A 288,358-nucleotide genomic window follows, 5' to 3' on the forward strand; every position below is an offset into this window, starting at 1 on the left:
AAAGTAGAGGTAGCCATAGTAAAACTGAGCACAGAATTAGAATGACTGATTGTCTGTACTGTAGGTGTGTATTACCTGGCATTCTCAGTAGCTGTACGGTTGCTGCCTGTACCCTTGCTCTTAGTATCAAAACAGATACACACTTAAGAAAAGCCTACCCTTACCCTACAAAATAACATACCTACCATAAGCATCACTTTTCAAAAATACCTTTGGATGACAGATTGATAACCACAGGTCTTTGAGTGACATCAACCTTCATTTATTTTCTGTTAATTAGGGTACTAATATTACTCAAACACACGTTATTAAATCAACCAACAGGACTTGGCACTTCAATAACTATACCTTTTTCGATTTGTTCCCTCCCATGGTTGACCACCTTAAGTTGAAAATGTTACTGGAACGTTACATTCAGAGAACAATGGTAGTAGGTAACATGTCATAATGCATGATGTCAGTTATTCCAGGGTGGAACGTTCTAAATGATCCACATGTTCTGAATGGATTTCTATAATAAGTTAGCAGAGGTCTTAAATGATACGGCTACGGAACACACGGCTAGCATTAATGGGATGTTTAAAATCGACTTGTGTGTTTGATCTCCACCGATTATTGTATACCATTAATAAAATATATATATATATATATATATATATATATATATATATATATATATATATATATATATATATATATATATAAACATTACACTACATACAGTTCCATGCCTCAATCCAAAAGTCATATCAGGAAGGAATTACAATGTATTATGGCTAACATCTTGTGGCCAGAACAGGACACAACAGTTAACCATACATCATTGTGAAATAAAATGGCTCTCATAAATACACTGAAGAGTTCATTTATTAACCCATTGAAATCATTTATGATTTACCCATTCCCAGGATAAATAAGAAAATGCTTTAACAGGAATCTACAAACATATTTTCCACAAGTCAACAATGACACTGTCGGAATACTCTTAAGAGAATACTCTTCAGTAAAAGATGCAAGTCAACAATGACACTGTCGGAATACTCTTAAGAGAATACTCTTCAGTAAAAGATGCAAGTCAACAATGACACTGTCGGAATACTCTGAAGAGAATACTCTTCAGTAAAAGATGCAGGTCTTCTCGTACCCTATCTTACATTTGGTGGCAGCTGTGGGATGAACGTTAATGTCCAGGTGGAACGATAAGAGGGGAAGGTGAACATTCTATAAGGAAAGGCACTCCTGGTGGGGTTGACATAAGTCCACATAATCACAGGCACATAGAAAGTTAAACATGACAAGCAGGTGGACTCATTTTGTAATCAACATGTTTATTGGTTTGAAATAAAATGGACTGGCGGCTAGCTACAATGGTAGAACTAAGCAAGAAGCGTGGCGGATTGACAATCAGTGAAAAAGATCCAAAGAAAGTAACTGGAATTTTACTCCCCTTACATTTTTGAGGGATTTTAAGTCCACTGTGAATTGCTAAGGATCTGGCTATGACCCATCAAAAATAGAATCCTTTTGACAGCATTAGGTTTTGAAAGTTGAAATGTAAAAGGGAAAAATAATGAAAAGGTCCAGAATCATGGAGCAGGTCAGTCAGCGTACAAAGTTGACTATGAATGAGTGACGGTCTAGCAGTTGAAAGGGAAGCCTGGTGTAAAGGTCTGGGCCATATTCAGTACAGACTTAGAGCAGTTCTAAGGCCTGTTCCTGAAACGCCCCTCCCTGTGTGTCGTGGTTCAGTTAATTAATGACTTATGGAATTCTAAAAAGACCTGATGATTGAATGCATATATGGATTTCACCAAGCAAGGGCCACAAAATTGCAACAACAAATGAATGACATATCCAAAAATCATCCAATCATAAAACTGAAGACACGGGGCCCCCCCACAAATCACAAAACATACATAAGGGAGGGACCAATAAATGTGACAAAAAAGGGCTCCCCCGAAAAAAAGAAAGAAATTCACATATTGCATTTCAAATAACAACAAGGGTTATATTCTTACGACAACACAAAATAATAAAACATTTGGTTTAGCAGCCAAAATCACAGGACAAGTCTCACTCTGTTTCAGTTCAAAAGGTTTGAAGGGCAAGTCACTCGCACCAAAATATTAAGCTACACACAGTTACACATACTCTAAGTATGCCCCACAGTGGATAGTATAAGGGAAATGCAGAGCAACTTCAAATCAGAATTGTGACAATCATGTACCCAAAGACAGAGCTATTCTGCACAGTGTTGAAGTGTTCGGTTTTCACAGGTGCCCCAATATCAAAATAACCTGAACACCATCTTGTTGGCCACAAGGCTGATGTCCTTTTCACAACATTGTCACCAATAAAGCACCATAAGAGATGGATGACATGAGATTGTAAAATGTCTGGACCAATGAACAGTGCAGTTTCTATCAAGAAATTTAAATGTTTTTTCAAGAACCCTCATATTAAAATCTGAACCTTCCACTGCTTTTTTCCACTTTTCATTATTCCCTTTCTAAAATCAGGTTTAACCTGGGATATCAGGTAGGTGAAATTAATTAGGTGCAATTAATAGAACTGAAAACCAGCAGTACTCCAGACCTCCAGGGTAGGAGTGAATGCCCCTTCCATAGAACATAGTCCCCTTCCTAGTCATCTTCCAGACCTGAAAGTATTGCGCTTCATCAAACATGTCACTGGTTAATACCAACATTGTCACAGAAACATTCAGGAATGTTTTTCTTGCTTTTAAAACATTTAATTTTGGGGTAGTTGTTGAAATATAGATTTCCCTTCACTATTTACACATTGGAATTGACCTATATGGACAGTGATATATTGTAATGGTTCTGATAGAAGACATATGATAATGCATATGCATAAGCATGGAGACAATTGAAAGGGAACAGTTTGGAGATTATGGAATCATTTTTAGACCAACGCTGAGGACAACAGTTCACCTGACATCCAAACATTACACTGCTGATTTTATGTGCATTTTACATTTAGTGTACTTTTCTTCGCATTTGTTAATACCAAAATCTGAAAATACTCTGGATACAACCAGTAAGGGAGAGATGGGGGCAACTTCTGAACTTGAGCACCGCACACGACAAGAAAGGCTGTCAGTCAAAACCCATACAGCGCTGTGACACGCAGAGCCAGAGCTCTGACGTCATTTATAGCATGTTACTGTAGAGCCACTGCGTTCCAATTTAGACTTATCAGTGCCCAAATCTGCCATTTTCAACCCATAAATGGGTTTGAGTGTAAAGGGTTAAGACAGGGGTTTGCAAAGTGGTTTTTGTTTCCTTGTGCTTCTGTAAATAGATGTGACATTCAATCAAAATCGGGAATTCGGTGTCATTGAAGGTGCATTATTTGGTCACCTACCATGTACAGGTAACATGCAACATGTTATATAGCGTTAAAACGATAGTTGTCGCTAGAAAAACTTGCTAATGATCTAGGCAAAGTTAAATATCTTAAAAGTGCAACACACCATGAGTAAGAAAATACATTGCCTGTTTCAAAGTCAGGCCGAGGAAAGGGAAAGAAAAGCAAGTACAATTACTATTATGTATACACCTTAAAGCCAAGAACACATCTTTTTATAAAGCACAACGACATAGCAAAAAGCTATCAAGTCTAACACCAACGACCCTCATAACTAAAAACCTATTCAAAAACTGGATTTTTATGTCAAATGGAAATTTATTATGAATGTTTACTAGATTTCCCCAAATTTGTTTTGTTTTTGTATTCATTTGCTTATGTTTAGATTCTTGTTAAAGAAACCGTATGTGTACTCTCTAAACTGTAATGCATTTGACACCTAGCAGCCAGACATCATAATTGGGCAACAAACAAAAAAAATTATACATCCGAAACACATTTCCTCTTGAGCCTTGAATTTCTCATCATTATTGGTTTGACTTGACAATTTCAATTCTGGGATATACAATATCCCCAACTGGCAAGTAAGTTTTTTTTGCCTTTCAATATATATCTATCGATATATAGCAAGTACAATTTCTATATAGGTCTTAACACTTTCCAGTTACTTAAACAGCAGAAAACTAGCATTCAAAGATTAGCTAATTACTGTATGTTGACGCCCCAAATTCCACAGAGAAGAACCAAGGGTTCTTGGTCATCCTCGGAGGCTTGATGTTAAGCACTGTCCATCACAGGCTGAGAAGAAAGCACGGAGAAAATGTTACATCGCATCAGTAATGTCATTTTTTTTTATAATGTTGGATATGAACCAAACACCACCAACTACTCAAAGTTAGGTGGATTAGGTGCGAGTTTCTCGAAAGCCTCGTTGCCAGTGCAGTAGTATATACAGTATCTATTGATGAACAATTCCGCGTAGAACAGCAAAGTGCTTCATTTGTTCAATTTCGTTAGTTCAAGCACAGAAGATTGTCCACAGAAATAACAGGCCACATTAGCTAGAAGGCTTTTGGGAAACTCACCCTGGACCAGGCCCTGATGTATGACCAAATTAATAGATCTCCTCTGAACAGGAGATCGATGTAAAACATAGTGAAAAAAGGTCGTTTCATATCTAACTCAACGGTCAAAAGACAAGCTTCCCTCACCTTCTCTGATGTTAGTTGGCCCTCGGTCGGTGGTTTTGATTCACCCGGCGCAGAAGACAGCTCAGTGGGTTTATGCCCTGCCTTGTCATTAAGCTTCAGCTCAGTGTCAGACTTCTTACTATCCACCGTCGAGTCACCTTTGCCCTCTGTGTCCTTAGGTCGTTTAGGAGAGCTCTTCAGAGAGAGAGAAAGACGCATCACCCTTATTCAAGTGACATGTTTCCCCAAGTGGCAAGAAAAAGCATGTGAACCCTTTGGAAATATCTGGATTTCTGCATAAAATGGTCATAAAATTTGATCGGATCTTCATCTAGGTCACAACAATAGACAAACAGTCTGCTTAAACTAACAACACACAAACAATTATGTTTTCAAGTCTTTGTTGAACCCCCCGGGTAAACATTCACAGTGCAAGGTGTAAAAGTAAATGAAACCTTGGATTTAATAACTAGTTGACCCTCCTTTGGCAGCAATAACCTCAACCAAACCTTCTCTGTAGTGGAATTTTGGACCATTCCTCTTTACAAAACTGTTTCAGTTCAGCAATATTCTTGGGATATCTGGTGTGAACTGCTCTCGAGGTCATGCCACAGCATCTCAGTCAAGGTGAGGTCAGGTCTCTGACTGGGCCACTCCAGAAGGTGTATTTTCTTCTGTTGAAGCCATTCTGTTGTTGATTGACTTCTGTGTTTTGGGTCGTTGTCCTGTTGCATCACCCAACTTCTGTTGAACTTCAATTGGCGGACAGATAGCCTTACATTCTCCTGCAAAATGTCTTGATAAATTGAGAATTCATTATTCCGTCGAAGATAGCAAGCTGTCCAGGGCCTGAGGCAGCAAAGCAGCTCCAAACCATGATGCTCCCTCCACCATACTTTACAGTTGGGAGGAGGTTTTGATGTTGGTGTGCTGTGCCTTTTTTCTCCACACAGTGTTGTGTGTTCCCTCCAAACAATTCAACTGTAGTTTCATCTGTAGACAGAATATTTTGCCAGTAGCACTGTGGAACATCCAGGTGCACTTTTGCAAACTTCAGACGTGCAGCAATGTTTTTTTTTGGACAGAAGTGGCTTCTTCCGTGGTGTCCTCCCATGAACACCATTCTTGTTTAGTGTTTTATGCATCTGCGCTGTGCTCTTGCAGTAATCTTTGCAGGGCAGACACTCCTAGGTAGAGTAGCAGCAGTGCTGAACTTTCTCCATTTATAGACCATTTGTCTTACCATGGTCTGATGAACATCAAGGTTTTTAGAGATACTTTTGTAACCCTTTTCAGCTTTATGCAAGTCAACAATTCTTCATCTTAGGTCTTCTGAGATCTATTTTGTTCGAGGCATAGTTCACATCAGGCAATGCTTCTTGTGAATAGCAAAATAATGTTGAGTGTTTTTTAAATGGCAAGGCAGCTCTAACCAACATCTCCAATCTCACCTCATTGATTGGACTCCAGGTTAGCTGACTCCAATTACCTTTTGGAGAAGTCATTAGCCAAGGGGTTCACATTCATTTTGTAGGTTGGGAAAAGTATGTTTAAATTATGTATTCAATGTAGACAAGAAAAATACAATAATTTGTGTGTTATTAGTTTAAGCACAACGTTTTGTCTATTGTTGTAACGTTGATGAAGATCAGATCAAATTTTATGACCAATTTATGCAGAAATCCAGGTAATTCCAAAGGGTTCACATAGTTTGTCTTGCCACTCACTGTACATGATTGCTTATTTGTTCGTTTTTTTTTTTTTTACATTTATTTTTTACTGTTTTAAATAAACAAAAAAACTTTAAAATGCCATGCATTGATAGTTTCATTATGACAAGCAAAGTGACCCACACCTGCCACTCGTCTATTGAATAGTCAGTAGTACTTTGTTAGAACACCTTGAAATACATTTCACAAGGGATTAGTTAATAGCTTATTCATCATTACTCCCACATTTGTTAATGTTAACAAGCTAGTTATTCACACATGTATGAACAACTTTAAAAAGTAATAATGATCCATATCATTTATAAAAGATGTTTAATTGTAGGTTCATAAACCATTTACTAATCATTTATACTTTATAAAATAATATATAATGCTTTATATATAATGCTTTGAGTGAACAGTGTAATTTATCACAAAAATAACTTCATTGGTAGACATTCCAGCCGTATCCGATTCTACTTAAGGTCTCAAAATAGCCTAGAACATATCAATGGTAAAAGAATAAGCACACAACACAGGATGTTGAAGGAAATGTAAAGCATATTGTTTGTAAACGAAGAAGTGTTGTAATGCAAATGTTTTGCTAATGTCAACCTTGCAAACCCAAACTAATCATAAATCAGGGAGATGTAACCTACACATGACAGCTGGCCGGATCGGCCCGTTTTCCTCTAGTGGATTTTCATTCCTTCATTACAGCTGATATGTGACTGAAGAAGAAATGTTACATGTATGATTTGCAGGTGGAAATGTTACATGTATAACCTTTAAGCGCAGACTATTTTCACACTTTGGTTTTGGTATATCACTGGCAAGAAAAAGGTAATACCGTGGGGCAAAAAAGTATTTAGTCAGCCACCAATTGTGCAAGTTCTCCCACTTAAAAAGATGAGGCCTGTAATTTTCATCATAGGTAAACTTCAACTATGACAGACAAAATGAGAAAAAAAATCCAGAAAAATCACATTGTAGGATTTTTAATTAATTTATTTGCAAATTATGGTGGAAAATAAGTATTTGGTCAATAACAAAAGTTTCTCAATACTTTGTTATATACCCTTTGTTGGCAATGACAGAGGTCAAACATTTTCTGTAAGTCTTCACAAGGTTCTCACACACTGTTGCTGGTATTTTGGCCCATTCCTCCATGCAGATCTCCTCTAGAGCAGTGATGTTTTGGGGCTGTTGCTGGGCAACACGGACTTTCAACTCCAAAGATTTTCTATGGGGTTGAGATCTGGAGACTGGCTAGGCCACTCCAGGACCTTGAAATGCTTCTTACGAAGCCACTCCTTCGTGTCATGTCCTCATTGTCATGCTGAAAGACCCAGACACGTTTCATCTTCAATGCCCTTGCTGATGGAAGGAGGTTTTCACTCAAAATCTCACGATACATGGCCCCATTCATTCTTTCCTTTACACGGATCGGATCAGCCGTCCTGGTCCCTTTGCAGAAAAACAGCCCCAAAGCATGATGTTTCCACCCCCATGCTTCACAGTAGGTATGGTGTTCTTTGGATGCAACTCAGCATTCTTTGTCCTCCAAACACAACGAGTTGAGTTTTTACCAAAAAGTTATATTTTGGTTTCATCTGACCATATGACATTCTCCCAATCTTCTTCTGGATCATCCAAATGCTCTCTAGTAAACTTCAGACTGGCCTGGACATGTACTGGCTTAAGCAGGGGGACACGTCTGGCACTGCAGGATTTGTCCCTGGCGGCGTAGTGTGTTACTGATGGTAGGCTTTGTTACTTTGGTCCCAGCTCTCTACAGGTCATTCACTAGGTCCCCCCGTGTGATTCTGGGATTTTTGCTCACCATTCTTGTGATCATTTTGACCCCACGGGGTGAGATCTTGCGTGGAGCCCCAGATCGAGGGAGCTTATCAGTGGTCTTGTATTTCTTCCATTTCCTAATAATTGCTCCCACAGTTGATTTCTTCAAACCAAGCTGCTTACCTATTGCAGATTCAGTCTTCCCAAATTACAGGCCTCTCATCTTTTTAAGTGGGAGAACTTGCACAATTGGTGGCTGACTAAATACTTTTTTGCCCCACTGTAATTCCGTTTTCGGACGAAAATGTTACTTGACCAGCATAGAGTGCGTCTGAAGTTACACATCACACTATTACAACAGTGTGACTGTTTGAATGAAATTATAAATAGATTCCCTTAAACATCCTCTGTAGTGTGTGATTGTTTAACCAATGATATGTTCAAGGCCATTCTAGCATAAAATATGCACTACATATTCTGCTGTTCTTTCCACCACGTTTCACGATGCTCCTCACCTCCACTTCGTTCAAAAAAGAAACAGATTCCCTTACTGCAGATTCAGTCTAAGGAGCATCAGGTACTGCTGAATGTTATACCAATGGCATGTACATTATTTTATGAGAATGTGCACTGTTCACTCAAGACATTATGAATAATTATTACATACTTAAAAAGGTTGTTTATAAATGTGAGAATAACTAGCTTACTAACATTTACGCGTGGGAGTAATTATTAATTAATTATGAATAAACTATTTACTTATCGTTATTATAAAGTGCTGCAGAATATTCCTGCAGAATATTCCTGTGGAACATGTAACTCCGTTTAAAGCAGAAAATGGTAACGTCACATTGCCTGTGAGGCAGTTCTTCTGCGATACCGGCCATCAATGTTTCCAAACATTTTTTGGGCACTGAGCAAATTTCAGGTCTTTATGAGCAGAATCTTGAACACTGTGAGCATTCTGTGCAACTTACAGCACGCTTTTACTGTGAACACTGAGGCTGTGCCCACTTTCAGTTACAGTTTTAGAAAATGTCCAAGTAGACAACTGAAGCTATTTGGAGCCTATTAGGACATTCACAGTTGCCTATCAACTAAAACAATGGATCAAATGCATTGCATAACATTTTCAGATGAAAATAGCTATTGATTGAGGCCTTTATTCCACTAGACTTTTTAAAAACATTATGCAGGGCTTAACATTAACCTTAGGTTTTTTTATTTGTCTGAAAGCTCAAGTCACTTATCAGAAAACAGAAAAACTTGTCTGTAAACAGTGAACACCATGGGCAAAATATGTGACTGGAAATTGTGTTGTATTGTGACGAATGAAGGAAGAAACTACTTTACAAAATAAAAGTAGCATTATTGGTACCATACAGAGAATTGTAAAAAATATTGTCTTCTTTGTATATTCAAGCCCGTCTCAAAATACACTACTGCCCATTTGAGACAAAAACAAAGGTCTTAACCTGACGTGCTTTTGAAAGATGGCAAGAAATGCGTCGCGGCGGTTTAAGGCACTGTGTCTCAGTGCAAGAGGCGTCACTACAGTCCCTGGTTCAATTCCAGGCTGTATCACATCTGGCTGTGATTGGGAGTACCATAGGGCAGCACACAATTGGCCTAGCGTCGTCTGGGGTTGGCCGTCATTGTAAATAAGAATTTGTACCGACTTGCCTAGTTAAATAAAGGTTAATAAATTAACAGCGTTTATTAGCTATAACCTGCCTAATAACTTGCTAACTATTAAAGAATATGAAAACATTCTCACACACGGCACTGCTCTTTGATCTCAAAAGCGCTTCTATTCCAACAGTGGGTGATTCCTGATGGGCAGGCCCCAGGTGGTAAGTGTATGCAACAACACATCTGCCACGCTGATCTTCAACACGGGGGCCCATCAGGGGTGCATGCTTAGTCCCCTCCTGTACTCCCTATTCACCCACGACTGCTGTGCCAAGCACGACTCCAACACCATCATTAAGTTTGCTGACAACAACAGTGGTAGGCCTGCCTGACCACTAACAACGATGAGTCAGCCTATAAGGAGGAGGTCAGAGACCAGCAGTGTGGTGCCAGGAGAACAACCTCTGCCTCAACGTAATCAAGACAAAGGAGCTGATCATGGACTACAGGAAAAGGAGGGCCGAACACGCCCCCATTCACATCGACATTACTGTAGTGGAGAGGGTCAAGAGTTTCAAGTTCCTTGGCGTCCATATCACCAACAAACTATTATGGTCAAAACACACCAAGACAGTCATGAAGAGGGCACGACAACACCTTTTCCCCTTCAGGAGACTGAAAAGATTTGTCATGGGCCCAGAGATCCTCAAACATTTCTACAGCTGCACCCTTGAGAGCATGCTGACCGGTTGCATCACTGCCTGGTATGACAACTGCTCGGCATCTGACCATAAGACGCTACAGAGGGTAGTGCGTACGGCCCAGTACATCACTGGGGCCAAGATTCCTGCCATCCAGGACCTATATACTAGGCAGTATCAGAGGAAAGACCAAAAAATGGTCAAAGACTCCAGTCATCCAAGTCATAGACTGTTCTCTCCGCTACCGCACGGCAAGCGGTACCGGAGCGCCAAGTCTAGGTCCGAAAGGCAACTTAACAGCTTCTACCCCCAAGCCATAAGACTGCTGAACAATTAATCAAAATGGCCACCTGGACTGTTTACGTCGACACCCCTTGCCCCTTTGTTTTTACACTGATGCTACTTGTGGTTTATTATCTATGCAGTCACTTTACCCCTATTTACATGTACAAATTACACCGACTAACCTGTACCCTTGCAGATGGACTCAGTACCGGTAGCAGATGTATATAGCTTCTGTTATTTTATTGTGTTACTTTTTATTTTTTAAATTACTTTAGCTTATAAGGTAAATGTTTTCTTTATTATATTTCTTGAACTGCACTGTTGGTTAAGGACTCGTAAGTAAGCATTTTACGGTAAGCTGTTGTATTCGGCGTATGTGCCAAATACAATTTGATTTTGAAACTGCTTGTGCCGGCCAATGCAATAGAATGCTATTCTGATGCGCTCTGTCTATGACACAATCACTGACAATCTTGCCAAGTTGGGTTTGATGCATTGAAAAATAATGATATGTTCATTTGATCATAATTCCCACACTACTGTAGAAGGAAACGTTGATCCGTTTCAGGAAAGAATGTAAACTAACGGGGAAACTAAAGGTCAGTAAAGTTACATTTCATGCAACAGGATCTCTGCGCAGGCTGGCATTTCTTCTCCACTGCAGACCTGAAGGAGCTGCGCAGCTTAGAGGGAACATTGTCATAAATTACTACCTACAATAGTGGCTATATAGCCAATTGACTTCTTAGTAAATGCTCAGCCATTTGAATGCCCAATCAATTGAAATTGGCAAAATATAAACAAATACAGTAGCGATATAGGGTATGGTTTTACTTGTTAAGACTGACTAGACATGTGAATGTTTGACACTTACCTCGCTGGAACCCCCAGCTTTCCTCTTGGCCACTCCCTTGTCATTCTTCTCATCGATGACGAGGGTCCCTTCGTCCTCGTCACTGCTTCCTTCTGCATCCCCCTTTTGTGCCCCTCCTGCCTCCACCGCCCCCTCTGCTGGAGTCTCCTTCTTTGCTGGCTGGGGGAGAAAGAACAGAATTAAGGATGGGAAACGTGGTGAACTACTCCCAATGCACACCTGTATTTGCTGAGGTTGAGTATAGGTAAATGTGTATTTGGGACTACTTCATCATCAATGATGAAAAGTACTAGGGTTTTTGTGTTCCCAGAATAGCAAAGAAAAACATTGGGTGGTGTGCGTCTTAATATCTGCTAAAATCATATACCATCATGTGTCACACAGGAACAAAGGCTCAAGCATGTCAGCAGGCACACAAACAGACACGTCCCTTTCCGTCTCTAAGCACACACCTCATAGCCTGCGGGTTCGTGTATCACTGTAGGGTTGTTCTCAATTTCCCAGAGACCCTCGCTGAAGCCTTTCCTCTTGGTGGGCTTGCCAAACTTCTCCTTGCCCTCCTCATAAGGGAACAGGTCCTTGGGACCCAGGAATGCCCTGAGAGGGTGAAGGTTATAAAGTTCAAAGGTTGACGCATGCAGCCACCTACAGAGCTTCAAAATACTGTTCTATGGAACTACCAGGTAAACGACTAATGTGTCATTCCAAATGAAACACCTAGTGCACTCATGGAGGTCTGGAGAGAATTTGATAGGTGTAAGGAACGATATGGTGGTAGCTTCAACTTGTTCTCCGATAGGTATAAGTAATACGGAGAAAATACAGACTAGCCTATTAAAGCCTCTCATATCGCGACTATTGTATAGAAGGTAGGGGCTAGGGATTCATTTGGAATTAGGCAAGACTATGTGATAGGATTCATTGCATCAAAATTATTTACTTACGTCTCATGTGTCCCAAAGAAGAACACTTGGTACTTGTTGGAGGGGGACTTGACCACTCCTTCGGGTAACTCGTTAATCTGCGGAAGAAGGAAGCAATGAGTGTAATTGTTAGGGAGGGCTTCAAACTAAATAACTAGGGGCAAAAGTGCAAAGATGGTGATTTATGAATTTCAGGAGCTACCGCAAACAATACAAGTTCATATAAAATATTTTGTTTGGCTACTGAAACAAAGAAAAAGGCAGACCAGCGTAAACTAAAAAGGCCAGAGCTGCTTTAAGAATTAGGTAATTAAAAAATGTACTTCATACACTCACTTGAGAGGCCAGGTTTCAAGTGCTTTAATGACTGACACACACACACACTTTCATTTTCTCAGTCAAATATACACACATAGCGTAAATGACTGACATTCAGAGTTCTGTCAAAATGGTGTCTCTCCCCCCAAGGCAAATATTGGGCACTGGACACAGTGGCAAATCAATGAGTCTCTTCACCGACCCCCTTCACCCAATTTGAGCTGAACAACAAAACAGATAGCCCTGTGTGTATATGTATGACATAGTTTAGGGAATAGTAAAGAATTGTTGTTTTGTGTCCTGTGAATGTATTATGAATGTGAATGGGATCATGCACAAATGTATTGATAACCCAACGCTTGTTTGTGTAGTGAGTGTATACTTTTCTGAGGGCTCATTTGACACATTCTTTGGTGTAGTTGAACACAGAAATAGAATTCCAAATTCTAAGAATTAACATTTCAGAAGTAGGCCTAACTAATTTAGGCCTACTTCTGAAATGTTAATTCTTAGAATTTGGAATTCTATTTCTGTGTTCAACTACACCAAATAATTATCTCTAATTACATTACAATTACATGCGATGTATCCACAGGCACACTCAAGATACATTTCTTATGAGCACATGATACAATAGCCCTGTTGTAATCTAAGGAGGAAAAGAGATGACGCCATTATGTCAAACATGTAGGGACAAATATGTCTATTAAGCAAACCAGATCACACTTTTTTATTTATTTTCACAAATAGCCAGGGAAACAATCCAACATAATTTACAAACGAAGCAGATCAGAGGCATTAGGGACGACCATGGATGTTCTCTTGATAGTGTGTGAATTGGACCATTTTCCTGTACTTCTAAGCATGTAACGAGTACTTTTGGGTGTCAGGGAAAATGTATGGAGTGAAAAGTACAGTAGCGCAGTGTCTAAGGCAATGCATCTCAGTGCAAGAGTGTGCAAAACTGTCAGCAAGGCAACGAGTGGCTACTTTGAAGAATCTAAAATATCAAATATATTTTGATTTGTTTAACACTTTGGTCACTACATGATTCCATGTGTTATTCTACAATGTAGAAAAATAGTCCAAATAAAGAAAAACTGTTGAATGAGGTGTGTCCAAAATTGAGGTACTGTCTGTGTGTGTGAGATATATATATACAAATTTTAAAAATAAACAAATGGCAATTCTTAATGAAAATACATGACCTACTTTCCACTAATTTGCAATGGAGTCTAAGCTAAAACACCCGTACACCATTTACATTACCTTACAATAGGCTCATGCATTGCTGCCAGACAATCAAATGCCAACCGCTGCCACCAAATACCATATATACATATATATACACCATATATACATATTTATATATATATGTGGATAACACTTCAAATTAGTGTATTCAACCACACCCGTTCGCGACAGGTGTATAAAATTGATTACACAGTCATGCAATCTCCATAGACGAACATTGGGCTTACTGAAAAGCTCAGTGACTTTCAACATGGCACCGTCATAGGATGCCACTTTTCCAACAAGTCAGTTCGTCAAATTCCTGCCCTGCTTGACCTGCCTGTCAACTGTAAGTGGTGTTCTTGTTTAGTGGAAGGGTCTAGGAGCAACAATGGCTCAGCCACGAAGTGGTAGGCCACACAAGCTGACAGAATGGGACCGGCGAGTGCAGAAGCGTGTAGCACGTATAACTAGTCTGTCCTCGGTTGCAACACTCACTACAGAGTTCCAAACAGCCTCTGGAAGCAACGTCAGCACAAGAACTGTTCGTCGGGAGCTTCATGAAAACGGGTTTCCATGGCCGAGCAGCCGCACACAAGCCAAAGACCAACATGCACAATGCCGAGCGTTTGCTGGATTGGTGTAAAGCTCACCGCCATTGGACTCTGGAAACACTTTTTCTGGAGTGATGAATCACGCTTCACCATCTGGCAGTCCGACAGACAAATCTGGGTTTGGCTGTTGCCAGGAGAAAGCTACCTTCCCCAATGCATAGTACCAACTGTAAAATTTGGTGGAGGAGGAATAATGGTCTGGGGCTGTTTTGCATGATTCGGCTAGGCCTTTTAGTTCCAGTGAAGGGAAATCTTAATGCTACAGCATAAAATGATATTCTAGACGATTCTGTGCTTCCAACTTCGTGGCAACAGTTTGGCATTCTGTATTTTATTAGGATCCCCATTAGCTGTTGCAAAAGCATGAAAACACAGAACATAAATAGACAAGAACAGAACAGTTTGGGGAAGACCCTTTCCTGTTTCAGCATGACAATACCCCTGTGCACAAATAGAGGTCCATGCAGAAATGGTTTGTCGATGATCGGTGTGGAAGAACTTGGCTGACCTGCAGAGCCCTGACCTAACCCCCATCAAACACCTTTGGGATTCATTTGAACGCTGACTGCCAGCCAGGTTTAATCACCAAACATCAGTGCCCGACCTCACTAATGCTCTTGTGGCTGAATGGAAGCAAGTCCCCAAAGCAATGTTCCAACATCTAGTGGAAAGACTACCCAGAAGAGTGTAGGCTGCTATAGCAGCAAAGGGCGGGACCAACTTCATATTAATGCCCATGATTTAACAATGTTCGACGGGCAGGTGTCCACATACTTTTGGTAATGTTTATTATCCATTCGGAATTCCCACACCAGCAAACTCCGTTACAATGTTTCAAAGTATCCATTTCGCGACTCGACTAGTAGCAACTTTGTATCACAATCACATTTAAAATAATACTGGTTGGACTTGGAATAGTCTAACATCTTAGAAGTCGAGGGGTAACTGACATTAAATGTACTCCAGCCTATTTGTTACAAGTTGAATATATGATATGTTTGTTTACTTGAAGCCAGGATCTATCGGACAGCCTATACTAGGCCTCGTATCAATGATTAAATTAAACAGCATCTCTGCGAAATGAATAGTACTCAGGACGGCATTTGCTAGGTCAATGTAAAAGTCTGTTTACTGCTACAATTTAGATTTCCCAAAATGAAACACCAAATGTACAACAACAAAAAACATGTCACTAGCCTATTTCACAGCGCGTAGTCATACGCAAATAAACTTTGCAAAGACCAGGGGTAGGCCTCAATGAACTGATCTAGCAGATAGGCCCATATACATGTGGGATAGAAACAAGAAGACGTAGGCCTACTATTAGCGTTTGGTTAAGAAGTAAAAGTCTGAAGTTGCTTACCCTCGCGGGCCAATGTGGATAACCCTTCATTTTCGCAAACACGAGATCCCCAGGCTTATATTCTTTTTGCCTATTCGACCTCGGCATGGCTTCTCAGTGGATGAATAAGATTTTTTTTATAAATATATATATATAAAAATGGACAATGTCGGTTTACTGTTGCAAGAACAACGAAATATAGCAACCTAGAGGGTTGCACTTGTTAGGTTAGGAGCTCCAACTTTCGGTTGCTTTAGGTTTTCGCGTCAAAATTCAGCCACGCGTAGAAAATTGGAAAGTGGACGCAATCGAATTGGTAACTTTGCGCGGTCTAGTGCTTTGCAGAGTGTGGTTACAAGCTGCACCTATCAATTGTAATTTTCGTATGTTTTATAAAAAATCCCGTTATTCCTGCCGTCCTAATCCTCTGTATATAGAGACTTGTTTTTGTTTGAAATTGGAACCGCTTCCCTCTTCCGAGCAGACTCATTATCTGAAATTGACTAGTATGGGCTAGGCTTGAAACCGAGGTTGCAAAGATATTGGAATTCTGCAAGATTACATAACCTCCAAGGATTTTAAGCAAAATAAACCTACCAAAACACCAACAAAATCCTTATTTTGTATTTGATTTGCTTTACCTCAGATTAAAATTGTCCATAATATTCTACTGATACAATATCATTGATGTATCTGAATAGCCTATCTAGGGAGATCCAATTCAATTTTCTCCACTATTGTGTCAATCCAAAAGGGGTACTGTATTGGCTTTATTTTCTTTCACACCTTCCTTTGTAGCATGGTTCCAGAAACCATATGGTGAATGAATGTGTAACCCCACAATTCAGCTTGGTGCAGCTCTGCTGGCTAGTAGTGTGAAAAGGGTTGGGTAGTACACAAGTTTCAAACTGACAATTAACTCTGAAATGTCCAACTGAACTTTTTTTATTTTAAATGTAACCTTTATTTAACTAGGCAAGTCAGTTAAGAACAAATTCTTATTTACAATGACCTGCCTACCTGGGAACTGTTGTTCAGGGGCAGAACAACAGATGTTGACCTTGTCAGCTCAGGGATTTGACCCAGCAACCTTTCGGTTACTGGCCCAACACTCTAACCACTAGGTTACCTGCCGCCCCAATGTTATGTCCCAGGGTTGCTCCTGGTATTTTCAATTTAAGACAAAGTGTGGGAATATTGAAAACTCCAAAGAACCTGTACAAATCTGTGTAAAAATGATTGACATTATTGGATATACCAAGTAAATGTAGTTTTAGCAGTACTTTCACAGGGTTCATTAGTGAGCACTGTCCAGGAGAATTGCTGAATTTCCGTCAAGGGTGGAAGAAATTTGATCTTGTAACAACATATTTTTATGCCCTTAGGGAAGACACACCACAAACACCCTTACATCAGAACACTCATATGAGAGCACTTGACAAGGAGTCCTACCCCCATTGCAACTGGGGTAGTACATCTTGGAACTTAACATAATCTTTGTAACTATGCCTCTTTTAAGACATTATGCATCAAATAAAGATAGACTCTATTTGGAATACCTTGGAGCAGTGAGACTCATCACTCTTTACATTCACCAGAACACAAAAGTGGTGTGACCATCAGTCGGCTGAAAGAGTCCAGTCTTCCTGTTAGATATTAGTAAAAATCCAAGACCAACCAAAATATGTCCAACTAAACCAAACCCGTTGGATGTGATGCCAGACTAACCATAGTGCCTTAGTCTCACCTATACACTTTTGACACTTCATTGTATAGCATCTCAAGTATCTTGTATGACAGGTTCTGAGCAGCACAGACAAAGGTTGCAGAAAAACCTGTCAGCAGGTTTGGGTCCATCCACACTTATGCCTAAGGATAGCTTCCTGGGTATTCCAAACAAGGCATCTGCAGCTACAATTTGAGTCCCATTTGCCTAAAATAAATTACTCCCACCTGTCAAATCCATATGGTTGTATACTTGCTGTATACCCGAGGACATAGAGAGGTTCTGCTGACATCTGAGGAGGCTGGTGGAATCCAACTACTAGTTTTGAGTACATGCCCAGTGGAAAAAACTTGGTTGAAAGGACGTCTGTATGACGTCGTTTTATGACATCTTATTTTGGTGTCAAACTGGTTGAAAAATTATGTTTTTTAAACCCACCAGAAAATAACGTATTTTTCTGACCACCATATGACCAGTTGGTCATAATTGTGACTATCTGACCAGCTGGTCATAATTCTGACCACTATAATATGTGATATATTATGTAGCCTACTGGTCATAGTTAAGACCCCATCATAGACCCCATTATTACCTAAGCTGCTAGTCGGAAGTCCTTGTATGACTCATTTGTGAAGTTCCTGTAAGATCGAATTTCTCCTCCAAATAAAGTACAGGAAATGAAAACCACAAATGTTGTTGTTGGGTATTCATGGATCAGTATTTCAACCCAAACACGGTGTGCTGAGTAAAGACAGTAAAAGTTGCTAAAATACACTCACTTTGGATCAACATGATAGCAACATTAGATTTGTAAAAAAGAAAAAAGAAATAAACAAAAAAAACTAGAAATCCCATGTGGCAGTCTGTGAATGAACTGTCCTGTCTAAGAGAAACATAGCATTGCATTCGCACTTCATTTAGCAATATCTGTTATGATTATGCAGAATAGTGCAGAAAAGCAGGTGCTCTATGGTCAATTGAAAGCTCATTGGATACAGTACATACCTCCCACAATTCCAAATGAAGAACAATGTTTCTACCATTGCGAAACCTAAGGATGCCAGTGCCACAGTCTCTACAACACCAGATCTCACCGCCTCCCTCCTGTGACACTCCACAACTGACACAGCATGCTGTGTCTAGTGGAGTTGAAGCTCAACAGCTGGGATGTGAAGCAGCAACTCCTGCAGGGTCCTCCAGTGTCCTCTGTATCAGTCTCTTGGTCTTGGTCTTAGTCTTTGTATATTTAAAGGGTTAATTTCCCTGAAAGGTTTAAAGGATGTCCATGTACTTGAAAGATACCATGTACCAATAGCTTGTTTTTTGCCAGATCACCATAACAATGGTAGATTTGTACCTGCTGGACCTAATACACAATAGGTACCTACTGTTCTCATTCAATAGGGAGATTTGTTTTTAGGGTTAGTGTTTGGAATTTTTTAAAACATTTTTATGGTTAGGCCCATCAGGTGCGTGTTCAGCATAGGGCTGAAATCTATCTACATGTCAGAGTCCAATCTAATTGTTTTGTATCCTTTGACAATACCAACAATTATTGAAATTGACCCTTTTTTTGGTTTGATATGACTTTTATGAATATTTGTACCATAGGATATTGATCTATGGGGCGAATAACATTTTCCATGTCAAAGTCAAGGTGCACAGAAAAGGTGGATTTGCAGAGTCTGATGGTGTGTTCAGTAAAGTTGATGGATGTGAGTGGAAGACTGTGACATTGGAAAATGGAGCAAATGGGAGATGTATTTTGGGAGACCCAATTGCTTTCGCGCAAATGGTGGAGGATGCATTGGAAAAGGTGGAGTAAACCAGTGTTACCAGGAGTGGTATGTGGTTGATTTATTGTGTATCGGAAGAACAAAAGGAACCGGTAAAAGGTGTCATCTCTGGCATCTCGGTGGAAATTGAGGCTCCATGTCATAAACACCACATACCAGGAGCAGTGGAGGAACGTAGGAAACGTATGGTGAATGGACAGAAGAAGGGAAGTCTATATGTTATTGATATTTGATGAAGAGTTTCTCCCCACACATGTATAGCTGGGGTATATGAGATACGCAGTGAGAGGTTTGTGAACAAGCCGTTGCAATGTCGTAATTGTAAAAGGTTTGGGCATTTGTCAAATGTGTGTAGAAAGGAATAAATATGTTACTGAAAACGCAGTCAAATCAAATAAAATTTGATTTGTCACGTGCTTTGTAAACAACATGTGTAGACTAACAGTGAAACGCTAATTTGCGGCCCTTCCCAACAATGCAGAGAGAAAGAAAATAGAAAAATAATAGAAAAGTAAAACACATAATAAAATAAATAATAAATACACAAACATGGCTATATACACGGGGTGCCAGTACCGAGTTGATGTGCAAGGGTACGAGGTAATTGAGGTAGATACTCCATATATACAAAAGTATGTGGACACCCCTTCAAATTAGTGGATTCGGCTATTTCAGCCACACCCGTTGCTGACAGGTGTATAAAATCAAGCACAAAGCCATGCAATCTCCATAGACACACATTGGCAGTAGAATGACCTTACTGAAAAGCTCAGTGACTTTCAATGTGGCACCATCATAGGATGCCACCTTTCCAACAAGTCAGTTGTCAAATGTATGCCTGCCCCAGTCAACTCTAAGTGCCGTTATTGTGAAGTGGAAACATCTAGGCGCAACAACGGCTCATTCCGCGAAGTGGTAGGCCACACAAGCTCACAGAATGGGACCTCCGAGTGCTGAAGTTGTAGCGCGTAAAAATCATCTGTCCTTGGTTGCAACAATCACTACCGAGTTCCAAACTGCATATGGAACCAACGTCAGCACAATAACTGTTATTTGGTAACTTCATGAAATGGGTTTCCATGGCCGAGCAGCCGCACACAAGCCTAAGATCACCATGCACAATGCCAAGCGTCAGCTGGAGTTATGTAAAGCTCGCTGCCATTGGACTCTGGAGCAGTGGAAACGTGTTTTCTGGAGTGATGAATCACGTATCACCATCTGACAGTCCGACAGAGGAATCTGGGTTTGGCGGATGCCAGGAGAACGCTACCTGCCGAATGCATAGTGCCAACTGTAAAGTTTGGTGGATGAGGAATAATGGTCTGAGGCTGTTTTTCATGGGTTGGGCTAGGCCCCTTCGTTCCAGTGAAGGGAAATCTTAACGCTACTTACATTATAGACGATTGTGTTCTTTCAACTTTGTGTCAACAGTTTTGGGAAAGCCCTTTCCTGTTTCAGTATGACAATGCCCTTGTGCACAAAGCGAGGTCCATTCAGAAATGGTTTGTCGATGATCGGTGTGGAAGAACTTGACTGGCCTGCACAGAACCCTTACTTCAACCCCATTGAACACCTTTGGGATGAATTGGAACACCGACTACGAGCCAGGCTTTGTCGCCCAACATCAGTGCCCGACCTCAATAATGTTCTTGTGACTGAATGGAAGCAAGTCCCCGCAGCAGTGTTCCAACATCTAGTGGAAAGCCTTCCCAGAAGAGTGGCTGTTATAGCAGCAAAGGGAGGACCAACTCCATATTAATGCCCATGATTTTGGGTTGAGATGGTCGACAAGCAGGTGTCCACATACTTTTGGTAATGTAATGTATGTACATATAACTAGGAGTAAGTGACGGATAGTAAACATTAGCAGCAGCGTATGTGAGGAGTCAAATAGGGTCAATGCAGATAGTTAAATAGTTAACCAAATAGCTACCCAGACTAACTATTTAGCAGTCTTATGTCTTGGGGGTAGAAGCTGTTCAGGGTCCTGTTGGTTCCAGATTTGATGCATTGGTACCGATTGCCGTGCGGTAGCAGAAAGAACAGTCTATGACGTTGGTGGGTGGAGTCTGACAATTTTTACGGCCTTCCTCTGACACCTCCTGGTATACAGGTCCTGGATGGCAAGGAGCTCAGCCTCAGTGATGTACTGGGCCATACTCACTACCCTCTGTAGCGCTATGTGGTCGGATGCCAAGAAGTTGCTATACCAAGCGGTAATTTCCAATAGTCCACGATCGGCTCCTTTGTCTTGCTGACGTTGAGGAAGAGGTTGTTGTCCAAGCACCACACTGCCAGGGATATGACTCCTCCCTTAATATTGACTCATCATCGTCAGTGATCAGACCTACCACCATCATGTTGTTGGCAAACTTAATGATGGCGTTGGAGTTGTGCGTAGCCACGCAGTCGTAGGTGAACAGGTAGTACAGGAGGGGACTAAGCATGCCCCCTTGAGGGGCCCCGTGTTGAGGGTCAGCGTGGCAGATGCGTACTTGCCTAACATCACCACCTGGGGGTGGCCCATCAGGAATACCAGGATCATGTTTCAAAGGGAGGTGTTCAGTCCCAGGGTCCTTATCTTAGTGATGAGCTTGGAGAGCACTATGGTTTTAAAAGCTGAGCTACACTCAGTGGATACACAGTGCTGCAATTGTGTAAGAGTGAAAGAGGTTGAAGTAGCAATCTGTCCAGCCGGTCTCCTATGCAGAGGCATTGGAAATTGCAGAAGGAGCAAGTGGAAATTAGGAAGAAATGTCAATAGACATCTTGAAGCCTGGAAAAAAATGTTTATTAGTTGAAGGATCCTGAAATTCTGATAGTAAAGAAGGTGGATTTTGTTGCGTTTAATTGCGCATGTGACAAATTATACATGCCAAACAAACAAGAAATCAAAGAAACTGGATATAATTGTGAATGTGGCTAAAAGGTTTTTGGATCTCCAGCAGTGGTGGGAAAAGTACTCAATTCTCATACTTAAGTAAAGGTAAAGATATCTTAATAGAAAATGACTCAAGTAAAAATCACCCAGTGAAATACTACTTGAGTAAAAGTCTAAAAGTATTTGGTTTAAAATATACACTCCTGTTCAAAAGTTTGGGGTCAGTTAAAAATGTTCTTGTTTTTGAAAGAAAGGCACATTTTTTGTCTGATAAAATAACATCAAATTGATCAGAAATACAGTGTAGACCTTGTTAATGTTGTAAATGACTATTGTAGCTGGAAACGGCTGATTTTAATGGAAATATCTGCATGGGCTTACAGAGGCCCATTATCAGCAACCATCACTCCTGTGTTCCAATGGCATGTTGTGTTAGCTAATCCAAGTTTATCATTTTAAAAGGCTAATTGATCAAAAGAAAACCATTTTTGTAATTATGTTAGCACAGCTGAAAACTGTTGTTTTGATTAAAGAAGCAATAAACTTGTCCTTCTTTAGACTAGTTGAGCATCTGGAGCATCAGCATTTGTGGGTTCGATTACAGGCTCAAAATGGACAGAAACAAAGAAGTTTCTTCTGAAACTCATCAGTCTATTCTTGTTCTGAGAAATTAAGGCTATTCCTTGCGAGAAATTGCCAAGAAACTAAAGATCTCGTACAACACTGTGTACTTCTCCCTTCACAGAACAGAGCAAACTGGGTCTAAACAAAATAGAAAGAGGAGTGGGAGGCCTCGGTGCACAATTGAACAAGTACATTAGAGTGTCTAGTTTGAGAAACAGATGTCTCACAAGTCCTCAACTGGCAGCTTCATTAAATAGTACCCGCAAAACACCAGTCTCAACATCAACAGTGAAGAGGCAACTCCGGGATGTTGGCCTTCTAGGCAGAGTTGTAAAGAAAAAGCCAAATCTCAGACTCTTTTTATTGGCCAGTCTGAGATTTGTCTTTTTCTTTGCAACTCTGCTTAGAAGGCCAGCATGCCGGTACTATTTAATTAAGCTGTCAGTATATGGCAGCATGCACCTTTAACGTTTGTTTGCAGCCCGTTATAATACCATAGAAGAAGAAGAAGGGAGCATGGCAGCAAAATGGTTACCAACGTAATTAAATAGGATCATAAACTGGGTTGTTCAAGACCTGAATGCTAATTGGCTGACAGCCGTGGTATTTCAGACTGTATATAACGCATATGACAAAGCATTTATTTGTACTGCTCTAATTACTTTGGTAACCAGTTTATAATAGCAATAAGGCACCTCTGGGGTTTGTGATATATGGCCAATATACGATGGCTTACAGGCTGACGACACCGCTCGCGTCGCAAAATAAATTTAGAAATCTATATTATAAATTATTGCACCCACACTGCTCGCACGCGCCAATGAGCGTCTGTATTGCCAAAGGCTAAAATAGAAGTTAGTTCTATTTGTGATGCAGATTGTGCTGCAAGCCCTGACTCTCCCATGTCCTCATTCGTTTATAGAAGCAGAAGCAGGTACCGTGCCATCTCCTCATTGGTTATACCCACGTGGGTGACTGAAAGACGATCGAGGTCGGTGGCGGTAATACACCTAATTTATGAAAGTTGCCAATCGCAATATAAAGTCCAGAGAAGAAAAAGCCTGGAAGGAGGAGAGATGACTAGAAACAATTCGGTTGACCATTTTATATATGGATTAATTGTCAGAGTAGAGGACCTTGTGCATTTCAGGTAAAATAACAACTCAATGTTTATATCCCTGGACAATTTAGCTATCAACAGCAAGCTAGCTAAACAGGACAAATTAGCTAGCAAGTGCAAGCTAGCTAGCTAAATTGCCATACATGTTTAATGCTTTCAACCTGTCCCCAAATTAATGTAATTGGTTCAGAGTTTGTTTTGATATTTTAACCTGCGTGTCGTAATCACGTTTGGTGTGGGGGGACAAAATACATTTATGCACGATGGAGCATGCGCACAGCCGGTTTGGGTTCCATGTAAGGACTGTGTCCAGGCATTCTGCATTGCGCATAAGAACAGCCCTTAGCCGTGGGATATTGGCCATATACCACACCTCCTCTGGCATTATTGCTTAATTAGATGGCGGTGCAATGTCCTTTTTTCCCCCATTTCCATAAAAAAATTTGCAATCCCTTTTCCAAACTATGAAAGGCAGCAACACCCAACAAAGAAAGCATCTAGTCTGCCGGAAAACCAAACGAAGAAAGTGGATTTGCGTGGAAGCTGCGCAATTAGTAGCAGCTTGAACACTTCTGTTTTGCACGCATCCATCATGGTATTAGAGACCCCAAAAAGGATATGCTAGCGATTGCTGTTATTGGATGGAACGAGCTATTTTGGTGGAGGAAAGAAACCATGGGTATTGACTGCATAATATTCAGTGTAACGTTAAACTAGAACTAGCTTAACATTCACATTAAAGGTATTTTAAGCACCTGCCGAGGCCTTGTTTTCTTCGAGTCTAGTCAGTAATCGGCCTGTTTGGAACATTATTAACTTACTCTGCAGTGGCTCGACTTGAGCCGCAGGATTTAGCCTCTAGCTAGCCCTTGGCGAGTCAATTGTTTACAATTTGAAAATTGGCTATAAAGTTTGTCATAAATGTAAATTGTTGTCCACAATTGATTGGTTGTTCTCATGAAGTAAGCCTCGTATACGTGTACGGCCAAACAATTTTAGCTAGCGAACGTTAGCTATCGTAAACTTGGCAGGTGTGGGTCGGTGGGCGCAGCTAGCTAGTTAGCCATATCAGTATTTACCCGTTACTTATGCCAAAGCTGCTCCAGAAACATCAACAATGTCTTTGGTAGCGTATGCTAGCAGTGATGACAGTGATTCAGACGAAACGTCTAACGTTAGTTCCATCGTCCCGGGTAGCAAACGTGGGGGGCTTTTCGCACGCCTCCCTGACCCCAAAATATCTGCCTCAGAGGCACTAGGAAACGTGCGACCAAGCAAAGGGACAACACACTTCTCTTCACGGAACACTGTGTCAAACGATGGCGACGAGGACTCAGTTACCCGTTCTCAACCGTCCAAGGGAGGGTTGCTTTTCGACTTACCTAAACCGAAGAAGCGAACAGAGCCTGTCAAAATCCCTATACCTGAGATAAAGAGAGGGGATGTAAGTAACAGGGCCACAGGCTCATAACCATGCTAGATTTTAAACATTTAATTTAGCTACATACCAAATAACAAGTGCTTGTTTTGAAATGGATTAGAAGTGTTGATTTCAAAATGATCCTATGTCTTGTCAACAGTCTGACTCTGATGAAGATGAACCAAGGAGAAAGAAATCCCTGCCCCAGGTAAAACATGATTTGCATTTTAGATCATTTTCAGTGACAAATTCTCAGTATATTTAACCTTTATTCAACTAGGCAAGTCAGTTGAGAACTAATTCTTATTTACAATGATGGCCTACCCCGGCCAAACCCGGATGACGCTGGGCCAGTTGTGCGCTGCCCTATTGGACTCCCAATCACGGCCGGAGGTGATTAAAAAACAATATATATATTTCACCTTTATTTAACCAGGTAGGCTAGTTGGGAACAAGTTCTCATTTACAACTGCGACCTGGTCAAGATAACGCAAAGCAGTGCGACACAAACGACAACAGAGTTACACATGGAATAAACAAACATATTCAATAATGCAATGGGGGGGGGGGGGGGGAAGAGTCTGTATACAGTGTGTGCAAATGAGGTAAGATAAGGGAGGAAAGGCAATAAATGGGCCATAGTGATGAAATAATTACAAAATAGCAATTAAACGCTGAAGTGATATATGTGCAGAAGATGAGTGCAAGTAGAGATACTGGGGTGCAAAGGAGCAAAATAAATAACAGTATGAGGATGAGGTAGTTGGATGGGTTATTTACAGATGGCCTATGTACAGGCGCAGTAATCTGTGAGCTGCTCTGACACCTGGTGCTTAAAGCTAGTGAGGGAGATATGAGTCTCCAGCTGTGATTTTGCAGTTTGTTCCAGTCATTGGCAGCAGAGAACTGGAAGGAAAAGTGGCCAAAGGAGGAATTGGCTTTGGGGGTGCATAGTGAAATATACCTGCTGGATGGAGCTTGTGCTACGGGTGGGTGCTGCTATAGTGACCAGTGAGCTGACATAAGGCGGGGCTTTACCTAGCAAAGACTAATAGATGACCTGGAGCCAGTGGGTTTGGCAACGAATATGAAGCGAGGGCCAGCCAACGAGAGCATACAGGTTGCTGTGGTGGGTAGTATATGGGGCTTTGGTGACAAAATGGATGGCACTGTGATAGACTGCATCCAATTTGCTGAGTAGAGTGTTGGAGGCTATTTTGTAAATTACATCGCCTAAGTCGAGGATCGGTAGGATAGTCAAGGGTATGAGTGAAGGATGCTTTGTTGCGAAATAGGAAGGCAATTCTAGATTTAATTTTGGATTGAAGATGCTTAATGTTAGTCTGGAAGGAAAGTTTACAGTCTAACCAGACAGGTATTTGTAGTTGTCCACATATTCAGAACCATCCAGAGTAGTGATGCTGGACGGGCAGGCAGGTGTGGGCAGCTATTGGTTGAAGATGCATCAGCTATCTGGATTTGGGTGAAGGAGAAATGGGGGAGGCTTGGGCAAGTTGCTGTGGGGGGTTGCAGGGCTGTGGACTGGGGTAGGGGTAGCCAGGTGGAAAGCATGGCCAGCCATAGAAAAATGCTTATTGAAATTCTCAATTATCGCGGATTTATCGGTGGTGACAGTCTTTCCTAGCCTCAGTGCAGTGGGCAGGTGGGAGGAGGTGCTCTTATTCTCCATGGACTTTACAGTGTCCCAGAACTTTTTGGAGTTTGTGCTACAGAATGCAAATATCTGTTTGAAAAAGCTAGCCTTTGCTTTCCTAACTTCCTGTGTGTATTGGTTCCTAACTTCCCTGAAAAGTTGCATATCACGGAGGCTATTCGATGCTAATGCAGTATGCCACTAGATGTTCTTGTGCTGGTCAAGGGCAGTCAGGTCTGGAGTGAACCAAGGGCTATATCTGATCCTGGTTCAATTTTTATTGAATGGGGCATACTTATTTAAGATGGTGAGGAGAGCACTTTTTAAAGAATATCCAGGCATCCTCTACTGATGGAATGAGATCAATATCCTTCCAGGATACCCGGGCCAGGTCGACTAGAAAGGCCTGCTCGCTGAAGTGTTTTAGGGAGCGTTTGACAGTGATGAGGGGTGGTCTTTTGACCGCAGACCCATTACGGACACAGGCAATGAGGCAGTGATCGCTGAGATCCTGGTTGAAGACAGCAGAGTTGTATTTGGAGGGCAGGCTGGTTAGGATGATATCCATGAGGGTGCCCGTGTTTACGGATTTGGGGTTGTACCTGGTAGGTTCATTGATGTGTGTGAGATTGAGGGCATCAAGCTTAGATTGTAGGATGGCCCGGGGTGTTAAGCGTGATACAGCCTGGAAATGTGGACATAGGCCGTGCCAACCATACCTATCATGTTCTAAGCCCTCATCTAAGTCGCCACTAGCCGGCCTCCGCCCAGTACCCTGCCCTGAACCTTATTCAATTTTCTAGCTGGCTACCACTTGGTACTCTACCCTGCACCCTAGACTGCTACCCGATGTATATAGTCATGAACACTGGTAACTTTAATAATGTTATACGGTTTCACCCACATTATATGAATACACAGTATTTTAGTCATGATTCATCCTATATAACTTATTTAACAAATGTCAGGATTGTGTGTATTGTTTGTTCTTCTAGTTATTAATGCACTGTTAGATCTAGGAACATAAGCATTTTGCTGTACCCGTGATAACATCTGTAAATCTGTGTATGCGACCAACAAACTTAGATTTTTTTTAGGACATGTTTTCTTTCTCTCTTTCCCTCTCTATCTCAGGGTCCTGGCACTGGCCTTTCCTCCCTCCTGCCTCAGCCAAAAAACATGGTTGTGAAGGAGATGCAGAGGGCCCTAGTGCCGCACACCCTCACCAAGCGGCCTGAGCCAAGGAAACCCACAAAGCCCTCCTTAGGGGCCTCCCAGGGCCACCTCAGCTCCAGTGCATCCCCCTCCGCCATCAAAGCAGCAGCTAAATCGGCTGCCCTGCAGCTAGCAAGGCAAATAGCTGCTGAGGAAAGTGACGAAGAACTTGCCCCCGAGAACTACTTCTCCCTGGAAGACAGCGCCAAGCCTCTCCCCGCTGTGGTCCCCAGCTTGAACCCGGAGCCTGTCCCCACCTCAGGCCTGCTACCCGCTCCTCCAGGCATGCAGCGTGGTACATTCCAGTCAGATGCCCCTCTGGACTTTAGCGCAAACCAAGAGGGAGCTTGGGGAGGTCAACAGCTAGGGGTGTACCAGCAGGCCTCGGCAGAGCCTCAGGTACGGAGAAAATGTTGGGTCAATGGATACACTACATAACCAAAAGTATGTGGACACGTGCTTGTGGAACATCTCATTCCAAAATGAGCATTAATATGGAGTTGGTCCCCCTTTACTTTAATAGCAGCCTCCACTCTTCTGGGAAGGCTTACCACTAGACGATGGAACATTGCTGCAGGGATTTGCTTACATTCACAAGAGCATTAGTGAGGTTGAGCGCTGATGTTGTGCGATTAGGCCTGGCTCGCAGTTGGGTTTATCAATTCATACCAAAGGTGTTTGGGGTTGAGGTCAGGGCTCTGTGCAGACCAGTCCAAGTTCTTCCACACCGTTCTCGACAAACAATTTCTGTATGGACGTCGCTTTGTGCACGGGGCATTGCCATGCTGAAACAGGAAAGGGCCTTCCCCAAACTGTTGCCACAAAGTTGGAAGGTAAGAATCGTCTCAACTGTCATTGTATGCTGTAGCGTTAAGACTTCCCTTCACTGGAACTAAGGGGCCTAGCCCGACCCATGAAAAACAGCCCCGGACCATTATTCCTCCTCCACCAAACTTTACAGATTTCACTATGCATTCGGCAGGTCGCGTTCTCCTGGCATCTGCCAAACCCAGATTAGTCCATCGGACTGCCAGATGATGAAGCGTGATTCATTACTCCAGAGAATGCGTTTCCACTGCTCCAGAGTCCAATGGCGGCGAGCTTTACTCCACTCCAGCCGACACTTGGCATTGCGGATGGTGATTTTAGGATTTTGTGCAGCTGCTCGGCCAAGGAAATCATGAAGCTCTCAACAAACAGTTTGTGTGCTGACGTTGGTTCCAGAGGCAGTTTTGAACTCGGTAGTGAGTGCTGCAACTGAGGACAAACTACTTTACATGCTTGGGCACTCGGCGGTCCCGTTCTGTGAGCTTGTGTGGCCTACCACTTCGTGACTAAGCCGTTGTAACAGCACTTACAATTGACCCGGGCAGCTCTAGCAGGGCAGAAATTTGACGAACTGACTTGTTGGAAAGGTGGCATCCTATGACGGTGCCACGTTGAAAGTCACGAAGCTCTTCTGTAAGGCCGTTCTATTGCCAATGTTTGTCTACGGAGATTGCATGGCGGTGTGCTCAATTTTATACACCTGTCAGCAACGGGTGTGACTGAAATGGCTGAATCCACTCATTTGAAGGGATGTCCATATACTTTTGTGTATATATAGTGTGTAGCTCTTTATCTCTCTAGCTAGCTAGATGGACATATATAAGCTTAGCAATGCATTGTGTAAAACTATGTTGCCAATACATCAAAATAAACTCCAATAATACTCAACTTCCACAATAGACCAAATACAATAGACCTACTGTGCATTACCAACTCAAATGTCCAACTACAACTTATTTTAGATGAGAGCAAATTATGGATATCAGTCGTACCAAGCTGATATTCAGTTTCAAACATCAGATGTACTATGCCCAGAATTGATCCTTATTGACCCCTGTGAGTTTGGCACACAGCAGTTTGCTGTAAAATTTCTTGTTCTCATCCGTTGAGATGACTCAGGGTGGCGTAATGCTCTTATGTCATGTTGCATTGATACAGGCTAACAAAAAACATCCTGTTGGATAGGGTTACTACAACGAGGCTTACTACCAGGATCCAGAGTCTGACCCAGCGTTGCCCGAGCCAGAGCAACCTAGTTCCTCCGCCCTGTTTGATGATGAAGCGGTAAGAATGTTTCTTGACTTGACATTGGTCTGTTGGCTTGTTATTGATCAGGAATGTGATTTTTCCCTGATCAATCAGGAAGCCCTTCCCTTCTGACATCCTGTATATCACTGAATTTGACCTACCCTGAAACCAATATCCTGCTCTTCTTGATTTGTTTAATATTGTCCTGATTGCATCCATAATTGTCAGCATAGTTCATACACTGAATAGAGGTTGCTGCTTCAAGATATAGAAGAGTATATTTTCTGGTTGCAGTTCATGAGGCTGCAGGGGAAGAGGAACAGGGGCAAGGAAGAGGTGAAGTTCCTGGAGATTAAGGGAGATGACCAGCTGAGCGGCAACCAGCAGTGGATGACCAAGAGCATGACGGAAGAGAAGCAAGAGCGCAAATCCTTCAGCAAGGTGAGGGAGATTTGCACTGGAACCATCCCCATATTGCTTACACTTGTCCATTATTTTCAGATCTGTTAACATCAAAGGGTTAGGTGCTAGGAGCTGAATTGGAACCTGGATTGTAGTAGTGATGATGGGGTAGGGGAATGTAAGGCGACAGTGGATTTAGAGTTGAGGAGTTGGTAGGTTAGGACTTTTTTCATGTCGCTTAGTGAGGATTTTGTTATCTGATCTCAACCTTGCTTGGGCTGACTCCCTAACCTCTTCCCTATGTCTGTAGAAAAAGGGAGACCAACCCACAGGGCAACAGCGACGCAAGCACCAGATCACATACCTCATCCACCAGGTGAGTAAATACTGTTTACATTGCTACAGTACTGTCTTGGACCCTAACAACAAGGTCCCATTCAGTAGACTCAAACCGGAGAAAAACAAAATGTGTTCCCACTGGACAAGTTGTCCTTCTCTTCTGTTGAGAATTAAAAAAATATGTTTTTCCCTGTTTGGAGCCTACTGAACACGACTTGGCACACCTATCACTGGCAATCATTTTGGAAACACTTAACATGCATGGTTATTGGCCTCATATCAACAGACCTGAATTTGACCAGATATGTGATTTTTACAAGCAAAATGTGTCAAAGTTTGAGTTAACTTGTAATTCTGATCACCTATAGGCAAAGGAGCGAGAGCTAGAGCTGAAGAACAACTGGGCTGACAACAAGCTGACTCGCCGGCAAACACAGGCCAAATACGGCTTTTAAGAACCGTAACAGAAGGCTTGGTGGCATGCATAGCCCCCCCTCCCCCCCCCCGGAGATTTAGAGTAGTACAGTCCAGAAGATTTTCTCAACATGGGACATATACCCTTGCCGTGGGGGAGGGGTTACACACACCTCATAGACCCATCCTTGGAGATGTTAGCACTGACTTTCCTTTTTGTCCCCCCTGTTTGTGGGCCTCCCTGGATTTGATACTTAAAACATTGCTGATATAAACAGTAGTTTTGGTGGTCTATATGATATTTGTTTGTTGGCTGCATAGGAAATCAAACTAATCAGACTGCTGCACAGGCTTTCCTGGGAAATTGTATTTAAATGCAATTTTATGTGGTGGTGGTATTTCACCAGATTACACATTACTGATAATTGGTCGTTCCAGTCTGAGCATAAGAGGAATGTTTTCCTTGCGGAATCCATATTGTATGTTTCCAATGGTGGGACAGTGACGTGCTCTAAAATTCTGTCAATCCAACCACAAGCTTCCCTAGTTTTTTAAATGTTAGGAAACACTTTTTTTCCTTGGTGGAATTTCCCTGTTGTGGAGATGCTTCAACCTGACCTGTTTGGAATACATCTCTTTACTGGATTTTGGGGGAGAGTTAGTCTTTGAAAGGAGCCAGAAACTCCTGTCTGCCAATAAACACAATCATATACAGTGATGACTTATTGGTATAATGAACTGTGCAATTTGAATAAATACTGCCTGTTGCTCAGCCTGTGGAGAATCTTGTAGGATGTTGCCTTCTCAGAGGGAGCATGGATGTGAAATTGGATCCGTTTTGTATTTTACCATCCTGGCTAGCTAACCAGGTTTTTAAATGTCTCTTTTGCCAGACCAACATTTAGTGAGGATTTGGGAATCCATGTTTCTGAAGGGTGCTCTCTGCACATTCTGCTGGTGTTGTGTTATGGTGATTCTGGATCTAAAGGCATCAGATACTGTATGTATCAGAAATATGCTACGGTACATTCCTTGCTTACACTTACCCAATCCTCTCAGATCGTCAAGGGTGTGAATTAAGAGAAATGGAACTTGGAAGGGCAGTTTACTAATCCCATTGCACCTGGATAAACCCCGCCCCCAAAGAAAATGCTGAAAACCAGCATCTCGGTTCTACCTTTCGTGATGAGCTAGCTCAAGTGTTTTGTATATTGACACTCCTATTAAGTCAAAGCAGAAATAATGTAACCATGTTCACAACTTAGCAGGGACAAAGACTGGCGCTGCCAAAAGCACCCCATTGGGGACAATGCTATAGACAGACTGCTAGATTTCTGAAGGTGTTACGGCTAACTACTTTAGGCACTCAGCTCTTAAAGCTCATTAGGAGGTATTTCAATACTGTATATCTATGTAAGAGGCAGGGGAAATACCTTTGTTTTACCCTATACTGTTACATGTTTTGTGCTGTTACAATAAATGTATTTAATTTCCTGACTTGCCAGATTTGATACGTATTGTCCCAATACCTCAGCTCTTAACATTAAGGACAAACCAAAATAAAAATTAGTCGATGGTGCTGACACCTGGAAAACCAGACCGAGTTAACAGCTCCATCCCAGGCAGTTGCACTGTAACTACTCATGTGAAAGTGATTGGCATGCATATGAAAATAATTAAATTAGAAAATGAGACAAGAATACAATATATAACTCAATCTTGCACTTTCAAAACAGATCCAAAGATGCTTTAATCATTTGTCAGGAGTCAAACAGTAAACTGTTCCGTGAGCATCTAGTAATGACATTTAGTACTCCAAAGCGAAGTTTAAAGTTTAGTCCTCAATCGTGGGGTTCTTTGTCTTTTTCCTGAGTCGCTTCTGGTGCTGGAGCAGTTTCTGAAATGGTAGCCTCTGGAACAGTAGCTGCCTCTTGTACTGCAGCTGCAACGGTCTCCTCCTGCTTTTGCCTTTTCAACAGTTTGCGCCCAGTCGCTGTAGGGTCTTCAAAGGGCACCACCGACATGGGGATCCGCACAGTATCTATCCCATTAACCTGGGGAGACGAGAAAAGGCAAATTAACACTGGAACAACAAGGACACTATCCTTAAACCCCCCCAGAAAGCATATGAACATCATAAGCCATGGCAAAATGTGTAGAATTGTAGGAAATTAGCTGTAAAACTGCAAATTTCTCTCAGCACCATGGCAAAAACGGTATAATTGCAGCAAAATAGTTCCCTCAAATAATACAAAATAAAAAAAGCTAAATCTACTTAATATATGTGTGAAAATAGTTTTGATATAGGTGTAGTTTCGATGGGACGTTGCTAGGTGGGCAGCCAACTGTCGGAGGAAGGAAGGGCGGGCGGGCAATGACATGTCCTCCTAAAACTGCTTAGAACAAACTGATATCTAAATTCTAACAACGTCAGTGTGTTAAATATACTTTAGTTAAAGTAAAGGATGGAGGGGGACAACTTTAAAATGGCAGTGATACTACAATTCTTTATTCACAAAAGTCAGTGGCGGTTCTAGTGTTAATGGAATGCCTTTAAAATCAACCATTTTTGCTCCTCAGTCTCCAGTTTCTGGGAGGCAACCATGCTCATCCTGTCTGATACCAGACCAGAGCCATTTGAGCTGCTGCTCTCTTCATTAGTAATGAAAGAGAATAGTTATTTTGGTAGTAAAAAGCCAATGCTTTCATTGGAGAAAATGTCCAATAAAACCCACAGTTCCATGCATTTAGACCAGACAAAAAAAAAAAAAAAATTGTCAAAGTGAAATATGGAGTTGTGCCCTTACCGTGACCTCACACCAGTAATCTCCCAGGTCCTTGATTGACTCTTCCGATAGTCTCAGTGCATGAGGTGGCACAAATATGCCCCGCTGAATAGGAAAAAGATGAGAAGAGAAGACTAAATCAAAAGATTGCTTTCACTTCAATGACGGCTTCTCGGTCATCATTGGCAACCTTTGTTACAGAACATGGTAGAAAATTCTACCAAACCGACACCACTTAATCAGTAGAGGATGATTAGACATGAGTGAATGTGGACAATTCCACGTTAACAGTGTTGCTGAGACTTCCAATTTTTTTCACTTTAAAATGTCAAACAAAAACCAATCATTGAAAAGTTGAAACGCACAAGGACTACTTTTAACAATTTTACAAAAACACATTTGAAGTTGCAAAGTTTGGTAACAGAATGACGGTTTGTGCCATCATTCTGCTACCCAACTTTGCATCTGCCCTGTTCTTCAAGTAAATGTGTTTTTGTAAAATGTTCAGTGAAAATTGTTAAAAGTAGTCAGTGTGCATAGAGTTGTATGGTTTGTTGAACATTTTCAACCGTGAAATTGCTACATTACTGTCTGTTTGATGAAAATGGTGATAATCCAACCCTCGCAGATCTGTGACTGCTTTAAGGAAGGATGAATGTACTCCATTTTTCATTTTACTGAATAATCTACAAGCCCAGTCTTACCTTCTGGAGAATCTGTCTGCAGACCATCTCTTTGGTGATGTCATACTCAATGGAGGTTCTTTTCTCAACCTTCAACTCCATATGCTTCAGGATCTCCACCGTCTGTAAACAAGACACACAGCTCGGTTGTAGACAACTGACAGACTAATGGGTAGTAGGAGCGATGTTCATTTGCAAATACAGAAGTACAAATAGGATCTATTAAATATTATTCTAGTTGTTTCAGACAAACGGTTGGTGATGAGCAACACAGCCACAGTACACCAACTTAAGCAGGGGTTAGCCTTAGAAATGAGATGAACTAAAGGAAAAAGGAATGCCCTGCTCACCAGCTGTCCTGTGCGGGTTTGGATTCTCTCCTCGGGCCTCCCTTCATGTAAAAGCTGTAGAGGGAAATGATACGCCTGTTTTAGGAGGTGCAATATAAGGACTGTATATAACATAAGATCCAGCTATGTTTCATCAACCCTACAATAAAAATGGCAGACTCACACCCATGAACCTTTTTCTACAAACCATACCCCCAATACATCTAAAGACTCAGAAGAAAACTCACCCTCAGCTCCTCTGCAAACATCGCTTTGTTTTCTGGTGATGGGTAGACTGCCAGGCCTTGGGCCAGGAGGTTATTGCGTCCAACAGACTTTTTCACAAACACAGTGTCACCTCGACCACCAAGCTCTGATAATAAAGCCACAAATACATTAGAATGCATGCATGCCCAATCCTTCATGCTAAGTAATATCCTTGTCCGGAGATTGGAAGAACAAACAGGCATACGTACTAGCCACAGTCTGTGAGAGGATGAGTTCCATCTTCTCCTTAGGAGCATGCTTTGTGTCCTCTACCACTTTGTAGACCCGATGTCGCCGAGGGTATAGTCTTGGTGGGCGGCCCTCTTTGGACAATGGGACCTGCCACCAACGCTCTACCACAACTGTATTCTGTGCAAGAGAGATAATGGGGTATAGTAGGAGAGCTTGGTTCCCCAGGGGTGTATTCATTACAGAAATCATTTACTGTTTAAGAACAAAATGGAAGCAAACAGAGAAAATGTAACTAAAACCGGGAGGGACATACCTGAATTTGTCCAATACAAACTCTTGTTTAGGAATCATGACATTGTGTACTTGAGGAAAATAGGCATGTTTCTCGACTCAAACCCTGACTTTAAAATATGATCAATGGACAAATAGCTTAGCAACCACACAATGCAGCATGACAACGTGAACACGACTGATCAAAAGTCTGCTTGGCAGGGTGTTATACGTTCCTCCATTCGTTGCAACCTGGTCTCAGAGCATTTCATATTATTCGGTATGTAAAGCCAGGATAATTAATTCAGTATATGTTACATTTTGTATGGTTACAGACAGATGCTTACTTTAAAAACAACGAATGGAGGGTGGTTGGTCGGGTAGATAGGTGGGGGTTGAGTACAAATCTCATCATGTTCAATTTTAGCAACTTTTCAACTACTTACAACTTTTTAGTTACTTTGCAATTACTCAGCATGTTAGCTAACCCTTCCCCTAACCTAACTCCTAAACTTAAACCCTAGCCTAGCATATGTTAGCTACCTCGCTAGAATTCATAACATATCAAATTGAGCACATTCGTAATCCATTGTACGTTTTGCAAATTTGTAACATATAATCCAAATTTTAAATCCCATATCATACGAAATGGGTAATGGACAGCCACAAATGAATACATACCGTACTAAATGGAGAGTCTCGGATTTATGTACAGAATAATACAAAATGCTCTGAGACGAGGTTGTTCATTGTCCAATGGGATTCCTGACTCCTTTCTCTAATACCTCTGTCTAATTCACGGGAGGCTGCTGAGGGGAAGACTGCTCATAATGTCTTGAACGGAGCGAATGGAATTGCACAAAACACATGGAAACATTAGCAGTGTTTGAATACTCATACTAACAAATCAAAATAAAATACAATTATTTGTCACATTCACATGGTTAGCAGATGTTAATGCAAGTGTAGCGAAATGCTTGTGCTTCTAATTCCGACCATGCAGTAATATCTAACAAGTAATCTAACCTAACAATTTCAGAACAACTACCTTATACACACACAAGTGTAAAGGAATGAATAAGAATATTTACATAAAAAATATATGAATGACTGATGGCCGAACGGCATAGGCAAGATGCAGTAGATGGTATAGAGTACAGCATATACATATGAGATGAGTAATGTTGGGTATGTAAACATTATATTAAGTGTCATTGTTTAAAGTGGTTAGTTATACATCTTTACATCAATTTCCATTATTAAAGTGGCTGGAGTTGAATCAATATGTTGGCAGCAGCCACTCAATGTTAATGATGGCTGTTAAACTGTCTGATGACTTTGAGATAGAAGCGGTTTTTCAGTCTCTCGGTCCCCGCTTTGATGCACCTGTACTGACCTCACCTTCTGGATGATAGCGGGGTGAACAGGCAGTGGCTCAGGTGGTTGTTGTCCTTGATGATCTTTTTTGCCTTCCTGTGACATCAGGTGGTGTAGGCATCCTGAGGGCAGGTAGTTTGCCACCAGTGATGCTTTGTGCAGACCTCACCACCCTCTGGAGAGCCTTACGGTTATGGGCGGAGCAGTTGCCGTTCTAGGCGGTGATACAGCCCGACAGGATGCTCTCGATTGTGCATCTGTAAAAGTTTGAGTGTTTTTGATGACAAGGCAAATTTCTTCAGCCTCCTGAGGTTGAAGAGGCGCTGCTGCGCCTTCTCACCACGCTGTCTGTGTGGTGGACCATTTCAGTTTGTCCGTGATGTGTACGCCGCGGAACTTAAAAACTTAGACTGTCCCGTCGATGTGGATAGGGGGCTGCTCCCTCTGCTGTTTCCTGAAGTCCACGATCATCTCCTTTCTTTTGTTGACATTGAGTGTGAGGTTATTTTCTGACACCACACTCCGAGGGCCCTCACCTCCTCCCTGTAGGTAGTGTCATTGTTGTTGATAATCAAGCCTAACAAAGTCTGCAAACTTTTTATTTTTATTATTATTATTTTTTTTTTACCCCTTTTTCTCCCCAATTTCATGGTATCCAATTGTTTTTAGTAGCTACTATCTTGTCTCATCGCTACAACTCCCGTACGGGCTCGGGAGAGACGAAGGTTGAAAGCCATGTGTCCTCCGATACACAACCCAACCAAGCCACACTGCTCCTTAACACAGCGCGCATCCAACCCGGAAGCCAGCCGCACCAATGTGTCGGAGGAAACACCGTGCACCTGGCAACCTTGGTTGGCGTGCACTGCGCCCGGCCCGCCACAGGAGTCGTTGGTGCGCGATGAAACAAGGATATCCCTACCGGCCAAGCCCTCTCTAACCCGGACGATACTAGGCCAATTGTGCGTTGCCCCACGGACCTCCCGGTCGCGGCCGGTTACGACAAAGACTGGGCGCGAACCCAGGGTCTCTGGTGGCACAGCTGGCGCTGCAGTACAGCGCCCTTAACCACTGCACCACCCGGGAGGCTCGGTTGCATGTTGACGCAGTCGTGGGTGAACGGTCACCTTGCTCTGATTAAAAGCAGAGGTTCGCGCTTTCAGTTTTGTGCGAATGCTGCCATCAATCCACGATTTCTGGTTGGGGAATGTTTTAATAGACGCTGTGGGTACAACATCACCGATGCACTTGTTAATAAACTCTCTCACAGAATCAGTGTATTCATCAATGTTGTTGTTCGACGCTATGCGGAACATATCCCAGTCCAGTGATTGAAGCAATCTTGAAGCGTGGAATCCGATTGGTCGGACCAGCGTTGAACAGACCTGAGCGCAGGTGCTTCCTGTTTTAGTTTCTGTCTATAGGCTAGGAGCAACAAAATGGAGTCGTGGTCAGTTTTTCCAAAAGGAGAGCGGGGGAGGGCCTTATATGCATTTTATAAATTATAATAACAATGATCCAGGGTTGCGCCAGCCCAGGTAGCGCAATCGATATGCTGATAGAATTTTGGGAGCCTTGTTTTCAGATTAGCTTTGTTAAAAGCCCCAGCTACAATAAATGCAGCCTTAGGATATGTGGTTTCCAGTTTACATAGAGTCAAATGAAGTTCTTTCAGGGCCCGTCGATGTGTCTGCTTGGGGGGGAATATACACGACTGTGATTATGATCGAAGAGAATTCTCTTGGTAGAGAATGTGGTCGGCATTTGATTGTGAGGAATTCTAAGTCAGGTGAACAAAAGGACTTGAGTTCCTGTATGTTGTTATGATCACACCACGTCTCGTTAATCATAAGGCATACACCCACGCACCTTCTTCTTACCAGAGAGATGCTTGTTTCAGTCGGCGCGATGCGTGAAGAAACCAAGTGGCTGTATCGACTCCGATAGCGTGTCTCGAGTGAGCCATGTTGCCGTGAAACAAAGAACGTTAGTCTCCGATGTCTCTCTGGAAGGCAACCTTTGCTCGGATTTCGTCTACCTTGTTGTCAAGAGACTGGACATTGTCGAGTAGTATGTTTCGGGAGTGGTGCGCGATGTGCCCGTCTACGGAGCCTGACCAGAAGACCGCTCCATCTGCCCATTCTGCGGCGCCGTTGTTTTGGGTCGCCGGCTGTGATCTGATCCATTGTCCTGTGTGGTGAGCCAAATAGAGGATCCGCTTCGGGAAAGTCGTATTCCTGGTCGTAATGTTGCTGAGTTGACGTTGCTCATAAAACCTAAGATTTCATGGGGTAACAATGTAAGAAATAACACATAAAAAACAAAATACTGCATAGTTTCATAGGAATGCGAAGCGGCCATCTCTGTCGGCGCCGGAAGTAAGACCATACTATTTGTGACAAAAATGGAGGATGCTTATTGGACATAGTACTGTATGCCAAAAGTTCCCAGATGTCGTACTACATTAACTAAAATACAAAGTATACAAGCAGTGGACACTATGTGCATTTAGGGCTCATAATGCAATTCTTCATAAAATGGGCGTGGCTTCATTTTCAGATTTGAAGTAAATGACAAAAATACAAATACATTGCTTTAGGTAATTAGCACAAATATTAAGATGCAATTTTTTTCAGCAATGTAATAAAGTAATTACTTTTCAAATAAGTTACACATTAGGTTGGCTGACAATTTGTTAGCTATGCTAGCCTCACTACTGCAGTTGCTTGTATGTACCGTTGTTAGTTAGCTACTTAACATTAGTTGGCTACTAATACATCAAACTTGCTGGTATATTAACTAAATGCTATCTACACTACCCAATGTTTACTGTCTTGATTATTCACGTCATTCTTAGCTTAGCTAAGTGGTATAGTCGTTGTGTGTTAATGGACATTTTCAATGAAGTCGTCAGATCTCTAGCTAGTCAGTTTTTATTCTAACAAGATGCATAGAAACAGCATCAACTTCCGGTAGACAGGCGAATCGCTAGTACACTCAACTGAAAGGATAACATTCATTTGCAGTATACTAAAATTAACTAGTAGTATATGCTCATTACGTAGTATACATTATTGGTATTCTTACACAGCTCATGTGTTTGACACCTTTCCACACATTCTGCTCCAGCCATTACCAAGTGCCCATCCTCCCCAATTGAGGTGCCACCAACCTCCTGTGTTGGCTATAGTTAGCAGGACCCATTTAGCTTGCAACCTTATATATTATTCCTGCCTACGTTTAAAAAACAGAAAAATATTATCATTTACTCAAAAACAAAACTAACTTTACCTTGCATGATGTTTGTGAAAAACACTGAACCGAGGAATGTGTCTTTTTCGTAAACTCCCGGACTAGATCCTGAAGGACATGACGGCTGGTGCTCCACATGGTTGTCAGATTAGCTGCCTATAAAATTCCCGTTTGTATTCAACACGGCACAACTGCTATTTTCAAACTGTACTAAAGCAAGGTGGCGTTAATGCACCTAAAGTTTGACGTTATGAATCAAACAAGATCTTGAAATTCATGCTAATCGGCTAGCTGGTTACACTTGACTAGGCGCTGTTGATGTGCGTCACCTGAGCGACTACGAAGGAAAGGACCCCAGATAGGAATCGTAAATGAAGCCTGCAATAACTTTTATCTTCCGTCAAAATGTTTAAGGGTCATTTATATTAATAATTATTTTATGCAATTTCATAAAAAACAAACCTGCGGCCTTGTGAATGTTGACCTGTTTAAAGATCCATGTTTTCTTCTGTTTTCTTCTATTTAAGAAAACCATTTTCAACCGACTCTGTGGAATTAAAACACCCCTGATCACATGCAAACAGAGTTCACTTTCATAGCAGCCACATAAAAACAGCATGATAATTTTGCTCTTTGTAGAGTTCCTACTCGCATCTAGGGTTGGTCCTGGTCAGTCCCTGGATGGGAGACCAGATGCTGCTGGAAGTGGTGTTGGAGGGCCAGTAGGAGGCACTCTTTCCTCTGGTCTAAAAAATATCCCAATTCCCCAGGGCAGTGATTGGGGACTCTGCCCTGTGTAGGGTGCTGTCTTTCGGATGGGACGTTAAACGGATGTCCTGACTCTCTGAAGTCACTAAAGATCCCATGGCACTTATTGCAAGAGTAGGGGTGTTAACCCCGGTGTCCTGGCTAAATTCCCAATCTGGCCCTCAAACCATCACAGTCACCTAATAATCCCCAGTTTACAATTGGCACATTCACCCCCTCCTCTCCCCTGTAACTATTCCCCAGGTCGTTGCTGTAAATGAGAACATGTTCTCAGTCAACTTACCTGGTAAAATAACGGATAAATAAAATAAATAAATAAATATACATCCTCTCCTCCTCTCACCTTTTACCTTCGCTTGTGGACTTCAGTGAACAACACATCAGCTGTCTGTGACCAAGCAAGAAAATCTTTCCAAGCCAAACCTTCATATTATAACCGCTACACACAGCCTACAACATTGTCACCATATTAGCTAATGTCATAGCTAGTCAACATAGCTACTAGAACTAACGCGTAAGTAAAACCGCTACAATCATGCAGTGCAGTACAGTACAAGCAGTTTAGCAGTTACACCTGCGGGACAGGTAGCAATAAATTAATCAAACCAAAAGCTTACCTTGACTTGGAAGAGTTTCAGTGTTGGATAGCTATAGCCAGCTAGCTAACATAGCATCCCTCTCTGTTCGAGCTGGGTGTTTGAGTAGACTAAACTAGCTAGCTGCATTCGCTAGCGAAGTGAGAGAAAAAAATACAATGAAATATAGCTAGTTCTATCTCTCTCTTGCTTCTCCTTCATTTTTCAAGAAATATATTTGGTCAAAACTGTTCAACTATTATCTTTCTCTCTCAGTGAACTACTCACCACAATCTATGTACCGCAGTGCTAGCTAGCTGTAGCTTCAGCTTTCAGTACTAGACTCATTCTCTGATCCTTTGATTGGGTGGACAACATATCAGTTCATGCTGAAAGAGCTCTGAAAGGTTGGAACATGTCCTGCGGAAGTTGTCATAATTACTGTGTAAGGCCGTGAAAGGGGGTGAGAACCATGAGCCTCCTAGGTTTTGTATTGAAGTCAAAGTACCCAGAGAATGATGGAAGCTAGCTGTCCTCCGGCTGGCTACACCATGGTGCTACCCTACAGAGTGCTGTTGAGGCTACTGTAGACCCACATAGCAAAACAGTGTGTTTTAATCAATTATTTGGTGACGTGAATAATTTTATGTAAAAAGGATAACTTTATTAATTTCCCTATTTTTAATTTTATGAAATTCATTGAGGAGGATGGTCCTCCCCTTCCTCTTCTGAAAAGCCTCCACTGGAATTCATTGTCTCATGATAATGTCCACCAGGCTGCTTTCTTGCTGCCATCATCAGGGTTATAGTCTACCAAGCAATGTCTTCAACTGCAAGCGAATTGGTCCCTCAATAGTTTTATTCATACTTGCCTCTTCACCAGTTTTGACAACAATTATCGTTTTACATTGCAATGCCTCTTTTAATAACTTCTAGAGAATACTCAAAGCTCCCAAATGAAATCCACTGAATCCTCAAACCCACATAGGCCCATTTTAGCTGTTGGAGCCATAGGTCTACCAATGGATCCCAAAATAAGCCTTCCATCTGGCCCCTTGGACCAAAGCAGCTGCAGTGTGATACATAAAGCTTGTGTTTTTGTAACAGGTGTGAGTATTTGTCCCTGTTAATTCAGCAAGCGTTTCCATTGGTCATTTAACTAATCAAGTGATCTAAGTGATGTGTATATAAACTACATTTTGTGTTCAATGCGGCTGTCCACAGGAAGTGATGCAGCCCTGAGGAATAAGAAGGGAAAAAAGATATGGAGCCCTACCGCCTGTGTAGCACCAATTCCTGTGCTGTTTTGTGTTTGGCTATTTGTTTGTGTTATTGATATTTTCAACTTGCATTGGCTGTACAGGGTTGAAGCTGTGCACTATTAAATATGTTATTTGTTTGAAACTTTTGTCTGCCTCTACAGCTGCGTTCACACAGGTAGCCCAATTCTGATATTTTGACCAATCAGATCAGCTCTGAAAAAGACATGCAAGATATGCAATTAGTGGAAATAATATTAGAATTGGGCTGCCTGTGTAAATGTAACGAGTATTAATATTGTCTTCTATTTCACCTAAATCAATTCATTTTTATCTTCCATATTCATGGAGTGTGCAACTATTGATTGCTCTGTGGTGTATTGCTCTGGCCTGCAGTACAATCAAGTCCTAGCTCAGTGGTCAAGTCAGCATCTGTCAGATTGCCATGTCCACGGTTTTGAAGCCAAATTGGGCTACTTAAACTGTCGGATAAAAATGTATTGGTTGTTGGTTTTTGGGATACTCTTACATTTGTACCGCGGCCTACCATCAAACACAATGGAGAAAAAGCATACCATAACATTTTAACATGGAAATAGTTGTTCTATCATTCAGCCTGCAGTAACAGACAATGTGTGGTGTTCAATGTAGGCCTACATTCCATGAGACTTTAAAAAGAAAGCATGCAGGGCTTGACATTAGGAATGCCTTGGAGATCAACCAGATCCCCAAAAAGTTCTACAGCTGCACCATAGAGAGCATCCTGACCGGTTGCATCACGGCATGGTATGACAACTGCTCGACATCTGACCATAAGGTGCTACAGAGGGTAGTGCGTACATCAGTACATCACTGGGGCCAAGCTTCCTGACATCCAGGACCTACAGTACCAGTCATAAGTTTGGACACACCTATTCATTCAAGAGTTTTACTTTATTTTTTACTATTTTATACATTGTAGAATAATAGAGAAGACGTCAACAATGTGAAATGACACACATGGAATCATATAGTAACCAAAAAAGTGTTAAATCAAAATGTATTTTATATTTTTCAAAGTAGTCACTCTATGCCTTGATGACAGCTTTGCACACTCTTGGTATTCTCTCAACCAGCTTCACCTGGAATGCTTTTCCAACAGTCTTGAATGAGTTCCCACATATGCTGAGCACTTGTTGGCTGCTTTTCCTTCACTGCAGTCCAACTCTGTCACGCCCTGACCATAGATTGTTGGTTTGGTCGGGGTGTGACTAGTGTGGGTCATCTAGGTAATTTGTTTATCTATGTTGGCCTGATATGGTTCCCAATCAGAGGCAGCTGTTTATCGTTGTCTCTGATTGGGGATCATAGGTAGCCATTTTCCCCATTGTGTTTGTGGGATCTTGTCTATGATTAGTTGCCTGTCAGCACTATTTGTATAGCGTCCTGGTTTGTTCGTTGATTTTGTTCGGTGTTCATTTATTAAAAGGAAGATGTACACCTACCACGCTGCACCTTGGTCCATTCCTTATAACGAACGTGACAAACTCATCCCAAACCATCTCAATTGGGTTGAGGTTGGGTGATTGTGAAGGCCAGGTCATCTGATGCCGCACTCCATCACTCTCCTTCTTGGTCAAATAGCCCTTACACAGCCTGGAGATGTGTTGGGTCATTGTCCTGGTCATTGAAAAACAAATTATAGTCCCACTAAGTGCAAACCAGATGGGATGGCATATCTTTGCACAATGCTGTGGTAGCCATGCTGGTTAAGTGTGCCATGAATTCTAAATAAATAATTGATGGTGTCACCAGCAAAGCACCCCCACACCATCACACCTCCTCCTCCTTGCTTCACGGTGGGAACCATACATGCGGAGGGAGATCACCTGTTCACCTACTCTGTGTCTCACAAAGACACGACTCATCCGACCATAGGACAAATTTCCATTTCTCGTGTTTCGTGACCCAAGTAAGTCTTCTTATTATTGGTGTCCTTTAGTAGTGGTTTCTTTGCAGCAACAATTTGACCATGAAGGCCTGATTCACACAGTCTCTCCTGAACAGTTGATGTTGAGATGTGTCTGTTACTTGAACTCTGAAATATGTATTTGTTCTGCAATTTCTGAGGCTGGTAACTCTAATTAACTTTTCCTCTGCAGCAGAGGTAACTCTGGGTCTTCCTTTCCTGTGGCGGTCCTCATGAGAGCCAGTTTCATTATACAGCTGGATGGTTTTTGCGACTGCACTTGAAGAAACTTTCAAAGTTCTTGACATTTTCTGGATTGACTGACCTTCAAGCCTTAAACTAATGATGGACTGTTGTTTCTCTTTGCTTATTTGAGCTGTTCTTGCCTTAATATGGGCTTGGTCTTTTACAAAATAGGGCTATCTACTGTATACCTACCCTACCTTGTCACAACACAACTGATTGGCTCAAACGCATTAAGAAGGAAAGAAATTTCACAAATGAACTTTTAGCACATCACGAAGCTGGTTGAGAGAATGCCAAAAGTGTGCAAAGCTGTCATCAAGGCAAAGGGTGGCTACTTTGAAGATTCTCAAATATATTTTGATTTGTTTAACACTTTTTTGATTCCATGTGTTATTTCATTTTGTTGATGTTTTCACTATTATTCTACAATATTGAGATTTTAGAATATTCGCATGAAAATGTGTCACCAACTGGATGGAAACCTAGCTAGTGCGCTAGTCCAGTATCACTTTCACTATGGCTGCACATCATGGTTCACCAGCAGCCCCAAACATCTAAAGAATAAGCTGCCAGTCAAACAAAGGGAAACAAGTTTGAAAGAATTGTACTTCAACTCCCCCCTCATACTCACCTGGAGGTTGAGCATTATTTCGTCTCTATCTCTGTAATGTGTCTGCATCTATGTAATTGTATATGTATTTACGTAAAAAATAGGGACCACAATGGAAATAGATCCCCGACTTTGAAAAATGTTTTTGTGTAATATATGTACAGTGCCTTGCGGAAGTATTCGGCCCCCTTGAACTTTGCGACCTTTTGTCACATTTCAGGCTTCAAACATAAAGATATAAAACTGTATTTTTTTGTGAAGAATCAACAACAAGTGGGACACAATCATGAAGTGGAACAACATTTATTGGATATTTCAAACTTTTTAAAACAAATCAAAAACTGAAAAATTGGGCGTGCAAAATTATTCAGCCCCCTTAAGTTAATACTTTGTAGCGCCACCTTTTGCTGCGATTACAGCTGTAAGTCGCTTGGGGTATGTCTCCATCAGTTTTGCACATCGAGAGACTGACATTTTTTCCCATTCCTCCTTGCAAAACAGCTCGAGCTCAGTGAGGTTGGATGGAGAGCATTTGTGAACAGCAGTTTTCAGTTCTTTCCACAGATTCTCGATTGGATTCAGGTCTGGACTTTGACTTGGCCATTCTAACACCTGGATATGTTTATTTTTGAACCATTCCATTGTAGATTTTGCTTTATGTTTTGGATCATTGTCTTGTTGGAAGACAAATCTCCGTCCCAGTCTCAGGTCTTTTGCAGACTCCATCAGGTTTTCTTCCAGAATGGTCCTGTATTTGGCTCTATCCATCTTCCCATCAATTTTAACCATCTTCCCTGTCCCTGCTGAAGAAAAGCAGGCCCAAACCATGATGCTGCCACCACCATGTTTGACAGTGGGGATGGTGTGTTCAGAGTGATGAGCTGGGTTGCTTTTACGCCAAACATAACGTTTTGCATTGTTGCCAAAAAGTTCAATTTTGGTTTCATCTGACCAGAGCACCTTCTTCCACATGTTTGGTGTGTCTCCCAGGTGGCTTGTGGCAAACTTTAAACAACACTTTTTATGGATATCTTTAAGAAATGGCTTTCTTCTTGCCACTCTTCCATAAAGGCCAGATTTGTGCAATATACGACTGATTGTTGTCCCATGGACAGAGTCTCCCACCTCAGCTGTAGATCTCTGCAGTTCATCCAGAGTGATCATGGGCCTCTTGGCTGCATCTCTGATCAGTCTTCTCCTTGTATGAGCTGAAAGTTTAGAGGGACTGCCAGGTCTTGGTAGATTTGCAGGGGTCTGATACTCCTTCCATTTCAATATTATCACTTGCACAGTGCTCCTTGGGATGTTTAAAGCTTGGGAAATCTTTTTGCATCCAAATCCGGCTTTAAACTGCTTCACAACAGTATCTCGGACCTGCCTGGTGTGTTCCTTGTTCTTCATGATGCTCTCTGCGCTTTTGACGGACCTCTGAGACTATCACAGTGCAGGTGCATTTATACGGAGACTTGATTACACACAGGTGGATTGTATTTATCATCATTAGTCATTTAGGTCAACATTGGATCATTCAGAGATCCTCACAGAACTTCTGGAGAGAGTTTGCTGCACTGAAAGTAAAGGGGCTGAATAATTTTGCACGCCCAATTTTTCCGTTTTTGATTTGTTAAAAAAGTTTGAAATATCCAATAAATGTCGTTCCACTTCATGATTGTGTCCCACTTGTTGTTGATTCTTCACAAAAAAATACAGTTTTATATCTTTATGTTTATGCCTGAAATGTGGCAAAAGGTCGCAAAGTTCAAGGGGGCCGAATACTTTCGCAAGGCACTGTATTTTTTTAATTGACAAAAATATATCAATATAAACTGTGCAGCGGCCAATTGATGAATTGAAAGATACATGTACATCTGTTACAAAACACCAAACAGTTTAATGACAATCAGAGATTGTCAAGCCAAGCCTTCTGTACTAGGTAAGTCTGCAAGGTAGGGAGGGATGTATTTTCTGTTTGTCGAGATTGACATAGTCTATTTATTATGGTGTTGAAAACACAAACCATGTTATTGAAGTGCCCGCTTTGTTTATTGGTTATGTGGTGCATTGTCACAGAAACCTGTTGGTGGAAAATTATATTTTTTATAATTATAAATATGGCATCAACATTTAGAAAATCTGATTTCCCTTTAGTTGATAATTGTCTGCAGCCAGCGCTGATCGTAGTGTAATGAAACAGGCAGGGAGAGTGAGCTTGTCTGTGCTAGTCGTGAACCTCCAACCTTCTGGCCTCCCTGCGTGGCATTGTCTGTGCCACAAAATCATGCTGAAGTTGCAAAGTCAATATCCACGTATACAAACACAAGGTCACTACAGTTATTGTTATTTGTGTCCCTAAGCATTATTTAGAGTTAATTATAGGATGTTCTGTTTATTTTACTGTACTGTACTGTACCAGGGGAGGGTCATGTGAAAATAACGTTGGGAGGAGGGTGTATTTATTTTTATGACACCTTGAGTTGGACTAGATCTGTCCCTAAGTAACAATGGAATATTCCTCAATAAAATGTAAGAAGACTGGACTTTAAATGGGTGTTCTAAATCTATGTGGTCACTAAAGATACCATCACACTTATTGCAAAAGTATGTAATGATGAGTACCATTTTAGGTGTAATGTGTGTATCAAACTGTATTCCTATCATGTAATACTATGTATAAAAAGTACCATGTATGTCAAGTGTATTTTGAATTCTGGCTGTAACCCAGCAAAAATGTGGAATAAGTCAAGGGGTATGAATACTTTCTGAAGGCACACTTAAATTGTACTGCTTACTACTTGTGAATAACCATCATATTTTTGACATAGCACATTTCATATTACATACTGTAAATTCTATAGTGTACAGTGCCTTCACCCATCTACATAATGACAAAGTGAAACATGTTTTTAGAAATGTTTGCAAATGAATTGAAAATAATACAGAAACTTCACACCCCTGAGTCAATACATGTTAGAATCACCTTTGGCAGCGATTACAGTAGTGAGTCTTTCTGGGTAAGTCTCTAAGAGCTTTGCACACCTGTATTATACAATATTTGCATATTAATATTAAATAAACTATTCAAGCTCTGTCAAGTTTGTTGTTGATCATTACAAGACAGCCATTTTCAAGTCTTGTCATAGATTTTCAAGTTGATTTAAGTCAAAACTGTAACCAGACACTCAGGAACATTCAATGTCATATTGGTAAGCAGCTCCAGTGTATATTTGGCTTTGTGTTTTAGGTTGTTGTCTTGCTGCAAGGTGTATTAGTCTCCCAGTGATTGTTGGAAAGCAGACTGAACTACGTTTTCCTCTAGGATTTTGTCTGTGCTTAGCTCTATTCTGTTTGTCTTTTTATCAAAAAAAAAAAACCTAGTCCTTGCCGGTAACAAACATACTCATAACTTGATGCAGCCACCACCATAATTGAAAATATGAAGAGTGGTATTCTGATGTGTTGTGCTGGATGTGCCTCAAACATAACACGTTGTATTCTTTGCCATTTTTTTGTTGCAGTTTTACTTTAATCCTTTATTGAAAACAGGATGCATGGTTTGGAATGTTTTTCTTCTATACAGGCTTTCTTCATTTCACTCTCATTTAGGTTAGTATTGTGGAGTTATTACGATATTGTTGATCCATCCTCAGTTTTCTCAAATCACAGCTATTAAACTCTGTAACTGTTTTAAAGTCACAATATTGGCCTCATGGTGAAATCCCTAAGTGGTTTCCTTCCTCTCTGACAACTAAGTTAGGAAGAGTTTCTGTATTTTTGTAGTGACTGGGTGTATTGATATACCATCCAAAGTGTAATTAATAACTTCATCATTCTCAAAGGCATATTCAATGTCTGTCCTTCTTTGCGTAGCATAGGAAAACCTCCCTGGTCTTTGTAGTTTAATCTGTGTTTAAAATTAACTGTGCGACTGAGGGACCTTACAAGTAATTGTATGTGCGGAGTACAGAGATGAGTCATTCAAAAATCATATTCAACACTACTATTGCACACAGAGTTAGTCCATGCAACTTATTATGACTTGTTAAGCAAATTTTGACTCCTGAACTTATTTAAGCTTTCCATAACTTCTAAAGTGAAGTGTTTGACACACACATGTATTTATTTTAATAATACAGAGCTTTAATCAAAACATTTATTTTTATTTTTATCTACATATTGTAAGAATATTATTACTTTTGACTAATGGTACTATGTCAATGAAATATTTGTATCCATTGAATGTACAGTACCTCAGTCTGTTTTGAATCTACTGAGGAGAGATGTGCACTGTGTGCAGTGGTGATTTTAGCATTTACATCTTAGTGGGGCAAACTACAAAAAAAAATATATATATATGTGCATGCCATCAAAGCCACTACACAACACAACACTAAACAATATATTAATTCCAGTATAATGGTGACAAATGGTACCGACAAACTGTTAGGGCCTACATAAAGCTGTCCCAACAGCAGAGTACCAACAGCAGTCACAACAGCAGTCACAACACCTTAACACTGCTATGCCTGGCTAGCAGCGAAGCCTTGTCTGGCAGCGAAACAGTTCATTCAGCCTCATTTGCTGCCTTTTAAAAACACATACTGTAGCTCATATGGCTGACTTGTTTAAACATATGTGGTTTCTACTGACAATTGAGATGTACAAACTATGGCATAAGGGAACGATGAGTGGATAAGAGGCCATCCGTAATTTCGATTAAGACATTAGTGAGCGAGCTAGGACAGACATTGTCAATATAAGAATTTGTTCAGCACTTTTGAAATGTACGGCGACAGAATTCAGAACATTGGTCGTTCTTACAGTATTCTCCCTGTACACCAAGTTACACCAACCCTGTACACCAACCTTAGGATAAATAAAGGAGGGCATATAAGCAGACAATGAAAGCATTATTACATTATATTTATCTAAAACAGGCTATAGGCTAATTAAGAGGGGCACATGATTACGTCATGTACCTACGTTATATAGGTATGCATGTCAGCTTTGGCATCGGTTTTGCACATCTGGGTTTTAAACTAGACATCGGCCAAAGCCGATGTTGGCATTTTTAGCTAATATTGTCCGATTCCGATATGTTCACTAATATCACGTGCATTCCTAGTTCAAATGGTCTGACATTGGCATGGGAATCCCTCTTCCCATGTTGTTAGTCATACAAATCACACATTTTGCACAAAATTGTTAAGTAAACACAGAAAACCATGGTGCAAACAAAAAATGTATTTACAAAATCAACTACTCCCCTCTTTGACACATGATCCTCACCGTGTGACAACTTAGGTATGTAAGGGAAACAAGAAAGTGGTAGGGCTGGTAGCCCAGCCGGGACCAGACAGAGTTTCTGCACCTGGTCATATGTACATACACTTCCTCAACTCAATAGGACCTACAGAGGATTCTAAGTCAGAGATATCAGTGGAAGAGAAAAGGTTATGAGCAGGAAGTGAAACCATCTGTAACACAGGGTTCTCCATGGAGACAGCAACTGCCTTTGCTGCCAAGTCAGCCATAGCATTACCTTTGGAGACAGGGCCAGAAGAGTTATTATGAGTGAGGCACTTACAAACAGCAACTTCAGAAGGGAGCCTTCAGTAAGTTATCAACAAGTTTTAAATGAGAGATTGTCTTACCAGAGGTCAGGAAGCTGCGCTGTTTCCACAGAGTACCAAAATCATGTACCTCACCAAATCAAATCAAATCAATTTATAGAGCCCTTCATACATCAGCTGATATCTCAAAGTGCTGTACAGAAACCCTAAAACCCCAAACAGCAAGCAATGCAGGTATAGAAGCACGGTGGCTAGGAAAAACTCCCTAAAAAATCCAAAACCTAGGAATAAACCTAGAGAGGAACCAGGCTATGAGGGGTGGCCAGTCCTCTTCTGGCTGTGCCGGGTGGAGATTATAACAGAACATGGCCAAGATGTTCAAATGTTCATAAATGACAAGCATGCAACAGGTCAGCACCTCAGGAGTAAATGTCAGTTTGCTTTTTATAGCCGATCATTGAGAGTTTCTCTACCACTCCTGCTGTCTCTAGAGAGTTGAAAACAGCAGGTCTGGGACAAGTAGCACGTCCGGTGAACAGGTCAGGGTTCCATAGTCACAGGCAGAACAGTTGAAACTGGAGCAGCAGCACGACCAGGTAGACTGGGGACAGCAAGGAGTCATCATGCCAGGTAGTCCTGAGGCATGGACCTAGGGCTCAGGTCCTCAGAGAGAGAGAAAAAAAGAGAGAAAAAGAGAAAGAGAGAAAGAGAGAATTAGAGAGAGCATACTTAAATTCACACAGGACACCGGATAAGACAGGAGAAATACTCCAGATATAACAGACTGACCCTAGCCCCCTGACACACAAACTACTGCAGCATAAATACTGGAGGCTGAGACAGGAGGGGTCAGGAGACACTGTGGCCCCATCCGATGATACCCCCGGACAGGGCCGAACAGGCAGGATATAACCCCACCCACCTTGCCAAAGCACAGCCCCCACACCACTAGAGGGATATCTTCAACCACCAACTTACCATCCTGAGACAAGGCCGAGTATAGCCCACAAAGATCTCCGCCACGGTATAACCCAAGGGGGGGCGCCAACCCAGACAGGAAGACCACGTCAGTGACTCAACCCACTCAAGTGACTCACCCCTCCTAGGGACGGCATGGGAGAACACCAGTAAGCCAGTGACTCAGCCCCTGTAATAGGGTTAGAGGCAGAGAATCCCAGTGGAGAGAGGGGAACCGGCCAGGCAGAGATAGCAAGGGCGGTTCGTTGCTTCAGTGCCTTTCCATTCACCTTCACACTCCTGGGCCAGACTACACTCAATCACTCAATCACATTCCTGAGTCTTCAGGAAACTTAAAGGTTGAGACCGAGTCTGCGTCTCTCACATGGGTAGGCAGACCATTCCATAGAAATGGAGCTCTATAGGAGAAAGCCCTGCCTCCAGCTGTTTGCTTAGAAATTCTAGGGACAATTAGGAGGCCTGCGTCTTACCTGTAGGTATGTACGGCAGGACCAAATCGGAAAGATAGGTAGGAGCAAGCCCATGTAATACTTTGTAGGTTAGCAATAAAACCTTGAAATCAGCCCTTGCCTTAACATGAAGCCAGTGTAGGGAAGCTACCTCAGGAGTAATATGATCAAATTTTGTGGTTCTAGTCAGGATTCTAGCATCCGTATTTAGCACTAACTGAAGTTTATTTAGTGTCTTATCCGGGTAGCCGGAAAGTAGAGCATTGCAGTAGTCTAACCTAGAAGGGATAAAAGCATGGATACATTTTTCTGCATCAGTTTTTGACATAAAGTTTCTGATTTTTGCAATGTTACGTAGATGGAAAAAAGCTGTCATTGAAACGGTCTTGATATGTTTGTCAAAAGAGAGATCAGGGTCCAGAGTAACGCCGAGGTCCTTCACAGTTGTATTTGAGAAGACTGTACAACCATCAAGATTAATTGTCAGATTCAACAGAAGATCTCTTTGTTTCTTGGGACCTAGAACAAGCATTTCTGTTTTGTCTGAGTTTAAAAGTGGAAAGTATATATATAGTGAAAACAATAGTGGTCCTAAAACGGAACCTTGAGGAACACCGACATTTACAGTTGATTTGTCAGAGGACAAACCATTCACAGAGACAAACATATCTTTCCGACAGACGAGATCTAAACCAAGCCAGAACTTGTCCATGTAGACCAATTTGGGTTTCCAATCTCTCCAAAAGAATGTGGTGATCGATGGTATCAAAAGCAGCACTAAGGTCTAGGAGCACGAGGACAGATGCAGAGCCTCGGTCTGACGCCATTAAAAGGTCATTTACCACCTTCACAAGCGCAGTCTCAATGCTATGATGGGGTCTAAAATCAGACTGAAGCATTTTGTATACATTGTTTGTCTTCAGGAAGGCAGTGAGTTGCTGCGCAACAGCTTTTTCCAACATTTTTGAGAGGAATGGGAGATACGATATAGGCTGATAGTTATTTTTGTCTGGGTCAAGGTTTGGCTTTTTCAAGAGAGGCTTTATTACTGCCACTTTTAGTGAGTTTGGTACACATCCGGTGGAAAGAAAGATTATTATTATGTGCAACATAGGAGGGCCAAGCACAGGAAGCAGCTCTTTCAGTAGTTCAGTTGGAATTGGCTCCCGTATGCAACTTGAAAGTTTAGAGGCCATGATTATTTTCATCATTGTGTCCAGACATATAGTACTAAAACACTTGAGTGTCTCCCTTGTTCCGAGATCCTGGCAGAGTTATGCAGACTCAGGACAACTGAGCTTTGGAGGAATACGCAGATTTAAAGAGGACTCTGTAATTTGCTTTCTAATGATCATGATCTATTCCTCAAATAAGTTAATGAATTCATTACTGCTGAAGTGAAAGCCATCCTCTCTTGGGGAATGCTGCTTTTTAGTTAGCTTTGCAACAGTATCAAAAATAAATTTTGGATTGTTCTTATTTTCCTCAATTAAGTTTGAAAAAAAGGATGATCGAGCAGCAGTGAGGGCTCTTTGATACTGCACGGTACTGTCTTTCCAAGCTAGTCGGAAAACTTCCAGTCTGGTGTGGCGCCATTTTCGTTACAATTTTCTGGAAGCTTGCTTCAGAGCTCGGGTATTTTCTGTATACCAGGGAGCTAGTTTCTTATGACAAATGTTTTTAGTTTTTAGGGGTGCGACTGCATCTAGGGTATTGCGCAAGGTTAAATTGAGCTTCTCAGTTAGGTGGTTAACTGATTTTTGTCCTCTGACGTCCTTGGGTAGGCAGAGGGAGTCTGGAAGGGCATCAAAGAATCTATGGGTTGTCTGAGAATTTATAGCATGACTTTTGATGATCCTTGGTTGGGGTCTGAGCAGATTATTTGTTGCGATTGCAAATGTAATAAAATGGTGGTCCGATAGACCAGGATTATGAGGAAAAACATTAAGATCCACAACATTTATTCCATGGGACAAAACTAAGTCCAGAGTATGACTGTGGCAGTGAGTAGGTTCGGAGACATGTTGGACAAAACCCATTGAGTCGATGAGGGCTCCGAAAGCCTTTTGGAGTGGGTCTGTGGACTTTTACATGTGAATATTAAAGTCACCAGAAATGTGAATATTATCTGCTATGATTACAAGGTCCGATAGGAATTCAGGGAACAGTGAGGAACACTGTATATGGCCCAGGAGGCCTGTAAAAGGTAGCTATAAAAAGTGATTGAGTAGGCTGCATAGATTTCATGACTAGAAGCTCAAAAGAAGAATACACCAGGTTTTTTTTTGTAAATTGAAATTTGCTATCGTAAATGTTAGCAACACCTCCACCTTTGCGGGATGTGCAAGGGATATGGTCACTAGTGTAACCAGGAGGTGAGGCCTGTTGGGGAATAATCAGAATTAGTTGGGTAACATAGATAGGATGTTTAATTTTCATTATATGCTTGTGAGTTACTTCTCATCAGAATGTATTTTGTTGTACTATAGTGCTGGCCGGTTGCAGTTATCTGTTCTCTGTCATGGGGTCAGTTACTTGGGCCGCAGAGAGGGGAGGGGTCAAGCTTGTCTTCATATGTAAACATATCTTTTAAACCAATTATTTCTTGGCTCCACAATGTATGTGTGCCAGTCACTGTGTCTCTGTGATCTTGTCCAGGAGGGGTGTATTTGATATATGCCTGTTGATATAGGTTTTGTTTTATGGTCCTGAGAGCGAGATAAGAACATAGTTTAGGAGACAAAGCTGAACGATAATTTATAGCCAATGCTGTCTGGCTATGTGTGTCTTTGCTATAAAGGATCTCAGTTGCAATGTGTAAGGATTCTCAGAGAATTCATTTATAGACACTGAATTGATCTGAGAGTCACAGGGTTGTGATGGAGCTCATATAATTAAAGATGGACTTTATGATAACTCTGACTTGTGTGTGGTTTGCTCTCATGATTTGGTAAATACAGGAAATTTCCACGACAGGCCTCATTTAACACAATAAATTAATCAGGCTTAAGCCATGTTTCAGTCAGGCCAATCACATCAAGATTATGATCAGTGATTAGTTCATTGACTATAACTTGGAAGTAAGGGATCTAAAATGAAGTAGCCCTATTTTGAGATGTGAGGTATCCCAATCTCTTTCAGTAATGGCAGGAATGGAGGAGGTCTTTATTCTAGTGAGATTGCTAAGGCGAACACCGCCATGTTTAGTTTTGCACAACCTAGGTCGAGGCACAGACACGGTCTCAATGGGGATAGCTCAGCTGACTACACTGACTGTGCTAGTGGCAGACTCCACTAAGCTGGCAGGCTGGCTAACAGCCTGGCCTGCACCCTATTTCATTGTAGAGCTAGGGGAGTTAGAGCCCTGTCTATGTTCGTAGATAAGATGAGAGCACCCCTCCAGCTAGGATGGAGTCGGTCACTCCTCAACAGGTCAAGCTTAGTCCTGTTTGTGGGTGAGTCCCAGAAAAATCTACGAATTATATATTTTGGGAGGGGCAGAAAACAGTTTTCAACCAGCGATTGAGTTGTGAGACTCTGTTGTAGAGCTCATCACTCCCCCTAACTGGGAGGGGGCCAGAGACAATTACTCGATGCCGACACATCTTTCCAGCTGATTTACACGCTTAAGCTATATTGCGCTTGGTGACCTCTGACTGTTTCATCCTAACATCGTTGGTGCCGACGTTGATAACAATATCCCTATAAAGTATCAGGATTTAACACAGTACACCTCTTCAGGGTCACATGAGACATTGTCAAAAAAACATTCTGATAATGGAGCAGTCGAGCTGGTGGTAGATGGGCCATCTTTGCCTGTGAAATAAGGGCATGTACAACATGAGGAACGTGTACAGTGAGTTCCCACATGGCAACAATGTCTGCACAAGCCAGCACAGCTTCAGTAGTAGCAGTCACAGTTCTCAAACAACAAACCAGACCTCTTGCCACACTGTCCAGCTGTTTGGAATAATACCCAACTGGGCATTGCTTTCCTCAATGATCCTGTGTTTGAACAGATTACATAAAAACATTTTTCTCACAAACAGAGGTTAGAAGGTTTAGAATGGTCAGGGAGCCCAAAACAGTTGTTTTAGTCTGGTCAGAGCAGTCAGTCCCTCCGGTGTCCACATAATTGTGTCATTCATAGCCATTGTGTGGCCATAAGGTCAGAAAGCAGATTGCACCCCCTCAGCATAGTCAGGTAACCACGCCCTACAACAAATACCCTGCCATACCAGTCAATTCAATGACATCATGTGTTGTTTAGTAACCGGCTGTGGGACGGAGAGAATAGCCTGTATTCTGTCTCTACCCAGCTGCCTGCCATTGGGAGTGATGTCAAGACCTAGATACTTGACTGTTGGTGAAACCAACTGTAACTTCTTCTTTGAAACTTTGTGGCCATTCTCAGAAAGAAATATCAACAGAGCACGAGTATCAGTTTCACAAAGTTGAACTGGCGCACAACAACAAATCTTCCACATACTGAATCAGAGTGCTGCCCTCAGGGGGTATAAAACCCTCCAGATTTTACGCTAAAGTTGCTGAAAAAATTGTGGTGGATTCCACATAGCCCATAGACATCACTGTCGATATAAATCTCTTATTGAGAAATGTGAAAGTGAACCAGAACTGAGATTCTGGTGCCACAGGAATACTGAAAAAAATGCATTAGCCAAATCAATCACAGAGAACCACTCTGCTGTGGGTGGTACCGCCCCCAACAGAGTAGTAACATTAGGGACCACCGGGGCACGGGCAAAAACTGCAGCATTCACAAGCCTCAAGTCCTGGACAAATCTCCAATCACCTGAAGGTTTTCTAACAGGCAAGATAGGGGTGTTACAGGGTGATTCTGGACAGGGAATTAAAGTGCCATTAGCTAACAGGGATGCATGAACAGGAGTAATACCTGCTATTGCCTCCCTACTGAGTGGATACTGTGCTCTAGATGGGCGCCTGGTATCTTTAGGAGTGACTACCATTGGATCAGCTCCCTTCATTCTCCCAAAATCATACTTGTCCCTTGCCCATAGGCGTTTAGGGACCCCTCTAAGGAGTGGTGAGTCTTCACTCAACAACATGATATTGGTAGAAAAAGGAACCTGATCAACACCATGCACACCCCTCTAAGTTGGCATTTCTCAACTGAGTGGGTAACAACTTGTCAGTGTGCTGGGTGAACAAGATGACCCATCAGGGCGCATCTCCCAGTCTATAGCATCAACCAAGCACTTCATCCATATACCAGTATCCGCCCATTCCACTCTGATTTTGGGACACATGTGGTGCGCTATCCTCAAACAGGTAGAGCTCTTTCTGAGCAGGGGGTTGGATTAACCACTAAAGCACAGAAATCACTGCTACAGTATAAACCCTCATACTGCACTGACTCATCCTGTAATGTAGGACATAGCCATTGTTTCTCATAATGGAGATCTCTTGTCAATGGTGAAAAATGGGAGGTGCAATGTAAGCCTGCTTCAGACATGAAACTGCCCCAATGGCTTTAAGTCATTGAGAAAACGCAAGCAATATTGGGCACCTCATTATCAACCCCCCATGCGTAATATCAGTTACGAAAATATTATTGACTCACCATTGACGTAAGCCTCCATGGTTGGCTCTACTCTGGGAAGGGTGTGACTCTTTAAAAACAAATGCTCTGGTTACTCTGACGATTCTACCTCATCTGTTCCTGTCTCTTCATCATGTCAATATTCTTCTCCTGTTCTTGTCCTGGATTGCACAGGGTCTGCCATTGTCCAGATTGGCCTCTGTCTTGGGGGGACCCATGGTGGCGGATTGGTTGGGTGGTGGCTGCCATGGCTGTTGAGCAGGGGGATACCACAGTCCTTGTCCTCCGGGTGGACCTCCTCCTCGAGGTGCCCCCCCTCGGGGCTCCTCTGCCTCTTGGTCCGCCCCTGCCTCTCCCCTCAGCTGCTGGGCTTGTTTGCATTGTGCAGCGAAATGGCCTGTCTTGCCACAGGTGAAGCAACTTCCAAGTTTGGGTTTTCCTCCACTTGCACCACCTCCCACTCCAGCAGGCACCTGCCTTTGGTAGAATGTCAACTGGGCAGCTTGCAATTTCTGAGTCTTCACTTTTTTCTTGTTGTCGCTCAGCATGTTTGCAATGTTGTACCACAGTGGCCAGGGGTTCAGTTTCCAAACTGATACAGGTGGTTCTCACCACTTTCTCCAGGTCTGGTGTCAGGCCTCTCACGAGGGCATCCTTCAACAGATCTCCATATGCCAGTTCATTAGGTCTGATGCCGCTGTGCAGCCTGAAACAGGTTTCCAGTCTCCTTCGATACGCTACCAAGTGCTCATCCTTCGCCATGGTGCATTCTCTGATGTCGTCCAGTCAGTTTTGGCGGGATACAGTGCCCCTATTCTTCCCAACACGGCCACCAGTTGGTCCTGATAATGGCCATTCTCAGCCCAGAGCTGGTTGTAATCAAAGTCCCCTTCTTAGTTCCCTCATAATCTGTTAATCTCTCCCTAACCTCTTCCAACAGTGTCACACTCAATGTCCCTGTCAAAGAAAAACCTCCTTCGATATGCCACAATTTCACATGGTACAAAATATCCCCTCCCCACTTATCTACCACAACCTCAAGGGCACCCGTTGGGGGGATCTGGAATGCTGGGTCCTCTGCTCACATGTGCTCCCATGGTTCCTGCTCTTTCACTCATACACACTCACAGAAAACACAAACTAGACACACAGGGGACGAGACAGACCCCCCCCCCCCCCCCCCCGCTGTTTTTAGATTTAAAACCCTGTCTATATGAACAGGGTAACTAACCCATATCATTTATCAAAATGATTGCCTAGTTAGTGGTCTCAAAACAGGGTGCTGTCTCCCCACTGGGATATCGCCTACTGCGATAACTGTGGTACAGATTATATTATGTCTATCCAAATGTGCAAAACCACCTACAGAGTAACCTTGTCTTGCATTACATGACCCTCAAAAATCCAATCTTACCTCGTTCATTTTAACCTCCACCTCCGGTGAAGTGCCAGGATTAACAAAAAACGCAGAATAATATCTAACAATAGTAACCCAGGGCATACCTGTTTACTTCATTTGTCAAATAATTTCATCAAAACATTACACGTTATAATTTTAAATTCACCAAGCCAGATGACCTCGCAAGGCGTCACCTGCACTGTAGTTCCTCATTCAATACAATAACCTCACCAGTCCTACTGTGATCAAACCAGCAACTCGGATCTGGACTTTTGGTAGACCGATGCAACTGCCTAATTAACAATCATGTCCAAGGATACCTCACTTAAGAACACTCTTATCAACTCAACTCAGTCCTGCTAGTTACCCCAGCCTTGGCCGTCTTAAGGAAGACCTTGCTCTGAGTGTACCCTCAACAGGGGCTTTTGTTATTTTTCCCCTTCATCTACACTGAATGAAGAGGAGTTAACAGTTGACATCAATAAGGGATAATATCTTTAACCTGGATTCACCTGGTCAGTCTGTCATGGAAAGTCTGTCTATGTCATGTTCCTAATATTTTGTTCACTCAGTGTATATGTACAGGACATTCGGAAACTATTCAGACCCCTTGACTTTTTCCACATTACACGTTACATTTTCTAAAATTGATTAAATTGTTTTTTTCCCCTCATCAATCTACGCACAATACTCCATAAAGACAAAGCCAAAACAGGTTTTTAGACATTTTTGGACATTTATTACAAATAAAAAAATGTAATATTACATTTACATAAGTATTCAGACCCTTTACTCAGTACTTTGTTGAAGCACCTTTGGTCCGGGTTCTGGCTGACCACTTAAGGATATTCAGAGACTTGTCCTGAAGCCAATTCTGCATTGTCTTGGCTGTGTGCTTATGGTCATTGTCCTGTTGGAAGGTGAACCTTTGCCCCAGTCTGAGGTCCTGAGCACTCTGGAGCAGGTTTTCATCAAGGATCGCTCTGTACTTTGCTCTGTTCATCTTTGCTTCAATCCTGACTAGTTTCCCAGTCCCTGCCGCTGAAAAACATCCCCACAGCATGATGCTGCCACCACCATGCTTCACCGTAGGGATGGTGCCAGGTTCTCCAGATGTGATGCTTGGCATTCAGGCATAAGAGTTCAATCTTGGTTTCATCAGACCAGAGAATCTTGTTTCTCATGGTCTGAGAGTCTTTAGGTGCCCTTTGGCAAACTGAGGAGTGGCTTCCGTCTGGCCACTCTACCATAAAGACCTGATTGATGGAGTGCTGCAGAGATAGTTGTCCTCCTGGAAGGTTCTCGCATCTCCACAGAGGAACTCTAGAGCTCTGTCAGAGTGAACATCGGATTCTTGGTCACCTCCCTGACCAAGGCCCTTCTCCCCCAATTGCTTAGTTTGGCCGGGGGCCAGCTCAAGGAAGAGTCTTGGTGGTTCCAAACTTATTCCATTTAAGAATGGTTCAGGCCACTGTATTCTTGGAGACCTTCAATGCTGCAGACATTTTTGGTACCCTTCCCCAGATCTGTACCTCGACACAATCCTGTCTTGGAGCTCTACTGACAATTCCTTCAACCTTGTAAAGAAGGTATTTCTGTTTTAATAAATTAGCACAAATATCTAGAAACCTGTTTTAGCTCTGTCATTATGGGGTATTGTGTGTAGATTGCATTAAAAAAAATGTAATCCATTTTAGAATAAGGCTGTAACATAACAAAATGTGGAAATGTCAAGGGATCTAAATACTTTCCGAAGGCACTGTATATATATTGTGTATAGTAATGTTGTTGGTCAATCTAGGCTTGTTATTTAATTACTGATTCGTAACGATAAAAGCAAAGGTTTCACTGTGGGAAAATTACTAGCATCGCACCTGCTTGGGACACAGGTCATGGTACCCCTACATTAAGAATATATCTATAAATAGCCATAGTAATGTTTTTGGTCAACCTAGGGATGATATTTATTTACTTATTCTTAACGATAAAAGCCAAAGTTTCAATGTGTGAAAGTTGCTGTCATCACACCTGCTTGAACACAGTTCAATTATTTCTACAGCTGTTTTCTTTCAAAATCTCCATTCAGTCAATTCCCATTTTATTAGTAATTGTATTCACAAACAAAGCATACATTTTATGTGGATTAAAGCAATTTATTTTCTGTTGACAATTTTGAATAGCCTGTCCAATCATACAGCCATTGTGTCATTGTTGTGACTGAAACACTGCTGGGTTTGAAAGGGGTTAATATCTTAATGACATCACTGTCCAACAGACATTAAACAATACCACATGTAAGGATTGAAATCAATAACATGTCAGAAATTACTCAAAGATGTCCTTACAGTTTTCCGTTTTGAGTTCATGTTTTGTGGTGTGGCATTCTTCCCAAATGTGTCAGTTTTCTTTGAACATTAACACTCGAAGAAAATGTTCACTCCAAAATTAAAGTTCAGACATTTTCAGATCTACTGTTGTGTAGGTCCAGCTATATGCATCAATCCCAATATGAATGAGAAAGATGGGCACCTAGGGCTGTAGCTGGATTTACACAACGGATGGTGTGGGACATAGATTCATCTCGACATTAGACAACTTTTGAAGTCCCAACATATCTGGAAAACTTTGATTTTGAAGTGAACTAGCCCTTTCTAATAGTGATAGTCAATTCCTATAGTTATTTTCTTGATGAAATTAGAATTGCGACTCGTCCTTGATCACCTGGCCAGCGGTCAAAATTAGCTATCGGACATCTTAACAATGTGATTTTCTGGTTGTATCTGGTTTTCTGGTTGTGGGGACCAGATGATAACCAATGTATGATGTCTTACTTCCTTTTACAGTTAGTACACAACCTGACCATGACGTCAGAAAATATATCAGTCTGACATCATTGCAGTTTTGCCCGCTTGTTGGAAAGTCAAGAACGATGACGAACCTCACCAATAAACAACTGCTTACTTAAGTAGCAAGGTATAGTGAAAATAAGCATACAATGACCAAAATGGACTCCCAATCATCATGTAGTGACCCAACAATTTTAATTTGAGAGTATCTATGTTGATTGTATGGTAGCAGGCTTAGTAGATGAGGGACCTCTCTCTCAGTTGAAGTTGATGATCATTTGAAGGAGGGGAGAGGCGGGGAAATCCATGGTGATGATTCCAAAGCGCCTGTTCTGCCCTATCAGTGCCATCAGGTAGTCGTACAGGCGGGCATTGATTCGCTGGGCGATGGCGTTGGGGTAGGCAAAGATGCCCGCTCCGCTGCCATAGGTGAGGAAGATATAGGCCTTGTTGCCAACAGGGGCAGTCTCCAGGTGTTCGTGCACACTTTGCCATTTCTCAGCCACATGCAGAAGGGTGGGGACCTGACGAGACAACAAGCATATGAGACTCAACAAAAATGTTTAGCCACAATTTAGTTTTCAAAATGACCGTCTCCTTACCTTCCAGTCGTCTGCAATGTCCAGGGAGCCGTAGCGCATGCCGAGGTCAGGTCCGCCAAAGTCCTGGAGGACAATGAGCTTCCCTCTGGCCTGTCCCACAGTTGGCATGAGCCGACTGTGCCACAGCAGGTCCCAGTCGGCGTAAAGGTGAATGTAGCTGACCACCGCCCCGTAGATGTCAAAGGTCTCACTGAACTCCTCCTTGAGCCGCATCAGCACCATCTCGCTGGGGTACTCACGTAAGAAGTCAGCCACGCCCTCCAACACGTCACCGAAGTGCGCCCGCTGGTAAGACACGCCGTGGTGGATGGTGAGGTTGCCACGCACATGGCGCACACGAACGTCCAGGAAGCGCACACCGGCACGCAACTGTGACGCCAGGCTCCAGGACTGGCACTCGGCCAAGGCGCCGCCGTAGATGGCCATGGTGTTGTGGGTGCCAGGCATGGTGACCTCGGACAGCGGGCGGCTGTCCGGGAGGTCCGCCATCCAGGAGGGGTTGAGGAACTCGGGGGCCGCAGTGTCGTCATAGTCAGGCCTTTGGATGGCGCTGTTGCTCAAGCCAACAGCCCTGGTGGGTAATTAGATCAAAGGTCAATACTTAATCCCAAAGCTAGCTAATTATATTACTCATAACTGACTCTCACACCACTCTTACACTATCTCCTTTGCTTCATAACTACATACATCTTAGATTGGCCTCTTCTATATTATTCTGTCCTCTCCAGTCATTCAGATTAGTGCTAATGAAGGAAAGCAGACTGTGAGTCTCCTTAAACTATTCAAGAATATTGAGACACAACCCCAAACTACCTTTGAAATAAGATACTCACCCCAGTAGGGTCATCAGCTCAATAAGCATCTTCCCCATCCTGGGGACTCCTTTGGTGCTTGCCATGTCTGATTCTTCAGTTATATTAATGGGGACTAAGTTTGGGGGCAAGGAAAGGAAGCACAGATGAATCTCAGGGAAATTGTTTGATGCTTCAGTTTTAGAATAGCAGCGATACAGGAATTGTTTTGTCATTTTTGGTTTTGGGGGTTACAGGTACAATATCCATTTCCATTATAATCAGTTTATATAAAATGTACCCGTGGGCTGCCACACAAAAGAAAAATGCAAGCAAGAAATACATAGTTTTAAGTAATAATACATTCAGTATAAACAGGAAAAGATAATTGACATCATTATTTTACAGAATTAGGTATATTTATCCAGGCCTCAATTATTCCTTGACTAGCAGCACCATTCATTCTCACTGTCGATAATTCTAATGTTATCAGTTCTAATAGTAACGGTATCCACTGGTGAACTGGGAGAGAGTGAGGTGATTGCCATCTAAGAGCCAACACATATTTTTGCGCTCTCGTTATTAAGTAACATAATAGATGCAAAGCATTGAGTATTTACAATGATGCATTTCAAAATACATTTTGTAACTTTCATTTTGTAACTTTGCCCCAGAAGCAACTAACTGCAGGGCACTCCCACATCATATGAAGGAATGTGCCTACTTGATTCAGGGGACAGAGTGAACAGTTGGGGACAATTATCATAAAACATTTCCTTGGTGTTAAATAGAGATAAATACAGATACTAAGGTCATATTTTTTCATATTAGGGTTGTTCAGAATCAATTATATCTGTCGACCATACTTTTTTAATGGCTAGTTCAGAATATGAGCTTTCCCAAAGTTGTTTATAGAGATCAGTCCTTTCGGGAGCCCAGATCATTCATTTATAAATACCATCATTGGATGGTTCGGTAGTTGAGTTTCCCAAGAGACTCCATAGGCCAGCATAGCTGATCTAAGTTGTAAATATAGAAAAAAGGAGTTGCCTGGTAATGTGTATGGATCCTTCAAATTTGTGAATCTTCTCAAACCATTACTGTCCATGATATTGGCAAGCGAATAGATTCCACATTTGGACCATTGGGGGGGGGGGGGGGTGCAAAAGGCTGCCCTCCAGATCACAAGTCATTATTGAAATATTGGAGTATGGGCATGCCATTTTGATTCCCAGTTCCTTTGTTTTCAATTTTACGTCAGATAGAGATTGTGTGAGCAATAATAGGACCAAAGCGTAGTTTGGCGGTATAAAGGATCAGGTGCGTAGGAATGGCACGGGGACGAAGACCAAACAAACACGTATACAAAACATAGGGTTAAGACCCAAACAAAAGAGTGAGGAGTACCTCGAATAAATACACAATCGCACAATGATTATCACACGGACGAGACCCGTAATCATCTGCACATTAAACGCGGCACGAAAGCCAAAACAACACAGCACAGGTACTCACACGAACCAACGGACATTGGAACAATAATCGATAGGACAATGGTGAACAAAGGGCACACTTATACAATTACTAATCAAATGGGAATAGGGACCAGGTGTGCGTAATGACAGTTCCGGAGAGATCCGTGACATTTACATTGTTCAAGGGATATATCAGGGAAGACCATCTCTTCCAGGGCAATAGGAGACACCATATGTCTCTCTATACTCAGCCAGGGAGCGGTAGAATCATGTCTAAACCAATTTAGGATGGGACGAAATGCTAGTGCCTGGAAATACAATTTAAATTTATAAATATAATTTAAAGTTTGGTACGTCTTTCCCTTGTAAGTTTGTTAATTTTAGCCAGGATTGCTTACCTTTCCATATACATTTAGATACCACACTATGTAGTTTGTCCAAATAGCCAGAAGGGGGAGCAATGGGAAGCATTGAACTACAGAAATTCAGCCGTGGCAGTAGACTCATTTGACAATAGATATTCTGCTGGTTAAAGCAACTGGGAAGTTATTCCATCTACTGAGGAATGGATTGAATTGATTTAAGCATTCTGTTAAATTTAAAACAATGCCATTATTTATTAAATAAATTGTATCAATAGCATGTCAACTATTAAGGGGTTTATGAATGCTTATTCATGAAAGTTATTAGAAAATGTTAACAAAACGTATTGTCTGAAATCAACACAAGCGACTTATTGTCAGCCTATTGCTCGTTTGTTTTTCGTAAGAGGCGCACATGCCAACAGATACATGTTTTTCTGCTTTTTTTGGGGAGGAGGTCAGGTGGTTATCTCAATTGGAACTACAGTGCCTTCAGAAAGTATTCATACCCCTTTACGTATTCCACTTTTTGCTGTGTTACAGCCTGAATTCAAAATTGATTAAATAGTTATTTTTTTCTCACCCACACACTACACCCCATAATGACAAAGTGAAAACATGTTTTTAGACATTTTTGCAAATCTATTGTAAATGGAATACAGAAATATCTAATTTACATAAGTATTCACATCCCTGTGTCAATACTTTGTAGAAGTACCTTTGGCGATTACAGTTGTGAGTCTTTTTGGGTAAGTCTCTAAGAGCTTTTCACACTTGGATTGTACAATATTTGCACATTATTACTTTTTTAATTCTTCAAGCTTTGTCAAGTTGATTATTGCTAGACAGCCATTTTCAAGTCTTTCCATAGATTTTCAAGCCAATTTAAGTCAAAACTGTAACTCGGCCACTCATGAACATTCAATGTCGTCTTGGTAAGCAACATCAAATCAAATTTTATTGGTCACATACACATATTTAGCAGATGTTATTGCGGGTGTAGCTAAATGCTTGCGTTCCTAGCTCCAACAGTGCAGTAGTATCTAACAATTTGGTACATCAGTGTAGATTTGGCCTTGGGTTTTAGGTTATTGTCCTTCTGAAAGGTTGGAAAGCAGACTGTACTAGGTTTTCTTCTTGGATTTTGCTACTACAGACTACAAAGGGAAGCACAGCCGAGAGCTGCCCAGTGACACGAGCCAACCTACATGTATTCCGTTTTTTTTTATCCCCCCAAACAACTAGTCCATGCTGATGATAAGCATACCCATAACATGACGCAGCCACCACAACACTTTAAAATATGAAAAGTGGTACTCAGTGATGTGTTGTGTTGGATCTGCCCCAAACATAACGTTTTGTATTCAGGACAAAAAAGTGAATTTCTTAGCAATTATTTTTCCAGTATTACTTAACAGGATGCATGTTTTGACATTTTTGTTATTCTTTACAGGCTTCCTTCTTTTCACTCTACCATTTAGGTTAGTATTGTGGAGTAACTATGTTGTTGATCCATCCCCGGTTTTCTCAAACTCAAGCTGTTTTAAAATTACAGTTGGCCTCATGATGAAATCCCATGAAATTTCTCCAGAAACTTAGTTAAGAAGAATGCCTGAATCTTTGCAGTGACTGGGTGTATTGGCACACCATCCAAAGCCTAATTAATTGCTTCACCATGCTCAAACGGATATTCAATATGTGCTTATTTTTTATTTTGTTCACCCATCTACCAATTGGTGCCCTTCTTTGCAAGGCATTGAAAAACCTTCCTGGTCTTTGTGGTTGGATTTGAACATGAAATTCACTACTCAATTGAGGGACCTTGCATATAATTGCATGTGTGGAGTACAGAGATGGGGTAGTCATTCAAAAATCATGTTAACCACTATTATTGAACACGGAATGAGTCCATGCAACTTATTATGCAATTTGTTCAGCACATTTTTACACCTGAACTTATTTAAGCTTGACATAACAAACGGGTTGAATACGTACTGACTCAAGACATTTCAGCGTAAAAAAAACATTATAATAATTTTAAATATGTTCTACAAACACAATTTCACTTTGAAATGATATGGTATAGGGTTTAGATCAGTAACACAACATCTAAATGTAATCCATTTTAAATTCAGGCTGTAACAGAATGTGGAAAAATTAAAGGGGTGTGAATACTTTCTGAAGGCACTGTATACCGTATGCACTTGTGGACACAGGTGAAACCTAGAGTAGTTTTCCCACTACAAAAGGTAAAGGTTCTGTAAAAGGTAAAGATCACACTATTGATTATCTAACTCTTGTCAAACTTAAGTTACATAAATAGAAACATAACAACTTTATTTCTTATGCTGACTGTGCTAGTTTAAATGATTTGTCACTTGTTACCTATTTCAATACATGTGCTTATAGATTTGTTTTAACTTACAGTAGTTTTGTCAGAGTTGACCGCAGAGCAATTTCCTAGATGATCCCTAAATTAATATATCCTCCTTTTCAAAAACATGGTTAACCTCAAAACCAGACTTAAAGATAATGTAAACCTAGGATGCAATTGCATGTGGCTCAAAAACAGCACAGATGTACAGTAGGCGTAATAAAAGCAAGCAAACCCATGAAAAAGTTGGCAGCGATATGGGCAAAGTGCAGGCAATGAATGAATTCGATGTGAACCCAGTTCACCCCACAAGGAATTTCTATGGCAGGCTAAACCTTTCTAAGCCCAGATCCAAACATGAGTTCCTCCATTCTAGCCACCACAGTATCAATGCCCTTGTTACCTGAACCCAAAAGGTGGTAGTCTTCAGCCTGACAACCCTGCAGCCAAAGGAGGACAGCGAGCAAGAGAGAGACAGAGACGGACTGAGTGAACAAGTGAGGGGGCATGTTGATGGGGGATGTTGATGTAGCAGAACCCATGGAAAGCTATGTGGGTTCAACATCAGTGTGTGAGAGGGGGGGCGCTCGCTCGACCGATCACGCCACAGTTGTTTCAGACCGACTGTTCAGCGTGCTCACACACACACACACACACACACACACAAACACACACACACACACACACACACACACACACACACACACACACACACACACACACGTAATTCATAACCACCCAGGCAAACTCATGTTTATCGTTCACTGTCTCGTCACATTGTCGTATGTTTGCTGTGCTTGTGTGATATTAATTGTGCCTTAGTGCCAAATAGAAATATATAAAGTGAATATTAACTTTTTGGTAACACTTTACTTGATGCACAGCGTCACAACACGTTATGACACGTTCATAACCATGTCATAATATGTCATAGCAGCTGTCGTAACTTGTCATAACCTGTCACAATATGGTCATGACACTGTCATGACCCATATTTATACCTGTTGTGACATATATTGCGTTATTTTATGATTGGTTATGACACCTACATAAGAGTGTCAAACCCACATTTTTGAAAAGTGTTTTTTCCCTACCAAGAAGTTTTCTTTCGTTTAAAAGTTGGTTTCTTAAGTCCTTTGTTTTTGTTATAATTAATTCACCAAAGTTGTTTTTTTCATCATTAAATAACTTGTAGAAAATGCACTTTATGACACTGTCAAGAAACATTATGACATCATAATCATATAAACCAGATAGACCTACCTATCACGTGCATGCCCTTATGTCAGTCATCAGTCAAAAATAGGGTGTCTTGTCCTGCTCCTGAAATCTGTTCCTGCATTCATCCCAGTCAGCAGAAACAGAGAATTGTGGTAGGTGCATGTCTCACATCAATATGTGCGCAATTACAATAATAATTCAATATGGTTAATCTCAAGAAATGTTGTATAACAAACATACTGTTCAGAAAATCAAATCAAATTTTATTTGTCACATGCGCCAAATACAGTGAAATGCTTACTTACAAGCCCTTTACCAACAATGCAGTTTTAGGAAAAATACCTGAAAAACTAAGAAATACCGGGTACCCGTAAGTTGAGGTAATTGAGGTAATATATACATGTGGGTAGTGTTATTTAACTGACTTATGCATTGATAATAACAGAGAGTAGCAGCAGCGTAAAATAGGGGGCAATGCAAGTAGTCTGGGTGGCCATTTGATTAGATGTTCAGTAGTCTTATGGCTTGGGGGAAGAAGCTGTTTAGAAGCCTCTTGGAACTAGACTTGGCGCTTCGGTACCGCTTGCCGTGCGGAAGCAGAGAGAACAGTCTATGACTAGAGTGGCTGGAGTCTTTGACAATTGTTAGGGCCTTCGTCTGACTCCGCCTGGTATAGAGGTCCTGGATGGCAGGAAGCTTGGTCCCAGTGATGTACTGGGCTGTACACACTACCCTCTGTAGCGTCTTGCGGTCGTAGGCCGAGTAGTTGCTATACCAGGCAGTGATGCAACCAGGATGCTCTCGATGGTGCAACTGTAGACCCTTTTGAGGATCTGAGGACCCATGCCAAATCTTTTCAGTCTCCTGAGGGGGAATAGGTTTTGTTGTACCTTCTTCATGACTATCATGGTGTGCTTGGACCATGTTAGTTTGTGGACACCAAGGAACTTGAAGCTCTCAACCTGCTCCACTGCAGCCCCGTCGATGAGAATGGGGGTGTGCTCGGTCCTCCTTTTCCTGTAGTCCACAATCATCTCCTTAGTCTTGATCACGTTGAGGGAGAGGTTGTTGTCCTGGCACCACACAGCCAGGTCTCTGACCTCCTCCCTATATGCTGTCTCTTCGTTGTTGGTGATCAGGCCTACCACTGTTGTGTCATTGGCAAACTTAAAGATGGTGTTGGAGTCTTGGCGGGCCGCGCAGTCATGAGTGAACAGGGGGCGGCCCGTCAGGAAGTCCAGGATCCAGTTGCCAAGGGGGGGGGGGGGGGGGGGGGGGGTGTAGTCCCGGGGTCCTTAGCTTAGTGATGAGCTTTGAGGGCACTATGGTGTTGAACACTGGGCTATAGTCAATGAATAGCATTTTCACATAGGTGTTCCTTTTGTTCAGGTGTGAAAGAGCAGTGTGGAGTGCAATAGAGATTGCATCATCTGTGGATCTGTTGGGGCAGTATGCAAATTGGAGTGGGTCTAGGGTTTCTGGGATAATGGTGTAGTCATTTGGGCAGGTTAGCTTATGGTTCTTGGGCACAGGAACTATGGTGGTCTGCTTGAAACATGTTGGTATTACAGACTCAGACAGGGAGAGGTTAAAAATGACTATTGTTATTATTATTTTAATTTAACCTTTACTTAACTAGGCAAGTCAGTTAAGAATTTTTTTGGTTTACAATGACGACCTACCGGGGGACAGTGGGAAACTGCCTTGTTCAGAACGACAGATTTTTACCTTGTCAGCTTTCGGTTACTAACCACTAGACTACCTGCCACCCAAATGTCAGTGAAGACACTTGCCAGTTGGTCAACGCATACTCAGAGTACGCATCCTGGTAATCCGTCTGGCCCTGCGGCCTTGTGAATGTTGACCTGTTTAAAGGTCTTACTCACATCGGCTTCAGAGAGCGTGATCACACAGTCATTCGGAACAGCTGGTGTTCTCATGCATGTTTCAGTGTTACTTGCCTCGAAGCGAGTATAGAAGTATTATATCTCGTCTGGTAGGCTCATGTCACTGGGCAGCTATCGGCTGTGCTTCCCTTTGTAGTCTGTAGTAGTTTGCAAGCCCTGCCACATCCGACGAGCATCGGAGGCGGTGTAGTACGATTCGATCTTAGTCCTGTATTGACGCTTTGCCTGTTTGACGGTTCGTGTCCGGGTAAGAGTCCCACTTCTTGAAAGTGTCAGCTCTACCCTTTTGCTCAGTGCGAATGTTGCCTGTAATCAATGGCTTCTGCTTGGGGTATGTACGTACAGTCACTGTGGGGACGACGTCCTTGATGCACTTATTGATAAAGCCAGTGACTGATGTTGTGTACTCCTCAATGCCATCGGAAGAGTCCCGGAAAATATTCCAGTCTGTGCTAGCAAAACAGTCCTGTAGCTTAGCATCTGCTTCATCTGACCACTTTTTTATTGACCGAATCACTGATGCTTCCTGCTTAAATTTTTGCTTGTAAGCAGGAATCGGGAGGACAGAATTATGGTCAGATTTGCCATATGGAGGGCAAGGGAGAGCTTTGTACGCTTCTCTGTGTGTGGAGTAAAAGTGGTCAAGAGTTTTTTCCCTGGTTGACAATTTAACATAGAAATTAGGTAAAACAGATTTCCCTGCATTAAAGTCCCCGGTCACTAGGAGCGCCGCCTCTGGATGAACGTTTTCCTGTTTGCTTATGGCAGTATACAGCTCATTGAGTGTGGTCTTAGTGCCAGCATCAGTCTGTGGTGGTATGTAGACAGCTACGGAAAATACAGATGAAAACTCTCTAGGTAGATAGTGTGGTCTACAGCTTGTCATGAGATACACTACCTCAGGTGAGCAAAACCTTGAGAATTCTTTAGATATCGTGCACCAGCTGTTGTTTACAAATATACATAGACCCCTTGTCTTACCAGAGGCTGCTGTTCTATCCTGCCGATGCAGTGTGTAACCCGCCATCTGTATGTTAATCATGTCGTCGTTCAGCCACGACTCGGTGAAACATACAGATATTACAGTTTTTAATGTCCCGTTAGTAGGATGTACGTGCTTTTAGCTCGTCCAATTTATTTTCCAGCGATTGTGCGTTGGCTAGTAGTACGGATGGAAAGGGCAGATTAGCCACTCGTCGGAAGATCCTCACAAGGCATCCCGATCTCTTTCCGCGATATCTTTTCCGTCTCTTTCTCCTGCGAATGACTGGGATGAGGGCCAGTTCCGGTGTCTGGAGTAAATCCCTCTCGTCCGACTCTCGTACTGTTGACAAGAAGGCTAACGTGTAATGGAATGTTTTGCCTTGTGTGGTAGGTTTTGTGTGTTTTTACACTCTTGTGTAGGTGTCATAACCAGCAATAAAATAACTTCTGTGGTAGGTTTTGTGGGATTTTACACTTTTATGTAGGTGTTATAACCATCCATAAAATAATGCAATATATGTCACAAAAGGTTATGTCAAGGTATTTCAGCTGTTATGACATTTTATGACATGGTTATGACCGTGTCGTAACGTGTTATGACGCTGGGTGTCAAGTAAAGTGTTAACAAATTTTATTTTCACATCACAATGGCAATGTTACCATCAATAAAACTCTTAAATAATTGAAGAGGAAAATAATGGAGCCAACGTTTGTCGTCATTGGACAATGAAAACAAATGAATATAGATGAGAAAATTTGAAGGGGGGCAAGGAGACATGTATATTGTTATAATCTCTGATGAGCCTTTATGAATAAGGCTAATTATGTATCTTTATGTTTTCAACTTATCTTTTTGACTTAGAGAACATATGTAGACACTAGTATGATGCTAGAGATAATGAATATAAAGTTAAAAAGTGGTGAAGTGCACCTCTTCTTATACCTTTGTAGTAACAGTGTAATTACTACAGTGTGGTTGCATAGTAACTTAGTGATTGCTTTGTAATTGCATACCAATGGTTGAGCAGTTTTTGTAATTAAATATGTTTAACGAGTCCCTGATTGTTGTGTGAAAAACTGCTTAATTTAATTTCTGTATTATTCAAATTAAATTACTGAAATTCAATGTAACATCAATAAGATGTTGTTACTAGTGTAATAACAGAGTTACACAGGTATAAGATACATTTCATGTAAAGTGAGTAATACAGGCTTACAACGTATTCCTAACATGTGATCTCATAGGGCTGCTCACTTTAGGACCTACAGTATCTTCTCTCTAATCATAATATAGGGCAGGCTACTGAGAGTGTGGCGGCAGCCGGAGGGTTGCTGTCATTAATATCCCATATGCTACCCACTGCCATTGTGCCCTTGAGTAAGGCACCTAACCCCCCAAAACTCCTTCAGGGGGGCTGCTCTCTCTCTCTCTCTCACTCTGTGTGTGTTTGTGTGAGATAGTTGTGGTGTGTTGGTTTCGTACTATGAGAGCAGAAAATAAAGAATTGCCATGCAAATTGTACACACATATTCTATTCTGATGGATTCCCTCTACCCTTATCCCTACATTCACAGCACTATTAAAAACTCTTGCTACTGAAGGTGTGGATGCATTTGATATGCCTAAAACAATAGACATCCTGCTTTGCCTCTGCTTGGTTTACAGCCACAAAGCAGCCAGCTGCATTTCCCCCTCCATCCAATCAGCACAGCCCAAACAAGAGTCATGTTTCCTTGTTCCTCTGTCCTTATATGGCAGAAAGTAGGCTGGGCTTCTCAGACTGGGGGACTCTTGGAAAATGGTCGCTTGGAAATACTGACAGCTTGTATAAAGAGAAGGATAACAACAGCTTGACCTCAGGTAAACAGAAGATATTTAGCCTTAAGGGCTTTGTATTATCTTTTGAGATTTTATCTGAAAAATAACACTTTATATTTAAGTCAAAAGGGAAATCAGTGGTTCATGATACATGTTTGTAGTTGGAGAAACAGGAAATGAGTGTAGTTAGATCAAAATTAATGTGATTTACTCAAATGGATCTCTGAATTGATGTACAGTACATTGGCATGTGCCTTTATCATTTTGTTTTTCTTTAGAAAATCCTGCCGGTGTAATAGGAGGTCAATGATTGTATTTAATGTATCAAGGCGACACACCCACTGGTCTTCCAGATTTTTTCCCCTTGGGCATGATGAGTAAGAGCTAAGCTATGAACTAGGGTTGTATACGATTTGCAGAGCCACACAAATCAGTTAGTGTACACACACAGGACAACATACACTCCCTTTCATAGGTGACCCAAATGTATGTTGTCCTGTGTGAGATTTGAATTTAGAAGCCCTGTATCTGAATGAAATACTGTACTTGATTCCAACTGATTGCTAACAGCCATAAATATGAAAAGATTTATAATGAAAGATATGTTCTCTTAGAATTAGAGACCATGTCTTTCTATCTCAAATAAGATATAACAGTTAATCTTGGCTTCTGAACCGAAGTCATTATTGACTTGTTGCCCTGGCCTAGTGACTTGTTACTTACTACACAACTAGAGGCTTTGTGAGAGGTGTTACTCAGGAGTATTAAAACTGTAGCTTGATACATAAAGCTAAAAGACACAAAGTAACATAATGCATGTGTGGAATGCAACTTGAGAACTAAGATGCCCAATTTTTTCAGCAGCATTAAAAGTAATAAGATTATTGTGAAACATTGGTCGATCTCCCCCATCTACAAGACAAACTGAAATAGAAACTGTTCGGTTCATTGACTATCCTCACACAACAGCCTGACACTGTCTCTCTCTCTCTCTCCTTTTGCTTTCTCTTTCTCTTCATCATTATATTTTTCGCTCTCTCTGTCAGAGTCACAGACGCTAACAGCAATGGCTGAGGCCGGGCAAATCAGAAAGACAGCGGCCAAGGTGTTGGGTTGTGTGGAGAAGGTCTCCTCCTTCGCCTCGTCCATTGACCCCCTCTTCGGCATCGTCTCCTCCCTTGTGGGGGTGGTGCGCACAGGCCTGGTGGGCGAGGAGGCGCACGCCCTGGACAAGGACTTCCAGGTGGTACACGGCAAGTTGCAGAGCATCTCGGCGAAAAACCATCAGTGCCTGCGGCAGATCCGTGTAGACGAGGTCAATGAGACGTTCGGCAAGTATGAAGAGTACATCAAGCACCAGTATTCTGCCTTCAGCTCCATGGTGACGATGGTGAGGAAGGACCCAGAGGGAGCGCGGCGCCACATGGCCAACTTCGAGCGGGCCTACGAGAGGGACAAGAGTGACCTGAGCCTGGACGTGTACTACCGAGGCGTCATGGGCACCGGGTCGGTGTTTGGAAGGTCCCTGCTGAAGGTGTACCTGGAGCACTGCGACGGAGACCGCAGGGTTATGGAGCACCGGTGCTCTCACCTGGGCCACCTGTTCCACATCGGCCTGATCGCTCTCATGGCCTACACAGCGGTGACGGAGGACGACGAGGAAGAGGTGCGGGAGAAGTGGGCCAAGCGCGTGGAGGACATCCAAGCCAAGATGCAGGAGATTTTGAGCCAGTGCAAAGAGGAGGAGGGGAGTCCGCCCTAAAGCTTGGGAAATGGGAGAGGTGGGGGCCCTGTCCAGAAATAACCCCTACTCCCAGTCCTGAAGTGCTACTGGGTGTGCAGTATGTCCTGGGTGTTTCTGCCCTGCTCGAATACATCTGATTCTACTAATCAGCTGCTCATCTTGAGCCTAATTAGCTAAACCAGATATGTTAGAGCAGGGATGGAATAAAAGCCTGCAGACCCAGTTGTTATCCAGGAGGAGGGATGGCCACCCCTGCTCTAACCCCCTTGTTAGAACTGGATAGGTACGCACAATATGGCTGTAGCTCCACCGTGCCCTCTGAGAGGCATGGTGGAATTTTTGCCAAATATTTTGCTTAGACCTGTCCAATTTATTCCGATCAACACAAGTGTCAAGGGGTAGGGGCTAAGGGTTGATTGTCGACAGGGCCAGCGATTGAAGGGAGCTTCGGTGGGTTAGAAGTAGAGTTTTGTGGTTAAAACTGTAGAGAAGTGGTTCCCACTTTCTCAGCAACCACACTCATTCAAGTGGACCAAGTAAAACAAGGAAATAATATATTATGTGTATTATGAATAGATGGAAAACCAAATTCACTGTTAAAGCAATCAAAATACGTTTTGTTTGTTTGTCCACAAAACTGCATGTTTATTTTGGTTAACTGAACTCTCTGTTATTGTGGTAATTGTTCCTAGTTTGAATTTGTGTTCATTCAGCTGCCTTATATTAGGCTACCTGCCAATACTTGCTCTGGTATGGTAATCTATTATACTCTTGTCTTCAATAAAGAAGTCTAAATCATGACCAATATTACAGTATGTACAAGATATATGACTGAACGCCTAGTACCATTTCTCTCTCTCACACACACAGAATTGTAGAGCACTGCCCCTATTAGTTATCTTGACCTGACCTAAAGATTATGGATAGACCTAAAACATGTTATATTGGTCTTACAGTAAAGAATAGCCATACATGGGGAAAGTTTGCTATGTTGCCTATGACACCATACATCAGGGGTTCCCAACCTAGGGACCTTGCTTGATTTGAGAGATACAGTTTGCGATTGATAATACCGATCAAAAACTGAGCTAAGCTACGACCTTCTAAAGTCGAGGAGTCAAATAAATCGGACGTTGCTTGGGAAGTAAATGCATACACAACCTAGGTTTCCATCCAATTGGCGACAGCTTTTCATGCGAATATTCTAGAATCCGCATAAAGGAAATATGCGCATTTTCCCACCAGTGGTGTTTCCATCAAATGGAGTTGTTGCAAAAAAATAAATAAATGCGTGATGACGTTATACGCACAAAATGGACTTATTCGCTTAAATGTTCACGTACCGAATAAAAATCAAACGTTCAATATGTTTACATCGCTTTTTCAACTATAATGATATTTTTGTCACAAAAACTTCTTCATTAAATAGTAAATGTGCCTACTCCGGTCTTGGCACCTGCGCTCTAGCCAACAGCTCCCAGATACAGTGCGGATAGGCTTTGCGATTTGTCTAGTTTACATGATGATATTATTATGGATAAAAGCGATAATATTTGTATTTGTCAAACGGCAGCTAAACATCGATAATCATGTCAACAGAATAAGACCCTCGGTAGGCCTATTTATTGGAAAGCAGCATCAAGCTCATCACCGTGCACTTTCACCATCCTGTGAAGTTCATCATTATTTATTTCATCTGTAGCCTAATAAACGGCATGGTTTCCCGAGTCGTGGTGGCAGAACTACACACCATATCATTGCGTTTCCACCGCCATATCCCGCATTATACATTTTACTGACACAAAAAGATCCCACTGTGTCAAACGAACAAATACCTATCTACCTATCTACATTTTTTTTTTTTTACATTACACCGAGACTTCCTGTTTCCATCACAGAGTTGTCGTGACTTTAAAAGAATTACAATATCACTTTACTCGGGTAAAAACTGTGGATGGAAACGTGGTTAGTGTGTGATTAACAATTCATCGAATCACTTCGGGTAAAATAGAATATGTATAATTAAATTAAGGGTTCCTATAAATTATCATAGTAAATCATATGTAATTCACATTAAGGCCACGAGATGTCCCAATTATTTCCCCAACATTTTCCCTGGCAGCAACTGCTCTTACTCAACAAAAACTGTCCTCTGTATCATATCACAACTTTTGGAGATATTTCAACAAAAGATTTTGTGGTATTCATTTTAATTATTATAATTATTATATATTTTTTAAATGTATATTTAGGAAAGCCTTAAAATAAAAAATCTGCTTGTTTCGAGAGAAAAAATGTAGATAATTTTTTGTAAAGTAATATGGTGGATGAGTGTGTTGGAGAAAACCCCCCTGGTGGCTAGTTACCGCTTTATGGTTATGAATGTGTCATTTAGACAATGACTAGCCCAGTTAGCGCTAGTTTATGCTAACTTGCTAGCTAACAACTTCACTAGTAGTAAATGCTAGCAAACTAGTTAGTTAGCATAAGCGGCTAGGAGTGCTAGCTAGCAAGCTTACTACTAGACCCTCTGAGGTAAAATACATTTTAAAAGATAACATAACTTAATTGCAGTTGTAAATGTTTCCACAAGTGACTGATAGGTTTACAGTTAATATTATTTTTTAGCTGTTTTACACAGCATTTTATGTCATATAGCTAGATAGCTAGCCAGCTACATTTTTAAGAGAGAGCTTTTCAATTGACATCTCTCCCCCTGTTTTTCAGTCACAGGTGGGGACTGGATTAGGTGTGAGCAGTGCAAGAGGTGGGCTCATGAGTTGTACTCCACTTCTACTGGGGATAGCTTTGTTTGTGACCTATGTACAAATTAGCAATAGCAGAGCATAAGAGAGTTGCCACATCATGATTTATTTTTTAATGTATTTCCTTTTTCCTTTATTTAACCAGGTAGGCCAGTTGAGAACAAGTTCTCATTTACAACTGCGACCTGGCCAAGATAAACAAAGCAGTGCGACACAAACAACATAGAGTTACACATGGGATAAACAAACATACAGTCAATAAAACAATAGGAAAATCTATATACAGTGTGTGCAAATGTAGTAAGATTAGGGAGGTAAGGCAATAAATAGGCCATAGTGGCGAAATAATGACAATTTAGCATTAACACGAGTGATAGTTATGCAGAAGATGAATGTGCAAGTAGAGATACTGGGGGGCGAAGGAGAAAAAAACAATATGGGGATGAGGTAGTTGGGTGGGCTATTTACTGATGGGCTGTGTACAGGTGCAATGATTGGTAAGCTACTCTGACAGCTGGTGCTCAAAGTTAGTGAGGGAGATATAAGACTCCAGCTTCAGTGATTTTGGCAATTCGTTCCAGTCATTGGCAGCAGAGAACTGGAAGGAAAGGCGGTCAAACGAGGAGTTGGCTTTGGGGGTGACCAGTGAAATATACCTGCTGGAGCGTGTGCTACGGGTGGGTGCTGCTATGGTGACCAGTGAGCTGAGATAAGGCGGGGCTTTACAAAGAGCAACGACTTATAGATGACCTAGCAAAGACTTATAGATGGCCTGGAGCCAGTGGGTTTGGCAACGAATATGAAGCGAGGGCCAGCCAACGAGAGCATGCAGGTTGCAGTGGTGGGTAGTATGGATGGATTGGAGATGCTTAATGCGAGTCTGGAAGGAGAGTTTACATTCTAACCAGACACCTAGGTATTTGTAGTTGTCCACATATTCTAAGTCAGAACCGTCCAGAGTAGTGATGGTAGGCGGGTGGGCGGGCAGCGATCGGTTGAAGAGCATGCATTTAGTTTGACTTGCATTTAAGAGCAGTTGGAGGCCACGGAATGAATGTTACACTGAATTAATTAGTTAAGTTATGAGTTGTTGTTATTAAATGTTATTCCAATGTTATTTAATGGTATTAGTTATTCCATTTCAATATTATATTATAATGAATATTTTTTTTAATGAATTATAAACAACTATTCAAAACCTTTTGCACCTGAATGACATTTTTCAAATAATATTTAGGGCAATTGTACATAATGGATTGTATGGAAAAGTAACAACAAAGAAAATGTATGTGCAGGTGAGTTAAAAAGAGGGACTTTACATCAAATCTCCTCATAGTGCGGATATTAATGGTGACATGTGCAAAACCATTTCCCTCGGGGGCCTGTTACCCCAGTACTTTTAAAAATGCCCCTTTTCTAATAACAACTTTTCATGAATATCTAAAAAAGTGTAAACTGTAGCCATTTATTTCCCTTTATAGTTTATTTGCCTAAGCAGTGGTGTAAAGTACTTAAGTAAAAATACTTTAGAGTACAACTTAAGTAGTTTTTTGGGGGTATCTGTACTTTACTATTTATATTTTTGACTCCTTTCACTTTTACTTCACTACATTCCTAAAGAAAATGATGTACTTTTTACTCCATACATTTTCCCTGACACCCAAAAGAACTTGTTACATTTTGAATGCTTAGCAGGACAGAAAATGGTCCAAATCGCACACTTATCAAGAGAACATCCCTACTGCCTCTGATCTGGCGCACTCACTAAACACAAATGCTTTGTTTTTAAAGCCCTGGCTAGGTCACACCCCAAGAAGAAAATAGTGCGGTATAAGGAATTTTCATAAATAATTAATTTTCAATTATTTGTACTTTTACTTATGCTACTTAAGTATATTTCAGCAACTACATTTACTTTTGATACTTTAAGTATATTTAAAACCAAATACTTTTACTTTTACTCAAGTAGTATTTTACTGGGTGACTTTCACTTTTACTTGAGTCATACCTTAATAGAACATAATTTTCCTCCACTGCGCCTAAGCATGATCTTCATCCACATACCGATTTTTTTCCAAACGGTGCTTTTTTGGGTCAGCAATTAGACATTGTTTTTAGGGGGGGCTAGTTACCCCCTACTAACCTAACATTTGGGGAAATATTATTATTATTATCATAATCATTAAATAGCCTACCTAAAATATATCATGAGTCTTGTTAAACTAGGTAGAATTGCAAGAAATTAGCTTCAAAACAACATATTCATAGATCCTCAAATTAAACAAAATTAAGCTGTTGTTCCATTCAAATGTGAAAAGGGGGCCCTGGGGAAAAATGGTTGGGAACCTCTGCCATACGTAATCTGAAACTGGCAAAAGTGTACCTTAACTATTTAACATACAAATATTAGGAAACATGGACAATAAATGTATACTAGAATTGCCTGAATGCAATAAAAAATAATTCAGAAAAAAATTACGAGTCAATGGCGTTACATCATACCAAAGAAAATTACTTTCACATCCGATTTGATTTCTGTCGCCTATCATTTATTTTAATCTGTCTACATTTTCACAAGAAAATATGCGCACTAAGTCCACCCGACCAGCAGAGTTCCCTGTTGTCAAAACGAGTCAGTCCAGGCATAATGTGACTCTTGTCTATTTCGCTTGCTGTGGTCGGCAACCGATGTTATGCTTTTAGGAAAAACAAATATCTACTTAGAAGTTTGCCTAGATTATTGATCCTGCATGTCAATGATTTATTCCACCCGGGAAAATAAAGACACCGACACCATATACTTTTTAAAGTTTGTGAGAAATCATAACATCAGGTATGTTTGAAAGCGTTTCTCGTAGTTTCACGTCTACTTCTAAGGACACAATGTAGCTTTACTGAAAATTCGTGCTGCATATTACTTTTCATGTTGTATTTTACACTGTATGTGATATCAATAGTCTTCAACTGAGGAAGGCAACAGTGTGCTTGGTTTCCGGGGCGTGACTTTTGTTGGGACAGAATAACTTCTTTTAGACTTTTAAACGCAATCAAATGTGCCCTTTGAAAAGATTTTCAACCTAATAGTGCTACTATCATTATGCTATTTTATTTGCATGCGTTAAAGTAACAACCTAGGCTAATGTTGACATTATTAAGTCATTTATTACAAGTTAACAATTTAGAAGTCTTTCAAGATTGATCAGTGATGAGAACGATATAGCATACTTCTTTTAAATAATTAAAATACACCCTGCAATAGAATATAGATTATTAATAGAATAATCATGTTTTGCTGGCTCCCAATAAGATTCTGATTATATTTTATTATTTCTAACATTTCAGACATGGTGCTCCTCATCTTCCTCATAAATCGGTCCTTATGTAGGATACCTGATAAAAATTGAAGGCAAGTCAACGCCATGGGCAACCAAGACAACTTGGAAGATGTGTTTGTAGCTGTCGTTCGTCCAAAGAACCATGTCAGTTTGAGCTCTAAGGAATATCGGGCTAAAGCCTATGAGGTAAGACTACAGTACCTTTCATAAAATACAGTAGTGATTAGCGACCATTCAACCCCTAGCATCTGAAGGTTAGGATCTCTTTGCATAACAGCAAGGGGTTGGACTGAGAGTCGCAGGGTGCTGTGTTTGAGTCCCGGTCTGGGCTACTCCCTGGATTTGTTATGTTGGTGTCAGAAGTGGGATACACATTATTTTGTATACATGCTTAAGTATCCCTGCGAGTAGCAGACTATGGTTACAGCAAAGTGGCAACACCTTTATTAATACATTTAGTGTAAGGAGGCTCAGTTCTGGAAAGCTCCCTGGAAATGTTTGCCATATCATCCACTCCAAATCTTCTGCAATATAATTTTACTTTAACCCAAATATTGTTAATGGCAAATCGCTATTATTTAGCTTATGGATTGATTTCATAAATGTATTTCTAGTTCAGTTTATCTTCACCAGTGACATCATGTGTAACTCTGTTATTACCCCTCCTTTAGATCCTGTTGATAGAAGTTCCTTTGGAAGGAAAAGAGAAGAAACGGAAGAAGGTCTTACTGGCGACCAAAATTCAAGCCAATGGGGACACAGCCAGATCCATTTTGGATTATGTAGAAGAAATGACTAAACCCATATCTAACAACAAGGGTTTTATTGGTAAATAAATATCACTTAGTTGCTTTTCTGTAATTATGGTGGCTTTCCAGATTTGGATGTGAATAATTTGTTAATATAAATGTTCTATGAAGAGTAGAAAGACATTTCAAATAACAAATTGTGTCAAAGCACTAATCCCTCTTATGCTGTTGCTCATCACAGGAAAGCGTGTGGTGCACATGAAGAAATTCCATCTCGATGGTGACAATGAAGGAAAAGAGGTCTCCCTCTTTTTTGTGCCAATTAATGTCAAAGGTAGAACTTGACACTAACTTGTCAGCACATAAATCATTTGGTTTACAATAACTTATAAATGATTAGAAATGTTATAAATGGGGGCCTCCTGAGTGGCGCAGCGTTCTAAGGCACTGAATCACAGTGCTTGAGGCGTCACTACAGACCTGGGTTTGATCCCAGGCTGTGTCACAACCGGCCGTGACCGGAAGTCCCATAGGGTGGCGCACAATTGGCCAGTGTCGTCTGAGTTAGGAGAGGGTTTGGCCGGGGGGCTTTACTTGTCATGTTTACTCATCATGTTCTAGTGTCTACTTGTGGCGGGCCGGGGGCCTGCAGGCTGACTTCAGTCGTCAATGGTGTTTTCTCCGACACATTGGTTCGGCTGGCTTTCGGTTTAAGCGGGCGGATGTTAAGGAGTGCAATTTGACGGGTCATGTTTTGGAGGATGCATGACTCAACCTTTGCCTCTCCCAAGCCCATTGGGGAGTTGCAGTGAAGAGACGATCTTAATTGGATCGCAATTGGATATCACGAAATTGGGGTGAAAAAGGGTGTAAAATCCCTTAATAAAAATAAGCAAAAAATGAGGTAGAATATAAATAATGCTAATAATGAGCATTGGTATAGTGCCTTTAGAAAGTATTCAAACCCTTCATTTATTCAACATTTTGTTGTTACAGCTTGAATTCAAAATGGATTAAATTGTGATTTTTTTCTCATCCATCTACACACAATACTCCATAATGACAGTGATAAAATAAAATACAGAAATATCTCTTTTACGTAAGCATTCACACCTTTAGTCAATACTTTGTAGAAGCACCTTTGGCAGGGTTTACAGCTGTGAGTCTTTCTGGGTATGTCACTAAGAGCTTTCCACACAAGGATTGTATAACATTTGCCCATTATTCTTTTCAAAATTCTTCAAGCTCTGTTGAATTGGTTGTTGATCATTGCTAGACAACCATTTTCAGGTCTTGCCATAGATTTAAGTTCAAACTGTAACTCGGCCACTCAGGAACATTCACTGTGTTCTTGTTAAGCAACTTCAGTGTATATTTGGCTTTGTGTTTTAAGTTATTGTCCTGCTGAAAGGTGAATTAATCTCCCAGTGTCTGGTGAAAAGCAGACTGAACCAGGTTTTCCTCTAGGGTTTTGCGTGTTCTTAGCTCCATTCTGTTTATTTTTTATCCTGAAACTCCCCAGCCCTTAATGGTTACAAGCATACCCATAACATGATGCAGCCACCACTATGCTTGAAAATATGGAGAGTGGTACTTTGTAATGTGTTGTATTGGATTTGCCCCAAACATAACGCTTTGTATATGCTGTTCATTGACTACAGCTCAGCGTTCAACACCATAGTGCCCACGAAGCTTATCAATAAGCTATGGACCCTGGGAATAAACGCCTCCCTCTGCAACTGGATCCTGGACTTCCTGACGGGCCGCCCCCAGGTGGTAAAGGTAGGCAACAACATGTCTGCCACACCTCAACACTGTACTCCCACAACTGCGTGGCCAAACACGAATACCACACCATCATTAAGTTTGCTGACGACACAACAGTGGTAGGTAGGCCTGATCTGATCACCGACAATGATGAGACAGCCTATAGGGAGGAGGTCAGAGAACTGGCAGTGTGGTGCCAGGACAACAACCTCTCCCTCAATGGGAGCAAGACAAAGGAGCTGATCATGGACTACAGGAAAAGGCAGGCCGAACAGGCCCCCATTAACATCAACAGGGCTGTAGTGGAGCGGGTTGAGAGTTTCAAGTTCCTTGGTGTCCACATCACCAACAATCTATCATGGTCCAAACACACCAAGGTAGTCGTGAAGAGGGCACAACAAAACCTTTTCCCCCTCAGGAGACTGAAAATATTTGGCATGGGTCCCCAGATCTTCAAAAAGTTATATAGCTGCACCATCGAGAGCATCTTGACCGGTTGCATCACCGTCTGGTATGGCAACTGCTCGGCATCTGACCATAAGGCGCTACAGAAGGTACTGAGTACGGTCCAGTACATCACTGGGGCCAAGCTTCCTGCCATCCAGGACCTATATGCTAGGCAATGTCAGAGGAAAGCGCAAAAAATTGTCAGAGACTCCAGTCACCCAAGTCATAGACTGTTTTCCCTGCTACGGCACGGCAAGCGGTACCTGGAGCGCCAAGTCTAGGACCAAGAGGCCCCTTAACAGCTTCTACCCCCAAGCCACAAGACTGCTGAACAATGAATCAAATGGCCACTGGACTATTACATTGACCGCCCCCCCTCCATTTGTTTTGTATACTGCTGCTACTCGCTGTTTATCATCTATGCATAGTCACTTCACCCCTACCTACATGTACAAATTACCTCTAACCTGTACCCCCGCACACTGGCTCGGTACCCCCTATATATAGCCTTGTTATTGTGTTACTTTTTATTATTTTTTACATTAGTTTATTTGGTAAATATTTTCTTAACTCTTCTTGAACTGCACTATTGGTGCCATTTCACGGTAAGGGCGGCAGGTAGCCTAGTGGTTAGAGCGAAAAGGTTGCAAGATCAAATGCCCGAGCTGACAAGGTAAAAATCTGTCGTTCTGCCCCTGAACAAGTCAGTTAACCCACTGTTCCTAGGCCGTCATTGAAAATAAGAATTTGTTCTGAACTGATTTGCGTAGTTTAAAAAGGTAAAAAAATAAATACAATTAAAATAAAGAAAGGTCTACACTTGTTGTATTCGGCACGTGACAAATAAAGTTGGATTTGTTTTGTATACAGGACAAAAAAATGTATTACTTTAGTGCCTTGTTGCAAACAGGATATATGTTTTGAAATATTTTTATTCTGCACATGCTTGCTTTTTTCACTCTGTCAATTAGGTTAGTAGGGTTTGAATACTTATTCAGTTAATTTGTAAAAATAAAAAAAAATCCACTTTGACATTATGGGGTATTGTGTGTAGGCGAGTAACAACAAAACTCAATTTAATCTATTTTAAATTCAGCCTGTAACACCACAAAATGTGGAAAAAGTGAAGGGGTGTGAATACTTTCTTAAGGCACTGTGTAATTAAAAAAAAGTTATGACTTGTATAGTAATACAATTGCTCAGAGGAAGAGATTTTGTTTCACAAGAAATATCATGGTCAAAATGATTGGATCCCCTGTTTACAATTCTCAAGCACTCTCCCCTTGCGAGGATAAATGACACCTTGAGCCTTTTTCTAAAATGTTTTATGAGATTGGAGAACACATTGTGAGGGATGTTAGACCATTCCTCCAAAGAGAATATATCCAGATCCTTGATATCCTTCATCTGCAGTTATAGAATGCCCTCTTCAATTCAAATCAAAACAGGGGATCCAATATGTGTTTTTTATTACTTGTTAAACATAATGTCTTTATCTGAGCAATTGTATTACTATAGTTTATTACCAGATACTTTTCTTTTTTTTTTGAGCATACAATATAGCTCAGTATTTGTATTACCGGTATTTCTTTTATAGTCTTTTTTGCTGATCTTTATCAAGGGATACAATAATTCCTGACCCCATTGTAAGTGTTAGAACACTTGTATCTGGGGTACTTTTTAAAGCATTCCTTAGAATAATTCCTTAATAATATTGTTTAGCTAACAATGTTTTTTTTTATTATTGTGTGCTGCTTATTGGTCTTTCGGGAACAGATAATAGCAAGCCTATCTACAACCCTGGGAGCCCAAGTTTTTACTGCCTCCAGGATATCATGCGTGTGTGTAGCGAGACCAGCACTCATTTCTCCTCCATCACCTCAAAGATGCTCCTGGCCTTGGACAAGTAAGTCTTTGTCTATGATTTCATATTGAAGTAATTTAGCAGGCGCCCTGATCCACTGTTTTTTCTGTGTATCAAGAGAGCTTAAAACCAGTGTATAGGGTAGCTTCACTTACTCTACCATCTTCATGGCTGTTGTATTCATGCCACTTCGGGGGTGGTAGGTAGCACAGAGGTTAGAGGTGGACCGGTAACAGAAAGGTTGTTGGTTTAATTCCCGGGCCGGACGATGAACTAAGTGTTGAACTAGACTGGTTACTGGAGGCCTGCTGGTTTCAGGTTATTACTACTATCCACTGCTGTTGTGCCTTTGAGCAGTCTCGTGACTGTGTATGTGTGGTGTCCGGTAATTGTGTCCAATAATTAATAATAAGATATTTAAAACTACTTACAGTGCAGTGAGTGACACAGTAGATATTTCACCCACCATAGAGACATTTGTAAGCCTTACCAGAACGTCACCACTAAACCTTGACCTTTGAACTTGTATATTGTACCTGCCCTATCCAGGTGGCTGGTAGAGAAGCACACCATGCCTCACGCCATTGCAGCTCTGTTCCGACCCGCACCGATGGACCGAGTCAAGACCAATGTGAGTAACCCTGCATACACCAGCGAGGGCAAACCCAGTGATGGAGATTTGCACATGGGCTACACCGCCTTGGAGATCAAGAGCAAGATGCTGTCACTGGAGAAGGCCGACATGTGCATTCAAAACCCTCTCTACGGCTCAGACCTGCAGTATACCAACCGGGTGAGAGCCCAGATACCGTTTTTTCCAATTCCTACCCTCTCCCGAGGGACGGCTTACAAGACAGTTCACATTTTTGTTTTAGCCCTGCACGGACACACTTTTATTTAAACAGAAATAGTGTGTATCATAATCAAAATATGTGAAGATAAACTACAGTGTTTACGTATCCTCTCTATTTTTACAATTTCTAGGTGGACAAAGTTATCATCAACCCTTACTTTGGCCTTGGTGCTCCAGATTACTCTAAAATCCAGATCCCTACGAGAGAAAAGTGGCAGCACGGCTCTAACAATGTGACAGAGGAAAAGTGAGTATGCCTCCCAAAATGTAACTTCAAAACAACTTAATGAATTCTCCAGCCCTGGGTTCAAATAGTATTCTTTTCCCTTCAAATAGTTTGAGCCTGTCTGGATTTGCCAAATAGGTGACATTTCCACATTTGGGACTATTCCATCAGTTCCATTGCGCCAGCCAACCTATCTGGCAGTTTGGGCCTTTTCAAATGCCTCATGACATTGTGACGTTCAAGTGATTGAACGAGGCCTATTCTCTGTCTCCTCCATAGGGAGCACCAGTGGGTGGATGACTTCCCCCTACACCGCAGTGCCTGTGAAGGTGACACAGATCTGCTCACCAAGCTCCTGGAAAGTGGCTTCTCAGTCAAACAGCTGGACAGCGACCACTGGGCCCCCATCCACTACGCCTGCTGGTACATCTCATACGAGTAGTGTTTTGTTCTAGCACGGCTGTACACCAAAACAAGTGGCAGGGCTGCCATTTTGCTGAAAAACTCATCCTAGATTGTAAACCAACCTGTAAAATAAAGTAAAAATAAAGTGTTACCCAAATTCCCTAAAGAAAATTAAAGTCTCTAAGGACATTAACATTTATATATATTTTTTTATTGTACAGCTAACGTCAAATAAGAGTAAAACTTCTGTGTTGTTTTGAATGTAGGTATGGTAAAGTGGAGGCGACAAAGCTACTGCTGGAGAAGGGAAACTGTAACCCCAACCTGCTGAATGGCCAGCTGAGCTCCCTGCTGCACTTTGCAGCTGGAGGGGGCCACTCAGAGATAGTACAGCTTCTGCTCCAGCATCCTGAGATAGACCGGGTAAGACTGAGACAGATGCACTAAAACAGGTTTAGATCCTGACAGGGGTCTCCGACTCTAGTCCTGAGGAGCTATTAGGTGCATAGGCTTTCATGCTAGCCCTTCAGTAGCACATCTGATTCCCAGGCTGAAGATCATGCTTAGTTGATTATTTGAATCAGGTTTTTTTGCGATGTGCTCAGTGGTTAAATTGAGCCAGAGCTGCCCGGAGCCAAGCTCCTGCACCTTGGGTGAAAGGGAGAGCCAGGCAGAGCCAAGCTTCTACACCTCACAGGTCAAAAGACAACAGTAGGATAAAAGTATGCTAAATCAAGACTAGGGTTAGTGTTGAACATAAGGCTAAGGTCAAGGGTTAGATTTATGGTTAAGGGACACAGGTTAGGAGAGAATTTTTGCTAACCCTTTCCCTAACGTTAAACACAGTCTCCTAACCTGCTACATGAATTATCCTAACCTGCTACGAAAAAGGAACTTTGGTATCAGTGGCTTGAAAAGAGTGTTTCCCTTATGGGTAAGGTTATGAATGGAACACTAGTCACTTGAATAATGTTTACAAATTTTGCATTACTCATCTCATATGTATATCTCATACTGTATTCTATTCTACTGTATTGTAGTCTATGCCGCTCTGACATTGCTCGTACTTTACTTAGATTTGTGTTTATTTGGTATATGTTGTGAAATTGTTACATATTACTTATTAGATATTACTGCACTGTTGGAGCTAGAAACACAAGCATTTCGCTACACCCACAATAACATCTGCCAAACACGTGTATGTGACCAACAACATTTGATTTGTTGACTAGTAGGCTCAGGGTTGAGTCGGGGCGTGGACATGAACCTAGGGATAGGTTTAAGTTAAGCGTTATGGCTGTGGTTAGAGTTGAGCCAGGGTGTAGACATGAAGCTAGGGTTAGGGTTGAGCCAGGGTATGGACAAGAGGAAAGTGTGGAGAGACAGCAGAAGACAGTGAGCATGGCTTAACCATAATCCGTACACTTTTGAATTCCCAATTCAACCCCTAAATGTGTTGGAATAAAAGCCTGCACACCCAGTAGCTCTCCAAGACCTGCATTGGAGAACCGTTGTTGAATCCAGTATATCCTCCATCCTATTTGCATTATGACCACATACTGTAGGGTGTGCTGGTACCAGTGGAACTTCATAGCTTAGGATTTCAATATGTTCCCAGTAGTAAGTAGCAGTAAGAAAGTCAGTCACTTTGCTTGCTTGTTTCTATACTCTTATAAGCACATAGAGGATCAGCAAAAGAGATCGCCCCTGCAAATCTGTGAAGAGAACAAGCAAAACGAATGGGAGGAGACAGTGAAACTCCTACAGCAAGCCAATAACAAACCAGTGAGTGTGGAGTGTGTGTGTGTCAGTGTGCGTGACTGTATGCTATTCCAACAGACTTGTCAAAGTATTTTATTACCATTAGCAGTTGATGAAACTGTGTGTTCGTTCCGCAGTACGAGAAGGTGCGCATCTACCGCATGGACGGCTCGTACCGCTCGGTGGAGCTGAAGCACGGCAACAACACATCAGTGCAGCAGATTATGGAGGGCATGCGGCTTTCCAAGGACACCCAGCAGTACTTCACCATCTGGATCTGCTCCGAGAACCTCAGTGAGTCACACATACACAGATCCAAAATGGCTGCCCAATATTTGGGCATAGGTATTATATTATTGTATCTGTAGTATCCTATTTCCATGCTACCTGTGCTCATGACACCCTTTGTGTGTGTTTGTCTTGTCTTCCATCAGACCTGCAGCTAAAGCCCTACCACAAGCCCCTGCAGCACCTGCGTATCTGGACAGAGATCGTCACTGACCTCACTGTCCTAGACCCCCAGAGGGAGAACCCACAGCTCTTCCTCCGTAGAGATGTCCGTCTGCCCCTCGACATTGAGAAAAAGGTTTGTAACCAATTTGATTCTGATCAACTTTATTATTCCCTTGGAAAAATGTTCTTGCTGCATCTGTAAAGCAAGGATTTGGGATATTGAATATTGCTTAGATCAGTGTTTCTCAACTCTGGTTAAGGGGGACCCAGAGGGTGTGCATGAATTTGTTTCAGCCCAGTAATAATAAACATGATTAAACTGATCAAGGGTTTGGTGTTTAAGTTCATTAATTTGTTAACTAATCCATCCACGATTGGCTTGAATCTTCTCCTCCAGATTGAGGACCCCCTGTCCATCCTGATCCTGTTTGATGAGGCCAGACACTGCCTCCTCAAGGGCTTCTTCCCCTCCCCGGACAGCAAGCTGATCACCCTGGCCAGCCTTCTGCTGCAGATCATCTACGGAAACTATGAGAGCAAGAAGCACAAGCAGGGTTTCCTTAAGTAAATATCTTAAATTGGTCCCCGAATTCAGTCAATCTAGCATAGTACTCTTCTTTAAAACTAGGGAAATCTTGGTATGATATTTGAAGATAAGGTACATAAAGCTGTGGTAATATGATATACTGTTGACCTAACTGTCTATGTAAATGTTTTGTTTTCAACAGTGAGGAAAACCTGAAATCTATTGTCCCAATATCCAAGGTGAAAAGCAAAGCACATCATTGGACAAGCAAGATTCTTCATGAGTATAAGGTCAGGTTTATTTTCATTATTTTGTTTTTTTGAAATAACTTGTAAACATTTATATCTGTGGGGTCAAACTCTTAGCCTTACTTCACCTTGTTGGCCCCACAGTGCTTCAGTATGAGTGAAGGTGTGAGCAAAGAGATGCACCACCTCCAGAGGCTCTTCCTGCAGAACTGCTGGGACATCCCAACCTATGGTGCCGCCTTCTTCACAGGCCAGGTCTTCACCAAGGCCAGCTCCAGCAACCACAAAGTCATCCGTGTCTTCGTGGGTGTCAACACCAAGGGCCTGCACCTCATGAACATGGAGACCAAGGTACCCCGGGGCTATTTGTTGATTGGGGACAGATTCATATGAATACAGAGAGAACCATGTTTAACCATGCAGTATACAGAATACATTCTCATTTAGTGGTCACAAAGTAAGCATGGCTGTAAATATCTAAGCATATAAATAAGGCTCAAAAGTATCCAGCTTTGTATATTTTGAATGTTTTCATGTAAATGCCCTCTTACTGATGCTGTGCATATGTTTTACTGTGTATCTGTAGGTACTTCTTATCAGTCTGGGGTATGGCTCTTTCATGTGGCAGCTCGGGCATGCTGATCAGTACTTTCAGATTCACAGTCTGGAAAATAAGATGAATTTCATTGTGCACACCAAACAGGTAAATATAGGACCTTTCCCAAGTCATTCCAATGGATGTATCTGTGATTATGTTGAATCAATGTGTTGTAGCCTGGAAAACAGTGCAGATTGTATGATTTATAAGAAAATATTTACCATAGCATATAGCTCTAACTGAAGAGTTGATTGTGGGCAATATTACATGAAATTGCTTGTATTCATCGGCTCCTTTTCTTCTTTCCTCAATAGGCTGGCCTAATTGTTAAACTGTTAATGAAGTTGAGTGGACAAATGACTCCAAATGACAGAAGTTTAACAGACAAGTATGCATATGGTTGATTTACCATGTACTTTTTCCCCCATTTGTTTTGCTTTCTTGTATTGTAATTTGCTTTTTTGAGGAAAAAGTATTTTCACCAATTACATAGTTTTGTATCACAATAGAACAAGACATGTTTCACATTTGGTTTATTTGATATTAAGATTTCTGTTACATTTGACAAAGTCTTACATGCTGTAATTTTTATGGTTGTAAATAATGTGTATTTAATGATTCATTTTAATAAAATGAATACTATATGAGTGTAATTCCTTCTGTTTTGATGAAAATAGCACTGCCCATATAACTCAATCTTATGAGCACAATTTATTTGTTATCTGTGTGCATTTTGTGGCTAGAAATGGTTTCAGTTCTGCAATGCAAAGTAAAACGACATTAGGACAAATTAATTCCCCAAAAACTTGAAATCAGTGAAAGACAATGAAAATGTAACGTCAGAAATCAGACGGACTGACATCGGTAACATCAGTAACTGACACATGAGGGAGCTCTGCTAAAATAAATGACTGAACTTGTCCACAGTACGGTCATTTCAAACGGCTTGAACAAGATAACGTTGCTAAATTTGTATTCAAACGTTTAAAACCATGTGAAATTAATTGAAGTGAGTAATAAGACATTCTGCAAGATTCAGCCAACTTCTATGCACGAGGGGAGAGGAAACGTCATTGTTTACATTATGTAACCATGGTAGCCATGATAATAGCCTGCTGACATCTTCTGTATCACTGAAAGTCAGTGAAATTGATTTAACTTATATAGAAGTTAATTTATATGGCGATGTTGTGGACAAACCAAAGGTAACATTAAAATGATATGCTTTGGCAACGATACGCTTTAAGTTAGTGACATGCGAAATTAGCTCTGCCATCGTGTTTGGAAGCCGAGAGCCAGCTTCAGTGTTACATTATAACAATATCTTCACTCAGCAAATGTTGTAACAATTTGTGGAATGAGACGGGTACAAGTACCATTACTGTAACATTCACCAACAACAGTATCTATAATTGTAACAGTATGGAAATGACAGATGCACTTTGGGCTCACCTCTACTGTGGAGGTGTCATAATACCCATAAAACCTAGGGGTCAAACAGGGAAATGGTTCCAGTCATTTTTCCACCATTCTTTTTTCCCATAGAGAATTTTAGGAACACTTCAAATAAGGGCTGTGTTTTGTGTAGGCTGACACTGGCATGATGTTTTGATAACCATGTATATCTCTCTCGGACAAGGTGACTTTTATCAATATATTCGGTTCTATTTACTCTCAGATTTCGAAAAAACTAATTAGCATCAAAGTAGACATAATGCAAGACTACAAATCCCTGCAAGCTCCTGCACGTCGTCTCTAGCTGGCACCTTTGCTAACAGGTATTGTGTCAATTTAAATACAATTCAATTTTTGGGTTGTAAATACAGGTGAATATATTGATAAAAGTCACCTTGTCCTAGAAAGATTTAAACGGTTATAAATGTCACGCCACAGCCCTTATTTTAGGTGTTTCTAAAATCCCCTATGGGAAAAATAAATGGTGGGAAAACTATTGGAACCATTTCCTTGTTTGACCGCTAGGTTTTATGGGTATTATGACTCATACTGTGGTACTCTATTCCATAGCCATGGGAAGTAAGGGTGCTGTAGCACCCCCTGAAAAAACAATCTGTAGCATGGGCAAAGAAATTGCACATCCCTACCCCAAACATCTTCCCGCTGCTATGCTCTATTCAATCTGTGCTACAAATGTAAAGGTAATTTCTGATTGAGCCGACATATGCTGTGTTTACCGTGAATGCAGTCTCCGGTAACATTGCAGATTGAATACAGATCAAAATCTAACCGCTATCTTGTTTCGCAGGGTTAATACAAGTCAGAGATAATGTTGGAAGACATGACTGACCAAAACTCTCCTTTGGAATTAATTCAGGAAAAACCTGGGACATTCCTCACTTTATCAAACAATGAGCTAAAACACTTCCAGAAGAAATAGGAGACTTGAACAATGTGGAATTATTATCTCTTCAAGGAAACAAATTAACTTCAATACCTTCAGCTGTCCACTCCCTGCACATCCTCAGAGCCCTTGACATCAGTAATAATGGAATTGCAAGGCTTCCGGATGAAATCTGTCAGTTGGAGAATATCACACATCTCAATTCAAGCAACAACAAACTCAAACTCCGATTTGACACACTGAACTCTATCAGAGAAGTAGTTGGTAAACCAGGCGAGGCAATTATATGAGAAACCAAGGCTGTCGAGTCTGCCAATAAGAATGTGGTGATTGACAGAGTCGAAAGCCTTGGCCAGGTTGATGAATACGGCTGCACAGTAATGTCTCTTATCGATGGCGGTTATGATGACGTTTATGACCTTGAGCGTGGCTGAGGTGCACCCATGACCAGCTCTGAAACCAGATTGCATAGCGGAGAAGGTACGGTGGGATTCGAAATGGTCGGTAATCTGTTTGTTAACTTGGCTTTTGAAGACCTTAGAAAGACAGGGTAGGATATATATAGGTCTGTAGCAGTTTGGGTCTAGAGTGTCACCCCCTTTGAAGCGTGGGATTACCTCGGCAGCTTTCCAATCTTTGGGAATCTCAGACGATACGAAAGAGAGGTTGAACAGGCTAGTAATAGGAGTTGCAACAATTTCGGCAGATCATTTTAGAAAGAGAGGGTCCAGATTGTCTAGCCCGGCTGACTTTGCAGCTCTTTCAGAACATCAGCTATCTGGATTTGGGTAAAGGAGAAATGGTGGGGACATTGGCGGGTTGCTGTGGAGGGTGCCGGGCAGTTGACCGGGGTAGGGGTGGCCAGGTGGAAAGCATGGCCAGCCGTAGAGAAATGCTTATTGAAATTCTCAATTATAGTGGATTTATCAGTGGTGACAGTGTTTCCTAGCCTCAGAGCAGTGGGCAGCTGGGAGGAGGTGCTCTTATTCTCCATGGACTTTACAGTGTCCCAGAACCTTTTTGAGTTAATACTACAGGATGCAAATTTCTGTTTGAAAAAGCTCGCCCCAGCTTTCCTAACCGCCTATCTATATTTGTTCCTAACTTCCCTGAAAAGTTGCATATCACGGAGGCTATTCGATGCTAATGCAGAACCCCACAGGATGTTTTTGTGCTGGTCAAGGGCAGACAGGTCTGGAGTGAACCAAGGACTATATCTATTCCTAGTTCAATTTTTTTTGAATGGGGCATGCTTATTTAAGATGAGGAAGGCACTTTTAAAGAATAGCCAGGCTACTGACGGGATGAGGTCAATGTCATTCCAGGATACCCCGGCCAGGTCAATTAGAAAGGCCTGCTCGCAGAAGTGTTTTAAGGAGCGTTTGACAGTGATGAGTGGAGGCCGTTTGACCGCTGACCCATTACGGATGCAGGCAATGAGGCAGTGATAGCTGAGATCTTGATTGAAAAGAGTATTTGTATTTGGAGGGTGAGTTAGTTAGGATGACATCTATGAGGGTGCCCGTGTTTTCGGATTTGGAGTTGTACCTGGTAGGTTCATTGATAATTTGTGTGAGATTGAGGGCATCAAGCTTGGATTGTAGGATGGCCGGGGTGTTAAGCATGTCCCAGTTTAGGTCACCTAGTAGCACGAGCTCAGAAGATAGATGGGGGGCAATCAATTCACATATGGTGTCGAGGGCACAGCTGGGGGCAGAGGGAGATCTATAGCAAGCGGCAACAGTGAGAGACTTGTTTCTGGAAAAGTGAATTTTTAGTAGAAGCTCGAATTGTTTGGGTACAGACTTGGATAGTAATACAGAACTCTGCAGGTTTTTTTGCAGTAGATTGCAACACCGACCTCTTTGGCAGTTCTATCTTGACGGAAATGCTATAGTTAGCGATGGAGATTTCAAGGTTTTTGGTGGTTTTCCTAAGCCAGGATTCAGACACGACTAAGACATCCGGGTTGGCAGAGTGTGCTAAAGCAGTGAGTAAAAAAAACTTAGGGAGTAGGCTTCTAATGTTAACATGCATGAAACCAAGGCTTTTACGGTTACAGAAGTCAACAAATGAGAGCACCTGGGGAGTGGAGCTAGGCACTGCAGGACCTGGATTAACCTCTACATCACCAGAAGAACAGAGGAGAAGTAGGATAAGGGTACGGCTAAATGCTATATGAACTGGCCGTCTAGCACGTTCGGAACAGAGAGTAAAGGGAGCAGGTTTCTGGGCACGATAGCATAGATTAAAGGCATAGTGTACAGACAAAGGTAAGGTAGGATGTGAGTACATTGGAGGTAAATCTAGGCATTGAGTAATGATGAGAGAGATATAGTCTCTAGAGACGTTTAAACCAGGTGATGTCATCGTATATGTAGGAAGTGGAACAACATGGTTGGTTAAGGCATTTTGAGCAGGGCTAGAGGCTCTACAGTGAAATAAGACCGTAATCACTAACCTGGACAGTAATGGGCGAGGCATATTGATATTAGAGAGAGGCATGCATAGCCAAGTGAACATATGGGTCCAGTGAGTGGTTGGGCTGACTGGGAACATGGCGATTCAGACAGTTAGCAGGCCGATGCTAACACGCTAACAGTTAGTAGGCCGGGGCTAAACAAGCTAGCAGTTAGCAGACCAGGTTAGCAAGCAAACAGTTAGCAGGGGCTAGCAGTTAGCAGACCGGGGCAGGCTAGCAAGCAGTTAGCAGGGGCTAGCAAGTTAGCCTTTGGGGGACGTCGCGGTAAGTCTGTTTTTGCCGATACACCAGTGATCTGAGATCACTTGAAAAGTTGAAAATCTGCCACAGAAGAGGCATCAAGGTAAGCTATAGTGAGCATAAATTAAGATAACTTTTTTGCACCAACCATTAGAGCTAAAATACAATTCATTAACATTTTGGACAGATATCAGAGCTAAGGTTTTCCTCAAAAGTTTCTCATCTGTGTGTCTTCTTGACAGCTAACCACACTGCCAAAGACCTTGTTGAAACTAAGATCTTTGAGAGAACTGGACTTCTCAGACAATGTAGGGTAGCAGATTCCTGAGAGCATCGGATTCCTGAGAACAGTGGGGATAATGCACAAGCATTCCACAGTACATTTCCTATTCAAATTGTATTGTTGTGTACTGTATGCTTAGCAAGTGAGGTAATGTTGCAACTTTGTTATTTTGTTATAGAGCACATCTTACAAAAGGCTTTCCGGTCTCTGGCCAATAATTTGCAGGGCGATGACTTAAGATACACACTGAGGAGTAAGTCCAAAGAGAATGAACGGAATAAACGGTATGACTTGAATCATACTATAAACCTCTAATTTGGCATAGAATTTCAGTGATAATGTTCCTCAATTTCATTTCAGTGTCCAATTACAATCAAGGAATTGATAGGAAATGGAATCACTCAATTTGATTCGACACTCAATTTGATTACTTTGTGTGTGTAGGGCATCCCAGAAGGAAAAAACCATGCAGGCCCTGACTCTGTGGATAGACTTATTCCATAGTGACCAGGAGGCATCTGTCATAGCTGACCAACTTGTGAGGACTCTGATCTTGGCAGGCCTATACACACTCTACTCTCAGGTTCAGGCCATCAAGATAGTGCCTTGCGAAAGTATTCGGCCCCCTTGAACTTTGCGACCTTTTGCCACATTTCAGGCTTCAAACATAAAGATATAAAACTGTATTTTTTTGTGAAGAATCAACAACAAGTGGGACACAATCATGAAGTGGAACGACATTTATTGGATATTTCAAACTTTTTTAACAAATCAAAAACTGAAAAATTGGGCGTGCAAAATTATTCAGCCCTTTTACTTTCAGTGCAGCAAACTCCCTCCAGAAGTTCAGTGAGGATCTCTGAATGATCCAATGTTGACCTAAATGACTAATGATGATAAATACAATCCACCTGTGTGTAATCAAGTCTCCGTATGAATGCACCTGCACTGTGATATTCTCAGAGGTCCGTTAAAAGCGCAGAGAGCATCATGAAGAACAAGGAACACACCAGGCAGGTCCGAGATACTGTTGTGAAGAAGTTTAAAGCCGGATTTGGATACAAAAAGATTTCCCAAGCTTTAAACATCCCAAGGAGCACTGTGCAAGCGATAATATTGAAATGGAAGGAGTATCAGACCACTGCAAATCTACCAAGACCTGGCCGTCCCTCTAAACTTTCAGCTCATACAAGGAGAAGACTGATCAGAGATGCAGCCAAGAGGCCCATGATCACTGGATGAACTGCAGAGATCTACAGCTGAGGTGGGAGACTCTGTCCATAGGACAACAATCAGTCGTATATTGCACAAATCTGGCCTTTATGGAAGAGTGGCAAGAAGAAAGCCATTTATTAAAGATATCCATAAAAAGTGTTGTTTAAAGTTTGCCACAAGCCACCAAACATGTGGAAGAAGGTGCTCTGGTCAGATGAAACCAAAATTGAACTTTTTGGCAACAATGCAAAACGTTATGTTTGGCGTAAAAGCAACACAGCTCATCACACTGAACACACCATCCCCACTGTCAAACATGGTGGTGGCAGCATCATGGTTTGGGCCTGCTTTTCTTCAGCAGGGACAGGGAAGATGGTTAAAATTGATGGGAAGATGGATGGAGCCAAATACAGGACCATTCTGGAAGAAAACCTGATGGAGTCTGCAAAAGACCTGAGACTGGGACGGAGATTTGTCTTCCAACAAGAGAATGATCCAAAACATAAAGCAAAATCTACAATGGAATGGTTCAAAAATAAACATATCCAGGTGTTAGAATGGCCAAGTCAAAGTCCCAACCTGAATCCAATCGAGAATCTGTTGAAAGAACTGAAAACTGCTGTTCACAAATGCTCTCCATCCAACCTCACTGAGCTCGAGCTGTTTTGCAAGGAGGAATGGGAAAAAATGTCAGTCTCTCGATGTGCAAAACTGATAGAGACATACCCCAAGCGACTTACAGCTGTAATCGCAGCAAAAGGTGGCGCTACAAAGTATTAACTTAAGGGGGCTGAATAATTTTGCACGCCCAATTTTTCAGTTTTTGATTTGTTAAAAAAGTTTGAAATATCCAATAAATGTCGTTCCACTTCATGATTGTGTCCCACTTGTTGTTGATTCTTCACAAAAAAATACAGTTTTATATCTTTATGTTTGAAGCCTGAAATGTGGCAAAAGGTTGCAAAGTTCAAGGGGGCCGAATACTTTCGCAAGGCACTGTAAATGCCAAAGCCAGAAGACAATGAATACACTTTGCCAAATGTCCTATATGAATAGAGGTGTAGTTCATGACATTGTGAAGTTGGAAAGTGAGAGGAGTCATTTGTTTTTCATAAATGTACATTTACCAAGTGAATCCATGAAAGTGGTTATTGATGGATTACAAAATCAATTATAATCATTCAAAATCATAACAGCAACCTACACAAACATAGCCTAAATCTAGGCATATTGCTTTGTAACGTACACTGGTATTGAATTTGACACCCTTTAGTGACTACAGTAGCTACATCTATACCTATTCTACGGTGTATGTAGTTCAACCAATGTGATTCTCCTATTGGGGCAGTGACATCATATAGCCAGACATCAGTCCAGGTAGTGATAGCCAACCAGAGTGCAGGAAGGCAGCTGCGGAGCGTGGAGTTATTTGACGGACACACAGCACCAAGCAAATGAAATAGCTTTATTTGTTAGGCGGGGCCACGACTAACTTCACATCTACAGGTGGAGATGCCAAGGAAACAATACAATCTGTCACGTAATTTCATTTAGTGCTATAATGACAATGGATGAAACTATGCCTTTGGACTAAAGAGGGATTTTACTGAGCACTGGGGAACACTATTTTCTGCTAATACTAATAGCCTGGGGCCTTCTGGAAAACCGAATTAGATGTGGTAGAAGCGACACCACAACCGGGTAACAGATTTGTTGCAAATTCAAGGAGCCTGGCGCAGTAGCCTACAATATTTTACACATTTTTTTAAAGAAACATAAGACGTAACAATGGCTATGCATTTATATCAAGTTAGTAGTATGCTAATAGAAAATACAGTCGGGAAAATGAGTGACAACTTGACATCAGTGGTCCTTGCAGTGTCTGTGATCACCCTAACGTTGGGATATATTTCTAAACTGGTGCTCAAACAGTCACAATCTTCTTCAGAAGAACACAAGGTATGTACATGAAGAATAAATCAATTGAGTTACAGTATATATTACATTATTATTAGGTCTGCTACAGTGAATGTTACAGCATCACGGCGCATTCATAGCCCATTGCACATTGTCCAAAATCACAAAATCATTTGACTTGTGTATTTTATTTTTGTAACTAAATTAATGTTTTTATTTTCTCAGAAATACCCACCATACATACCTTCTAGCATTCCATTTCTGGGTCATGCCATAGCATTTGGGAAAAGTCCCATTGAATTTCTGGAGAATGCATATGAAAAGGTAAGAATACAGTACTGCTGTAAAGTATATTTAATATATTTTAGTGCTCAAAGTGCTACCTATTTTGTTTATAAAACATGCAGTAATAAACTGCGTTCACTTTACAATAACTTATTTCATATAATACAGCTTTTGAATCTCTACCTTACTGGTGTATAGTGCCATGTGAAAGTGCCCTTATAGTAGGTGCTAAAACAAGGTTTATTTTCTTTCTATTCACAGTATGGGCCCGTTGTCAGCTTTACCATGGTGGGCAAAACCTTTACCTACCTTCTGGGTAGTGAGGCAGCCACACTGATGTTCAACAGCAAGAACGAAGATCTCAATGCAGAGGATGTCTATTCTCGATTGACCACGCCAGTTTTTGGAAAAGGGGTTGCCTACGATGTACCTAACCATGTAAGCGAATAAATACTTACAGAGATACTTCTCTTTTGCACTCACAAATGTAGAGAGAATGTTACCACACACAACAAGTGTTGACACAAGGTTGTTTGTCTTGTGTTTCATCTCATAAACCGATCACAAACTAAGTATTTATTCATCTAATTAAGTCCAATTATGCTGCTCATTTTCTTTTGTAGATCTTCCTGGAACAGAAGAAGATGTTTAAGACAGGACTGAACATCGCCCATTTCAAACAGCACGTTGAAATTATAGAGGAGGAAACGAAGGAGTACTTTTCACGATGGGGAGACAGTGGGGAACAAAGTAAGATGACCGAGCCATTATAATTGGTTTCTACAGTATTCCATGTGGAAAGTAATCCAAATGCCCAGTTCCAAATCGACCCCTAGCCCCTACTGTAGCTACTTCATGTAGACCTAAAAGGATTGAAAAGCCGAAAGCAGAATGACACATTTCCCACTTGGCCGATAAGATGGCAAAGTTGAATTATTAATGCAGTATGCTTATCCTTTCAGACCTATAAGAAGAGCTGACTGGATAGGGACTTGGGTGAAGCACAGTGGACTTTAGGTGTCAGCAGTGTAAACTGATCAGAAAATGAGCCATTCAACACAATTTCCCATCAACATGTTCTCTACTAATACCTCATGTTTTCAAAATCAAATCAGTTTATTGGTCGCGGACACAGATTTGCAGATGTTATCGCAGGGGCAGCGAAAGCTTGTGTTTCTAGCTCCAACAGTGCAGTAATACCTAAACAATACACCATAATCAATGTGTTGTAACTACTGTAATACAGTTTGAACCTTGCTATCCATTTTAAGATAGCTACTTTTTTCATCTGTAAAGGTAGGGTAGCGATATGATATTACCAAAAGTAGCATTTAACAGAGCTACCCCTGATACGAATAAAGAGAGTAAGAAGCAAATCAAGTCAACATTTGTTGTCATTTATTGTAGCTATTACGTTGCTCAAGAGAGCAGTGATCTCCCATGCACATACTCAGATACTTAACGGGTTACTAATGACTGCAGCCTTTTGCTTCACACTCTTGATATAATCTGTTTGCAATGTGTCGCTGTTTATGAGTACGTCATAACGCTTGTTTACTCGCCATAACATTTGAGCCGTAGCGCAGTCAGTTATCCAGTCAGCAATTCTGACCTCTGTTCTCTCTCCCTCTCTGTCTCACTCATTCACTATTTCCATCCATCTCTATCTTCTTATCTCTTCCGCTCTCTCTCTTTCACGCCTTCCTAACATCCCATCTCTTCTACTCCTCCCTCCCTCAGACCTGTTTGAGGCCCTGTCGGAGCTGATAATCCTGACGGCCAGTGCCTGTCTGCATGGGAAGGAGATCCGCAGCATGTTGGACGAGAAGGTGGCCCAGCTCTACGCAGACCTGGACGGGGGCTTCAGCCACGCTGCCTGGCTACTGCCCGGCTGGCTGCCCCTGCCCAGTTTCAGGTAAGAGAAAGACTCATACTGTCCTTTCCTCAACCAAGGGTCAATTCAAACTGTTCCACCTTCAGGTTAGTTTTTTTGTTTGACAGACCAAGTTAGACTGAGTTACCAGAACAGTTGCTGGAAATTATGATTCATTAAACTTTATTCATTTTTCTATCCTCAGGTTAAGGTTTTGGGTGATCGACTGAGTTGGACTTAATTATTATTGTATTCATTCTTTAATAGCAATATGAGAATATCTTATTTCTATAAGACAGGAAAAAACAGGTTTTGTCATTTTTGTACAGACGACGGGACAGAGCACACAGGGAGATCAAGAACATCTTCTACAAGGTCACCCAGAAACGCAGATGCTCTGGAGAGAAAGTGGACGATATGCTGCAGACCCTCATAGATGCCACCTACAAGTAAGACATACGTAGAACAGATGCCAGTATTACTACAGGTGGTACAAGTATATGCCTCCCAACAGAACTGAAGTGAATGGACATTTGGTTTAAAGGTATTCTACAACTGTTGTACCATTTCAGACTGATTCAATCCTAACCATTCTTGCCCTTTTTAAGAGATGGGCGGCCCCTAAATGATGATGAGATAGCGGGCATGCTGATTGGTCTACTCCTGGCCGGACAGCACACATCTTCCACTACTAGTTCCTGGTTGGGCTTCTTCCTTGGCAAAGATAAGGCCCTACAGGACCGCTGCTATGCTGAACAGAAAACTGCATGTGGAGAAGACTTGCCCCCACTCAACTTTGACCAGGTCAGAATCTATAACTGGCATATTACAAACTGCACGTAAATGGTCATAGACTATACTACAGCTTTGTTGTTGAAAATATGAATTATGTTCTTATACTGCCTTACAAGTGTTGACTATATTCAATCCATTATATTAAATATAGGTACATACATCTTTCTGAATTATTTTGTTGAAACTTATTTAGATCCGTTTATTGACCATATTCTATTTAAACTGGGTAATTTTATATTGTATGTAAGCAACTTCAGTTTAGAACCTTTTTTCTAGACTGCTAAACCCACAAGTTCAGCTTTTCATTTGGACAGTTTTTATCATTTCAATATTTGACATGGTCTTTTACTTACCTGTTCTCTTGTTCATACATCAGCTGAAGGACCTGACTTTGTTGGATCGCTGTTTGAAAGAGACCCTCCGACTCCGTCCACCCATCATGACCATGATGAGAATGGCACGCTCTCCTCAGGTAAGCTCAATATCATTGTTTGTTGGGAAGTTAACAAATACCCATGAAGTCATTCCTTCTGTCAAGAGATTTTACAAATCCATTAGAATAGCAGTTAATTGAAAAAAACGTTTTAGACACTGAATTTAACAGAGAGAAATGGGAATAATGTAAATTGTCCATATATTTCTTTATTTACATTGAAAGGGAATGGAGCCCCAACCCAGCTAAATGCATGTGTGTACAATAGGTAAGTGAGTGACTATTGACCAACCCTGACCCTTTGCTTCAATCCACTCCCAGACTGTAGCAGGCTACACCATCCCAGCTGGTCACCAGGTATGTGTGTCCCCGACAGTCAACCACCGTCTGCAGGACACCTGGACAGAGAGGATGGAGTTTAGGCCTGACCGCTACCTTAATGACAACCCTGCTGCAGGGGAGAAATTTGCCTATGTGCCCTTTGGTGCAGGTAAGAATATTTAGTCGTCCCTATTAATAGCATCTTATACGTTAGGTGATCTGCCGTCTTTAAGAGGAAACAGAAGTGTCCAAGCATGTACACAATGGTAGGGGAAACATCTTTCATGCAGTATGAATTTTGATTCGTAACATTTTGTCAGTAGGTGGGGCCCTTGCTCAATATATAAACTTTACTCCCATTCCAAGCTGTCTCATGCCACAAAGTTTCAGATCAGACCCTCATTTCCATGACAAAAACACAGATGTTCACTGTCTTCTAGGCCGTCACCGCTGCATCGGGGAGAACTTTGCCTACGTTCAGATCAAGACCATCTGGTCTACCATGCTGCGCCTTTACGAGTTCAACCTGGTCGATGGTTACTTCCCCACAATCAACTACACAACCATGATCCACACCCCACACAACCCCGTCATCAGATACAAGAGGAGACAACACTAAGAGACACTGAGCGCAAACACACAGCAACGAAAAGAGCAAGGCTTTGTCCAAAATGGTTTCCTAGTCTATATGGTACTACTTTTGGCTATAGCCTCATAGGGCTGGCTCTCATAAGGCTCTGGACAAAAGTAGTGCACTATATAGGAAATAGGGAGCCATTTCAGATTTGCCCCAACAACCTTACTTTTAATGGTTTTATTTAGAGAACATTATTGTACTTTAATTTAGGAACTGTTCAAATTAACGCAAAAAGTTCTGTCTGAAAATCTAATTCACTTTACTTTTTGTTGCCCCCACCTTATGTTTGCTGTGTTTTTAATTTGCTAGAATGTATTGTAAGCCACAGGAGGCTGGTGAGGGGAGGACGGCTCATAGTAATGGCTGGAATGTATTAGTGTCAAACACATGGAAACCACTTGTTTGATGGGATACCATTCCACTTGTTCAGTTCCAGCCATTACTATGAGCCCGTCCTCTGATTTAAAGGGACACCAGCCACCATTGATGTAAGCCTAAACTGAAACAGTTAGTTTATTCATCAAAAGCTCATCCCAGATATAGTCCAACTACCATAGGATTTGGCTATACAACACAAACCGATCTGGAACCAGGCCTCAGCTTTTGGCCGTTCTATTTCAAAATGTCATGGTAATGCATATAGCTGTCAAGCTTCCACTGTCTGAAATGTGATATGGAGTCCACTGTGTAGGAGTGAAAATACTACTGTAAGAATGAATATTACTGAGGTAAAAAGCACTTAAGCACTGCCTTTTCTAGAGCTGTGATAAATATTAAAACCACTGATCCTTATCCATTGCTTCATAGAGATCAGTGATCAAACCGACCATCACTGACTTTGTATGTACTGTCCATTCATAATTGTACAAAGATAGAGGACCTGGGCTGGGTCAAACAAAGAACAAGGACTTTAAACGGGGAGGGACAACCTGCACTTGCTTAACAAGAGACACATTTTCTGTTGTGTGCCCTAATAAACACGACTTGGCGTATCGAGTGGGAATGTTGGGAGGTCATAGTGTAGTTTGACCAATGTAGTGCCTTGATGATGGAAAATTATTACTCCATTTTATTTAGATTGATTTTACTGTTTGAAGCCTAATTTTGTGAACATTTGCACCTTTTAAATAAAAATTATATCTGAGATGATGCCATGTGAATTCCAGGAGGCGAAATCTCATGTCCAATTTGTCTTCACACCATAATTGCATTGACCGTACATTTCCCCCATACCAGATTCACATTTTAGCTGAAGTTTTATTTTGCTGTACAACAGTTAGAACTAATTACATGTGTACTTGTAAAATCTGATTGTGTGTCAGTGATGCTGAATTGAAAAAACAGTGCGACCACATATTTCAAGTGTTAAAATGCATCTTTAATTACATTTCTAACAAAATACCCAGAAAATTCAAAGTTCCTACCTTTACAAAAATATGTCTTCTACAAATTGTAGTCTGTCCAAGAAACCATTCTAATAAAACACAGTGTAGTGTATATAGATCCTGTAGCAGCCTCCTCAACAGTAAAGTCAAACATTCTCCACGTCAAGAATTCTCCTAATTCCCGTCTTGGAGAGCTACTGGGCGTGCCAGCCCGGCACTAACAACAATTTCCAATAAATCAACCAATCATGGTCTTCCATTTAAGAAACCACGGTAACTTTAATCAGGTGTGTTAGAGCTGGGCTGGAGCAAAGACCTGCACACCCACCCGGTACGTCTCCAGGACTGGCGTTTTCTGGAAAAGCCTGCACTACATATTCTTCCACCCACACAGTATAAATTAAGTTAATCAATGTTTTTTGTTTAAATTAGCATTCCACAAATATACATTTAACGTGATTGTGTTTACCCACAACAAAGAGGCAGACCAAAGTTTACAAACATAGAAGCTGTTTCAAGTGCTGGCGACAAAAAGCCTGATTATAAGATGTCCACACACAAAAAATAGTTTTTGGTCCCCACGTAATATATATAGATATATACTGTACACAGCAGAATGATACAAAATACCAAAGCTCAGCACAAGAAAAGGCAACAGTTTCTTCAAGACAGTTTCAATGAAAATTAAAGACTTATCTTCTTATTCCAAAGTGCAATTGAGCATATGAAGAAGAACCTAGGAAGGGAAAAATGAAGTTGTTTAGATCCCAAGACTTAACTCTTGACAAGAACATTGGAAGATTCATCTGCACATATTTTGTGGAGTGATTGAATGAGAGGGTAATTTATGCTTATGGCATTACATTATTTAACTTTAGATCGTATGAGGTAGTATGGTTGGAAGTGTGTGTGTGTTACCTGATTGCACGCTCCCCAGTCTCCTCTGCAGGGCCTCCAGTCTGGAGATGTAGTCGGTGAGCGCTCGGTCAGGGTCGTAGTTCTGGAGGTGAGAGCAGGTCAGAGTGTCCCCAGCCATGTGGAACCTGTGTTGTGCAGAGGAAAGGGCGGAACTGGGGGAGTCTCGTCCAGTGCGCCCCCTGCTGGCCCCTCTGATTTCCCCGTACACCTCCACACTCCCTGGATGCAGGTAGGGTGAGTCTGTCCTCATCTCGATACCTGAAGAGGAAGAGAAACAGTTGTCAGTCCTCTGTGTGGTTTTTCTCTCACAAAACCGGATTAATGAGTCAGCAGGACAACTTTGAATACCAATGAAAAGGTAATTATTAATTTTCTGCTTTTGTTTGAACCTGGCACTTTAGAATATTCAGGTTATTTATTTAGATTAGCTAGCCATGTGGACCACCTGACCAATCAGCACTTAATTGATTACAAGTGTGTAAGCCTAGGTTAGCCGAGCTTGGTTCTTTACCATTTAACTCAATAACCAGTTAATTCATTCCCAGTTCATTTTCTTTGTTTTGGGGTTAGTGTGAGGGAATGTGATTTCCATACCTGGTGACTGTCCCAGACCGTTTCTGTTCACATTGCCAGATGTTATGGACCTCATCCCCGTAGCTTTATGCCATCTCTTGACCAGGAAACGCATTCTGAAAGAACAGAACAGTTTGATTCAAAAAGATGGGATAGAGGACCATTAGAATACATATATCATAAGTATTAGCTATACCATAGCCTCTTCCTAACAGTTGCAACACCATCCTACCACTTCAGTTCCCAATTTTTACCTGGAGAGGGCGATGGAGACGCGGACAGCCGAGCGGAAGCGCGTCAGCCCTCGGCGGTGCTGTGTCGGGGACTCCAGGCTGCAGTGAGAGGGCCGGCCACCCATGCGAGCAATAAGCGACAGCGTGGCTTCCTCACACTCCTGGAAGCCGCCGAGCAGCAGCAGCAGGTACTTCTTCTGGTAGATGAGGGCCTTGCGGAAACTCTCGGAGCGCAGGTACTTGCCATACATCCTCTAGAGAAGGGGAACAGAAGAGAGAGAGAGGAGTGTTGTAATAGTGTAAGTTAAGTGGGTTTTATAGATGTGCAACAATATATTTTCTATTCAACTCTGACAAAGAGTGGAATATTGGTCAATTTGTAAAGAGGTGAGTGTTATGGAGAGATGCAGGGCAGCTTTAAGCTCACCTTCAGTGTGTTGTTGTCTGTGTCCGGTCCGGTCATGTCTCTGAGGGACTCTGCCCTGATCTCTCCCCTCATTCGGGTCACCTCGGCCTGGGCTAGACGCAGGCCCTTCTCCAGCCGGCTCCTCTCCCTGGTCCAGGACTCGCGCTCCGACGAGAACAGAAGGCTGGCCGCCTCATGCTGCTTGTCCACGCCGCCTCTCCTGCTGGACTGGAGGGAGGGATAGAGGTAGAGAGGAGTGATGTTGGAGTGGTGCAAATTAACACAATGTCTCCACACATTTTTACTTCTCTGCCATTTCTAGGTGTTTCTGCAATCCAGTATTGTACTCTCTCTGTCCCATCTCTAGATTCCCACCCTGCCACTGGACCTGTATAGTATTAGACTATTATAGTACTGATCACCAGCCCTGAATTGCATTAGATCTAGTATTGTAACTCACGCTGTCCCCTGATCCCAGACCAGCCTGGCGGTAGCGTCGAAGCTCATCTTCCAGGCGGAGGACCTGGTTGCGCAGATCGTTCTTCTCCTCTGTCAGACGGCTGACGAAGCCAGTGAGCTCAGCATTCTGCCTCAGCAGCCGCTCTGTCAGGGAGCTGGACTGGCCTCCCGCCAGCAGGGCGGTGCTCTGTAGACACAGCAGAGAAGAAATGTCAGTACTCAGTAGCCACTGAAATGGAATAGCTTACTCCTATATGTGCAGGTGTTGGGCAGGGGGATACTATTTAAGTCTGACTAAGACCAAGGTTTGTTTCCTGTTGGGTTTTCTATGTGGTTTATGTACAGTACCTTGCGAAAGTATTCGGCCCCCTTGAACTTTGCGACCTTTTGCCACATTTCAGGCTTCAAACATAAAGATATAAAACTGTATTTTTTTGTGAAGAATCAACAACAAGTGGGACACAATCATGAAGTGGAACGACATTTATTGGATATTTCAAACTTTTTTAACAAATCAAAAACTGAAAAATTGGGCGTGCAAAATTATTCAGCCCCTTTACTTTCAGTGCAGCAAACTCTCTCCAGAAGTTCAGTGAGGATCTCTGAATGATCCAATGTTGATCTAAATGACTAATGATGATAAATACAATCCACCTGTGTGTAATCAAGTCTCCGTATAAATGCACCTGCACTGTGATAGTCTCAGAGGTCCGTTAAAAGCGCAGAGAGCATCATGAAGAACAAGGAACACACCAGGCAGGTCCGAGATACTGTTGTGAAGAAGTTTAAAGCCGGATTTGGATACAAAAAGATTTCCCAAGCTTTAAACATCCCAAGGAGCACTGTGCAAGCGATAATATTGAAATGGAAGGAGTATCAGGCCACTGCAAATCTACCAAGACCTGGCCGTCCCTCTAAACTTTCAGCTCATACAAGGAGTAGACTGATCAGAGATGCAGCCAAGAGGCCCATGATCACTCTGGATGAACTGCAGAGATCTACAGCTGAAGTGGGAGACTCTGTCCATAGGACAACAATCAGTCGTATATTGCACAAATCTGGCCTTTATGGAAGAGTGGCAAGAAGAAAGCCATTTCTTAAAGATATCCATAAAAAGTGTTGTTTAAAGTTTGCCACAAGCCACCTGGGAGACACACCAAACATGTGGAAGAAGGTGCTCTGGTCAGATGAAACCAAAATTGAACTTTTTGGCAACAATGCAAAACGTTATGTTTGGCGTAAAAGCAACACAGCTGAACACACCATCCCCACTGTCAAACATGGTGGTGGCAGCATCATGGTTTGGGCCTGCTTTTCTTCAGCAGGGACAGGGAAGATGGTTAAAATTGATGGGAAGATGGATGGAGCCAAATACAGGACCATTCTGGAAGAAAACCCGATAGAGTCTGCAAAAGACCTGAGACTGGGACGGAGATTTGTCTTCCAACAAGACAATGATCCAAAACATAAAGCAAAATCTACAATGGAATGGTTCAAAAATAAACATATCCAGGTGTTAGAATGGCCAAGTCAAAGTCCAGACCTGAATCCAATCGAGAATCTGTGGAAAGAACTGAAAACTGCTGTTCACAAATGCTCTCCATCCAACCTCACTGAGCTCGAGCTGTTTTGCAAGGAGGAATGGGAAAAAAATTCAGTCTCTCGATGTGCAAAACTGATAGAGACATACCCCAAGCGACTTACAGCTGTAATCGCAGCAAAAGGTGGTGCTACAAAGTATTAACTTAAGGGGGCTGAATAATTTTGCACGCCCAATTTTTCAGTTTTTGATTTGTTAAAAAAGTTTGAAATATCCAATAAATGTCGTTCCACTTCATGATTGTGTCCCACTTGTTGTTGATTCTTCACAAAAAAATACAGTTTTATATCTTTATGTTTGAAGCCTGAAATGTGGCAAAAGGTCGCAAAGTTCAAGGGGGCCGAATACTTTCGCAAGGCACTGTATATAATGTGTGAGCTGTGCTAAGATATTTTTGTAGGACAATAAACAACAATCTAATCTAAGTAGTCTGAAGTGCCATCTCACCTCAGGGACCAAGGGGAGTGCTGGAGACTGCTGCAGCATAGTGATGACCTCATCAATATTGGTCTGCAGCCACGACAGCCCTTCACTGTCCACCTCCGAAGTCAGCCTGTACATACACACATATATGGATTAATCCACACAACATCAATCTACACCTGCACATATTGATCGGTTCACTTCAATGAAAAGATGAACGGATGTATATAACATGTACAAATGTGTTGAGACAAAGTTGTTAAGTAATTGTGAGATACCTGCCAGAGCCCTTGCTGACCATGGTTTGGATCTTGGCTGCGATGAGCTGCAGTTTGCCCAAGACCTTGTCTGAGTGTTTTGGGTTATGGGGGGCGAGGTTGACCCCTGTCCCAGTGACCTCAAGGAGGGAAGGTGCGCTGGATTCGATAGTAAGCATGTCGCCAGGCTTCTGCTGGAACACCCAGTCTCTGGTCCGGTCAGTGGGAATGCCTCGCCACACAGCCTGCTGCTGGCACAGACACGGTACAGAAAAGTTTCAGCTCAGAAGACACATAGCATAGTAGAGTTTAAATAACTTATGACCAACAGACTCTCAAATGGCCATAATTGTGGATTATAATACATTATAATTATGTTGCTGAGCATAAAACAGCTCCACCATAACATTATTACACTACATGGCCAAAGGTATGTGGACACCTGCTCGTCGAACATCTCATTCCAAAATCATGGGCATTAATATGTAGTTGGTCCCACCTTTGCAGCCCTAGACCATTATTCCGACTTCACCAAACTTTACAGTTGGCACTATGCATTCGGGCAGGTAGCCTTCTGCTGGCATCCGCCAAACCCAGATTAGTCAGATGGTGAAGTGTGATTCATTAGTCCAGAGAACGCGTTTCCACTGCTCCAGAGTCCAATGGCAGCGAGCTTTACACCACTCCAGCCGACGCTTGGCTTTGCGCATGGTGATCTTAGGCTTGTGTGCGGCTGCTTGGGCCATTTCATGAAGCTCCCGACAAACAGTTATTGTGTTGCCGTTACTTCCAGAGGCAGTTTGGAACTCGGTAGTGAGTGTTGCAACCGAGGACAGATGATTTTTACACGCTTCAGCACTCTGCGGTCCCTTCCTGTGAGCTTGTGTGGCTGACCACTTCGTGTTGTTGCTCCTAGACGTTTCCACTTCACAATAACAGCACTTACAATTGACCGAGGCAGCTCTAGCAGGGCAAATATTCCGAACTGAATTGTTGGAAAAGTGGCATCCTATGATGGTGCCACATTGAAAGTTACTGAGCTTTTCAGTAAGGTCATTCTACTGCCAATGATTGTATATGGATTGCATGGTGTGTGCTTGATTTTATACACCTGTCAGCAATGGGTGTGGCTGACATAGCCGAATCAACTAATTTGAAGGGGTGTCCACATACTTCTGTATATATAGTGTGATTATTTTATCATACATAGCTGGGTTCTAACAACAAGAGCTTAATAATCACAATATATTGTAGTACCAATAGCTAAGAAAACAATACAATATTCCTATTGGATTTTTCTATAAAATGCATTTCAATTGTACCATCTGATTCAAAAGCGCTGTATTTGGTTAATTCAAAGAGTATGAATGTAGGATATAGGAATGTGACCCACGTTTTGGTTATCAGGCTGCTGCTGCGTCCCGCTCCCAACCGTCTCCCCCCCTCTCATCTCTCCCAGCCGGACCACTTTCTCCTGCAGCCTCTCCTTCTCTTGCTCCAGTCGCTTCCCCTGCTGCACCTCTCTCACCAGCTGCGCCATGGCGTCCCGTGCCTGCTCCCCCAGGCTTTCCAGCTGGCCCCTTGCCTCACGAAGAGCCTCCTGGTCCTGGCATGACCTCTGAGCTGCCGAGGTCAGCTCCTGCTCCCGTCCCACAGCCTCCAGCTTCTGGGCCTCCACCTCATCCAGCAGACTAACCACCTGAAGAGGGAATAAATAGGAGGTCACAGGATTTCGTGGGAATGCAGAAGTGGAGGTAACTATTGTTACTATAATAGTAATGCCTATGTAATGTTGTCATGACAATTTGAAGAAAGCAGATGCACCACCTGATAAGCCAATAGGGTGGCACAATTTAGTAGGGGTGCAGAATCACATGACATAACTGGTCATAATGCCAACCCAATATTTTCGCAAGCACTTTCTGTGAATCTCCTGTGTGCAGGGCATTGATAGCAGCCTGGCTGATGCGACCACACAGCGTGAAAGAGCTGTGACTCACTGGTCTGGACAGGAGGCCGTTTGTTAATGCTCATAAATTGTGCGGACTTGATTGGTTCTCTCATCCAGAAGAAAAATCCTGGGGGGGGTTGAGACTTTGTTGTTTGGATTTGAAAATACAACAGTTGTAATGGAAGGGGGCGGCGCTTGGGGGCCGTGTGTGGCTGTGGGTGTTTGAGTGAGAAAGACACGGTGAAGAACCAACCGGTAAAAGTACAGCCCCCTTCATTGCATCATAAGACTTATTGTAAGTAAACTAGTGTGAATGTACTTGTGTGTGTGTGTGTGTGTGTGTGTGTGTGTGTGTGTGTGTGTGTGTGTGTGTGTGTGTGTGCATCTGATTCAGCTACAAACAAACAAACAGCCCACCTGAGCATGCTTCTTGTCCATCTCCCTCCGCAGTCCCTCCAGAAGAGCTTCGGATGACATCGCCCCTCCCACCACTTCATCCTCCCCACTCTCAGCCCCCTTCCTCTCTGGGCTTTCACTCCAGGAGGAGCCGTGCTGGCGGAGCTCCTTCTCTCTCCCCAGGGCGCTACTCAGCTCCTGGGCCCGGGCTCGCTCTGACTCTAGTTGGATGTGGAGCTGCGAGGCCTGGGTCTGCAGTATGGAGCGCTCCTGTTCGGCCTGGACGGAAAGCTGGGAGGTGGACTGGCGCTCCTGGTCTAGGGCTGAGGTCAGCTGGGCTACATGACTCTGCTGCTCCTCCAGGGCCAGTTTTAGATCCTGGAGGGAAGGGGTGTAAATACAAAGTGTGAAAAACACAAGTAGACCTACTCCAGTGACTAAGGTGAACACATCAGTAAAACACTGCATTTAAGTCAAACACACTAAAGTGAAGACGTGTGAAATTACACTGGGACACCTGTCTACTACCTTCCCTAAAAACTGTCTTACCTCCAGCTCCTCGCTCTCCAGCTCCTCTTTCTTGTCAGATTTACACTTCTCCTTCTCGAAGGCCCACTGCATCTCTCTGGCCTTCTTCTGTTCGTCTGCCAGTCTGTCCGTCAGGGTGTCCACCTCAGCAGCCTTCTGTGACACCTCCGTTCTAGAAAAAAAGACACTGGTCTGGATCCATCCAACAGCAACTAGGAAGGTAAACTAGATGTGTATGCAATACCAATGCTGGGAAGGTGAGTGTAAGTCGATGTTTGTTTCTGTACATCTCTAAATAGTCTTACCTGAGAATGTTCTGCTCTTTTATGTATCAAACTAAGACACTGATGGTGTGTGTTTGTGTGAGCGTGCATTAAAACCTTACCTGACTGTGTCCAGCTCCTTCAGGTGTTTTTGCTGGGCCTGGAGTGTGGTCTCCAGCTCTAGTTTGGTCTGGGACAGTTCTCCCTTCAGCTCCTCCAGCAGAGCCCTGTCAGCCTGCTGCAGTGTGGGGGGCTCCTGAATGCCACACAAACCAGCCTGAGGGGCTCCTCTCTCCCTCTGCTGCTCAACACCAGGCGACACACTGGGCTGAACACCTGAGTGGGACAAGCAGCCAGACAAAACAACATGCAATACATTAGAATCAGCTGCTGTTTCTCCTTTTTAGATTCATTAAATTGGTTGCATTGAGTTGAATAGCTGTGACCTCATCTAAGACAATTTACTATAGATATTACACAATCAAAAAATCAATGAATTTATCCATCCATCCAGCCCCCACACGTTCATCCATCATCCCTATGTGTCCTTACCACCCACCCACACAGCACGAGAAGCAATTGGAGGGCCAGACTACAGACCTTGATTGGATCTGCCAGGCTCCTGGGCTTGGATTTGTTGTAGCTGGACCCGGAGCTGCCGGACCTCTGTCAGCAAACTGCTTCTGTCTGCAGCCTGCAGCATCCCCATGGCATCCCTGTGATGGGCATCCTGTAGATTTACACACAGACATAGTTTAGCCTTGGAACTTAAAAACAATGCATATAACCACCAAGTTATCCTACGAAGTGGAGAAATAGACCCTAGACTAAAACTGCGCTATATTTCTTAATTATCTGTTGGCTATATCCCACACTCCAGCTAGCTAATAGGCTAATACCAAGATAAGCAGGTAATGTCTAAGGCTAACCTGAGTGTTAAGTGTTTGTTAGCTACCTGCTCAGCTAGCATGTGCTCCAGCTAGTTGAGGCTAATGCTAAGGTTAGCCAGAAGTTAAGCTAAAGTGTACATAGTTTTTCAGTAACCTGCTCAGCTAGCCTGTGCTCCAGATGGTTGAGGTGGATGACAGCGTCGCTAGTGTCCAGCTGGTCCAGACGGGCATAGAGGGTGCTCTTCAGCACACTCCGCTCCCTCACAAACACCTGCTGCACTGCCCCCAGCAGCTCTCCACGCCAGTCCGCACTACCTGGAGTCTGAACATACACAAGCACATAGACATGCATATTTACAGACAATGAGGGGGAAAAAGGGTTTCTGAAGGCTTAATTAAGCCTTAAAAGCTGTGTTTCACTGAACCCATCAAAGTCTTAGCCCTGTCTAAGCCAGGGGAGGGGGGGTTCTACTAAGCTTTATGGAATTGTTTTAAGAAGGCCATACCAAGGATAATTTTGCTATTTTATTTTGAATTTTAAGACCCCTTGAAGTACCAAAAAAAGTATTTTATGAAAATATTTATTTGGCCTTACTGCTATTAGCCCAGACAAACGCATTGAATAATAGATTCACTAAACTTCTAAAGGGTCTATCCTAGATCTCAAAGATAAGGAAACATTTGTTATATATACATACATGTTTTTTATTTATTTATTTATTTACATGTATTTAACCTCTTATTTTTGTCACTAAAGTGTCTCCATATATATTTCCACAATTATTTTGTGAGGCCTGTGTGTTTCCTAGAGCCCAAACTCTTCGGGTGCTACAGACAGAAGTTGGTAGATCAGCTGTACCAACTTCAGACGAGTCCCAAGACGCTTGTGGGGGTCGTAGAGCATAATGTCTCATGGTCTGACAAATACCGCTCTAGCTCTGTCACCTTTCATGCAGATGCAGAAGTGCGACAAATATCTCTAACTTAAACTGATGTTTTCGGGGGGGGATTTATTATGCTAATTCGATTTTAACAGGGACACAGACATCAACCTTGGGGGTTAAACTGAGATCAACAAAACCCCTAAGGTATTTAAGTGAGGCTACTAGTACAAAGTATCCACGCTACACAGTACAGATGCTACCAGTACTGTACCTGTGTTTCCCTGCTGTGTGTCTGCATCTGGGCAATGAGGGCCTTGAGGGACTCCACAGTGGCCAGCAAGGCCCCTCTCTCTTTGGGCCAGCCCTGAGCATGGTGGATCAGGCTGGCTGAGTCAGCCTCGCCCTCTGGGATTGGCAGCTCCGACAGGGATAGCACCTGCATACCTTCCTGGTGCACCTCACGAAGCAGGTTCTGGAGGGGACACATGTACAGAGATACATCTCATAAACATTAAACCATGTGCAAACTAGACATCTACACCAATACACAGATTGGCATACAAAGACATGCTTAACTTTACATTTCCAAATGCAGTTCTTGTACCTTAATTCTGTCAGGCAGGGCTTCGTCTGTCTCTATCCTGGCTCCCTCTGGCGTGGTCCTGAACTCCTGCTGCAGATTAGGCAGGTCATAACCTGTCCGCTGACTCCATTCAGAACTGCTGTCTGCAATAGGGTACACACAAGGTTAACATTGCATACCAATGGAAGCAAAAAACTCTTTCTTTGAATAGGCATGAAAAATAACATTTTCTCAAATCATGCAAAGCATCCTTCGTCAAACACTAGCAAACATATGCATCAACTCAAAAGACACACACCATGACTCGTAAAATGCTGTGTTTGTTGATAATGTATTGTATGCATATTTATGCATTGATTGTGAAGGTGTTATATCGCCTAAGGTATTGCGATTACTAGTGAAAGCATGCAACCTCTTGAGAGACACTTGGCATAGCATTGAATACAGAGGCTCACATTTGGCATGGAGGTGCAATGTGTGACACTACAACAACTTACCACTGGTGTAGCCGTCTTTAAATTGCGATCCTGCGGGACGCTCTGGTCTCGATGAGGGGGCCTGGAGGGCATAGAACCAGGGCAGAACACAGAAGAGTTTGAGTTCCTTTACCTCCCCACTCCCCCATAAAAATGTCAAGCTCATCATCTCGGTCATGTTTATTAAGCACCAAATTAAAGAGAACAGACCGAAACCGGGTTCTGCAAAAGAAAAAGAAAACAAGCTTCCGGGTAGACTTTTGTTCTGTTACTCACTTCTGTTTTATGCCTAATGAGCACAACTCAGGTCTGCTGAGATGTCGCCCAACGAACTCACCTCATGAGAGCGTTGTAGCTTCTCGATGACGGTCTTGAGAGCCCTACACTCCTCCTCCAGCATCTGAGCGTCCCTCTTCAGGGCCTCGCTCTCTGCGATTTGCCGGGCCTCCATGTCCAGGATCTCCGCTGCGTGCAGCTCCTGCATCTGTACGATCTTCTCCTGGTACTCCCCGATCATCTCCTCCACCTCTTCCTCTGACACAGACCTGGGCTGGTCAGATGTCTGGGAGGAAAAGGTCTCCGTCTGGGTGCCAGCATCTGTACGAGGCAGACGTTGAGATACATTAAGACCAGACGATTTGTCAGAGGACGTTTTGTTCTCCGCGGCAGAGATCTTCCTAGAGAGCGATGGTTTGTCTTTGGCAGTGGCGGCCATTTTTCCCTTGGCTCCATGGCGGTGGTCTTGCGGTTTGACTCCTTTCTTTTTCGGATTGGAGGCTGGTACCGGCTGCTGCTGCTGGGGTGAGGGAGACTGAGATGGTGATAGTGGGAATAGTGGTGACGGTGACTCTGTGGTTTTTGACAAGGCTATTCTGAGCTGTTGGAGCTCCTCTTGAAGCTGTGCAATGGACAGGTCGCGGACTTGGAGTTCGTTCTGGAGTTTATCGCTGCACTCCCTGAAGCTGTTCAGGTGTTCTTTGGTAGCAGCTGCCTCTTCTCGGACCTCCTGGAGCTCTTGGAGAAGCTTAGACGCGGTGGCACTGTCACCTTCCGATGAGGCCTGTAAAGTTCGGAGACACCAAAATCGATACAGAAGTGAAGATATGCCAATAGATATTTTTCCATATTGTTGAGTAAAGTTGGAATATTCTTCCATGCAGCAATATACACTTACCCGGTGGAGTTCTCCCTTTAGATGTGCTATGGTCATCTCTCTCTCCTTCGGTACAAAAAAATATTTAAATGGTCGGATTGGTTAATCACTGAAAAGACTACAAACATACAACTTCCCATTTGATCAACATTTTTAAATGTCCAGTTATCCACACAAAATGGACAGTTCTTTGCTCTGCTGAACACTGGTTGATTGGGACTGTGTTCATACCTGTAGCAGCTCCTGTAGTTTGTCACAGCGTTCCCTGTAGCTGCTGAGCTCCTCTTTGGTGGCAGCGGCCTCCTCTTTGACCTCCTTCAGCTGCCGATGGAGCTCAGACACCTTGGCCTCCCCGCCTCCCAATGACACCTGCTGTCAAAGGTAGAAGTGTTAGATGTTAGAATTTCTAGAATTTGGATTTCAAGACAATGAATTTAAGGGAATGTCAAGAACAAGAAAGTATCGCAGTACTTTAGCAACACTGAGGCAGTAGAATTGTGTCTGTGCCTATGGTAAACGGAGGAACTCCCTTTGTTTCTTACCCTTTGAAGGTCTTCTTGAAGCTTTGCTATTGCAACCTCTTTTGCCTAAAAAAGGAAAATATGTGATAATTGTAACTCCCTTTCAAGCAACAAGTTGAATAGAGCACTAATCAAACATGGTTGTTGAGTGTGATATTACATACCTTGAGCTCCTGCTGGAGTTTATTGCTGTTCTCCCTGCAACTGCTGAGCTGTGCTTTAGTGGCTGAAGCCTCGTCTCTGACCTCCTGTAGTTCCTGTATCATCCTAGATACAGCCGGCTCGTTTTCTCCAGAAGATGGAGTCTGGTTCAGAGTTCAAAGAGATAGCAGCTTGTCAGCAATTAAACTGTGAAAAACATTACAGACAGTGTAGGCTACAGGTAATCCACTCATCGATGGGAAGTACTACAGGCTAACTCTAACACCTAAAAAGGGAATTTATAGGAGGCAGTGCAGGCTAGAGCTAACTTAACTTTAGCCTTAACTTATTGCCTATGGGAGATCCTAGATTGCCTATGGAAGTCCTACCTCTTCGGCCGTAAACGTTCTCTGGTATCCACCAGGCTTGGTCGTCCTCATCTGATTGAGCAAATCCATGAGCATGACCAGCCTCTTCTCGTACTCCAACACCTCCTCCTCGGAACTGGAGAGCAGCTGCTTCTGCAGCTCCTGGTCCTTCTGTATGCCACTCAGGCCCACCTCCAGCTCGCGGAGCTTCTCCGTCAGGAGGACCACCTTCCCCGTGGGGCCCTGTTTGGCTCCTTGGATCTCCGCTGCGCGGGACGTTCCTGCAAACCCAAAGTCCGGTACCTCCATCTGTCCCTGGGGATCCTGGTGGCTGAATTCTTTGGTTCTCTTTCCCTTGGACTCCTGCGATTGATGCAACTGTTGCTGGACGGCGCCCAGTTGGGCCTGGCTGACAAGCGCGGCCGCCACCCTCTCCCTCAGCTTGTCCTCCAGATCCTGGACCTTGCGCTGGAGCTCGTCGGCGTCCTCCTGGGCACGCTCCACCAGGAACCGGCAGCGGATCAGGTCAGAATCCCTTTCTCTGACACAGGCTTCAAGTTCCTGGACGCGGAGGCTCAGCTCCTCCAACCTGGAGGTGGCGCTCTGCTCCAGCGCCTGGATCTGAGCCTGCACCACCAAGAATTCTGCAGTCTTCTCCCTGAGGGCATCTTGCAGCTCCATCGCGGTGTCGTCCGACTGCTCCTTTTCCGATTCGGCTAATGCTAGCCTGCTCTCCTGCAAGCACCGGTACCTCTCCAGGAGCATGCATTGCTCGGCTTTGATGGTGTCCAGCTCTTGGGTGGCCAGGTCCATCTTTTGCTTCATTTCGTCGTACTCCTCCTTGCTGGGACCTCCGACCTGGCTCTCCAACTGGCCCTTGAGCTCCTCGTCCGTCTCCGAGGATTGCTTCCGCTCGATGTTGGCTAGCTCCTCCTGGAGCTTGTCGATGACAGCGTTTAGCTGCTCCAGCTCCTCCTCGCTGTTCTTCTTCAGGCGCTGCTGCTCGCTCCGCATGCACTCCACCTGGGACTCCAGCTCCCACAGTAGTTCGTCCCTCGCATTGATTTCCTGAAGGGAAGGATGGAGCAGCGAATGTAGGTATAAGGACGAAGATGTGGAGGAAAAAGACTGGCTCATCCTTTCTGGTAAACCTCAGAGTTGTGCCACGGCAAGATAGCAATATTAACTAACATTTTTGTGATATATTATCTATGGTTGAAACTCAATCAGGTAACAACGGTACTCCAGGAACAAATTCTGATTTGTTGGACACTTCTAGGGTGTTCCAAGTGTTCTCAGATGTTTAGTAAGCCAACATAAAAACCATATATCACAAGATGGGAGGCCCACTAAACCTACCATTTTAGGTTTTGATAAGTCCAAACAAAAATTAAAAATAAAATAAACGGCTGTCACACAACACACACACTGATCCACTATCACAGAGATATTCATATATGTGGACAGAAGATCAAATGGTCTGTCTGTAACATATATGTATATGGGGTTACCTTGTTATCAGGGGCTGATTCCGTGTGTTGAAGCTTAGCCATCTGCTCATTAAGAAGGGCTATTTCCCTGTCCTTCTCCTCCATCACCTTCAAAAATGTATCATATGTTCGGAGATTATAATCTGCTGGCTTTCAACACAAAAAAAAATCACCCTTAATAAACTGGGACAAAGACAATAGGGAAGGAACATTTATGGGGGATTTGTTTATCTTTAGGGTGGGGATACTGCCTATCACTACTACCATATTAGCCTAACAGGTCCCACATTTGTTGCTTTGGCTAATGTGGCTTTGTTTAGCAGATGGAAACCACGTGTCAACCTTGTTGGATTAAGGATTACCTATAGTAAATGTTAGCCTTTTTCGTGGCTATTTGTTGTGTTTTACCTGGTTGCTGCTAGTCTAACTGTCTGGCATATCTAAATGTTAGCCTAGCTGTGGCTAAGCTATCAACATGCTATCCTAGCATTGTGGCCCAGGCTACCTACATGCTAGCCTAGCGTAGTGGCCCAGGCTGCCTACATACTAGCTTGGTTATGTGGTGGCTAAGGCTGCCTACATGCTAGCTTAGCTGTGTGGAGGGCTAAGGCTACCTACCTACATGCTAGCCTAGCTGTGTGGGGGGCTAAGGCTACCTACATGCTAGCCTAGCTGTGTGGGGGGGCTAAGGCTACCTACAGTTGAAGTTGGAAGTTTACATACACTAAGGTTGGAGTCATTAACACTTGTTTTTCAACCACTCCACAAATTTCTTGTTAACAAACTATAGTGGCAAGTCGGTTAGAACATCTACTTTGTGCATGACACAAGTTATTTTTCCAACAATTGTTTACAGACAGATTACTTCATTTATAATTCACTGTATCACAATTCCAGTGGGCCAGAAGTTTACATACACTAAATTGACTGTGCCTTTAAACAGCTTGGAAAATTCCAGAAAATGATGTCATGGCTTTAGAAGCTTCTGATAGTCTAATTGACATCAATAGAGTCAATTGGAGGTGAACCCGTGGATGTATTTCAAGGCCTACCTTCAAACTCAGTGCCTCTTTGCTTGACATTATGGGAAAATCAAAAGAAATCAGCCAAGAAGAAAACAACATCTTAGAAACAAAATTGTAGACCTCCACAAGTCTGGTTCATCCTTGGGAGAAATTTCCAAACGCCTGAAGTATCACGTTCATCTGTACAAACAATAGTATGCAAGTATAAACAGCATGGGACCACACAGCTGTCATACCGCTCAGGAAGGAGACGCGTTCTGTCTCCTAGAGATTAACGTACTTTGGTGTGAAAATTGCAAATCAATCCCAGAACAACAGCAAAGGACCTTGTGAAGATGCTGGAAGAAACAGGTACATAAGTATCTATACCCACAGTAAAATATCAACATCACCTGAAAGGCCGCTCAGCAAGGAAGAAGCCACTGCTCCAAAACCGCCATAAAAAAGGCAGACTACGGTTTTCAACTGCACATGGGGACAAAAAAACATACCTTTTGGAGAAATGTCCTCTGGTCTGATGAAACAAAAATATAACTATTTGGCCATATTGACCATCGTTATGTTTGGAGGTAAAAGGGGGAGGCTTGCGAGCCGAAGAACACCATCCCAACCGTGAAGCATGGGGGTGGCAGCATCATGTTGTGGGGGTGCTTTGCTGCAGGAGGGACTGATGCACTTCACAAAATAGATGACATCATGAGGTAGGAAAAGTATGTGGATATATTGAAGCAACATCTATCTCAAGACATCGGTCAGGAAGTTAAAGCTTGGTCGCAAATGGGTCTTCCAAATGGACAATGACCCCAAGCATACTTCCAAAGTTGTGGCCATTTTGTTTTTGGCTAAGATGTATGAAAACTTCCAACTTCAACTGTACATGCTAGCCTAGCTGTGTTGGCAGATTACCTGGAGCAGGTGGTCCTTGGTCTCCAGGTCTTTCTGCTGGGTGCTCAGCTCCTTCCTCTGGATCTCCAGCTGCATGTCGAGCTGCTGCACCTCATCACTCTTGTTCTCCAGCTCCTCCCGGAACTGCTCCAGCTGCTCCTCCAGGTTACTGATCTGGAAGGGAGGAGGGGAAAGGGGGGAGTCAAGCTGGAGTGTTGTGTGTTCTTATCCATCTAACTGAGGACCAGGGCATCGACACATGAACAGGGGACTTGAAATCTAAGTGGGACCTGTCTTGTGTCCATCATTGGCTATTGAAGGAGCGTGATTTGAGGCGAAGTGAAAGATGGCGGGCAAAGGGTTGCAACATGTAGAGGAAAGGTCTACTTTATGTAAATCATTGGGGGAGGTGATAAGCAATCAAGGTTTTCGCTGGCTTGCTTTGACACAGTGCTGGACTGGCTACTTAGAAATTCCCTTCCAAACATGTGAAAGAAAGAAACCCCAATAGAAATAATACATTACCTCTTTCTCTTTCCTGTCCAGAGCCTCTCTTTCAGTCTGTAGCTGAGCCTCCAGTGATGAGTCCCCAAGCTCACAAACAGACACATCCTGCCTCTTATCATCCACCTGAAACAGACATGCATGCAAGCAAGCAACGTGCACACACAATACGTTATTATTTAGCGACCAGTCATGCGCGACGCATGCACACACAAGCAAACATACACACATCACACGCAAGAATATATACAAGCATACACACGAATCTCAGGATAGCCACACACACACAGCCATACATCATATACAGTATCTGTGATGTCATGCACTTAATCAGCTGGGCAGTAGCAAGGTATGGGGACATTTCTTTCACTGCTCTGTTTCAGCCTGCCAACAGTGATATTGGTTTCAATACTCATTACTATGGGCACACACATTCTCAGCCATGATGTCGGGTAATGCAGGTACACTCAGTCTCCTTTATCAATGCACACATACACCCATATATATGCAAATATAGCTTCACGCTGTCACTCACACTCTACCAGAACACACACTCATTCTGACACTAACATGCACATCATTCTCTCTCTCACACACACGTTATGTTCTTCTATCCTCGTGCGGACTTAAAATGTATTTCCATTGAAAATCCTATCCCTAATAGTAACCCTAACCACTAAGCTTAAAATAGCCTTTGTCCTTCTGGTGACTGAGATTTTAGGTCCCCACTAGGAAAATAGAACCCCCCCCCCCCCCCCCCAACACACTCCCTCTGGGGAGCAATCTCGGCAGTCGCTAGTCGTAACACAGCATCATCAACAGCAGTGGCGGGAAGGAGTGGGGGAACTGTCTCTTTCTCTCTCTCCCTTTACCTCTCCCCACTCCTCTTTTTCCCACTCTCTCTTTCTCTACTTGTCCCTCCTCTCTTTTTCCCCATCTTCCTCTCTTTGTTGTTCTCTCAGTCTCTATCCCACTTCATCCATCCCCCCTTCCTCTCCACCCATCTCTCTTTTCTCTCTCACCGTCTCGGTGCTGGCCAGCAGCGCCTGCTCCAGCTCGCGGATGCGACCCTCCAGCTTGTCAATCTCCTCGTTGCGCTCGCCCACCTCGCGCTGCAGCTGCTCGGACGCCAGCAGCAGCTCGCTGCACCAGTCCGCCTTCTCCCTCAGCTGCTGGGTCAGCTGGTCCACCTGCGAGAGGAGAGGGATGAGGAGGAGGAGAAAGGAGAGGGTGGGAAAGAGGGGTTTCAGTGTGGATCGTACAGTCTGTAGCTTCAGTGTATCACTGTGGCTAGCTAGTAGTAACAACACAGTAGCTGGGAGGTCAGCTGATCCACCTGCCATTTTGAAGAGAGGGGGAAAAGAGAGGAGGTAGTAGGGCTGGTTGCGATTGTCATGATTTTATATATATTGCGATTCGATACTGCGATTTTAGTGCAATTTTATGTTCCAAACATATTGCTCACTAAATGTCTGCTGCAGAGAGGCAGAGAGCATTAGGACATTAGTTTAGATGAGTCATGAAAATAAAAGTGCTGGAAACATGTTGGCTCACGCTATAAGATTAAACATACCAGAGTTTTGGTATAGGTACAGCCGGCCAGCACCAGCTAACGCTACATAGCAAAAAATGTGTGTTTTTTACTAATCGATACTTGGCGTCAAAGTATCGATAAAATATTGCCCCCCCCCAAAAAAACTGCGATATGTAACTATCAATTTTCCCCCCATCACTAGGGGCTAGAGGGAAAGAGGGAGAGAGGATAATGTAAACAGGAGCAATATTATGAGGACAGATGATCCTCACCTATTATATGGTAGGGAAAGGGAGATGAATAGGGGAAAGAGGGAGAAAGGGGGGAAGAGGGAGGTTTTGAGTGCAGCTAATGATATTTAATGGAAGGTCCTTTTCAATGACGCTAGCACCACTGGGATCCACCTGCTATGGTAGACAGAGGAATATTCAACGGGACGAAAATGAGAAAGAGAGCAGAGGAAGGGAAAGAGGGGGGCTCTAATGTGGTTTGCAATGACAGGCTGCTACCATGCAACTGATGGAGTTTTGTTAATAGAGAGAGGCTGTTTCAATGCAACTTATAGCAATACCTGGGAGGTCAGCTGATCCACCTGCCATGGGAGAGAAGCAAAGAGGAAGAGAAGCAAAGAGGAAGAGGAGGAAAGAGGGAGAGAGAATGGCCTTTAATGAGCATAGCAGTGACTAATAGGAGAAGGTGATGGGAGAAGGAATGGTTCTATGATTCTGATAGCAGAGAAAGGCTGCTGTGACATTGTCAACTGCATATAGCTTAGTGAAAACAAGCCCTTACAGTATCAATAATGGTGTTTAAATAATTCTGATCATTCTGAGTTACTTGTTACTTACATTTCCACAACACATGCCACTATAATACAGTTAAAGACTGAACACAAACAACAGTATGGTAACAAATGTAAAACACAGCTGATGGCAACAGCAAGGAGAGCCACTGCCACAGCATGCCAAAGAGATGTGGAGCTATGATGATGCAAATGACTTTTAGCAGAAACCAGCCACAACAACTCAGTTGACGTACAGTAAACCAGAGAGAAGCAGTATATGGGGGTGTCCTCGGATGGGGCCACAGTGTCTCCTGACCCTCCTGTCTCAGCCTCCAGTATTTATGCTGCAGTAGTTTGTGTGTCGGGGGGCTAGGATCAGTTTGTTATATCTGGAGTACTTCTCCTGTCCTATTCGGTGTCCTGTGTGAATTTAAGTGTGCTCTCTCTAATTCTCTCTTTCTCTCTTTCTTTCTCTCTCTCAGAGGACCTGGACCTGAGCCCTAGGACCATGCCTCAGGACTACCTGACATGATGACTCCTTGCTGTCCCCAGTCCACCTGGCCGTGCTGCTGCTCCAGTTTCAAGTGTTCTGCCTTATTATTATTGGACCATGCTGGTCATTTATGAACATTTGAACATCTTGGCCATGTTCTGTTATAATCTCCACCCGGCACAGCCAGAAGAGGACTGGCCACCCCACATAGCCTGGTTCCTCTCTAGGTTTCTTCCTAGGTTTTGGCCTTTCTAGGGAGTTTTTCCTAGCCACCGTGCTTCTACACCTGCATTGCTTGCTGTTTGGGGTTTTAGGCTGGGTTTCTGTACAGCACACAGATATCAGCTGATGTACGAAGGGCTATATAAATCAATTTGATTTGATATCACAGCTGTTATGATAGCAGATGCAATTATAATGCAAAGACAGACCTCCATGGTCCAGATGATGATGCTCAGCAGAAATATCCTAATGTAATATCTAATTACATTTACTAGCTACAACATGGTGCGAGAGTACAATACAACCTCTCGCATGGACACTGCTTTTTTTGAAAGATATAAAATTATTAAGTGTTTAGGACAAGACCACTGTTAAAACCATTAATGTTCAATAAAATGTTCCATAAAAAAACCTAGAATACTAGTTGTACAAAACGCATTACAAATCACACAATACCCACAGCCCCCTCAGTTAATAAACAAATCACCATGGCGATGATTGACAAATCAGCCCTCACCCCCAAAAAATCATCAAAAATCACATCCAGCATATAAACTCAGCAAAAAAGTAACGTTCTCTCACTATCAACTGCGTTTATTTTCAGCAAGCTTACCATGTGTAAATATTTGTATAAACATAAGATTCAACAACAGACAAACTGAACAAGTTCCACAGACATGCGACTAACAGAAATGGATTAATGTGTCCCTGAACAAAGGGGAGGGGTCAAAAGTAACAGTCAGTATCTGGTGTGGCCACCAGCTGCATTAAGTACTGCAGTGCATCTCCTCCTCGTGGACTGCACCAGATTTGCAAGTTCTTGCTGTGAGATGTTACCCCACTCTTCCAAGGCACCTGCAAGTTACCGGACATTTCTGGGGTGAATGGCCCTAGCCCTCACCAACAAGTCCCAGACGTGCTCAATGGAATTGAGATCCGGGCTCTTTGCTGGCCATGGCAGAACACTCACCAAACGGGCAGTATGGCTGGTGGCATTGTCATGCTGGAGGGTCATGTCAGGATGAGCCTGCAGGAAGGGTACCACATGAGGGAGGATGCCTTACTTATAACGCACATCGTTGAGATGACAACAAGAATGACAACAAGCTCAGTCCGATGATGCTGTGACACACCACCCCAGACCATGACGGACCCTCCACCTCCAAATCGATCCCGCTCCAGAGTATAGGCCTCGGTGTAACGCTCATTCCTTCAACGATAAACGCGAATCCGACCATCACCCCTGGTGAGACAAAACCGCGACTCGTCAGTGAAGAGAACTTTGTGCAAGTCCTGTCTGGTCCAGCGACGGTGGGTTTGTGCCCATATGCAACGTTGTTTGCCAGTGATGTCTGGTGAGGACCTGCCTTACAACAGGCCTACAAGCACTCAGTCCAGCCTCTCTCAGCCTATTGCGGACAGTCTGAGCACTGATGGAGGGATTGTGCGTTCCTGGTGTAACTCGGCAGCTGTTGTTGTGCAGGTGTTGTTACACGTGGTCTGCCACTGCGAGGACGATCAGCTGTCCGTCCTGTCTCCCTGTAGCGCTGTCTTAGGCGTCTCATAGTACAGATATGGCAATTTATTGCCCTGGCCACATCCGCAATCCTCATTCCTCCTTGCAGAATGCCTAAGGCACATTCACGCAGATGAGCAGGGACCCTCGGCATCTTTCTTTTGGTGCTTTTCAGAGTCAGTAGAAATGCCTCTTTAGTGTCCTAAGTTTTCATAAATGTGACCTTCATTTCCTACCATCTGTAAGCTGTTAGTGTCTAAACGACCGTTCCACAGGTGCATGTTCATTAATTGTTTATTGTTAATTGAACAAGCATGGGAAACAGTGTTTAAACCCTTTACAATGAAGACCTGTGAAGTTATTTGGATTTTTACGAATTTTCTTTGAAAGACAGGGTCCTGAGAAAGGGAGGGTTATTTTTTGCTGAGTTTATGTCCATTATCCTTCAGTTCCAGTTTGACTAGTCTGGGATCATATTTGGGTAACCACAGGCAATTCTACCCCCCCCACTGTCCTGGCTGACACTGAGCCCTCATGTACAGAGCAACAACAGTCAATTTTTACAAGACGAGCATATACATTACTGCCTTTCCCATTGTGAGGGAACAAAAGGAGGGAGAAACTGCCTGTGGGGTCCAACGGTGCTCAATGCTGGGGCTATTGCGGAACTGAACTGTTACCTCTCTGCTTCTTTGCTCAGAGCCGGGCTGCTGCTTCTGGCTGTTCTTCAGCTGCTGCTCCAGATTCAAGATCTCCTGCTGGAAGACGTCCCTCTCGTGTTCGCGGTCAACAGCCTGCTCCTGGGGTTCAGAGATGAAGACAAAGCCTTTAAAGGAGAGTTGCTATGGGAAATACCCATTACATATCAAATTAAATTATATATACATTGAATCAGAAATACATGGATGATGAATAAATGGATCAAGTGTAGTGCTTTATGCACTGCCTAACCCCCAATAACCAAAGTGTACATTCATATAACATTCATGTAAATCTGTATTCTTTTAAACGATAGACTTCCTATGGTCCTCCCCCATCCACCCCATTCATCCATCTCTCCCATCTCTATCCATCCGTACAGCCATGCATCCATCCTCCCCATTCCCTCCCCTCTATCTCTTACATCCAGGAACCTCCGATTCTTCTCCAGTTGTTTCTCCAGAGCCTGGATCTGCTGCAGCAGGTCGCCGCTCTCAGTCTTGCGGGCATGCTCCAGCTCGATGACCCTGTTGATCTGCTCCTCCAGCTCAGCCTCCAGTGTTTTCACCTGGTGCAGAAGGTCCAGGCTCTCCTTCTCCGCCTGCCGCTGCACCTCTACCTTCTCAGCCATCAGCTTCTCCGTCTCCTCCAGGAGGTCTGGGGTGAAGGGAGGGAGGGACGGACGGAAGGCGTCACATAAGGTGGCTTTGGAGGGGAGGAGTCAATGATTTTGGACATACAGGTTTGATTCCAGCAATGAACAGGACAGGATGCTGACATGGAGTTGTTGTGGACTGTCAATAATCCGAAAATCAGTTACAGGCCTGTCAGCCTTACGATTCGTTTAAAATCTAAGTATATTTAGCTGTTTTTGTCTCAGAACTTCTAAACTTGTGTTTTACGCATTTTAACAGCATTACAGTATTGAGATGGCTGCTTTCAGCAAAATGTCACCAATACAGTCCTCCATTTCAGAATCATGTAGCTACTGTATATAACAGAATCTCACACCCAGTATCTTCCCAACATATCCCTTTAGTAACCCACTGCCATCATTTAACCAACATTGAACCAACCAACATTTCTTCCCCCAGAGAAGATCGAACCCCATTGTATTAGTACAACAGATAAAAAGGTAAGAGAGTGCAAACCACAGACCAACGACGTAGACAGTGCTGTGATGGTGCAATATCCATGCCCCATATGCATTTGCAGGCAAGGGGTGGGACAAATTCCTAATTGAGCAATCATCTTACTCCAAAGGTAGCAGATATTGTCACGATGTTAGCATGGACAATGTGAAGTAAGGTTAGGGTGAGCTAAACTCTTCTGAACATTTACATCAAGGGATTTTAATTTAGGAGCAAAGATGATTGCCAATAAGGAAATACTTATGCTTACAGTACCAATGTCTCAAAATATAGTTCATCCGATTCCTTCAATCGTGCTCAATCATAAATAAAATGAGAATGTTCACGCTGACCCATAAGACATTAACATGACAAACCATGATATAGAAAAGGGAATCAAAAGAAAAAGCGGAAGCAAGGGTTAGTGATTGAGTGAGTGAGCCCATAGCAAGCAAGCTCCAAGCTTTTTTTGTGAGTTGCTGATTTAAAAAAAATACAGTACCAGTCAAATGTTCGGACACACCTACTCGTTCAAGGGTTCTCTTTATTTTTGATATTTTCTACATTGTAGAATAATAGTGAAGACATCAACACTATGAAATAACACATATGGAATTGTTATGGGATTTTTATGAATAATGGCTAAATGATATATACATTTAACGTAGAAATATAACTAAAGACAATACTACCCTGTCACTGTATGAACGTATGAATCTTATTATAATCGTAACACTGAATATAATGTGTGTAGTTTTAGTCAAGAATTAGAACAAGGACTTTCTGTTCCTTGTTAGAAACTAATGGAGCTATCGTCAGACCGGCTGGAATACTGTGTTCCTTACAGGACATTCTGTCCCCACCCAGGGAGGGGAGAGACCTTGGGCTTGTAGTAGATTGTTTAACAGGTGGCAGACAATTTGTGAGTAGGAGAAGACTTGTGAACTACATTGCCCTTATATCTGAGAGGGACATTTATGACGAAATGTGAGGTATATAGACCAATGTACCGGAAATGATAGGGAGAACGTTCCTGTGAATAAACATTCAACTATTGTACTATTGTAGACTGGGCCTCTGTCTGTCTTCATTTATATCAGTATCCTACAAATCCTGATCAAGCAGACTGGGTAATGAACACGATAACTAAATTCTCCTGACAGGAATCGTGCCTTGTTAAAAGTTAATATGTGGAATTTCTTTCCTTAATGTGCTTGAGTCAATCAGTTGTGTTGTGACAAGGTAGGGAGGTATACAGAAGATAGCCCTATTTGGTAAAAGAACAAGTCCATATTATGGCAAGAACAGCTCAAATAAGCAATGAGAAATGACAGTACATCATTACTTTAAGACATGAAGGTCAGTCAATACGGAAAATGTCAATAACTTTGTGCAGTCGCAAGAAACATCAAGCACTATGATGAAACTGGCTCTCACGAGGACTGCAACAGGAAAGGAACACCCATAGTTACCGCTGCTGCAGAAGATAAGTTCATTAGAGTTACCAGCCTCAGAAATTTCAGCCCTAATAAATGCTTCACTGAGTTGAAATAACAGACATCTCAACATCAACTGTTCAGAGGAGACTTGTTGCAAAGAACCCACTACTAAAGGACACCAATAATAAGAAGAGACTTGCTTGGGCCAAGAAACACAAGCAATGGACATAAGACCGGTGGAAATCTGTTCTTTGGTCTGATGAGTCCAAATGTGAGATTTTTGGTTCCAACCGCAGTGTCTTTGTGAGACGCAGAGTAGGTGAACGGATGATCTCCACATGTGTGGTTCCCACTGTGAAGTATGGAGGTGGTGTGATGATGCTTTGCTGGTGACACTGTGATTTATTTAGAATTCAAAGCACACTTAACCAGCATGGCTACCACAGCATTCTGCAGCGATACGACATCCCATCTGGTTTGTGCTTAGTGGGACTATAATTTGTCTTTCAACAGGACAATCACCCAACACACCTTCAGGCTGTGTACGAGCTATTTGACCAAGAAGGAGAGTGATGGCATGCTGCATCAGAAGACCTGGCCTCCACAAATCACCCGACCTCAACCCAATTGAGATGGTTCGAGATGAGTCTGACCGCAGAGTGAAGAAAAAGCAGCCAACAAGGGCTCAGCATATGTGGGAACTCCAACACTGCTGGAAAAACATTCCTCATGAAGCTGGTTGAGAGAATGCCAAGAGTGTGCAAAGCTGTCATCAAAGCAAAGGGTGGCTATAAAATATATTTAGATTGGTTTAAAACTGTTTTAGTTACTACATGATTCCATATGTGGTATTGATTAGTGTTGATGTCTTCACTATTATCCTACAATGTAGAAAATATTATAAATAAATAAAAACACTTGAATGAGTAGGTGTGTCCAAACTTTTGACTGGTACTGTATGTATTTGTGAAGTGCCACTCGACTAGAGACAAAAAAGTAACAGACTGGCCATGCTCTGATGTGGGACACACCTGCTTCAGGTGCTGCATCAACTGCAGCTTCAACTAGGCCTATAGGAAGAATAAGAAAGCACAGTATTTCAACATGCACTTGTTTTGTCATAAAAAAGGAGGAAGACTGGAGGAGAAAGGATGTGAGAGGTGAAAGCGAGAGGTGAAAACGAGAGGGCGGGGCCTCCCTGCATGTGCTGTGGTGGTATTGGTTAAAGCTGTGTCGGCAGAGGATGGATGAGCCAATGCTGTAACGTGAGAGCCGGCGTGAGGTGTTCCTAAAATGGCCCCCTGTACATTGAATTCATGTGCTTGTCGAATACTTGCCATTTCATTATGGATTATTCCTTAACCTATGGAATACCTTGAAATAGTACATGATAGAGGTAATGAATCAGAAAACTATCTAAAAATGTTTTGCAGTGTGTGTCTTATTAGACAAGTCAAGGTAGTTCCTCCCTGTTTCAGTCGACTTAATTATATTTGTTGCCTAATGAACACGACGCAGGTGAGACTTTTCAGATGCAGTACTTGTGTTACACATGTTCCAGGATTCTGTTTTATCCCAGAGGATTTCCATCAAAAACAGTTATCAATTGTAAACTTCATTACAACATGAATTCATCATGGTCACCCTTTCTACAGGAATTTAGCAAAGTACAGTAATAACAAAGTACATTAATAAAAATGACAAGAATTTATAACACAGAATAAAAATTGTTACAACGTCATTGAGTGGTAACACAATAACAATGAGTGGCTCCTGCTAAGCTGACATACTGTGTGATGATGACAATGAGTCATACAAATAGTCAAATGTAGATCTAATCAAGGAAATAAACCAACCTTCTGTATGCAAAAGAACATGGGCCTGTTTTATCTTCGTCATAGGACCCACAGAAATAAAATGACTGTCAAATTGCGATGGTCTGAAGGGCTTTTCTCATAATACCAGTATTTCTATTTCAATGATACGACCCCCCCACTTCACCCTGCCCACTCTTTGGAGTAGTGATGTCATATAAGACGTAGTCACAGTTCTCTACTATCACCAACTGCTTGTTTTTGAGCATCTGTATTGGAATAGGCACTGTGCATATCCAATACACTTTACATGATATGAAAGTAACTTTTTCACGACTATTTCACTGTGTAGAATACTTGAATGTTTGTCAAAATGTATATTTGGTTCCATTCAGATCCACAAGGAGTAAGTGGTGGGGCACATACGTAACTCGCGGGGGCCGGCATGCTCCCTCATGGCGTCCTGTTGCCGTGACAGTATCTCACGCTCTTCCTGCATCTGCAGCCTCTCCTGCTCCAGTTCGTGTAGGCGGCTGCTCGTCACCTGCAGGAGCCAATGACAATCAGTTAGAGCACCTATGGGAAACAACTTGCAACATAATTGTCCGCCATTTTCTTTAAATCTGCATGGATAGTTTTGAGACAATATTAACCTAGTGGGCATTACTGCTTGAAATGACATAATTACATCAGAGCATGTCACCCTAAACGGTTATAAAACACAGTGATTATGGTGGTTGTAGACTGAAGAGTGGGTCTGTCTTACCTGCAGCTCCTGCTCCAGGCTTAGCTGTAGCTCCTCTTTCTGACGCACCTGCTCCTCCAGCGCAGCACGTTCACCTGTGTAGCCATCAATCAGACCTGGGGGGGGGGGGTGTTAATATATAGATTTAGAGATTGTTGAGTGAAACATTCACACAATCACACACATAGTATCAGTTCAAGCACACATTAAAGCGAAAATACAGACTCTCACAACCACAATCAAGGCGATAAACTCCAAAAACATAGTACCTTTGGAAAGCATTCAGACCCCTTGACTTTTTACATTTTGTTACGTTACAGCCTTATTCTAAAATGGATTAAATAAATAAAAATCCTCAGCAATGTACACACAATACACCATAATGACAAAAGAAAAACAGTCTAGAAATGTTTGCAAATTTATTGAAAAGAAAAAACGGAAATACCTTATTTACATAAGTATTCAGACCCTTTGCTATGAGACTCGAAATTAAGTTCAGGTGCATCCTCTTTCCATTGATCACCCTTGAGATGTTTCTACAACTTCATTGGAGTCCACCTGTGGTAAATGCAATTGATTGGACATGATTTGGAAATGCACACCTGTCTATATAAGGTACCACAGTTGACAGTGCATGTCAGAGCAAAAACTAAGCCATGAGGTCGAAGGAATTGTCCGTAGAGCTCTGAGACAGGCTCAGATCTAGGCAAGGGTACCAAAACATTTCTGCAGCATTGAAGGTCACCAAGAACACAGTGGCCTCCATTATTCTTAAATGGAAGAATTTTGGAACCACCAAGACTCTTCCTACAGCTGGCCGCCAGGCGAAACTGAGCAATTTTGGGGGAGAATGGCCTTTGTCAGGGAGGTGACCAAGAACCCCATAATCACTCTGAAAGAGCTCTAGAGTTCCTCTGTTGAGATGGGAGAACCTTCCAGAAGGACAACCATCTCTGCAGCACTCCACCAATCAGGCCTTTATGGTAAGAGTGGCCAGGCGGAAGCCACTCCTCAGTTAAAGGCACATGACAGCCTGCTTGGAGTTTGCCAAAAGGCACCCAAATACTCTCAGACCATGAGAAACAAGATTCTCTGGTCTGACGTAACCAAGATTGAACTCTTTGGCCTGAATACCAAGCGTCACGTCTGGAGGAAACCTGGCCCCATCCGTATGGTGAAGCATGGTGGTGGCAGAATCATGGTGTGGGGATGTTTTTTCAGCGGCAGGGACTGGTAGACTAGTCAAGATCAAGGGAAAGATTAATGGAGATCTTTGATGAAAACCTGCTCCAGAGCTTATAGGACCTCAGACTGGGGCGAAGGTTCACCTTCCAACAAGACAACGACCCTAAGTACACAGCCAAGACAACGCAGGAGTGGCTTCGGGACAAGTCTCTGAATGTCCTTGAGCGGCACAGCCGGAGCCCGGACTTAAACCTGATCGAACATCGCTGGAAACACCTAAAAATAGCTGTGCAGCAACACTCCCCATCCAACCTGACAGAGCAAATACAGGTGTGCCAAGCTTGTAGCGTCATACCCAAGAAGACTTGAGGCTGTAATCGCTGCCAAAGGTGCTTCAACAAAGTAATGAGTAAAGTTAATACATAAAAATAAAAATAAATGCTTTGTCATTAGGGGGTATTATGTGTAGATTGATGAGGTAAAAAATCTATTTAATCAAATTTAAAATAAGGCTGTAATGTAACAAAATGTGGAAAAAGTCAACGGGTCTGAATACTTTCCGAAGGCACTGTTTGTGCACAACACTATACAAACATGCTACATCTAAAAAGCACTCGCATGTAACACCCACCCACTCCTCCCCAAGGCGCACACGAACACAAAAATATTCAGACAAACAAACACAGGCAGAATGTCAGACCAATTTAGCTAGACAGAGTGTAGTCTAGAGGGCTAAGTTGCCAACAAATGCAATGAAATATTCTATTATTAAACATCTTGTTACCGGTCACTAGGCAAATGCACTACTGGCATGTAATTCAGCTGATGATAAATCTGTTTGGAAGAGTGCATACTAGCAATGTTCCCAAAGATCTGATAGAGATTCCTTACAAAATCATATTTAGTACTAGTATGTAGTAGCTATACTAAATAGGTGAGGCGAATATGTTTGTCAGATGTTCTTCCAAGAACATTGTTGTGTTGATGAGTTACATAAGGTTGCGGTGCTCCAACTGATCTCTTTGTTTACTGTAAACACAAATAATTTGAATGGGTGGCTCGACCCTTCTGTCTTCATTTATTCTGTTAGTATTACAAAAGTATACGAACCCACGTAGAAGTAACACATTTATCACAACTAAGGAATGCATCTTACTCACATTCCCAACATTTAATCATATTTACAGTGGATTAGGCCACTCAAGAAAGCCTTCTACATAAAAATGACAACTCATATATGGGCCAACCTTTAAGATTTCAATGCTGTCACTAACGAGGTTTCATCCAACCTTTTAAGTGAGTAAAGTACGTCAGTTAAAAAAAACATCACGACAGGCCTGATGGAAACAGCAAATTTGTCCGTAAACTTTCCAAATGTTCACAAAACAAAATACACAATATTTTTTTTTGATTTAACCTTTATTTATCCAGGCGAGTCAATTAAGAACAAATTCTTATTTACAATGACGTACTGGCCAATGTGGGATCTTTGTGTCTGTAAAATTAATTATGCAAGAAATGGCGGTGGAAACGATTTTATGTGCAAATGTTGATAAAATCACCATCATATCAAAGTAAACTTGGAGTCATGTAATCATAGGTTGTGTTGCCCTCCCACTTTGACTTGGGAAAGCATGCAGTTTATTAGGCTACAGGTGAAAAAAGTTACGATTAACTTCACAGGGCGGTAAAAGTGCACAGCGATTTACTTTGTAATTTTTGCAATTTTACCCTCTTTTCGACACAATTTCATGATATCCAATTACGATCTTGTCTCATCGCTGCAACTCCTCAATGGGTTCGGGCTCAGGAGAGGCAAAGGTCGAGCCATGCGCCCTCCAAAGCATGACCCTCCAAGCCACACTGCTTCTTAACACCGGCCCGCTTAACCCGGAAGCCAGCTGCACCAATGTGTCGGCGGAAACACCGTTCAACTGACGACCGAGGGTCAGCATGCAGGCGCCCGGCCCGCCACAAGGAGTCGCTAGAGCGATATGAGCCAAGTAAACCCCCCCCCCCCCGGCCAAAACCTCCCCTAACCGGGCCAATTGTGCGCCGCCCTATGGGACTCCCAGGCTGTAGTGACGCAACACTCCGATGCAGTGCCTTAGGCCACTGCGCCAATAGGGAGGCCTGCACGGTGATGAGTTTGATGCTCCTTTCTAAATCGAGGGTCTTATTCTGGTGACACGATGATAGATGCTTGGCTGCAGTTTGACAAGTAAAAATAATCTTGCTCTTCTGTCAATAATCTCATGTAGGCTATACCTGCACTGTATCTAAGACCTGTTGGCTAGAGCGTACATGCCAACACCAGAGTGAGCACATTCGCTATATAAACGCCATTTGTGTGACAAAACCATCAGTAGAGTTGAAAATGTGATGGAAACACATTTACCCTGCTTTTTTATTTGTATTTTTTATTGGTAAATGGTAATTTAACCGCAAAAGGTATTTTTATGCACACTACGTCATCACGCATAGGCTTTAATCCGTAACAAGTAAATTTGATGGAAACATCTCCGATGGGAAAACGCTAGAAAAAAAATGTATGCAAAAAAATCAAAAAATTAACATGAAAATCTGGTCACCAATTGGATGGAAATCTAGTGTCAATTGATACAAATGTTGTTTGTGTGTTGAATTAAAAGGTTAACGAGCACAGCAACACTATATTAATTGATTACTTGTAACTATGCACAACTACTTTAACTATGTAACTAACACAACTAAAATGACAGGGTAGTTTAAACAATAACTCATGTGTTAACTCATTACTCATATGTTGAAACTTGGAATGCTGCTCTCGTGGCAAGGGGCCATTTACCAGAAACTCAGCACTCTTGGATCTGCATTCCTCTGGTGATAAGAGGTTGATTGTCAGAATCAATCCACCAACCAACAATTCACGGTTTGTTAAGGAAGTTACGATTTATAATAAAGCTGATAAAAATAAAAGTTGATAATTGAGTACTGATGAGACGGCTCTGGTCTTACGTATCGTGTCATTTTATTAGGCCACAGTCATGAAGCCTATATGCATCTTGATAATATCAGATGTCTGATATAGCCTAACACTGGAAGCTTGTGATGGCCTCCTGGCTTCACCCTCCAGGTACTGCAACAGCCAAAACTGGTTGACATGATCTCATTAAAGACAGAAATGGCAGTTTTGCCCTCTGGGTAGTGATGGGAGGGGGGAATCAATACACTTACAGATAGCAATATTATTTTGGACAATATAAATTACTTTGACTCCAAGTATAATTTTTTGTTGTTGTTGCTTGGTAGTGTTAGACGGCGCTAGTCAGCTGTACCGGCGCCAAAGCTATATTTTTCATCTTATTGTTTGTTCTCCATCTTCTTTTTAAATAGTGAGCCAACATGTTTTCAGCACTTTTATTTCCATGACTGATCAAAACTAAATTTACTCATGCTCAGGAAGGAATCCCTTATGGCTGAAACACATAAGGCTCTTCTAGTCTTATGAGAGAATCTGTGTCATCTCTGTCTTATGGAAACAAATTGCGTATGATTAGGTGCAAATAGAGGACCATCGATCAGGGTGCAAATCAAACTAACCACTGTGCTGACACTGGCTGCCACACACGCATGCACACACTACAACTCACTTGCATTAAAGATACTTTAAACTTTTAGAATGGACAGCACTGTCTCACCAAATGTGTAATCTCTGCACACACTTGAGGCCCTTTGCTACAAAATGTCCACAATGGCATCCCGATGTCATTATATTTCCTTGAGCAATGCAGTTAAACCCCACAACAACTAGTCCCTGGGCACCGATGACATGGATGTCGATTAAGGCAGCCCCCCGCACCTCTGATTCAGAGGTTGGGTTAAATGTGTTGGACAAATTTCGGTTGAATGCATTCAGTTGTGCAACTGACTAGGTATCCCCTTTCCCCTTCTTAAAGATCTATGTCTCGCTCTAATGCTCTACTATAAAACCTATCCTCTGCGAAACATAATACAGAACTACATCATAACTCCCCCCAAGAGACTTGAGTGGACTCAGAGCCTGGCTAACATTTTCAGAATCAGGCGACCATGAGCCTGTTCCTCCGTTTTCATTGAAATCAGTTTTCCACACCAAAAGCTAAGTATTACATAGTGAATCAGACAGGACAAAAGCAGGAAATCATTACGGCTTGACATTAACCGTGTTTGAATATGTGGATGGGGGAGCAAACACAATGGAGGAAGACCGAGTCATTTTGGTTGGAGGCGTGCTCGAAAGCTTTTAAGCGCCTGAAATGCATGTTGAAATATGTAGGCTAATACAGCCAGTCAAATCACGTAATTGCAGGTAGTAGTGATTTATTAAACTTTAAATGTCTGGGTGATGTTTTCTTTTTAGTATACGAGTCTGTGAATAAGAATGTCCTTCTACCCTATGTGTGAGTCATGGAAAAAAAGCAAATGTAGAGGCAGAAACACTTAAAGTACTCTCCTTATCTTATTTGTCCAGCTACATTTGGCTGCGTGTATTTACTCTATTTAAAAAATAACTGCAAGTCGCATTTCAGAAACGTACGCAGATGAAGACATATCCCAAACTTCAACAATGCTGGTGAACATTTCAAAGGTTAGCATTATCACCAAACATCACGCAGCAGTTGGGAGATGACTTTATGAAAGCAAATATTTTTCATACTTCAGAATCCTATCACATTTGACATATACAGTGCCTTGCGAAAGTATTCGGCCCCCTTGAACTTTGCGACCTTTTGCCACATTTCAGGCTTCAAACATAAAGATATAAAACTGTATTTTTTGGTGAAGAATCAACAACAAGTGGGACACAATCATGAAGTGGAACGACATTTATTGGATATTTCAAACTTTTATTAACAAATCAAAAACTGAAAAATTGGGCGTGCAAAATTATTCAGCCCCTTTACTTTCAGTGCAGCAAACTCTCTCCAGAAGTTCAGTGAGGATCGCTGAATGATCCAATGTTGACCTAAATGACTAATGATGATAAATACAATCCACCTGTGTGTAATCAAGTCTCCGTATAAATGCACCTGCACTGTGATAGTCTCAGAGGTCCGTTAAAAGCGCAGAGAGCATCATGAAGAACAAGGAACACACCAGGCAGGTCCGAGATACTGTTGTGAAGAAGTTTAAAGCCTGATTTGGATACAAAAAGATTTCCCAAGCTTTAAACATCCCAAGGAGCACTGTGCAAGCGATAATATTGAAATGGAAGGAGTATCAGACCACTGCAAATCTACCAAGACCTGGCCGTCCCTCTACACTTTCAGCTCATACAAGGAGAAGACTGATCAGAGATGCAGCCAAGAGGCCCATGATCACTCTGGATGAACTGCAGAGATCTACAGCTGAGGTGGGAGACTCTGTCCATAGGACAACAATCAGTCGTATATTGCACAAATCTGGCCTTTATGGAAGAGTGGCAAGAAGAAAGCCATTTCTTAAAGATATCCATAAAAAGTGTCATTTAAAGTTTGCCACAAGCCACCTGGGAGACACACCAAACATGTGGAAGAAGGTGCTCTGGTCAGATGAAACCAAAATTGAACTTTTTGGCAACAATGCAAAACGTTATATTTGGCGTAAAAGCAACACAGCTCATCACCCTGAACACACCATCCCCACTGTCAAACATGGTGGTGGCAGCATCATGGTTTGGGCCTGCTTTTCTTCAGCAGGGACAGGGAAGATGGTTAAAATTGATGGGAAGATGGATGGAGCCAAATACTGGACCATTCTGGAAGAAAACCTGATGGAGTCTGCAAAAGACCTGAGACTGGGACGGAGATTTGTCTTCCAACAAGACAATGATCCAAAACATAAAGCAAAATCTACAATGGAATGGTTCAAAAATAAACATATCCAGGTGTTAGAATGGCCAAGTCAAAGTCCAGACCTGAATCCAATCGAGAATCTGTGGAAAGAACTGAAAACTGCTGTTCACAAATGCTCTCCATCCAACCTCACTGAGCTCGAGCTGTTTTGCAAGGAGGAATGGGAAAGAATTTCAGTCTCTCGATGTGCAAAACTGATAGAGACATACCCCAAGCGACTTACAGCTGTAATCGCAGCAAAAGGTGGCGCTACAAAGTATTAACTTAAGGGGGCTGAATAATTTTGCACGCCCAATTTTTCAGTTTTTGATTTGTTAAAAAAGTTTGAAATATCCAATAAATGTCGTTCCACTTCATGATTGTGTCCCACTTGTTGTTGATTCTTCACAAAAAAATACAGTTTTATATCTTTATGTTTGAAGCCTGAAATGTGGCAAAAGGTCGCAAAGTTCAAGGGGGCCGAATACTTCCGCAAGGCACTGTATACAGTTGATGTCGGAAGTTTACATACATCTTAGCCAAATACATTGAAACTCAGTTTCACAATTTCTGACATTTAATCCTAGTAAGAATTCCCGGTTTTAGGTCAGTTAGGATCACCACTTTATTTTAAGAATGTGAAATGTCAGAATAATAGTACAGAGAATGATTTATTTCAGCTTTTATTTTTCACATCACATTCCCAGTTGGTCAGAAGTTTACATACACTCAATTAGTATTTGGTAGCATTGCCTTTAAATTGTTTAACTTTGTTCAAACGTTTCGGGTAGCCTTCCACAAGCTTCCCACAATAAATTGGGTGAATTCTGGCCCATTCCACCAGACAGAGCTGGTGTAACTGAGTCAGGTTTCTAAGTTGGTGTAACTGAGTCAGGTTTCTAGGCCTCCTTGCTCGCACACGCATTTTCAGTTCTGTCCACAAATTTTCTATATGATTGAGGTCAGGGCTTTGTGATGGCCACTCCAATACCTGACTTTGTTGTCCTTAAGCCATTTTGCCACAACTTTGGAAGTATGCTTGGGGTCATTGTCCATTTGGAAGACCCCTTTGCGACCAAGCTTTAACTTCCTGACTGATGTCTTGAGATGTTGCTTCAATATATCCACATACTTTTCCTACCTCATGATGCCATCTATGGTGTTTAGTGTACCAGTCCCTCCTGCAGCAAAACACCCCCCACAACATGATGCTGCCACCCATGCTTCACGGTTGGGATGGTGTTTTTCGGCTCACACGCCTCCCCCTTTTCCTCCAAACATAACGATGGTCATTATGGCCAAACAGTTCCATTTTTGTTTTATCAGACCAGAGGACATATCTCCAAAAAGGACGAGCTTAGGACCCATGTGCAGTTGCAAACTGTAGTCTGGCATTTTTATGGCGGTTCTGGAGCAGTGGCTTCTTCCTTGTTGAGCGGCCTTTCATGTTATGTCGATATAAGTCATTGCTAAACATCCATTTTCAGGTCTAGCCATACATTTTAGAGTTGATTTAAATCAAAACTCACTCGCCCACTCAGGAACATTCAAAGTCTTCTTGGTAAGCAACTCCAGTGTAGAATTGGCCTTGTGTTCTAGGATATTGTCTTGGTGAAAGGTGAATTCATCTCCCAGTGTCCGTTGGAAAGCAGACTGATCCAGGTTTGCCTCTAGTATTTTGCCTGCTATTCGGTTTATTTTTTATCCTGAGAAGCTCCACAGTCCTCATGATGCAGCCACCACTATACTTGAAACTATGGAAAGTGGTACTCAGTAATGTGTTGTACTGGATTTGCCCCAAACATAACACTTTGTATTCAGGACAAAAAGTAAATTGCTTTGCCACTTCTTTTGCGGTATTACTTTAGTGCCTTGTTGCAAATAGGATGCATGTTTTGGCATATTTTATTCTGTACAGGCTTCCTTCTTTTCACTCTGTCAATTATGTTAGTATTGTAGAGCAACTACAACGTTGTTGATACATCCTCATTTTTCTCCCATCACAGCCATTACACTCTGTAACTGTTTTAAAGTCACCATTGGCCTCATGGTGAAATTCCTGAGGTTTCCCTCCTCTCTGGCAACTGAGCTGGGAAGGAAACCTGTATCTTTGTAGTGACTGGGTGTATTGATACACCATCCAAAGTGAAATGAATAACTTCACCATGCTCAAAGGGATATTCAATGTCTGCTTTTTTTTAAACCCATCAACCAATAGGTAACCTTCTTTGCGAGGCATTGGAAAACCTCCCCAGTCTTTGTGGTTGAATCTGTGTTTGAAATTCATTGCTGGACATAGGAACCTTACAGATAATTGTATGTGTGGGGTACAGAGATGAGGTAGTCATTCAGAAATCATGTTAACCTCTCTTGGGTAGGGGGCAGTATTTTGACGTTTCGGATGAAAAGCGTGCCCAAAGTAAACTGCCTGTTACTCAGGCCCAGAAGCTAGGATCTGCATGTAATTGGTAGATTTGAATAGAAAACACTCTAAAACTGTTAAAATTGTGTCCGAGTATAACAGAACTCATATGGCAGGCGAAACCCAGAGGACAAACCCCCCCCCCCCCCAAAAAAAATAATAATAATTCAGCCTACCACTATTTTCAATGGCTATCAATTCTATTATAAGGCCAAGTCCTCCCAGATTGACACCTAGGGCTTCCACTAGATGTCAACAGTCTTCAGAAAGAGTTTCAGGCTGGTTTTCAGAAAAAGTTTTTCTAGGTGGCTCCCATTTTGGCTGTAGTGTTTCCAAGCGTGCGGAAGAGATCATGTATTTACGTATTAGGGTACCTAAGGTTTGATTATAAACGTTGACTTGTTTGGAAACGTTTATTAGTAACGTTTGGGATTCATTTTGTATGCATTTTGATGGAGGGAAACTGGGTAGATTATTGACTGAAGCGCGCCAGCTAAACTGAGTTTAGGATATAAAGGACATTATCGAACAAAAGGACCGTTTGTGATGTAACTGGGACCTTTTGGAGAGCAAACAGAATAAGATCAAAGGTAAGGCATTTTTTATATCGCTATTCCTGACTTTCGTGTCACACCTGCCCGGTTGAAATGTGTTTTTCATGTGTTTGTATGCGGGGCGCTGTCCTCAGATAATCGCATGGTATGCTTTCGCCGTAAAGCTTTTTTGAAATCTGACACAGCGGATGGATTAAGCTTTATTTTTATGTATTACACTTGTGATTTTATGAAAGTTAAATAATACTGTAGTTTGAATTTCACGCTCTGCAATTTCACCGGTTGTTGGCCAGGTGGGACGCTACCATCCCACCTGCCCGTAAGAAGTTAAACACTATTATTGCACACAAAGTTGCACACAAAGTGAGTCCATGTAACTTATGTGACTTGATAAGCAAATTTCTACTTATTTAAGCTTGCCATAACAAAGGGGCTGAACATTTCAGCTTTTAATTTTTGTATTAATTACTACAAAATTCCCAAAAACATAATTCCACTTTGACATTGAATATTGTCTGTATGCCAGTGACAATTTAAAAAAAAATTAATTTAAAATTCAGGCTGTAACAACAAAATGTTGAAATAGTCAAGGGGTGTGAATACTTTCTGAAGGCACTGTACATGTTACTATTAACAAGCCAATGGATTAAAATATGTCTTCATTTGCTTAACAGTGTGTGGAACTGAGCGTTGTTAGTGAATCGGGTGGGCTGTGTCACATGTGTGAACCTGTCACGCCTCTCGTCGGTCAGCTGTTCCTGATAGGGATGTCACATCATAATCACTACCTCCGACAAGGATGTTTGGCATGGAGCATTGAATGTGCTGATGGCACAGAATGTGTCACTACACTATTAAAAACATGGTAAATTGGAGCATAAATCTCTTAATACTAGATTTCAAATGTGTATGGAAATGTAATTGTTCACAAACAATTGCTAAATCTTAATTACACACAGACACTTTCCTTTGCCATCTAAAGTACTCACACACCCTCTCTACAGTATATATTAATTTGTTTCACCCACAGATCCCCTAGCCATCTGACTCACCAAATCACACAACACACACCATCCCCCACAAACAACCCCAGACACACACTTCCACTCGTCATATGGCATTCTCACTGCCCTTCAAACACCCACACACCCACCCACATTTAAAAACAACCCCATCCACAAACATCCCCCCCGCCACTCACCCTCAGCCCTGTGGAGCTCCAGGGCCAGCTGCTCGCGGGCACGCCCCTCCTCCACCAGCCTCTCCTGCAGATCCTCCTGCCGCCGCAGCAGATCGCCCATCTCCTGGTTGTGGCGGAAGGACTCGCGCATCAGCTCCGTCTGGGTGACGCGTGCATGTTCCAGCTGATCAGGGTTGGTAAGATGGGTGGAGAGACAAAGATAATGACTTTAGTGAGCAAAGAACCTATAAGGAAATACTGGTTGAGGTGGTGAATAATTCTGAGTTAGAAGTTCCGATACACAAAGCCTTGAAACAAGTTGGTCCACACAGTGTGGCTGAGTTGGTAAAAAAGCATGGCACTAGCAACACCAGGGTTGTGGATTCGATTCCTACTGTGATCACATATACAAGAAATGTGCGCACTCAGTGCACTGAAAGTTGTTTTGGATTTTAAAAATCTGCTCAATGGAACATGTTATATTATTAAATATATCCCATGCCATGAATGAATGGGCATCTCTTCTGTCATTTAGGACATAACCTCTCATTATGGACAATATGCTGAGCCTTGTGACAGTCAGTATAATGTCATATTTATGATCACCAGTAATGGTTTCCAGTTAGTGTCCTAAGAGAAAGTAAAACAATTATGACCAATTAATCAAAGCTGTAGCCCACTTCAGGATAATGGATGATTTCACTTAGCACATAAGATACACAGAGTGAAACAGTGGGTTCACAACACACATGGCCTGTATTGTTATGCTTAAAGGAGTATCCCAATAACAACTACAGGGCAATGTACAGATGTGTGGAGATGGTTAGCTGTATACAGTTCAGCGGTAAGTCTTGAGTTGTACAGTGGCACATCATGACAGTGTAAATATTCTCACTCGCTTCAAGTACTAACATACTGAACCTGCATAGCTACAACTAGGCCTATTGCCTTATCATTGTGGGATAATTGTACACATGCAGTCATTTTCTCTAAAGTTATGTTGGTGAAAATGCATGCCATATAAGTATTCTTATTAAAATGAGTAAACCTATGCCCCAGTTTGACACTGATCAAGGAACCAACATAACATGTATGACATGCCATTTCAATCATAACCCTTTAACTTCGGACACAGATGAGGCACGTTTAGTAGACATTGCCCTGTGACGCATTCACAAAAGCCTTCTTTCCTGGCTGAATTATCATGGAATTGCTATGGTGCAATAAACCCCTGACTTATTAGCACCACAACTCACATGCAGTTGGTTTTACAGGGCGAGACTCCCACAACAGCAAAGGTCATACTGCAACATTATGACAACCAGGATGTAGTCACGCGACTGTGCCACGCTGAAATCTTGGAGTCATTTTTTGCTCACCTGCTCAGATGAAAGCAGAGTAGGGAGATCTAGGACTGTATACAATACTCTCACTGTGTTTTACACTGCACAAGTTGCTCAGTCAAAACTATTGCTGCCAATTAAGTTAGCATGATAATGTATACGTGTAGACTCCCGATATAGCAGGGGTATGTAAAGTCATGAACTGTATAAAATAATGGACAAAACTGTGGTTTAGAGCATCAAGTCAGCCAAATGAAAGACACTTTCTTTCAGATAAATAAGATAACTGTCCAGACGGAGTCAGATTTACTCACTAGTTATACAGTTCCATATAGGTTACATGGCAGGCCAGCAGCTGAATGGTAACTTACTGTATAGGGTGGTGTGGGGAGGGAGATCTTAGAGATCACCTTAAGGAGGTGACCATTGGTCCTGTGGTTGACGTGTGATATTTGAGTCTGTACCACCACCGCGTTTTTCTCATTGAGGACGCTCGAGAGGGGGAAAGGCCGGGGCAGGGGCACACGAGATTCCACCTCGTACACATCCTGATCTTCCCCTTCCACCCACATGGCCTGGTGGCTTGAATTCCAGTATGAGCGGTAGGAATCCATGGTGGTAGACAATTTAACTGCTTTCAATGACCTACTAGTTTATCCTTGTAGTGCTTTCCATCCTCTTCCCTCCAGTGTTCCTTTCAGCATCTACAATGCACCTGCTACCATGGATGGAGTCTTCAGCGGAGGCCCGAGAGGGAACAGCAGCGGTGAGCAGACAAGTCCCGATGACGTAGCCGGGTTCTAGGCAACAGTTTCTACGGAGCTGCCAAGCACAGAGCCTTGGGTAAACAAACGAGTCGCAATTCAGACTCAGATCCACGAGCATGGCGTACCACAGTGAAGAGACAAAAAAGGTCCCAGGTAAATACTGAGAACTAGGTAAACTCTTGAAACAACAAAACAAAGTTTTAAGTCAGAAAATAAGAGATACCGGTAGTGCTTCTCCTCGTGTAATCCTTCCTGGGGGAGAAAGTTTGAAGTCACATCTTGCACATGTGAATCCTGAGTGCAACTGGGAAGGGATAAAATAAAGAGAAACCTAGCTTTAAGATCCTGTGCATCTCTCTCAGTCAGACTTTTCTCTCTGTCTATTTTACTCACTCTTTCAGAGCACAGCGTGACCCTGCCCCTCAGCAGTACTCACTCCCACTCCCTCGCTCGCCCTCTCCCTCCCTATGGAAGCTCATTAACAATTCCATGCCGCCACAGCAACGCAGCACAGATCCGCAGGGAAGGGAAGCCTCCCGGTCCCCCCTTAACTGCTTTACACAATGGGCAGCCAACCAAGGGTGAACTCTGAAGCCGCCAGTGGGGCTCTCGCTGCACTTCTTTCTTTTCTGTCAAACTCTCTCTCCCTCTTTCATTCTCCCTCTCATTCTTGATCTATCCCTGTAGCCTGTAACTTCTTTGTTGTTTGTCACCAGTTTTCTAGCTCATTCTAGCTCCATGTTCCTCACTCTTGCCCACTCCCCGTCTCTACTAATATCCCAGCCTGACTTTCACTGTGTATCTCGGTCTCTCGAAACAGACACAAAAGAAGAGGTTGCGGTCTAAACTGTTCTCCCAGAGTGTTTTGCAGCAGGCAGGCAGGCAGTCTCTCTCCCTCTCTCACTTCCTGGATCCATAGCATCGGCAGGGTATTGTTCAGTGAAAAGGGGGAGGGAATAGTCAGCGTGGTTTCAACCCCCTGGGCTAGTTGGGCAGGTACAGCTTTGCAAATAGACATTTTCCCTCTCCCTCACACCCTCATACACACACAGCCTTTTTGCAGGAGCTTGTCAAACCAGATTTATATTCCACGTCATTGCAGATGAATTGACTTAGGCATTGTCTCCTTCGATCTTGTGAGCAAGTGAACTGTAAAACAGTAATGGACCTACACAATCAACACGTCGGCCCAATATGTCGCTCTCAATGATCTATAATAGGAGGATTAGTGAGCAACACCTACTCCAGCAAATTATTTCCAAAGCCAACCGACAGGACACTTAACATTCCAGAGAAACTCATTACATCAAGCCTTATTCACACAACCTGGCCCTCCAGACAGGAAACAACGATCCACAATCATTAATGATCATTCACTCACAAGGAACCAATGCAGATCTAATCAATTCATTCTGGAAGGAATAACTTTAAAGGGATAGTTAGGAACTGTCCCCACAGTCATATGAACACGTGGATACAATTTGTTATGCATCTGTGTCCAGTATGAAGGAAGTTAAGAGGTAGTTTCGTGAGCCAATGCTAACTAGCATGGTAGCTATTCCCATACAGTGGGGCAAAAAAGTATTTAGTCAGCCACCAATTGTGCAAGTTCTCCCACTTAAAAAGATGAGAGGCCTGTAATTTTCATCATAGGTACCCTTCAACTATGACAGACAAAATGAGAAAAAAAAATCCAGGAAATCACGTTGTAGGATTTTTTGTGTATTTATTTGCAAATTATGGTGGAAAATAAGTATTTGGTCACCTTCAAACAAGCAAGATTTCTGGCTCTCACAGACCTGTAACTTCTTCTTTAAGAGGCTCCTCTGTCCACTCGTTACCTGTATTAATGGCACCTGTTTGAACTTGTTATCAGTATATAAGACATCTGTCCACAACCTCAAACAGTCACACTCCAAACTCCACTATGGCCAAGACCAAAGAGCTGCCAAAGGACACCAGAAACAAAATTGTAGACCTGCACCAGGCTGGGAAGACTGAATCTGCAATAGGTAAACAGCTTGGTTTGAAGAAATCAACTGTGGGAGCAATTATTAGGAAATGGAAGACATACAAGACCACTGATAATCTCCCTCGATCTGGGGCAAGATCTCACCCCGTGGGGTCAAAATAATCACAAGAACAGTGAGCAAAAATCCCAGAACCACATGGGGGGACCTAGTGACTGACCTGCAGAGAGCTGGGACCAAAGTAACAAAGCCTACCATCAGTAACACATTACGCCGCCAGGGACTCAAATCCTGCAGTGCCAGACGTGTCCCCCTACTTAAGCCAGTACATGTCCAGGCCCGTCTGAAGTTTGCTAGAGAGCATTTGGATGATCCAGAAGAAGATTGGGAGAATGACATATGGTCAGATTAAACCAAAATATAACTTTTTTGGTAAAAACTCAACTCGTCGTGTTTGGAGGACAAAGAATGCTGAGTTGCATCCAAAGAACACCATACCTACTGTGAAGCATGGGGGTGGAAACATCATGCTTTGGGGCTGTTTTTCTGCAAAGGGACCAGGACGACTGATCCGTGTAAAGGAAAGAATGAATGGGGCCATGTATCAGCAAGGGCATTGAAGATGAAACGTGGCTGGGTCTTTCAGCATGACAATGATCCCAAACACACCGCCCGGGCAACGAAGGAGTGGCTTCGTAAGAAGCATTTCATGGTCCTGGAGTGGCCTAGCCAGTCTCCAGATTTCAACCCCATAGAAAATCTTTGGAGGGAGTTGAAAGTCCGTGTTGCCCAGCAACAGCCCCAAAACATCACTGCTCTAGAAGAGATCTGCATGGAGGAATGGGCCAAAATACCAGCAACAGTGTGTGAAAACCTTGTGAAGACTTACAGAAAACATTTGACCTCTGTCATTGCCAACAAAGGGTATATAACAAAGTATTGAGATAAACTTTTGTTATTGACCAAATACTTATTTTCCACCATAATTTGCAAATAAATTCATAAAAAAATCCTACAATGTGATTTTCTGGATTTTTTTTCCTCATTTTGTCTGTCATAGTTGAAGTGTACATAGGATGACAATTACAGGCCTCTCTCATCTTTTTAAGTGGGAGAACTTGCACAATTGGTGGCTGACTAAATACGTTTTTTGCCACACTGTATATGTCCAGTCATTGCTCTAACGCAAGTTAGCAATTGCGATAACGCTAGTTGGCAACCTCCAAACTGAAAGCAGAGACATAGAAATGGTATCCATAAGCTCATCTGACTCTGGGGAAGTAGATAAAGGGCCTCATTGGCAAAATCCCAAACTATCCCTTTAAATGAACCATTCGGTCTTGTGAAGGCGGAGAGCTTGATTGATTTCTGAGCTTGCCTTCCCATCACTAGGCAGTTACAGTGCCTTCAGAAAGTATTCATACCCCTTGACAAAAGGACTTTCACTTTCTTGCTCTGAAGTTAATCCAGCGTTTATTTGGCTGTATGCTTGGGGTCATTGTCCTGTTGGAACGTAAAATCTTCGTCCCAGTCTAAGGTTGTTTGTACTCTAAAGCAGGTTATCATCAAGGATTTTCCTGTATTTTGCTCCATTCACTGTTTCCTCTATCCTTACCAGTCTCCCATTTACCTGCCACCGAAAAGCATCCCCATAGCATGATGCTGCCACCACCATGCTTTACGGTAGGGATGGTGTTAGACAGGGGATGAGCAGAACCTGTTTTTCCTCATAGCACTTTGCATTCAGGCCAAAGAGTTTTGTCTCACCAGAACACCATATTTTGCCATATGCTCTCAGTCTTACACGTTCCTTTGAGCAAATTCTGTGTGTGCTGTCATGTGCCATTTTCTCAGGAGTGGCTTCAGTCTGACCACTCTCCCATAAAGCCCAGATTGGTGAAGTGCTATGGAGACTGTTGTCCTTCTGGCAGGTTTTCCCATCTCAGCCAAGGAACTCTGAAGTTCTGTCAGAGTGGTCATTGGGTTCTTGGTCACCTCCCTGACCAAGGTCCTTCTTGCTCATTTGCTCAGTTTGGTCCGACAGCCAGCTCTACCCACAGTCTGGGTAGTTCCATATTTTTTCATTGATGGAGACTACTTTGCTCTTGGAATCTTTCAACACTCTAGAAATGCCAGTTCCACTGTGTTTTTTCATTGTTCCCCTCTAATCATTGACTGACTTGGGATAACAGGTGGGTGCAATTCATTATCAGGTAGAACAAAAAACCAGCAGGCTCTGAACCTCATTGGGTAAGAGTTGAATGCCCCTGGTATAGTTTCAACTGTGGGACCTTATATAGACAGGTGATTCTGAATAATGTCCAAACAATTGAATATGACATAACACATATGGAATCATGTAGTAACCGAAAAAATGTTAGAGTTCATTAGAGTTACCAGCCTCAGAAATCGGCAATTAACTGCACCTCAGATTGGAGCCTAAATAAATGCGTCACAGAGTTCAAGTAACCTACACATCAACACCAACTGTTCAGAGCAGACTGCGTGAATCAGGCCTTCATTGTCGAATTGCTGCAAAGACACCACTACTAAAGGACACCAATAAGAAGGAGAGACTTTCTTGGGGCAAGAAACACAAGCAATGGTCATTAGACCGGTGGAAATCTGTCCTTTGGTCTGATGAGTCCAAATGTGAGACTTTTGGTTCCAACCGCCGTGTCTTTGTGAGATGCAGAGTAGGTGAACGGATGATCTCAGCATGTGTTGTTCCCACTGTGAAGAATGGAAGTGGTGGTGTGATGGTGTGATATATTTTGAATTCAAGGCACACTTAACCAGCATGTCTACCACAGCATTCTGCAGCGATACACCATCCCACCTGGTTGCGCTTAGTGGGACTATCATCTGTTTTTCAACAGGACAATGACCCAAAACACACCTCCAGGGTGTGTAAGGGCTATTTGGCCAAGGTGGAGAGTGATGGAGTGCTGCATTAGATGACCTGGCCTCCACAAATCACCCGACCTCAACCCAATTGAGATTGTTTGGGATGAGTTGGACTGCAGAGTGAAGGAAGCAGCCAACAAGTGCTCAGCATATGTGGGAACTCCTTTAAGACTGTTGGAAAAGCATTCCAGGTGACTGCTTCATGAAGCTGACAGAGAATGCCAGTGTGAAAAGCTGTCAAGGCAAAGGGTGGCTACTTTGAAGAATCTCATATAGAAAATATATTTTTATTTGGTTACAACATGATTCCATGTGTTATTTCATAGTTTTGATGTCTTCACTATTATTCTACAATGTAGAAAATAGTCAAAACAAAAGAAAAAGCCCTGAATGAGTAGGTGTCTAAACTTTTGACTGGTACTGTATGTAAATTAGATATTTCTATATTTCATTTTCAATAAATATTTTCACTTGTCATTATGGGGTATTCTGTGTAGATAGGTGAAAAAATATAAATTTTGAAACCAGGCTGTAACAACAAAATGTGGAATAAGTCAAGGGGTATGAATACTTTCTGAAGGCACTCTCTCACTGTTTTGAAATGACACTTAGTATTTGACATGTATTCACATAATCCTCGGTCAACATTCCATACAAAAAAAATTATATTTTATTGATTTAAGGTTGAAACTTTAAACTCGCCGACTGGTTCAGAGTACACAAACTGCTGACTTTATTGGGCTGTCCGGGTTGGGAGCTAGAGATATTGTATTTATCTCCACACACGGACACACAGTCTATCTGTGTAACATCAAGCTAAAGTTACAGGTGGCTTGTTTGGTTTTTAAACACCTGATATCAGCTCTCTTAAAGGTGTATTGGAATATGCTTATATCATACAACATGATTCAAGAGAAGTTTCCACACAAAGTTGAGCCTTTTTCCATCAAATGGAAGCAAGCAGTGAATCACTAAAACCTACACTGACCCTAGCACAACATTATTTCAATGTTAAACCAATGTTGATGTTTTATGGATCAACACAACCATCATAAACTCAGTGATTTCTGTAGCGTTGACACTACATTAATTATTGTCCTCAACTACTACACTGAGTAATAGGACAAACGGAAAAGAAGAAGTAGCATGATGCAGAAACTGTACCACATTTGAATGATGTATAAAGTATCTCTAGGTTGACAGATGCATAGGTAGACAGATGCATACGGGCAGTAGTAGCCTGAGGGGGAGGAGTCATCGGAGTTCAACTGGATTAGAATAGGGGAGGAAGGGAGACAAAGCTCTATGCAAATCGGCCAGTATCTACAGGCAACCGCTAGGAATGAGACAGCCCTATTGTGTGGTGAATGAATTCTAGCTACAGCTATCTCCTTGCAAAGAGGATTCTGCAGTCTCATCTCTAAAGGGACTGGGTGTGACCAGACTCAAATACCACAGGGGGTTATGACTGTGCAAAAGGCATTGTGTATTGTCAGTGACTGGCCATTTACACTTTTGACAATAACTGCATGAATGTCATGTATTTCACAAAGAGTACATTAATGTAGTTGTAGCTTCCTAGAACTTAACAGCCACAGCTAACTTGAATTAAGTAACAATATGGGAATATTAAGACCACGTTTAGGTGACAAAGCCATTCATTACCAACAGTTGTACAGCGCTGGTATTTTGCTCACACACAGTACCCGGAACGGTGTATTTACAGTATGTGGCCTACCGCCAGGGCAGTGATGATACCAGTAAAGCAATATTATATTCATGCCAAAAATGAAAACACAAAGCAGACCGAACTCTTTGGTCCTTTAAAAACCTGCTGTATGTAAAATATTGTGTGCTATAGCTTGGAAAACAAATGTGACTCTGGATGACAACATGATGTTTGTTTCCAACATCAGAGCTGTTTTCCTAAAGAAGTTAAATTCGCTATGTGTTTTGTTTCCTTGCCGCGATACTAATGTGAATAGCAAAACTGATATCACTGATATCGCTAGAATAAAAAAAAATGATAGCGATAGATACAGTGAGTATTGGGACAATTATTTTTTTTTGATGATGTACCTGCTCGTCAAACATCTCATTACAAAATCATGGGCATTAATATAGAGTTGGTCCCCCCTTTGCTGCTATAACAGCCTCCACTCTTCTGGGAAGGTTTTCCACTAGATGTTGGAACATTGCAGCAGGTACTTTCTTCCATTCAACCACAAGAGTATTAGTGAGGTCGGGCACTGATGTTGGGCATTTAGGCCTGGCTTCGCAGTCAGCGTTCCAATTCATCCCAAAGGCATTCGATAAGGGTTGAAGTCAGGGCTCTGTGCAAGTCAGTCAAGTTCTTCCAAACCGATCGACAAACCATTTCTGTATGGACCTCACTTTATGCACAGGGGCATTGTCGTGCTGAAACAAAGTTTGAAGCACAGAATTGTCTAGAATGTAATTATATGCTGTAGCATTAAGATGCCCCTTCACTGGAACTAAGGGGCCTAGTCCAAACCATGAACAGCAGCCTCAGACCATTATTCCTTCTCCACCAAACTTTACAGTTGGACTGAATCATGGTGAAGCGCGATTCATCACTCCAGAGAATGCGTTTCCACTGCTCCAATGGAGGAGAGCTTTACACCACCCCAGCCAACGCTTGGCATTGCGCATGATGATCTTTGGCTTGTGTGCGGCTGCTCGGCCATGGAAACTCATTTCACGAAGCTCCTGACGAGCAGTTATTGTGCTGATGTTGCTTCCAGAGGCAGTTTGGAACTAGGTAGTGAGAATTGACTCTTACGCGCTACGTGATTCTGCACTCGGTAGTCCCATTCTGTGAGCTGGTGTGGCTTACCACTTCGCGGCTGAGCCATTGTTGCTCCTAGACGTTTCCACTTCACAATAACAGAATTTACAGTTGACCGGGGTAGCTATAGCAGGGCAGAAATTTAACAAACTGACTTGTTGGAAAGGTGGCATTCTATGACGGTGCCATGTTGAAAGCCACTGACCTCTTCAGTAAGGCAATTCTACAGCCAATGTTTGTCTATGGAGATTGCATGGCTGTGTGCACGATTGTATACACCTGTCAGCAACGGGTGTGGCTGAAATAGCAGAATCCACACATTTTAAGGGGTGTCCATGTACTTTTGAATATACCGTGCATTTGGAAAGTATTCAGACGCCTTAACTTTTTCCATATTTTGTTACGTTAGAGCCTTCTATTTTTTTCCCCCTCATGAATCAATTCAATTGATTGGACATGATTTGGAAAGGCAAACACCTGTCTACACCTGTATGTCAGATCAAAAACCAAGCCATGAGGTCGAAGGAATTGTCCATAGAGCTCCAAGACAGGATTGTGTCGAGGCACAGATGTGGGTACCAAAATAATGTCTGCAGTATTGAAGGTCCCCAAGAACACAGTTCCATCCTTAAATGGAAGAAGTTTGGAACCACCAAGACTCTTCCTAGAGCTGGCTGCCCGGCCAAACTGAGCAATCAGGGGAGAAAGACCTTGGTCATGGAGGTGACCAAGAACTTGATGATCCCTCTGACAGAACTACAGAGTTCCTATGTGGAGATGGGAGAACCTTCCAGAAGTACAATCATCTCTGCAGCACTCTACCAATCAAGCCAAGATGATTGAGTGGAGAGACGGAAGTCACTCCTCAGTAAAATGCACATGACAGCCCGCTTGGAGTTTGCCAAAAGGCACCTAAAGACTTTCAGACCATGAGAAACAAGATTCTCTGGTGTGATGAAACCAAGACTGAACTCTTTGGCCCGAATACCAAGCTTCACGTCTGGAGGAAACCTGGCACCATCCCTACGGTGAAGCATGGTGGCTGCAGCATCATGCTGTGGGGATGTTTTTCAGTGGCAGGGACTGGGAGACTAGTCAGGATCAAGGAAAGATGAACGGAGCAAAGTACAGAGAGATCCATGAAGAAAACCTGCTCCAGTGCTCTTAGGACCTCAGACTGGGGTGAAGGTTCACCTAACAACGACCATAAGCACACTGCCAAGACAACACAGGAGTGGCTTCGGGACAAGTCTCTGAATGTCCTTGAGTAGCCCAGCCAGAGCCCGGACTTGAACACGATAGAACATCTCTGGAGAGAACTCAAAATAGCTGTGCAGCAACGCTCCTCATCCAACCTGACAGAGCTTGAGAGGATTTGCAGAGAAGAATGGGAGAAACTTCCCAAATACAGGTGTGTCAAGCTTGTAGTGTCATACCCAAGACTCAAGGCTGTAATCACTGCCAAAAGTGCTTCAACAAAGCACTGAGTAAAGGGTCTGAATACTTATGTAAATGCAATATTTCCAGGTTAAAACAAAAATATATATAAACAAGAAAAAAATTCAAAAACTCTGTTTTTGCTATGTCAATATGGGGAAGTGTGTGTAAATTGATGAGGGGGAAAAATATTTAAATCCATTTTAGAATAAGGTTGTAACAAAATGTATAAAAGGTCAAGGGGTCTGAATACTTTCCGAATGCACTCTACATTATAGTATATTTATGCCTCCAACTTTCTCACTCATCATTATTCACGAATCATTTAAGATAATCCGTATTCATGGTAGCATCCATGTTAATGTAGAAACATATTCTATTCTTATTCACAATAAAGTGACTCCAGAATTACACCATGGATTATTTACCATTAATTTCTATTGGGCACAAAATAATCTGAAACATAACCAAAACAAACAGCAAATGCATTCTACAAATTTGTAGTCACAAGCTTGATGTACAGTGGGGAGAAGTATTTGATACACGGCCGATTTTGCAGGTTTTCCTACTTACAAAGCATGTAGAGGTCTATAATTTTTATCATAAGTACACTTCAACTGTGAGAGACGGAATCTAAAACAAAAATCCAGAAAACCACGTTGTATGATTTAAAGTAATTAATTTGCATTTTATTGCATGACATAAGTGTTTGATACATCAGAAAAGCAGAACTTAATATTTGGTACAGAAACCTTTGTTTGCAGGTCTGGAGACTGGCTAGGCCACTCCACTCCAGGACCTTGAGATGCTTCTTACAGAGCCACGACCCATCTTCAATGCTCTTACTGAGGGAAGGAGGTTGTTGGCCAAGATCTCGCGATACATGGCCCCATCCATCCTCCCCTCAATACGGTGCAGTCGTCCTGTCCCATTTGCAGAAAAGCATCCCCAAAGAATGATGTTTCCACCTCCATGCTTCACGGTTGGGATGGTGTTCTTGGGGTTGTCCTCATCCTTCTTCTTCCTCCAAACACGGCAAGTGGAGTTTAGACCAAAAAGCTCCATTGTCGTCTCATCAGAACACATGACCTTCTCCCATTCCTCCTCTGGATCATCCAGATGGTCATTGGCAAACTTCAGACGGGCCTGGACATGCGCTTCTTGAGCAGGGGGACCTTGCGTGTGCTGCAGGATTTTAATCCATGACGGCGTAGTGTGTTACTAATGGTTTTCTTTGAGACTGTGGTCCCAGCTCTCTTCAGGTCATTGACCAGGTCCTGCCATGTAGTGAGGGATCAGCCCAGAACCTTCATGATCATTGATGCCCCACGGGGTGAGAGCTTGCATGGACAGAGGGTGAATGACCGTCATCTTGAACTTCTTCCATTTTCTAATAATTGTGCCAACAGTTGTTGCCTTCTCACCAAGCTGCTTGCCTATTGTCCTGTAGCCCATCCCAGCATTGTGCAGGTCTACAATTTTATCCTTGATGTCCTTACACAGTTCTCTAGTCTTGGCCATTGTGGAGAGGTTGGAGTCTGATTGAGTGTGTGGACAGGTGTCTTTTATACAGGTAACGAGTTCAAACAGGTGCAGTTAATACAGGTAATGAGTGGAGACAAGGAGGGCTTCTTAAAGAAAAACTAACAGGTCTGTGAGAGCCGGAATTCTTACTGGTTGGTAGGTGATCAAATACTTATGTCATGCAATAAAATGCAAATGAATTACTTAAAAATCATACAATGTGATTTTCTGGATTTTTTATTTTAAGATTCCGTCTCTCACAGTTGAAGTGTACCTATGATAAAAATTACAGACCTCTAAATTCTTTGTAAGTAGGAAAACCTGCAAAATCGGCAATGTATGAAATACTTGTTCTCCCCACTGTAGTTATTGCGTGTTATGAATATGGGACCAAATACTAAACTTTTTTACTACTTTAATACACATAAGTGAACTTGTCCCAATACCTTTGGTCCCCTAAAATGGGAGACTATGCACAAAAAGTGCTGTAATTTCTAAACAGTTCACCCGATATGGATTAAAATAGCCACAAATTAAAGCTGACAGTCTGCACTTTAAAGTCATTGTATCCTTTCAAATCCAAAGTGCTGGAGTACAGAGCAGAAATAATAAAATATGTGTCACTGTCCCAATACTTTTTGATTTAATCAAAAACGGCCTTTTAAATGACTGTCAATTTGTACAAGACAGCAAAAATAGCTTTTGGCACTTTGATTCACAGGAAAATGTATAGTTAAACAGAAAATATAAATTTTCTGTGTGGTCCCACAATTTATTATGCTGTGATGTACCTGATTGGTCGTCTCAGTAATGGCCACCAGCAGTTTCTCCACGGCAGCCTGGAGGCGGGAGCTAATATTCATGAGGTACTCCTCGTTCTCCAGCTGAAGCTCCGGCAACAGGCTGTGACTGTCTGTCATCATCTGCTGGGACATCTCCAGGCCCTCGTCTGTCTCCGTCTCGCCCGACCACACGCTCACGTTGTCCACCCCAGGCTCGCTTCCCTGGCAACTCTCAGTCACCAACGCATCTGGGCATGAACAACCAAAATAGAGGGAAAGGTTAATTGTCAGGAGAAAACACTTAATTGGAAACAATAGTGTTAATTGTCACCAATATCAACCAGTCATTAATTTTATTATTTTTATTCAAAGAATACATTTTTGGCCAAAGCCTTTATCAACATATTATAATATAAGGGATAGTATCCCAGATGTTAATCAGACACAAGGCTTCCGAAGACTGGAGTTGCCCATCCCTTCCTTGATCTAGTAGACTGAGCACTGTCCTTATCACATTCAAACTGCTACATAAATGTACAAGTATAATCCATGAAAACAGAGGTTACAGACTCTATCCTAGCTGACTGGTAGTGCCACCCTAGACACGACCACACACAGAACTAAACAGCAAATAACAAACATGATGCTACTGAACAAAATCAGAATAAGAGAAAATATCTTAGAATCTTTAAAGGAGTCAGTACTATTGTGCACATTGATAATTATTTTGTTCACCCAAACATCAAGTTCACTTGACAGTCAAATTAACCCTGTCAACAGCTCTAATTCATTGATAAAATACCAGACCGTATGAAAAGTTGTAAAAAGGTAAGGGGTTGGTTAAATAGCTAGTTCTCTATTTTTGCATTAATGCATAGGTGTCTGTGTGTTTGTTTTATGTGTATATGTGCACACTACAGTATCTGTGTGTACACACATATGCATGTTTCGTGTGTGTCGAGAGGGCAGGCAGCTGTTTACTTGACTTTGCAGCTTAAAAGGAGGTTCTGGCATTTAATGCCTTGTTCTACTTACCCAGAGTCAGATGAACTTGTGGATACCATTTTTATGTGTCTGCGCACAGTATGAAGGAAGTTAGAGTTAACATCACAAGCCAATGCTAACTAGCGTTAGCGCAATGACTGGAAGTCTACAGGTACGGTAGCATTGCTACTGTACCTGTAGACTTCGTCATTTCACTTAAATGCCATAATCTGGCAGTATCCTCTTAAGCCCGTAGACACAGAAGGGAGAGAGACATATGGCTACGCTTGGCAGGGTGTTGTTTCTTAAACACACTTGTCACATTTGGCGACTCCACCTTTGGGCCACATACCAACATATGAGAGATGAGACTATACTGTAGACACTAAGGAGTATAATGGCATAACGATTATTGTCTGATAGTTAGGGAGTGGTTGGACCATAAAATTGCAGGTTCAAATCCAGGGTAGGGTATACTGGAGGTTGTGCCCTTGAACAAGTGCACCTGACCTCAATTGCTTCATTCAGCTATCTAGTCATGTGATTCTATGATGTATGAAATAAAGGTTATGAGCAAGTATTATCTGGAGGGAATTACACACTTAGTATACCAAACATTAGGAACACCTTCCTAATACTGAATTGCACCTCCCCCCTTTTGCCCTCAGAACAGCCTCAATTCATCGGGGCATGGACTCTACAAGATGTGGAAAGTGTTCCACAGGGATGCTCTCTCATGTCGACTCCAATGCTTCCCACAGTTGTGTCTAGTTGGCTGGATGTCCTTTGGGTGGTGGACCATTCTTGATATACAAGGGAAACAGTTGAGCGTGAAAAACCCAGCAGCGTTGCAGTTGCTGACACAAACCGTTGTGCCTGGAACCTATTACCATACCGTTTTTGTCTTGCCCATTCACTCTCTGAATGGCACACAAACACTCAAGGCTTAAAAATCCTTCTTTAACCTGTCTCCTGCACTTCATCTACACTGATTGAAGTGGATTTAACAAGTGACATCAATAAGGGATCACCTGGATTCATCTGATCAGTCTATTTAATGTAAAGAACTGTTCTTAATGTTTTGTACACCCAGTGTACATTCTGTTAATACCAAGTAGTCATATGGGGCAGTGACCAGGAAAAACTCTGAGCTCTACAATAAGAGTCTGCCATGTCACCTTCAGAGTTGGATTCATTCCTATGATTCATCAGTTACAGCATGTGATTCTGAAACGATGCCTACTAGTGACAGGTCTGTCAGTCTGGCTGGAATGCTTTTCCTCTGGCAGCTGTGGGAACTTGATTTTTAACAATGTTAGGCGCAGGGCAAACAAAATGCCATGAATTCTATAGTCCCTGGAGAATCAAGTGTATTTCTCTCTCAGTCTGCATAATGAAACAGATTGTTGTGCACTAAGCAGCCATTGGCTGTAATGATGAAAAGATACAAACGTGATCATTTTTCATGTTTTGGTCAGCCTGACGAAGGTTGTATGATGAAAATATTTGTACAATAAAGTGAAATTTGCATTTATATTACATGTATGAATTTCCCCTGTATCCTAGCAGCCTTGTTAGGATCAATTCCATTTAAATTCCATTCAATTCAGGAAGTATACTAATATTTAAATTCCAATTCTCTTCTACGATTTTCAATGAGGAACAGTTTGAATTGGAGTTTGGTTCACTTGTTGAGTTGACTGGAGTTTAAATGGAATTGACCCCAACCCTGTAATGCAGTTGACTTCCACACAAACTGCATATTGGCAAAATTGATGATACTGTACACACAAAGTGCACAAAACATTAGGAATGCCTTCCTAATATTGAGTTGCAACCCCTTTTGCCCTCAGAACAGCCTCAATTCGTTAGGGCTTGCACTCTACAAGGTGTCGAAAGTGTTCCACAGGGATGCTGGCTGGTGGAACATTCTTGATACACACTGGAAACTGTTGAGCATGAAAAACCCAGCAGCGTTGCAGTTGTTGACACTCAAACCGGTGTGCCTCCCATACCCCGTTCAAAGGCACTTAAATCTTATGTCTTGCCCATTCACCCTCTGAATGGCACACATACACAATCCATGTCTCAATTGTCTCAAGGCTTAAAAATCCTTCTTTAACCTGTCTCCTCCCCTTCATCTATACTGACTGAAGTGGATTTAACAAATGACATCAACAAATGACATCAATAAAGGATCATAGCTTTCACATGGATTCACCTGGTCAGTCTATGTCATGGAAAGAGCAGATGTTCCTAATGTTTTATACGCTCAGTGTACATCCACAATTAATTCAATGTGATGCGTAGCAACTCCTTTATATATTTTAACCTGACTTCCCTTACTCTGATGCCATAGAGAAAGGTAGAAGGTCAGTCAGGACCTCTTTAGATTTTCAAACCAGTATTGCCACTGGCAGGCCTTGTTAGCAGCCAATTAAAATTCATATAAAATGAAATCTGACATTTTCCATGGCAATAAGTATTCTCTCTCTCCCCATCTTTCCTTCCGGTCCTGTGTATTTTTCTATCACACAGCGAGCCCTCAATCCTTGCACCTCTTCTGGTTTTGTCTGAATCTAAAACCTAAATCATCTTGATGGAGAGAGAGAGAGCTCTTCCAAGACTTCGATCCCCAAGGTGGCCTGATTGGTGTCACACGTTTGTCACAGCCCTAGCTACTAATCATGGTCTTCAGTTAAGTGTAATCAGATGTGTTGGTTAGAAATGTAAATGAACTGTGACACCAGTAAGGCCCGGGGGAGCCATAATGCTCACTCCATTTTACTTATCAAAACATGCACAGGTGATAGGGGTTGATTTGGAATTGGCTGCTCAACTAACCTCCCGCAGCCTCTGTAGCAGGCCTGAAGGGCTCGCCAGCAGCTCTCTGCCAGGTGGGTCTCTGTGAGGAGGATGGGGGTACCAGCAGCTCCTCCACGTGGCGTCCAATGGTCTCCTCAGCGGCCGCTGTGGTCTTGAGCACATCACTCAGCACCTGGCGGAGGCTCTCGTTGGCCTTACGCAGCAGATTCCTGAGGAAAGAAGAGAAGAAAAGTTGGTGGGACAAAAGATTATGGTCTTTCATTCACTTGAAACAAATGTTTTGGATACAGGTGAGGTTGGCAAGATGCATATCGCACAAGTGCTTTGGTTGTGGTCCTTTGTCATAGTCACTACATAAATCTGTTTTTGAATGAACTTTTTTTTTGTGTTGTAACACATATCACATATTGTTCTTTAAGAGCTCCTGTTGAATTAACCCACTTATATAAAAATATTACATTGTCATATTCAGTATAGAACACAACTTATACGTAGACATTTTAGGATAGGTCGGGTCCAATAAAATGTGCAGAGGTAAAATCATGACGTGCACTGGAGTTAAATACATTTTCTACAATATAAATGAAATAGAAACTTGAAACATTTCTATCGTTCTATAGTCATACCTCTCAGTAGTGATGACCTGATGATCTGGACAGGAAGAGCCATCCCCTCCAACTTGTGACGAAACAATTCCACTAACTGCCATCTTCCTCCTGACCTCTTCATCTTCCTCTCCTTCTTCCTCATCTCCTCTCTTCTTCAGCAGACGGACCGGCAGGAGGGAGAAGAACGACAACAGCCCTGTCATCATCACCCGTTTACAGACAAGCACACACTTCCACACTGTGTTGACGATCCCTGGAAACATGAGATAGTGTCGGCTAGGCAAGCTAAAGGCATGACCATTATAAGGATGGTGGATTCAAATCAGATGAGTCCCAGTGCGCCCCAGTACAGACACACTCACAAACACATTAACTTCCATGGAAGCGAGGGAAACACTAGTATCTGTGCTGTTATGGCAACAAGTGCACCTGAGACAATGGGCTGATGCAGGAAGTAGAGTGGCTCCCTCTCTTGGTGAGGGAACAGAAATGCTGCTAATTCAGATATACAATCGAGAGATGTGGTCATTTAGGAATGGACGTGAACATTGTGTATACTGGTTGAGGCTGTTGAGGTTTCTGCCATAATCTTTTAACCTTTGAGCAATTTGACATTTAAATTAAATTAAAAACTGTTATAGAGTAGGTACTCTTCATGTCATAATAAGTTAGGCTATAATGCAAAGAGTCCCAACTGAACATCAGTAAATGCAGTCAATAGATTAAAAGGATTGAATGAATTGCGGGTATAACATATTAATAACTAAACACATCAAGGGGCCAAAAAGGTTGAGTGACCGCCATCATGGATGTTCCAGGGGCTGATTGTATAAACATAGCCTGAAGACATTTCAATTCACACTACTGAGTGAGTCTCCATTCATCAAACACTGCATAACATAATGGATTCCGAACGCAATTAATTTCCATTCACACCCCGAGGGGCAAGTCTCCATTCATCATCACTGAAAAACTGCATTATTATAATGTTTCTAAACAACTCTGATAGGCTGAGGCGGAAAGTAGTAGAGGTGCAACTGAACTGTAAAATAAATATGACCTTTTCTTTCTGTGAGCCTCTGCTTTTCATTTGTGATTTTGCCCTTTCCTTCTTTCCACTTTGTTTTCTCTCGTTCTCTCCATCGGAGGAATATCCCATCTGCAATCAATAAGCAAGTAGCTTTAATATATTCAATGATCAAAAAGATAACATTCACAACAACTTAGAATCGTTGTTCGCCGCTTCATATTGTCTTTGAATCAAAACGTTAGAACATTTGTGATGTAGTGGCTTAAACATTAGCTGGTAGCTTAGCTCACCCCTAGTATCAGTTTGTCAAGTAACTGGTGAACCTATTTATAAATGCAATCTCTTCAATGCAATGAAAAATGCTCACACACACTCACACAAAGGGAGAAAGTTGCCTGAATGCAATCAAACTCCAGCTATGAACAATCCAAAAAAAACACAATCAGGTAAATTGCAGTTAAATAACTTCTTTGCCAAGTTGTCCTCAACATTACAGGATTAATCTTGAGTGCGTGTGAGGAGGACTCTCGTCACATCATGAACATCGTACCCGGAATCCAATGTCATCATGCAGGTAATGACTAATCATGCAATAAATGTTTTGAGAAAAGCCTGCCGAAGCAAGGGGGTCTGTGTTTGTGTGTGTGTGTGTGTGTTGCACACCATAAGTGTGGTCAGGTCTTCCCACAATCACCTTTCAAAATACATTAATATTTAGTTCAGCATCAATATCTCAAGGATGTAAAACACAGGGCTTGAATGACAGCTCAAGTACTCAGGTATTCCCATCATACCATGATGGTGCTTCAATTCCCTCCCACACATCACTTATGATGACATGGAAAAATTATATCAGGGAAAGTAGGCAAGCACTGTTACATTGAGGCTTGCTAGACCCTTTAGCAATGCCAAAAATCTAAACGAAAAGTTACTATGGCATGGAAACACTTTGGACATGATGTAAAAGGCTATGGCTTAGGCAAAAAAATAACATTGATAAAAAGGGCTAGAAGGAGAAGGGGAACAACTAGAGTAAGGACAGTGTTGTCCTTCAAAGGGCCCCTGGAGGGTTTGTACAAAGCAAACCACACCATGTGAGGTATAATAATATCCCTCAGGTGATCAAGTGGTTTAACCCACTAAGTGCTTCTCAATATGAAGAGCAATGGGTTAGAAGAGACAATACCTGGCAGGTGGATGAAAATCATTTGTCAAACTCCTCAATTAACACTCAGTTTCTACTCAGGGTGGTTGCATTTGGTCTTTTAGATTGCATGTTTTGTAGAGCATGAGACCTATTCAAAGTACCAGTGACTCCCTCAATACGGAACTGGTCAGATGACGCGGATGCTACGCTACAGGACTGTTTTGCTAGCAGACTGGAATATGTTCCGGGATTCATCCAATGGCATTGAAAAATATACCACCTCAGTCATCGGCGACGTCCCCACAGTGACCATACGTACATATCTCAACCAGAAGCCATGGATTACAGGCTACATCCGCATCGAGCTCAAGGCTAGAGCTGCTGCTTTCAAGGAGCGAGACACTAATCCGGACGCTTATAAGAAATCCCGCTACGCCTATAGACGAACCATCAAACAGGCAAAGCGTGAATACAGTATTAAGATTGAATCCTACTACACTGACTCTGACGCTCGTCAGATGTGGCAGGGTTTGAAAACTATTATAGACTATAAAGGGAAACCCAGCCGAGAGCTGCCCAGATCAATGTCTTTTATACTCGCTTCGACGCAAGCAACACTAAAGAATGCATATGAGAGTACCAGCTGTTCCAGACGACTGTGTGATAACACGCTAGGTAGCCGATGTGAGCAAGACCTTTAAACAGGTCAACATTGACAAAGCCGCGGGGCCGCGGGACGGATTACCAGGACGTGTTCTCAAAGCACACGCGGGACAACTGACAAGTGTCTTCACTAACATTTTCAACCTCTCCCTGTATCGAGTCAATAATACCAACATGTTTCAAGCAGGCCACCATAGTCCCTGCGCCCAAGGAAGAGAAGGTAACCTGCCTAAATGATTACCGCCCCATAGCACTCATGTTGGTAGCCATGAAGTGCTTTGAAAGGCTGGTCATGGCTCACAACAGCATCATCCCGGATACCCTAGACCCAATCCAATTTGCATACCGCCCCAACAGATCCACAGATGACGCAATATCAAATCGCACAGCACATTGCCCTTTCCCACCTGGACAAAAGGAACACCTGTGAGAATGCTGTTCATTGACTACAGCTCAGCGTTCAACACAATAGCGCCCACAAAGGTCATCACAAAGATAAGGACCATGGGACTAAATACTTCCCTCTGCAACTGGATCCTGGACTTCCTGACGGGCCGTCCCCAGGTGGTATGGGTAGGCAACAACACGTCTGCCACGCTGATCAGCAACACTGGGGACCCTCAGGGATGTGTGCTTAGTCCCCTCCTGTACTCCCTGTTCACCCACGACTGCTTGAGAGAGGGACTCTAGACCGTAGGCGGAATGCGCCCTACCCAGTCCATAGCTAAACTGCTACAGGAAATCCTATGCCTTGATTACGCCCCCACTCTTAACCATGCGCACTGAAGCATATAATCCGCACTGAAGAATCGGGAGCCTCGCAGACCCATAGTAGTTAAATCCCACTACCTTTAGAAGGAGGATGTCTTCCATAAGGCAGCGCGAGCGGCTCCCATCACCCACGACGGCCAGAATATTAGCATTTACCCAGACTTCATGGCGACAGTCACGAAGAAGAGGTCAGCCTTAAACGAGGTGAGGGGGTTCCTACACCGCTGTCTAAACACCAAGTTCGGCATTCTTTACCAGCTGTACTGAAGAACACTACTCCCTCCCGCAAGCAGAAGACATTCCTAGACCCAACCAAGGACAAAGAATACATTGTCTCGCACCTACATCCACAGGAGGACAGACGACATAAACCTAAGGCTAGCCAGTCTCTTTCCATGCCTTAATAGGATACCAATTCTTTACACTACTACTGGTCAGCAAATATATCTAAATGTGTTTATTGGGTTTCTACATTTGAAAACAAGGATGGCCCAACTTGGGCTATCATGGAGTTACAGTCTCCGGTCTCACGCCTGTGCTCCCTAATGCCGATGAACCTTGGCACCCATGTTTTAAACCCCATTGTTAAGTACTCCCTTAAAATCTGGTCCCAATTCCAAAGTCACTTTAGCCTTAAACAAGCAAGCGGTGTCTCTCCATTAACATCTAATCATCTCTTCCCAACAGAGTGACACGGCATTCCAGTTCTGGCATTTTTTTGTGACCTATTTGTTGATAACACATTCATCTCATTCGATACTCTGAGGTTTGAACATAACGTTCCCAATACCCACTTTTTTTAGATACCTGCAAAAAGTGCAATATGTGCTATGTAAGAAAGCTAATGTTTCAGTTCCTTGCTCAGAACATATGAAAGCTGGTGGTTCCTTTTAACATGAGTCTTCAATATTCCCAGGTAAGAAGTTTAAGGTTGTAGTTATTATAGGAATTATAGGACTATTTCCCTCTATACCATTTGTATTTCATTAACCTTTGACTATTGGATGTTCTTATAGGCACTTTAATATTGCCAGTGTAACAGTATAGCTTCCGTCCCTCTCCTCGCTCGGCTCGAACCAGCAACACAACGACAACAGCCACCATCGAAGCAGCGTTACCCATGCAGAGCAAGGGGAACAACTACTAGAAGGCTCAGAGCGAGTGACGTTTGAAACTCTATTAGCGCGTGCTAACTAGCTAGCCATTTCACTTCGGTTACACCAGCCTCATCTCGGGAGTTGATAGGCTTGATGTCAAACTGCGCAATGCTTGACGCACAACGAAGAGCTGCTGGCAAAACGCAAAGAAAGTGTTGTTTGAATGAATGTTTACGCGCCTGCTTCTGCCTACCACCGCTCAGTCAGATACTTAGATACTAGTATGCGTGTATGCTCAGTCAGATTATATGCAACGCTAGATAATATCTAGTAATTTCATCAACCATGTGTAGTTAACTAGTGATTATGATTGATTGTTTTTTATAAGTTAAGTTTAATGCTAGCTAGCAACTTAGCTTGGCTTACTGCATTCGCGTAACAGGCAGGCTCCTTGTGGAGTGCAGAGAGAGAGGCAGGTCGTTATTGTATTGGACTAGTTAACTGTACGGTTGCAAGATTGGATTCCCCGAGCTGAGGTGAAAATCTGTCGTTCTGCCCCTGAACTGGCAGTTAACCCACCGTTCCTAGGCCGTCATTGAAAATAAGAATGTGTTCTCAACGGACTTGCCTAGTTAAATGAAGATTAAATAAAGGTGTAAAAAAAAAAAAAAAAAAAAGGCAAATCGGATTATGAAAACTTGAAATCGGCCCTAATTAATCGGCCATTCCGATGAATCGGTCAACCTCCAATCTACACATCACTCAAATGGCTTACTCAGTTTAAGGTTTTGCACAGTCTCCATTACTCAAATGACAGATTGGCAAAAATAGACCCAAATGTTGACCCCAAGTGTATGAGATGTCACTAGAGTCCAGCGACTGAGGGACACATGTTCTGGTCATGCACTGCTGCTACTCGCTGTTTATTATCTACCTACATGTACAAATTACCTCGATTAACCTGTAGCCCCGCACATTGTCGTTGTACTGGTACCACCTGTACATAGCCTCGTTATTTTATTGTGCTACTTTTTATTATTTGAGTTTAGTTTATTTGTTAAATATTTTGTTAACTTTTTCTTGAACTGCGTTGTTGGTTAAGGGCTTGTAAGTAAGCATTTCACGGTAAAGTCTACCGGATGTATTTGGCGCATGTGACAATTAAAGTTTAACTTGAAGTACTAAGCCAGTGCAACCTTAACCCTAATACCAACCTAGATGTCGTAACCCCAAATACTAAGCAAAGTCTGGTATCAACTGCCTCCATCCATCTGCTGTGGAAATCAAACTCACTCATGAAAGCGCTATCTGGAAAGCCCCATTGCTAACCTGCTCAGATCCAGGACCTCCGTGCCAAATCTGCGCTTCAATCCTACGGAGCTCCGCAGTCCTCTCTTCCAGCCTCTCTTTGTCCTCCACGAACTTCCTCTGCACCGCCTCCGGAGAGATCCCCTTGGCGAGTGAGCTCCTGGGGGTCTGCTGTTCCTCTTCCTCCTCAGATTGGGTCTGCATGGCCGAGGTTGTCTCGCGGGCGCTCTTGGAGATTCGGGCCAATTCTCTCTGCTGGGCAAACTCCACTGACATCTGAACTATGACCTAGGAGAGATGCGTATGAGGCATCATAGTGGAATGGTTTAAATTACATTTCGTTAAGTGAAAGAAAAAGGTTCAATAAAAAAGTAGATTTTCAACTAAATTTGAAAGGCAATTCAATCTAGATAGTACTTAAAGCACTGCTACCCACAAATAAATGCTAAAAGAGCATATTCATAACAAAAAACTTGGTGCAGCTTAAATGGTATGCTTGGTACATACGTACTTATGACTACTGTGTGTGTGTTATTTTTAGATGCTCACAGGATTCACTGTGCCCTAGGATACAGTTAGTGCTTTAAACATACAAAGGCTACTCATTAAATTAATGGCCAAATGTCTGCACTCTCCAAAATTCTCCAAGATTTGTTTTCATGCTTGTTAGTCGTTTAAGTCAGAAAATTGTATTGGGTTATATTCTTCAAAGTACTGTAGGACCTTGTTCAGAAAACTAAAATATTTGTCATCATGAAATCGACTTAAACTATGTAGAAAATCTGAATTGCATACCTATACATATTTAACCAGACACTGTATGATTGAGCTGTTGTTAGTACATGAAAGCAACATTTACGTTTGTCTGTAGCCTTCAATAACTATTTTTTGCGGGTTTTAATAATTGTCCCCGTTCAATATTGCCTGTTTGACAATCAACTTCTTACCTTAGCTATCTCTTCCTCCACCCTCTCCTGGTGTCTCCTCTCCTCCTCACTGGGCCCTTCGATAGAGCGGACACCCCCGTTGATGCCCTCTGGATCCTGCTTCACCTGTGACCACACCTCCTCCCTCCCCTTCTCTCTCTTTTCCTGCTCCCTCTCTTCTCTGAGTCTGGTGAGCTCGGCACAGTGTTGCTCCTTCAGCGCGGCCACCTCCTGGAGGTACTTGTGGTAGAGCGCTCCCCTCAACACCTGCAGCTGTGCCGTCAGGCTCATAGACTTTGACGGCCCGCGTAGCTCCGCACCCAGGCCCACCAACAACGCCTCCTCCTCCACCAGCTAGATGAGGGGGAGGAATGGACAGGGAAAAGGACAGGAAAAGGATGGACACAGACAAAAATCAATGCGCCGGAGAGAAACGTGTATGGAAAGAAAAATAGTAGAGAGAAACAGGGATTGAGCAAAAGCCAGATGAGAAAATAGAGGGAAAGATCCAGAGGCTTTTCAGAGTGTGCCCCCTCACTTTCCCCTTACGCCTGAGCCACCAGCTAGAGATGAATGCACCAATTCTACTTCCTATGCCTCCAAGGCTGATTGACACACACTGATAAATAGATGTCAGACATCCTATAGAGCAGAGTTTCAGTTCGGATAGAGCACCAGTATGTCCAGCTACAATAGTAAGTCTTTCCTTTTTCTCTCTTTCTGTCTTTCACTCAGTGACTCGTTATTGTGCTATAATGGCGCCTGGTGTTGGTTGCTCTCGTTGCTCCATCAATCTCCCTCCCCCTCTTTTTCTCGTCCTTTCCCTCCACCTACTTGTGTTCCCCATCTTTCCTTCCCTCACTGGACACCTCTCCATTTCTCACCCTTTCTTTCTGTATTTTCTTTCTCCCTCACTCTCAGCTGCTCTCTTCTCATGCTTTCTTCTCGGATGTGCGAGACAGCGTCTCACGCTGCTAGACTGGAGAGCAAGGGAGGTAGAGGGAGAGAACAAGCGGGTGGTGCAGTGATAGTGAGCGGGAGGCTTGACTGAAATGAACCGGGTCACTCACGCGGATAGAATCATGCAGCCGTAGACTGGCGTACCGTAGTACTATATTGTCAACGCTAGCATCCACGCTACGCTAACCATTTACATAACTGGCACCTCGACTCTGAAACTTCCCTTCAGATAAAAATCCATTTGAATGTGGCCTCTCACTGCAGCAACCACCCAGGGATCTGGGGCAGGTTTTAGCCAAAGGCTGCATTCTCCCCCATCCCCCTCCATCCATCTCTCCTTCTCATCCTTTGCTCGCAGTGACGGCTAATGGAGTGTCTTAATTCAAATCAGCATTTGGGCTCAGATCGAGGGGAGGTGGTGTGTGATGGGGAAGATTTGGATAGTGAGATGGAGTGTGCAAACCTTTAGTTCCTTTGCATCCTCTTCCTCTGTCCGCAAGCCAAGCTGGGCAGCACTGGACAGGCTGAAAGACAAGTCAGTTCAAAATGTAAGAAATTAGTCTTAAAAGCAAGCACAATTTAAAAAAAAAAAGACACCTTCACTTATGAAATGCAGCACCAATAGGTACCGATAACAACTTCACAATGTGGTCAAAGAAAGTTTGCTACAGCAGAATTCAATATAAAAGGCCAAAGACAGTGAAAGGTAAAGGGTAAACAAACCTCCGCTATAGTGAATAGCCTACTAGTGAATCTACTAGTATTATCTTTCAACATCTGCCTTTTTTAAAGGATGGAATTCATGGTCTGATCTAAGTTCAGTTAATTTCCAACCACCCAGTGTGTGAAATGTACAGGGAACTGCTCCACCCAAATTATCCTTTGGGATTAGCTATCTGGCACCATTCTATCAATCAACGTCATCATGGGGCATGTTCAGTAGGCTGCAATGTTTTAAACTTTGCAGATAGGAATGCAATGTATAAAACTGACACACGATTAGTAGTAATATGAGGGTTATTCAGATAGAAATGTATCATGTAAAAAATAAATGCTTATCTGAATGTTCGGTCACCTTACCCTGCCCTAAATAAGCCTACAGGCTTCGATGCCAAAAGGCTCCAAGTATTAATATAATTTAACAGCAGGGGGCAGTAGTATAATTTAATACCCATTAGATTAGAAATGGGTTGGGCAACCGCGGGCAAAATCCACACAAAGGCGCAATTTCAAAATTTGGTTGTGCATGTTGGTACGCAGACCAGAAAGCAACTGCTCCCCCTTATGATGAGTTTCGATTTTTGGTGGCCACCAACCCCATCAAAGTTGCCCATCCCTGTATTAGAATATGGTTTATCATAGTGTAACCTAACAGCAGGCGTAGAGACACTGGGAGCGTAGTCCACACTTCTGTTTTTCAGGAGAAAAGGAAGTTAGGTTGAAAATACTGTATCCCCGAAAATCAGAAACATCTGCTTTCTGCCAACACCCCTAAGGGTGATCATAGTGAAAAAGGACTCTAGAGTAGATGGTAAGCAATACTGTCCTCAAATAAAAACCAGTGGAAGTCAAAATATTCCAAATTAGCACGTGTCAACTTGCATGCCCAAAGCGTGGAGACTGAGAGCAGTCTATTTGTCCAGACTATTTACAGGGTAAATAACAAAATGTCATTTTCAAATTTGGGAGAATTATCCCTTCAATTTTCTATGGATATGAAAACACCTTGAGGAGGGCCAAATGGGGAGATGGATGTTTATGCTCCTTGCCTAGATCTTTTGGGCAGGAGAACCCCTGCTTTTTGGGGTTAGTGACTAACATGACTCTAGTCTAATGCTTTTAACCACCACCGTAAATATTTCATATACTGGGCTGTGCTGCTGGCATATAAGGTATCATTGCTTCACTACTCTTCCAATGTTTTACATAATGATAAAAGGTTAACTCTAAGAAATTAAATTTGCCACTGTCAGGAAGCGTAACTATTGGTTTTATCATACCCTCTAGGGGTTAATAAAATTGATTCAATGCAATTAAATTGAAACAGGATAAGTAAATGGGTCTTAATTTTCAATATAGCCAACATTATATAGGGATATATAGAGGAGATCACTCCATAAAAATGTCAAAATCATTTGATTTTGAGTTTGAGTGAAATCCAAAGTTGTGCTATATAAACACATTGGCTATGTCATAGCTAACTTGGAAAATATAAATATTGATACATTTCCCTTTGAAGACAATAGGCATCTAGATACACAGGCTCCGATACAATTCGGTGCAAGTCGGTCTGATTAGAGAACAAATCGATGCGATTCAGTTCGATGCAATACGATTCAATGAACTAACATTTGTTGCATAAACACATTCATTTCCATTCTAATATAACATTTGCTGCTGATGGAACTCATGAGCTGGATCCGGCTGAGCGTGCGTCTGTGGTCTGTAAATTATGTATGTCTATGGTGTATGTACTGGGGGGGAATGTTTTTGTCCCCCCACTTTGGTTCTGACATCCCCATCATCCTCTGATTAAATAAATGTGATAGAAATTGTAATCTACGTAGTCACCAAAAGTATTTATTTATCATACTGCATACTCAAAGAAATGTTCAAATCTCACCTTTCTAGTAAAAATAGTTATAAATTGCTGAGGGGTAGTCACTTGAGGACACAAGCTCAAGTACAAATAAGAAATATTTTATGATGCATTTCCAATTCAACAAAAATGTATGAATAAGGCTTGAAATGACTTGGATGCTTTCTAAATATAGCATAATCAAATTATAAAATGACTAAGATTTCATCTTTATAACTGTAAAATACATATGCATGTTTAGTGTTAGAGAAAATGTGTATATTTTCTAAAGGTCTCTTGATCAAAATGTCTGCCCCCATCGCTGTGAACGTCTCACAGAGCTCTAGCTTGTTAGGAACTCTCCTTTCATCTCATAATTAAACTTGTCCGTTTATGACAAAAATAAAGGGTTTGTTTAAATTCTATGAATTATTTTAGATTAATGGCAATAAATCGATCTCTGAATGTACTACCCTGATGAAACCATTATCTTCTGCTGCACTACAATGTAACAATTGCAGGCATATGCTTTGTTAGTGGCTGTGACATAGGGTTCATCCAGGAGTTGGACAGTCGGAAGAGCAAATTAAATAGTAGTGGTTTCAGATTTCACATCATATGTCACACAGGCTCAGAAAATAAACTCGTGTCCATGGGAACCAGATTGATTTAGAAGCAAAAATGACAGTTTCGAACCAGTACCAGAACCACACAGCTCCACTAAAATGGAGACCTTACATCCAAGAGATTTCAACTTGTCATTTTTGTTGATTAACTGTTTGAGCTACTAACGTATCAATATTTATATTTTACAAATGAACTATGACATAGCCAATGAATACATAGCACAACTCTGCATTTCACCCTCCATATCAAAATTAAACAGTTTTGACAGTTTGGAAGCTTTTACGGAGTGATCTTATCTTCTCCTCTCGCTTAGGCCATGCAGTGAGCCTCGCAAAAGTGATTGCAGTCCTTGTTATGAAATCATCACCTTTACCCTGTATATCTAAAAATTACCATATACACTGAGTGTATGCTATTTCCATGACAGACTGACCAGGTGAATCCAGGTGAAAGCCATGATCCCTTACTGATGTCACTTGTTAAGTCCACTTCAATCATTGTAGATGACAGGGAGGACACCAGTCTAAGAATGATTTTTAAGCCTTGAGACAAGGATTGTGTATGTGTGACATTAATAAAGTGAATGGGCAAGACAAAGATTTTAATGCTACTGAATGGCGTATGATAGTAGGTCCCAGGTGCACCAGTTTGAGTGTGTCAAGAACTGCAACGCTGATGGGTTTTTCACGCTCAACAGTTTGTGTGTATCATGAATGTTCCACCACCCAAAGGACATCCAGCCAACTTAACACCTGTGGGAAACATTGGTGTCAACATGGTCAGCATTCCTGTGGAACACTTCTGACACCTTGTAGAGTCCATGCCCGACGAATTGAGGCTGTTCTGAGGGCAAAACAAAGTACAACTCAATATTAGGAATGAGTTCCAAATGTTTTGTACACTGATTGTTTAAAGCAAAACTACCAAACCTATTGCTGATGGTGAACCTGATCGATCAAAATATAAATATATTGTAAGCCCCGTCCAGCAGGTATAGCCAGATGAGTTCTCTCTCCGGTAGCTTACCTTTATTTCAGCAAAACACAATTTAAAACAGAGCATTTGATAATACCTATCAAATTACAGTGACCTAATATTGTGCAAGCCATTTTACAAACATTTGAATGTTGAGTGCAGATGTGTCAGATCTCATTGGTTAGGCTACTGGTATTGCCTGGCGTTGTTCGGCATGCAAAATGACTTGTAGATAAATGACTGTCAAAACAGTTACATGCAGTTCAACGCCGAAGGAGAGGACGCATCAGTTGTCATAAAAGTGGAGAGGTCTTTTCAGAAGGTAGAAAGAATGTAATATGATCAACAAAAAAATGTGACCCGGCCGTCAGTTGGACCTCGGTAGTCAGTTGAACAGTGTTTCCTCCGACACAGCGCGGTTTGGCGGGTCATGTTTCGGAGGACGCATGACTCGACCTTCACCTCCCGAGCCCGTTGCAGCAATGAGACAAGAACGAAAAGGGGGCAAAACACCGCCCCACTCCACAAATGTCTTTAAATAAAAAATGACATGGAGCAAAAGGACGAAGAATCCTGTTTACTGTAGCGGTCTTAACCTAACTTACATATCGTGGTTTGTATACTTCAGGCCTACTTCAATATATATCAATCATTCATGCAAGTCCTATAGCACACATACATGATACACCGGGGAGATGTAGTGTTAATTTGACATTTTACCTTAATTTAACTAGGCAAGTCAGTTAAGAAGAAATTCTTATTTTCAATGACGGCCTAGGAACAGTGGGTTAACTGCCTTGTTCAGAGGCCGAACGACTGATTTTAACCTTGTCAGCTCAGGGATTCGATCTTGCAACCTTTTGATTAGTAGTCCAATGCTCTAACCACTAGGCTACCTGCCACCCGTGTGGAGAGTGTTTGCACATTGGCAAGATGTCACAGAAACTTCGGCATTAGATCGCATTTGCCCTTCTGCCCTGTTTGGATGATGCGTGTCAAAGCGGCTAAATACAATTTTTTTTAAACAACATTCTAGCAGTGGTGTAAAGTACTTAAGTAAAAATACTTTGAAGTACTACTTAGGTTTTATTTGATTTTGCCTATATTTAACCAGGTAGACGAGTTAAGAACAAGTTCTCATTTACAACTGCGACCTGGCCAAGAAAAAGCAAAGCAGTGCGTACAGGTGCAGGTGCAGTGATCTGTGAGCTGCTCTGACAGCTGGTGCTTAAAGCTAGTGAGGGTGATATGAGTCTCCAGCTTCAGTGATTGTTGCAATTCGTTCCAGTCATTGGCAGCAGAGAACTGATAGGAAAGGTGTTAAGGGAATTTTTATCAATAATGACTAATTATGCATACATTTCAATCAGGACTGACTAATCAGAATACTATGTTACTGTATATGTATGAATTTCCTTTTAATCCTAGTACTGAATATAATGTGTGTAAATATAATCAAGAATTAGAACAATGACCGTTTGTTCCTTGGTAGAAATGAACAGTTATTTTCAGTTTATAATCTGAGGTAAAATGTATCATGAGCAGTACTCACGAGAATAAACGCAGCTGGTAGATTTCAAAGGCTGGTCTCTGTCCATTTTATACCAATAAGGGTCTTACAAACTCTTATGAATTGACAGAGTGATTAATTTGAATTGGTTATTAAAACAGAGGAAATTAATTCCTGTAACAAAAGGCGACCAAAGGTGGAATTGGCTTTGGGGGTGACCAGTGAAATATACCTGCTGAAGCACGTGCTACGGGTGGGTGCTGAAATGGTGACCAGTGAGCTGAGATAAGTTGGGGCTTTACCTAGCAAAGACTTATAGATGACCTGGAGCCAGTGGGTTTGGCGATGAATATGAAGCGAGGGCCAGCCATCAAGAGCATACAGGTCGGAGTGGTGGGTAGTATATGGGGCTTTGGTGACAAAATGGATGGCACTGTGATAGACTACATCCAATATGCTGAGTAGAGTGTTGGAGGCTATTTTGTAAATGACATCGCCGAAGTCTAGGATCAGTAGGATAGTCAGTTTTACAAGGGTATGTTTGGCAGCATGAGTGAAGGATGCTTTTTAGGAAGCTGATTCTAGATTTCATTTTGGGCTGGAGAGGCTTAATGTGAGTCTGGAAGGATAGTTTACAGTCCAACCAGACAACTAGGTAGTTGTGCACATATTGTAAGTAAGAACCGTCCAGAAAAGTGATGCTTGACGGACGGGCAGATGCGGGCAACGATCGGTTGAAGAGCATGCATTTAGTTTCACTTGCATTTAAGAGCAGTTGGAGGCCACGGAAGATGAGTTGTATGGCATTGATGCTCGTCTGGGGGTTAGTTAACACAGTGTCCAAATAAGTGCCAGAAGTACACAGAATGGTGTCGTCTGCGTAGAGGTGGATCAGAGACTCACCAGCAGCAAGAGCGACATCATTGATGTGTACAGAGAAGAGAGTCAGCCCAAGGATTGAACCCTGTGGCACCCCCATAGACTGCCAGAGGTCCGGACAACAGGCCCTCCGATTTGACACACTGAACTCTATCTGAGAAGTAGTTGCTGAACCAGGCGAGGCAGTCATTGACAGAGTTGAAAGCCTTGGCCAGGTCGATGAAGACAGCTGCACAGTATTGTCTCTTATCGATGGCGGTTATGATATCGTTTAGGACCTTGAGCGTGGCTGAGGTGCACCAATCACCAGCTCGGAAACCAGATTGCAAAGCGGAGAAGGAACGGTGGGATTCGAAATGGTCGGTGATCGGTTTGTTAACTTGGCTTTCGAAGGCCTTAGAAAGGCAGGGTAGGATAGATATAGGTCTGTAGCAGTTTGGGTCTAGAGTGCCTCCCCCTTTAAAGAGGGGGATGACCGCGGCAGCTTCCCAATCTTTGGGGATCTCAGACGATACGAAAGAGGTTGAAACGGTTAGTAATAGGGGTTGCAACGATTTCAGCTGATAATTTTAGAAAGAGAGGGTCCAGATTGTCTAGCCCCACTAATTTGTAGGGGTCCAGATTTTTCAGCTCTTTCAGAACATCCAGAAAGCTGATTTGGGTGAAGGAGAAATGGGGGAGGCCTGGGCAAGTTGCTGTGGGGGGTGCATGGCTGTTGACCGGGGTAGGGGTGGCCAGGTGGAAGGCATGGCCAGCCGTAGAAAAATGCTTATTGAAATTCTGAATTATCGCAGATTTATCGGTGGTGACAGAGTTTCCTAGGCTCAGTGCAGTGGGCAGCTGGGAGGAGGTGCTCTTATTCTCCATGGACTTTACAGTGTCCCAGAATGTTTTGGAGCTTGTGCTGCAGGATGCAAATTTCTGTTTGAAAAAGCTAGCCTTTGCTTTCCTAACCGCCTGTGTATTTTGGTTCCTGACTTCCCTGAAAAGTTGCATATCGCGGGGGCTATTTGATGCTAATGGTCAAGGGCAGTCAGGTCTGGAGTGAACCACGGGCTATATCTCTAACTGGTTCTATATTTGTTGAATGGGGCACGCTTTTTTAAGAGACTGTGAGGAAAGCACTTTTAAAGAATAACCAGGCATCCTCTACTGATGGAATGAGGTCAATATCCTTCCAGGATACCCAGGCCAGGTCGATTAGAAAGGCCTGCTCGCTGAAGTGCTTTAGGGAGCATTTGACAGTGATGAGGGGTGGTCGTTTGACCGCAGAGCAATGAGGCAGTGATCACTGAGATCCTGATTGAAGACAGCAGAGGTGTATTTAAAGGGCAGGTTGGTTAGGATGATATCTAGGAGGGTGCCTGTGTTTACGGATTTGGGGTTGTACCTGGTAAGTTCATTGATAATTTGTGTGAGATTGAGGGCATCAAGTTTAGATTGTAGAATGGCCGGGGGATGTTAAGCATGTCCCAGTTTAGGTCACCTAGCAGCACGAGCTCTGAAGATAGACGGGGGGCAATCAATTCACATATGGTGTCCAGGGCACAGCTGGGGGCAGAAGGTGGTCTATAGCAAGCGGAAACGGTGAGAGACTTGCTCCTGGAAAGGTGGATTTTTAAAAGTAGAAGCTCAAATTGTTTGGGCACAGACCTGGATAGTATGACATAACTCTGCAGGCTCTCTCTGCAATAGATTGCGACTCCGCCCCCTTGCATGCATGTAACCAATGCTTTTACAGTTACAGAAGTCAACAAATGAGAGGGCCTGGGGAATGGGAGTGGAGCAAGGCACTGCAGGGCCTGGATTAACCTCTACAGAGGAGGAGTGTGCTATAAGAACTGGTCGTCTAGTATGTTCGGAACCGAGAGTAAAAGGAGCAGGTTTCTGGGCGCGGTAGAATAGATTCAACGCATAATGTACAGACAAAGGTATGGTAGTTTGTTAATACAGTTGGTATTGTCTCTAGACATCAATTAAACAGTTTTTGGGGGAATCTGTACTCCATACATTTTCCCTGACAACCCAAAGTACTCGTTACATTTTGAATGCTTAGCAGGACAGGAAAATTGTGAAATTCACACACTTATCAAGAGAACACGTGGTCATCTCTATTGCCTATGGTCTGGCAAATCACTAAACAAAAATAAATGTCAGTGTTGGAGTGTGCCCCTGACAACTGTACATTTTAAGAACAAGAAAACGGTGCGGTCTGGTTTGCCTAATATATGGAATTTGAAACTATTTATACTTTTACTTTCACTTTTGATACTTAAGTATATTTTAAAACAAATACTTTCACTCAAGTGGTATTTTACTGGGTGACTTTCACTTTTACTTGAGTATTTTTTCCACCACTGCATTTTAGCAGATGCGACTTACATCCCCCCCCCCCCTTCATACTGGTCCCCCGTGGGAACGGACGACACCTGGCATTGCAAGTGCTATGCTCTACCAACTGAGCTACATTTAACAATAAATAAAATGCAACATATCGGCTAAAGCAATTTAATTCAGGAATCAATGAAACCAAGATTGAAATCCTTGGCCTGAATGCCAAGTGTCACGTCTGGAGGAAACCTGGCACCATCCTTACGGTGAAGCATGGTGGTGGCAGCATCATGCTGTGGGGATGTTATTCAGTGGGAGGGACTGGGAGACTGGTCAGGATCGAGGGAAAGATGAACGGAGCACAGTAGAAAGTGATCCTTCATGAAATCCTGCTCCAGGGCGCTTAGGACATCAGACTGTGGGCAAAGGTTCACCTTCCAACAGGACAACGACCATAAGCACTTAGCCAAGACAACGCAGAAGTGGCTTTAGGAGAAGTCTCTCAATGTCCTTGAGTGGCCCAGCCAGAACCCGGACTTGAACCCGATCTAACATCTCTGAAGACACCTGAAAACAGCTGTGTAGCGATGCTCCCCATCCAACCTGACAGAGTGTAAGGATCTTCAGAGAAGAATGGGAAAAACTCCCCAAATACAGATGTGTCAAGCTTGTAGTGTCATACCCAAGAAGACTCGAGGCTATAATCGCTGCCAAAAGTGCTTCAACAAAGTACTCAGTAAAGGGTCTGAAAAGTTATGTAAATGAGATTTCCGTTTTTTTTTATATATATTGTGTTATTGTGTACAGAATGATGAGGGGGGAAAAAACAATTTAATACAATTGAGAATAAGGCTGTAATGTAACAACATGTGGAAAAAGTCAAGGGGTCTGAATACTTTCCGAATGCACTGTACATCACTTTACAGTATATGTTACATCCCTACTATATACACTGATAATAATTCATATATCAGGAGATAAAAGCTATGCTAATAATAATGGACCCAGGACAGGGTGAGAATAAAACTGAAATGTACTTTCAAATTAATAAGGAGATGGCTAATACCTTGGCAATTAAAGTGGGCCTGAATGGCAACTGTAGAAGTTCACTGCCTGGTGCTTTCAGGTCACAGTGATCTGCTGCACTCTTTCTATGCATGCACAGACAGACAGATGAGGGAGATGAAACATCACTCACTTATGCACCGGTGGTGTTTCTTCAAGAAAATGTACAGTACCAGTCAAAAATGTGGAAACACCTACTCATTTAAGGGTTTTTCTTTCTTTTTTACTATTTTCAACATTGTAGAATAATAGTGAAGACATTAAATATATGAAATAACACATAAGGAATCATGTAGTAACCAGAAAAGGGTCAAACAAATCAAAATATATTTTATATTTGAGATTCTTCAAAGTAGAGACCCTTTGCCTTGACAGCTTTGCACACTCTTGGCATTCTCTCAACCAGCTTCATGAGGTAGTCACCAGGAATTAACAGATGTGGCTTGTTACAGGTAATTTGTGGAATTTCTTTAAGCCAAATCAGTTGTCACAAAACAAAGTAGGGGTGGTATACAGAAGTCCATATTAAAGCAAGAACAGCTCAAATAAGCAAAGAGAAACGACAGTCCATTAACTGAAGGTCAGTCAATCAGGAAAATGTCAAGAAATTTAAAAGTTTCTCAAGTGCAGTCACAAATGTCATGAAGCGCTATGATGAAACTGGCTCTCATGAGGACCGCCACAGGAAAGGAAGACCCAGAGTTACTGGTGCTACAGAGGATAAGTCCATTAAGAGTTACCAGCCTCAGAAATTTCAGACCAAATAAATGTTTCAGAGTTCAAATAACAGACACATTTCAAAATCAACTGTTCAGGGGAGACTGCGTGAATCAGGCCTTCCTGGTAGAATTGCTGCAAAGTAACCACTACTAAAGGACACCAGTAAGAAGAAGAGATTTTTGAGATATACCGTGTTAGTGCTGGTCCCCACGGTAGAGTGTAAATGACGAGCCACATAGAAAGGACAATATGAAGTGCTGGAGAGAATAGGAGAAGTTAATGATTGGATCTGACAGCCAGGTCGTCGGCCCCCGGGATCAGATCTATCACATAAACCTGTTAAAAGCATGGAGAGAAAAAAACCAATTGTCACGTACCCCACACCCACTCAGGAGGCAGCCGCTGTGTATGTGTCACCTACTCTGTCCCCAGCACAAGTACAGGAAGTAAAGACCCTGATCCAGAAAACAGATGTGTTTTCAGGGACACCAGGCCGAATTGAGGTTACGGCTCATGATATTGTTTCCCTACCAGGGAGAAAAATGAGCATGAGGCCAAATTGGGTACCCGAGTCTCGACGAGGCGCGATTAGACCAGAGATAGAAAATGTTGGCAAATGGAGTAGTCGAAGAGTCACATAGTGAGTGGTCTAGCCCAATTGTGATGGTCACGAAGCCCGATGGGTCTTTGCAGTTACTGCCAAACTCATCTGACTCCCAGAGCCAAATAAAGACAGCCTTTGCAATCCCTGATGGTTTGTTTCAATACACAGTCATGCCATTCGGCTTACACGGGGCCCCAGCCAACTTTCAACGGACCGGGTCCTAAAACCGAACAGAGCTTACGCCGCAGCCTATTTAGATGACATGGCGGATCTACAGCCCAGATTGGGAATCCCACTTACCTAGGGTACAGGCAGTGCTAGACTCCCTTAGGAAAGCAGGACTCACGGCAAACCCTGCCAAGTGTTGTGGGGTTAGAGGAAACCGAGTATCTGGGAAGAGGGTTCATCAAACCCCAACATAAGGTCGAGGCAATTAGAAAATGGCCAAAACCAGGAAATAAGAAGCAGGTTCGAGCCTTCCTAGGGTTGACCAGTTACTTCCGGAAGTTCATCCCAAGTTATGCAATAGTGGCCGCTCCACTCACAGACATGACTAGTGCCAGAGGGCCAAACATGCTAAAATGGGATGAAAAGGCCAATAAATAATTTAGAACATTAAAGGAGGCTCCCTGCTGTAATCCAGTGCTGGTGGTACCAGACTTTGAGCACGAGTTCATTGTTCAGACGGATGCGTCAGAGGTCGGCTTGGGAGCCGTGCTCTCCCAAGAGGTAGATGGGGTGGGAAAGCTGGAACCACGGGAGGCCAACTACTCAGTCTTGCGAAAGAGTGTGGCAGTAAAGTGGGGTCTAGAAAGCCTGAAATACTACCTGCTAGCGCGCCACTTCACTCTACGCAGTGACCATGCCCCACTCACCTGGATGCAGGTAGTTTTTGAGTCTCCAACCGTTTCACTTTGACATAAAACACAGAGCAGGGAAGGAAATGAGAATGTGGATGGGATGTCCCGCATGCACGCCTATATTGCTGCGGTAGCCCGACCTAGGGGATGCTCAGCATATGTAGGAACTCTTGTAAACTGTTGGAAAAGCATTCCTCATGAAGATGGTTGAGAGAATGCCAAGAGTGTGCAAAGCTGTCATCAAGGCAAAGGGTGGCTACTTCATAGAATCTCAAATATAAAATATGTTTTGATTTGTTTAACACTTGTTTGATTACTACATTATTCCATGTGTTATTTCATATTTTTGATGTCTTCACTAGTACTCTACAATGTATAAAATAGTAAAAATAAAGATAAATCCTTGACTGAGTAGGTGTGTCCAAACTTTGGACTGGTACTTGTGGCAAAGAAGGGGGCCAAGTGATAAATGGCAGATATGTGAGGGCAGAACTAATAAACGGGCTCTGCCCTCACACTAAAATGGCCATCCCGGAAAAGAACGACATATCACAAAATGGCCGACCGCCAAAAACTACAATCCCCAGAGGAAAGGGGAACGCTCAGAAGGTGGGGGCGACCCACAGATAAGGGGTCAAAACAAACCAGGAAGAGAGAGGAAGGGGCTGGGGGATCTGTGAACCATAGAGAAAGAAACCATATATATTAGCTGGTTTATACCATATATGACCTGGACTGTTTGGACTTATCTGTTGGCATTTGGACTAGAGGTCGACCGATTAATTGGCATGGCTGATTAATTAGGGCCGATTTCAAGTTTTGAAAACTAATTGGTAATCGCATTTTTGGACGCCGATTACATTGCAATCCACAAGGGGACTGCGTGACAGGCTGACGTCCTGTTACGCAAGTGCAGCAAGGAGCCAAGGTAAGTTTCTAGCTAGCATTAAACGTATCTTATAAAAAACAATCAATCTTAACATAATCACTAGTTAACTACACATGGTTAATGACACTAGTTTAACTAGCTTGTCCTGCGTTGCATATAATCAATGCAGTGCCTGTTAATTTATCATCGAATCACAGCCTACTTCGCCAAATGGGTGATTTGGGTTTTAACAAAAGCGCATTTGCGAAAAAAGCAATCGTTGCACCAATGAACCTAACCATAAACATCAATGCCTTTCTTAAAATCAATACACAAGTACATTTTGTTTTTTTAAACCTGCATATTTAGTTAAAAGAAATGCATGTTAGCAGGCAATATTAACTAGGGAAATTGTGTCGCTTCTCTTGTATTCAGTGCAAGCACAGTCAGAGTATATGCAGCAGTTTGGGACGCCTGGCTCGTTGCGGACTGTGTGAAGACCATTTCTTCCTAACAAAGGCCGTAATTAATTTGCCAGAATTTGACAAAATTATGACAAAACATTGAAGGTTGTGCAACGTAGCAGCAATATTTACACTTAGGGTTGCCACCCATGTTCGATGAAATACGGAATGGTTCCGTATTTCACTGAAAGAATAAACATTTGTTTCCAAAATTATAGTTCCCGGATATGACCATACCTAATGCTCGTATTTCTGTGTTTATCATATTATAATTAAGTCTATGATTTGATATTTGATAGAGCAGTCTGACTGAGCGGTGGTAAGCAGCAGCAGGCTCGTAAGCATTCATTCAAACAGCACTTTCCTGCATTTGCCAGCAGCTCTTCGCAATGCTTGAAGCACATCGCTGTTTATGACTTCAAGCCTATCAACTCCCGAGATTAGGCTGGCAATACTAAAGTGCCTATAAGAACATCCAATAGTCAAAGGGATATGAAATACTAATGGTATAGAGATAAAGTCTGATAATTCCTATAATAATTACAACCTAAAACTTCTTAACTGGAAATATTGAAGACTCATGTTAAAAGGAACCACCAGCTTTCATATGTTCTAATGTTCTGAGCAAGGAACTTAAACGTTAGCCTTTTTACATGGCACATATTGCTCTTATTGCATATTGCACTCTCCAACACTGTGTTTTTGCATTATTTAAACCAAATTAAAACAGGTTTCATTATTTATTTGAGAATAAATTGATTTTATTTATGTATTATATTAAATTAAAATAAGAGTTCATTCAGTATTGTTGTAATTGTCATTATTGCAAATATAACAAAATATATAAATTTTAAATTTTATTTAAAAAATGGCCGATTAATCGTTATTGGCTTTTTTTTGGGTCCTCCAATCGGTATCGGCGTTGAAAAATCATAAACAGTCGACCTCTAGTTTGGACCTGGACATACAGAGAACCCGATTCATATACCGAACCCTGCAATCCTTGACCACGCCTGCGGCCTGGGCGGACCAGGACGGAGAAACCAACATACAGGTACTGTACTGTCTTGTTCTAAATTTGTCCTGTTCGATTTTGGTGACGGTCTCCGCTTAATTTGTGACAAACTCTCTTAACCTTGAAGAGGTTACTGTAATACACATACTGTAATACCCATGAGGTGTTCGTGGACTAAGCAATTCATATGTTGACTTGGACTCCATAAAGTTGGATTTAGTTTGAGCTCAATTATTTGTGTTTATGGGCAATGTGAAAGGGTTGATGGTGATCTTTTGAGAGGCTACTCAGACTCCTTGCTCCGTCCACACCCACAGACAGTCTCTTCTCCGGAATGAGTCTGGATCTGTGTACCTCCCCGACCATTCACCGAATGTGAGCACATTCATGGCCATCTGATTGGTCCAGAAACCAATAGGTTGGACCAGAGCCAAAACACATGTGGGTAAAGAAGAGGTTTGAAAATGTGTCATTGGCTTTGATACTCTGATTGGTTAGACGAGCTTCTCCTCACCAAAAACATCTTCAATGATGGCTTCCTCAGAATAAAGTATGTAGCAAACAACAGAGCAGGGGTCTAACATACCACCTAGATACCAGGGGCTTGTTCAGGTAGATGCAATGGTAGAAAACATTCAGATAGAAAATGCATCCGCCATCCATTGAAAATGACTGATTCCATTAGTTTGACAGAAGTAGTGCCTAGTATAAACACTGAGAAGTTCTGAGAAGTTCATGCATGTGTTTTATGTACAGCTATATCTTGGCCAGGTCGCAGTTGTAAATGAGAAATTGTTCTCAACCAGCCTACCTGGTTAAATAAAGGTGAAATTTAAAAAAAAATACAAAGTAAAAATATTTCTAAATCAGTTATCACCATTACCTGAACTGGGCCTCAGTGCCTGTGACCTCATCAAGGTGCTGCTGTAGCACTAGGAGTTCGGTAGAGTAGCGCTCCTCTGTCTCTTTGGCATGCTGCTGGTAGTAGGCCCTAAGGTGCTCCACCTCCAGTCTGTGGCATTCCTCCAGCTGGGCCCGCTGCTGCTGGACGTCGGCCCTCAACTTCTGGACGTCCTCAGTAGTGTGGGAGGAGGGCGAAGCAGTGGTCAGCTCCCTCCGATCTGGGTAGAGAGAGATAGTGTAAGCATTAGCATGGCTATGTCGACGGAAGCAGACGGGCTCCATCTTCCCATTCATTTTGGTATTGAGGCTTGCAGACATTCCAAATGCAGATGGTATAGAATATGGGCACCACATAATTCGGCACCATTTTGGGGTGATTTTGGTTTAGACATACAATGTAGATCAAGATTTACCATCAAGGCCGTGTGTGGAAGTAATAGAGCTGTCGATAATCTTGCGCAGGCTGGCGATCTCCTCCTGACTGCTGCGCTTCAGATCATTGTACCCCAGCTGTATCACCTCAATCTAAGAATAACAAGTAGTTTGACAGCAGAGTTCATTGGCGTTATCATTAAAATCAATTAGCTAGAGAGCTAATTGATTTTAAACATGATTTGTGAATGTACCCCACACATACAATTATCTGTAAGGTTCCTGAATCAAGCAGTGAATTTAAAACACAGATTCAACCGCAAAGATCAGGTTTTCTAATGCCTTGCAAAAGGCACTATTGGAGGTAATAAAAATAAAATAAAAACATTGAATATGCAAGTTATAAATTACACTTTGGATGGTGTATCAATACACCCAGTCACTACAAAGCTACAGGTTTAGTTTAAGGCAGGAGTTTAATGGCTGTGATAGAAGAAAAATTAGATCAACATTGTACACTAAACAAAAATAAACATGTGACGTGTTGGTCCCATGTTTCATGAGCTGAATTAAAATCCCATAAATGTTTAATAAACACAAAAAGCTTATTTCGCACAAATTTGTTTACATCTCTGATAGTGAGCATTTCTCCTTTGCCAAGATAAACCATCCACCTGTCAGGTGTAGCATATGAAGAAGCTGATTGAACAGCATGATCATTGCACAGGTGCACCTTGTGATGGGGACAATAAAAGGCCACTAGAATGTGCAGTTTTGTCACAACACAATGCCACAGATGTCTCAAGTTGACAGAGTGTGCAATTGGCATGCTGACTACTGTAATGTCCACCGGCGCTGTTGCCAGAGGATTTAATGTTAATTTCTCTACCATAGCCACCTCTAACATTGTTTCAGAGAATTTGGCAGTACATCCAAGCGGCCTCACAACCGCAGACCACGTGTAACCACGCCAGCCCAGGGACTCCACACCCAGCTTCTTTACCTACAAGATCGTCTGCAGACCAGCCACCAAGACAGCTGATGAAACTGTACGTTGCAAAAAAGGATCTGTACACAATTCCTGGAATCTGAAAATGTCCCAGTTCTTCCATGGCCTGAAAACGCAGACATGTCACCCATTGAGCATGTTTGGGATGCTCTGGATTAACGTGGACCACAGCGTGTTCCAGTTCCTGCCAATACCCAGCAACTTCGCACAGCCATTGAAGAGGAGTTGGACAACATCCCACAGGCCACAATCAACAACCTGATCAACTCTACGCAAAGGATATGTGTTGTGCTGCATGAAGCTTATGGTGGTCACACCAGATACTGACAGGATTTCTGATATCTGTGACCAACAGATGCATATCTGTATTCCCAATCATGTGAAATCCATAGATTAGGGCCAAATGTATTTATTTCAATTGACAGATTTCCTTATTTGAACTTTAACTCTTTAAAATCTTTGAAATTGTTGCATGTTTTGTTTATATTTTTGTTCAGTGTAGTTCCTCCACAATTCTAACCTCAATGACAGAGTGAAAAGAAGGAAGTCTGTACAGAATAAAAATATTCCAAAACATACAGTAATACTGCAAAAAACTAATTGGAAATGCAATTAACTTTTTGTCCTGAATACAAGTGTTATATTTGAGGCAAATCCAATACAACACATGACTGACTATCTCTCTCCATATTTTCAAGCATAGTGGTGGCTGAATTATGTTATGGGTATGCTTTAATAGTTAAGGACTGAGGAGTTTTTCTGGATTTAAAAAAAAATGCACAGGCAAAATCCTAGAGAAAAGGCTGGTTCAGTCTTCTTTCCGCCAGACACTGGGAGATGAATTCCCCTTTCAGCAGGACACAAGGCCATATCTACAGTGGAGTTGCTCACCAAAAAGACAGTGAATTTTACCCGTAGCGGCTTAGTTACAGTTTTGACTTAAATCTATTTCAAAAGCTATGGAAAAGAGCTGAAAATCGTTGTCTAGCAATGATCAACAACCAATTTGACAGATCTTGAAGAACTATGAAAAGAATGGGCAAATGTTACACAATCCTGGTGTGGAAAGCTCTTAGAGACTTACCCAGAAAGACTCACAGCTGTAATCGCTATCAGGTGATTCTAACATGTATTGAATACTTATCTAATCAAGATACATTAGTGTTTTTATTTGAATTATATTTTATTTTATTTTTTACAAATGCATCATCCAGGTTAGGGGAGGATTTGGCCGGCTGGGTTGTCCTTGTCCCATCGCACACTAGCGACTCCTTGTGGCGGCCAGGAGCATGAACGCTGACTTCGGCGGCCAGCTGTACGGTGTTTCCTATGACATATTGGTGTGGCTGGCTTCCAGGTTAAGCAGGAGGTGTGTCAAGAAGCAGTGTGGCTTGGCAGGGGTCATGTTTCCGAGGACGCATGGCTGTCAACCTTCACCTCTCCCAAGTCCATACGGGAGTTGCAGCGATGGGAAAACACACACACAGTTGAAGTCGGAAGTTCACATACACCTTAGCCCACTACAACTAAACTTAGTTTTCACAATTAATCCTAGTAAAAAAATCCCAGTTTTAGGTCAGTTAGGATCACCACTTTATTTTAAGAATTTGAAATGTCAGAATAATAGTAGAGAGATTTATTTCAGCTTTTATTTATTTCATCACATTTCCAGCAGGTCAGAAGTTTACATAAACTCAATTAGAATTTGGTAGCATTGCCTTTAAATTGTTTAACTTGGGTCAAACGTTTCGGTCAGGTTTGTAGGCCTTCTTGCTCGCACATGCTTTTTCAGTTCTGCCCACAAATGTTCTATAGGATTGAGGTCAGGGCTTTGTGATGGCCACTCCAATACCCTGACTTTATTGTCCATAACCCATTTTGCCACAACTTTGGAAGTATGCTTGGGGTCATTGTCCATTTGGAAGACCACTTTGCGATCAAGCTTCAACTTTCTGACTGATGTCTTGAGTTGTTGCTTCAATATATCCACAATTTTGTCAAGTGCACCAGTCCCTCCTGCAGCAAAGCACCCCCACAACATGATGCTGCCACCCCTGTGCTTCACGGTTGGGATGGTGTTCTTCGGCTTGCAAGCCGCCCTCTTTTTCCTCCAAACATAACAATGGTCATTATGGCCAAAAATTTATATTTTTGTTTCATAAGACCAGAGGATATTTCTCCAAAAGGTACAATCTTTGTCCCCATGCGCAGTTGTAAACCGTAGTCTGGCTTTTTTTATGGCGGTTTTGGAGCAGTGGCTTCTTCCTTGCTGAGCGGCCTTTCAGGTTATGTCGATATAGTACTCGTTTTACTGTGGATATAGATACTTTTGTACCCGTTTCCTCCAGCATCTTCACAAGGTTAATAGCACGCTGTTGTCCTGGGATTGATTTGCACTTTTTGCACCAAAGTACGTTGGTGTTTATACTGTGTACTATTGTTTGTACAGATGAACGTGGTACCTTCAGGCATTTGGAAATTGCTCCCAAGGATGAACCAAACTTGTGGAGGTCTACACTTTTTTTCCCCCCTAAGATCTTGGCTGATTTCTTTTGATTTTCCCGTGATGTCAAGCAAAGAGGCACTGAGTTTGAAGGTAGGCCTTGAAATACATCCACAGGTACACCTCCAATTGACGCAAATTATGTCAATTAGCCTATCAGAAGCTTCTAAAGCCATGACATCTTTATTGGCATTTTCCAAGCTGTTTAAAGGCACAGTCAACTTAGTGTATGTAAACTTCTGACCCACTGGAATTGTGATCGAGTTAATTATAAGTGACATAATCTGTCTGTAAATAATTGTTGGAAAAATAACTTGTGTCATGCACAAAGTAGACGTCCTAACCGACTTGCCAAAACTATAGGTTGTTAACAAGAAATTTGTGGAGTGGTTGAAAAACTAGTTTTAATGACTCCAACCTAAGTGTATGTAAACATCCGACTTCAACTGCATGTGTGTTATATATATCTCAATAAATACATGTTTAAATTGTTCTTCCAATTTGAGATGTGTTTTGCACCTTGCAACCCAACAAAAGGGGTGTGAATACTTAAGGCACTATCATCCGTCATATCATAGCACAGTTAGAAGTTAAAAAGCTAAGTGCTAGTGTCCTAGCAATTACTGTACAATAATCAAATCATTGTTGCTTTCATCCCAGTCATAACACTGTGATTATATGTCAAACCCTGACAAGAGGTTGGTGTTGTAATGTCTAAACACAACCAATCAATGACTATGTTTTTTCCCACCAATGCATAAATTGAGCCTAAACCTCACAAAATGTTAACTAAAATCAACAGTTTTACACACACCGTATTGCCATCTGCCTTCAGTAAGGACTGGAGCTGTAGTAGACGACCATGCTCCTGCTCAATCCTTTTCTTCACCTGCTGAAGGTCTCTACACATTTCTATTGAGCGAGACAGAAGAAATGCCCATTACAAATATGTCCTCATGCAGTTAGTCTCAGGTACTGTATTTGTATCTTAATTACTAAAAGATATTTCATTTATCATTCATGTAGCTTTATTTGATGTGTGTATGCAAATGAAAACTGGGGGAAAATACAATATAATTTGTAATTTTATCATGCCACAGTCAAGATCGTTTGGAGACTTATTTATTGGGACTTTTCCGTTAGTCAGCGACTCATCTCATAGGCTGCATGTTTATGTAGCATTGTTATCATTCGGGTAGACATCCCAACCAATAAAGCACCTTTTGCATCCTGTAAAACAGCACTGGGATCCCTGGTTTCTTCCTTTTCACATGAATGAATCGTCCAGTCCTCAACATCAGTGGGGTGGAGATACTCCAAGAATTCCTCTCCGAAAAGTTTAGCAAAGGACTGTGAAGACAACGGCAAAATAGCTTTCAAACATCGATGTCTCAGTGAATATTTGATGCAGTCGTGTGGTAATAATCAATGTCCAAACCTGAAATAATTAGGTCAAATAACATTTGCAGAAATCGAAAAGTAATTGACAATGCAAAGGAACACAAATCAATACCTGGTTTATTAGGTTTGCTGTGTGTGTCCTATCCTTGTGGGGACATAAAATTACCAAAGGTCCCCATAAGGATAGTAAAACCAGGAAAATTCTCCGCTGTGCAGACATTTCCCATGTCCCCATCAGGACAAAGGCTATTTTAAGTTTAGAGTTACAATTACAGTTCCGGTTAGAATTAGGGTAAGGGTAAGGGATTAGTGGTTATGGTAAGGGTTAGGTTTACAGGTTAGGGAAAATTATTTTATGGAAATTAGGTTCCCACAAGGATAGAAGAACATAACACATGCGTGTGTGTAATTAATGTTAACTACCAGGATGAGCTGCTTGCATTCTTCAGACACAATTTGCACCACATTCCGGTACTTGGAGCTTTTGGGATCATCTGTGAAGTCTGAGAAAAACAACAAAAGCATACAGTATTATTGTCTTATATTGAGCATAAATAGTACACCATAATTCAATTACTAAAATAAGATGAAAGCAAAATTGACTGAATAACTTGTGTGTGAGTCAGTGTGCTGTTTTCTATCTACAGTTTGTAGCATGGTTGAAGTTATGAATGATAGATAAAAAAAAACTTCAATGTGGCCCATCTAGCTTCAAAACCCCAGATACACACACACAATGAAAAATGCATGTGCGCACGCACAGTGAAACACACAAGCCCGCACCCCTTGGTTCTTTGAGGCGGCCCAGCTCAAGTATGCAGGCACGGGCGTCTGTCTGCTCCCGGAGCAGCTCCAGCTGCGCAGCGTGTATCTGAGACAGGCTGATCCGCTGGGCCTCCAGCTGCAGCCTGCACTCCACCTTCACAAATAGACAAGAGTGGAGCGAGCATAAAATTAGATACACCAGAATGTACAGTGCCTTGCGAAAGTATTCGGCCCCCTTGAACTTTGCGACCTTTTGCCACATTTCAGGCTTCAAACATAAAGATATAAAACTGTATTTTTTTGTGAAGAATCAACAACAAGTGGGACACAATCATGAAGTGGAACGACATTTATTGGATATTTCAAACTTTTTTAACAAATCAAAAACGGAAAAATTGGGCGTGCAAAATTATTCAGCCCCCTTAAGTTAATACTTTGTAGCGCCACCTTTTGCTGCGATTACAGCTGTAAGTCGCTTGGGGTATGTCTCTATCAGTTTTGCACATCGAGAGACTGAATTTTTTTCCCATTCCTCCTTGCAAAACAGCTCGAGCTCAGTGAGGTTGGATGGAGAGCATTTGTGAACAGCAGTTTTCAGTTCTTTCCACAGATTCTCGATTGGATTCAGGTCTGGACTTTGACTTGGCCATTCTAACACCTGGATATGTTTATTTTTGAACCATTCCATTGTAGATTTTGCTTTATGTTTTGGATCATTGTCTTGTTGGAAGACAAATCTCCGTCCCAGTCTCAGGTCTTTTGCAGACTCCATCAGGTTTTCTTCCAGAATGGTCCTGTATTTGGCTCCATCCATCTTCCCATCAATTTTAACCATCTTCCCTGTCCCTGCTGAAGAAAAGCAGGCCCAAACCATGATGCTGCCACCACCATGTTTGACAGTGGGGATGGTGTGTTCAGGGTGATGAGCTGTGTTGCTTTTACGCCAAACATAATGTTTTGCATTGTTGCCAAAAAGTTCAACTTTGGTTTCATCTGACCAGAGCACCTTCTTCCACATGTTTGGTGTGTCTCCCAGGTGGCTTGTGGCAAACTTTAAACGACACTTTTTATGGATATCTTTAAGAAATGGCTTTCTTCTTGCCACTCTTCCATAAAAGGCCAGATTTGTGCAATATACGACTGATTGTTGTCCTATGGACAGAGTCTCCCACCTCAGCTGTAGATCTCTGCAGTTCATCCAGAGTGATCATGGGCCTCTTGGCTGCATCTCTGATCAGTCTTCTCCTTGTATGAGCTGAAAGTGTAGAGGGACGGCCAGGTCTTGGTAGATTTGCAGTGGTCTGATACTCCTTCCATTTCAATATTATCGCTTGCACAGTGCTCCTTGGGATGTTTAAAGCTTGGGAAATCTTTTTGTATCCAAATCCGGCTTTAAACTTCTTCACAACAGTATCTCGGACCTGCCTGGTGTGTTCCTTGTTCTTCATGATGCTCTCTGCGCTTTTAACGGACCTCTGAGACTATCACAGTGCAGGTGCATTTATACGGAGACTTGATTACACACAGGTGGATTGTATTTATCATCATTAGTCATTTAGGTCAACATTGGATCATTCAGAGATCCTCACTGAACTTCTGGAGAGAGTTTGCTGCACTGAAACTAAAGGGGCTGAATAATTTTGCACGCCCAATTTTTCAGTTTTTGATTTGTTAAAAAAGTTTGAAATATCCAATAAATGTCGTTCCACTTCATGATTGTGTCCCACTTGTTGTTGATTCTTCACAAAAAAATACAGTTTTATATCTTTATATTTGAAGCCTGAAATGTCGCAAAAGGTCGCAAAGTTCAAGGGGGCCGAATACTTTCGTAAGGCACTGTATATACTCACTCAGTCTACCTACTGTGACACAATATTTGATTGTTTCAGGAGTAGGACACAAAAATTCCACAGGATTATATGTACTTGTTGCAACTTACACACAATGAATTTAAGGTATTCTTAGCAATATGCCGTTATAGAGGTAACACAATTGTCAACCAATATTGGCCCCTCCAAATGTAGGCATGCCTGTTGTTGTTGATATCTGTAAGCAGGAAGTCGGCCCGCTGTGTATGATGCCATATTGCTGAGTGTACCTTGTGACCACCATCCCACTCTGTCTGCCAAATTCTCTCTTTGCTCTCGTTTTCCTTAATAGGATGTCGGTGGGCGGAGCCGGGAGGGTCGTCAGGGAAATGGGACACACCTGGGCTCGGGTGTATCCCGGGATAAATACACCTCTTCCTCAATTATTGAGGAGACTCTCTCCATGCAGACACAATGATAGAGTTTGGTTGTGGCATTTTTGTGGCAATTTTGTTTGTTTGCTTTGGCACCCCTCATTATCACATGTATGCACGCAAACACACACCATTGCTAATTGTATTTAGTTTACTTCAGTTAATAAATATATTTTGTTATTCTTTTTGTTACGAACTTCAAGCAGGTTTGTGACAACCTTTAAACAAACATTCCAAATGGTGTATCCACAATATATAAATGGACAGTCCATCCAGCACCTTGTTTGAATGAGAATGCCTGTTTCCCTGATTCAGATTTTATACGCGAGACAGGGGGGAGCACCTGGGCTTTAGCACAACAAATGAGGGGCCAGCTGTTATCCATTCTTCAGCCAGCAATACAATGGGGAGCTGGCAAGGGTTTTTGCCCGCCTGTGGATGGATGTGTAAATGCAGATGTGTTGCAGCTACACTCACGTGAAATTGTGATTTTCTTTTATTTTGATGACAATGCATTTTGCTGTGCACAGTGTTTTTGTGTTGGTTGGCAACACTGTTGTTTTCATAGTGCTTTGTAAGACAAGAATTGATCCAACCAATTTAAGCGCTATACTATAAATATTACAGTAGGACATCAAATTGATGTCAAGCACATGCCTGGTAGCCTAATGCATGTAGCTATGTAGAATATGATCCTGTTCTTTGGCAAATACTGCTATGAAACAGAGATTGAATAATTGCATACTGCAACTTCCTAAACAAATTCATAGTTCTTACTTTGGTTATTTCACACTGATTATTAGCACAGTCTGGGCAGTACAACACTTTCTGACACAATAACAACCAAGCATATGACTCTTGAAAATAAAAATCGGTGACAAAAGAAAAGCTTTGCCTTTCATCACAGTCTTACTACTGGGTGCCCATAGTTTCTCTATGAAGCTTTGCCACCTGTTGATTGACCTTCCAAACCCGCTGTACTACTCTCTGATGGATCAAAGGCAGCCACTCAGGCCGGAGCTAAAAGCACAGGCGGATGTGAGCTCAGGTGACATTTACATGCTCTATGGTCTCGTTGTCCCTGTCGTCCTCCTCTCGCTTCGCTACATGGTCCGCCCGACACTCCATCCCATCTACTCTCTTCCCCTGAAAAGAGAAAAGGTAGCCATTGTAACAAGAGTTTAAACATGTGAATATAAAACACATGTTAACAGTGTTGATGAGGTCTGGCGACAACGCGTATGGCTTATAACACAATGACGCGCTTACTGAGAAGGCTACACTGTAAACATTAAGACAGCTTCGGAAGCATTTCACAACATCTTTTATTAGCAATTCATTAATATCAATGAATACTATGTCATCTCAAATATGGTGTACTTCACTTGCACACAGTACTGATACCAAGAACAAGAGGCAATAGCACCATTAAGTTGTTTTTATAAAGTAATTTATAAATATTGATGTAAATGTTGCTTATGAAGATGCTCATGAAGATGCTACTGTGTGTAGTCTATTAAGGGGTCCTTCCCAGTAAGAGAAATTGAACACTGATGCAAGATGAGGGACAAATGCTGTGCATCTTTGACAATGCTCTACTGAGGTGAAGCCTTGGACATGTATAATACAGGTGAGACACATATGAGTGGCTGTGACATAAAATGGCTTCTCACCTTTGAGCACTTACTCCCTGCAGGACGGAAAGAAACTACAATGTATACATTTCTCTACATAAAAGCGAGAGAAAGACATTCGTGAAAGATAACGACGTACACTTCATGTCTTTTCATGCTCTTTTTAATCTTTGAAGAGAATAGTTGTCACAGAATATAATTCTTACATAACAGCTTGAGTAAACTTGGTGATTTCAGCGTAATAATTTAAACAATCTGACAATGTTACATGGAGTGGAGCGTCAATACTCTGTGTTTATGCAACAGGCTCTCCTCCAGACTCTCTGTGCATTGAACCAATTGACGCTCCCCCTTCAGCTTCTCCTGCTTTACAATGAGTGGTATGTGTGGTCTGACAACCAAAGACAAAATATTGAGCCTCTTTTTACCTAAGGGTGTACCCATGAGAGCCAGCATCTGTCAGGTGCTTTGTAATCAAGCCTATCAATCACTAGAGTCACAGGCTGAATGAAAAAAGAAAACGTCAGTGCTAGAACAGGCAAACCTCACCTCAGCCAGGTTTTTAAATAAGCCTTCGGTTCAGTCTACGCAGCGTATGAATACAGATACCAGTCACCTATATCAAGTAACGATCAACACTTCTAAGATTTAACAAGGGAGTAATGATACATCGTTACGTAGTACTGGATGTGAACGTGATCAACTGTTAACCTGGTTATTTCAACAATAGTGAATTATGTACTGAGCATTAACATAAGACGAATGAAAATGCTCTATAAAACATTAACAGTTCAATCAGAAAGATTGTTTCATCAAACTTATAAAAAGGCAGGGATTGCGAGAGAGACATAAAAAGACAGCAATTCAGCAAGGCACTTAACGTTTCGGTAGTGGGGGCCATTCCAGCTAAGAGGACTGCAGCAGTAGCTGCTGCGTGTGAATGCCTACCTGCTTCCCAATGTCGTCTCGCTCTCCGGGGTACCCGAAGCTGGAGTCCTCCTCCCCGGTCCTCTGCTGTGAGCTCGACGGAACCTGGCTCTCCATCTGAGCCCGCGACTCCCGCTCTGCTGCAGCAGTAGAACCTCCAGCTTTGTTTCTCTCCACCACCTCCTCCTTCTCTCTCTTCTCTTTGGATTGGGCAGAGCTCTGCCGTTTCTTCTTGCCTCGCCGCTGCTGTGTCTTGCGCCTGTCTGACCCAGAGGCTGAAGGCTCTACAGCGGAGCTATGCTCAACAGGTCCCTCCCCCACAGTCGAGACCTGAGATGGGGCTGCAGACGGAGCGAGTGTTTGGCTCTGGTGCCGAGCCTCCGGGGTGTGCCGGAGGCGATCTCGCTCTATTTCGGCGGCATGTAAGGAGGAGCGGAGCACCTCTACCTCCCCTTGGAGAGATTCGATCTGGAGATGATGATCCTTGATGGAGCAAGCTAGGACTGCAGACTGAACAGGCTGCTCTCTCTGTTGGAGATGTGCTTGGCTCAGAGCAGCTCTCCCTCCCTCCTCTCTCTGCAGTTCCATCTCTCCCTTTCTCTCCTTCAGAGTCTCCCGTTCTCTTTCGAGCTCTTCCTCAAGGTTTTCGTTTTGGGCAATGACCTCTTTGTTTTCTCTCTTGACCTGACTGAGCTCTCCTTCCAGCTCATCCAATTCGCCTTCTGTAACAGTCAGCTGCTCGGTAACTTCAGACAGCCTCACTGCGAGTTCCTCCTTTTCTGTCAGAGATACCTTCAGCTTCTCCATCAGCTCAGTAGTGTCTTTCTCTATCGAAGCACTGCCGTTGTCCTCCATTTGGATATTTTCCTTGCTCTCCCTCAGCTCCTGAATCTGCGACTGAAGGCTGGCAAGTTGAGACTCAAACACAAGTGTCTCCTTGAGAATCCTCTCTTCCAACTGCGCCTTTACCTCAACAAGGCACGTATACTCCTCATTGAGCTCCTGATAGTTCACCTCAAAGTTCTTTTCGGCAAAAGAGAATGTGTTCCTTTGCTTTTCAATCTCCTCTTGCAACTCTACCACTTGTCGCTGCTTTTGTTCATTTTCTGTGGTGAGAGATTTAATTTGTTTTGTCTTGGACTCCACTTCCTCTTTCATGGTGTTGTTGGTTTCCATCAAAATCCTATTTTCTGACTCCTGCCCCCTCCATTTGTTGTCCCAGCTCTTTTCTCTTTCCTTGGACTCATTTTCTAGCAACTCGTTCTTTTTCAACAGCATTTGGAGATCCCTTTCCATTCTGACACTTTCTTCTCCACGCTTTCGCAGTTCCTCAACCTCCAACTGAAGCTCCTTGAGTTGCGCCACCAGCTCTTCGGCTTTTGAGCTGTGCAGTGCCATCTTTAGGTCGTCTTTCAGTGCAACAATTTGGTGTAACAGCTCGTCCCGCTTGACCTCGTAACCGTTCCGCAGTTCCTCCAGGGATCGGCTGTGCCGAATGGATGCCTCGTTGAGGAGGTTCTCAGCGTTGAGATGGCTTTCCCTCTGGAGATCCTCCCGAAGGAGAATGAGTTCTTCCTCGTGGCTGAAGAGGAGCTGTGTCCTCAGCCTCTCCAGTTCCGACTCCTGTGACTCTGCCATGCGGTCCAGCACTGCATCCTTTTCACGCTCCATCATCTCCAGTTTGATCTTGTAGTTGGTTGTCTCCGACTCGTGCTTGGCCTCAATCTCTTCTGCTGACTCTGCAGCGGCAGCTAGCTGGGCCTTCAGGTCATCAATGGTTTCCTGGAAGCGCTGCAGATCACCACGACAACGCTCATGGACAGCAAAGGTATGGGAGGCCTGCTCCATTTTGGCATGGGCTGAGCGGAGGTCCTGGAGCAGGTCAGTCACCTGAGCCTGAAGGTTGAGCTTCTCCTGCGCCACCTGGGTCAGCTCCTGTCTGGCCTTCTCATGGAGAGCCTGGGCCTCTAGGAGCCTCTGCTGAAGCTCTGCGATCTTGCCCTTAAGCTCAATCACCACCTCGGGACTGGGACTGGGCGCGGGTTGCTGAGCTCTTAGAAGTGCTAGATCTTCGCGATGCTGCTCCGTGACCCGCTCCAGGGCCGCAGAGTGCTGCAAGCGAAGTTCCAGCTTCATCTGGACGATCTGCTCACCGTACATCTCATCTAGCTCTGCCCGAAGATGTTCCAGCCTGCGGGCTGAGTCCTCCTCTATTCTCTGGAAGGTGTCGCTCTCTGACAGGCTCCCCTGATGGCATCGCTTCTGGAGATCTTCCACAGTGCCCATTAGCTGCTGGATTTCACTGGAGGACATCCGCTCCTTCTGCCTAGAGGCTGAGAGTTCGCACCTGCATGACTCTAACTCATTCCTACAGCTATTCCACTCACCCTTACTGCTCTCCAATTCAACCCTACAGCTATCCAACTCACCCTTACTACTCTCCAGCTCAATCCTACAGCTATTCAACTCACTCTTACTGCTCTCCAGCTCAACCCTACAGCTATTCAACTCACTCTTACTGCTCTCCAGCTCAACCCTACAGCTATCCAACTCACCCTTACTGCCCTCCAGCTCAACCCTACAGCTATCCAACTCACCCTTACTGCTCTCCAGCTCAACCCTACAGCTATTCAACTCACTCTTAGTGCACTCTAAGTCCCTCTTACAGTTATCCAAGTCCCTCTTACAGCTCTCTAGCTCTTGAGCCTTTGAGGACATTTGCTGGTTGAGGCCGTTTAAGCATTTCTCAGAGGCCGTCAACTCACCCTTTAGCTGGTGGAGGGAGGAGTCATGTTCTGACATGACTCTCTCTTGCTCGGCAATCAGCAGTTCTTTCTCGTTCATCTTCTGTGCAAAAGTCTCCTCAGTCATCCTTCCCACCTGTGTAAGCTCCACCTTGAGCATGGTCAGTGTACGCTCATGTTCTGTTATTATTGCAGTTTGTTCCGAAATCAGCAGGTCTTTCTCATTTAACCTTTGTGCAAATGATTCTTCTGTTCTTCTTCCCACCTGTGAGGGAAAGTAAGAATTAGACATACAGGTAAAATGTCAAATATATTTCAAATCTCATACTAAAACGGTTTAAACTTCTACAAAACAGCCCTTAACTAAATTATGTTTTTGTAAGGTAATAAGCTAATAATAGTAAGAAATGTAATCAGATTTCAAAATGCACCCTGTAATCAACCACCTTTAAAAGAGATCCATTGAATAGATCAATACATTTCATACAAGCAGACATTTTCACCTGAATGACAGGCATTGACTAACACCAAATACGCAGCCGTCTCACCATCTCAGCCTCGTTGAGCCGGTGCTGGAGCTGGCTGACATGCAGCAGATGCTCCTTGCTCATCATTTGCTGCGCTCTGACCTGGCCATCCATCTCCTCCAGCTGCTGCTGGTATTGGACAAGCTGCTGCTTGGACTGCAGGAGGTCCTGTGCTGTGCTGCTGTGGCTGGTGTTCCTCAGTGTCTCGCCTGCCTGCAGCTGTCAATCAAACCAGAGGGTGTTCATGTTCCCATGAAAATTGGGGAAAACAACAATATCACCACCACATCTGTTGTATAATTATTAGAAGGGTAATAAAAATCCATTAAATGTTGATAGAGCAGGGTAAAGCTTGAGACAGAATAAGATTGCATAGGACTAGCACAGGTATGTCTAACCTAGAGTTGCAAAATTCCAGTAACTTTCCCCAAATTCCCCGGTTTTTCAGAAATCCCGGTTGGAGGATTAAAGGAATATTCCAACAAGGTTCTATGGAAAACTAGGGAAGGATACCGAAATTTTGCAAACGCCCGATGGTTCTCCAAATCACGGCCAGTTGTGATACAGCCGGGAATCGAACCGGGGGCTGTAGTGACGCCTCTAGCACTGAGATGCAGTGCCTTAGACCGCTGCGTCACTCGGGAGCCCCTTCATTAGGAATGCTTTTCCAACAGCCTTGAAGGAGTTCCCACATATGCTGAGTACTTGTTGGCTGCTTTTCCTTCACTCCGTGGTCCAACTCATCCCAAACCATCTCAATTGGGTTGCGGTTGGGTGATTGTGGAGGCCAGGTCATCTGATGCAGCACTCCATCACGCTCCTTCTTGGTTGAATAGCCCTTACATAGCCTGGAGGTGTGTTGGGTGATTGTCCTGTTGAAAAACAAATGATAGTGGGACTAAGCACAAACCAGATGGGATGGCGTATCGCTGCAGAATGCTGTGGTAGCCATGCTGGTTAAGTGTGCCTTGAATTCGAAATAAATCACTGACAGTGTCACCAGCAAAGCAACCCCACACCATCACAACACCTCCGTGCATCACGGTGGGAACCATACATGCGGAGATCCGTTCACCTACTTTTTATCTCACAAAGACACGGGTTGGAACCAAAAATCCCAAATTTGGACTCAGACCAAAAGGACAGATTTCCACCGGTCTAATGTCCATTGCTCGTGTTTCTTGGCCCAAGCAAGTATCTTCTTATTGGTGTCCTTTAGTAGTGGTTTCTTTGCAGTAATTTCGCCATGATGGCCTGATTCACGCAGTTTCCTCTGAACAGTTGGTGTTGATGTGTCTGTTACTTGAACTCTGTGAAGCACTTATTTGGGCTGCAATCTGAGGTACAGTTAACACTCATGAACGTATCCTCTGCAGCAGAGATAACTCTGAGTCTCCCTGTCCTGTGGCGGTCCTCACGAGAGCCAGTTTCATCATAGCGTTTGATGGTTTTTGCTTCCTGCAAGCACTTGAAGAATCTTTCAAAGTTCCGGAAATTGTCCGCATTGTCTGACCTTCATGTCTTAAAGTAACGATGTACTGTCATTTCTCTTTGCTTATTTGAGCTGTTCTTGCCATAATATGGACTTGGTTTTTTACCAAATAGGGCTATCTTCTGTACACCACCCCTGCATTGTCACAACCCAACTGATTGGCTCAAACGCATTAAGTCAAGAAAATCCACAAATTAACTTTTAACAAGGCACACCTGTTAATTTAAATGCATTCCAGGTGACTAACTCATGAAGCTGGTTGAGAGAATGTCAAGAGTATGCAAAGCTATCATCAAGGCAAAGGGTGGCGAAACGATATATTTAGATTTGTTTAACACTTTTTTGGCAATGTAGAAATGAGTAAAATATTGAAAAACCCTGGAATGAGTAGGTGTGTCCAAACTATGGACTGGTACTGTACATATGCCTAGTTTCCTGAAACGGGTCACATGTCGCAAGTCCCGACTTCACAGGTGAGCAATTTTAACTTCTTTTTTTTTATCAAAATGCATTTTTGTGGTGGAAATGCCATCTGGAACATGTGAACTTTCATGTGCCTTAATTACAAACCTGTATGAAAACTGTAAATACGAATAAAATTGTTAAATTACGAGCCTTGTTGGTTAAACCACAGAAACAGACAGCAACCTTCCCACTAATGAATGGGCTGGATAATGAGTGGGCTGGACAAGCCGAGGAGAGAGGATTGGTTTGCCATATAGAATGCTTCCGTCTATTTGAGCTGGTCAGCCTGATGGTAATCCTGTCAAACGCTGCTTTTTAAAAAAAATGTATTGTGTAGTGGAGCTGCATAAGTGTTTCTCTCCACTTTCTGGAGGACCGAGTTTCGAATTCAGTAAAATTAGATTTATGATAGCTAAAAGAGATGTTGTACTAATGTTAGCTGGCTGGCTCCCTAGCTAAAGTTATGTGTACTATTCGTATCCCAGAACCATTTGCTTTGCTAGTTAGAGCCCAATGTTGGCTAGCTAGCATTGAATCTGGTTGGTTAGCTCCCAGCAGATTCATGCAGGGTAGTAATGACATGATTTGGCACTGTGTTCATTGTTGTTTAACTAGCTAACATTAGCTGGCTGGCGCGTTAGCTAACGTTACGTGATATGTGTGATCTTACACGTCGTTTACCTAGCTAGGTTCCTGTTAACCTAGCTAGCTAGCGAGCTAGATACATGTCTTAAGCTAAAGTGTACAACACCCGTTGAATATGGCCGGTGTCAGTAAACTTCAGCAAAAAAGCCAAATTAAATTGTTGCCAGCAGAGCTCGTTAAACTGTTGTCATGTTATCCAGGAGTTAAACAAATCATCGGCCAGAGCATCAAGTGCGTGCTCTGAACGCACCGAGAGCAAAACGAGATGGGTGGGGCAAAAGCTTAAGACAGTGTGAACGATGCTGAATGGGAGTAGACAAAGAGCTCTTCACTAGATACCAAAACATTCAAAGGTAATTTTCTCAAAAGTGAGTTTATCATCAACTTTCAAAGCAGAATTACTTTGGAGTACTTAGAGTACAATAGGCTGAGAGAGGCTGGACTGAGGGCTTGTAGGCCTGTTGAAAGAAAGGTCCTCACCAGACTTCACCGGCAACAACGCTGCCTATGGGCACAAACCCACCGTCGCTGGACCATACAGGACTGGCAAAAAGTGCTCTTTTTGTGCTCGAGTCACAGTTTTGTCTCACCAGGGCTGATTGTCAAATTCGCTTATATCATCGAAGGAATGAGCATTACACCGAGGCCTGTACTCGAGTGAGATCTTTTTGAAGGTGGAGGGTTCGTCATGGTTTGGGGCGGTGTGTCACAGCATCATCGAACTGCGCTTGTTGTCATTGCAGGCAATCTCAATGCTGTGCATTGCAGGCAATCTCAACGCTCATCTCAGCCTGACATGACATCACCCCCCCCCCTTTGTTCAGGAACACATTATTCCATATATGTTAGTCACATGTCTGTAGAACTTGTTCAGATTATGCCTCAATTGTTGAATCTTATGTTCATACAAATATTTATACATGTTAAGTTGACAGTTTCTTTTTTTGCTGAGTTTACATACATATATATATACACACACACACACACACACACACTACCATTCAAAAGTTTGGGGTCACTTAGAAATGTCCTTGTTTTTTAAAGAAAAGCACATTTTTTGTCCATTAAAGTAACGTCAAATTTATCAGAAATACAGTGTAGACATTGTTAATGTTGTAAATGACTATCGTAGCTGGAAACAGCAGATTTTTTATGGACTACCTACGTACAGATGCCCATTATCAACAACCATCACTCGTGTGTTCCAATGGCACGTTGTGTTCGCTAATCCAAGTTTATCATTTTAAAAGGCTAATTGATCATTAGAAAACAGTGTTTAGTTTGAGAAACAGACGCCTCAAGTCCTCAAATGGCAGCTTCATTAAATAGTACCTGCAAAACACTAGTCTCACCATCAACAGTGAAGAGGCGACTCCGAGATGCTGGCCATCTAGGCAGAGTTGCAAAGAAAAGCCATATATCAGACTGGTCAATAAAAATAAAATGTTAAGATTGGCAAAATAACACTGACACTGGACAGAGAAACTCTGCCTAGAAGGCCAGCATCCCAGAGTCGCATCTTCACTGTTGACGTTGAGACTGGTGTTTTGCGGGTACCATTTAATGAAGCTGACAGTTGACGACTTGAGCCATCGGTTTCTCAAACTGTACTTGTCCTCTTGCTCAGTTGTACACCAGGGCCTCCCACTCCTATTTCTATTCTGGTTAGGGCCAGTTTGTGCTGTTCTGGGAAGGGAGTATTACACAGCGTTTTATGAGATCTTCAGTTTCTTGGCAATTTCTCGCATGGAATAGCCTTCATTCTCAGAACAAGAATAGACTGACAAGTTTCAGAAGAAAGTGCTTTGTTTCTGGACATTTTGAGCCTGTAATCGAACCCACAAATGCTGATGTCCAGATACTCAACTAGTCTAAAGGCCAATTTTATTGCTTCGTTAATCAGGACAACAGTTTTCAGTTGTGCTAACATCATTGCAAAAGGGTTTTCTAATGATCAATTTGCCTTTTAAAATGATAAACTTCGATTAGCTAATAACGTGCCATTGGAACACAGGAGTGGTTGCTGACAATGGGCCCTGGTACGCCTATGTAGATATTCCATTTTAAAACAATTCTGCCGTTTCCAGCTACAATAGTCATTTACAACAATAACGTCTACACTGTATTTCTGATCAATTTGATGTTATTTTAAACGGACAAAAAAATGAGCTTTTCTTTAAAAAACAAGGACATTTCTAAGTGACCCCAAACTTTTGAACGGTAGTGTTTTCTTCTTGTATTATAGACTAGGGTGGGATAATATGATATAGTGTAATGTGGTGGTGTATAGATTAGACAAGGATGTCTTACCTGCTGGAACTGAATGTGCAGTTTCTGGCTCTGCTCAGTCATCTCCAAGAACTCCCTCATGACCTCGTCCTTCTCTTTGCGAGACTGCTGCAGATTGGCTGTGAGTTGGGTGATGATGCCATCTCGCTGCTTTAAGGCAGCCTTGAAGTCCTGCAGCTGGAGGAGAAAAAGAAGTGCAGTGTGTATACCTTGCATAATAAACATCAGTGATTCACAAGTCACACTTTAGTATGACAAAGAAAACAGTACACTGGCTTGACTTGATAAAGACAAAATGTGGTCTCAAAAACAGAAGTAGCTAGTTGTGTTATTTAAGGGTAGAGGTGATTTATTTTATTTTACCTTTAATTAACTAGGCAAGACAGTTAAGAACAAATTCTTATTTTCAATGACGGCCTAGGAACAGTGGGTTAACTGCCAGTTCAGGGGCAGAACGACAGATTTGTACCTTGTCAGCTCGGGGATTTGAACTTGCAACGCTCTAACCACTAGGCTACCCATGCTCCCCATTTAAAGGAGTATGTATGGTAATACAACCACCAATCAATGTTTTTAAACCAAACAAGAAAAGGGATGCATTCCATTGAAAAGGGAAATACCAAGAATAGTTTATATGTACTTGTTCCGTGTGTTTGACAATTCACTTGATCTTCACAGAAATCTCATATATTTAAGTTGTAATCTGAATATCAGTATATACATGCTTAGAAATAGGTTCCTTGACAGATAAGAATGAAAATAAGTAGGCCTAAACTACAAAACTATACAAATTATTGAAATAGAGAACCACAGAAGTGAAAAAAGGAAATATTAATCATAACTTTTAACAGTGACTCCTGCTGGGTAGCAAAATTATTATCAATATGAGAGCTGCACCCTCAAATGAAGGTCAGCCCCTTAGTGTGGGCTCAGCAAGGCCAACCCCTTATGCAATCTGGTTGATGAATTAAGACTCATAAACACACACTACAACAAATGTTAATGTTTCATGAACAGTTGCAGATGACAGGTGAAGCAGGTTATCTACTACTTTCTAACTACCAATCTTAATTCCTTCATACACAGAGCGCATATTACCTGTTGTACCCCCTCTGAGCCGAAAGCCACTCTAAATTCCTCCAGCTCTCGGCTCAGCTCCTCTACCGCCAGAGTCTTGGCAGCCAGCTCTTCCTCCATGACCTGTACACTTCCACCCCTCGCCTCCTGCTGAACAGAGCCCACTTCCTCCTGTTGTGGGGGGGGGAAGAAGTGGCTAGATTAGCAATTACCTAACATCCAAAACTGACACAGAATGGAGGGGGAAATGGTAGCTAGCTTAGCATTTAGCTAACCTACAAAACCACCACTGAAGCCATTAGTTAGCATCCAAGGCCATCACAGTACTGAGGGGAATGGTAGAAATTAACTAGCCAACATCCAAAACCGCCAAAGACCTGGCAGCCATTAAAGAGCACGGTGCTGATAATGGTGCCCTCTTTCGCTTTACCTCTGTACTTCACTACTCTTCGCTTAATCCGTCACACTCTCTGCATTTTTCTACCTCGCTCTCTCTTCTTTTCCTCCTCAGAAGGATTTTACTTCTTTACTCTCAAGCAGAAACAGTCAATCACTGCATTTGTTGTCACTCACTCTGTCCCCTCCTTCTCCCTTTTCTCTCTCCCTCCATCCCTCCCTCTTCCTGCCTGCAAATGGCAGGATTACCCGTGTGCCTTGGCAAATGAACAGCTCTTGCATCCCTGTCCAACGCCCTCTTCTCTAGCCACTTCACCATTCCATCCTCCAATCCCTCTTTCTACTTCTCTTCCTCCCTCTGTTTTCCTCTTTCTGGTCTGACTTCCAGAGTAATTTACACATCTGGAATGTCAAGCAGACCCCATTCCATACTCCCCATCTCTGCTGTTAAAATGGGGTGTAAAAGTTAAAGTATGACGGCAGCAACCCACGGACAATGCTGCACTGTAGTTCCTGGCCTTGAATCAAAATCACTTCACAAGCGCACACTGAGGATTCCAGCAGTAGAGAATAAAAAGCAACTTGGTTAGTGAGTTAGTCGGAGGACAATCTCAGGGTTAGGAGGTCAGAATGCAGTGTGGAGACAGAGCAAAAGTGTTACAGTAAAAAAAAAAAAAAAGACAGTAGCTGGTTGCCTATTTAATTGTTGTACTGTACCCAGATAAACTCCTTGTAAGTCTCCATTGGGTTCTCGGTCATCTCAAGGCAGCCATTCACCTGTTAATTCACAATACTGTTTGGTAAAGCAGGGAGATTTCATGGTTCAGCTTCCCACTGTTCACTGGTGTACAGAGCACAGAGTGAAGGATATAATTCAATTTAGAATTTTGGTTCTGTCGTCCATGTCAGGCTTTAAAGTAATGACTGTCGCCTTCTCCAAACCGTTAAACTCGGTGTCACAGGCAAAGCTTTTAATGGCGGCTCTGTAGAAGAGGGGAGGGGGTGAGGTGCGACGGGACTACTTTGACTTGTCAAGTTCAGATAAATGCCAGACGGGGACTTGGGGAGCTGAGTGTCTGGCAACAAGCTAGCCAAGTCACATTGCCTGTTCCAAAAGGCAACCTGGGAAAAGGCAGGCCTGTCCAAGGACCTAAGCCCCAAACCGTAACACTAATCCTAGCAAAGGACCTTATTAACAGATCTAAGATCAGCTTACCCTCTGTCAAATCTGAACCTTAACCACTAGGGGAAATAGTTTTTTAAGGTGCGATAACAAGACATTTTGCAATTTGGGTGAACTATCCCTTCAAGTACAGTGTATTAACTCCATTTAAAAGTGTTCTCTGGTGTAAACTACGACGAAGTTAACTCACCTCGGAGGAGTAGTCTTCGGCTGTGGTGGACACTTCACTATCTGGCTGAAATAGGAAACAAGAAGAGGATTCATCAGACCCTGCATGGGGAGGACCATAATAGGCCCCATAATAGTCACCAGTACAAGTGGCCCACACAAACAAGCAGAGGGAATGGGGCCTCCCGAGAGGTGCAGCGGTCTAAATGCTAGAGGCGTCACTACAGATCCGGGTTCGATCCGGGCAGTGTCGCAGCCAGCCGTGACCGGGAGACCCACGAGGTGGCTCACAATTGGCCCAGCATCGTACGGGTCAGGGGAGGGTTTAGACAGCCGGGATGTCCTTGTCCCATCGCACTCTTGCCTACTTTTATAAGACAGCTCCTTTTCAATGGAATAATGGCCATGATCATTAGAGCCTATTCTAGAGGGGCTAATTTCACTTGACCAAGATTAAAAGTTGGAACACCATGGTGCAAGACGAGGAGAAATTAAATGAGAGCTTTTATTGTCCGAGTTTATGGAGCATTAGGCCAATAGTTCCTGTGGCGGACCGGGCGCATGCACGCTGACACGGTCACCAGTTGGACGGTGTTTCCTCGGACACATTGGTGCTGCTGGCTTCCGGGTTAAGCGAGCAGTGTGTCAAAAAGCAGTGCGGCTTGGCAGGGTGTGTTTCTCCTGAGTCCCTACGGAAGTTGAAGCGATGGGACAAGACTAACTACCAATTGGATATCATGAAATTCAGGAGAAAAAGGGGCAAAAAATGAATACATTTTTAAATATAATTTTAAAAACAAGCATAGGGAAAAACAAAGCTTCAAAGTTAAAACTGATGGACCACAACATGAGTATGCAGTTTTAGCTAAAACAAGCCCATCCTAGGTCAATATTGAGTGTACAGTTAGAATTCTGCTGTTCATGATATGACAAGGCTATTGTCCTCTCATTTCCGATTAGCCTTTGTGCCGCCAGTTCTGGTCAGTTTCGGGAGAAGAATGGGTTAATTATGGCGATGCCAAATGCTGTCAACCCGTTTGACCTACATTCATTGGGGCATTTTGGAAGCATGGGGTGCCACATTCAATAACCGGGTGCAACCTACTTTTATAAGACAGCTTCTTTTCAATGGAATTATGGTTAGCTCTCGCACAGATCTCTGTGAACCAGTCTGCCTATACAAGTGGCTTGGAGGGGAACACTTTGAAGCTGGTGTTTCCACAGCAACCCCTCTCTGCAAGGGAAGTTGTATGGCTACTTAGAACGTCTCAGTGTTCATTCAATGGTGCGCCCAGGGCCAATTACACCCTTTGTCTTGGAAATGAAAACCCATTGTTTGGAGAAGAAACAGACTAAAAACAAAATGGTTTTAACTAAATGTTTGAACCATTTATCAGTCTCATTATTACAAATATGGATTCAGATAAGTCTGAACTCAAAGGCATGAGTCTAAACTCATGAGCATCTTGGACCTACGAAAATGTTATCATTAATGACAGAAGTGGAAATTCATGACAAACAGGTGCTGCTCAAAATGTCTGCATGCCTATAGAAATACAGTAGGAGAAAGTGCTGAGCAATACATCAAGAATACCGACCACCAAAAGAAAAGACAGGAAGCAGCCACTCTATTCAATCACCTCCGGGTCCATTTTGTGCTGCAAGGCCACAAAGCTCTCCAACCAAAGAATGAGGAGGCTTAAACAGTTTAAAGGCAATTCTGTTGCCACGGCAACCCATCATTTCCTAGTCACATTCGGGTGGTAAGGAGAGAAGAAATACTGTGTGGTTTTCAGCAAAAGAGGGAATGAAAACTATTAATGCGGTTCGTGACACAAGTAGTACAAAGGAACAGAAGGGAGGGAGAAAAGAGAGGAGTTTGCATTGTTCGGTGTAGGTGCAGAGTTGGGGGTGGCATGGTGCATACAGTCTGGTTGATGCTTGTGAATGTGCTCAAGGTTGTGAGGGGCTTGCCGACTGTCTGTGAAACAGAAATTATTTCACATTGATGATGTATCGGCGAGCTATATTAAAAATGACAGGATAAGACGGTCATTTGAACGAGGGAGAGAATCATTGAGCAACCTTGCAATTAAGCTTTATAGAGAAATGTCTGAAGAGATTGGAAAAGAAGTATGAACAACATTTTCACCAAATCCTTACTTATCTTTTTGGTTATTATTTTGCTCATTATCTAACCAAAGTTGAAAGAATACTCCAACCCAACCCTCTAGCACAATAACAATATTCACATAAATAAAAGAAATGCAGTTTGCCAGCTGTAACTCAGGTGTTAAATTCAGCAAATCAAGAGGTAACACAGCACTAACAAGGACACTTATTGGCTGCTCCACTGTTCATCCCTTTAACCCAGAGTTTCCCAAACTTGGTCCTAGGGACCCCACGGGGTGCAAGTTTTGTTTTTTGCCCTAGCACTACACAGCTGATTCAAATAATCAACCTTTGATCATTTGAATCAGCTGTGTAGTGTTAGGGCAAAAATCAAAAGGGTCACCGCTTAGGGCCCTGAGGAAAGAGTTTGGGAAACGCTGCTTCAATATTGCGCCTTTGAAAATCGGCACTCACAAAAGTCGCTCATAGCAACGCATAGGTTGATTCTAGAGACTGTTATCTAAGACTTGAGACACTGCTCATTCTGCTCGAACGGATTCAGACAATGTCTTTTATGCAACAAAATGTGAATCCCTTATCAGGCAGTGAATATGCGTGATTACCAAAACCTTTTTATGTCATGTTTGGACAGCATTTTATTATCCAATGTTCTATTCAACATTTCACATGTACATCTTAGTCATTTAGCAGATACTCTTTCCAGAGAAACTTACAGTAGTGAGTGCATAAATTATCATACTTTTTCAAGCCAAGCAATTAAAATGTGCATCTTAAAAACTGTTCCAATGCTTTAGAAGTAAAGAGCACATTTAGTGTTAATTCATATTTGTGATTCAAGTTACCATGATCTTTCCCTTGAGGATCAGTATGGACAATACAGGAAGCCACATAAATATAGGCTACTACTGCTTACAATGTATCCCTACACACATTAGGCTACTTCAACATAGCATCAGCAAAAAAAGAACCTAGAACTAAAATACATGATCCATCTAATCTAGGTCTTGATGAGTGGTTGATTAGCTCAATCAATTCACCCTTGTGATATATTCAGCGCAGAAGACCAATATCATTTTAATAAACTGTAATTTCAGGGCCAGGAGAGGTAGCAGTTCTCATCCCTTTTCACACTACTGAGCCAAGCCAGTTTCTTCTATAGTCTTTTCAACGTAGACTCTCCAAATCAAGCAAGGCTGCACGCTAGGAGAAGCTCAATTCAAATGGTAAATCAATGGTTAGGGATGGTAGAGAAGTTTTTGGCCTTACCTCTATGGTGTACGTCTGGTCGTGTTTGACCGTCTCACCACTGTGCAGGGTCCTGGCGAAGGTAAACTCTGTGGTAGGGGGGTCCAGTTCCCCTCTTCTTCCTACCCCCCCCCCATTCCCCTCCCCCACTGACTGATCTAACTCCTGCTCGGCCTCCCCTCTCCCCGGTCCATCCCCACCCGGGTTGTCGTCTGTTTCTCTCCTCTTTTTCTTCTTCTGCTTCTTCTTCTGTCTGTCGGCATGAGCTTTCCTCTGCCGGTACTCAGCCAACTGGGGTCACACAGGGAGAGGAAAAGCAGACAACAGGCAAGGCAGGGTCAGTGAGGTTAAATACAGAGATTACAGTGTGTCTGCACTGATTAAAAAGCAGTCCAACAAATTTAGCCAAATTCTAGGTTTATTAAGGCTAGAGGCTATGCTACACTGAACACTGACTATACTACATCTATAGGCTAAATGCTACACTTTACATTCCTTTAAAAAAGCAACCGCAATCAACGTCAAATTATCTTTGATGATTAGTTCAATTAGCCTTTTCTGATAGATGAGGCCTACCCAAGAATCAACTACCTTAGTTGGTGTTTCAAATTCAAAAAGGTTCTGGGGAAAAAAAATCTACAAGAGAAGAAATACCTACAGTAGTGCTACATAGCTTGGTAAAGCTCATGTGAAACATTGCATGCGTCCCGGCGCTAGCAACCTCGGATGCAAATGTGAATCCTTACCGTACATAGGCCCCTAATGACCAACAGTTAGCTTCCTGTTGTGGCTACCCCTAATCTTTTAAATACCCGCTAAATGGATTACATTTTTTAAACTCCCTATATGTCAAACATCTAATGACTTAAACGCATTGGTAATTTGGTATATGGATAAACTGCTGTTTTCACCACCCCTTAAAGCTTTCGCCGTTTACAATTGTCCCCCCTCCCCTAAATATTAGTGTGCAAAGTGATGTCTTTAGTAAGAAATGGAAGAGAAACTGTTTGATAGGAAAGGAGGATTACATCTGGATTCATGTAAATCTCCAAGATGGCCAAATGCCACTTAAGCAAATGGCGGTTTTGGAATTAGCGAAAGTCTAAAAGTCGCCCAAAATCCATCCTAATCTACCACGGCGCTCCCTTCATCGAGTTTCAGACTTTCATTTCCATATCCCTTGAGGGGGCAGGCTTTCTTTGAAACAAACGTAGATTGAGGGTGTGTGAACAATCCCAGGTTAATCTGGAGTGGCACTTGGACAAATCTGATGCTTTTAAGAGTGTATCTATCTACTAGAAGCTAGGATCACCTGACCTCCTCTTCTTTTCACAAGCTCTAACAGAGCACAGAGACGTGGAGAGAAAATGTAGGCTGCTAGTATATTGAGATGCATCATGCCAGGCCTGCTGAATTGAGGGGTATCAACAGATTAATTGCTCTTATGTTTTAGTTCATGAGAAAAACATTAATTTCCATGTAATATGCCAATGTCTAATTTTACAATATGTAAACACAGATAGACTATACACAAATTAGCTCGGAGCATGTACACACACACGCATACACAAACTTGCCTTGGTGTGCAGTCTGCACCCACAAACAGACATTTAATTTCCCTCAGTGCATAAACAGCAGGGGTTCTGTACAGTTAATTGCCACAAGGGAATGCTGGCACTAATTACATGGATTGGACAGTAAAAGCCCTGATATCCATTATGGATAAGGGGCTGGTGACAGCCACTGAGTGGGGTGAAGTGAGTGAGCGTTAATGCAAGAGTCAGTGAACTGAATGGCCGGCTATGGGAGCTGGCTGACAGCAGGGGAGCTCAAACAGCTGGCCCTTATGGGCAACAGGTGTGAGAATGTATTTAAAAAAAGGACACATTTCCAGTAGGAGGGTATCATACTAGAGCTTAATGCAGCTGAACCTAGTGCATGCAGCTCTACAGTTGGCAGGGGTCTGCAACATGTGTGTGACCCAGGGGCCATTTTTTGGCTCGCCTGCTTTTATGTGGCCCCCCAAATTGTGATCCCATTTTGACAGGTTAAGTTCATAATAACCCAGTTAAAGTAGACATTTGAATGCATTTTGGCCATTACAGAGTAGGAGGCCAAGTCTCAAATAAGGTTTTTCAGTCAATCATACTGAACAAAAATATAAAACGCAACATGTAAAGTGTTGGTTTCATGTTTCATGAGCTGAAATAAAAGATTGCAGAAAAAAAAGCTTATTTCTGTCAAATTATGTTAACAAATTTACAGTGGTAGACAGTACCTTAAGTAAAAATACTTTAAAAAGTACTACTTAAGTAGTTTATTGGGGTATATGTACTTTGGTATTTATACATTTTACTACATTCCTAAAGAAAATAATGTACTTTTCACTCCATACATTTCCCTGGCACACAAAAGTACTTGTTACACTTTGAATGCTGAGTTGGACAGGAAAATGGTCCAATTCATGCACTCATCAAGAGAACATCCCTGGTCGTCCCTACTGCCTCTGATCTGACACTACCGGTCAAAAGTTTTAGAATACCTACTCATTCAAGGGTTTTTCATAATTTTTTACTATTTTCTACATTGTAGAATAATAGTGAAGACATCAAAACTATGAAATAACACATATTGAATCATGTAGTAACCAAAACACGTGTTAAACAAATCTAAATATAATATATTGCATTCTCTCAACCAGCTTCATGAGTTAGTCACCTGGAATGCATTTCAATTAACATGTATGCCTTGTGAAAAGTTAATTTGTGGAATTTCTTTCCATCTTAATGCAGTTGAGCCAATCAGTTGTGTTGTGACAAGGTAGAGGTGGTATTCAGAAGATGGTCTTTTACCAAATAGGGTAAGTCCATATTATAGCAAGAACATCTCAAATAAGCAAAGAGAAACAACAGCACATCATTACTTTTATTAAGACATGATGAAAAATTTCAAGAATTTTGAACGTTTCTTTAAGTGCAGTCTCAAAAACCATCAAGCACTATGATGAAACTGGCTCACATGAGGACCGCCACAGGAATGGAAGACCTAGAGTTACCTCCGCTGCAGAGGATAAGTTAATTGGAGTTACCAGCCCAAATAAATGCTTCACAGAGTTCAAGTAACAGGCACATCAACTGTTCAGAGGAGAATCAGGCCTTCAAGGTCAAATTGCTGTAAAGAAAGCACTACTAAAGGACACCAATAAGAAGAAGAGACTTGCTTGGGCCAAGAAACATTAGCAATGGACATTAGACCGGTGGAAATTTGTCCTTTGGTCTGGAGACCAAATTGGAAAATTTTGGTTCCAACCGCCATGTCTTTGTGAGATGAGGTGTGGGTGAACAGATCATCTCCGCATGTGTATTTCCCACTGTAAAGCATGGTGGTGTTATGGTGTGGGGGTGCTTTGCTGGTGACACTGACTGTTACTTTTGACCACCCCTTTGTTCAGGGACACATTATTCCATTTCTGTTAGTCGCAGGTCTGTGAAACTTGTTCAGTTTATGTCTCAGTTGTTGAATCTTGTTATGTTCATACAAATATTTACACATCTTAAGTTCTGAAAATAAACGCAGTTGATATTGAGAGGATGTTTATTTTTTTGCTGAGTTTATGTTCAGTCTCGCCAAAAAGCTTGTCCATTTCATGTAGGCAAATATCCACAACACCTCTTATTTCCTTGATTTCTCCAACATGCCAATATTTAGAGTTTGCTTTTTTGGTTATAGGTCTACACTCCCCCCAAGGGGTGCTATAGACACACACATCAAAAGTGTAATTTATATTTCGTTTTTCCATTCTGTGAGATAAAATTGTAATTTTGCATGCAAAAATAACATCCCTAATGCTGGAATTGCCCAATATTAAAATCACAGTAGAACACCTGGTGGTACAGAGGTTGAAAAAGTAAGGGTAGACGTAACTAGGGATGAAACAGTTACCAGTTTCACGATAAACAATGGTCAAATTCCCGATGTTTAGCATTACCATTTCAAATTTTAATTAACATTAAAACATTGGTTTGAAAAACCCACGGTAAATACTGTCCAGCATTTACCAAAGTTAGCAACAATCTGACGCAGGCAGAGCATGCAAAGTGGGTTTTGTTTTGTGTGAAAACATGCCGGAAGGCAGTGACGGCACTCGGGAGATTTGTCACCCAAATCTGAAATGTGGTCGTATTTTTGGTTTTACAAGAGTGCTGAGGGAAACGTAATCGAAGACGGCCACCCTGTCTGCCGTACACGCGAAAAGGAAATTGCTGCGAAAGGGGGCAACACTTCAAATCTCCAGTTATCTTTGTGACCATCACCTTTATAGCGAATGCTATAAACTTTATAGCGAATGCAAGGTAACTTTAAGCTCAATGCATTATGTGGGGACTTGGGAATAGGGGAAAATGTTGTGGTTTGTCTGTCTAACTTGCTAATAGCTTGTCAATAATGTAAAGTGAAGCCTTCAGCGCTCCCCATTCTTATGCGTCGTGTGTCTGCAGACTCTATATGCCCATTGCACACAATAACATGAGATGTAGTTTAGTCACCCAACCAACATCTTTTGTTAATTTAAAATCCGGCAGTCGTCGATTTGGTTGTAAAAGTGTTCCAACAGGAGAAACACGATATACAATACTGCTGTATTTATGTCAATTGTTGGGCTCATTGCAATTACTATCACGGTCTTATTAATTCTTAAGACTCATTTGTATTTGTGTAAATTGTGCATGGGGTCATTGCATATACTCAAATGCAACACAGAAGAGTGTGTGTGTGTGTGTGTGAATAATGATAATAATAATAATAATAATAAAACACAATAATAACAAACGCACAAGAGTTTTTTGAGAATATGCTGAAAGAGTGGGGGATCAACAAGAAAGCCCTAGTCTGCAAAACCACAGACAACGCAACAAACATGATCAAGGCTTTTGAAGAGTTCCCAGATCTGTGGCTTGGGCTCTTTGGCCATAATTTTAACCTGTCTATCTCAAAGGCTCTGAAAATTCAGAGTTGACAGAGCAGTCAAGGCCTGCTGTCATCTGGTCCAAGGCTTCTCACAGGGCTGGAAAAGGAGAGAACTGCGAGAAAAGCAAGCTGCCCTCAACATGCCACAAAAGGCTCTGATCCATGATGTGGTAACCCGATGGGGATCTACACACAAGATGCTTGAGCGTTTCCTCAGCCAACAGCAGCCAGTCTAGACGTGTGACACTGTCTGGGGAAAGAGGAACATGGCATTTGATGCCCAAGGATGCCGACAAAGTGTCATGGAGCAACTGTGCCAGCTCCTTGAACCTCTGAGCAAGTTTACAGATACAGTGCCTTGCGAAAGTATTCGGCCCCCTTGAACTTTGCGACCTTTTGCCACATTTCAGGCTTCAAACATAAAGATATAAAACTGTATTTTTTTGTGAAGAATCAACAACAAGTGGGACACAATCATGAAGTGGAACGACATTTATTGGATATTTCAAACTTTTTTAACAAAGCAAAAACTGAAAAATTGGGCATGCAAAATTATTACAATTTTCACTAAAATTGTGATATGAAATTTTCATACCATTTTATCTCTAGACCTAACACTTTATACTTTTGGTTCATACAGATTATATCTTCATAAATACACACTCAGTGTCATTAGGCTAAGTGTAAACTGCAACACGCAACAACTAGGCTTACTTTAACACATAGAGAGGCTGGGGAGTTACTGTATGTCAATAGAGTTTCAGCTAGCATTATCCTTGTACTGTAGTCTAATAGTTTGTAGATGGTCTGAGCAACTCCAGATCTGTGGAGATTTGCACAGCATAAACAAATTCAATTTATTTTCTCCCAGTAAATTGAAACCCCCAGAATACTTAGGCTAATGATGCTGTGTTGCCCTATTTGGCAGAGGACCATCGAGTTGGATAAGCATATGGGACTGCGGCCTACATAGGTGCATAATGCCATCTGCATCCTCAAAGATGGAGCAAGTGACAATGTTTTGCAGACATTCTTTATCTGGGACAAACATATAGCCTACTTGGCAGTCAGCGAGCGTACATCGTCGCTGCTTATTCATATAGCACTCTAAGCACTTCAAATCAAAATACTGGCTTGTTGGACGATAATTCTAGAGATTTATGCATCAAGCATTCCACCTCACTGAATTGTTTCACAAAGGTTAGCTAATGCAGCCACTGGTGCCGTTACAAGAGAGCGATTATCTGTTCCTCAGTGTCACTGCTTATCCCCACAGATAATAACGATAGATTAACACAATTCATGCCGAAAAGAGCACACTGTACCATGCTAAATTCAGTGTTTTTTGGGGGCTTTCTATTTGATCAATTATGGCACATTGAGTAATGTTTGCGGTAAGTGAGTGATCGTTCATTTAAACAGAGAGCATTCCCGTTATAGATAGCCTAGTGGGTACAGAAAACAAACTACTGTAAAAACATTTTTGTAACCCAATGTACAGGCACGGATTAAAACACAATGAACAAGAATCAACATAAATAACCAGATTCAATTTGGCAGTAGTGCAGTTATAGGCCTATATATGTGGAACCCTAATCACATTTGTAACACCCACCTTCATTGCCAAAAACAAATACAAGAAAGACTTAGGCTATAGCATTAGATGCTCAGAGGTTAAGTCTGAACAATACACGAACCACACCTAGGTATACAAACTGGGAAAATTTCAAGGTACCCTAACAGTTTTGTACCTCCAAATGGTCATGAATGTGTTCAGTGGTTGAACTAAGGGCACTCAGCTTTGGTGATCACAATGGCCGATCTTGTATACCATTACACAAGGTAGCTTGAGACCGAAATTAAATCATTAGCGGAGTCGAGGCTGATTAATTATCCAAAGGCTCTGAACGTACAATCAATATGGACTAAACAGAGTAGGACCACCGTACGGGAGAATAAAACTTGATTCGGGACAAAAGTTGTAATTGCTTGTGAATTGGAAGTGGCACAGACCTTTTTCCTATAGGGATTGCAGGATTGACTCAAAGTGCAACCTCCAAGAGCATAAACAAAATGTCATACGCCCAACAATAAGCCCCCAACGTAAAGTAAAGTCAAGATATCCTTAAAGTAATAGGCCTCTTGTAGACATTTTTATGGACAGAATTTTTTTTCTGGATTAAAACGGGCCTAAAGTAGTGGGAGTGGCAGGGGGTGTGGCAATGGGCACGTTCAGCCCATTGGCGTGGCTGAATTGTCAAGAACATTTTAGAGACACCCATCTTGGCGGTTTAGAGAAATTTGAATTTTTAGGCCAATTTCCTACAATTATAGAACTTGCTCCATGGAGCTGAGAGAACCTTCTGCAGATTAAAGCTAATTTCCTGCAATTCTATTCATTTTGCCATGGCTAATAAGGCATTATTTTGCTAAAACATAACAAAATCAATACTGATAAATTCAGTGTTGTTTTGTACTTTGATATTATCCCTGACTGACTAGCTTCTACTTCTACTGATTGTAAATTCTTAGATTCCTAGATGATGTATACATTTAATGTAGAAATATAAATAACCGAATACTACCCTGTCACTGTATGATTGTATGAATCTTATTATAATCAAAACACTGAATATAATGTGTGTAGTTTTAGTCAAGAATTAGAACAAGGACTTTCTGTTCCTTGTTAGAAACGAATGGAGCTATCGTCAGACCGGCTGGAATACTGTGTTCCTTACAGGACATTCTGTCCCCACCCAGGGAGGGGAGAGACCTTGGGCTTGTAGTAGATTGTTTAACAGGTGGCAGACAATTTGAGAAGGCTTGTGAACTATATTGCCATTGTATCTGAGAGGAGGGACATTTATGACGAAATGTGAGGTATATAAATCAATGTACATGGTATTATGAGCAGAGCTCTCGAGAATAAACACTATTGGCTAAGTTTACTGACCTTTTTCCATTTCATTTAAATAAGAACCTTACAAATTCTTAGAAACAGACAGAGTGTATTAATTGCATTGGAAAAATCAACACGAGAACAAAATTCTCTTGACAATTATCTAAATTAAATATTTTTTTCTACATACTTTAAATCTGGTTTTAGTCATTTCAGTTTAAAAACAAAGCTTCTTGCCATCCTAAAAATCATTATTTATTTTACATAAATGGCACCATTTAGACTTTGGCAACCCACCCACAAAAAAAAAAACACTTAGGTCACCTTCCCAAGGATTTGAATGGAAGAAAAATCCCTGAATAATATTAAAATCAACTAGGTCTAAACTCCATTTACGTGAACAGTCAAATCGGCTGTGTCAGAGCTTGAAAACACTATTAGTGTCGTTCCCGTGATGAGGTAAGCCAACTTGCTGTTGCTGGCACAATGCCCGAACAGCTTAGAAAACAGCCATCTTGACAGCTGCTGCGATGATCAACAGTTGGCATGTCAACACAGACTTGAGCCAACACTTCATATACTGTTTCTTACTCAATAAGTACAGTATGTACTGTATTTTAGTCATCTCATAATATACAGTACCTTCAAAGTATTCACACCCCTTGACTTTCTCCACATTTTCCTGTTTCAACCTAAATTTAAGATGTTTTAAATTTAGATGTTGTGTCAATGGCCTACACACAATACCCAGTAATGTTAAAGTGTAATTGTTTTTTACAAATTAATAAAATATGAAAAGCCTGAATGTCTTGAGTCAAGTATTCAACCACTTTGATATGGCAAGACCAAATACGTTCAGAAGCAAGAACTTCCTTGACAAGTCACAAATTGCATGGACTGTGTGCAATAATAGTGTTTAACATGATTATTTAATTACAACCTCATCTCTGTACCCCACACATACAGTTAATTGTAAGGTCCCTCAGTCAAGCAGTGAATTTCAAACAGATTCAACTACGAATACCAGGGAGGTTTACAAATGCCTCGCAAAGAAGGGCACCTACTGGTATCCTCTTTGAGAATTGTGAAGTTATTAATTACACTTCAGATGGTGTATCAATACACCCAGTCACTACAAAGACACAGGTGTCCTTCCCAACTCAGAGGAAGGAAACCTCTCAGGGATTTCACCATGAGGCCAATGGTGACTTTAACCTCTCTTGGGTAGGGGGCAGTATTTTCACCTCTGGATGAAAAGCGTGCCCAAAGTAAACTGACTGTTACTCAGGCCCAGAAACTAGGATATGAATATAATTGGTAGATCTGGATAGAAAACTCTAAAGTTTCTAAAACTGTTAAAATAATGTTTGAGTATAACATAACTGATATGGCAGGCAAAACCCAGAGGACAAACCATCCAGGGGGTGGGGGAATTGAGGTCATAGGATTTTCCAATAGTTTTCTATGGGATACCCTTATTATTAGGAACCTGGTTGCAGTTCCTATGGCTTCCACTAGATGTCAACAGTCTTTAGAAATTGTTCAATGTTTTTCTTTTGAGAAATTAAGAAGTAGTCCTATTCATTGTGTCACTCCAGGTGGACTCTACTGTTTAAATGCGTGTGAACTGGAGTACGCTTCACATTGTTTTTATCTGGAATTAGAAACAGTTTATTCGCCTTAAATTTTATCGATTATTTACGTTTTAGGGTACCTGAGATTGGAATAGGAACGTTGTTTGAAATGATTGGACCAAGTTTACAGGTAACTTATTAGATACTTTGTAGGCATGTTGGGCAAGTTGAAACCGGTGTATTTCTGAATCAAACGTGCCAAATAAATGTAGATTTTTGGGACATAAAGAAGGACATTATCTAACAAAAGGACCGTTTGTGATGTAACTGGGACATTTTGGAGTGCCAACAGAAGAAGATCTTCAAATGTAAGGCATTAATTATATCGCTATTTCTGACTTTTGTGGCGCACCTGTCTGGTTGAAATATGATTTATTTGTTTGTATGCGGGGCACTGTCCTCAGATAATCGCATGGTTTGCTTTCGCCGTAAAGCCTTTTTGAAATCTGACACAGCTGCTGGATTAACAAGAAGTTACGCTTTCTTTTGATGTATAACACATTTTCAAGAATGTTAAATATTTGAATTTGGTATTTTTGAATTTTGCGCTCTGCAATTTCACCAGATGTTGGCCAGGTGGGATGCTACCGTCCCAACTGCACATAAGAAGTTAAAACAGTTACAGAGTTTAATGGCTGTAATAGGAGAGAACGGAGGACGGACACTATAGTTACTCCAAAATACTAACCTAAATGGCAGAGTGAAAAGAAGGAAGCCTGTACAGAATAAAATATTCCAAAACATGCATCCTGTTTGCAATAAGGCATTAAAATAAAAATAAAATTGCGTGGCAAAGAAATTAACTTTATGTCCTGAATACAAAGCATTATGTTTGGGGCAAATCCAACACATCACTGAGTACCACTCTCCATATTTTCAAGCATGGTCGTGGCTGTATCATGTTATGGGTATGCTTGTCATCGACAAGTTCATAGGAGTAACAACATGAATTTGTGCATGAGGCAGAAATTATGGGAGAGTGGAGGGATGTTGAGGCAGACCCTCAGTCTGCTGCGCTCCCCCCTCCACTGAGACTGACCATCAGATCCAGGTACCATCAGCCCAGCAAAATAAAAAGCTAATTATTTCAAATGTATGCTCACTCATTGGAAATTAGCACAACAATGGATCTATTACCGCTGTGATCATATAGCCTACCTCAAAAAATGTCTCGACCTACTATGCATTGGCAGAGCAATTCAAGCAAAGCCAATAAGCGGTGATAATGTATTGGGCCTATAGCTTACTACACAAACCTCATTGAAACAGTACTGTTTCTAATTGGTTAATGCAAGAGATTTCACTCTTGCCTAAATCTGTTCAAAATAAGCCCAATGTGTTTCTATGGGCTTATATTGGACCTAAGGTTGTCACCTGCCTTCCCGCCTTTGGGACAACAACTCCCATAGGGTTACATTTACGTCATGTTAAAACAAAATCTGAGCAGTAGATCTCTGCTTGCATTTTGACTCAAAGTGGTCTTGACTAAGAAGTTTGGTGACCACTGTTCTAGAGTTTCCCTTGTTAACACGGTCAATGTTTTCCTTTACAGTGGCAATTGTGATGGAATCAACACAACATTAGCCATTTTCAATGCAACATAACGAAACAAACTACGCAAGAGATTTTGTTTTGGCAGAAGGCATCGGAGTAGGATTCTATTGCATTGACATGCACACTCACCCCATACTCTACACAGACTTGTGCGGCATAAACAAGTAGGCCTAAATGCAAATAGAGCATTGCCATATATGGATCTTTGCCATTTACTTCAAACTGGACTGTGTTTACTAGAGGTCGACCAATTAATCAGAATGGCCGATTAATTAGGGCCGATTTCAAGTCTTCATAACAATCGGTTATCTGCATTTTTGTACACCGATCATGGCCGATTACGTTGCACTCCACGAGGAGACTGCGTGGCAAGCTGAATACCTGTTATGCGAGTGCAGCAAGGAGCCAAGATAAGGTGCTAGCTAGCATTAAATGTATCTTATAAAAAACAATCAAACTACACATGGTTGATGATATTACTAGTTTATCTAGCTTGTCCTGTGTTGCATAGAATTGATGCGGTGCCTGTTAAATTTATCATTGACTCACAGCCTACTTGCCAAACAGGTGATTTAACAAGCGCATTCGCGAAAAAAACACTGTCGTTGCACCAATGTGTACCTAATCATAAACATCAACGCCTTTCTAAAATCAATACACAAGTATATATTTTTAAACCTGCATATTTAGTTAATATTGCCTGCTAACATTAATTTATTTTAACTAGGGAAATTGTGTCACTTCTCTTGCGTTCTGTGCAACAGAGTCAGGGTATATGCAGCAGTTTGGGCCGCCTGGCTCGTTGCGAACTAATTTGGCAGAATTGTACGTAATTATGACATAACATTGAAGGTTGTGCATTGTAACAGGAATATTTCGATTTATGGATGCCACCTGTTAGATAAAATACGGAACGGTTCCGTATTTCACTGAAAGAATAAACGTTTTGTTTTCGAAATGATAGTTTCCGGATTTTACCATATTAATGACCTAAAGCTCGTATTTCTGTGTGTTGTGTTATAATTAAGTCTATGATTTGATATTTGAAAGAGCAGCCTGACTGAGCTGTGGTAGGCAGCAACAGGCTCGTAAGCATTCATTCAAACAGCACTTTTTTCCGTTTGCCAGCAGCTCTTTGCTGTGCTTCAAGCATTGAGCTGTTTAACTTCAAGCCTATCAACTCCCAAGATTAGGCTGGTGTAACCGATGTGAAATGGCTAGCTAGTTAGCGGGGTGCACGCTATTAGCTTTTCGATCGGTGACGTCACTCGCTCAGACCTTGAAGTAGTTGTACCACTTACTCTGCAAGGCCCGCGGCTTTTGTGGAGCGATGGGTAACGATGCTTTGAGGGTGGCTGTTGTCGATGTGTTCCTTGTTCGAGCCCAGGTAGGGGCGAGGAGAGGGACGGAAGCTATACTGTTACACTGGCAATACTAAAGTGCCTATAAGAACATCCAATAGTCAAAGGTATATGAAATACAAATGGTAGAGAGAAATAGTCCTATAATTCCTATAATAACTACAACCTAAAACTTTTTATCTGGGAATATTGAAGACTCATGTTAAAAGGGACCACCAGCTTTCATAATGTTCTCATGTTCTGAGCAAGGAACTTAAACGTTAGCTTTTTTTTTTTTTTACATGGCACATATTGCACTTTTACTTTCTTTTGCACCACTTTGTGTTTGCATTATTTAAACCAAATTGAACAAAATTGATTTTATTGATGTATTATATTAAGTTAATATAAAAGTGTTCATTCAGTATTGTTGTAATTGTCATTATTACAAATAAATAAATACATTTATAAAAATAAATAAATAAAATTAAATATTAAAATATAAAAACCGCCCAATTAATCGGTATCGGCTTTTTTTGGTCCTCCAATAAATCGGTATTGGCGTTTAGTCGACCTCTAGTGTTTACAGCATGAGCGGTTATTAGTAGATGCATTTGTTTTGAGATCAATGCAAGAACTGCAGGTAGCCACATGTGAAAATTTGTTTCGTATCCTTTGCTAGTTAGTGAGCAATTAGCCCAGTTATAGGTCATTTGTAGTCAGCAATAGGGGAGTGATTCCTACAAGAGCACAAAACGTATACATTTCTAGCTTATTTTTGTCTTAAAGGGACAGTGTTAGTGTTGTATTTTGAGACAGGCTTGAATAATCTTAAGTAGCCAATAGGCAGAATAATTTGTGTTTTTGTAAAGTGGTTTCTTGCATCAAACAACAGTTTCAGTCACCTCCGTGTCTGAAGGACAAGTGGATAAACAGGTTAATGTTAAGCCCTGCATGTTTTGTTTTTTTCAAAAGTCTCATGGAATGTAGACCTACATTGAACACCACACATTGGCTGCTAATATAGACTGAATTATAGAACAGCTATTACAATGGTAAAATGGGATGCATTTTCTCCATTGTTTCTTTATGGTAGGCCACTCTGATAGGCCTGCATTATGATCAAATAGCCACAGTAGCCTACATGGGCACTGTTAAAACTGTACCTTAAAGCGGGTACGCTTGACACAATTTTTACAACGTTCAAGTTTGCGCTCAGAAGATTTGAAATTTGCACAGTGCCAAAAAATAATTGAGGGAACATTGCCCACACCTGTAATTGCTGCCAACGGTGATTCAAACGTTCTATTGACTCTGGGGTATTAATACTTAAGTAAATTAGATATGTGTATTTCATTTTCAATAAATTTGCCAGAATTTCTAAAACCACATTTTCACTTTGTCATTATGGTAGTGCTGAGTAATTAACAAAAAAAAGTGTTGGGGGTGTTTGGTTATTTAACAACTTACTGACCGACGTCGGTTCAATTACTTGAATTCCATTTAGTTCCTTTTTTTGAGCCCAACGCGCCATTTCTCTAGAGGGAAATCAAATAATTTGCGACACAATTCAAGAACTATGTGGGATGCTGGGCTGAAGGGAGTTAGAGTTTTCATTACGCAAATGTAAAAACTAGTTCAGCTCAGAATCGTGGCAATTAACTATAATCCACTGCACCATTTTTTTGGGGCTTCGACGGAGATGGATCAGAGAGGAAGAGGCGAAGCGAGAGGTTTCACTCTTGCCTAAAACTGTTCAAAATAAGCCCAATGTGCTTCTATGGGCTTATTTTGGACCTAAGCTTGTCGCCTGCCTTCCGCCTTTGGGACAACAACTCCCATTGTTAGGGCGGAGACATGAGCATCTCGTCATTAAATATAGATCTCTGGACAGATACACTTTTACACCTGCTACGTTAAGTTATATACACACCGACCGCATGAGAGAGGAATGTACACAACGACCAGAGGGACAGAGACAGTTTGTTAAAGTATGCCTTAAGCATTCTACTACAGTTAAATAGTTAACACACACACACGGACGCAGCGGTCTAAGGCACTGCATCTTAGGGCAAGAGGCGTCACTACAGTCCCTGTGACTCCTGTGGAGGGCCGGGCGCAGTGCGCGCTAACCAAGGTTGCCAGGTGCAAGGTGTTTCCTCCGACACATTGGTGCGGCTGGCTTCCGGATTGGATGAGTGCTGTGTTAAAGAAGCAGTGCGGCTTGGTTGGGTTGTGCATCGGAGGACGCATGGCTTTCAACCTTCGTCTCTCCCGTGCCCGTACGGGAGTTGTAGTGATGAGACAAGATAGTAGCTACTAAAACAATTGGATACCACGAAATTGGAGAAAAAGGGGTAAAATTCAAAAACATTTTTATTATTTTTTTATTTTAAATAAACGTCTTTAATGTTTATGCCAGCAGCATACCACCCTGCATACCAATGCTGGCTTGCTTCTGAAGCTAAGCAGGGTTGGCCTTGGTCAGTTCCTGGATGGGAGACCAGATGCTGCTGGAAGTGGTGTTGTCCTAAAAACAAAAATATCCCAATGCCCCAGGACACTGCCCTGTGTAGGGTGCCGTCTTTTGGATGGGACGTTAAACGGGTGTCCTGACTCTCTGAGGTCATTAAAGATCCCATGGCACTTATCGTTAAGAGTAGGGGTGTTAACCCCGGTGTCCTGGCTAAATTCCCAATCTGGCCCTCAAACCATCACGGTCACCTAATAATCCCCAGTTTACAATTGCCTCATTAATCCCCATCTTCCCTGTAACTATTCCCCAGGTCGTTGCTGCAAATGAGAACGTGTTCTCAGTCAACTTACCTGGTAAAATAACAGATTAAAAATTACAATTAAATTAAAATAAAACAGTTCTCCACTACAGATCATGGAGAGGGCTCTTCTGAATTATTTTTGAGCAAGAGCCTTTTGGGCCTCTGGGCTCCAAAGAACATCTGAAATTATAGGTTTTAGGTTACAGGTACAAACTTAGTACATGATGGCTCCAGTCCTTTAAATATTTAGTATAATATTATAACACGCAAGAAAATTGTGAAAGGAGAAACTGTTGAGGCACAATTACCACACCATGGAGCAGAGGTACACACAAAAGTACACACTTTATATGAAATGCATTATCGACCTGGCTGTAATTTTTGAATGTGTAGAAAGATGGTGTGGAATTCACTACAAGGCTAAGCTATATGCTCTGTAAAAACCCATGAGGTTTGATAAAGCTGAATGGGTGAATGAGAAACAGGAAAAGTATGGACTCGGTCTAGGTCTACTACAGTCTCAAATAGGCTAGTATCTTTGAAAGTCCAGTGGGAGTCCAGTGTTTGCTCTATTCATTTAGCATTTATTAAAAAATATGTTTTTAAAAAACGCAATACAAATCTATTTTGAATGGACATTCTCAGTGAATGGAAGTCTAAATGCCATGCATGATGGTTTATAGCAGGGATGGGCAACTCCAGTCCTCAGGGGCCGGAGTGGTGTAATTTTATCCTCATCCCTAGCAAACACAACTGATTAAACTAATTGTATTCTAAACTGAAGATCATGATTAGTTGATTTTTGGAGTCAGGTGTGTTAGCTGGGGCAAAAGTGTGACACCAATCAGGCCCCAGAGGACTGTAGATGCCCATCCATGGTTTATAGGAAGAAGACTCAATTGGTTTTGCTCGACTCCTCGTTTCCTCTGGTCCATCCTCTCCTCGCCTCCTTTTGAAAAAGATAGTCGAGGAGTGGAGGCGAGGAAATGCGCTCGTATGAAATGAGAATCCTTCTCCACTCGTGCGTCATCAGGCAAATTACATTTATCAATTCTTAAAAATAAATGTGTAATGTGATAAAAACGAATTTAGCTAGTTGTGCAATAAATTTTAAAGATAAAAGGATAAGTAGTGTATCATTTTTTAATTGTGTACATGTTTTTCTCCTTCGAGAAAACAACAGCTGATTTAAAGAGGGTGTGGCGGATTTTAAAACTCTTCCTTGCTAGCCGCCGGGATGATACTTGTGTATCCTCTACCGAAGTAGGTATTCGAGGAGGGGAGAATACTCCGTTAGCCTACTAATGAATTAACACACACCTCAACCATTTATCGGTTTCTGGGTCACGGAGGAGAGGCGTACAGACTTTTTCCCAATTGAGAATCTGAGAGTCATTACATTTCTTTGAATCTTAGATGGCCTAGGCCAATACTTTTGCATCCACCCCCTGAAGAACTTCTAATGCCAGTCAAGTAAAAATTGGTGTTCGGATTTGATAGACAAAAGGTCAACTTTTCATTTCTGACTTACAAAATAATCAGACTTCCTATGCCAAGACCCATCACAAACAACTGAACACATTTAAACCAATAGGACCAGTAGGCCTAAATCCTCTTAATATATTGCTATTTCCACACAGTTCACCTGGCTAGAGAAAGCCTATAAATCTGACATTTTTGTTCAAGGTTCAAATCAAAGACAGGTGGAGAAGTGATGACAGTAGGGAGTAAAACCAGGTTACATGTGGGTGACCAGGTCAGTCATAGTGTCACAGGGTTGTACAAACAGTTGTCATATTGACACATATCATTGCAAGAGAATTACATCATAAAGAATGCAAATTAGACTAGCTAGATTGTTATTGAATGTTTGTTACCAAACTCTGTATGACTATGTTAAAGAGCCATATGACCTTCCTATGCTTACTACGGTAGTCGGAGTTGAATCATCACAGGTTGGCAACAGAAAGACGTGTCTCATTCAAAATCCTTACTGCTAACGTCACTGAGCATTTAAATATAGTCTAGTCAATTTATAGGTTAGTTTTGATTAGCACCTTCCAAAATAGTTTCAGGTGTGGTGACAAAAAGTGATTTCCCTTTCAATAGCATCTAGCCTTCTCTTCAAATACTGCATAAATACTACTGACTCAAAATAAACCTCTAGCGTCATAGGTATGGGTGGTGGAGTGGTGTCAAGTCATGGTATTGTGCATTAGGGCCTAAACTCGTCAAGGGATTAAGGCAGGGGAATGACACTGCAAAGGCAGTAACCTCAAATTCTGAAAGGAGTCCGGTATACTTTCCTTCCATCTGTCTCCAAGTACCCTTTTATATTTTTAGACTAAAGCAGTGACATGATTTTCATCATCCTTCTCAGTTGACTATGACAGTGTGTTATCGTATCATCTTACAAGTAGGCTACTGTGGACCCCAGGAAGAGTAGCTGCTGATTTTGCAAAAGCTAATGGGGATCCTAATAAAATACCTAAAATACTGTACCAGTTCACTGGATACTTCGAAATTGTATTGAAAATGCAATGATGGTTGAAATAATAGTTTGTGTGACATCCATCCCTTCTGCATGACATGAAGTTGTTTTACATTACTCAGTTAAACTTATTTGTAACACTGGTTGTTACAGTGTAACGTTAGTATGCTATAAAATAAAATGAAGTATGTATGAGACCATTTGAGTTTGCTCAAGCTAACTTGGGGCATGTCCTGAAAAACCTGTCACACAATAATATCAACCTTTTAAATCACGTGACTAATAAAACCTGACGTTGACCGGAAAGGCTGAACTGGTTAGCTGGCTAACATTCATACTTTTCTTCAAAACTGGTAGATTTTTGGAGGAAACAGCACGTTTCTATGAGATGCCAATGGCTGGGTCGCATGACAAAGGAAGTCCGGCTAACTTGCTAACCCAGACACCCGGGCTGTCATCCACATTGGGGGACATGTTTTCTAGTAGTGACAGCAGACAAGGACGGGAACACGGAAGGGGCTTCCAAAACAGCTACTAAATTAAACTATATAAGACAATGTATTACTGAGCACGCGCAGCAATACATGTTGTTCCCAAGGTTGACTAGTAGAAACACAGAGAAAGTGCTATCATACCTTTGCTTTGCCGGCCTCGAGCTTCTTTTGCCTCTCCTCGTCTTCCATTACCGTTGTCCCTGTGGCTGAGAGAAGAGGAAAGGGGCTTCATGCGAAGTGTCAGCGAATACGCTCAGAGTCTGTGGGGAAAGTGTCTGTCTGTTGACATTAAAATTGTTTGGTAATGGTGTCAAATCACTGCGACGAACTCGCATTAGGAACCGACTCCTTGCTACAGCCACATCTCCGCCGCCATGTTCTCCACGTAAACACGAGACTGATTGTGATGACGTCACATAGGTGGCTGTTTTCCGCAGCTACGCCCCTTTGGTAACGTCAGAATGTCACTCACAGTTCAAAACGTTTATTTTATTCTTATTTTTACAGAGGGAAACATACTGTGTGTACACAAGTAAAATATATATTGATTATAGATTTAAATAATTTGAATGAGTAAATACATATTCTCTTTTCTGTGGAGGTGCAAACAAGATCACTGGATTAATTTCACATTGCCCCAGTTAAAATGACCAGATCTATTTTAAATTAAATGAAATATGGTCTCTCCATATGATTATTTCTGAAATTGTGGTATTAAAACAAATACAAAATGAGAGCACACTTTGCACACCTAAAATTCTCACAAACTTTTACAGATACACAATTGAGAACATCCTGTATCTCTGTAGCCTGGTACAGCAATCGCAGGGCTCTCCAGAGGGTGGAGCTTCTATCTCAAGGTCATCAGATTGTTAAATAGCCATCACTAGGATATTAGAGGCTGCTGCCTGTATACATAGACTTGAAATCACTGGCCACTTTAATAATGTTAACATATTTTGCATTACTCATCTCATATGTCTATACTGTATTCTATTATATTCAATTGTATCTTAGTCTATGCCGCTCTGATATTGCCCATCCATATATTTACGTATATATTCTTAATTCCATTCCTTAGATTTGTGTGTATTGTTGTGAAATTGTAAGATATTACTTGTTAGATATTACTGCACTGTTGGAGCTAGAAACACTAGCATTTCACTACACACGCAATAACATCTGCTAAACACATGTATGTGACCAATAAAATTTGATTTGGATCACAGTCATAGAACATGTCTATTTGACATTTACACGCATTGCTTCCACCCCAACCCAATCACAAGTTATACCACTTATAGCATTTAGGGAAATTCTCTGGATTCTCCATTGTGCTGGGAAGCCATGATGGCAACCCCTGATATTCAGCATTGTAAATGTGATTTAGGTCAAGAAAGCTCACAGAAAAGAAAAACCAAACCTTTGAAGCTTCTACACAGACCTACATACCGGCAGCAGCAGGAGAAGGTGGTCTGTGTCTTCGGCTGATGGGAGCTGTGCAGCTTATGGTCTGGCAGATCTTGAATTCCACCCATCTTCTCTTTGACATCTTTAGCTACCCACTTTGAATCCCAAATAAAGGTGTTCAGCTCCCACCTGTGAGCTTTTGTTGTCTGTGCAGTACCTTCAGCAAGACCTGCTGCCCATCAGAAAGTTTTTGGCCTTTAATAATGGATGGCTCTGAGGAGTACTATGTCAGTGTCACAGTAACCCAAGCACCACCACAATTGCAGGGCATCAACAAATAGATCAGGAAACTGTAACACAGTGAGTCCACAAAGACACAAGCATTTTGATGGTAAAACTATAGTGGTTGGGTTGTTTTGGTTAAGATTGTTTCCAGTTGATCTTGGAAGAAAGAATAATAGAGTCTGAGAAGAGACTGATAATAGGCTATGGAACATTAGTGTTGGTCACTCCAATCTATTTCCCTATTGATTTAGTCTTGAAGATCCCAAGCCTGCTAAAAGCCGGGCTGATGAATGACAACAATCATCAAATCAAATCTAATTTATTTATATAGCCCTTCGTACATCAGCTGATATCTCAAAGTGCTGTACAGAAACCCAGCCTAAAACCCCAAACAGCAAGCAATGCAGGTGTAGAAGCACGGTGGCTAGGAAAAACTCCCTAGAAAGGCCAAAACCTAGGAAGAAACCTAGAGAGGAACCAGGCTATGTGGGGTGGCCAGTCCTCTTCTGTCTGTGCCGGGTGGAGATTATAACAGAACATGGCCAAGATGTTCAAATGTTCATAAATGACCAGCATGGTCGAATAATAATAAGGCAGAACAGTTGAAACTGGAGCAGCAGCACAGTCAGGTGGAATGGGGACAGCAAGGAGTCATCATGTCAGGTATTCCTGGGGCATGGTCCTATGGCTCAGGTCCTCCGAGAGAGAGAAAGAAAGAGAGAATTAGAGAGAGCATATGTGGGATGGCCAGTCCTCTTCTGGCTGTGCCGGGTGGAGATTATAACAGAACATGGCCAAGATGTTCAAATGTTCATAAATGACCACCGTGGTCGAATAATAATAAGGCAGAACAGTTGAAACTGGAGCAGCAGCACGGCCAGGTGGACTGGGGACAGCAAGGAGTCATCATGTCAGGTAGTCCTGGGGCATGGTCCTAGGGCTCAGGTCCTCCGAGAGAGAGAAAGAAAGAGAGAAGGAGAGAATTAGAGAACGCACACTTAGATTCACACAGGACACCGAATAGGACAGGAGAAGTACTCCAGATATAACAAACTGACCCTAGCCCCCCGACACATAAACTACTGCAGCATAAATACTGGAGGCTGAGACAGGAGGGGTCAGGAGACACTGTGGCCCCATCCGAGGACACCCCCGGACAGGGCCAAACAGGAAGGATATAACCCCACCCACTTTGCCAAAGCACAGCCCCCACACCACTAGCGGGATATCTTCAACCACCAACTTACCATCCTGAGACAAGGCTGAGTATAGCCCACAAAGACCTCCGCCACGGCACAGCCCAAGTGGGGGGGGGGGGGGGGGGCAACCCAGACAGGATGATATGTAGCTTTCTACAGTAGTTAGCCGATCTGTGTATGGACCCTAAAACGTTAGGTTCTGAACTAATATTCATACCAATCTATGAAAATCAGCTATCATAGTTGTTGTATCAACTTCAAGTCTAAATGGCATTAATGAAGCCTATGGATAGAGTAGAATATAATAACTTTATTGTGCCAGGTCCTATATACCTGTGTACTTTAGTTATTACAACGCATGAGATTTCCACATTGTAGCCTGTACATTGAATATATTCACTGATCATGTACTCCTCCTTGGCAAATAAAGGTGTGGTTCAGGTATGAACCTCTGAGAAATTTTTCAGTCATATCAAACTCCATTATTTGAATGATGCTGTGTCTGCATGTATGTATTACAATTATACACTTCAACAGTGTTTACCACTCCTGCTCCTGGGACATCAATGATTACACATTGTAACTATGCAATAGACTAGAAACATGGTTGATTTGTAATTCATATATACAGAAAAAAAACGATGCATATCTAACTCCCTTCATCTGCATTAATCTGAGGACACAGGATAGTATTTCAATGAGATACTTAATTTCAACCAGTGGAGAATGTGAAATGTCTTATTGAAAGAAGTTCATTATCCAGGTGTTATAAATACATAAATGCATTATAATTATGATAATTGTAATATTATAAATAGAAGTTCAATCTGTACTTCAATGCACATATGGTGTGCATTATAAAACGAGGAAGAAAGACGAGGTGGGGAGAGAGGTGTAGAAGACAGAAAGGGAAAGAGGTAAGAACAGTGGAAGACCGCATTTGATTCATGAATTACAGTGCTACCCCAATATTCTCTCAGTTCATCACAATTGCGGTGTCTCCTAACCAGCCTTGGGCCCCCAGTTGGCCCGAAGGTTTCCTTAAGAGCGGGTGAGGGATCGATGACGGGACTGGCTTCCTCTCTCACATCAAAACATACCTGCAGACGAGTGACAGATGGATAGAGAGAGAGCATGATTAAGCCTTGTTTTTTTATTCAAATTTATTCTTATTTCAATGTAAAGCATCTCTTTAATAATACTTCCTGTTGACCCGACCAAGTGACATCTCACCTATGATCATGCTGTGCCCTCTGTGTCAGCCAGTTAAGATGCGGGAGGGGTTCACCAAAACAGCTGATATAACATAGAGGATTTAGGGAGAAGGGGGAGAGGGATGAAGTGAAGAAGAGAGACTGTCATTGTGTGTGTGTGTGGTCTCACCTGGTGTCCCACACTAAGTGGCTACATAAAGTACTCTGTGTACTTTATGCTGAAAAACAGACACATGAGGACAAACAATAGAAGATAATGGCAATTGAAGATACTGTATGTGATGGAGACACCTACCTGAAACATTTAAATATAGAGGGCTATGTGTCTCACCACTTGGTTATTGCAAGGCTAACCCCCAGGGAAATCATGACTTGGCAGCAACAGATCGTCCAGTGAAAATGGCTGTGTTCATGTGGTGTAAAATCTGAAAACTAGCAGCTGACATCTTAAGGGCTTTTAATTAATGCATGTGAGACAGGTACAACAAGACAGGCAGAGATGGAAAAAAATAACACACAACAGTTTACTTACCTTTGGTTATTGTCACGCCCTGACCATAGTTTACTTTGTATTTTCTATGTTTTGATTGGTCAGGGTGTGATCTGAGTGGGCATTCTATGTTACATGTCTAGTTTGTCTAGTTCTATGTTCGGCCTGATATGGTTCTCAATCAGAGGCAGGTGTTTGTCATTGTCTCTGATTGGGAACCATATTTAGGTAGCCTGGGTTTCACTGTGTGGGTGTGGGTGATTGTTCCTGTCTATGTGTTTTCACCAGATAGGCTGTTTAGGTTTTCGTTACGTTTATTGTTTTTGTAGTGTTTGTGTTTAGTGTGGTTTTTTCATTAAACATGAATCGCAATCTACACGCTGCATTTTGGTCCGATCCTTGTTCTACCTCTTCATCAGAGGAGGAGATAGAAGAAAACCGTTACAGAATCACCCACCACCAACGGACCAAGCAGCGTGTCAACAGGCAGGAGCAGCGCGAGGAGAAGCGCAATAAGGATTTCTGGACATGGGAGGAAATCCTCGACGGGAGAGGACCCTGGGCTAAACCAGGGGAGTGTAGCCGCACTAAGGTGCAGCGGGAGAAGAAACAACAGGAACAGCCCAAGGAGGAGTACAGTATGGAGTATACTACTTGGGAGGAGATCGACAGGTGGGCGGCCGACCCAGGGAGAGTGCCGGAGCCCGCCTGGGATTCGCTGGAGCAGTGCGAGGAAGGTTACCGTAGAATGGAGGCGGTGAAAGCAGAGAGGCGCTGGTATGAGAAGGCAGCACGGCGACGCGGATGGAAGCCTGAGAGGCAACCCCAAAAATTTCTTGGGGGGGGGCTAACAGGGAGTATGGCTACGCCAGGTAGGAGACCTGGGCAGACTCCCTGTGCTTACCGGGGGGCTAGAGAGACCGGACAGGCACCGTGTTATGCAGTGGTGCGCACGGTGTCTCCAGTGCGGGTGCATAGCCCGGTGCGGTATATTCCAGCTCCGCGTGTCTGCCGGGCTAGATTGAGCGTCGAGCCTAATGCCATGAAGCCGGCTCTACGCAGCTGGTCCCCAGTGCGTCTCCTTGGGCCGGTTTACATGGCACCAGCCTTGCGCTCGGTGTCTCCGGTTCGCCTGCATAGTCCAGTGCGGGCTATTCCACCTCGCCGCACTGGCAGGGCGACCGTGAGCATTCAACCAGGTAAGGTTGGGCAGGCTCGGTGCTCAAGAGCTCCAGTGCGCCTGCACGGTCCGGTTTTTCCAGTACCACCTCCACACCCCAGCCCTCCGGTAGCAGCTCCCCGCACCAGGCTTCCTGTGCGTGTCCTCGGCCCAGTACCACCAGTGCCAGCACCACGCATCAGGCCTACAGTGCGCCTCGCCTGTCCAGCGCTGCCAGAGCCTCCCTTCTCTTCAGCGCTGTCGGAGTCTCCTGCCTGTTTAGCGCTGTTAGAGCCTGCCTTCTCTACAGCGCTGCCGGAGTCTCCCGCCTGTTCAGAACTGCCAGTTAGCATAGAGCTGCCAGTTAGCATAGAGCTGCCAGTTAGCATAGAGCTGCCAGTTAGCATAGAGCTGCCAGTTAGCATAGAGCTGCCAGTTAGCATAGAGCTGCCAGTTAGCATAGAGCTGCCAGTCTGCAAGGAGCTGCCAGTCTGCAAGGAGCTGCCAGTCTGCAAGGAGCCGCCAGAGCTGCCAGTCTGCAGGATGCCGCCAAAGCTGCCAGTCTGCAAGGAGCCGCCAGAGCTGCCAGTCTGCAAGGAGCCGCCAGAGCTGCCAGTCAGCATGGAGCAGCCAGGGCCGCCAGTCAGCATGGAGCAGCCAGGGCCGCCAGTCAGCATGGAGCAGCCAGGGCCGCCAGTCAGCATGGAGCAGCCAGGGCCGCCAGTCAGCATGGAGCAGCCAGTCAGCATGGAGCAGCCAGTCAGCATGGAGCAGCCAGAGCAGCCAGTCAGCATGGAGCGGCCAGAGCTGCCAGTCAGCATGGAGCAGCCAGTCAGCATGGAGCAGCCAGAGCTGCCAGTCAGCATGGAGCAGCCAGTCAGCATGGAGCAGCCAGAGCTACCAGTCATCATGGAGCAGCCAGAGCAGTCTGCCAGCATGGAGCAGCCAGAGCTGTCAGTCAGCATGGAGCAGCCAGAGCAGCCAGTCTGTGTCGACCAGTCTCTTCCAGATCTGCCAGTCGTCCAGACTCTTCCAGATCTGCCAGTCGTCCAGACTCTTCCAGATCTGCCAGTCGACCAGACTCTTCCAGATCTGCCCGTCGTCCAGACTCTTCCAGATCTGCCAGTCGACCAGACTCTTCCAGATCTGCCAGTCGACCAGACTCTTCCAGATCTGCCAGTCGACCAGACTCTTCCAGATCTGCCAGTCGACCAGACTCTTCCAGATCTGCCAGTCGACCAGACTCTTCCAGATCTGCCAGTCGACCAGACTCTTCCAGATCTGCCAGTCGACCAGACTCTTCCAGATCTGCCAGTCGACCAGACTCTTCCAGATCTGCCAGTCGTCCAGACTCTCCCAGATCTGCCAGTCGTCCAGATTCTCCCAGATCTGCCAGTCGTCCAGATTCTCCCAGATCTGCCAGTCGTCCAGATTCTCCCAGATCTGCCAGTCGTCCAGATTCTCCCAGATCCGCCAGTCAGCCAGGATCTTCCAGAACCGCCAGCCAGCCAGGATCTGCCGGATCTAACCACCTGCCTGAGCTTCTTCTCAGTGCTGAGCTTCTTCTCAGTGCTGAGCTTCCTCTCAGGGCTGAGCTACCCATCTGTCCCGAGTTACCTCTGTCCCGAGCTGTCCCTCTGTCCCATGTTATCATTGTGGTGGGTAACCTATTTAGGGACGTTTAGGAGGGGGATTAAAACTGTCATGGAGTGGGGTCCACGTCCAGCGCCAGAGCCGCCACCGCGGACAGATGCCCACCCAGACCCTCCCCTATAGGTTCAGGTTTTGCGGCCGGAGTCCGCACCTTGGGGGGGGGGTACTGTCACGCCCTGACCATAGTTTACTTTGTATTTTCTATGTTTTGATTGGTCAGGGTGTGATCTGAGTGGGCATTCTATGTTACATGTCTAGTTTGTCTAGTTCTATGTTCGGCCTGATATGGTTCTCAATCAGAGGCAGGTGTTTGTCATTGTCTCTGATTGGGAACCATATTTAGGTAGCCTGGGTTTCACTGTGTGGGTGTGGGTGATTGTTCCTGTCTATGTGTTTTCACCAGATAGGCTGTTTAGGTTTTCGTTACGTTTATTGTTTTTGTAGTGTTTGTGTTTAGTGTGGTTTTTTCATTAAACATGAATCGCAATCTACACGCTGCATTTTGGTCCGATCCTTGTTCTACCTCTTCATCAGAGGAGGAGATAGAAGAAAACCGTTACAGTTATGGACACTTTTGCCAGCAATAAAGCTTCCACGGCCTGTTCCTCGGACAGTGAACATCTGGCAATGTCTACATTTTCAACCCCTTGATCAGCTTGCTCTCTGAAAGTAAAGAAAACAGCTTATTTTTTATAGATATGGAAACAATAACTAAGATATGACCGTTCAATCTAAAACAGCAGCTTTATAGGATACGTCAATACAGCCCAGTGCTGCTTACCTGAGATGCCATCTTTGTAGGTGTCCGCTTTGACTTCCTTTGTGTCGCTAACTAGCTAGCCATTTCACACCGGTTACACCCGACTTTAAAAAATCGAAATATACACATTGCGAGATATTTGACGAAATAGACAGACATGCCTATATTTCTCCCATAGGAAACAACGGGAAGGCCGCAGAGTTCCAATATTATTTTTGTTTGTTACATTTTAACTATAAAACAACGTGAGCAGGTCTCATTGCCAACAATAGCGAAACAGGCATTGTGACGTTGAACAATAAGCTGGGAATAGAACATTCGGAAGGCGAGTTGGTGCCATGGTGCTCAATAGAACTAATAGGAGCTGGCAGGGTGAAAAATGCACTAAAATAAGGCATGTTTTTTTCACGATTACTTCATAACGACGGCAAGCAGCTGGAAAATATGGTCATATTATGAAACTGGGCTCCACGGCGGATGCAATGAACTCGTTTTTATCAGAAAAGAACATTGTTAAAAATGTAATGTGTCCAGCCTACTATCTACACGGATTTCAGAGCACTCTCGTCTGAGTAGCGCCAGTTGGCCGGTGTCAGTAAACATCGGGAAAAAAGCGTAATTAAATTGTTTCCAGCAGCACATTTACAGTCACCAGCGCTCTGGTTAACACGAAAACTGCCTTACCAGCTCTACTAGGGTGAGTAAAATGGTCAGAGTGGTCTCATTTGTGTCTGGGAGTAGCTAGCCAACGCTTGACTGCCGTTGTAAGGCCAAAACGCTCAAATCAACCCTACTCCTCGGTCCGAACGTCCAGTGTGCGCTCCGAGAGCGAAATGGTCTGAATTTACAAACTGACAATTTCTCTCTGAATGGAAACACCATAATATTAATCAAATTAATTAAGCTAAATGTCTTAAAATCAATCCAATATACTATGTTATTACAAAAACATATTTAAAATTCTTTGGTAATGCCAATACGGAATTCTATCAAATGCTTCTCAAATATGCCCCCTGGTGGTCAAACTAGCAATAACTTGCAGTAACAGAAGAAATGGCTGAGAATTAAGTGACGTGCCACAGTATGCTGCAGCAGCACGCAAGGTGTGCCGCAGTATGACGCAACTTTTAAAGGAGGAACCACTGTAGCTGCGATGATCCGGTGTAAAGGTTCAGAGCTTGCGGTAGGAATCGGGAGATGTGGTAGAGAAAAAGCAGTCCCATATGCTCTGGGTTGATATTGCCCTGTGCAGACTGGCAGGTATTTACCGAGCTGAGGCTTGCTGGTGTCCGAGTTAATGGTGAAGACCGCTAGCAGTGGCTTCTGATGGGGGTTCTGGTTCAAAAGTATAAAAATAGCAGATCCGTACCACATTTGGTGAGGTGGGTTGCAGGAGAGTATATTCAGTCCGTAGATGGAAAATGAGATTAAAATATATACGAAATATATACGAAAAAACAATATTTACATGGGACAGGACAGGACGGGACAAGACAAAACACACGTCCAACTGCTACGCCATATTGGAACCAAATGTATTGGTGTGGTGCCTTTCTGGATCACCAATACAGAAGTCATACATCAAGTAAACAGAAATAAACTCTCTATGCACTCTATGAACTGAATTTCAACCTCTGGGCTTTCACTGGGCTGGCAGGCCTAGTGGTAAAAAGCATTGGGTCAGTAACCAAAAGGTATCCGGTTGAAATCGCCAAATAAATTAGGTGAAGAGATGGAGGCTGATACTTCTTCCTGCTGTTGCACCCTTGAGCTTCATCGATTGGAACTGAACTGGACAGCTGACAGTGGCGTGCTGCGATAATGGAATAGAAAGGCATTTCACTGTACTTGTGCACATGACAATAGAAACTTGGAAAGTTGGCATGAATAAAGTACAAGGGCCTTTTGTGCCTCATCGTCCAATACCAAACAACACCTTGATAGTTCTCATTCTCCCGCCTTGAGATGGGCTGATTGGAGGAGTCATTGGTCATGATGGCCATTAATACACAAGGAGTTGCTGACATTTATCAAATATATTATTTTAATAATAAATCTGTAGTTAGGCTAGGTGACCATCTCAGGTGCATTTCAGCCATTGTACCCCTTGAACGCCATGATCAACAGTAAAATACTTGAAACATTCAAACATGGAATTTATTACAATTGTTTCTTTATTTAACATGGCAAGTCTGTCAAGAACAAATTCTTATTTACAATGACGGCCTACCCGAGCCAAACCCTAACGACACTGGGTCAATTGTGCGCCGCCCTACGAGACTCCCAATCACAGCTGGCTGTGATACAGTCTTGAATCAAACCAGGGTCTGTAGTGACACCTCTGCACTGAGATGTGATGCCTTAGTCCGCTGCGTTACTAGGGAGCCCCAATTTAGATGAGTATAACTTAGGCAAGAACACAAGGATGGACCTTCCTGTTCCATTCTCTTTAGAGAGTCAAGGTAATGTACTTGCAAAGTGTTTCTATATGACTGAAAAGCTGGTCCAAGGCAGGCCTATTTTGTTTCCTTGGGGCTACAGACACAATTTAGTTATTAAAGGTCCAATGCAGCAGTTTTTTTTAATCAATATCAAAACATTTTCTAGGTAACAATTAAGTACCTTCTTGTGATTGTTTTCAATTAAAATTGTCAAAAATTAACAAAAATAGCTTCTTAGCAAAGAACAATTTCTCAAGCAAGAATTTTGATAGGTCTGTCTGGGAGTGATCTGAGTGGAGAGGGAAAATCTGAAAACAAGCTGTTATTGGTGGAAAGGTTTTTTTGACGTCACCGGGCAGGCCAAAATTCCATCCCACCAAAACAGGCTTAAATTTCAGGCAGTCTTTTCAAACAGCTTTTACACTCAAAGGGCATTATCATAATTTTAACAATACCGTAGTGTTATCCCAACCTCATAATGTGGACATATATATAAAACACATGTAAATCACAATTTTGACTGCACTGGGCCTTTAAACATACAGCAGCATAACTTTACGCTTATACAACTCTGTCATATGGTAAAGAAAGCCAACAATAGCCTATAAGTCTGACAGAAAATGCAGGGTGAATTACAGAAATGTGTATAAATACCCGCCAAGGAGGCAGTAATAACACAAATATTCTCAGTTTTTACCAATAAACCTCTTATAAAAAGTGAATGGCGCCACCTAGCGTATTGATCGTGTTAGGCACGGCATCTCAGTGCTAGAGGTGTCACTACAGATCCTGGTTCACTGTATCACAACCGGCCATAATTGGGAGACCAATAGGGTGGCGCACAATTGGCCCAGTGTCGTTAGAGTTTGGATGGGGTAGGCCGTCATTGTAAATAAGAATTTGTTCTTAACTGACTTGCCTAGTTAAATAAAGGTTAAATAAAAATTTAATACACATTTATCATAGCTATAAGCAACTGCAATGGAGCATAATTGTGAGGCCCTGTTTTAAATTATGAATTGTTTCTATTCCTTCCTGGTTGGTTGCGTTTCACAATTCCATTTTGTCATGCCATGAACAGCCCACAAACTGAGGGCCTAGAAAGTGACTGAATTATTTGGCGAAACCAGCTTGCAGCTTTATGATCTCTCATCCTGCTTAGAGAAGGCGCAAAGTAGCTTGACTTTGATCAGAATAATCATTAATGATTTCAGTAGACTTTGGTTGTCTACTATTATTTCACTGGAGGTCTGGAGGTAGAATTGATTGATATATTATCTTGTATTTTTTCCTCTAGGTCTGATGTCATGTCTCGACCGTGTTGAAGATTACATTAATGCCGGGCATGCTAGGCCTTCACAGAACCCTGTACCAGCTTTTAGCCACTTTGTTGCATCTCCTGCCCAGCTGACCTCTGTCGGTCTTCCCAGGGGTCTTTGCACCGTCACTCCAAATGTCAGCGACTCGAAGCCTTGAGTGAGACTTGAGAATGAGTCCCTGCTGGAGAGCTTGACCTTCATGTGGTGGACGTGAAGATGGGGCGCCAGTGCCAACCGGGGGTGCTCCGCAAGGTCATCACCAATGAGCAAGGTCTGGCTCACTTCCTCAATGGCAAAGGCGCCAGCCGGAAAGTGGTGACCGGCATCATCTCCTGGTACCCATGCACCATCACTTTTTCAGGCGAGCACCTGGAGCAACACTGGCCGATGTGGCGAAGTGTCTTCAAGAGCGACAGTGAGATCATCAGCATCCTGGACCGCTTGCCCGAGTCCTCCTTCAGCTCTAGCGAAAACAACAACCTGGAGATTTGATTTGAAGATTTTATTTCCTGGGCTCGCTGGGCCGCCAAGGACCTCAACCACCTGCTGACTACGGCGCTGTGGACCTTCTCCAACAGTGTCGAGCTCAACCACCCTCGGTGGAGTTCCTGGAAGACGTGTGCGCCGAGTTGGGTGGGGAGGGCCCTGGGCAGTTTGCCAAGTCGGTGGTTTCTCGAAACCTCTACATCCTCATCCACAGCACCAAGAGGGTGAAGGCAAACATTGACTTCCTAAGGCTTCTTTCAAGATGAGTGACCCGGAGCTGCTGGCTCTGCTGCAGGGTGCCTGAGAAAAAATCCTGGACCTCTCTAACGAGTACCTGAAGAGAAACCTAAAGAGGCTTCAGGAGAAGCTGGCGTCCCTCGGCTGTCGGAAAGTTGACATCAAGAAACTGATGGTCTGCTACCCCACTGTGCTGTTCATCAGGCCGGATACGCCGAGCTCCAAACTGGACTGACTGTCTGTTAAAGGGAGGGATCACTATGAAGCAGATCCTGGAGAAAGTCCTGAAGTATCAGGGCGACTAGAGGAGCTGTATAAGCTCCGGTATGACTTTGAAAAGAACGGCATCAACATTCTGGACACAAGCCAATAAAGATACGACCCCAAGTTGGAAAGACTGGCTCTCTCGTCAGAGGAATGAGTTGTGTCAACGTTTGGGTTATTATTAGAATTTAATCAGAATTGTTTGTGCACAAATGTTTGCCATTGCTGCCTGAAGCATGACCTCTACATATCAATGTTCTACTCCTAACCTATGAGATTTCATTGTGCATAGCTACAGTATATAGCTTCATAAGTATATGGTAGGTAAAAACCACTCAATCATATAGAGAATCATGTCAGTATCTGGAAACATTATTTTTATGAAAAACAAAGAGTAAGCCTAAGTAAGGTAGTGTCATCGTATTTGACTCACGATTTAGATTTTTACAATTGCTGACGAACTATGTATTATAGTACTGTGTCAATGTATTTCTCCGGTTTTGGGGCAGCTTAGTGAACTTCGATGCCTTAAGTTCAGAGGAAACACCACCCGTACCAATGTTTTTACAGAACTGTTAACTGCCAAGAGGCATCAAGACACTATTGTTACTGTGTCCGAATAATGAACGATTCTCAAACTTCTCATTTGCCAGATGAGTTGTCCAATGAGAAATCAGTCAAACCCTTTCTTCCTAGCTTATCTGTCTTAGTGAATGAATGAATGAATGTGAAAAATAAGGATATCATTTTTTACCAAACAAAAGGTTTGGAGAAGGTTAAGTTTGAAATGGATCACAAAATATGATGCATTAGGTTTACAATAAGTAATATTTATGTATGCGCTCTTGTTTCACACAAATGTATGCCAATAAACAGTAATAAAATATGATAGTTGATACTTTAATTAAACCTAAAAATTCAAAATGTCACTTTCTGTATTTTGAAAACTTGATTGCTGAAATGCAAAACATTTTGGGACTGTATTAATAGTGGACTAATGAAATGAATACCAAAAGATTGTTTTGAGTAATATTTTCCTGTAATGCTTTGATTTAGTATTTATGGCTAATTGAGTGCATTTATATGAAAACATCAACCTGTGGAGAGCCTCTACCTGCTATTAACGGCATTCAATATAATGTTGTATGCATATGCATACAAGAGTGTCCTCCCCTCCAGTGGCCTGAAAAAGTACCCAGTTGTTAAACTTGAGTAAAAGTAAAGATACCTTAATCGAAAATGACTCAAGTGAAAGTCACCCAGGAAAACACTACTTCAGTAAAAACATTTGGTGTTAAATATACTTAAAACTTCTTATGGCTGGGGGCAGTATTGAGTAGCTTGGATGAATAAGGTGCCCAGAGTAAACTGCCCGCTACTCAGTCACAGTTTATAATATATGCATATTATTAGTATATTTGGATAGCAAACACTCTGAGGTTTCTAAAACTGTTTGAATGATGTCTGTGAGTATAACGGAACTCATATGGCAGGCAAAAACCTGAGAAACAAATCCAACCAGGAAGTGGGAAATCTGAGGTTGGTCGTTTTACAACTCATTCCCTATTGAAGATACAATGGGATATTGGTCATGTTGCACTTCCTAAGGCTTCCACTAGATGTCAACAGTCTTCAGAACCTTGTTTGATGCTTCTACTGTAAAGGAGGGACTCATAAGGGCTCTTTGAGTCAGTGGTATGGTAGAGTGTCACAAGCTCGTGACTCTCGTTCACGTGAGAGGTAGCTCGCGTTCCATTGCATTTCTGAAGACAAAGGAATTCTCCGGTTGGAACATTATTGAAGATTTATGTTAAAAACATCCTAAAGATTGATTCTATACATCGTTTGACATGTTTCTACGGACTGTAACGGAACTTTTTGACATTTCGTCTGCTCCTAGTGAACGCGCTTTGTGAGTTTGGATTTGTTTACAAAACGTGCTAACAAAAGTAGCTATTTGGACATAAATGATGGACATTATCGAAAAAACAAACATGTATTGTGGAACTGGGATCCTGGGAGTGCATTCTGATGAAGATCATCAAAGGTAAGGGAATATTTATAATGTTATTTCTGACTTTTGTTGACTGCACAATATGGCGGATATCTTTTTGGCTTGTTTTGTCTCTGAGCGCCGTACTCAGATTATTGCATGGCCTGCTTTTTCCATAAAGCTTTAAAAAAAATCTGACACAGCGGTTGCATTAAGGATAATTGCAACTAAAGTTCAATGCATAACACTTTTATTTTCATCAACATTTATTATGAGTATTTCAGTAAATTGATGTGGCTCTCTGCAAAATCACCGGATGTTTTTGGAACTACTGAACATAAAGCGCCAATGTATACTGAGATTTTTTTTATATAAATATGAACTTTATCGAACAAAACATACATGTATTATGCAACATGAAGTCCTATGAGTGTGATCTGATGAAGATCATCAAAGGTTAGTGATTAATTTGATCTCTATTTCTGATTTTTGTGACTCCTCTCTTTGGCTGGAAAAATGGCTGTGTTTTTCTTTGACTTGGTCCTGACCTAACATAATCGTTTGTGGTGCTTTCGCCGTAAAGCCTATTTGAAATCGGACACTGTGGTGGGACACTGTGGTATCTTTAAAATGGTATGAAATACTTCTATGTTTGAGGAATTTTATAGTCTACTTGCACCATAATCATTTGGGGTCTCCACTTCAGAGCAAGAAGCTTAGCCTCCGGATCTGTATATTCACAATTTTCCAAACCTAGAGCCCAGATTCCATATTTTGGTTTTGCGTGTGTCCTATCTTTTCTGTTGATTGACTCTTTATCCACACCCACACTGGGTGGTTCCCCACATCCACCTCCCAGCTGTGCTTTCCTGAGGTGAACCCTACAGAATCCAAAAAGTTTCCGTTAAACGTGCATCGGTCCGGATTATCTGTCAGCTTCTGCTGTGTGCCTGTGTTTCACACACTGGTCAGATCATCAGACAAAGTGAGAAAGTAAAGGGTAAAGAGTTAAGATAAGGAAATACGCTGCCAGTTCCATATAGTGTATAACTTTTCTTTGGTATAGCTACATCATGAAAACTGACTATAAAGACAAGTTGTGACACAAATGAAATGTTATGTTTAACCTTCTCTATCATCGACAATACATCATATTAATCACAAACATATTCTCTTTTCAGTGTTACTCACTGTGGTTAACAATCACCGGCATCTTCTCCATGAGTCTAAATTTGAGGTTACCCGGGATTTTTTGGGCCACATGTATAAGCACTCCCGTTATAATCTTTGGATTCTGTGGTGTGCACTGCAGCTGGGCCCGACAACAATAAAGGAATATAATGGGTGAATGTTTTCCTTACAATGTAAGGAGTCAATGGACAAGGAAAGAGTCCTAACCACTAATGTTAGCATTTTAACCAAAAAACAATGGAAATCAATGAACCCGATATCAACATGTTTTAAATCAGTGCCCAAATCATCTCAGAGATACTTCAAACCAAGTCATTGAGCTACACAATCCTTGGTTTGTTTATAATTGTACTTACTGTCCATTTGGTTTTTGATCAAATCAGGAGTAGCACTTATCAATTAAGAGTATGCTTTGATTTATTGCTAATCCAATATGGCCACTTGATTTCGTATTTCTGCTCGATCATTGCATTCATTCATGATGCACATTGGTGTGTTCCAGTACAATTGTACTCGAGTTGAGCTTGGCACCAAGCTTCTTCCAGCAATTCTTGAACATCATCCATTAACATTTTGAGATGGGATTTTTAGGCCATATCATTTATGTGTAAGAAGAGTCAGTTCTCTATATCAGTAACAAACAGATTCTGTAAAATATTTGGGAAATAAAATACGTTGGACATACCTCATTTGGATGCTTTTGTAGCTCTAGGAATGATAAGAAAAAAACACAATTGTAATGATATTATGCTAGAATATAGTCAAGAACACACTGGAATATCCTATGGAGATAACAACCGATACCTTAGACAAGAAAACAAATCTGAAGCCATCATCATAATGGATCCTATCTCAACAGCTGCAGCAATGTCCCTCTATTCTAATCAGCACCAGCTCTTTGGGGGGAATGGTTATCCACAATCATACTGATTGCACTGCATATTGTTGTGGTGATAAGATTATCTAATCCTTACCCTTAAACTGAATTGAAAGCATTGCATGTCTGTTTTCCTAACTAACAGATGCCACATGCAATGTTTGTAGTCTAGGTTTGGGATTACTGTGTACATACCTTCAGAAAGTGCAAATCCTGCTTCTTTAGCTCTTGTTCCAAATTAGTGATACTCTTTGTAAGAGGTGAGATTTGGTCGTGAACGATCTTCATTTCTGTGGTCATAGTATCTTTCTTCTGCTCCTCTTCCTTTCTCAGTTCACCTAGTCTGGCCTTCTCTTCATCTCTCAGAAACTGGTGGAGCTTCTCAAATTCCAACTTTATCTGCCTCTCAGTGTCCACCAATTGTGTCTATGCCATTTAAGCATCTTAAATAACAACACATACCTGGTTGGGACTGGAAATATCATGATTTTGGTAGAAAGGTAGAAAACTAGAAGAATACATAGAACATTTTAGAACAATTAATAGAAAACACAAATTTTAAAAGCGCAAAGAAAAAATATTAAATTTATTTCAGATAAAGGACTATATTTAAATTTTATTTTTGGTCTTCAATTTACAATACACTTACCTTTGTGTGTTGAACAATATGCTTATATTTCCTCACACTCCATAATATATTCAGCTTGTCCTGCAGAGACTTTAGGTCCAGCTTCAGCTTTTCCTGTTTGATATTGTATGGGTTGTTAATATAGCCATATAGCGTACAACTACATTCACAAAACTACATTCACATTCACTGGTCACTTCATATACTGTTTACATATTGTTTCTTACTCAATATGTACAGTATGTATTGTATTTTAGACACAGCTCATCCTAATATACAGAGCCGGAAAGTATTCACACTCCTTGACTTTTTCCACATTTTGTTGTGTTATAGCCTCAATTTAAAATGTCTTAAATTGAGATTTTGTGTCACTGGCCTACACACAATACCCCCCTTTTTTGTTGTTGTTGAAATTTTGACAAATTCATGAAATATGTAAAGCTTTCTGGTGTCAACAATTCACATGATAAGTTGCATGGACTCACTCTGTGTGCAATAATAGTAGTGTTTAACATGATTTTTTAAATGACTACCTCTGTTCACCACACATTCAATTATAAGGTCCCTAAGTCGTGCAGTGAACTTCAAACACAGAGTCAACCACAAAGACGAGGGAGGTTTTACAATGCCTCGCAAAGAAGGGCACCTATTGGTAGATGGGTAAAAAAAAAAAAAAAAAAAGCAAACATTGAATATCCATTTGAGCATGGTGAAGTTATTATTTACACTTTGTATGGTGTATCAATACACCCAGTTACAACCGAAGAGGAAGAGAACTGCTCAGGGTTTTCACCATGAGGCCAATGGTGATGTTTAAACGTTATAGAGTTTCATCGCTGTGATTGGTGAAAACTGAGGATGGATCAACAACATTGTAGTTACTCCACAATACTAACCTAAATGACAGAGTGAAAAGAAGGAAGCTTGTACAGAATACAAATATTCCAAAACATGCATCCTGTTTGCAATAAGGCACTAAAGTAAAACTGTAAAAAGCATGACAAGGAAATTAACTTTATGTCCTGAACACAAAGCGTTATGTTTGGAGAAAATCCCACACAACACATCAATGAGTACCACTCTTCATATTTTCAAGCATGATGGTGGTTGCATCATGTTATGGGTATGCTTGTCATCGGCAAGGACTCGGGAGGTTTTATTAGGACAAAAAAATAACAATAGAGCTAAGCACAGGCTAAATCGAAGAGGAAAATCTGGTTCAGTCTGCTTTACAACAGACACTGTGTCACGTTGGTTGCAAAGATTCGGGAGACAGGCACAGAAATGCGTAATATGGTTTTTATTCAGCCCAAATTACGGTGTGCCGTGTAAAGGCTCGGGGATGAAGACCAAACAAACACGTAACAAATCAGGGTTGAAACTAGAGGTTGACCGATTAATCGGAATGGCCGATTAATTAGGGACGATTTCAAGTTTTCATAACAATCGCAATAACGATTGTCCAACGCAATAACGAGTCCAACGCAATAACGACCTGGCTCTCTCTCGTTGCACTCCACAAGGAGCCTGCCTGTTACGCGAATGCAGTAAGCCAAGGTAAGTTGCTAGCTAGCATTAAACTTAGCTTATAAAAAACAATCAATCATAATCACTAGTTAACTACACATAGTTGATGATATTACTAGATATTATCTACCGTGTCCTGCGTTGCATATAATCTGACTGAGCATACAAGCATACAAGTATCTGACTGAGCGGTGGTAGGCAGAAGCAGGCTCGTAAACATTCATTCAAACAGCACTTTCGTGCGTTTTGCCAGCAGCTCTTCGTTGTGCGTCAAGCATTGCGCAGTTTATGACTTCAAGCCTATCAACTCCTGAGATGAGGCTGGTGTAACCGAAGTGAAATGGCTAGCTAGTTAGCGCGCGCTAATAGCGTTTCAAGCGTCACTCGCTCTGAGCCTTCTAGTAGTTGTTCCCCTTGCTCTGTATGGGTAACGCTGCTTCGATGGTGGCTGTTGTCGTTGTGTTGCTGGTTCGAGCCCAGGTAGGAGCGAGGAGAGGGACGGAAGCTATACTGTTACACTGGCAATACTAAAGTGCCTATAAGAACATCCAATAGTCAAAGGTTAATGAAATACAGAAATACAAATGGTATAGAGGGAAATAGTCCTATAATTCCTATAATAACTACAACCTAAAACTTGTTATCTGGGAATATTGAAGACTCATGTTAAAAGGAACCACCAGCTTTCATATGTTCTCATGCTCACCCCCCCCCCCCCCCCCCCCCCCCCCCCCCCCCCCCCCCCCCCCATCGGACGACCCAGTTGCAGCTGCCAAAGTTGCGGTCGACGCCGGATGGACCAGTCGCAACGTCGCCGGACGGGTAATTCCCGCTCTCCCTCAATGGTCGATTATTCTGTCACATTGGTAACAAAGATTCGGGAGACAGGCCCAAGAAATGCGTAATAGGGTTTTTATTCAGCCCAAATTACAGGGTGCCGTGTAAAGCCACGGGGACGAAGACCAAACAAACACGTAACAAAACACAGGGTTGAAATCCAAACAAAAGAGCGAGGAGTCCCTCGAATAAATAACACAAGCACACAATGATTATCACACAGGACGAGACCCGTAATCATCTGTGCAATCCACAAGGGCACGACGGCCCAAAACACACAGCACAGGTACTCACAAGCACCATCGGAGATAGTAACAATAATGGATAGCACCATGGTGAACAATTGGGCACATATATACAAATAAAATCAGTGGGAATTAGGGGCCAGGGGCCTGTTGCACAAAACTAGGATAAGGGATTAAGCCAGGATATCTTGGTGATCCTGGCTCAATTGATCCGTAATCCGGTTGCACTAAAGATGGATAGGGGGCAGGAGGATATGTTATGGTATAAATTACCATGGAGATTTATTCTGTGGAGCTAGCCTGCTCCAGACCAGGCTAAATTCCAGGATCTATTTAATCTCATCCCTAATGTCAGTCAGCAGTCACCACAAATGGAAACCAATAGTTATTTCACTGCTCACTATACATTGTTATCACATATAACTAGACCCACTGTTATTTAAACGTTTGTGATCATTAATTTCAATGATTTTGGATAAAAAATGATTTTTAGATGATGTTGCTATCATTAGATAATTTACAGTTTCCCATAGACTATAAGGCTATATATAAAATGCTAGAATATTAGGGCCACAGAGGGGAAAAAAACACAAGTCATAATATGGTAACCAGTTGTTTTAAAGGAGGACAGTTGTTAAAATGACAGATGTGGGGCATTTCGTGAAATTGTACTTCAGTATGGTTTCATAAACAAAGACATGCTGATGTGCCAGAATATTAAGTATCACATTGTCATAAGTATCAAAACTGTAAAAACAATATGTAGCTTTTCTGCAGAAAGAACCAGCCTCATAAATTTATGACTTTATCCTTTTTCTTCAGTGTGGCCCTAGTACTCTGTCATATAAACAAATACACATTCCATATGAATATAAAAACACAATGTGTAACATTATGTTCCTTTATTGAATAAGGACAAAACAAAGCAGGTAAACCATCAGCTCCTTTCAAAACTGAAGTCACAGTGACTCTACAAGATGGAAAGCACAGAATCTAAGCATATTATACAAAATGATACATATACAGACCTTTGAATGTGTATAACACACCCTGCATGTCTGCACACTAAAATAAATGCAGGACAAATCCATACACATCAACTGAACAGACAAATGAATGGATGCAGTAGCCTCCCTGCAGCCTTGTATTACACACAGTATACCGCACAAACATCATAAGAGGCCAAATTCGTCAAAAAACGAACCCAAAAAAACCCAAATTCCTCTGCCACCGCAGGACATATTTAACCAAAATTGAAAGCACACATACTAACTAAAATAATTCAACACATATTGGTCCCTCAGCAGCCGACCACTGTCGTCATCAGGGAAGATTGCCGGATTGTCCCAGTCCATGGCTGGTGGCACTCTGGGGGCCCTCTCCTTCCTCAGGCAGGCCACATTGTGGAGGACAGCACAAGCCACAGTAATATCACATGCCCTAACAGGGCTGACCCTTAATTTGTGAAGGCAGTGAAAGCGTGCCTTCAGGAGGCCAAAGGTCATTTCAACTCTGGCCCTGGTCCTGGCATGGGCATGGTTGTAGGCCTGCTGTGCTTCCTGGGGGTCTGTGAAAGGTGTCAGGAGAAAAGGCTGGCAGCCATACCCCCTGTCTCCCAGCAACACACCAGAGAATTCACCTGTCAACACAAAATCTCATCATTACTACCTCATAAACACAGTGATATTCTTGACACAGCCATGATGGTTATAAATAGGGGTTGTGTGGCTTACCTTGTGATAGGCACTGATAGATTTCAGAGGCCCGAAAGATTCTGGAGTCATGGACTGAGCCAGGCCATTTTGCCACAACATTGCTGATCACACAGTCAGCATTGCAGACCATCTGAAATCATAAGATGAGGAATATTACACCAATCAATGCACATCACTGGCAATGCAGAGTGTTCGTCAATGGACAATATCAAAAAGTTATGTTCACCTGAACATTAATGCTGTGAAAGGATTTCCTATTCACAAAATCGGCCTCATGGGCACCTGAGGGGGCTTTTATCCTTATGTGTGTGCAGTCCACTGCACCAATGACATTGGGGAAACCTGTCACACAAAGTAATGAGTATCCTACTATGTGTTAACAGTTGTCCTGTAATTTGTAGATCCTCTTACCTGCAATCCTATAGAACTCCTCTTTGATGTCACAGAGTCTTCTGTGGCCAGGGAAGGAGATGAAGACATCTGCTAATGCTTTGATAGCCAGACACACACTCCTTATTGTGCGGCAAATTGTGGCCTTGTTCAGCTGTTCTGCATCCCCCACTGAGTACAGGAAGGCTCCACTAGCAAAAAAGCGCAAGGCCACACAAACCATTTGCTCCACACTCAGTGCATGGCTCCGTGCAGTGCGGTGCTTAATCCTGGGACCCAGTAGTCTGCATAGATACCTGATGCCATCTGCAGAAAACCTGTATCTTTCATATAGATGGTCATCAGGGAAGGCCAGTGGGTCCAACCGGTCCCTGAAGACCCTTTCTCACCTGAAGGCTCTCCTCAGCACAAGTGCTTCTTCATCCACCACATCTCGCACGAATGGGCATGCCATTGTCAGAGCAGAAAGGAACACACAATTTTGGGCCTTCATATAGGCTAGTGGCCACACCTGGTGCTGGGGGGGGTGGGCAAAAGAGGGCGATGCCTTATAACGATGACTTGGTTGTACTGATTGCTGGGAAAATAAAAAAAACCTTAGAAAGATGCCACCGTCCTGTGTGCTCACAATAAGAGCTCATATGTCATGGCTCACTTGACTTTACGAGAATATACCTAATTTTTATTTTGAGCTGTGTCATCTTCTTGGAGCTGGGGGAGGAAAGAAAAATAATGATTAATACATTTGTGTTACAGTTAGCATACAGTGTACATTGAAGGCATATCTCACCTCCCTCTCAAGTTTTTTTATTTCAAGGTCCAGTTTCCTAATTGTCCTCTTTTTTATTTCGAACTCCAGTGCAAGATTTTCCATCTTTTTCTTCTTGTACTGAATGTCTATGTCTGCCAGTTCTATTTGGCACCGGAGGTGGTTGCCATACAACTTTCTGATAGCTTGTGAGCTCTGTGAACACAATACAATTAGCGCAGCTGGAATTTGGCAGGATGTGGTGTCCTTTTATTAATACGCACTATGTTGCCAGGCTGGTTTTCCCACTGTATAGCATCTGGGTCCTGTAAAAGAAATTAGATTTTTTTATTTTGATGAGGACTCCTCACCATTGTAGAGTAAATAGTACTTTCACAGTCTTAACATGATACCTCATGCCTTCTGGAATCCAGAGAGATGGTCTCCTCCTCATCATCGTCTCCATCATGTGCTGTTGCTGCTGCACTGGGGCCTTCACCCTATCACATTTAATCGGATTCATATTGAAGCTAGTAGACAAGACATGCCAGGCCTACAGTATGCCTTTGATGGAGTACTCACTGGATCAGCATCGTCTGGTGCTTGTGCTGGTGGCTCTAACAGGAACACAGTGCTGCCAGACACTGCAAGGCAATAGGTAAACCAAAGTCAGACAGTCCAAATTGATTCAATATGAATGTGGTTGTATCCCATGTAGAGATGGAAGGACATACCTTGAATGAAGCGGGTGGCATCTTGGGAGGAACCTATGCTCGTCTCTTTCCCCCCAGGGATCCCCTCTAAGACGGGCCTGCCTTTATTTAGCTCCAAGGCCATGTCCTCTGCTGGGGTAAGGTCAGCCTTTGGTGACCCACCACCCGTGCCTTGTCTGTGGGTATTCTTTTTCACTGCTAAAACAGTACAGACAATGTGTGAGCAGGCACCTTCTGGGTACAATATATGCTTGTGCTTTGTTAAATATTAGTCAGGGACCATACCATTCTGCAGAATGTTCTTGTATTTGATTTTGACCTGCTGCCATGTCCGTTTTGGCCCGTTCATGTTTAATCTACACACACACACACACACACACACTTAATGGAGTCACACTGCAAAAAATTACTTGGTATTTTTGTCTTGTTTTCAGTAAAAATATCAAAAATTTTATCATAGCTTTATACAGTGTGATGGAGTTACTTTACACAATTTCACTCATATCTGCAGTGCATTTCAATAAAAAAAATTAACCGTTTCATAATTACAGTACAACTGCATTTTTGGAGATGTGAATTAAATATTTGAATTGTAATTGTGATGTTTCAGCGGAGCGGTGAGTGTGTAATTGTGCACTACTTACGCATTCAGGCGGTCTGCAATACTTTGCCACGCTTTTTCTCTTTGCTTTATCACTGTGGCGGTGTTGCCTTTCTTCTTAATTATATCTTTTACCTCCTCGTATGCCTCCATGAGGATTTGTGCTTCCGACGGGGAAAAGTACGCGGCTCTAGTTGCCATGGTAAATCAGTTAATCTGTGATCTGTGGCGGGGTCTATTTGAGTGAGCCGTGAGCGCGCACCTATCCAGGATTGGTTTCACCTGGCTTAATGAATCCGTGTCTGCTCATCCTGGCTTGGTCTTTGTGCAACCAATTAAGCCTGGACGCACATGTTTTGGCTTCATTGAGCTCAGCTGAGTCATTTATCCCGGATGTCTTAATTCTACTTTTGTGCAACAGGCCCCAGGTGTCCACAATGAAAGTTCCAGGGGAATCCGTGACACACTGGGACAGAAATTCGCCTTTCAGCAGCACAGTAACCTAAAATACAGTGCCATATACACACTGGAGTTGCTTACCAAGACAACATTTAATATTCCTGAGTGGCCTAATTTACTTAAATCGGCTTGAAAATAAAGGCAAGACTTTAAAATGGCTGTCTAGCAATGATCAACAATCAACTTGACAGAGCTTGAAGAATTTAAAAAAAGAATAATGTGCAAATATTGTACAATTCAGGTGTGCAAAGCTCTTAGATACTTACCAAGAAAGACTCACAGCTGTAATCGCCGCCAAAGATGATTCTAATATGCATTGAGTCAGGGGTATGAATACTTATGAAAATATATCAGTATTTCATTTTCAATACATTTGCAAACATTTGTAAAAACATGTTTTCACTTTGACATTACGGGGTATTGTATGTAGATGGGTGAGAGATTTTTTTTTTTTTAATTCAGGCTGTAACAAAACTAAATATGGAATAAGCTAAGGGGTATGAATACTTTCTGAAGGCACCGTAGTTCACAACTGCTAATGCATCCTCTGCGTCCAAATGAAAATGGCTATCAATAGAAATGCATGTGGCTCGTATATTACCTTTGTTATATCCTCTGTCCTCAAAGCTTTTTCAGTAAAATACCCAAGACGTACCAAACCTGGTGTTCTGAAACGTTGTACGATTACTTCCATTTAGTTCTCTAGGATGTTTGCCTTCTGTGCCCAGTAGGTGGCAGTATGTTACAACTGCTCTGTGTTCCTGAATGTGCAACTCTCCGCCAAACTGCCCTGTTTTCAAACACAATGATAAACAGTCCTTGCCAATGACTGATGAGTTATTCAAAGAACAACAAAAAACAAGCACACAATGTAACTTCCATTCTGCCATCCACCACAGCCCCAAAGCGTTTTGAAATTGACACATTTTAAAGTCTTTCAGCTTATTCTGCACCCATACGTTAGTTTCAGATAAAAGCATTTTCTAAATGGCATGTATTATTATTATTATTATAAATTAATGTTAAACAAGCGCAGGTGGTAATTTACACAATATTAATATTACTGAGCTGTTAATACTATATTTGTTCCAGTGTTCTGTATTGAAAAATCAAGGTAAATGAAAAACAGTGCTGTCACTCATCGCACTATAAAGTCGTGCTCTATTACATTTTTTGGGCATCTGTAAACTGCTTTCTACAAATTGCAAATCCAATCCGACAAAAACCAAAAGAGCTAGCTAGCTGTGTTTCTCTTCTGCCCGTTGTCTGTCCCATTGCCGAGTATCTGCCCACAGATTTTCAGGGACACGCACATGCCTCGAATCAGGCCTTCTTAAAGCTCATTGGCATCTTAGATGGGGTTGGTATAGAGCACATATGTCAGAGTCAAGGCCCGCGGGCCACATCCGGCCCGCAAGAAGGTTTTTTACGGCCCCTGGGATGATCTTGATTTATTATTAGAACCGGCCCGCAGCAAGCCGGCAGCCCGCAGATCTTTTACACGCACCAATACTACATTTCCCACAATGCAAAGGTGACGCACCGAGCAGTAGGCTGCTTCATTTCAATATTTATTGGCACAGCAGTCGTCAGCATCACAGTAAAATTAACTTTCAGATACCCATCAAAAATGGCAAAACGGAAGGTGGATACTGAGAACCGGGGGTTTCAAACAAGGTGGGAGTCGGAGTATATGTTCACGAAGGTAGCTGGAAAACCTGTGTGTCTTCTGTGTGGAGAAAGTGTGGCGGTACTGAAAGAGTATAATCTGAGACGACATTATGAAACGAAACACGCGGACAAAAACAAGAATATGGACATGGAACAAAGGCTACAAAAGGCAGAGGAATTAAAACGAGGCCTCAAATCTCGACAGGCTCTGTTCAAAAAAGCCAAATCACAAGGCCAGGCTGCTGTCAAGGCCAGTTTTATTTTGGCAGAAGAGATCGCTAAATCAGCCCGGCCATTTACGGAGGGGGATTTCATCAAAAACTGCATGATTAAAGTTTGTGACGAAGTTTGCCCAGAAAAAAGGCAACTCTTTTTAAATGTGAGTCTGAGCAGAAACACCATTGCCGAGAGAGTAGACCAGTTGTCCATCAATCTAAAAGAGCAGCTTGTGAAAAAGGGAAAAGATTTTATTGCATATTCCTTGGCTGTGGATGAGAGCACCGACATTTCTGACATTGCCCAGTTGTCAATTTTCATCCGCGGAGTGGACTCCAACCTAAGCGTGACAGAGGAGTTTTTGGCTTTACGTCCTATGCATGGCACAACTACGGGGCATGATTTGTATGAAGAGGTGTCAAGATGTGTAAATGAGATGGAGCTGCCTTGGGAAAAACTCGTGGGTTTGACAACCGACGGAGCACCTGCGATGTGTGGACACAGGAGCGGACTGGTGGCGAAGATACGGGAAAAGATGCAAGAGGAAAACGCGACAGGTGAGCTGACAGCTTATCATTGTATCATACACCAGGAAGCGTTGTGCGGTAAAGCCTTGAAAATGGAGCATGTAATGAGCATCATCACGCGCACAGTTAACTTTATCAGAGCCAAAGGTTTGAATCACCGCCAGTTCAAGGCATTTCTGACGGAGTTAGAAACGGAGCATGGTGATTTGCCTTATCACACAGAGGTGCGATGGCTAAGCCAGGGAAAGGTGCTTCAAAGATGTTTCGAGCTTCGTGAGGAGATTTGTCTGTTCTTGGACAGCAAAGGGAAAGACACAACACAACTCCGAGACTAAATGTTTCTGTGTGAAATGGCTTTTCTGTGTGACATTACGAGTCATCTGAATGCAATAAACTTGCAGCTGCAGGGTCGGGATCGTGTCATCTCTGATATGTACAGTACAGTGAAGGCATTTAAAACCAAACTGACTCTGTGGGAGACGCAGATGCGGAAAGAAAATTTGAGCCACTTTCCCAGCTGCCAGACCATGAAAGAGAAGCTCTCTACCAGTGCGTTCCCGAGCACACAGTTGGCTGATAAAATAGGTATGCTTGCCGCTGACTTTCGACGCCGATTTGCTGACTTTGAAGCACAAAAAAGCAGGTTGGAACTGCTCGGTAACCCATTTGCTGTTGACGTGGAAAGCTCACCACCAAACCTCCAAATGGAGTTGATTGACCTCCAATGCAATGATGCACTGAGGGCAAAATATGCGGCAGTGGGTGCTGCGGAGTTCGCCCGTTTCCTCCCCGGCACAATGCCCCAGCTGCGCATCCAGGCTGCTCAAACGTTGTCTATGTTTGGCAGCACATACCTGTGTGAACAACTGTTTTCTTTGATGAACCTGAACAAAACATCACACAGAAGTCGACTTACTGCTGAACACCTCCACTCAATTCTGAGGATTTCTTCAGCTCAGAGCCTTACCCCGAACATTGATGAACTTGTGGAAAAGATGGGACACCACCAAGTATCACCCTCAACCTCAAACAAGTGAACATTACTGTGCAATCACATATTTAGAGTTTTTACTCAGTTCAAGTTTAAAAGTTAAAATTTAATATTTGTTTTCACTGCATGTTACTTCTCCTTAAACAAAGTGTTGTTTTTGATTAATAGATTTTTGCACTTTATTTTTTTGTATTTCAATCCAATTATATTTTAAAAATATTTCAGTTGAGTGGATGATAGAAAATTGCTATTATTGTTTTTTCTTTGAAGTAAATTTAGCCCACTTTTGCTAAAATAGAAAATATAGTCTACTGATGGTGCCTTGAATACCGGTTTCTTTCATTTAATGTTCATGTTATGGGGATATTTATATAAAGGAAATTTGTCTTTTGTGTCTGTTGAAAATTAAAGATTACTGACAGAGCCATAAGAAAATATTGCTTTATTTATCTGATCATATTGTAATATATTTGTTAGGTTTTCAGTAGGTTCAATTAGGTTCACTAGACTATATGCGTCATTTAAAAATGTTTCAATGAACATTCGAACAGTCCGGCCCTCGTCTTGTAGCTGATTTTTTTATTTGGCCCTCCGTCCATTTGACTTTGACACCCCTGGTATAGAGGCTTTCTGACGGTCATGGGTCTGTGCAACTTCAATATCAGCAACCCCTCAATATTTTTCACCGGCCCGCCACACACTCTGGGGACTGGGTAGATACGGACTGGAGGGGACAATAATCAACATGTTGAATTGGAAAAGGCCACCACTCAAGGTGGTCCCTGAACACACTGCTGGGACAGCAGGCGCTGCTTGGCTACTGGCAGTTTTCAGGGTGTTTTAGCTTTAGAAGTTGAATTTATAAAAGTGAAAGTGAAATTTAAGACTCCAGAGGACTCCCAATCGTGTGCAACTGCAGCCCGTAATTCGGGGCGTTTATGCATGTGGGAATTCCTGCACCGTTTCTTCCTCTTTTGGAAAGTCCCTGAAATGTAGACAGCCTCCTTTTCATAAGACAAGGACAGAATGTTTTTACTCTGGTTGGTTGCCTAAACGGAGAGACATACAGTCCATCTGAATAATTTGCAGGTAAGTTGGTCAGGGACCTGATTCCCTTCTGTGTGTTAATTGCGTAGTGTGCCTGTTGTACTGTTAAACATATAGCTAGCTAGCTGACATTTTTCAGTCAAATGGTGGTCCGCCTTTTTTTGCTATAAAGCTGAAGGACAAGGCTGGAGAATGTACATTCTTGGATAAAGCTATGGAGGGTAGACCATGAGATAAAAGTTATATTAAAATAGTGCTTTGAAACGATATATTGTTTGTTTACAAAGGTATTGTTTGCAAACATTGAAACAACTTTATGGGTTATGATGGATTACGACAGCTGTACTGCGCTCATGAGGCATTTCTAAGTTATATGATTTTAGAATAAGTGGGTATGTTGAACTGTCCATTGAACAGATTTAAATAATATAACAAATACCCCTTTAACCATTTGGTAGCTTTGATTTAATTAGCAAGGCCACATGGCAAGCTTGACGTTGGTTCCAGCTTTTACTTTCGGGTCCATCTTGTACTTTCAAGTACAATCTGTTATACTTTCGTTTCCAGCTCGTACTTTCTGAGATGTCTATAAGACATCTTGGAAAGTACAACCTGGAACAGAAAGTAATAGCTGGAACACACCTCAAGCTTGCCATGAAGCCTTGCTAATTAAGTAGGTGTGCAGAGTGGCGACATTTTCCAACCTACTAAGGAGTATGATGGCTCCTAACCACACATAATGTAAAGAAATACATTTGTTTAATATTTTGAAACAATGTCACACCAACATCTTTAAGTCTGGTTCTGCTGTCGCCTTTCTTGACCATGTGGCTTGACCATACAGGAAAGCCTCTGTTGTCCTGTATGTATGGTCAAGCCACATGGCCAAGAAAGGTATCAGCAGAACCAGACTTAGGATTTTGATGTTTTTCTTTTAACCTGGCACGTGATTTATTTGTCTTTCCTATCAGGAGTCTTTCCTACCAAACCTCCTAGGTGTCATCATGAGTGTGGTAACATCCAGTCTATCAGGTGATCAGGAGAAGAAACTGCTTTCTCTGTTCGGCCATGTCCGACTCAGTCTGCTGTACAAAGCCAGTGTCCAAGGCTACACGGCAGCTGCCTTTCACGCACGCTGCAACAGCCAGGGACCCACTTTAGTCGCTGCCTACAACAAGGCTGGCTTCCTGTTCGGAGCCTACACCAGCAAAGACTACACTCAGAATGGGCAGCCTATTAATGACGACAAAGCCTTCCTCTACAGCATCAATGACGAAAGAAAAAATCCACTGCGTGTGTCTAGTGCCAATGGCCAGTATGGTTTCACAGATGAAAACACTGGCCCGAATTTTGGTGCCTTGGTATTTCTGTTCAATGACACAGCTACAGTCCAATATAACGCAGGGAACAGCTATAACTTTGAGGCAGCACATATGCATGGCGACGACTTGCAGCTGACTGAATGTGAGGTTTACAGAGTGGAGGGTGAGTGATATTTACATACCTACTTAGGAGTATGGTGGCTCCTTACCGCAGAAGATATTTCAGTGCACAATCTTGTTTTACATTTTGAAACAATGTCACGCCTACATGTCTACGGTTGTTGTAATAACAAACATTATATGTTTTAAAGGTGCTGCACAATCTATTTTTGTTTTTGCATTGTAATTTAAAAGAACATTCAGAATATAGTGATAGTGGAATTATAGTGCTTTACAGTATTCCTTACCCACCAGTGTTGTGATTGGCTGTGATATTCTCCTATTGATTTCTCCCACCGGAGCAGCATCTGTTGTCAAAATGGGAAGGCTGTTCTGACTTTGTGGCTGTGTTATCTAGTGGAAACCGCTCTAACATTTCCTGGTTGCTAAAATTCTACACTGTTCGCTCCATTTCACTTTATGAGAGAAATCAAGCACTGAATAGTGTAGGGAATAATTGTACTAATAATCTAAATCACTGTGAAATATATTTTCAATAACAACAAATATCGTTTTTACAGAAGTTTAAATCTGGTGGACCAAAACCGAAGGTTAAAGGCTCAAGCGCGAGTCTCCGCCATGTTACGGGAAATGGGATGCAGAGAAGGGGGAGATTTGTTTTGAATGAAGCCTAGTGCTGTTGCAATTCACCTAGCACTAGGCTGCATTCAAAACAAATCTCTTTGTGAAACACTATCATTCCACTATTACTGCAGATATATTCTGGACATTTTCTGAACTTACTATGCCCAAAACATTTAAATAATCCTACCTTTGTAAAATATCATTCAAACTAATTTCTCCCCATTCAGAATTGGGAGGTTGTTTGACAAAGACTTGGAGAAACATGCAGTGGACCTCTGAGTATGTAATGCTAACTTTAAGCATAACTGTAAACACACACACACACACACACATTACATTACATTGTGCTTAACTATCCCTGCACCTTTCTGACTTTCCAGGAGGAAACGGCAGTTGAAGGAGAAAATCAAGAACTATAAGCCTGATGTCAAGTCAGTGAGTCAGGCCCGGGTTCTCCTCGTGGGTCCTGTTGGGGCTGGCAAGTCCAGCTTCTTCAACTCTGTCAACTCTATCTTCAGAGGAAACATGACCAGTCAGGCCATCTGTGGCAGCGCAGGCACCAGCCTGACCACCCAGGTAATATGTGTATGTGTGCATGGGTGGGTGCTTTCTTATGTCAGTTTGACCAGGTACCACATCTAATGTGTGTGTTGATTGTGTACGTGTGTGTTGATTATGCATGTGTGTGTTGGTCCCGTGCCATTGGCATGTATTAATGGATGCCAAGGGAAGCCAGGCTTCCCCCAAAAATTGACCAAGGAAAAAAATAATCAAAATACTGTGTCTTTCATCTCTCAGTGTTTAATACATTTCCTTCACTTCGCAAGAGGCAGAATGTTTTTCACCAGAGAAAGCATCAGAGCTAGCTAAAATGGTCCCTTTCCTAAATTAGCCATGGGCGGAGATAGGGATTTGGACTTGTGGCTTTACATCATTCTCTGTACTGGCCAATGATTATATCGGTGATTCTGATCCAACCATAAATTCAGACATTGTGTCACTGGCCTGAGAGGATGGAAGTTCAATATGTACCTAAATGTAGTAGTAGGCTAATGATGTTAACTAGCTGGCCTGGCACATCGTTGCCCATGAAAGAAAGTTAGGTTAGGTAGCAAGCATTTTAGCCAGGTAGCCTAGTACAACAAAAAACAGAGTGTGTACTGTATGAGTCATAGACCATTTAGGCAACATGAAAGGGGAGGATGGTATTGGCGTTTCTCTACAAGTAGGGTAAGTCAACGTGTTTTTTCTACTTGCACGTACACACACACATCACTAGGCTATGCTGGACATCCACATCATATTTAGCTTATGTTGATTGGACAAAATCGTTTTTTGTTATCTTTTAGTTGTCACTGTGTTAGACTAAACATAGGTGATTAGATTGTTAAAATGTTTAAGTCAAAATGGTGCTGGAATAGTGGAGGCAGTGCCTGTTTTCTTTGCGACTTGCAAGTAACTCTGTTGTTCTAAATCAGTAGTTGTTTAGTACTCCAAAAATGTCAGAAACATTAACTTGACCATGCTGTAGGTCATGTAACTGTTTGTTACATGCAATATGTATTGAGGACTGCTCCGGTTTTGTGATGAAACGAAGGTGTGGTTGAATTTATTCAGACGCTGTGTCTTCTTATTGTCTCGGCCTTAGGTCTGTATATCACGTTGTCAAGGCGTATGAACTAACAGGTTATAGAGCAAACAGCCCAATTATCACAACACATAGGTTATAATATGGCTTTTTTCCCCCCCTGGCTTGGCTTCCCCAGGGATTTTACCCACATGCCACTATTGCCAACCACCCAGGTGCGTGCTGACTGTCTTATCTTTCCCTAGTTCCGTACCTTCACCATCAAGTCGGGGAAGAGTGGTGAGCCTATACCCCTGATCCTGTGTGACACCATGGGACTGGAGGAGGCGTCAGGAGCTGGCTTGGACATGGAGGACATAGTCAACATTTACAAAGGCCATGTTCAGGACCGTTACCAGGTATGCAGACTTGTCTGGAGGCACAACGCAAACTAGCAGTAGGAGGAGAGAATACACCATTGATCAAATCTAACAAACCAACAAAAAAAACAACCTCCATGTTTGTCATTTATAGTTTAATCCCATGACACCCTTGAGTGAAGATGTACCTGGGTATCGTAAGCATGTCAGTCTGAAGGATCAGATCCACTGTGTAGTGTACGTGGTGGACGCCTGCAGAGTCTCTCTGATGTCTGCCAAAATTGTGGAGAAGTTTGCCGCCATTCGCAAGAAGACCAATCAGATAGGTGAGCGAATGGTGGACGATATGTTTTGAAAAGGGACGAGTCAGTGTCAAATCAATGAACCTTCTTATAATTGACATATTTGTACATACTGTTATATTGTATATACTTATAGTATGTCATAGAGCATTATGAAACTGTACGATAAAACAAAAAGGCACAAGAGGATGTGGATATCATTTGCATGAATGTTGTATATTGTGATTATAAGGGGCATTGCGTGATTTATAGCTTTTTTTCTACAGTTTCATAATGCTCTATGAATATGAGGTGCTTTCAACTCCTGTTTCTAAAGAAATATGGAACACCTTATGAAGAAACACTCCATAAGAAGGTGTTCCAAGTGTGTATCCTATTTCAACGGGTAACTCTGTATGGAATTCTCTCATATTTAAACATCCTGACATATTCATTGTCTTGTTCTGCATGTTTGTCCTAGGTATTCCCCAACTGGTGTTAATGACCAAAGTGGACGAGGCCTGCCCCCTAGTGTCAGAAGATCTACAGAATGTTTATATGAGCCATTACATACAAAGGAAGGTGAGCCGTTTGACTCGTTTTATTTCATTGTCCTTGCCAATCTTAAATTCTAATCCTTAACGTCTCTTACGTCTTGAGCAGATTGTTATTTATGTATACAAAAGTAAGTGGTCAACCACACTGCATTTGGTGTGTGTGTGTGTGTGTGTGTGTCTGTCTTTCAGATCCAGGAGTTGAGTGCATTCCTGTGTCCGGTATTCTGCCAGTGAAGAACTACAGCCAGGAGCTGGAGCTGAATCAGAACACTGATATCCTGATACTCAGTGCTCTGGATCAGATGTTGAACTATGCTGACAGCTTCTTTGAAAACCAGCCTGAGGAGGAAAAGGAAGAGCTCTAACCCTCTTCACAGTCCCACTGTCAAGTGTCAATACTCTGAAGACAAAAATGTTTTTTTTTTGCAATCCCATATTATTTTGTAACTGTGCAAGATATCCATATTATTTTGGTACAAGTTATCATGCAAGTGGACATTATCATTATTTTTTGTGGATATTATAACACGTTGCTCTTTCTTACTGCTATCTTTACTTAGACAATTGTTTTGTGAGCTTTTCACGTGACATGAAAAACACCTGGCCCTAATGTTCCTTTAACACCTTGATTCAGTTTGTGATAGAGCTTTGATGTGACAGTGCAAAGCAAATTCAAGGTCGCGTTTGCCTTCTTTCAAGCAGTAGTAACGTACCTAAACAAAGCATGCATGTACCAATGCAAATGGACTGTTCCCCAATTGAGTAAAGGGTTAAAGGGAAAGGGTGGGGCCTAGTGAATAATCTTCTGACAAAGCAACTCTACCTGTGGACTGTTTGAAGCGTGGGAAAATAATCTATTTACTCTCTCTATAAGCGAATGTCTATTGTATGCAAGTGCCCCAGAGCAGAGTAAAGTTGCATCACTGTAATTTGAAAGCATTGTTTATGTAGAGAGTTTTAACCTAATATCGTATGTTATTAATTCTATTCTTGGTAACGCTTTAGGCTTGGGTGATGACACAATGCACTGCATTGTTGGTTGATTGACAAATTGAGTTGTTGTCCAGAGGACGATATATTGCCTTTCTGTGGCTCCTGTCGCCATATTCACTGAACTAAGATAAGACGCAACATGACCAATTCAGAGTGCCACAGTGTGTGCATTCAAAAACAATCAACATAAAACATGAGATAAAGAGAGGTGTGGAGTCCTTGGAGTTACTACTGTAAATTGGAAAGTAAACAAAAACAAAGGACTTATTTGACAGGTGTTTTCAAGTTAATGTCTCCGCATGGTATGTAATTATGATATTTCACACATTCTAAAACCACTAAAATCATCTCTCACAGATGCATGTGCACACATATATACACACACACACACAGGTAGTTTCACGTTTGTGGTTATTTGTTTCATATATAATGTTTCCTATATTGTTCAATACATTGATCCAATCACATTTCCTGTTGTGCATTCCAGAGATGTTACATGCAGTATGAATAATAAAGATGACAAAAGTTTCCTCTGAGCTTGGTCAAATGAGAACAAGAATGCAATATTAGTACATTTCATGCATTTGGAAATAAGCATATATTTCCAATGTCTTTGAAATTCCAGACAAGAATGCAACATTATATGCCAGTGGTTCTTTTATGCACCAAATCCCACAAACAAGCAGACATTAGAAATTATAAGGATTCATGCATGAGTAGGCAGACACAGACCCTCCTTTATATTGTGACCAAAGCTGGTTGGTACATTGAACCTATTGACTGCCACTCTGAAGGTTAAGTGAAAGGTAAATCAGACACTGCCACTACCACTACGTTTAAGCAAAGCGGACATAACTCACCGGCTATTAGATGACAGAGGGTCTGGTATCATGCAGTTTCCTGCCTGTGAAAAACCTATTTGTCTCAAAGCCATTTATCACAAAGCAGTTGACCTTTTCTAGACTAGAAATGGGTCATACAGGAGTGGCCATCTTTGAATGGGCATTTGTTGATTTACCTTGAAGATCTGGAATAAAATGTTATTTGTAGAGATACATTAACACCAGTTGTTCTCTTTTGTGGATGTAACACTTTACGTATGCCCACGTACACATAAACATGCACACACTTCCACAACAGCATCCCCACCAAAGTGAACTGTAAATATATCTTAGGAAATGTCAACATCTGTTAGCTTACAGAAAATATCCAACTTCTCATGCTCCATACCCTCACCCACGGGGCATTAACTGTGTTAATGAGAGTTAATTACCTTTTGTTGTCTAATAAACACTTTTGAAGTGACTTAAAGGCAAACCATCTGGCACCATGGCAGTAGAGCTATATATTGCAATCCACGTTCACTGATTGGAATTATGACAGGCTCTTTTTGGACCACTCTTTGTATCTAATCCTAACTGTGCAAGTCTTTCGCGTACATCATACATTTATATCAGTAGGATATGTTTGTTACTTGAACGTATCTCAAGTGAGTAATAGGCCCATATGAGCTGGAGTACTTGATTTAGGCTTGCAGAGCCTAAGAAGAGGAATCTTATTTAATTTTGGTAATTAATAGAAAATCTATGGCTGTCACGACTTCCGTCCTCTCCTTGTTCGGGCGGCGTTCATCGGTTGACATCACCGGCTGCTCCATTTTTCATGTATCCATTTGTTTTGTCTTGTTCCCTGCACACTTGGTTTTCATTCCCCAATCAATCTACATGTATTTATTCCTCTGTTCCCCATCATGTCTTTGTGTAAGATTGTTTGTGTTACATGTTTGTTGTTGACGCACCAGACTGGTTTGTTTTTTTTCTGTGGTATTTCACGAAGATGTTTATTGTTAAACATAATTCTTGTGACTCTTTTGCGCGTTTTGCCTCAATAAAGTGTGCGTCTATTCACAAATCTCTGCTCTCCTGCACCTGACTTCGCTACCAGTACGCACACACCTGACAATGGCAATCTATGGTTACTTTGGTCATTTATACTCTATGGTTACTTTGGTCATTTATACTCTAATAACGTTGAAAGGATATATTCACATATAGTATTTATTTTTTATATCATTATCTGTCACGACTTCCGCCGAACTCGGTCCCTCTCCTTGTTCGGGCAGCGTTCGGCGGTCGACGTCACCGACCTTCTAGCCATCGCCGATCCACTTTTCATTTTCCATTTGTTTTGTCTTGCACACCATGCTTCAATTCCCCAATTACTTGTTCATTATTTAACCTTCTGTTCCCCCATGTTTGTTTGTGAGTAATTGTTTATTGTATTGCGATCCGTATATGTGGTCCTGTATTTATACGACGTGTATTGTGATATTATTGAGTAAAATTGCTTTCATTACGCATATCTGCTGTCCTGCGCCGGACTCATCTCACCAGCTACACACAGACGCTTTACATTATCCATGAGTTTCTAGTCGATAGACCATGTGGTTCCAGAGAAAATAGCCCAATTAATGAAAAAGCATCTAATATCAACAATGGCATAATTTTCAATTTCAACTAATGACTTTCTTCACATTTGCCACAAGTTTGACTCAAACACTGACAAGAAATACATATTGACATACTAAAAAAAATTCAAGTGTGTAAAAAATCTATATAAAAGGATATTTCATATTTAACACCAATGATATCCACTAAGTTGATGGTTTATATTTAGGATAATGTTTAACAGCTTTGTCATTCTAATTTTATATTTTTAAATAATCTTATTGAATTATTTCGGATATTTCATGTGATAAGGCCACACAGAGAGTTAGCAAAAGTCTGGTAGTTTACTCGTAAACTTTGAAAGTTTCCAGTTATATACCTTTGCAAACTTAACTTCTTTAAAGTTACCCCCAAAACAGCATAAGCTCCTAGAATGTGTTACATCCAGTTTTTGTGCAGATTACAGGCACACATACTTGTTGCCCATTTCAAAAATACTTTCTCATAATGACTCATGACATAGCATTCCTGTGTACAGCCAAACCTGTATTACCTCGAAAAATGTATTAGACCTTGTAATTTCATCAATTCAAATGTTAACAGACAAAGCTGGAGTTGACAGACAATGGAGACATGGGAATTTATCATAGCCAAAGTTCTAAATCCCAATTTTGGTCCAAGACAGCAGTGTGTAGCTTGATGCCATGTGGTACGTTACAAACAAAACAAACATATAGAGAGCTGATTGGTGTCACAGTGTTACATGTATGGTGTCAGGGAAAATACCGGGTTTGAGGTTAAACTATAGAGTTAGGGCCCACCATGGCAACACAAACACCCCTAACACGCTCCACTAATTCATCAATAGCACAGTGGTAAGTGAATGGGAAAGTTCTCTACGGAAATGTACACACACACACAGACAATGAAATCCATAAGCTACAGGACTGTAACAACCTTAGCCTACTCACAGCATGTTATGTAAAATGTGTGTTTTGCTCTGCTGTCAAAAAAAGGTCACATCTGATCAGGAACTATCTGTTTCCTGGTTCTCCTCAGGACATGGTTACAATAACAGTTGTGGCTAATATGCAGAGGCTTGGTGTGTAGTAGTAGGCCTATAGCAGGGGTGACAAATTCATTCCATGGAGGGCCTAGTGTCTGCAGGTTTTTGTTTTTTCCTTTCAATTAAGTCCTAGACAACCAGGTACGGGAAGTTCCTTACAAATTAGGGACCTTAATTCGTAAATCAAGTACAAGGGAGGAGCGAAAACACGCAACACACTCGGCCCTCCATGGAATTAGTTTAACACCTGTGGCCTATATGAAGCAACCTTTAACATTTCTAAGTATGAACATATACGTGGAACTCTGGGATCCAAGCCCAATTTTCCACAATTCCCCTCCCCCAACATGTTAAAACAATTATAATCTATATGAAACATAAACTATGATATATTTCCTTGTTCAGAGCACATGGGCCCCACCAAAGGAGTTAACAAAAACACTTTCAACTTTCAGAGTTTCTGACGAAGGCTCTGACAAAGGCCTTGAGGCCAATACGTAAAGCTTAACAAAGAGCATTGATACAAGCAAGAGCAGTGTGCGGGTTTCTTTTTTTATTCTAATGTTATTCAATTGTTACCATGCACTTGCAACAAAGATGGCACTCGCACATCTGCGCTTTTTTAATTTTTTACTTTCAGAGTTTCCAAACATGCAATAAACAAAACCTGAATACACATTTCATGGCTCTGCAATGATTTGTTTCTCAGAAAAAAAAGCTAATTATTTCTTCAAACTATTTCCTCCCTTAGTTCAGTCAATGCTGTTCAATGGGGTAGTTTTAAATAGAGACAATATATTCAAGTTACGTAAAAGAGCAATAATACTCATTTAGATCAATTGTAACAAACATCCTTTGGGTTATATTTGTGTGGAACAAATCATCTAAAGGGAGAAAAAAAGAGAGTGAAGAGAGATAGGGGCAAGAGAAGATAGAAAAATAGAGAGATGAGAGAGCGTGCTAGTACCCCAGACAGACTGAACAAACACATGACTGACTCCAGTCATTACTTGTTTCCTGCCCCAGGGCGTTGGTCTGCCCCTGCCTGTAAAAAAACTCAGCCTGACCATCTTATCTCATCTTAACCCATCAGCTTTTCCCCTCCCCTTTACAGAAAGACATTAGGTACTAGGAAATACAGTAGTTTCCTTTTCTCAGCTTCTTGTCTCCACTGATAGACCGCTTACAGACTATCTATGTTGGTTTTGGGGGCGTTATAATCCTAATGTTACATCAAAACCAAATCAGAACTGTCAGTTCATGTCCTGGGAATGTTATTGGTGTGCTGGGCATAGGGTTGTGCATTGGATTTACAATGCATTAAAACATCATAACGTAAAAGGCACCCAGGTCTCCATGACCAACCCTTTACATGTTGCGTTTATGTTTGCTCAGTGTAATAGCATCTATAGGGGTGGATGTAACTCTTTTTAATCAAGTTCCCCCCCCCCCCCCCCCCACAAAGACTGAGTTTAGTCTGCTGAGGAGGCCTTGGTCCACTAACATTTGGCTCAATTCCCCTCAGCTTTCAACCAGAAGCAATAGTTGGGCCACTTTTCGGTCTATGAATTCCAGGGAGTAGGAAGTTGGGTTGCCTGCATCTGTAAGCAGTGGCCCAGGGACTTGGGAGAACACTAATGAGGACTGGTGCCCGTATGGAGGAAGCATTTGGAGGTTGAACCCACCCACCGCCTCACGTCAACATTCAAAATGTTGAATTTGAAAATCAATCAATTTGAAAATCAAAATAGATGAGTTATAGGTCTCCATTGTCAATGCTTGGGGAGAATGATGGGGCTAAACTTTTCAAGAAAGACCTTGTCACATAAACCAAACACAATCAATTCTATGTTGTTATGCAGTGTACTGTGCGGTGATTGACCACTGTTTCATTCAGTGTGTGTCGTGTGCCATCGGTTCCTATCTCTGCTTGATTTATCATATTGTTTCCAAACCAACAACATCTTTTCTGGAAACAGATGTTTGGCAGTGCAGCATGTTCCATGCAATTTCACGTATCTGGCTTCTTTTCATAGCCTTCCAGTGACTCACTTGTCCTTGGCGGCCTTGCCAACAAAGCGGTCTGACTGACTGACTCCATTTCAGAGTGCTATCAGGAAATATATGTTCATCATGGATGTGATAGCGCAAGTGTGCTTTATGTGTGAGAACATTAATGCCACAGTCATTCATTAGTTTTTTTAGCAAAACTGCAGCCACTTTTTTTGCCATCAAGCTGATGGATGGAGAAATGTAACCACAGCTGTAAATATCACAGTGCCTTAAGCAGCATTTCTGCAGTTCAAGACCCAATGGAATTTCATCATGTACGACAAGGGGGCTAGTCAGACAACTTTGATAAACAGAGTTTCTAAGTCCTGAATAATGATGAATATAGAATAAAAATCAAGCTCTATTCAACTTCTTCTTTGTGAACTATGAAATATAGAGTAATGTCAGAGCTTTTTGTCTGAATTGCTAATATTAGCCGACTTACTCATTGATTCTACTATGTGAAGGAAATGAATGACTAAAGCCTACATTATTTGTAACACCACTAGCAAGTTCATTCTCTGACTAAAAAGTAGCAAAAGATTTTGAAAGTTAACATTTCTTAGAAATGTCTGCCATTGGAAGTTCAAAGTACTGATATACGCTAAGTATACAAAACATTTAGAACACCTGCTCTTTCCATGACAGACTGACCAGGTGAATCCAGGTGAAAGCAATGATCCCGTATTGATGTCACTTGTTAAATCCACTTCAAATCAGTGTAGATGAAAGGGAAGAGGCAGGATTGTGTGTGTGTGTGCCATTCAGAGGGTGAATGTGCAAGTCAAAAGATTTCAGTGCCTTTGAATGGGGTGTGGTAGTAGGTTCCAGGCACAAAGGTTTGTGTCAAGAACTGCAACGCTGCTGGGTTTTTCTCCCAACAGTTTCCTGTGTGTATCAAGAATGGTCCACCACCAAAAGGACATTCAGCCAACTTCACACAACTGTGGAAAACATTGTAGTCACATGGGCCAGCATCCCTGTGGAACACTTTCGACACCTTGGAGAGTCCATGCCCCGACAAATTGAGGCTGTTCTGAAATTAACACTATACCCTAGTTAATGCTGGGCGTTTCATATCTATTCAATTTTAGGTCCAGCAGGCTGTCCCAACACATAATGACATGAAAACATCTAATAGTGTAAAAGGCCTCTTAGGTTGACACTACATATATATTTTATATCCATTTGAAGATAAGTTCTTTATTTTCTTCGATAAGATTAGACTTTCTCAGGGGACACCATTTCAATTTTACCCCAAGTTTGGGAACGAACCACTGGTATAGGCACTATACTTTACTACCTTCTTTCAAAGTATACTTTTCTGTTCAGTAACACCAGGGTTGTGTTTATTAGAGAACACAATTGGAAAAATGATTTAAATGTTATGCATCGGAAAATTAAGTCTTGGTTGTGCTTCCCTGTTTTTTTTCCTCCATTTGGTGTCTAACGTACACTGCCCAGTAGTAAATCAACTAGACTGTCAGCGGTTTCAAATAGTGTCACAAAGCTCTTCGTCTAAAAGCTTCGAGTTACCTTTGTTGGCCTACATTTTTGACACAGTGTAACACTATCTACTGTACATAAAGACAACCAGGAGCTACAGGGAAGCAGAACGCACTATACTGCCCTACTAAACAAAAAGGCAGTAACTGCTCAATTGGTCAAAAATGAGTTAGTTATATGTGATACATTAAATATATGCTTAATCATGTGGACAAGTATCCTGCCTCTATTGTATTTTGGAGAAAATGGGGGTCATGTTAGCGATAACTGCATACACTTAATGTGAAACCAAGGTAAATAAATTCCACGCTATGAGCAGTTACTGCCTTTTTGCTTGGTAGGGCAGTATACACTTCCCAACTGGCAAGATTTTAGCTGAAACTGTTGCAATTCAAAACTTTCACCACAAAGAAAGATGAATTCCAAACCAGGATTAGAGTGTATAAAAATGGAGGGAGCTTTAATTTTCATTTCAAATGATGGTATGCTAAGATTATCTGTTCAATATACACATTGGTAGAATGAAAAAGGTTACTAGTAGAACGTTATATGCAATTTATAAAACATTGGTCAGTATACAAACAAGATTGACCTACAAATGTAGCGCCATAAAAATGGCTCTGATTAAGAAAATGTAATACCTGGGTAAGAAAATATACCACAGCGCTAAAACACAAAAATCAATATCAGCGTTGATGCCTTTGATAAAAATAAAAAAAAGTGTAACTGGAGACGAAGAATCATTGAGAACAAGTGAACAACATGGTTGTGTTCATTAAGGCATGCAACAGAAAACATTTTGCAATGGAAAACTTCTTATTGGACAAGTCCATACATTCCCTCCCTGTGTCTGTTTTCTACTGTTTGGTACCTAATGAACACGACCCTCTGTGTGTTAGGGAAGCAAGAGCTCAATGAATTACCTTTGACAAAGGAGCTATAAAATTACCCTTGTCAAAACACCATCCATTACAGAGCTGTGACTGACAATTGGATACGAGCTTTGTTTTGTATTATAAAATAACGACTATGACATATGCGCAACATGCACGCATGCATGAATGTGACCGATTTCTAAGGACTCATTAAAGTTGAGAATGTTTTATTCAAGGATGCCATGTGGGGTGAGGTATTAGTACATTTTCACCCATTTAAGCAGAGTAATGTGCTTGAAGTCACCAGAGAACAATCCCTTGGTGACTAGAAAGAGGTTGATCAACAGCTGTTGGATAATTGTGTAGACAGCTGGATTATTGGACTTCAAACACAATAACTCCACCCACACACTCTTCATTAAAACAAAGGCACTGGACTGAGCATTCCATTATTGTCAAAGTCAATTCCAGTTGTATAGCTTGTGGGTAGAGAAAGTAATCATTTTGGAGCTATCCCCATAGGTAAAAGGCTTTTGAATGAGTGCTAAATTCAAAATAGCTCAATAGCGACAGGCCTTTTGTTAACACATTGGGATATAGATCTCAACCCCTAATCCAATATTTCTTTGGAGCAGTCTGCACTCACTGTAATGGTAAAATATCCCCAAAACACAAAATACACATGGGGAAAGACTAATGAATGCGCAAACATCCCCTGAAAACACATGGTAAAACAAGGATGTCAATAGAAACGAGAATAAACTATAAAGTGGCCAATTTCCAGGTTTGAAATAGTGGACAGATTACAGGCAAATTTTGAACAAGGTCATTATGACCCATAAAATACACCAAAAGTCCAACAGAACCTTGGTGACTTTTTCTCAAACATAGGGAAGATCTCAATTGCATAGGGGAGGGACCTCTAGCTTGCTCATCCAATGGGGTTCGAGAAGGAGCTGAGCGAGGACTATGCAATTGAGATATTCCCATAGTTCACATGAAACGCTACTAAAGGGATGACATGAAAAAGTTCAATGGAGCACCAATAGAATGAATGAAAATGTTCATACAGTCCAATTCTCCTCATTGAACTAGATAATAACTTTTCTTCCTTTTGGATCAAAGTGTGATTGATGAGAATCAAATGTGTGGTCTATTTTAAATACAAATATACATACAAAAAATTCCAGAAAAGTGTATTTACATTTTTTTCGTTTGAGTGTGTCACAGTAGCCTTTTCTTCAATTCATGTGTCTGTCATAATATGTTCAGGGGATAACAAACAGTATAAGTTCTCACACGGTCGTCTCACCCTGTTTATTGATCGCCAGTCTCGTATAAAATCTCCTCCACGAATTCAGCGTCTTACTCGACCAAATCCAAAAGCCAGAGGTGATACCCACGATCAACGTCATCAGGTACTTGATCATGAAGACGGTAAAGTCTGGCGACATCTGCGGTTGATGGTGCCCGGGGCATGGCACGGCGTAGTTCTTACACGTCCGACTCACCCAACTCTTCTCCCACTGTTCCCTGAACGCCTGCTCATAGAAGTAGCATGCGATGACGATGGTGGCGGGCACCGTGTAGAGCACGCTGAAGATGCCAATGCGCACCATGAGCTTCTCCAGTTTCTCCGTCTTGGTGCCGTCGTGCTTCATGATGGTCCGGATGCGGAAGAGCGACACGAAGCCTGCCAGAAGGAACGAGGTGCCCAGGGAGAGGTAGATGAAGAGCGGCGCCAGAACGAAACCTCGGAGAGCGTCCACGCTGTTATTGCCCACGTAGCACACGCCGCTCAGAACGTCTCCGTCCACCTGCCCCACCGCCAGGATGGTGATGGTCTTGACGGCAGGTACCGCCCATGCCGCCAGGTGGAAGTACTGCGAGTTGGCTTCGATGGCCTCGTGACCCCACTTCATCCCGGCTGACAAGAACCACGTCAAGGCTAGGATGACCCACCAGATGGAGCTGGCCATGCTGAAAAAGTAAAGTATCATGAACAAAATGGTGCAGCCCTCCTTTTTGGTGCCTTGGACGACCGTTTTGACGTCGCTGTCAAAGCGGTCGTTGCATACCACCTTGTCCCCCAACAAGAAGCCAGCGATGTAGACTATTGACACCATAGTGTAGCAGCCTGATAGGAAAATGATGGGTCGCTCTGGGTAGCTGAACCTCTGCATGTCCACCAAGTAGGTCAAAACTGTGAACAGAGTGGACCCGCAGCATAACACAGACCATATTCCAATCCAGATCTTGGCGAATTTCAACTCATCCTCATTGAAGTACATCATGCCATGGGGTTTTGAGGGCTCACAAGGTGCACCACAATACTCCTCCCCAAGAAAACGGTAGTTCAAATAGGGGGGTACTTTCAATGCAACTGGGCATCTAAACTGTCCCTTTGCAGTCCTATGCTGCCCATAAGATGATTCTGTTACATCTGATGTAGGATTAATAGGAGCGCTTCTATCAGACACGTTTTGCCCGACGCACAACTCACCCGCTCCGTGAACAGGGAAAGATTCACAGGCGAGGCTGTCAGGCCATTGGAAGCCGAATTTATTCATCAGAGCCTCGCAGCCCTGCCTCGCTCTCTCGCAGAGCGAGCGGCACGGAGGCAGTGCTTGTTCCAGCACCGTACAAACGGGAGCATACATGGAACAGAGGAAAAACTTCAGGTCAGGAGAGCATTGAACTTTCACAAGCGGATAAAACTGGTGCACTTCAAGCCCCGCGTCCTCTTGGTTTGTGTGCCCTAATAAATTTGGCATGATAGTCTCGTTATAGGCAATATCCGTACAGAGTGGAATGGAAATAGGTTGGCAAAAGCCATGTTCAGGAACAGACATTCCACGCTCACCATACTGACCATCTGCTTGCGGTAAAAGTGCAAAAATAATCAGAACCAGCAAATGGGAAAACATCCTACAAACTTTGTCGTTCCCCATTCCAAATAAATTCCAACACGCCACTTTCCAACCGCGAGTAAACACGCAGACTCGAGACACACTGGATTATTTTCCAGGATAAAACAAAAGCATACAACGACTGTACTGTTTCCTATGACAGGCGACATACGTTAGTTTATATCTTTGCCGAGATGGTCGCTTCCACAATTTAGCTCGGCTACTCACAAGATATTTTAAATCCGTCTGTAATCAGTGTGTAGCCATTATCTGTCTCCAACTGTCTGTGTGACTGTTCGGTTTCTAGTCTCCCACTATTCACGGAGGGAGGAGCCTTGAAACAGATGATAGGTTACTTTTTAGGGATCATCTCAATCTTCCAAGATTGTTAATATTTGGTCCCCAAAATGAAATATTTTTTGTCTATTCTGTTTTGTTATCCTACTAAACCATGAATTTTAAAACATCATGCAATCTTCCTATTTTTGACTGAAAGTTGCTACATGTGTAATAAAAACTGTATCCAATTTGTATATCTTGCAGTAGTAGAGGTGCTTGGTAAAAATCACCGGGGAACCTGTTCGTTTATATGCCTTGACACTGTGATATATATGCCCAAAACAATAAGAAGACTCAGCGGCAGAATAAATTAAACCACACCTTTGTTTCACCACAAAACTGGAGAGAAGCAACCACAAAACATATTGCATAGAACAAACAGTTACATGACTTACAGCATGGTCAAGCAAGTTAATGTTTCTGACATTTTCAGACTACTAAACAACTAGAACCATGGAGAGTTATCACAATTCACAAAGAAAACAGGCACTGCCTCCACTATTCCAGCATAATTTCAAAATCATCTAATCACCCAAGCTTAGTCTAATACAGTGACAAAAGATACCAACAATTATTTAGTCCAACCATGGTAAGCTAAATATGATGCAGCTGTCCATGTTACTGATTTATGAGTGTGCGTGTGTGTGTGTGTGTGTGTGTGTGTGTGTGTGTGTGTGTTCATGCAAGTAGAAAATACATTTTGACTCACCCTACTTGTAGAGAGGCGCCAATGTCATCCTTCTCTTTCATGTCATCACGCTTTTAGTTTTTGCTGTCCTAGGCAACCTGGCAAAAATGCTTGCTCGCTAACCTAACTTCCTTTCATGGGCAGGCCAGATAGTTAACATTTGCCTAACGTTACTACATCTTGCTACATGTTGAACTTCCATCCTATCAGGCCAGGGCCACAATGTATACTTTTATGGTTGGATCAGAATCGCCAGTCCAAATCCTTATCTCCATCCATGACTAATTTAGGACAGGACAACGACACAAGAAGATGCAACAATTCAAGTTTTCTGTCAATTACGTTTTGATTCTAATGTGATCTGATTGGTGTGACGGCAAATCCAAACTGGCTTCCCTTGACACTTTTTTTGGTGTGCCAGGACCATTCACAGCTGAGCTCTCTCAGTTTAGCTCAATGCTGATTGGCTATTATTTTATATATTTTTGTCAATTGAGGCCAAATGCTCGCTGGCTTCCCTTGCATTTAATGCTACGGGCGGCAACAATGTCATACTCTTTTTGACCAGACAGCATAGATGGGCTACACATACAGGCAGAGGGCACAGTTTCATTCGTTTGAATGCTTTCTCCGGTGAGATACATTCAGCCTCTGCTGAACTAGAAGACATTTATGAAACACCGAGAGAGGAAAGATAAATATATTTTGTATTTTTTTATTGATCATTTTTTGGGGAAGCCTGACTTCTCTTGGCATCCATGAATACATGCCACTGATGTGCTGTTAGTATTATTTCCTTACAAACATTAGTGACTTGGTATGTGCTTTCATCACATTTTCGAGAGAAAACTTGCTTAATCTGATACATTTTGACTGATATAGTTTCCATTAAAAGACAGACAAAAAATTCACAGATTTTGACATTGTAAATGATTTGGGCCGACCAATGCATTTATAATAGCCACACATACGTTATCACTTCATAATCACCTTGGAATCAAATAACTTCCCTAATCATCTTAATTGTCTCTATTAGGCAGACCACTAATATAAACCTTATCTACTCTACCACCACCATGCCATCATATCATATGGGTATTGAAAGTTGCACCCTCCCTCTTCCTTGGAGACTGGGAGAGAAGGCTGCTGTGGTCCACGCCAGAGGCCCAGCTCTTACTCACGCAGCTGGGCCTGTAGGGGTCTGCTGTCCCTGGTCGGATTAACGCCTGATGGAGAGGAGGTGTGAAATTTAAGCCGATTGTGGAGTGACAGACTCACAGCTGGCCCCAGTGACCCTACGGGCTGCTGGGAGGGGGAGCTATGCCAGTCAGGCAGAGGAGGAGGATACAGAGGCAACCACAAAAGCGACATATTGCAGCACATATCCCCATACACGTGCACGTACACGTGCACATACATGTACACATATGCACGCACACACACAAACGCGCACACACACACACACACACACACACACACACGCACACACACACACACACACACACACACACACACACACACACACACACACACACACACACACACACACTAATGAATATTAGCAAAAACCCTATCCTTCTATGTTTGTCACTACAGTCCCAGCAGCAGTCCGGATCTGACCACATTATCTTGCCTTAATAGGCTGACCTCGCGGCTCCCCCTACTGAATTATGCATGCTTCCCCAGTCCCCCCTCCCAGTCCTTGGAAGTCAGCACTTCCCAGCAGATGTGGGTCTCAAAATGCCTGAAATCTTGCACTTTTGGAAGAATGTCTCTTTTTCTGCACCACAGATTAGTACACATATTTTATTTTGTAATGGGCAGCACTGTAAAACTGTCTGATAATGGAAAAGCAGTACTTCAAATGCTGCTTTTTGCATCCCAGATAATGATACTTACAGTATTTCCATGAACAACAGGTGAAAAAAATATTGTTAATTGTATAGTGTTTGAAATCGATGTGCTCTTACTCATTACAGGTCATTCAAAGTGGAGCTATAGGAGTCAATTTTGCTAAAGGTTATCTTTTAATCAACCATTTTCAAACCTCACAACTTCATTACGTCATTATGTCATACTGTTCACTATTACCACTAGCATATTACACAAATAATAATTCACAGGGTATCATAATGTTTATGAAAACAACTGTCTTGATTATGATTGCATCATTGCTACTGTAGTACATTAATCCCCGTAAGCCTACTTCATGTCCTATTAATACCACTTTTGACGGAAATTGTTTTTCCTCAATGTTCCTCATGGGTGACCATTCAAAGGCTCACTCCTCGTGAAAGAGGAGCAAAAACTAGACTTGCATCTTGTGTGTCTTGAACGCTCTCTGAAATGGACACATTTTACTTGGTCTCCACACTAAGCTACAGTGTGTTCCAATTACACAGACAGTGCCAGTGTGCAAACACAGCTTGTCCCAGCTCTCGGCATGACCCACCAAGCAAAACAAAATCCACAAACGAAGGAAATTCACACAGGTTCAGCTCCCAGCATTTTCTACTGTGAAAGGATTAGTTCTTAATTCAATTTGAGTTAAAATACAGGGAGAATGTTATTTCAAAATAAGAGGGTACATGAAAGATGGTAAAATGTTGAGAATCATTATTTGGGTGACTGTAGGGAATGTTTGAATACATTGTCATAGCTACGCTGGTGGTGGTACCAAGTCAAATGTAATATTATAACAGTTACTCTGAATGGGGTTGACATGTTCCCCTCTGCACAATTGCAAAGTTGCTGCAAGGGGTGTGTAGGTGTGTGACCGCCTGTATAAGGCCTGCCCCTGTCTTAAAGGAGAACACAGAACATACATTAGTAAACAACAACCTATTCCTATTCCTCTATGCAATTGAACCTGTTGAGTCATTGCCCATATATAGGTGTTAAAGGTCAGGGGTAATTCAGGAGTTCATTAGGGCACATACCACACAATACAACAATTGGAATGTTTCATTGGACTAGTCCAGGTAATTCCCCATTTTACTCGGTTTTCTTCTCTTTGCTGCCTACTGAATACAACAATGTAGTCTGCAGTCTGTGTGCTGAGTGTACTCCACCAGTGAGCACCACTTCCAATACCGCTGCATGGGAAAGCTGTTTTAGCTTATTCCTGCCTCGGAGCAACAAGTTGACAGACCAGAATGAAAACTCTCCCCTCCCTCCTCCTCTCCTCCCCCACTGCAGATATTATCAACAAACAATAGAGCTCCAAAGAACACAGCGTATCAGGTTGAATCGCCTCGGGGCGAGTACACTGGTTTAGGAGAGCTGCAGTACAGCAGACTCATGGGGTTGCTGTTCTAAAGTTGATGAGTTGATGAGTGTGAAGAAGAGCATAGTAGTTTTCATCAGTGTACTGCAAACAAGGTTTCAAGCTTTTTAAAACATTTTATTTTATTTTATGTTACTAGGCAAATCAGTTAAGAACAAATTCTTATTTACAATGACGGCCTAGCAGAAGGCAAGTGGCCTCCTGCAAGGATGGGGGCTGGAATTAAAGATGAAAAATAAATATAGGACAAAACACACATCATGACAAGAGAGACACCACAAAACAACATAAAGAGAGACATGGTATGGCAGCAACACATGACTACCCATCATGCTAGCAAGACAACATGAGAACAACATGGTAGCAACACAACATGGCAGCAGCAAAACATGGTAGCAGCACAACACATGGTACAAACATTCTTGGGCACAGACAACAAAACAAACGGCAAGAAGGTTGAAACAACAATACATCATGCGAAGCAGCCACAACTGTCAGTAAGAGTGTCCATGATTGAGCCTTTGAATGAAGAGATTGAGATAAAACTGTCCAGTTTGAGTTTTTGCAGCTTGTTCGAGTCGCTAGCTGCAGAAAACTGAAAAGAGGAGCGACCCAGGGATGTGTGTGCTTTGTGTGACTGGCAGAACAGGTCTTGTATGTCGAGGTTAAGGGCTGCAGTAGGTATCTCAGGTAGGGGGGAGTGAGGCCTAAGAGGGATTTATAAATAAGCAGATATACAGAGATGACCAGTTTACAGAGGAGTATAGAGTGCAGTGATGTGTCCTTTAAAGAGTAATGGTGGCAAATCTGATGGCCGAATGGTAAAGAACATCTAGCATCTTGAGAGAACCCTTACCTGCCGATCTGTAAATTAAGTGTCCGTAATCTAGCATGAGTAGGATGGTCATCTGAATCAGTGTTAGTTTGGCAGCTGGGGTTAAAGAGGAGAGATTATGATAGAGGAAACCAAGTCTAAATTTAACTTTAGCCTGCAGCTTTGATATGTGCTGAGAGAAGGACAGTGTACCATCTAGCCATACTCCCAAGTACTTTTATGAGGTGACTACCTCAAGCTCTAAATCCTCAGAGGTAGTAATCACACCGGTGGGGAGAGGGGCATTCTTCTTACCAAACCACATGACCTTTGTTTTGGAGAAAGCTTGTTGGACACTAAGAAAGCTTTGTTGTAGAGCGTTTAACACAAAATCTGGGGAGAGGCCAGCTGAGTATAAGACTATATCATCTGCATATAAATGGATGAAAGAGCTTCCTACTGCCTGAGCCACGTTGTTGATTTAAATTGAGAAGAGTGTGGGGCCTAGGATCAAGCCTTGGGGTACTCCCTTGGTGACATGCAGTGGCTGAGACAGCAGATGTTCGGACTTTACACATTTCACTCTTTGAGAGAGGTAGTTAGAAAACCAGGCCAAAGACCCCTCAGAGACACCAATAATCCTTAGCCGGCCTACAAGAATGGAATGGTTTACCGTATCAAAAGCTTTGGCCAAGTCATTAAACATACAGTGCCTTGCGAAAGTATTCGGCCCCCTTGAACTTTGCAACCTTTTTGCCACATTTCAGGATTCAAACATAAAGATATAAAACTGTATTTTTTTGTAAAGAATCAACAACAAGTGGGACACAATCATGAAGTTGAACGACATTTATTGGATATTTCAAACTTTTTTAACAAATCAAAAACTAAAAAATTGGGCGTGCAAAATTATTCAGCCCCTTTACTTTCAGTGCAGCAAACTCTCTCCAGAAGTTCAGTGAGGATCTCTGAATGATCCAATGTTGACCTAAATGACTAATGATGATAAATACAATCCACCTGTGTGTAATCAAGTCTCCGTATAAATGCACCTGCACTGTCATAGTCTCAGAGGTCCGTTAAAAGCGCAGAGAGCATCATGAAGAACAAGGAACACACCAGGCAGGTCCGAGATACTGTTGTGAAAACGTTTAAAGCCGGATTTGGATACAAAAATATTTCCCAAGCTTTAAACATCCCAAGGAGCACTGTGCAAGCGATAATATTGAAATGGAAGGAGTATCAGACCCTTGCAAATCTACCAAGACTTGGCCGTCCCTCTAAATTTCAGCTCATACAAGGAGAAGACTGATCAGAGATGCAGCCAAGAGGCCCATGATCACTCTGGATGAACTGCAGAGATCTACAGCTGAGGTGGGAGACTCTGTCCATAGGACAACAATCAGTCGTATATTGCACAAATCTGGCCTTTATGGAAGAGTGGCAAGGAGAAAGCCATTTCTTAAAGATATCCATGAAAAGTGTTGTTTAAAGTTTGCCACAAGCCACCTGGGAGACACACCAAACATGTGGAAGAAGGTGCTCTGGTCAGATGAAACCAAAATTGAACTTTTTGGCAACAATGCAAAACGTTATGTTTGGCGTAAAAGCAACACAGCTGAACACACCATCCCCACTGTCAAACATGGTGGTGGCAGCATCATGGTTTGGGCCTGCTTTTCTTCAGCAGGGACAGGGAAGATGGTTAAAATTGATGGGAAGATGGATGGAGCCAAATACAGGACCATTCTGGAAGAAAACCTGATGGAGTCTGCAAAAGACCTGAGACTGGGACGGAGATTTGTCTTCCAACAAGACAATGATCCAAAACATAAAGCAAAATCAACAATGGAATGGTTCAAAAATAAACATATCCAGGTGTTAGAATGGCCAAGTCAAAGTCCAGACCTGAATCCAATCGAAAATCTGTGGAAAGAACTGAAAACTGCTGTTCACAAATGCTCTCCATCCAACCTCACTGAGCTCGAGCTGTTTTGCAAGGAGGAATGGGGAAAAATGTCAGTCTCTCGATGTGCAAAACTGATGGAGATATACCCCAAGCGACTTACAGCTGTAATCGCAGCAAAAGGTGGCGCTACAAAGTATTAACTTAAGGGGGCTGAATAATTTTGCACGCCCAATTTTTCAGTTTTTGATTTGTTAAAAAAGTTTTAAATATCCAATAAATGTCGTTCCACTTCATGATTGTGTCCCACTTGTTGTTGATTCTTCACAAAAAAATACAGTTTTATATCTTTATGTTTGAAGCCTGAAATGTGGCAAAAGGTCGCAAAGTTCAAGGGGGCCGAATACTTTCGCAAGGCACTGTATCTGCATAACATTGCTTAGAATCAAGGGCAATGTTGACGTCATCTAGGACCTTCAAGGTTTCAGTGACCAGTGGCGACCCGTCATTCAGGGCAGGTGGGGTCCCACCTGTTTCAAGCACAACATTTTTAGCAATTTTTTTTATATATACAGATAAATATGTAGGGCTTGCCTGTTTTGCATGTTATTTTGGCATTAATACGTGTCATATATCAGTTTGCAAACAATGTAAAAAAACAAACATATATCATTGAGTTAATAAAGCTGCGTACAAACTAGAGGTCGACCGATTATGATTTTTCAACACTGATACCGATTATTGGAGGACCAAAAAAGTCGATGGCGATTAATTGGCCGATTTTTAAAAATGTATTTGTGATGACAATTACAACAATACTGAATGAACACTTATTTTAACTTAATATACAGTGGGGCAAAAAAGTATTTAGTCAGCCACCAATTGTGCAAGTTCTCTCACTTAAAAAGATGAGAGAGGCCTGTAATTTTCATCATAGGTACACTTCAACTATGACAGACAAAATGAGAAAAAAAATCCAGAAAATCACATTGTAGGATTTTTAATGTATTTATTTGCAAATTATGGTGGAAAATAAGTATTTGGTCAATAACAAAAGTTTATCTCAATACTTTATTATATACCCTTTGTTGGCAATGTCAGAGGTCAAACGTTTTCTGTAAGTCTTCAAAAGGTTTTCACACACTGTTGCTGGTATTTTGGCCCATTCCTCCATGCAGATCTCCTCTAGAGGAGTGATGTTTTGGGACTGTTGCTGGGCAACACGGACTTTCAACTCCCTCCAAAGATTTTCTATGGGGTTGAGATCTGGAGACTGGCTAGGCCACTCCAGGACCTTGAAATGCTTCTTACGAAGCCACTCCTTCGTTACCCAGGCGGTGTGTTTGGGATCATTGTCATGCTGAAAGACCCAGCCACGTTTCATCTTCAATGCCCTTGCTGATGGAAGGAGGTTTTCACTCAAAATCTCCCGATACATGGCCCCATTCATTCTTTCCTTTACACGGATCAGTCGTCCTGGTCCCTTTGCAGAAAATGTTTCATCCCCCATGCTTCACAGTAGGTATGGTGTTCTTTGGATGCAACTCAGCATTCTTTGTCCTCCAAACACGACGAGTTGAGTTTTTACCAAAAAGTTATATTTTGGTTTCATCTGACCATATGACATTCTCCCAATCTTCTTCTGGATCATCCAAATGCTCTCTAGCAAACTTCAGACGGGCCTGGACATGTACTGGCTTAAGCAGGGGGACACGTCTGGCACTGCAGGATTTTAGTCCCTGGCGGCGTAGTGTGTTACTGATGGTAGGCTTTGTTACGTTGGTCCCAGCTCTCTGCAGGTCATTCACTAGGTCCCCCCATGTGGTTCTGGGATTTTTGCTCACCGTTCTTGTGATCAATTTGACCCCACGGGGTGAGATCTTGTGTGGAGCCCCAGATCGAGGGAGATTATCAGTGGTCTTGTATGTCTTCCATTTCCTAATAATTGCTCCCACAGTTGATTTCTTCAAACCAAGCTGCTTACCTATTGCAGATTCAGTCTTCCCAGCCTGGTGCAGGTCTACAATTTTGTTTCTGGTGTCCTTTGACAGCTCTTTGGTCTTGGCCATAGTGGAGTTTGGAGTGTGACTGTTTGAGGTTGTGGACAGGTGTCTTTTATACTGATAACAAGTTCAAACAGGTGCCATTAATACAGGTAACGAGTGGAGGACAGAGGAGCCTCTTAAAGAATAAGTTACAGGTAGGTCTGTGAGAGCCAGAAATCTTGCTTGTTTGTAGGTGACCAAATACTTATTTTCCACCATAATTTGCAAATAAATACATTAAAAATCCTACAATGTGATTTTCTGGATGTTTTTCCCTCATTTTGTCTGTCATAGTTGAAGTGTACCTATGATGAAAATTACAGGCCTCTCTCACCTTTTTAAGTGGGAGAACATGTACAATTGGTGGCTGACTAAATACTTTTTTGCCCCACTGTACGTACAGTAGCTTTGATTGGACTGATCATGTCAACATCTTACTTTCACAATCTTAGCTAGCAGTCATCATCATGAATCAAGTCTATTGGCAAATCCTTTTTAAACCTTGTCATCCAAAGAGAAATAATGAAGAGAAAATATAGATAAAACGTCGGTGCTCATCGGCCATTGGACATAAACATTACACAACAATTTGGAGATGCAAATTCAACAATGAGTGGTTTGTAAGGAATCGGTGACAGTGGCTAACTGCAAGCATTGCAACTGGGAAGACGGAAGTCAACAGCTCAAAGTGGGAAAGTATGTTTTGAACGGTGATTCAACTCGGATTTGTAAATCCGTCATCTTTCTCTTTAATGACAAAATGTACAAAATTTGCCCATGAAGGACCGCCACGCCACTTTCCTGTTCAAGCCCATCACAACAACGTGAGTCCAAAAATGTCTTATGTTGCTTCATAAATTATGTAGGATGCCAGAGAGATATGTATACTGTAGCTAAGGAAGTAATACTAAGTGTATGTTGTGTAGTAATTTTCACCAAAGCGGTATTGTAAACACATCGTTCGTGACCGGTGTGTGCTTGTTTGCAAACTTTTTTTGTACAACTTTGACAGTGCTACACTGTAAGAACGGCCCATGTTCTGAATTCTGTCGCTTTACATATCAAAAGTGCTGAACAAATAGTTATATTGACTACGTAATGTCTTTATCGAAATTACGGATTGCCTCTTATACCCTTGTTGTCCACTTATGTCATAGTTTGTACATCTCAATTGTCAGTAGAAACCACATTTTTTTAAGCAAGTCAGCCATATCAGCGATGTTTTTTTAAAGGCTGTAAATGAGGCTGAATGAACCGTTTCTCTGCCAGACAAGGCTCCGCTGAAAGCCAGGTGTAGCAGTGGTAAGGTGTTGGGACTGCTGTTAGAACTCTGCTGTTGGACAGCTTTATGTGGGCCCTAACAGTTTGTGGACACCATTTGTCACCGTTATTATAAGGGCACAAGGCGAGACCCAAATGCAGACACAGGAGGCAGATGGTAGAGCTCTGTTATTTGTTATAACAAAGGGAGTAGGCAAAGGCAGGTCTGGGACAGTCGAGAGTCAATAAACCAGGTCAGAGTCCAAACAGTACCAGATGATAGGCAGTCTCTAGGTCAGGCCAGGCAAGGGTCAGAAACAAGATCCGAGTCCACAAACAGTACAAGAGAATAGGCAGGCTGGTAGTCTGAACAAGTAGAGTGGTCAGGCAGGAGGGTTTGTAGTCAGGACAGGAAAGGGTCAAAACCAAGAGGACTAGAAATAAACATAGACTGGGAAAAATAGGAGCAAGGAAAACCGCTGGTTTACTTGGCAAACAAGACGAACTGTCACAGAGAGACAGGAAATACAGGTATATATACACCGGGGATAATAAGCGACACCTGTAGGGGGTGGAGACAATCACAAGGACAGGTGAATCAGATCAGGGTGTGACAGTAATAGTGCAATTAATGTATTGTTTAGTGTTGTGTTGTGTTGTGTAGTGGCTTTGATGGCACGCATCCCACATTATTATTTTTTGCCTCACCGAGATTGTATTTTTTACTGTACCTCTGCTTAGTCTACTAACTAGCGAACAGTGTACAGGTGGAACAACTACTGTATACGGTTTCGCCTCTTGACTATGTCAGAAAGGCAATGGGAATACTGTAACTACTGTATCTCATACCCTTCAGAGGTGATGTCCCGCAGTTCTGAGAAATATTTACAATGCAGAATTGCCATATTCACAGAAAATATAGAGCCAACTCAGTACACGCCAAGCACATGGAATTATGAGAGACGGTTCATGAAAGGTTTACTTCAAAACCCTTATATTCAACTAGGTCATGTCCTCGGGGAGAAGGTAGGAAAAGGACACATTGGAAGAGGGGGCATTTTTCTGGTGGAATTTGAAGTGCCAAGATAGATAGTTGCAATTACTGTGTAGGATCTGTTGCATATGCAAAGTATTGTATGTTTCTGTCTGTGCCTTGGTTTGAAGTTACTTACTTACTTGAAGAGACATTTTACTCCTTGTACCCTTATACCTCAGCTATAAAATGTTGATTAATTTAGACTGTGTCGAACACTGTAGAATAGATCACCAACGGCCGTTACAGTAACAAACATAATTCATTCACCCTATTGTTGGGAGTAGGTAGAAAAAGCAACACTTGATTTCACAGTCAACTTTTAGTTAAGACTATTATGACTCTAGCAGAAGAGGCTGGTGGGAGGAGCTATAGGAGGACAGGCTCATTGGAATAAATGGCTGGAATGGAATAAATGGAACAGTCAAACGTGATTTCCAGTAATCCATTCCAGTCGTTACAATGAGCCCGTCCTCCTATAGCTCCTCCCACCAGCCTCTGGAGAGTAGAGTACTGTGCGTTTAATATATTGTCTCTAGTGTATAAATTAGGCAACTCCGTGCAAGTCTAATTACCCAGTCAGTTTAATGAATTTATGTGTGTGCATAACAATTAAAGATGAGACTTGAAGAGTAAATCTGCTCTGAAATGTGCTGCTCATTTGCATACATTTATAGACCCCTGAGACAGGATGTAAATAGGCTATGATTGGAAATGTATTCATAAAATATAAATGTAGTGTTTTTGGGGTAAGTTGGCAAGATACTTGGTTTTAAGTTGGCTACTTCTTTCATTCCAGGTGGAAAATTCAGTAAATGTTTTTGTTATGTGTGTGTGTGTGTGTGTGTGTGTGTGTGTGTGTGTGTGTGTGTGTGTGTGTGTGTGTGTATGTGTGTGTGTGTGTGTGTGTGTGTATGTGTGTGTGTGTGTGTGTGTGTGAGTGAGAAAGAGAGAGCAAGAGAGAGAGAATGAGAGAGGTGAGAGAAAAGTGAAAAAGAGAAAGGTGAGGGTTATTCATCCCTCAATTTTTTTCTCACTATTCTCCATGACTTCTGTTCCTGATATCAACAGTCAATGAGATTGGAGCATAGGCCATGGGAAATGAGGCATGTGAAAAAGGCCTTGTTTTAGTAGGCAAGTACATGCATGGTACAGTAATACATAAGTGTGAAACTGTAGGACCTTCAACACATATATTATGGTACCATATGAACATAAATGAATAGAACAGACATGTTCTGAGCTCAACTGTCTTAGAGTCATTTTAACATTGTAACGACTTATAAGATTGTCTCTTGTATACAGTATTTAGAGTATCTCTGGA

The 288,358-nt window shown here is 42.2% G+C and overlaps 10 protein-coding genes and 1 pseudogene across 24 annotated transcripts; 6 read left to right on the top strand and 5 right to left on the bottom strand.

Annotated features, from left to right (window-relative positions):
• Positions 1–1,303: 1,303 nt before the first annotated feature.
• Positions 1,304–16,523, bottom strand: LOC110488233 (hepatoma-derived growth factor). The gene is made up of 6 exons (XM_021560375.2): positions 16,033–16,523; positions 12,526–12,602; positions 12,034–12,178; positions 11,582–11,740; positions 4,602–4,775; positions 1,304–4,188 (listed from the first exon to the last, which is right to left on the bottom strand). Exons 1-6 carry the CDS (start codon positions 16,117–16,119, stop codon positions 4,168–4,170), a joined length of 663 nt encoding a protein of 220 aa, XP_021416050.1. The 5' UTR covers positions 16,120–16,523; the 3' UTR covers positions 1,304–4,167.
• An 8,063-nt stretch (positions 16,524–24,586) lies between these two features.
• On the top strand, positions 24,587–33,182 carry LOC110488235 (proline-rich protein PRCC). 4 transcript variants are annotated; one of them, XM_036970813.1, is made up of 9 exons: positions 24,587–24,837; positions 25,356–25,602; positions 25,739–25,786; positions 25,933–25,971; positions 28,367–28,846; positions 30,461–30,559; positions 30,818–30,964; positions 31,236–31,301; positions 31,633–33,182. In XM_036970813.1, the coding sequence occupies exons 1-9, from the start codon at positions 24,800–24,802 to the stop codon at positions 31,717–31,719; spliced, it is 1,251 nt and encodes a 416-aa protein (XP_036826708.1). In that variant the 5' UTR covers positions 24,587–24,799; the 3' UTR covers positions 31,720–33,182. The 4 variants fall into 4 exon arrangements, with proteins under 4 accessions (XP_036826708.1, XP_036826707.1, XP_036826709.1 ...); XM_036970814.1 differs by having other exon boundaries at positions 24,590–24,837; positions 25,409–25,602; XM_036970812.1 differs by having other exon boundaries at positions 24,589–25,602.
• Positions 33,183–33,391: 209 nt separating this feature from the next.
• Positions 33,392–41,195, bottom strand: mrpl9 (mitochondrial ribosomal protein L9). The gene is made up of 7 exons (XM_021560379.2): positions 40,874–41,195; positions 35,953–36,112; positions 35,725–35,849; positions 35,498–35,551; positions 35,169–35,270; positions 34,486–34,569; positions 33,392–33,732 (listed from the first exon to the last, which is right to left on the bottom strand). The coding sequence occupies exons 1-7, from the start codon at positions 40,970–40,972 to the stop codon at positions 33,520–33,522; spliced, it is 837 nt and encodes a 278-aa protein (XP_021416054.2). The 5' UTR covers positions 40,973–41,195; the 3' UTR covers positions 33,392–33,519.
• Positions 41,196–63,068: 21,873 nt separating this feature from the next.
• On the bottom strand, positions 63,069–69,235 carry si:dkey-266f7.9 (phosphatidylinositol-specific phospholipase C). Its single transcript, XM_021560380.2, has 4 exons — positions 69,071–69,235; positions 64,499–64,592; positions 63,666–64,236; positions 63,069–63,587 (listed from the first exon to the last, which is right to left on the bottom strand). Exons 1-4 carry the CDS (start codon positions 69,207–69,209, stop codon positions 63,321–63,323), a joined length of 1,071 nt encoding a protein of 356 aa, XP_021416055.2. The 5' UTR covers positions 69,210–69,235; the 3' UTR covers positions 63,069–63,320.
• Positions 69,236–74,550: 5,315 nt separating this feature from the next.
• Positions 74,551–77,152, top strand: LOC110488238 (protein rapunzel). Its single transcript, XM_021560381.2, has 2 exons — positions 74,551–74,640; positions 75,645–77,152. The coding sequence occupies exon 2, from the start codon at positions 75,665–75,667 to the stop codon at positions 76,358–76,360; it is 696 nt and encodes a 231-aa protein (XP_021416056.1). The 5' UTR covers positions 74,551–74,640; positions 75,645–75,664; the 3' UTR covers positions 76,361–77,152.
• A 4,576-nt stretch (positions 77,153–81,728) lies between these two features.
• On the top strand, positions 81,729–92,992 carry LOC110488239 (krev interaction trapped protein 1). 3 transcript variants are annotated; one of them, XM_021560383.2, is made up of 17 exons: positions 81,730–81,940; positions 82,450–82,628; positions 83,114–83,270; positions 83,433–83,525; positions 87,182–87,311; positions 87,819–88,062; positions 88,254–88,369; positions 88,628–88,771; positions 89,020–89,176; positions 90,431–90,538; positions 90,652–90,808; positions 90,949–91,100; positions 91,365–91,531; positions 91,696–91,783; positions 91,886–92,092; positions 92,328–92,444; positions 92,654–92,992. In XM_021560383.2, exons 2-17 carry the CDS (start codon positions 82,527–82,529, stop codon positions 92,741–92,743), a joined length of 2,229 nt encoding a protein of 742 aa, XP_021416058.2. In that variant the 5' UTR covers positions 81,730–81,940; positions 82,450–82,526; the 3' UTR covers positions 92,744–92,992. The 3 variants fall into 3 exon arrangements, with proteins under 3 accessions (XP_021416057.2, XP_021416058.2, XP_021416060.2); XM_021560382.2 differs by lacking the exon at positions 92,654–92,992 and having other exon boundaries at positions 81,729–81,940; positions 92,328–92,621; XM_021560385.2 differs by lacking the exons at positions 81,730–81,940; positions 82,450–82,628; positions 83,114–83,270 and adding an exon at positions 84,853–84,973 and having other exon boundaries at positions 92,654–92,983.
• Positions 92,993–100,348: 7,356 nt separating this feature from the next.
• Positions 100,349–106,348, top strand: LOC110488242 (lanosterol 14-alpha demethylase). Its single transcript, XM_021560395.2, has 10 exons — positions 100,349–100,877; positions 101,061–101,159; positions 101,382–101,558; positions 101,744–101,870; positions 102,861–103,035; positions 103,323–103,442; positions 103,602–103,797; positions 104,165–104,260; positions 104,543–104,711; positions 104,983–106,348. The coding sequence occupies exons 1-10, from the start codon at positions 100,707–100,709 to the stop codon at positions 105,159–105,161; spliced, it is 1,509 nt and encodes a 502-aa protein (XP_021416070.1). The 5' UTR covers positions 100,349–100,706; the 3' UTR covers positions 105,162–106,348.
• A 187-nt stretch (positions 106,349–106,535) lies between these two features.
• Positions 106,536–230,089, bottom strand: LOC110488241 (A-kinase anchor protein 9). Of its 8 annotated transcripts, none has more exons than XM_021560390.2 (55): positions 229,813–230,089; positions 211,539–211,808; positions 208,162–208,206; positions 207,506–207,565; positions 206,414–206,563; positions 205,337–205,492; positions 200,446–200,643; positions 197,175–200,162; positions 195,652–195,738; positions 192,369–192,504; positions 192,009–192,088; positions 191,405–191,534; positions 190,999–191,096; positions 186,714–186,825; positions 186,281–186,518; positions 171,365–171,425; positions 169,963–170,295; positions 169,037–169,303; positions 164,060–164,158; positions 163,018–163,148; positions 162,410–162,600; positions 158,591–158,829; positions 145,064–145,226; positions 133,889–133,983; positions 133,549–133,666; positions 132,340–132,378; positions 129,164–129,396; positions 128,721–128,840; positions 124,514–124,681; positions 123,513–123,617; positions 123,009–123,161; positions 121,099–121,185; positions 119,609–120,655; positions 119,243–119,383; positions 119,100–119,144; positions 118,789–118,929; positions 118,579–118,623; positions 117,742–118,464; positions 117,426–117,486; positions 116,950–117,071; positions 116,617–116,817; positions 115,616–115,783; positions 115,172–115,301; positions 114,694–114,907; positions 114,330–114,480; positions 113,802–114,158; positions 112,827–113,132; positions 111,455–111,681; positions 111,201–111,306; positions 109,155–109,340; positions 108,716–108,922; positions 108,310–108,542; positions 108,077–108,171; positions 107,483–107,740; positions 106,536–107,300 (listed from the first exon to the last, which is right to left on the bottom strand). In XM_021560390.2, exons 1-55 carry the CDS (start codon positions 229,858–229,860, stop codon positions 107,257–107,259), a joined length of 12,606 nt encoding a protein of 4,201 aa, XP_021416065.2. In that variant the 5' UTR covers positions 229,861–230,089; the 3' UTR covers positions 106,536–107,256. The 8 variants fall into 8 exon arrangements, with proteins under 8 accessions (XP_021416065.2, XP_021416062.2, XP_021416061.2 ...); XM_021560387.2 differs by having other exon boundaries at positions 118,789–118,926; positions 121,099–121,227; XM_021560386.2 differs by having other exon boundaries at positions 121,099–121,227.
• Positions 230,090–241,584: 11,495 nt separating this feature from the next.
• LOC110489421 lies at positions 241,585–242,745 on the top strand (annotated as a pseudogene).
• A 15,837-nt stretch (positions 242,746–258,582) lies between these two features.
• Positions 258,583–265,869, top strand: LOC110488243 (interferon-induced protein 44-like). 2 transcript variants are annotated; one of them, XR_002468371.2, is made up of 9 exons: positions 258,584–259,006; positions 259,936–260,449; positions 261,258–261,309; positions 261,411–261,606; positions 262,864–263,016; positions 263,132–263,303; positions 263,740–263,840; positions 264,005–264,422; positions 265,258–265,869. XR_002468371.2 is itself a non-coding variant. In XM_021560396.2 (8 exons), the coding sequence occupies exons 2-8, from the start codon at positions 259,969–259,971 to the stop codon at positions 264,047–264,049; spliced, it is 1,200 nt and encodes a 399-aa protein (XP_021416071.2). In that variant the 5' UTR covers positions 258,583–259,006; positions 259,936–259,968; the 3' UTR covers positions 264,050–265,869. The 2 variants fall into 2 exon arrangements, 1 of the variants encoding a protein (XP_021416071.2); XM_021560396.2 differs by having other exon boundaries at positions 258,583–259,006; positions 264,005–265,869.
• A 6,443-nt stretch (positions 265,870–272,312) lies between these two features.
• On the bottom strand, positions 272,313–276,014 carry LOC110488244 (frizzled-1). 2 transcript variants are annotated; one of them, XM_036971335.1, is made up of 2 exons: positions 275,892–276,014; positions 272,313–274,734 (listed from the first exon to the last, which is right to left on the bottom strand). In XM_036971335.1, the coding sequence occupies exon 2, from the start codon at positions 274,731–274,733 to the stop codon at positions 274,050–274,052; it is 684 nt and encodes a 227-aa protein (XP_036827230.1). In that variant the 5' UTR covers position 274,734; positions 275,892–276,014; the 3' UTR covers positions 272,313–274,049. The 2 variants fall into 2 exon arrangements, with proteins under 2 accessions (XP_036827230.1, XP_021416072.1); XM_021560397.2 differs by having other exon boundaries at positions 272,313–276,000.
• Between the last annotated feature and the right edge of the window lie 12,344 nt (positions 276,015–288,358).

Source organism: Oncorhynchus mykiss, chromosome 32 (assembly GCF_013265735.2).
Source record: "Oncorhynchus mykiss isolate Arlee chromosome 32, USDA_OmykA_1.1, whole genome shotgun sequence".
NCBI lineage: Eukaryota > Metazoa > Chordata > Actinopteri > Salmoniformes > Salmonidae > Oncorhynchus > Oncorhynchus mykiss.

What these genes read in the sequence shown, in the direction of transcription:
- LOC110488243 (XM_021560396.2), top strand. Translation starts at nt 259,969, where the DNA reads ATGAGTGTGGTAACATCCAGTCTATCAGGTGATCAGGAGAAGAAACTG. An exon ending in AACATGCAGTGGACCTCTGA is followed by an intron (nt 261,310 to 261,410) that starts GTATGTAATGCT and finishes CTGACTTTCCAG; the next exon opens with GAGGAAACGGCAGTTGAAGG. An exon ending in GCACCAGCCTGACCACCCAG is followed by an intron (nt 261,607 to 262,863) that starts GTAATATGTGTA and finishes ATCTTTCCCTAG; the next exon opens with TTCCGTACCTTCACCATCAA.
- LOC110488242 (XM_021560395.2), top strand. Translation starts at nt 100,707, where the DNA reads ATGGCTATGCATTTATATCAAGTTAGTAGTATGCTAATAGAAAATACA. An exon ending in CTGCCCCTGCCCAGTTTCAG is followed by an intron (nt 103,036 to 103,322) that starts GTAAGAGAAAGA and finishes ATTTTTGTACAG; the next exon opens with ACGACGGGACAGAGCACACA. An exon ending in GAATGGCACGCTCTCCTCAG is followed by an intron (nt 104,261 to 104,542) that starts GTAAGCTCAATA and finishes ATCCACTCCCAG; the next exon opens with ACTGTAGCAGGCTACACCAT.
- mrpl9 (XM_021560379.2), bottom strand. Translation starts at nt 40,972, where the DNA reads ATGTGGAGCACCAGCCGTCATGTCCTTCAGGATCTAGTCCGGGAGTTT. An exon ending in TTTCACAAACATCATGCAAG is followed by an intron (nt 36,113 to 40,873) that starts GTAAAGTTAGTT and finishes TCTCTTGCACAG; the next exon opens with AATACAGTTGTGGTAGAGCG. An exon ending in GCAGACAGATTCTCCAGAAG is followed by an intron (nt 34,570 to 35,168) that starts GTAAGACTGGGC and finishes TTTCCTATTCAG; the next exon opens with CGGGGCATATTTGTGCCACC.
- LOC110488241 (XM_021560386.2), bottom strand. Translation starts at nt 229,860, where the DNA reads ATGGAAGACGAGGAGAGGCAAAAGAAGCTCGAGGCCGGCAAAGCAAAG. An exon ending in TGAAGGCAGATGGCAATACG is followed by an intron (nt 186,826 to 190,998) that starts GTGTGTGTAAAA and finishes TGTTATTCTTAG; the next exon opens with ATTGAGGTGATACAGCTGGG. An exon ending in CAGACAACAACACACTGAAG is followed by an intron (nt 108,543 to 108,715) that starts GTGAGCTTAAAG and finishes CCCCTTCTCTAG; the next exon opens with AGGATGTATGGCAAGTACCT.
- LOC110488233 (XM_021560375.2), bottom strand. Translation starts at nt 16,119, where the DNA reads ATGCCGAGGTCGAATAGGCAAAAAGAATATAAGCCTGGGGATCTCGTG. An exon ending in ATCCACATTGGCCCGCGAGG is followed by an intron (nt 12,603 to 16,032) that starts GTAAGCAACTTC and finishes CTTCTTCCGCAG; the next exon opens with ATTAACGAGTTACCCGAAGG. An exon ending in AAGCTGGGGGTTCCAGCGAG is followed by an intron (nt 4,776 to 11,581) that starts GTAAGTGTCAAA and finishes CTCTCTCTGAAG; the next exon opens with AGCTCTCCTAAACGACCTAA.
- LOC110488239 (XM_021560382.2), top strand. Translation starts at nt 82,527, where the DNA reads ATGGGCAACCAAGACAACTTGGAAGATGTGTTTGTAGCTGTCGTTCGT. An exon ending in GATCTGCTCCGAGAACCTCA is followed by an intron (nt 90,809 to 90,948) that starts GTGAGTCACACA and finishes GTCTTCCATCAG; the next exon opens with ACCTGCAGCTAAAGCCCTAC. An exon ending in AGATTCTTCATGAGTATAAG is followed by an intron (nt 91,784 to 91,885) that starts GTCAGGTTTATT and finishes TTGGCCCCACAG; the next exon opens with TGCTTCAGTATGAGTGAAGG.
- si:dkey-266f7.9 (XM_021560380.2), bottom strand. Translation starts at nt 69,209, where the DNA reads ATGGGTTCTGCTACATCAACATCCCCCATCAACATGCCCCCTCACTTG. An exon ending in CTACCACCTTTTGGGTTCAG is followed by an intron (nt 64,593 to 69,070) that starts GTAACAAGGGCA and finishes CCCCAAACTTAG; the next exon opens with TCCCCATTAATATAACTGAA. An exon ending in ACATTGCAGACGACTGGAAG is followed by an intron (nt 63,588 to 63,665) that starts GTAAGGAGACGG and finishes TTGTCTCGTCAG; the next exon opens with GTCCCCACCCTTCTGCATGT.
- LOC110488235 (XM_036970812.1), top strand. Translation starts at nt 25,276, where the DNA reads ATGTCTTTGGTAGCGTATGCTAGCAGTGATGACAGTGATTCAGACGAA. An exon ending in CCCTGTTTGATGATGAAGCG is followed by an intron (nt 30,560 to 30,817) that starts GTAAGAATGTTT and finishes TTCTGGTTGCAG; the next exon opens with TTCATGAGGCTGCAGGGGAA. An exon ending in AGCGCAAATCCTTCAGCAAG is followed by an intron (nt 30,965 to 31,235) that starts GTGAGGGAGATT and finishes CTATGTCTGTAG; the next exon opens with AAAAAGGGAGACCAACCCAC.
- LOC110488244 (XM_021560397.2), bottom strand. Translation starts at nt 275,705, where the DNA reads ATGGGGAACGACAAAGTTTGTAGGATGTTTTCCCATTTGCTGGTTCTG.
- LOC110488238 (XM_021560381.2), top strand. Translation starts at nt 75,665, where the DNA reads ATGGCTGAGGCCGGGCAAATCAGAAAGACAGCGGCCAAGGTGTTGGGT.